We start from the raw sequence: 243,793 nt of genomic DNA, 5'->3' as shown, positions 1-243,793 counted from the left end.
CCTTTGGAAAGGGCAAGGTTGAAGAGGTCTTTTCTTTTAAACCACCCCAGGAAGAAAGCACCAAATGCCTCTTGATGTGGATGAACAAACTTCAGCTCATGCCAACCCTAGTCAGGACTACTTAAGATAAAGGAATACACATAAAATTGTAAAGCAATGGCAACAGCCTCTTCTTGCTGTTCTCTGTACTGGTGCTGCCCTGTGTGACCTTCTCAAGCAGAAACAGCATCAGCCCTATTTAATTTATAAAACAAACCCTGTCAGGGTTTGGGCTTTTGTTATGAAGGTACACTTTGTGCAGGGGAGGGTTCCCTCAACTCTACCCCATACAGCAATCTGAGGTTGGTTCTATAAGTTAAGGAGATAAAAACCAAAGCCCGGAAACCTGCCATGTTCCCACAAATCCATTAAGGTATTTGAGCACTAATGCTGTTTTTGCAAGAACACTTGTGAAGAGCAACTTTATTCTAGGGAACTCCATCACACAGTCACACAGAGGACAATACTAAATAGCATGGGTTATCTGCTGTTTACTTTCTAGAGACCTGTGATGCTATTTTGTCTAATCCTAGCATTGCATTCTGAGCTCTCTGTGGAGCCAAAAGTCACTGGCTGCAAAAATAATTTCTCCTGCTTCACTTGCCATTTTTCTGTTCAGTTCTCAAAATTTCTTGCCCTCTGCAGTCCCCAGCTTGCTGTCAAGCATCTGGCCAATAGATCCCTCTCTGCTTTCAGCTCCAGAATTGAGCGGCAATGGTGTCAAGCCAGCAGCTGCCACAATTAAGTGCACACAGGAGAGGCTACACCTAACAGTGCAAGGTACACAGGACTCTAGAGTACCTTTCCAGACACTGACAGTGCATCAAGAAAAGAGAGAAACTGTTATTCTATGGAAACATCTTTTTACTTTGAACCAATTGTCAAGTGCTTTTACACTAGATAAAGGTGTTAGCAGAACAGTAAGGCAATATCCACATCAATTTAATGGCTATATAATTATCTTTAGTTCACTTCTTTAATTTCTTTGATATATAATAGACCCAATATTGCAAATTTTCAGGAAAATTTATTATCAACTGGACCACTTAGCAATACATATTCTTTTTAGGCAAAACAAGGCTCAACATAATGCTTTTTTTTCTTTTCATTTAAATAGATCCATTACATCCATTACAGAACCATCTTTTTACTGCACACAAAGTGCTCAAATGTCATGAGCAATAGTGAATTTGGAGTATGCTAGTCAGAAGGAACAATGAACACATCTTCTGCCTTCTTCACTGGGTGTTCATACTGCAGGGAAGAACAAAAAAAAAAACGGTAAGAGAAAACATTGCAAAAAATATACAAACATTGAAACAGTACAGGATAAGATATTGCAAAGATTCTGAAAGCACATTTAGATTTAGCTCTTAATTCTCAAGCACCTACCCTGGAACAAGTGCTGCAGGATGAGCAGCTCCCGCAACACAAGTGCTCCTTTCTCAGCCCTGCTCCCCTTTAATTATCCTTATTCAGGAGCACCTGTGTCCCTCAGCAACTCAATGCTCATAGTGGAAACTCTTCCCTTTGGAAAGGCTCAGGATTCCAATTTAAGTGCTAAAATATACAAGCATCTTTTCTAAAATCTCAGGCCCGGTCCACTGTGGTGACCACAGGCATGGTTGTTCCTTCAACACAGAGCTTTCTCAGCTCTGTGAAGTGAGGCACGTGGCATCCTTCACATGGCAGTAAATCCATCAGTCTTATTGCAGAAATGCTAAACTCTCAAAGCCATCAGAGGTGCACATAGACCTGGAACAGCAGCAGTAGCAAAAATACACCTCTGTGTGATGGGGTGAGCCAGACGGAAACTAAACACTGTATCAAAATTAGCAAAGTATTCATCTTAATCTACAAATTAAAACATGGGTATAAAATAGTGATTAGACTCTAGAGAGCTTAAGAGCTTTGACAGAATATTTAACCAGGATGTAAATTAAATAAAAAAAGTTTTTTAAAAAAATCAAACTTGAATACGTCAAGGCTAGAAGTTCCCAGACCTAAAGAGCAGATGAGAGAAAGCATGCAAGGTGTTAGATTGCAGAGCCCTTAGCCACAGGGTGTCACAGACACACAGCTCCAAGAGCAAATGAATTCAGGGTCACCAGCTGCCCCAGACTGCAAACCCAGAAGAAACATCACTACCTGATGGCCCTTGTATTTATCTTCTCCCCTAGGCAAGTACTGTTTGACCTCTAACCCCTTGTCAAACATTTCTTTCTCAATGCTTTCCATGCATCAGGAGCAGAGGTCCCACAAAGAACCAGCCCCACAAAACAGCCAACCAAAGGCTTCCCCTCCCAGGACTTCAGGTTTCATTTTTTCACTTCCACCACCAATCAAGTCAGGCCAGAGCTCAGCCCCCCACCCACAGGGAGCTGCTTTTGTATCACACATACCACTGTATTCTGGACAGCATCGGCAAAACTCTTGGCTGTTTCACCCAGGGCAGAGTCAACAGATTCAATTCTGAAAGAAAAGTGATCTTAGCTGGATTTTTATGGAGCACTTACCAGTGAAGCTTGAACAGAGATATTTACCACCAAATAAACCCAAGAATGGCAGGGTTTTGCTCAGCATTTATGCCAACAGTGCCTCTTATGCAGGAAATGATCACCTCCTTCCACCTCCTCTGACCCCTAGACACGGTGATGTCAAGAGAGTGCATTGCATGTTGTTCCAGACCCTGGTACAGCTGTCCTGAGCAAGGTTCCTCTCCTGCACAACTTCTCATTGAGGCTTCCCTTGTTACATTCTAATTCCAATAAAAAACCCTCACAAGGCTGTGAAGGCTCAATCAGTGGACACCAAATGAATATGCCATACTAGGTTTAGAATACTTTCCCATCTATCAGTGAGGGTACCACCAGCCTAACCAGTGCACCATCAGAGCACTTGTGAGTATGCAGAACAGCTGGCAGGGACATACCTTTGCTTTTGCTGGTTGCAGAAAGTATTCAGTTTGAGCAGCTGTTCATTCCAGAAATCCTAAAAAGACCCCCCCCAAAGAAAGCCCCTGTTACCTGGGAAGGAGCAGCTTTTTGGGCTGTGACACAAGAAGCTGTACGCACCAGTGCATCCTTCTCCATGGCTGCCAGAATTTGAGTTTCTTTCTCAAGGTTAGCAAGCTCTTCAACAACAATCTTCTGGAAGGTTTCAAATTTACTCAGCCTAGTGATGGAGAGCAGAAGCAATTTTGCCACTTCAAATTTGCAGTCACACAAGCTGGGCAACAACCCCTTCAGCACCAAACCTACTTTGAGGCAGAAGAAAATTTCACTGCTGAACTACATGGGGCAAATTTGTTCTCAGATGTGTCACAGAGCAAGTGAATAGCTGCACTAAAGTCACACTGCAGATGAATATTGCCCAATAGCCTGTCCCAAATAGCAGCCAGTAACAGAGGACTGGGACAGAGCATACAAATGAAGTCCCAGTGCATGCTCTCCCAGCCTCCAAGGAGCTCAGCAGAGATTTCCCATGCTGAAGACCACCTTAAGGTCCCTTCCAACCCAAACCATTCTATGATTCTATCTTGACACAAACAGCCTCTGTGGATTTTCCTGCCATGGATTTGATATGTACAAACAGTTGCCACAAGATGCCAGCAATTTCTAAACCTTAAGAAAGGTTGTGATTGCAACATCCTTATTGACTTGGGTTTGCCACCATTCTGAGCTACAATGAAGTAGGAAAAATTTGGCACAGCCCTGCATTCACTATCCTGTGGCCCTGGTTAGAGCCAAGTTACTTGGCAACCAAACATTGAAGCATCTCACTGCCATCTACCTCTTATCTTCTACCAAAAACATCCCATTTTTTTCTTTTGGAGCTCAAACTTCTCCACGTACCTTAATGACAGCAAATTATACTCATAGAGGTCCCATTAATACCAGGGATTTTTCACTTTAAAGACTATTATTTCATACTACATTTGATCTAAATTCTAGAAAGCAAATGCATGATTTCAGATACAGAGATACAGATACAGAGGCCTAATAGACTTACAACTACAATATAAGATACAAGTGTCTCACACCAAATCCATAAATATTATAACTTATTTTTTATCTAGCTCCTAGCTAAGAAATTCAGGATCTGAAATCCCTTTTCTTCTCCTCCACTTCATTAAGAAAGTCACACCCTGGCTTCTTTCTTAGAAGATTTAGAAAGAGAAGCTACTAAGTTGGTGACAACCAGAAGACAGTCCAAGGACTGCTCCATCAACTGTTTGTAACTCAAGTTTGCTTTGCATGAATTAACACATCCTCTCCTCCTCCAGGAAAATTAGGATCAATCTAAGGACTAAACTAGGGACTTATACTTCTGAAGCATTTCTTGCATAAAAGAAAAAAAAACCACACACACAAAAGGTGTTTTGCTGTGCAAACCATAAGCACAATAACCAGCTGTCAGACTGGCTTTCCCTATCAACCAAAATTGACACAGAATTGAAGCTGTTTTCAGCCAGCAGCAGACCACTTACCTGCACTTATGTATCTGGTTCAGCAGGGCAGACAAGTTCTTCTCTGAGGATCTCAAGGCATCCTGTGTGTTGATCTCAATCCTTTTGTACCGGGACTAGCCATGGGATGCACAGTTAGGGATAGGCAATGGCACAAGGCAAAACCTAGAAGTCTAGCTTGCAAAAACCTTTCCCTAGAAAACAAGTTCCTCTGCAGGATGCCATTCATCTTGGCAGAAACCATCTTAAATCAAATTTAATCTGCAGTAAGATGAGACACATCAGTGCTGCAGATATGGTCTGATTTAATTCAGTCACAGTAGTTACACCAACAAGCCTCATGCAACTTCAGGGAAGTGTTGCATTAGGAAAAACCTAATTAAAATTTCCTTTATGCCTTGCCTGTAACACTTCTCAGAATAGACAAGTTCTGTAGAATGCTTCTAAGAGCTCCAGACTAACAGATACTGCTGCCAAAGCCCTACTCCTCAACACAAACTAAAGATGGGATATTTGCACCAACTCTCCCTGAGATAAAAAGGTAATTTCACATTGATCAATTGCAACATGTGCTGAAAGAGCTCACATTACCCAGAAAAGTTTCTTCAGGTGGCCAATAAAGCTTTCAAAGGCAAAAACCACTCCTGAATCACTCAATTCTTCGTGAAGCAGCTTTGGAAAAAACACATCATCTATGCTATCATCCATTTCCTGACCTAGGAGGAAGCACATGCCCAAGTTAACATCATGCTGGAAGATTTCCTGGAATATAAACCTTCCTGGTACTGAAGGGATTGTCATTCATGTGAGCAAAAATGTCTGGAATTTGGGCCTTGTTCTTGTAGAGCTCACAAGCAAGAGGGAAACTGGCTGAAAAATCCCCAGGGAAACACTTTGAGAACCGTAGGGAAGGATAGGCACAATAGATCAACACAAAGAGCTACTTACAGATACTGAGGCAAATACACATAATAAAGGTGGAAAATAGTCAGGCCACCACTGTTTTCTACTTATGCATTGCAGGGAAAGCCTGATCCTCTTGTGCTCAGAGTTCACAGTATTTTGCAGTTACTTTATCCATTACCTGAATGCTTTCTATTCAGCTCCTGTGTTTGATGGTTTTCTAACAGCTCTGGAAAAATCACTATTCAGATAGAATAGAAAGTGTGGGGATGTCATGGAGCAGCTGACCAAGTGGAACCCAAGTTTCCTTATTCACACACCTACATGCACATTATCCACTGTCATTGGCAGTGCTGCAATATACCTCCTGCTAATTTTGACTTTTAGATTTTGGAAAAGTTGGCCTCCCTACAAATACTTCTCTTCAGGCTTCCATTTGACTATGATTTCTACCACAAGAAAAAAAAAGCTGAAAGCATTTAAGCACTTGACCTTAGTTACCAACCAGATTTTACCTTTCTGGATCTCCCCATCCTCTTCTACTGAATCAGGAATTTTCTTTGGTGTATGGTTAATCTCAGAGGGCAAGTGATTTTTCTCCAAACTAGAAAATTTAGGCTTTTTTATGATAGTGCCACTCAATATATCTAGAAAGAGAATAGAAGACGTTTCAAAAGAAATCTGTTCTTTTGCACGAGGTACATGACAGTGCCTGCTCAAGGAGAAACCACCACTGGAATTACCAGTGCTTCAGAAAAGGAGGCAGCCTCATTTTATGGTCTGGCATCACACAGGACAGGATAAGACTTCACATGCGAGCATCTTCCCTCCCAAAAGCAGGGAACTGGCCTGCCCAGTGTTTTACAGGTATTTGGAAAGCTTCCATGTCTCCACCTTAAAGATGATTTCCTTTCTTGGCCTGCTATTTGAACCATCAAAACCCTCTGGTGTCCAGCTTCTTCCCATTCCCTTCTCCAAGTTCCAACCCAAGTTCTCAAACTGCTTATAAAAGACATTTTTAAGAAAATTGAATCAACCCAAATCAAAGCTGAAGCCTCTGCTTTGGGGAAGATTTGCTAAAAACCAAAGAAACGAATGAGAACCCCATCCTTTTGTCTCACTGTGCACTTTTTCTGAACTCAGCAAGTTGTCTGTTTGACAAATCATCTCCCTGGAGTCTCCATAGGGCAGAATGGAAGGTAGTGGGGCCCAGAACAAGGGGGACAGTCACGCCAAGAGAAGCACCCTGGAGTAGATTTAGGGTTCACAGAGAGTTCAAATGCAGTCAGAGATCACACCTGAAATTTCTGACTATAACCCTGCTTGTGCCTTTGCATGGCAACAACTCTCAAGTGTAATGCTGTACAGCAAACAGTGATAAAAATGAAGTCCCCAGTGCCTGTGTTCCCAGAATTAAACAGATGTGTCATTGCAGTGAAGGTGTATTCAGAAAATGCTGGACAGGTAAAAGATATACTGAGAACACAAAGCCAGCTCATGAGAAAAGGGATGCTTTTGTCCAAGATCAAAACTTCAGTCACTCACTTCGTAGTAACAACAGTAACTCAGACTCCTACAACTACATCAGCACTGAGAATTGTTAGGATGAAAACAATCCAATTGCTGCTTGACTTGCTTGAAGTTCAACCACAAAAATACTGTGCTGCACTTCTGAGCTAGATTATGAAGTTGAGCTTCATTTAAAAAAAGATCCTGAAGCTCCACTTACCTATTAAAAAAGCTACAGCAGTAATAAGCATTACCCAAGTCCCCATTTAACAAATACTTATAGCAATGGTTTACATCTATGTTCTTAGGTATAAAGAAAATCAACAACTTGAAGGGATGCAACTGAAGTTGCAGTCCACTTTTGAAACATTAAAAATGAACTTTTTTGTGTCTCTCGGGTCATTAGCTTGTAAATTCCTACTGACAAGTCCTCCTTTAATCAAGGGCAGCTTTAAGAGTTAGCATTAATTCAGGAATATATATAAAAGCATCTCACCAGAGTCTGCCATGATACACAAAACAGAGAAATAGAATTTAGAAAAAAAAACCATAATCTCAAAACAGTCAGTGTTTATTTGTCTTGGAAAGAAAGTAACAGCTTTGGCACCACCTCTTTCTGCTTTTAACCAACTCTGCCATGATATCAAGAATGACAAACCTGAGTCCTTCCGCTTGGTACTTTCTTCCTCTCTTGATATTTTGCCTGGTGTACCATGAAACTTCTAAGTAGAGAAAGAAAACAAAATAAGACAGTACCCACACTGCAGACAAGCTGCCAGGGACTTGTCTTGTTACAGGAAGCAAAGGGACATGACACAGTGGTTTCAGGTCGAGGCAGCCTGACAGCAGGCTGGAAGGAGAATAAGCGCTGCCTCTGCACCTGTGTGGCCTTCTCCACGTCACTGGGAGAGCTCCTGGTAGACACACTCAGTAGCAGCGGACTCCCTGCAATCTCCTCTGAGAGTGATTCATCTGTGTGAGAAATTGATAAATGGCACAGGCAACAGGGTTTGAATACTGTATGGACTGGAAATACCAACTTAATGATGCGGAAAAAAACCCCCAAGCCCTCTACCCTCTCCTTATCTCTTCACACAGGGATGAGGTGCTGGCTCAGACTCGGTCCAAAGGCTGTTTTCTTGGTGGTTGCTGGTTAAATTCATTCCTTTACCTCTCAATAGCACCAGATTATCTTCTCCTTGTGTGACACTACCTACACAGACAGCATCTATCCCTCATAGCCATTACAAAGAAATGTCACAAGGCAAATACTTATGGAAAAAAAATGTGAAGGAAAAGCCACAAAAATCAAAAAGAAAAACCCACAACTAAAAAAACTCATCCAAAAGGTACAGGCCCACACATATCAAAACTCTTCTAATGCACTGAAGACAATTTAAATAAAAATACCAGCAAGATCCACCGTGGGTAAATCATCTCCCTTGAAGCTAAATGTGCTTTTTTCCCGTGGCATCTCCTTTTGAGCTCTTTGCTTTGATACTCCCTCCTAAAACAAAATAAAGTCTAACCATTATTTAAACATTACTATAGAAGTAGGGGTTGAGGTGTTGTTTTAGAGGGAGAGTTTTGGATGATTGGTTTGTTGTTTAAATACACTAAGAGTAGATATGTACTTAAAATGTGCCTAACATACTGATGGCTCTATCCTGCACTGAAGGAGACCAGTGTCCTGAAGTTCAATGCATGCAAGAATTTAGGCACTGGAGATGCACATTTGTTGATGTTTTCATAAGCAGAATAGAAGCATTGTAGTCAAGAAAGAAAAGTTTTCCAGGGGAAAATAAAAGATTTTAGTGTGACTACTAGTTCTGGAGATTTTTTTCCCCAGACTTTCTGTATTTAAAATATACATAAATACATATATACACACACATATATATATTTGATATGCAGCATTTAACAATTGTTTTCTATGAAGTCTACCATGTTTTCCTACATCTCCTCTATTAGACCAACAGAGTCTCAATAGCACTTGGCAGACAAATCTCTCCATCAGAACATTTGAGAATTAATATCAGTTTATTTAATTCTGACTCATTGGTACACATTTTGCATCCATAATATTTTTAAATCTGAGGCACTAAAGCATAACACCTTACCTTCTTTGACTCATAGTCGCTGCCACTACTTGCAGAAGGTACTGGAAGCACTGCAAGAAGAAAATCTTCCCTGGTTACTGGCAATGTAAATTGTGTACTTTACCCAGTTAACCAAGTTAGCCACAATACAAATCTTTTCAGTTTTGGTTTTCTAAACATTTACAAGATAAAACTTCACAACACTTCCATTAGATTTAAAAAAATAAAAGCCTCTCTAACAAAGACAGATGCAACCATTCTAATACATCGTGATACACAACTCACTGCATCCAGAGCAGCCAAAGAAATAAAAAAAAAATAAAAGACAGGCTCAGCATCTTATCTGACAGTCCCCAGGTCTCAGGCAAGACATGTGGGCTGACACTGGAGTGAGAACAACTGCCCTGAAAACCCAGTATAAAGAATCATTTGAAGCTCAACTTTATTTTGCTTTTTAGTCTGTGCAGAATCCAACAGCTACCTGAGCAAGCATCATTTCTCCATTCGTAGGAGAGAAACATTCCAGCAGATTCAGGACAATTTGGTTTCCTTTTGGTGGTCACAGCAGCAGACAGCCCTGGAGCACTGCTGCAGGGGAGGTCTGCTGCTGGTCAGGCCCAAGCAGAGAATACTATCAGAGACAGCCACATCTGACATTCAGAGGACAGTTGGCTTATTACTGCATAAACAAGGAAGCAGAATGCCCTGGTCTGAAAACTCTGAGGCTTTTCAAGGTTTACTTGGCAAGTCAGTGATGTTTCTGGGGAGATGAGGAGGGGAAAGTTGCAGGGAGAAGGTGTGATTTCTTCAGAGAGATCTTCCTCCCACTACAGTCAAAAGCACCAGCACAGCCATCAGCCCAGGACCCCTGGACTCTTCAGCATCATCACACAGAGGGCTGCACCCAACACTGTTTAGGTGCCAAATTTCCACCTGGACATGTGAACCTTAATTTGGGAAGGAGACATGAGCCTAGTTCAGGCACAAGGGTGTGCAATCTCCTCCATGGGGTACTCCTTGCTGCTGGCCTCAAACCTGCTCTCTGCCTCTCAGGAGAGCCAGGATTTGGCCAAATTCTCCTTTTTCAAACCATCATCAGCACTTACTTTTCTGCAGTGCACTACATCATGCATAGCTAAGTCAGTAGGGGACTGAGCTTACCTTTTAATTTACTTCTCACCCTGGGTCTTTTTCGGGTATAGTCAACAGATTTTGGTGCCGACTGTATCTGAGAGTCAAGGATCCAGCTTTTTTCACTCTGACCAGGGCTTGTATTCTCATTGTTACTTTCAGAGAAAAGATGTTTCCTGTAACTGGACTAAAGACAAGCCCTGTTCACTCAGGAGCCCCTCAGCCATTCAATTTCAGCTGTTACCAAGTTATCCCATTTCTTCCTCCCCACAGCACAGCATGTAAATCTGTGAAATCTGCCAAAACAGCCACAGCCAGCTGTTGAAACATCTGTATAAAATCACCAAGAAGCAGATGCTTGCCTTTTGCCAGAATGGGATTTTTAGAGTACCCTCCTTCCTTGTCCCTCCCTCTCTCCTGTGCCTAAAATAAGAGCACTCTTGCAAGAAAGAAAACCTCAGCATGTCTGAGCTGCATCCAGCAGCACATCGAGGGGAACAGGTAACACAGACAATTCACTACCTGGTCTGGCAGTGATGGTGCATCCTGAGCAAAATGACAGACAGTATTTAGAGGCTACCAGAATCACATTCCTCCATCTCTGCACTGGGTAGGCCTTAAAACTTCAGCTTCTTTATGGGCACAATGGATTTGTACAGGTAAAAAGACACAGCATTCAAACAGGCAACAGTCAAAGGCTCCAGGGATGCAAGAGCACAGACAACCTACCTGCCTTCTCTCAAGACTCTGTGATTCCTTGCTCTTGCTTCTTGTTTCATAAGTCCTGCCAAGTAACACAAAGACCCAAGTCAGAGTAGCAAACACAGTAATAACACACCACGGCACTGCTGAATGGGCACAGACAAATAGAAGTGCCAGGAGGCCCCTTAAGGGTTCAGCAGAACAACCAAACTGTTAAAGACCATACAGTAGCCAAATTCTTCTTTGCCTGGATTTTGAAAGTAGCACTTCAGGGATTTAGAAATAAGCACTATGTGAAATAAAAATTAATCTGCATACATAGAGGTGGCAAGTCCCTGGAAGGCTGTTATGACTGGAAGGCAGCCAAAGCAAGGCAGGGAGTTTAAGCATTTTTCAAAAATTAAATCGGTAATTTTAGCATATGGTCAGAAAAGGATGATGCTTGAGAGTTAAAATCTTTTATTGTCAGAGTTGACAGGACTCACTATTCTCTCCAGTAACTTTTATGTTCTCAGGTAGTAATTTAAATATTGGTACCAATAACACCCACAGACAGTGTGGTAGCTAAGCAAGGAACAACTGTATTAGAAAAATCACACAGCCTTTTGGATCCTAACTTAAAAGCTTAACCAAAGCTATGAACTCTTATTCACATAGAAAAAGGTTCAAAAACACTGAATGTATAATCTTGTACCTCTGACTTTGTGAAGAAATTTTCTGGGCAAGAATCTTTCCTTTGGCTTTAGAAACCTGAAAGCAGAGAGTTGTCTTAGAGTCCATTTGCCCTATAAAATACTCAACATATTGCAAATATATCAAAATTCATAAGGAAAATGGATTACAAGTCCTGCTTGGAAATTCCACTTTTGAATGGAATGGGATTTGTTGCTTGAAACAGTTCCATAAATTGTAACAGACAAACATTTGAGCCTTAAACAGAGTTCCTTTATCTTCTCCTTGGTTTATGAATAATGCTCATTTTAAGCAGCAACATCCAGCACTGCAAGCATGGCGCAGGGCCCCTGGACAGCCCTGGGACTGGTGCCATGGAGCAGGGATTTATGCTGACACCCAGCGGCAATAGCAAGGATAAAGCCATGTCCAGTTTATAACACAGAGAAATTTGGAGTATTCTATTCAGCACCCACTGTCTCACAATTAGCAGGCACCAGTGATAGGCCTCACATCAGGGAAGAGGCTGAAAGCCAAAAGGTTTGTCCAGCACAGTCATCTTGATGGAAGCCATAGGAGCAAGTTGACAGCCTCCCAGGAAAGCCCACACCGGGCAAAGTTTCAAAGCAGTCAAAGTGAGTAATTTTTATTCCTTTTTCTTTTTTTTTTGAGAGGCTGCAAATACAAGTCAAGCAGAATTTCCAACAAAAGTTTCTTGGGGTGGATTTCAATCTTTTCTATTTAGCCTAGGAGGACAAAGTGGATGCTCAGCAGTCTGATTTTGATATTCAGTAAAACACAGAGGCTGGCCTTCAGTCACACAGACATCACATGGCCTCACTGAAGCAGCAGCTCAAATGTGTGTTGGTGTTATCCACGCGTTACCAACCACAAAATTCATGCAGTGATGAACATTCTTACCACTCCAAAAAAAATTTTCTATTTCCACATACAGAGAAAACAGAACCAAAAAATCTTAGATTCCCTGTCATCTGTCTTGCTATAACAGTGTGTCCATCCTTACAGCATTTCTGCAGCAAATTATGTCCCCTGCTCCAAGTTACTATTCCATTAGGTGCTGAGCTTCTGTCTCAACTTTACCTTTTCATGACTTGAGGAGTCTGAGTTCTCAAAGTCATAGACTTCCTTCCTGCAAGACAACATAAATACGGCATGCAATAGTGAAGAAACACCCTACAGAATTTCATTAAGAATAGGGGAGTGATAATGTGTTTTTTTTCTGAGCCCCCTCTGCTCAGATAACTTATATGCCTAAAAATACTGTTTTCTAAGCTTCTAAAAAAACACTCCTTTTCATCTTTGTCTCATTACTGTCTTGATTCTCATTCTTTTATAGTAATAACTAAGAAATAGTCAAAATTAACAGAGGAATTAACCTACCCCTGCTTCTGTGGAGGACATTTTGTTCTCACGTCCCCCATAATAGTACATGGTAGGAAGAAGTAATGACTGGAAATATACTATCAGAAGCATTTTAAAAATCCCATTTAATTCCCTTTTGAAAATTCTAGTATTTAATATTTGTTCTCTAATCCCTTCTCTGTGTACATCTAGATTTTGTTTCCATATCTTCCAATACTTAACCGCACATTTATGGCTTTCTCCAAATCTATTTCCAAAAAATCCTACAACAATTGTTCGACATACAGTACATCACCTTTTTGCTAGTAAAAGAATGGGAAGACTGAGAAGAACTGAGATCTTGGCCAAAGCTTCCCGCAAGAAGGAAAAGCTCATTTCCAGAGGAAACACTAGAGGGAGCAGAACGACCAAGCTAGGAAGTTTCCACCCTTAACTCCTACACTGCTGTTCGGTATGTTTTAAAGCAATTTGATGCAGCAAATACAAAAAAAAAAAAAACTTCATGAAGCCCTACATCAAGTTTTCCTATTCTTACCTACAGTCAGTCAAAAAAATGGTCTAAGCACTTGGGGGTTGGGGAGGTTTTTTTGAGCTAAGAGACAGTAGGCTGAAGCAGGACCCCCACAGAAGCCCCAGAGCAGCAGCAGAGATCCTCACACAGTTCATTTGCCCTCCTGCCCAGCAGCAGGCATTGACTCCAACACAACGCTTGGCAGAGCTCAACAAGGCAGACTTTCAGTGCCACAGGCTGCATGCAGCCCCCAAACCCTCAAGTGCTTCTTCCTGCAGTGCCCCCAGCTTTAAACGCAGACAGACAGATGTGTGGGTGGGAGGGAAGGGGACAAGCTGAGAAAGAAGCCATCCTGAAACCCTAGGACACATGATGCCAAGGAACTGGGACAATATTGGAGAAAAGCTAAATATTTGTGAATTGCTGGTGCTCAGAACTCAACTGACTGGAGGATTATGGTTGAGCAAGGAAAAAGCCAACAACATGCCATAACATGGTATCTCAGGTGTAGAGGGCATTTTTGGCAGACTAGGGTTACCTTCTGAGATCATCATCATTTTGGGGACCCAAAGGGTCTTCCAGAGACAAGTTATGACCTTTCATAGCCTCATAATTGTTTTACTGCCTGTTCTAGGTACAATCAGGCCACCCCCCATGTGGGCATCCCTTCCTGCCTGAGTGCCAAAAGAGGTCTAAAATGACTTGGTACACCAGTTCCTGACGGGCACTGGGCTTGCATGTCATACCTGCCTTCAGCCCTCTTCTTGGCCAAACTGGTTTTCCTGTTCCTCCGTTTGCTGGTGTCATCCTTTGGAAAAGAAGAGAATTGCAGGAACTAAAACAACAATACTCAAAGTAATGTTCTCATTCTAAAGCCTGCTAAAAGCAGAGGAAAGGTGTGCCAGGAAACTTCCTTCCTCCCTCTACAACAGTTTTTCAGGTGCAACTGTTGCCTGCAATACTTTCCTACCACAAAGTATGGGACTCAGAGCTGAACTTGGGGAGTGTCAAGAGAAGTATTTTATGAAATAAAACTCTTGGGGGGAGAGAAGTAGTTCAAAAGCTTTGAATTCACTGTACAGTGAGCAAGTGCTACAAAACAACTGAACAGACAGCAGAAAAGATTTAAAAAAAAAAATCAAACCTGAAAATGTAAACCCAAGAACTAAGTCTAAGATATGATTTCTTATATAAGTACCTAATCTCAAAAATATTACTTTAGGAACTTAATTTTGCTCATATAGTGCATTGGTTTATTTTTTTAAGTACATGGACACACCAATAGAACTTTCCAAGTGCAACTACAGAGGACTCTCAGTTACTTGGTAATTTACCCAGTTTGCAAGTTCCTACATGGGACAGTCATTAGAACCCAGATACTAAACTGAATAAACACATCTGCAGCCTTCCAAGGCTTACGTCCATTCAGGAACCAAACATTCCCTCTTGAGGAGAGTGCCCAAGTCAAGTGATGTGCAAGTATGTCCCACACACCTAGACACATTGCTTTGGGACTGAATAGCTGCTGAATAAACTTTAATGAGCTTGAATCACTTGTTTGGGCCTCTCTAGAATGAGGTTGTTGCCTCTGCAGCTCACTCTTGGTGCTAAGTGGCACAGCACATCAGGTGTGACACTGTGGGCTCAGGACACCTCTCAATGGCATGAGTAGGTCAACCCATCCCAGCTTTCTTCTGCAACTCCACCAGAATGTCTCTTCCCTATCCCTCTCCACTCAAGGGGGACCCCCAAGGCACACATACCTTTAGTATCAACTCATCCATAGGTTCTTCTGCTAGGGGCTTCTCACTGGGGATAAGAGGACATGTGAGGGAGCTGTTCATCTAAAGACCAAAACTTTTGTGAAGTATTAAGGTGGGGGGGAGAAACCCCAAAAGTTGCATCAATTAGCACCAAAGCAGTAGTTTAATGTGTAAGGAAAAAAGGTAGTCAATAGCTCTACAGAAGTCCAGCTCCTTAACTACAAGAAATTCTGTCTTGCGAAGGTCTGGGAAAAGAAGGTGCATTCAAGCCAAGGTGAATTCAAATTCACATCTTTCACAAAGTCAAGGTCTCCATTAAGAATAATCTCACGTTTGGCAAGCTCAGGTTTCACAGCTGAAGTTTAACTCTCTGTAAATCAGCTGTGGGCTCACCTTGCATTTGGACTAAATCCATGATGAGAAAAAAAATCAAAGCAGCTGCCAACCTAGTAACCAAATATCACTGTTCAGCACCTCCAAAGGGATGTAACTTCAGGCAAACAGCCTTCATGTCCAGATGGCAAAACAGAATTTTCAATATAATAATTGATGGAATAACCTCAAAATCACATGCATTAAAACCTCAAGGGGAAAAAAACAAAACCCTAACAGACACCCCAAAAAACCCATACAAAACGCACTTTGCAACTTTCTGTCAGTGAGACACTCACCTAGGCTTAGCTTTCTTCCCTGGAGATGGAGTTTTGGAGTTTTTTTCTGAAGAAGGCAAGGAAAATATAGTTTTACCCTCTGGAGCTACTATGAAACTATCTACTTTTGCTGTAAGACCCACAAAGGCAGAGCCTTCAGCATGTCACCTGGGTAACATTTAACTGGGTCAGACTTAAGGTACTGAAGGGAGCCATGCCTGACCTTGGTTAGCATCCTCCAGGTCAGTCTGCTGGCCCACTGTAACCATGGCTACACCAGAGTTGACCATTTTCTGTTTGGAGACATGAGACCATGAACAAAACATGCATGTGATCAATAAAAAGTGGGTTTTTTTTAGAAACAGATTTTTTTAAGAGGTAGCCTGTGGAAAGAGCTGCATGGCAGGTTCACCATTGTCCGCACGTAAAAACCTTTTAAGCTGTGTATAAGTAATTCTCTGGGTTTATTGCTAAGAACATCCCACTGTCCTCTTATAAGAGAAAGTAATTTTTTTAGTATTATTATTTTTTAAAGCAATTTCACCAAAATTGCAGCTCTGGAGACAAGAATTGGAATGAATAATGAATAGATACAAAGCAGTTTTCTTTGAAAGAAGGTTTTAGTCACACATGTGAAAAAAGCAGACTGGAGGAAGGGAAAAGTGGCACAAGGACAGTTCCATCATACACCAAATACTTACTGCTACATTGCTTGTAAACTGCTGTCTGTGCTGAGAGGTTAAGTTGCCTTTTTGAGTCTCTGCGTTCTCAGAGTTAGAAGGATTGTTCTTCCTCTGTGCATTAGAGGGCACAGGTATTTCTGCACAACAACAGCTGGGGTGAGAATGTTATCACAGTAATGGAACACACTCACTACCCCTTCTTTCCATTCCCACACATGCATAAATTGCAGCAGTACAACCTTCTAGGCATATCTCAAGCTCACATTTAACAGAGGAAACACAGGTATCTTCAAAGTACCCAGTGACAATGCTAAATGAACAACGTATAAGCTCATCAATATTGGATGAATATATGCAAGTTTATCATCTTACTACTTATTTTCCTGCACTGACTCTTAAGCTCTGGAAGACAGAGAAAGCCTTTGTGTCTGACTAAAGCAGGGGGATCTTCCACCATCTATGTTTTCCTCTACTGAATCTCTATCAGGCACTGCAAAATTTGTTTGACTGCTTAAAATTAACTACCTTCTACCCTTCATAGCGCTTGACTGCTTCAAGTAGCAGTGCCCACCTTGCACCTCTGTGTACTCCATGGTGGGCACTGACAAAGGAACTCCTAGCTCATCTCTAGCTCAGCTCTGCATCTCCAGAAGCTGAAGGACTTCCATTCTAGCTTATTTCATGCTCCAACTGGAGGAAAATGGGAAGGACTACTGAAGAAGTTACTGCCCCAGACATTTAAAGCTGGGCGGGGCTCTTTCAAGTATTCACCTGGAGAAATTTAAAATGCACAGGAACTTAGAGGAAAGTAAAATTTCTTTTTAATATTGTCACAGAAAGAATGCTAGCTATCTTAAGAGCTCTTCAAACTTGATTTGTTTTCAAGACAGTGGGTGGTAGCAGTAGGAAGAGCTGTGATTTCACAGCCTTAGAAGATGTGGAAATATCTGTCAAGCAATTTACACCAAGAAAAGATCCACACAAAAAGTAATCACTCTAAAACCTGAAATACAGCCAGATTTGGAGCAAGGAGAAATCCCAGCCTTCCAGGTTAAAAGACAGCAAAAAAACCCCCAAAAAACAACAAGACCTTCCAAAGAATTTGATACACCAAATTTGAGCTGAGGAAGCATTTCCTGTTTAAGAACAATTTTGATCACAGTCACCTCCTGCTTTTTTGCTGTTAGCAGCTTTTTCTTAAGACTGTGACCTACAGTTTGTGGGGACTTACAGAAGAATTTCAGAGCATGAGAAGGAAAGAAAGGAGTTACTTTTTCTTCGCAAGTGCTGGGCTTGGACCACCTTGCTTTGGATCAGACACAGAAATTACACATCTTTACTTCAGGCTCCAAGTTACCTCAACAACTTCTGAATTTAGAAAATAATGAAACTCTGTCAAATGATCCTGGAAGATGATGTCTTGCAGGAGATGTTCACTGGCAGCACAGGAAGCACCACCATTTGATGATACAAAACTTAATGTGCCCAGTTCAAAGAAACACAAAACATTGGCTGTAGGGTGGTGAGAATAAAGAAGTAAAGGCTATTCCAGGTGCAACTAAGAGCTGTCCTGCCTTAAGGCACACAGCTATTTTTGTAGCTGGGGCACACACAGATAAAGCCCTGCAGCACAAGGTATTTACAGCAGCAGCTCACCTCCTGCAGAGGAACTGGGATGCTGCCCACCTTTACCCACTAATAGGGATTGCAGGTGAGCACTTCTGCTCCCCCAGTTGTTCTTCCACAGCAGCTCCAGGTAACCTCCAAGGCACTGCACTTGGGGACCGGGGACTGGAGCACATCATTTTCTAGCACATCACCTTATTCAGAAGAAACAGAAGCCACCTCCCTGCAGGAAGCTTTAGTAGAGGTTACCCCACCATATGCACCTCACTGCACAGAGGAGAGAGCTTGTAGAATGCCAGGGTGTAAAGCAGAGGCCCACCAGAGGACCTGTGCTTTCAGGAGGCCAGAGTCACCATCCCCTTCTGCAGGCACCCACCCACATGGCATGGCCAAACCAGAAACCAGGCATCAAGCAACCCAGAGGGGAAGACAGGTGGGTGCATCCCACCACACCTGCCAATGGAGAAATGGTTCTGCACACCCTGCACATCAGAGGTCAGCCTCAGCTGAAATGTGCCTTGCTGGGCCACCTGCCAGCACATAGATCCTGTCTCCATGAGCACTCCCCTGCCTGTGCAACACCAGCAGCACATGGCCATGGTGCCCAGACCTCACTCCCTGGGCTAGAGGGACTTCTCATCTGCCACAAGCAGAGTTACCAAGCTCACAAAGCAGGAACAGTAGAAGACTGAGCTCAGGCATTGCTTGTTTAAGTGAAGTTAACTGTCAGCTGTGGACTACAACTGAAAAGGATAATTTGAAAACAAATTTAAATGCATTGAAATGATACAATTAAAAAAATAAAAAATCACCTGCTTCATTCTGCATGGCTTTCTTCCCAGCATAGACAGTCTCATCTTCAGACTCAACTATCTGTTGGTATGAATTAATCTTATGTGAAAGAGATCTTAAATAGTCTTTATCTAGTAAAGCCAGCTACTTAACAAAACTAACAGTTATTAATTGCCAGCAACAAATCAGTGGATACTAATTGAGTTGATAATTTGGAAAGGTCTTGGCTCCTTTAAGGGCAAATGACAGCCATTATGTTATGCCTATTTACTGCCACATAAGCTTTTCTACAAATACCATAGACTATAGATGAATTAAAAACAAAAAATTAACTATATTAACATTTTGGGGAAAAAATAAAAAAAACACACATCATTTAGGTTTTTTGCATTAGCTAATAAAAGATCTGGAAGCTTCAGAAATACTCTATTCTTTAAGTCCTATCTACAACATCAGTCTAAGACTTTCATTTTTCAGCACCCCTCTCCAGGTTTTTGTGTAACAATTTTCTCATCCTATGTGATGTAACACTTAGAGCCATATGTACATACTTATGAGCATGTTCATACTTAAATTTATGCAATTAAATGTTATAGGTTTTATTTTCTACTTCAGAAACTCAGGAGAAGTTATAACACAAGGAATTAATTAACAAATCATTTTAACCTTCCAGCTTTAAAACTATAAATTTGAGTATCTTGAAACTTCTTTCCTAAAACACCTAATTTCTCTTTCAGGCCAAAGTTTAGAACATCTATATAGAGTGTGATAAATCCACAGTGGAAAGACAGATATAGTAAAGAGGCACAGAGAAAATAGAGAAACCACAAAACACAAATCCTACAAACCTGAATGGTTTTGTCCAGTATAAAATTATAGTTAAGAAAACAATCTATATATTGGAGCTCACCATCAGTTTCTCCTCTCCCAGGACTTTTCTAAGTACACTTAATATTTCAAACTCAGCACTGAAAACCAGTTTGACTTTTGTTGCTTCTGTTTTGTTAAGAGAAGTGGGTATCTTCATAAAAATTTTGACAATCTTTTCTCTATCCTTCCCTGCATAAAAACAAAGAAAATAAACAATAGATTACATTTGTTTTAGATCAAGACATTCTTCTGTTAACCCAAAAATATCTGAGTAAGCATTTGGGATTTTTATAACAGGTCTTTTACATCTTGCCCTTGCATTTCCAGTTACTCTCAGTGTTACGCTCAGTTCTTTCCTGTCGAGTCTTGGTTGTGCTGTTCCCCAGGACACCTGAAAACTGACACCTCAGGCTGTCCTGTTTGGGTATGGGAGAGGGGATTACTGTACAGAAAGGGCCTACACACAGTCCAACAACCAGAGCTAATGCAAGAAGACCAAAGGACAAAGTAAAGAGGGAGAAGAATAGACAGGAACACCTTGGTGATGGTGAGATTTTACGTTTACTCCATGTGTCTCAAGGACCCCCCAGCCAAACGGGATAATGTTGGAAAAAAATCTTACCCTTCACACTGTAACTGTTGACATTTTCTTTTGACAGCCTCACAGAGTCCCAAAGAGCTCCCTTTGAAAACCAAAGCCATTGTGTCAGAAGGGCTGAGGGACTGCCCACTGGCTTAGGCTAACCCAAAGGCCACTTGGGCTTTGCTGTTACCTCATCACAATCCACATAGAAAGTCACACTCTGGCTGCCAGTGTTGAAGTCAATCCAAAACTCCTCCAGTTTCTCATCTGATGGCTTCTTCACCTGGGGAAGAAGAGTGGCACTCCTGTTCCCCAAAAAGCGCTACAACTGCAGTATCAGTGACAAATTTCTTTCATGAAACTAAACTGGAAAGTGTTACCCTACATAAACATCTGTACACCCTGCAGAAGCAAGAGTTCAGACCACCCTGTGGGGTGCCAACCCACTGCTCACCCAACCACAACCATGTCAGACCTGGCTCTAGGCAAGGCACAAATGCTGTGGAAGCTGTTTCTGAGCACTTGAAATCAGCAGGAACAGTGGAACCAGTTTCCATCTACATGGGCTTGATTCAATATGACCTTCAGGAATGGTGCCACAGTTCATTCAATTGAAGACCAGTGAAGCAAACTACAGAATCTGCAACTTTTCTCCAGGGACACTAGGCTAATCTTGTTTTCTGACAGCCTGGAAACAGCTCAGTGTTGTCCTATCCTCCTGTTTCTTTTTAGCACTCTTTTCTGTCATCACCATGAAGAGAAGTGTTGCTGCTATCACTTGGCTGATACAACAGCAAAGTCAGCAGCAGTAAGTCGGGAGCCAAGGGACAAACAAGCAAGCTTTCCAGCTAGAACAGAAGGTACACTCTATGCTCTCAGAAATCAAGCTCTTCAATAAAAAAAGAGGCAGGGGAGAAAAACCCCAAACATTTACCACAGAAAGCAACATTTAAACAGCCATGATACTGTAGGAAAGGTGTCAGAGCTTTAAGGAATATTACCTCATTCATGTCAGCAAAAGCAGATATGCAAGGAAATGAGTAGACTCTGGAAGAGAAGCAGACTTCACATGATATATTCAACATTAAAGTCTGACTTCAATTATTTTACTTTAATAAGATTAGTAACAAATTTTATTGTTCAAAGAATAATTTAAAATTTTCTAGAAGTAAATTAAGCTTGGATAAGCTAAAAACTACAATATTTTAGTATTGAGACATCACCTTAATTGATTTTACTTTCAAAAAAATCACCATAAAAATGCATAAAATTTCCTTTTTAAAAACAATTTCATCTTCACAGGCAATGTAAAGTTTTTTTTAATATAAGCCAACTCATTTTACAATTCTATTTATTCTCCTCTGCAGTAATCATGGTACCAATTTATTCTCTGTTGGTTCCCTGCTTACCTTCTTTTATCTCCAAGCCTTTCATTTAGTAGGTTAAGAAATTTTCTGCAGTCCTTCAAGACAAATGACACATTATTTTAAAATGCAGGCTACTTTTCCTTTGCAAATTTTTATTCTATTTTTTCAAATAACTGTTTGCTGTGTAACCTCTACTGTCCAGATAAAAGCTTTAAACTGGTCAGTGAGACAACAAAGACCACTGGGAAGAAACACTCAATTTACTACAAAAGGTTGGACCCAACTTAAGACCAGTAAGAATTCAAATATAAACTCCACAAATTAACTTATTTATGCATTACTTATATTTTTTTATTTTGCTTTTTTATAGGTAAAATAATTTAGAAGCTTAGGAGCTCTTTTACCAATGTGTGGTAATGATCAATAAATATTAATAATATAACTAATATAATAATATTAATGTGTTCATATTATTATAATATTGTAATTATAATATTATATGTGATGTGTAATAATATAAAAATAATTAAATATTATTTTAATATTAGTCATTTTGGGGGGGGGAAAATATGCCATCCACAAATAACTTTTTATTTATAAAATCAGTTTTGTAGGAACTTCTTGCAAGGACACCCTGGCTTAACTCAACCAAAACTAGCCCCTATACAGCCTTGTCAAGTATGTTGTTTTCAAAATAAGGACCCTCACCGTCTCAAATTCTCGATCCTTGATCTCTTTGAAAGCTTCAGCGAGATAGTTATCTTCAAACCAGTGGTGAACAAGGTCATCCCTCCATTTTTTTATCATTAACCTACAAAGTGCTTCTGAAAGGGCAACCTGAAGGTCATAATCTGCCAGGTAAACACAAGCACAGGATAAATATCATCCCTGCAGCATAACAGAGGATTATAGCATTGCTACTCCTGCAATTTTATACACACGGTCACATCCTTCCTCTAGCCTCAGTTTCCCCTAGGAGAACAGGGGAGGGCAAGAGCCAAGTGTTGGCTCAGGCATCCTCAGCTCCCCCAGCTCAGCGAGATCGAGGTACAGAGCACTGCAAACCACAACACACATGAGCACATTGGGAGATGTGCTTGAGGTTCAGGAGGGGGATGAGAGCAGAGACTCATCACTAACCCACTGGGATCAGGCCATGTTCCATATACCATGGCAATACACTAAAAAGTTATTATTGGGAGAGGACAAAAGGTATTTCACTCAAGAGGCCATTAACCTTGTTAACTGAATTTCAGCCACATCATAGCAGAGCAATTCAAATTAAATTTTTTTTAAGAACAACAACCAGCATATTCTGTAAACACATAAGGCTGATCTAATTACTTTTCTACATAAATCAGTTTAGCTTGTCTGATTAGTCAATATGCATCACCAGTACCAGCCAGAAAGCGCTAATGCATTGCTGCTGTTAACTTTTTTATTTTTTGTTAAAGCACACCTGACTTTCCTCCCTAAAATCAACTCTTAGCAAGGAAATGTAATTTAAATTATAATTGATCTATAATAAATAAGCAGATGAGGTAAAGCTGGAGAAATTCTTACCACCAACCTCCAGTATAGTTTTTGCAAGATCTTTCCTGAAACAACAAAATGCCACAAGTTAAAATGGAAATAAGTGTCTCCTAATGCAGAGAAGCAGGTATGTAGGTACAGAAACTGGAGGGAAAACCACTTACGTGAGTGAGCACATGTCCTCAGAGAGCGGGAACTTCTTTCTCTCTTCCCGTGGGACACTGTCAAGTATAGAGTTGAGGGTCCTCAAGGCCTTCCCCCCAACAAGAGAAGGGGTAGAAAATTAAGGGAAACAACATTGTTTCACATCTTTTATCTAATTACACAAAATTTCACACAAACATATCCAATTTTCTCCTCCTAGTAAGAATCTTACCTCCAGATGCAGAGCGCAGCAAATACTTGCTTCTGCCACTAGGCGCCCTAGTTCAGGCAAAAATAAATTCACTAGCTCTTTCTTCCCTAGAAAAAATAATTTGAAAGGTACAGCTAGAAATGTGCTGGTGTCCATATAAAAATAGTTGAAGCAACTACAGTTGTGTTGAAGGAATAAAAACATCCCAGCTGTAAGTTCATTTTAAGACAAAGCTTCCAGCCATCTTATCCTAGACAGAAAGGGGAACCAGTAACTTCTAGCTGAAAAAAACACCAGTGTCCCAGCTACACTCACTTCTGACCTGGGTAACTATTTAAAGAGGCACAGGAAGGGGAAGATAATTACCAGCCACAAGAGAAAACCTAAATATATATGCTTTGTCCAAGTCACCAGGGCAAACCAATAAAGTATTAACCAGAAGATGCTTGTGCCACTCTGCTCCCACTAGAATAAGGTGCAAGGACAAATAAGCACACATTACCTGCCCCACAGTGCAATGAAGCATTTTTACATGGACTGTAAGCCTGGATGTCTGGTCACACAGATGTTTTCTGAAAGCACCTGCTCCCCCCCTGCCCTAATGTAAAGCCAGCTGCAGGCACAGAACAAAATTTTTCTGCTGAAATGAATGAGAGACAGACATCTCTCTGTGGAGTTCAGAAGGCTGAAGGGGTTACCATGTTATTCTGTGGAGATGGTTGCCTTCAGCAAGGGACTGACATCTGATGCCAGAACAGACTGTCTAGCCTGAACCTCTGTCAGAAGACACTCACTCTGATCAAGTGAAATGCTTGATGCTGACCATTTAAACAAGACACCAGAGATAGACTTTTTCTTTCCAGCATGTATAAAGCAAGAAAACAAAGAGAAACAGAAAAAGGTTTTGTGCTCCAATATAAATGTTAATGAAAATTAACTGACAAAAAATCAACTGGAGAATTAAAAAAAAAAAAATTGCAGAGAGGAAGCAGGAAGCTGAAGAAAAAAAAAAAAAAGAAAGGGTACAAAGTTCAAGCAGAATTAAGAAATATGCTCCTAAGATTAAGACTCAGAATACTGAGGAATTGGAGGCAAAAATATAAAAAAACCACTGACCTTCATTACTGCATTTGCAAATCACCTGATGGAAAGAGCAAAAGAAGCCTTCATTAACACACCACCAGCCAACAACAGCAGTACACAAAGTGCCAAGCTGTTTATGCACACCTTCCTTACCCTCTAACTCTGAGATGCTAAATAACATAGAACAGTAGCATACCCACATCAGAAAAAGCCACCTGACCCAGGTATGTCACATATGGTCACCCTGATCATACAGGCTGGCAATATGCAGGGAGGGTAAAGGTGGCCAAGCACCCACTTCCCCCAGGGATTTCAGCAGCACCTGAGAGCGCAGTGCCTACAGGTTCCCTGGAAAACCCACATCGTGACATCGTTCTCTTATTTTTGTTGTACATGTGGGCCTGTGTAAAAGCACATTTTATCTTTATACACTATAGTGCTAAATATCACAATGTGTATCTGAAGGCTGTTAAAGTCTCCTGAGGAAAATTAAAGATAAAAACTTTAAAAATTAAAAACAGTTTCACAACACAAAACACTTCTTCCTCCACAGTGAAAGCCTGTGGAAGAAACGTAGTAGAAAGACAAATAAATTAAGTTTTTGGGAAAATAAATATTTTCATCAATATTTATATATATTATAATTAAATATAATATGTAATATAAAATACACATATTATATCTATATTATATATATAATTTAATATATTTTATAATTTCAAAATGGTGAGTAGAGAAAGAAGAAAGTTTACTTTTTCTCAAATATCTTTTAGCAGAACTCCTGAAGAGAGCTGTAAGTATTGATATGAATTCTGATGCAAAAAGTGACACAGTTCCAGTAAGCTACAGGCAAGAAAATTGGGAGCAACAGCTTGGAGGAAAAAAGCTAAAAGGCCTTCTTCCTATTACAAATGTTACATCACTAGGCCTCTAAACACCATTAAAATCCTTAAACGTTTCAAGTTGAAACCTAAATCAAAGTTGCAATCAAGTTAGATCATTCTTTAGAATTGGATCATCTGTTTCAAACAGATGAGGAACAAATCACCAGGACCATCTTAGCAAACACTTTTGCACATCAAGTGCAACTTGGTGTCCATAAGTTGCTGGTTCTAAAGAGAGCATCAGCTCACAAACTTTTATTTACAAAATGCATCAGAATTTCTTGCAATTTTTTCTACTAAAATAAATACTCCTGGACACCACCCAGCCCCACCACCTAGTCTGCATCCCAGACTCAGCCCTAGGGCACCATATCCATGCAATTATTTATTTTCTAACAGGAAACTGTTGGTGAACAATAGCTATCGTATCCAATCAAACCAACCCTTCTGTCCCCTTAAATGCATAAACATACCAGTGCACAATCAAAGAAGTCTTCAAGCAGTAACATCAAAAATTTATTCTCATTTGGGTCGATGACTGTCACAAATGTTCTTGTTCTTTCAAACCAAGATACCAGGTAAAAGTTAAAAGAATGAGTTAAAAACTGGGAAGAGGATCCCTGAAAAGCATAACTTCAGGACAGGAATACAACACTTTTAGCTGTTCCCTGGAAGCTGTGTTGGATCCAGGTGCTACTCATCTTCAGTGCAATTGCATTTCTGCTACTACAGCTATTACCAGATGAAATCAATATAGTGCCAGAAGATAAAACACAATTGCAGATTAAATGCATCTGGTTTGCTACATATCTAGAGAGGACCCTTCAAAAATAATATCTCAGTTTTTAAAAATATAAAAGCACAAATTACTCATCAACTCTATTACTAAAACTACATTTTGCTGGAACATTTAAAATGCATTTAGAAAGTCTATACCATTTCACTAATGGAACTCATAGCAACCCATCCTCTCCTTACACTATCAGCTTTAAAAAAATCCCAAAACCCAGCCCTTTAAATCAGGTAATAAGTGGAGCCATAGAATTGGCTGCTACACCAAAAATCAACAAAAGAGAGCAAGCATTTTTCCCCCACTCAGTTCATGCAATACACTAGAAAAAATATTTTGTTTCTGTGTGACCAACAAGCCATCCTCTAGTTTTCACTTCCTTGGAACTCTTTTTCTTAAAGAACCTTTAATCACATTAGTAACTTGTGTGCAGTATTATACTCATCTTTGCTACCAGTCCTTGCTCAATGAATAAGCTCTTCCCTTCTTGAAAATCACTTTTAAGGTAGAGCTGAATACATTTCAGCAGCAGAGAAACATTCTCAAATTCATTCTTGTCCAGCTCCTACAAAAACACAGAGTGCTGTGCATCAGTAGTCTGCTACCCTCTGAGTTAGGTGTTAGGATAGTTGAGATTATTTATGGCACTTGCCTTTCTCAGTGCTTTGTCCAGCTGGTTAAAGAGAGATTCACTGTATTTCTGGGGAGGCTCTACTTCCTTCTCTTGAATCAGTTCATGTATTTTTTGAAACCCCTTCCCTTTAAAGGCATCAGTGAGCAGGGATTCAACCTATAGATGCAGGAGAAGAAAATAATTAGCAAATAAAATAAGCAGGCGTTGAACTTGTAGCAGCAGTAATTATGATAAAATACTTACAACACTATTTTTAAAGTTGCAAGTTTCTGTTTATTTGTTTTACACTGTTCGTTTCTCTACTTTCATTCTACTGCTACGTTTGAAGTAAAATATCAGTCTTAATGTCCAAAAGAGACAGAACCCTTGAAACTGAGCAACCTTAAAAGATACCAGGTAAGGAAAACAGGCAATTTAGTATACCTGGTTTGCAAGTCCCACAACTATTACAAAAAATCTTTTTCCCCACTTACTAAAGAAAAAAAAATTAAGAGGACTGCTGCACTTCCCACATTAAGTAAAATTATTGAAAGTTTTGGGTCATGTCATATCCAGTTTAGAAATGCACCTTAAATAAATAAATAAATTATAACAATTTGTAAGATGACAATAAAATTACTAAGATTTTTTAAATTACTAAAATTTTTTTTTTTTACTAAATTTACTAAAATTACTAAAAGTTTGGGGTCATGCCATATCCGGAATAAGATGACAATAAAATTACTTAAAGTTTGGGGTCATGCCATATCCGGTTAAGAAATGCATCCTTAAAATATATATATATATATAAAAATAACAATTTGTAAGATGAAGATAAGGATGCATTTAAAAGATCCTTACATAGTCTTCTGCTCTATTGCCTCTCACATCTCTACTTCGTTCTTCACTTTTTTGTTCCTTTAAAAATATAAGGAAGAGAAAAACACAGAAAAAAAAAAAATCTTCTCTCTTCATCCCCTCCAAAAAAAGAAAATCCCACCAACCAAAACAAACCCAAACACTTTTTCTGCCCCAAAGCTGAAGAGCACTTACTCCTCCCCTCTGTCCCAAAACGCTGCTTTTCCTTCGTTATTACCCAAGCCGCAGAGCACCCCGCCGCCCGCCAAGGCGAGGTTTGTGGCAGCCCGGGAGTGCCGCGGGTGTTCCCGAGGGAGCAGCGAGTGTTCCCCTCCGGGGGGCGGCTGCCGGCCGCGGGGAGCGCCGCTCACCTGGGCCATGCTGCGGGGGCTGCTTCGCGCCCTCCCCGCTGCTGCTGCTGCTGCTGCTGCTGCAGAGCACACCCGCGTTCAGGGAGGAGGGGGACCCTGGCCGGCCTTTCTCCGAGCACCCTCCTCAGCAAGTCCTCGCTCTGTACATCAGGAGCGGTGGGGGAAAAAGGGGGAAAAGGCGCCCGGTTCGCCCCCACGCTAAAAGGCCCTAAAAAGGAGCTGTGTGGCTCCTGGGACCGGCGCCAGCACCCGGGCACCGGCAACACAGCACTGGCAGCCCCCCGGCCGAGCCCAGGCGGGCAAAAGAGGAGCCCAGAGCCTCCCTGAGCGCTGCTCTCGGCCAAGGAATGCCACAGCAGGCGTGTGCTGCTGCCGGCTGGGCTTTATTGTGCTCAGCTGAGAGTAAGGTTCAGTAAATTTTGGAGCAGAGAGGATGGAAAGGAATGAGAAAATCATTCCGAACAGGTGGGATCGTTTAAAGGGTAATAGCAGCGCTCGGCGTTCCATGGCTCGGTCTCTGCTGCCGCGGATAATTTTTTTCTTTCTGTTTTCCGCACCAAAACTCAATCTCCCTCCTTCCTTCCCACAACACCACCTGTCCCCTCCAAAAAAAACCCCAAACAATAATCCCGAAAAACAAAACAACCAACCGAAAAAACTTCAGACCCCCATGGCTGTTTCTTTCGAAAAGAAAAGAGTAACAAAAAACTGTGACTGTTCAATAAGTTAAAATGTGCCTATCAATACAGCACCAAAATCAACTTTGCATTTTAAACCAGGTGCTACAGAGCACAGCGCGAAGGGGAAACCTGCCAAATAACTCCGATTTCGTTTACGTCCAGGTTATTCAGCATCTTTGCCTCCCTCCGGAGGCTCTACAAGCTGCGGGCAGCTCCGAGCCACGCTCAGAATCCAAGATCAGGAGCATCCCGGTGGGGCAGAGACGGGTCCCAAGGTTCCCATCTCCCCCCGAGGGAGGGAGGGAGCGAGCGGCGGAGCCCCGCGGCTGCCGGGTTAGACTTCCAAACCCCGCTCAAATTTGCCGAAGTCACGGCCCCCAGTGCTGGGGGATGGATTCGTGCACAACCCCTCTGTCTATCCCCCACCACACAACTTCAGGTGAAGGTGGCGGAAGCCGCCTGTGGAGGGGGAGCTCAGCTCCTGCCCAGCCGGGGGCCGCGGTGGGGTTCGGTGGCTGTGCCGCTGTTCCGCCTGCGGGGCTGGCTCAGGGCTCCCCCGCACACACCTCGGCGACGCCCCGACCGCATAAAAAACCGGGATCGGCACCCACGGGCACTCTGTGCCATGAAGCTCACCTGGGACATCAACGACCCCAAGCTGCCGCAGGTAACTCACGGGTGGGAGGTACTGGGGAGAGTCTCGGTCCAGCTCTAACGCAGAGCTGGGCAACAGCGGAACTAACTTGACTCTAAGCAAAGCTTTGTTTTACTTCTGCTTTATTTCTCTTGTGCCTTTTCACTTTTTGTTTTGTTTTGTTTTGTGGTCTTTATAAAGCAACTTGTAATAAATTTGATACACAGCTTTGCCTAGCTGGATATGAGCTCCTAAAACTACCTGTGACTCCATTTAGACCTTCATTTAGTTACCTTCTTCCCCCTCTCCCTCTTCCTTGTTCAAGAAATGCTGACCAGAAGCTTGAATTGACTACCATGATCCAAGTTATCTAATTATTTCTTTGTTTTATTGATGCAACACATCACACAATTTAATGCCAATGAGCACTCTGCTTTTGTCTAGTTGTGAGTTTCAAAGGTGTTTTTTAATTTGAAACTTTTTTGATCTTAGAGTTTATTTTTACAGAGCCCACGCTATTATAGAATCTCTTAATGCTGTAAATGCTGGTAGTTTACTTCTGTTTACTGGGGTTGCTCTCACATGTGGTACATACATATGTCACATATGCTTTGCATTGTAAATAGTTGCAGTTTAAAATCTTAGTTCTTCTTTCATGGTTCTGATAATTACATTTTAGTAAGGAACTCCAGAAAGCCAGTGAAACCCCAAACTGAAGCGCTCTTTCTTTGCACCACCATACATATATTGGAAGTACATTTGCAAAGACAAATCTTTTTACCTCTATTTTTTGGGAAAAGCCTTATTCAAATCATATTAGATGCACTTTAAGAAAACATTCCATAGCTAAAACTTCTTGTTTCCTGCCTGCAGGTGCATGGTCCCACAACAAGGAGAACTTAATAGAACTCATGATCAGGGTGGCTTGTGTCTTGTCTGGGCACACTGATAGTAGACCAGTCAGTAAATTCTGGGAGTTGGGCTGATGTCTTATAGCTGGTAACTTCGCTGTAAAAGGCATATGTATCGACAGACTGTGTTACATGCAAAAGAGGAAAGGATCCTGACTCTCTTTTCATGTATGGAATCTCTGACTTCCCTGGCCCCTTTAGAGAGCAGATCTGAGCAAGCTATTCTTTCAATACTTCTTTTTCTGCTGCTTGTCTGGTGATAGAAAAAACACTTTTCCCTGCTATGTGCTTTATAACAAGGAAAATATATCATTTTTTAATATACTAATAAGGTTCTCTTGCTCTTCTCCTTGCTGCCTCGCCCTCCCACCCCACCCACCCTGCTGCAGGAGCCCAAGCACTTCGATGCCTTCCAGGAGTGGCCCGATGGCTACGTGCGGCTCATCTACTCGAGCGAGGAGAAGAACGCGCAGCGGCACCTCAGCGGCTGGGCCATGCGCAACACCAACAACCACAACTGCCAGATCCTCAAGAAGTCCTGCCTGGGAGTGGTGGTGTGTGCCCGGAGCTGTGCTCTGCCCGGCGGGGCCAGGCTGCAGCTCCGACCCGCCATATGCGACAAGGCTCGCCAGAAGCAACAAAGTGAGAGGCATCCGGAGAGAGCTGCCATGCTCTTTTATCTGGGCTCGGTTTCCAGACTAAGGCATAATTGCAACGACTGATTAATTCCAAATTTCATCAATGTCTGCTTGCAAATATTTAAGGGGATATGGATTGAAATCCTTTAAATTATTACTTTATAACTAGTGGGCAGTTCTAGCTCGTATCGTGTACCTATGCTTGGTAGTCTATGTTGTATTTCCTTGGACAATACATTTTAATCTGAATTTTGGAGAGGTCTGACGGTGCTGCTCTTGAGCTGTGTTTACTCTCGGGCAGCATCCTTGTCCTTAATCAATCTCTTCAGCGCTTTCTGTCTGTTCACAGAGAAAGCCTGCCCCAACTGTAACTCTGCCCTCGAGTTGATTCCTTGCCGGGGACACAGCGGCTATCCGGTCACAAACTTCTGGAGACTTGATGGCAAAGCAATATTTTTCCAGGTAGAAAGCAGCTGTATGTATTTGTGCACACTATATAATTACACCAGTATACAAAATAATACCTGTAAAGAGAGAGATTTCTTCCTCCTCCCCCCCCTTTTTAGGTAACACAGACCATTATGAACATGATGAAGTCCATGACTGAATTTCTCTTTAGTATGAATATAATAAGAACAAATAAAACAATAACGCTTGGATGTCTCTTTAAAAGCAGTACTTACGTGTTGGCAATATTCAGTTTTAACTACAATAATGTGGTTAGTCACTGATGGCTAAAATTCTCCTGTTTACAGAATACAAATACGAACAAAAGTTGTCTTGTACCCTGGTGCATATGACAACTGGATCTCTCCAATATTTATTTCCAATTATTTATTTCCTACTAAAATAAATATGAAAAAAAAGCATGACTTAAATCATGAAATTCTACTTCATGTGAAACTAGCCTTTGAATTTTGAAGGATTTAAAATCTTGACAGGAAAAAGAAGAATCTTAGCTGAAATTTGAAATTTCATCTTGATTTTTTTTTTTAACAACATTGGAACAAAAAGTAAACAAAAAGTTCCTATTCTGTGAGATCACATTTTCTCTTGGATATATTTTTTCCCATGACTCACAAATAGTGAATTCTGTTCTCCACTCAGTAAATGGAAAAAAACCTGGCCATATTCTCAGAGTCGCTCCTATATTATTCAAATGTTCTCTTACAGACATGCAAAGCTGGAAGATTTTACTATCAAAAAAATTTGATAAATCCTTGCTTAGAAGTTAATTTCTGCTTGAGACAGAAAAGCAATTTTTAGGCTTCCTACTGTGTATTAGGGACTGTATATAGATCTGTTCAGGCAAATGAGTAAGGAAATGGTAGTGTCCATGACTTCATCACATACCAGTGTAACTTTGGTTAGGTAGATCTGCATACCCACAAATGTTTCAATAGCAGAGCATCTTCAGATGATTTTCCAGGATATAATTTTCAGTCCTGTTCAAGAAGGTGTATTGCTTGAAGAGAACATTTATCATCTTGTAGCACGAAACCTCTTTAAAGCCTATTTATTCTATTTATATACAGGCTTATAAAGCAGAACTGAGATACTGGACTGCAGAAAACTGGCCAAACAAAATTTATTTTTTTTCCTCCTTGGTTCTAATTCTGAATGTCACAAACATAGATAGCACTTTTGCTCCTTCATCAGCTCAGTACTCCTTACTGACTTCTCACTTTTTCCTTCTATCTACATCCAAATCTTGATTTATTCTATTTATTTTCACAATGAATTTGTCCTTGTTTAGTTTCTCCTTTCTTTTTTCTTGTGCTAAACCACAGACCATGCTCTGACTACCTCTCATACTACTCAGAGCCTTTTCTCTTATCTTAGCCCTTTTAAGGTTCACATCTAATTCTCAGTTAATCCTAATTTAGGCTAAAGGAGTCCATGACCACCCCCGGCCGGAGAGTAAACTGGAGGCAGAGGCAAGAAGAAGTGCAGTTAAGAAGCAAATGTCCTCTTACCACCACTCCCAGAAAAAGAGATCTCTAAACTCAGAGGTAAGTCAGCGTCATCAGTGAAATAAAAAAGGTGACAGAAATTACTTATGCAAATTAAAAAGGTGTGATAAGCATGTACTGGAGATCCCAGGGCAAAACAAACCTTTATACCATGCTACATCTGTTGATTTGGGGCTGAAAGTAGCAACAGCACAAGTACTGAGACATATGTGTCCAGGCACTATTGATTCCTGTACCTTAAAAATCTACTTCTCCTTGTCAGGCAGGAAGGTACCATGACAGCAGTGGTTACACCAATAACCTACAGAATTTTCACTGCATGGATGGCCCAGAACGAGTCGGTATCTTCACAGACACCAATTTTTCAATTCCAGCCCAGTCCTACCCTTCTCTGCAGAGCACAGACCTCTACAAGGCACCTTATGACTCAGCCAGCTTCCAAGAGGACCAGCTTTCACCATACCCTAAATGCCCAAATCCTAGGATCTACATGCCCAGGCCGTGCAACTATGAGTTTGGAGTTCCTACCTTTATAAGCTCAAGTCCTTACCCACCATTTTACAAAGATCTGACCAGTCCAGCCATTGATGCAGACCCCCTCAGTCTGAACGGGCCTCACTACAACGCCGTGACCACCCACGATAAGAGCTCTGATAACCCTGGCAGACATTACGGACTGAAACCAGCGTGGGGGAAAACCGGCAGCGGAGACCGGGGTGAGTACGGGCAGATGCCAGCAAGTGCTCCCCACCCTTACTACAGTGGGGACTATCCCTGCAGGTACAGTCCCAGCCCCGCTCCCATGGCCCCGCCGCTGCAGACGGTCATCACCACCACCACCAAGGTGTCCTACCAGGCCTACAAGCCACCCACGCTGAAATACAGCGACAACCTCTGCGATATGAAAAACCTCCAGAGCTACACCCAAGTGGCTGAAAATGTCTCGGGTGCCATCTATTCAGGGATGAAGATTCAGGAAGACTTTGGGATGATAAAGTCAGCGTTGCTCTACCAGCACGACTCCATCCCTACGAAATCCAAACCGGCTGAGAGCATGGAGAGCTATCGGTATGGGCTCCCTCTGGGGAACAGCTTTGCTGAGCATGAAGGCCAGGCCCTGAGGTTTGAGAGTGCTGAATACTGACAAAACGGTGCCTAAATGGCAAATACCTTCAGATGGGATAACAGATTATTGTGCTAAACCAGGTGGTTTGGGATCTGAGGAGATGTAAGGAAGCAGAACATCAAGACAGCTTTTTTCCCTAACGCATTTTTCTGGAGCGGTGTGCTGAGTGAATTATATTTTGCTATCTAATTTCAAAGAAGCCCCACACAATCTCTAAAATGGCACAAGGAACCGAGCCTAAAACACACCTGGAGAAAGTAATATGGAGGCACAGCTCCTCTGGAAGTCAGCAGCCTCCTCTGACAGCAAGTGCAATCCACATGCAGCTACAACTCCTGCCAGATGCCTTAAGCTTTTAGAGGAAATACTCCATCTGTAAGAAAGAAAAGACTAACCAGGTAATGGAAAAAAAAGTAGGAAGGTAACTATAGATTATAGTCAACTGAAGGAAATGGCAGGGAAAGAAAGAAATAAAAGAAATGTGGAAGGGAAACAATTTGCAGAAATAATTCCCCTGAATGGTCCGTCCACCTGCCATGATCCTTGTGATGAATGGAAAGATCAGCCAAGTTTCTCTGAAATGAGAAATGAAAAACCTGAGACATAAGAAATGAAACATGCTAAATTCATGTTGCTTTTTGATCCCCTGTATCAAGGGTAGAGATTACCCAGTCTTTCTATGTAAGAAGGAGAGCCCAGTGCAGCTGCACCAGGAACTGATGCCCTCTAACACTCAGCCTGGAGGCAGGAAGGCACAGGTAGCCCTCACCAAGCCTGCTCAGCATCACATGGCTGCCAGAGTTAACTTATGTGGTCCTGAAAACCATTTACAGTGAAACTGGTTTTTGCTTAGAGGGGCCTCTGCAAGCTGGTCAGACCAATTGGTTATTGGTGCAGAATTGTCTTTAACCATGAATACAACTCATCCTGCCTAAGGGTGCAACATCCCAGCTGCTTTGTACAGGTCAGTGTCAAATGAACATTTCCTGGCTGCCTCTCTGCACTCCATCTCCATCAGGTCCTTCTCTTGAGGGACTTCTAGTCATTTTTCTCTCTGTAATCATAGCTTCCCATGACAGTACTGCTTTGGAAATTAAACAACCAGCCAACAGAGAGGTTAGAAAGTAAGATCTCTAAACAGAGACGAGCAAAGAAAACATAAGGAAATTCATTCCAAAATTCATCCCTAAACCGACTAATTCTTAGTTAATGTGGAAAGAAGAGAAAACAGAGCAGTACTGCTTTAAAACCAAAGATATTTTGAAAGCTGCCTAGTATAGGGGAATAGAACCCTTCACCCAAAATATGTGTGCCGAGTAAGGGAGCTAAGTAGACACGGGAGATTGATCAGGGTCAAAAAATTAAGTTAGCAAGTATCTTAAACTTCTTGAACAATTTTTTTTTTCCTCTCATGTATATTTTTGCCGTGTTTTGAGAAGCAGCATACTACCATAGTACTTCAATAAATGTGAAATCACAGTAAAAAACAAGGCATCATGTAAAGTAATGTGAGCAGCTGGCTAGTTAGAATTATAAGATTCTGTGCACTGAAGCCATCATTAACCTGGTAAATAAACTGTATTTTCAAAGCATACCATACAAATATCTGAGGTTAAAAAATAGTTATTTCTGATGTAGTATATTTTCTTTCTTTTTATATTTTTATGAAAAACATGTTCAGTCTGAGATGTAAAAATCAGTCCCACAGAAATTTAGTTAATAGTATCCTGTTTCAGCTGTAAATTATTCAGCATTTTAAAAATTCAAGCCAGACAAAGATGGAATTGACAAAAAGACTAAATTAATTCACCTGCAGCAAGCTTATCTTGTCTTTTAGCTCTAGTGTACTTGCTGTATATCTCTCTTGGCTTTTGTTAAACTCTTATGGCAATTCTTCTATTAAGTGTTTTAAATTACTGATAAGAAGGGATTCAAGTGAACAACATCAATTTGATAATTAGCCAACATACTGACCTTTAAAAGAGAGGAAAAAAAAAGGTGATTTGTGAGTTATTAGCCAGAAAGTCTGATGCAGAATTTTAGAGTTTAGGAATGTATAACACTAAGCCTGTTTACAGAACTGGGATTTCTCAGCTGTATGCCAAGTCATATTGAGGCATTTGACATGTAGAATAAAAATCAAGGCTCATAGCCTTATAAGTTTAAAGGAGAGAAAAAGAGTATAAGAGGGGAGTAAGCCCAAACAAAATGACTAAAAAAGCTGGAAAGATTCACTGCAGATGGAAAAATCAAGATAAATATTAAAGCTGTAAATTTCTCTATTTTATAGGGATTTTAGTGGAGTTAGCCAACCACAATCCAAGCACAAGCTACTAAAATAGTGCACACTATTAAAACAGACAATCTGTGGGGGTTGCATGCGGTTTACATTACTGGTATAACACCTGTCATTGTAGTTGTATGCTTAAATCATTATGCTATCCAATTAAACCGAGCCTTTAAAGCAGACATTTATACACCAGTAAAGAAAATGCAGCCAAATGTGTTAAGATGCTACTTTTAGGGTGTGGATTTATTTATAATAAATATGACAGCGGTTTAAGCACAGTGGAAAGCTACAGTGGTGATTACCTTGCTGCATTATCTGAGCAGTACAACAAATAAAACCACTCTAAAGGTTATTGCAGTCTTTCTTTACCTTGATTCCTCTCATGTACTATTGCCTGGGATGAGATTAGCTGTATGTTACCTCTTACAGATAAAAAATCAGATGGAAAAAGCCTAGAGCTGTAAACAGTTTTTCTCTTCAAAATACATAAATGTAAAGGCAATGGGAGCTTCTGTAACATCAACAAAAAAAAAAAAACTAAAAACTGAAATTGAAAGCCTCATTGTAGGTTTATACAGCTGCAGCATTGACTTTAAAAGCATGTTCCTGAGGCAAAGCAGCATCCTGAAGCAAGATGGTCCCTGAGTAAGCACCTTCTCTTCCATTAATCGTCCCTTTCAAGTATGGTTTCTGGTCCTGCATTGAGCACCTGAGAGGAGCCCTTAACCAGCCTGTACCGTATATTCTGACAGACATCTCCATCTAACAAATTCCAGCTGTTATGGCAAAATCACAGAAGGAGCAGAGGAGAAGGTGCTTTCAAATGTCAGTTTCCTGGGGCTCTGGCTTCAAATGGGTTACAAGGGCCCTACTGAGGTAAAGCACCATCTGTCCTCTTGCTGAGGATGCCCTTTGTACCAAAACAGCAGCCTTGCAATGGCAAAGGTTAAAAGCCCAAACGCTGAACAGATGCCTCCCAGAGACAAGAGGCCCAGGACAATGTATTTCAATTGTGTACCCCTGAAATGCAGCCATGTGCCACATGCCTGACAGATGCAAATACCTGTGGTATCACTTCATGGTCACATCTCCTCGTGGGGGGTGGACAGAGCCTAGCACACTGTCCTGCTCCATGACCACATGTATCCACCCAGTCCTGCTAAAGACCTCCAGTGAGAGTCTGAGCCATTTACTTAGCCCTTGATCCTTTTCCAAAAGCAGGTTATCTGAGGGCATTTCAAATGTGCTAAATGCTACAAACAAAGTATGCAGGAACTTGGCTGTTTGGGGCTTATTGAGTCCAAAGTAGTCATCTCTTCATTTGGGGGTACAAACTATCACCTTAAAGACACAGACAAACTTTTCTCTCAGTTCCATGAGTAGAAACCACCAGCACAACAGAATTGAATATGATCTGAGACTTTTTTCTTCATGTGGATTTTCTGAGATTTCTTCTGGTTTCTTGGGGTTTTTCTTAGTGTCTTTTTGGGGCAAAGCTATAGCTGAGACAGCTTTCACCAAAGTAGATTATGTTTCCTGAGAGACACCATTTAATAGGATGCACAACACAGCTCTAGGGGTGCATTTAGGAAAGCTCATGTCATTCCCACCCTTATCAGTAGAAGTCACATGCAGACAAAAAGGAGAGAACTGAGGCATTTAGTGTTGGAGTGGTTCCTCCCAATATATAGAGCAAAAAGTTAGTCTAGGCCTGTTAAAATCCCTCTGCCTGAAAAATGAGTAGTTCACAGTGGTTATCCATACCTGGATTTCTGCCCTTGGTGTTCTAGATGCCTAAAGTTAAATATCTGTCTGTCACTCATAAGCAAAGGGAAGGTGAACCAGATAGTGTTTACCTGAGATTGTGCAAAATGGAGAGTGCATTTCAACACAGCATCTCTCCAGGCTTGAAAGAGTCCACATGAGACCCAAAGATCAGTGGGATGACACAGGTGCAAGTAAGTATCACAGGGAAACATTGCTTGTTTGGCTCAATCTTATTCAAACAAACAGAAAAATGAAGTTTACACAATCCCTATAAGCTACAGCATGCATGCTGGCACTTGTGATGGTGTTTGGGAGAAGGCAGCTTCAGGTATTTTGGCTGGCACTTGAGCATAGCATCAACACCTTTAAGGATCACAACCAAAGGAGTTTCTTTCAACAGAAAATTACCAGTGGGTCTGCATGTATTGTTTTGTAAAAAGAAGTAGGAAAGCAGGTGCATAAGGATGTTCTCTGAGGTGCTTTAGCAGGGCTCACAAACATCCTGGGTCTCTTTGTTCCATCCTGTTGCCTTTCCTTTAGTTTCCTGGTTCACAGCAAAAGCACAGGACAGCACCTCTCTCCTGTCTTTATGACAAAATGAAGTGTTAAGTGACTGGCTTGCAGTGCTTGTACTTCAACTCCACACCGTGTTGCAGCCTGGCTCAAACACTGGCAAGTCCTGTCTATGGCCTTTCTGTCATCAAGTGTGTTAAATGCTGGGGACCATTGCAAAAAGTACTAATAATTGATAGACGCAAGGTCCTGGTAACAGAACATAGACTTGAACATTTCTCTTGTGCAAAACTAATACAGAAATTATTTAAACATCAACCCCTTGCTTACGCCAGATCTCTTATAAGTGACTGCAATTAGACTGGAAATGTACCACAGGCAACAAGAGCATTTGTTCAGCAACATGGACAATGGGGTTGAATGCACTCTCAGCATGGTTGATGATGAAACCAAGCTGTGTGGTGCAGTCAGCACGCTGGAGGGAAGGGATGGCATCCAGAAGGAGCCGGGCAGGCTAGAGAGGTGGGATTGTGCAAACCTGATGGAGTTCAACAAGGCCAAGTGCAAGGTCTTGCATGTGGAACAGGGCAATCCCAAGCACAAATGCAGGCTGGGGGAGAACAGATTGAGAGCAGCTTTAAGGAGAAGGACTTGGGGATGTTTGTTGTGTGCCAGCAGCCCAGAAGCCAAACATGTCCTGGGCTGCATCCAAAGCAGCGTGGCAACAGGCTGGGAGAGGTGATTCTGCCCCTCTGCCCTGCTCTGGTCAGACCCCACCTGCAGTGCTGCATCCAGCTCTGGGTCCCCCAGCATAAGAAGGATGTGGACCTGATGGAGCAAGGTCCAGAGGAGACCACGGAGATACTCAGAGGGCTGGAGCACCCCTCCTATGAAGACAGGCTGAGAGAGCTGGGGTTATTCACTCTGGAGAAAAAAGGGTTCTGGGCTGACCTTGTATCATCCTTCCAGTACCTAATAGGAGCCTGCAAGAGAGCAGGAGAAGGACTTTTTATATGGGCATGTAGGGATGGACATGTAGAACAAGGGGGAATGGCTGTACACTGAGACAGGGTGGATTTAGATTAGATATTAGGCAGAAATTCTTTACTGTGAGGGCAGCGAGGCTATAGAACAGGCTGTCTAGAAAAGCTGTGGGTGCCCTGGAAGTGTTTAAGGCCAGGCTGGATCAGGCTCTGAGACATCTGGTCTAGTGGAAGGTGTTCCTGGCCATGGCAGGGAGGTTGGAATCAGATAGTTTTTAAGGTTCCTTCCAGCCCAAACCACTCTTATGAAATTGAGTGGCAGCACCAGAGGAGGGAGCTTATCACTGGGAAAGGAAATTTAGTCATGGCACATGGCTATACTGTAGAGAGGGGAAATGACACAAGGGCAGAGAGGGGACATCACAGGGTAACTGCTGCATCATTTCCACTGACAGTGGAGAGGTGTTTTCTCATATGTAAGGTAGGGATGTACCCATGTAATAGTGATCAAACATATTCTTAGAGGTTAATGCATAGTTAAATTATTTGCTACATACAGTCAGCTCCTGCTTAATCTTTGCCTGAATTCTGCTGCGTGGGTTACGGTACTTTCTTCCTTCTCATGTCCAAGTCTCACCTTTGAACTTTATTTTACCTGGCAGTCACCTCTGATGTTTTATTTCAGTAAAGGAAACAGGCATATTTTGTTTCAGAAAATATAATGTTGTTTTCTTGTACTTTCATTTCAGCAAGCTATGTGCAAGTGGTCAAATCCTTTGAATTCCAGAAAACCAATTCCCATAGCCCCACGTTCCACCCAGTTGACTTGAGGCAGAATCAATTAATCTGTCAGCAGTTCTTAAACAATCACAAAGTTACCACACCAATTAATAAGGAACAGGGAGGGGAGAGAAAAAAGGTAAAATGAAGACAGCTTCCCATTTTTGCTCAGCAAGCCTGAGCTGCTGGCTTGGCAAAGCAGATAAGAATCTGAATTTCTAAAGCAATTTTCTGCCTTTCCCTCCATGGTGCTTCTAGTAGTAATGGTGTTGAAATGTTCGCTTCCTTTTCTTGTCCCCCACTCTCAAAAACATTAAATTTATTTTTTTTTAATTTTTTTTAAAAATTTGCTCAAGCTAATGTTGAGAATTGAAGTTTAAAAATGAGACTCCCCTGCCAAAAGCACCTCTGGATCAGACACTAAATATGCCCTTTTTATTAACTGTGCCTTCTGTACACCCTGGAGAAATGCAAGATTACAAAGGATTAAGGAGAAAGTTCATTATTATTTTTGTAACAGAAATACATGTAATGTAGAAATTTAGAATAGACCAGATTCCAACCTCCCTGCCATGGCCAGGAACACCTTCCACTAGACCAGATGTCTCAGAGCCTGATTCAAGTTTCTCCCCTGCATCAGTATTAGCAACATGCATTTTTAGTAAATTGCTTACAATAAATATTTTTTTAAAATGCTAAGGGAAAAAAAATCCCTCGTGTTTCACTGCAGCTGTGAATATTACAGGTGGGAATTTCTGTACAAATCCTAAGTACACTGTGGCTTAGCTGGTAGCTTTATTTCATATGATCATAGCATGGTTTGGATTGGAAGGGGACCTTGAAGATCATCTAGTCTTGAAGATGGTCTAGTTCCAACCCCCTTGCCATGACCAGGGACACCTTCCATTAGACCAGGATGTGCAGAATCCCATTCAACCTGGCACTGAACACCTCCAGGGATGGGGCATCCACAGCTTCCCTGGGTAACCTGTGCCTGTGCTTCACCGCCACCACAGTAAAGATTTTTTCCCTAATATCTAGTCTCGTTCAGTTTGAAGCCGTTATCCCTTTGTCCATGCTCTTGTAAATAGACTCTATCCATCTGTCCTGAAAGCTCCCTTTAGGTACTGGAAGGCTACTCTAAGGTCAGCCTGGAGCCTTCTCTTCTCCAGGCTGAGCAGCTCCAACTCTCTCACAGCCTGTCTTCATGGGAGAGGTGCTCCAGCCCTCTGAGCATCACAGAGCACACAGCTCTGGACTGGCTCCAACACGTCCATGTCCTTCCTGTCCTGGGGACCCCAGAGCTGGATGCAGCACTGCAGATGGGGCTTCACCAGAGCACCAAATATATACTCAATATATAATTACTATGGCAGCAATTATAATAAGGACTGTCGCGTATCATGGGGCCACCTTCAGGGAACCCGTGACGTGGCTGTGGTCGCCAGGCTCGGCTCCGGTTGCGCACCGCTCCCTTTCCAGCAGGGTGGTGGCTCCGCTCCCCACAGCGCTGTTTATCCACCGCCTCCCAGCTCCGCCGCTCCAGCCGGCATTCCCGGGCAGCCGTGCCCGGGCCGGGGGGGCGGTGCCGCCGCCTCAGCCCGCCTCAGCCCGCCTCAGCCCGCCTCAGCCCGCCGGGGCCCGCCTCAGCCGGGGCCCGCCCCGCGCCCGTCGCCCCGGTGACGGGGCAGAGCGGCCCGGCCGAGGGAGGCGGCGGGCGGGCCGGGGGCTCGGCGGCACCGAGCTGGCTCCGCCCGCAGCGCCGCGGTGAGTGGGGGGCGGCGGGACGGCGGCGAGTGCCCCTCGGGCGGGGCTGGAGAGCGCCCGTACCCCGGGGGCTGGGCCTCTCGGGGTCCTCCCAGCACGGAGGAGGTGCTGGTTTGGGCTGCCGCGGGAGCGCTCGGAGCCCCGTTCCTAGAGCTGCTGCCGGCCCCGGCGTGGTTCGGGGGTCGCTAGCGGGGTGGACTCGCGTGTGTGGGGGGAGCTGCCCCGCTGCAGTGCTGGGCTTCGGGAGCGGCAGCGCCGCGTGGGTGCGGAGCCTGCGGGGACACGCACCCTGCCTGCTTTGGCTTCGGGAGCGTAGAGCAGGGCCTTGGCGGCCCGAGAGGTCCGCGGTTAATGAGAGGAGGTGAAGTTTTGTCTAGGAGAACCGGGGTGAAACTCGCAGGCCGGGCGGTGCCGAGTTTCACAGCCTGAGTGAGCGGCAGGAGCGCCGTGCTCCCCTTGGCGCTGTGAGTGTTAAGGAAGTCCCTGCGCACACTTGGGAGGCGGCTGAATGTCACCAGCTGGAACTGAAATGGAAACAAGCATTTGTTTCCAGTCTCTAGGCTGAGAGGGGATCTCATTAGTGCGTGTAGTTATCTCAAAGGCAGGTGCCAGGAGGATGGTGCCAGACTCTTTACAGTGGTACCCAGCGACAGGATGAGGAGCAATGGCCATAAACTGAAACATGAGAAGTTTCGCTTCAACATGAGGAAGAATTTCTTTACACTGAGGACGGCAGAGCACAGGAACAGGCTGCCATGGAAGATCTCCCTCTCTGGAGATATTCCAAACCCACCTGGGTATGTTCCTGTGTCACCTGCTCTAGGTGACCCTGCCTTGACAGGAGGTTTGGATTAGATGATCTCCAGAGGTCCCTTCCAACCATAACGATTCTGTGTTGTATTGAAACTTACAGTGGTGCAGATGCTGAAAGATGAGGGGTTCACTTTCCTTCTGGATGCTGCCCAAAACTGGAGACCTGAAGTTCCAGTAGCACTGAAACCATTGTTATCCTGAAACTTGCTGTACCGCAGTGTGGGAAGGGGTTTCCTGGGGGTAGAAAGAGGTAGCCTTGCTGGCATGGTGATAATCTGCTGAAAAAATTGGTGTGAATAATTTTGGTTTGAAACCAAAGCTGGTTTGGAACAAAACAGGGAAAAATACTTAGAGCAAATTGGAGCTCTTGATTTGATAATGCCCTGTTTTGAATGCTTGATACACACAAGTGGAACAATATATGAGATTTTAAAGGGCCTTAAAAAAATAATTTAGGGCAGTCTATTTCAAAGCATCAGTATTTGTTGTCAATGTTATTGACTTCTTTCTTGCAGCTGAGTGTCATGCTTTTAAATGACTGCTGGTCTTTGATTAGAGTAATGGATTTGAGGTTAATCTCAAGAACTGGATCCACCTGTCATGGGACATGATTACTGGCAGCTTTAGTAATATACAGTCACTACCAAGAAGGTTCTTTATAGTAAAATCTGTTGTTTTGTGGTTGGATTTGGTGTTGGATTTGGTTTTGGTTTTTTAAAAATTTTAAAATCTCTATCAGCATGCATTCTGTGCTGTGCAATACTGCCAGTTCTGATCGTTGAGAACAATACTGTGCCACGCAAACAGTTCTGGTAATTTCATCAATTATTGTAAACAGGTTGGTAAAACTGGGTTGTGAGTGTTTTGCTTTTTTGCTTGGGAGGTCTTGTTGGGTCATGTATCCTGGTTTATAGTTATTTGAGAGTAGTTTGTTTAGGATGCAAATGCAGAACTCTTGGTAAAGCCTATTATATGTATATAAGAAATGTAGGTGACTTGCTGCTATTCATTACATTTTGAAATGTAATTCAGACATCTAAAATAATATAAAATTGCTGCTAGTGCTTAAAACACCAGTAATACAGTAAAAGCAATGTTTTGTCTCAATTCTCTAGTACTTGTTCAGATTCACTAAATTTACACAAATTATAGTTTCTGTCAAGCTATTGTGTTTTGTCCTCTATTTGTCCCTGGCTTTAATCTTTCCTTAATACTGTGTAAAGAGATTATGCGCAGTATGTCATTAAGAGTATCGGGCAAGCTGTTGTTTAGACCAGCATTTCTCTCATCTGTTTGGTAGCTGTTATGACAATTTTACATTTTAGAGCTTTGCATCACTGAGGAAATAATATCATATAAGCATTATTATAGAAAAGGCCACTTCAAAGGCATATTTTAATATGCCTTTAATATTCACCAGAAAAGTGAGGTTGGGCCCTTGCTTTTCCTCAGGTTGGTACAAAGGACAAAACTGAACTGCAGATTTGAAAAAGAAAATACAGTTAGACCACTGAAGAAAAAATTGCACACCTGAGCTGGGTATGGGTGGTGTAAAGAACAAAGTATGCAGAAGGCTTTTGTAGTGAAATGTGAGTTTCTGGAGCATTTATATTCTAATTATCGTGCTCTGTAATTCCAATACATGTCAGTGTGGGGTAGGTGTGAAGGTACACAGATATTGTTATTGGGGTAATGGTTTTCACACCTTGTTCTGTGCATTTCCATGGAGTGGATTTGACACTTCCAGTTGATCATTGAAGGACTGCGTTGACTTTTCTGTACTTTACATGATCAGGTGGTTTTGTACCCTAAAAATTAAAGTATACAGCAGAAAAGGAGTAAGGCAATAAAATATATTACAGAACACACAAAATGCATAATTGGGTCTGTGATGTCCTGTATTACACAGAATTTCTGGAGGGAAATTTTATGTGAGGTTGTTTTGATTGCATGTACCAAAATATTAGAATTGGACAAAAGGAATAATTGTAAAAGCATATGATTAATATATACTCCAATGAGAATGGCTTGGAAAGCTGATAGGATTTAGGGACCAAAATTAGAGGATTTAAAGGTCAAAACTTAAGGTTTGTACCTAGATCTTTTTCTGTTTATTGCAAATACAAGTTTTCCTCGTGTCGCTTTTGGCCCACTTCATTAGAGAGCAAAAGGCTGAGAATGAAATATATGCAAATTCTCCAACTTTTTAATGTAACTCTAGGAGTTCAAGCTAGGGCCATCTGTGGCAGATATTGCTGAATCCCCTCAAAAAAAAAAAAAAAAAAAAAAAGCCTTAAACAATGCAGGATGATATTTGTTGAAACAGAGAAACACGAGTACCCAAAACTTGTTACATTTCACTTCACATGGTATGCCTTTGTAAATCTGTACACAAAATACATACACATGCTGATGCTTTAGATGTGATGCTGTGTTTTAAAATGGGTGTAAAAATTCCCTCAAGGTTTTTGTGTTGGTTTCTTTTTTTTAATATATATGTTGAGCTAACCATTGACAACTTGCAAGATGTGTATGCAGAATGTATCTTAACTTGGAATAAACACACTTGATCATCTGCTTATTACCAGAGTCAGCAAATAGCCTTGTAAAAAGGTATTATTGATGGTATTAAAGACTAGAGTGCATGCAGACATTTTGGGGAATATGATAAAGCTGAACTCTGAGAAAAACAATTTGCTTAAATATATGAAAATCTAATCTAAAATCTAGTCATAACTTGAGGTGGCTATGTTACTGTTTGTTAAATCTGTTTTTTAGCTTTGTTCCAGAATATACTATGAACTACAATTCTTATTTCACTATAGCTGTGGTTTTAGGGGAGGGGAAGTGTAGATGGATGTGGAAAAAAGCTTTTTTATAACTTTCCCTGTCAGAGTGAAGGTTGCCTGGTGCAAAGATTATAAATTGAGGTGTCCACTAGGCCACTTGCTACTGGCATCTTGACAGGTGATGTGAGATTCTTTCCTGGAAACAGAAGCAACAGGGAGTAGTAACACTCTGTGTTATGACTTCTTTCAGGAAGCAGCATTTCAACTAAGAACAGCTTAGCATTAATTGGTCTAATGTCCAGGCAGCTGTTTCCTTTACATAGCAGGCTAGTTTCCTTGAGAATGTGTATTTCACACTCCTTGAAAAGCCAATTTTGTTGTTATTTTGCCAGGTCTGTAAATCTCAAGCCTGAGTCTTGTTATCAGCTAAATCAGAGTTTCTTAATCTGTTTGAACAGACCGGTCTGTGGCTAATTCTGGCATAAGGATAAGGACTAGAGAGTTGCATGCTGTCTTCTTCATCTCCTATAAAGGTAGACTGATGGTGTGTTCCCATTGATTTGAGTTTTATTTTGTATTTTCAGACAGCAGAGGCAAAAGATAGAGAATGCTATTATTCAGTTAATGTTCAGTGTTTGTGTATTAGCATTTGGGATATAGTAAATGTAAAAATGAGTATATATATATATATATATATATATATATATATATATATATATAAAGTTGAAGTATATATATAGTAAAAGTAAAAACAAGTAAATGGTACGAAGAGTGGTTGTTAGCTTTTCCTAGTCCTGCATAAATAAGTGAGTGACTTTTGTGAATTTGTATAAGTACTTGCCATCAGGCAATCACCAAAAGCCTCGGTGATTGATAGTATTGTGTGTAATGGAAGCTGGGGTTCAGATTTAAACTTGGGTTGGGATTCAAATTAATATTTGCATGGAGTAAAATTTGGCAATTCAACATTATTCAATATGCATTCTTTTCCAAATGACAATTCAGATTTAATCTTCCATACCAGTGCATGTAAGCTCTATGCTTCTCTCTATAAGCCTTGTAAAATGAAATAATAAACTTAATTCTTCAGCCATTACCATGCCTAAGAATTATGTGAACTTCAGAGCAAGATGTCCATGTACATTAATAACAAACAATTCATGTGGGTAAGAATGCACTGATTATCTTGTTCCTCCACCTCCCTTCCTTAATAACTATTTAGCATAGAAAGCCTGCTTGTATTACCAATCCAAAACACAATGTTCAGAACCTAAGTTTGCCCCAGCACTCTGCAAAATTTTCATCCTTATGTTTTCCAAAACTTCAGCTGTGCCTCTGTTATAGTTTAGGAAGCTGCTGCTGTCTGCAAATTCAGAGTAAGGGCTTCCCTCATAATACACCAGCTTTAAAACCACTTTGCTGATTCTAAGTTATTATGACAGTAGCCTTGACTCTCCAGTCTCTCTTTTCTCTAACCCTAATTGTACAGTAAGCACCTTCTGTGGTTTGAAAAATTTAAGGGTACTAACTACATCTAAGTCTATTTAATGAGCACATATGGCTCTGGAGGGTGTTATTGTTTGATACAAATAGTAGTGTCTCTTTCCTAAAGTACTGTAAAACTGCTTAGTCTTTTTCTTGTTTGTTTGTTTTAAGGATCTGTATGAGAATGACCATGTTCTTCTGTCTCCCTTTCTTCGTAACTGGATCTCAAAGTAGCTATAGTTTGGAAGAGAGCAGTGAATATCCTGCTCAGTTATGAGAAACATTCACCAACATAAAACAGTCTGGAAGGAGATTTCTCTTAAGACAATCAAAGAACACAGAACCCTTTAATAAAACAGAAGACATTTAGCATTTTATAAGCTTTTGGCTGTCTGAGTTGAAAAAAAAATGAATCGTTACACAATTATGAAACAACTGGGTGATGGCACCTATGGCAGCGTGTTGATGGGGAAGAGCAATGAGTCGGGAGAACTTGTGGCTATCAAAAGGTATGTAGCATCTCAGTTCAGTAAAGGTGCTTGCAAAATCTTAGATTTTTCACTTTTGACTTTATTGTTGTCTTCCATTTGTGTAGAATAGAAAAAAGTCCATGTTTAAAAGGAAATTAGCATAACAAAATTATTTGCTTTAATTAAGATGTTTAACGAAGTGATTGTGAGTCAGATTTCTGGTAACTGATCAATAGAGAGACACATAAGTTTAATTTACTGATTTAGATTGGCTTGTAAAATTGCATGCTGCTTTTGTTCATTTTGAACATTCTTCCTTCTAAAAATGTCATTATGCCAGCTCCAAAGGAGAAGCAAAAGTGAATGCAATTAATTAGGGAGGTTATTTGTATAAATTGCAGGAATAGCAATCTTAACAGGTAGATTTGAAATTCCATCCCAGCTCCCCAAATCTTTGTAAGTATTGCATTAAGTTTCACGTGTTGCTACAGTGATAAATAACAGTAACAATCTAAGCAGGTAAATAAAGGTTGTCTCTTTGGCTCTAATAAACTTGTGTTCTGTGTAATCAAGAGCATTGTCATACTTTCCTTAAAAGATGATTATGAAACAAGAAAAATTCTGCTCAAGGTGTGGGGAAGTTCCCCTTGTATTCCTAGAGAGTTGCAAGCAGGATATAAAGTGTAAGTTGAAATACCAGAAATTGTATCTTGCTCAGACTTTGTTCTCTCATTTATAGATTTACTGCAGTAAGATAATTGTAATATAATTTATTGACTTTTTCTTTAAGAATTTCTGAGTATTTCAGGTTCCACCATATCTTGCTGGTACTGTTACTGAAGTTAATAATAATCTAAGCTAAAGAAAAAATCTCCAGTTGATTATTTTAATTATTTTTAGCAAAAGGAACAACATTTTGTACAAAGTGGTTCATTCTTGTGATTTCAGGATTTGGAATTCTGCTGTATGATTTTTAGGTTTGGGACTTGAGAGGGCACAGTTTTGCTTGTAGATACTCTTATTCTAAATTAAAATCTTGGGTTTAAATCTCTTCACTTTAAGTGCTAAAACTTTACCGAAACACAGCAATGACATTCACATTTTTATCCCAAGATCTGAGCAACACCAAACGTCCACATTTGGATGTATGCAGGACTTACAAATAAATGTATTACACTGTTAGGTATAACAGTTAGTTTAGAAACTATGATGTTGCTTGAAAAAAAATGTAACCTTTCTTTTTGAAATTAATATCTTGGAACAGATTTTTAAAATGACTGATCAAGTCAGATGCTTAATTATAACAGATATTTTGCAGATTTCAAAAAGTTAATTTTTTTTTGTTTTCCTAGAATAGGTTTCCAACCTATTCATAAAGACGTGATTTTCCATGTTATATGTGCAGTGTCATTGTTGCATACTTTATTGCTAAAAGCACAATTCAAATGATACAAAGCAGGTTTATGTCCCTTTTACTTTGGAGTAACATGGTCTGTAGCTGTACTCTTTTAAAAATATGTTTCAGTGTTTGATGATTAATGACTGTAAATTTTTAGCAATTCTAAGTGTTGACTTTGATTTTTATTATGTTGTTGATGGCTATGCTAGAATGTTTTAAATTGAGTTCAAAGTATAGATGAAGTTAGAAAACCTAAATTACATTTTCTAACTTTAAAGGCATTCTGTACTGTTCACTGAAAATACTTTATCTCGGGCTTTATTTCAGAATGAAAAGAAAGTTTTATTCATGGGATGAATGTATGAATTTGAGAGAAGTCAAGGTAAAGTGGTCAACATACTGCATTTAAAAATAAGTGTCTGGTTAGGCTTGCATGAAGAAAAAGGGCTACTACCATGTCCAAGCATAAGGCCAAACTCTGTGAACATGTAAATGCTGACAGATGTCACAAAACCATGGGCTGCTGGCACTCTTAAAGGTCCTGCTGATTTGTGGAATATCCCATTATTCTCGAGCAGTGGCCATGTCTCGTGGCCAAGCCTCTTGCCATTGAGAAAAGAAAATAAATTCATTTTGTATGTGTGTATTTCTGTGGTTTACCATCCTTCAGTTTAATTTTACTTTCAGATTTTCTCTGTAACCATTCCATATATCTTGTGTTTGGGGCATCTGTAGAAAGCACTGGGAGTTTTGGCTAGCCAAGCAATAGAATAACACTTGAAAACCTGGGCTTAAATTCCAAATAATTCCATGTTTTGGGCATCTGATTTTCTGTGTATACAAAGCTCCCAATTAAAAGGCCTTAGATTTAACTTATTGGAGATTTCACTCAAATCAGTATGTCCAAAACAAACATCTGTAAGAGAATCCTTCTTCGTGAGAGTTTCATGCAAAGAGAAAGGAAAGAAAAAAACAAAAATCCAATGTGTTTTCTTATTCAGTTCAGCAAGCAAGAGCTCTTACAGCTTCAGATTTGTCTTTTGTTGTAGGGAATTAGGTTTTTGTGCTAATCTTTACTCCAGCTCTGAGGTAATCCCTAGAAATAGGTTTTAACTACTATTTATATAGCTGCTTTTAATCTGAAATTTATTCAGACTTCTGGGTTGTTCTTTAAAATAGATTACAAGATAAATAATGGGGTATCATATGAATATGTTGTGTGAATTCTATGCTAGAAACTTACAAGCTAAAATTTAGTTCTGGTAAGGAATCAGGGTCACTGTAGGGTTATCTGAAGCCATATTTTGCTCTGTTGCAGTCTCTGAAGAAACTAAACCATGCCAATGTAATAAAATTGAAGGAAGTCATACGAGAAAATGACCACCTGTACTTTGTATTTGAATACATGAAGGAAAATCTCTATCAGCTAATGAAGGATAGGTATGTCTTTTTTCACAGAAAACTAGTGTGCTATCATGCTTTATTTAATGATTCTCATACTACCTTGAAGAACACTTTGGGATTTCTGATTTTGGCTCTTCTTGCTGCCTTATTAATGTGAACAGGAGTGTACCTTCTTATCTGAGGGTGGAATTTGGCATTGCTCTGCATATTGTAATGCCTCTGAAAATAAGTTTGATTGCTTGTGAACAGGAGGGTTTGCATGCCTTTGTGTAGAGCCATGAGAGAAATCCCAAATTGTTGTGTTTTGGTGGGTTTTTTTCTTCAACAGCCTTCATTTTAATGTAAGAAGAATTGGGTGAATATTTGTGCTACTTTTGCTCATGGGTTTGACTTAAGGTGGGGATGGTACATGCATACATCCTTGCAAGAATGGCCTGTATATAGGCTAACTCTGATGTTGCAGTCTTGGATAAACAGTACATAGCAAGGCTTGCAAAGTGGACTTCAGAATGGGACCTGCCTTTTCAATAACGTTTTCCTTTGATGAATTGTTTGGCCTTCAGTGTGGGTTTCCTTCAGACTTTGTCAGTCACTTGTATCTCCTAATGTGCCAAGCTCTTGGGTTGACATCCTGAGGTAGCTGCTGGTGACATCAGCACAGTGTTACTCTGCAGCTGAGCAGAATTGCTCTTACCAGGGTTCCCTGAAGGGCACTGCTGAGTAATGCACCTACCAGTGCTGCACTGTGCCATCTCTGCCTTGCTACAACACTGCATTCCACGTTCACCTGGTCAAGCTGACCAGCCAGCTCCTACAGAGAGATAGAACAGTGAACCTCTCAGCTCAGAAGTTCTGCTGCTGCACTTAAAGTGCACTTAAAGATTAAGGCCCAGTAGAGTTTTGAAATGAGAGTTGCATCTCTCTAACTTGATGGGTCTGTTCTCACGTGTTCATGATGTGTTAGGCAATATAAAGAAACGTGTGTTGAGAAAATACATTATTTTTCTCAATTATTTAAGTTTTTTTATCTTATTCCTTCACAGAAACAAGTTTTTCCCTGAATCAGTCATCAGAAACATGATGTATCAGATATTGCAAGGGCTGGCTTTCATCCACAAACATGGTAGGTCTCCTGGAGTTTGTGTAGCACAATTTTAGAAAATAAGATAATGCACAGAAATAACATGAATAACTTAATAACTTAATAACATGAATAACTAAATAACTTAGCAAGGGCTGTTAATCATCTCTGATAAAATCATGGTTACCTATTTCAAGTGTGCTGCAGTTTAAACTTTGCCTGCAGTTACTCTTTGTTTTCCTATAACTGGATTTTTCTCTTTCTCTTGGAAAGCACTGGATGTTGTTCATACACTGTGCAGTAGTTTTTTCTACTTTAGTTAGCAGATGAATAAGCAAACTAAAGAAACTTGTATACTGTGCTGTACTAAACAGTTCTGCTTCTTCAAAAAGAACTAATTGAGAAGCATTGATACATCAGTACTCTTGTGTTGAGATACTATAACTAATATGATACTCTAGGTATAAAAAATACGAAAATAACTTGTTCACTCAGAAGTTCGAGCAGTATCCTTATCAAATACAACCTGGATTCAAATATTTTTGCAAGTGAGATGTTTCTAGGAATTACAGGCACAGTCTAAATAAGAGGTGAGGTGTGCTCACAACAGTAAAAGTTTCACACTGTATCAAACTTGTTTTTACCTTCATGCTCAACTTTTTTATTTTGTAGTTCTTTACATCCCATTGAGATCCTTAAAACTTTCCAAAGACAGTAAAATATTAATTGAAAATAAAATAAAATAAGAAGCAGTGTTCCTAGCAAGGTTTTATTTGCTTTCAATGTATTCTGAAGAGGCCTGTTGGTGAATTAAATTAATAATTAGTTCTGTTCAGTGTTATCAAATACCCAGAAATTGACATTTTCTTGTCCTTCTGATTAGGATAATATACTGTTCTCTGATTGTTAGCATCCTCCTTTCCTACCTCATTTCTCTGTGAATTAAATGAGAAAATTAGATTTTAAGAAAAACTTCCTTTAAGAAAAATATTAATATCTTGATTTGACCGTAAGTGTATTAGGGAATATGAGGTATGATAAATTTGAACATTTACATTTCACTACAACAATTTCAGCCAATTTCTTAGAGTCATTTTCAATTGATGTGTGCAGAAATTCAGTGCTTTATTCCAGCAAGTGCATTTCAATTGAACTAATGTATAACATAACAAATTGTGTGTTCCAATTAAACAGCAGAATTAATTTACTTAGTGACTAACCACTGCCCAGGTCTAGAGGTCCTCAAGACAACAGCAAGCATAGAAGAAACTTTATGTGCCTGCATTACTAATATTAGCATTTCTGAGCAGGATTTGGATATCCTTTATATGTCTGTATCTCCAAATTATTGTCACAATGATAAATAACTAGCTAGAAATAATTCAAGCAATTTTATGACTCAAGTGTGTCAGATGCTCAATTTTCCATTACCAAAACTGACAAAGCAGTTGTAGTTTTTGCAAAAGATTTCATTCTGAAATTGGTTTTTCACTTGGAGTTGCTGCCAGGCAATTCATTTTCCTTAGTGTGATAATGACATTACATTTGTTAATTTAAGAGCACTTGGTGTAATAATCACTGGAGGGAAGATAAGTGCATGTGTTGGGGGAGGGTTCCAATTATTTTATGTTGAATTAAAAATAAATAAATAAATTTAAAAGACTGAAAGCTACTATATTATTCTAAACCATCCCAAAGTAAATATTGGATTACTCCTATTAGAGGTTGCTGCTTAAGAAGTGATTCTGTGATAATTTGCAAATCTTTTCTGTTTGGTCTTCCACAGGATTTTTTCATAGGGATATGAAGCCTGAAAACCTTCTCTGTAGTGGACCAGAACTTGTGAAAATTGCAGATTTTGGGTTGGCTAGAGAATTAAGATCTCAGCCACCTTACACAGATTATGTTTCTACCAGGTGGTAAGTATATCAAGAATTTAATACATCAGCTTAACTACTTACCTTCCTATGACCATTTTAACTTATTTATTATTTCCTTCCATCCTCACAGGTACCGTGCTCCTGAAGTTTTGCTGAGATCTTCTGTCTATAGCTCACCTATTGACATATGGGCAGTTGGCAGCATAATGGCTGAGTTATACACACTCAGACCCCTTTTCCCAGGCACAAGTGAAGTAGATGAAATCTTCAAAATTTGCCAAGTCCTAGGGACTCCAAAGAAGGTAAGGCTTAAAAAGCCTCACACAATTGTATTTAAAAAAAAAAAAATACAAAATATTCAGTGTTACCTTTCAGAACATACCTGTTGGATTATTGTTTCAATAAGTTGCCTGCAGACTTACTGTTTGCTCAACTCTATTTCTTTTCAGCTTCCATTAAGGCATATAATGCTAGTCTTTTGTTATATATTAACATCTGTTGTGTATCATACCATTATGTGAAGCCTTGTTCTCCTCTAATGAAAGCCAGACAAAATTATTTCATTTAGTTATTTAAAGTTATTCATAATGGAAAGCAAATCAGAAGTCTCCTACGATTTAATTTACCAGAGCCAATTTGCTTTCCCTTCTTGAAAGTGTAATTCTTCTGTACTGGCACACAGAATTTAGAGCTTGTAAAAGTTACCATAAATAAGACAAATTATACTTTTCTTATTTTTAAAGCATAAAGGAAACATTTAATCTCAAACACAGATGTCTCATAAATATTATTAGCAATAAGAAGTAATGGAGGAAAAACAAGCAGTATTTTAGAGGGGAAGCAATTTTTTCCACTTTTTTTCTGAATGAGCTAAATGCTATTCAAAATTACAAGGAAGATTTGGGTAGTGCATATAAAAATGGATGCAATTGTATTCAGTTTAAAAGTTGTTTTTGTAAATGGGTGGAAGAACATGCAAGAAAAGAATAAGGTTACCTTCAAAATTTTGAATGAACTGAAAAAAAAGACCATATGCTATTAAGTATTTTTGTAGACTAAAGTAAGAAATGGCAGATGTGTATCAGTATTTTATGGGTGCAAATAGAACGTGGTGGGATAACTGACCAAACACATTTGAGAATGATCTGAAAAACCTAAGGGTGGAGAGAGTTTCATTAGTTTCATTAGTGTTCTACTTTTATAAAATAGTACAGTTCTTGTCCAATAAAGGAACTGTTATCAATAGAGAAGTAAGGAACAGAAAACTTAGAACAGAAATAGATTAAGCTTAGTTAGGAACACACAGAGCTTGAAGTGGTGGGAAAACATCCAAGAGAACAAACTGAGAAACAGGTGCAAGCTCATGACAGAGCAAAGAGGAAAAGGTCAGGTGTAGAATTATAGATGATATATTGTGGAAGTGAAAATTGAGTCAGGAGGACTCAGTGAAAATTGGTGTGATGTGTAAAACAGTGTTTGCTGTGACACAGTTGTGCCTCAGGAATAATGTGAAAAAAGGAGCAGTATTTTAAGACTTGAGTTTTCAAATGCAGATGTGAACTTTCTAAGCAGCTCACAAATCTAGTATAGTAAGAGGAACATTTTGGTACATATGAAGACTGTCTGAAAGACAGCACAATGCTGGCTTCTAGAATATTTTTAATGTACAGCATAAACAAGCTCTGAAGTGCAGGGTGATCAGGGAGAGGTTTTCACTATGTGCAGTCTCAGAGCAGCACTAAGCTGACTGCTGTGTTTTTTTCTCTGACCTTAGAAGGAGCTAACAGAAGCAAATTGTGACTGTTTAGTCTATCATTCCCTGACTAGAAAGCTTTCTGCTTGGGAAAGCAGGGAGCATTACCAGCTCAGTATTCCAGAGAAAACCATAGCCTTCACTAAAGACCTTAAGAGTTAAGGACATTGTAAGTAAGCCCTGTGAGATCAGGAGACTAATTAATTACTTTGTGTCCCTGTCATCTGCTGGGCAGACTTGGGAATTTTCTCTCCTTATGACAATGCTAAGACATTCTTCAGAGACATTGCTGTGTAAAAGGAGTACTTAAATATTATGATAGGAATTACCACAACAAATAATGCATTTATTACAAGTACTTACATTCTGAAAAATGTAAGCAGTTATTTTAATACAAATATTATTTTTCAGACATGCATTTTCATTTATTCCATTATCCTGCAATAATGAATTACAGGAATTATGCCTTGAAGCCATCTTCATTCCAGTTTATCTTCCTGTGTTTAAGTCCATAACACCATACCAATGACTTCCGTGAATCTGGGTGTTTTAAATAGTGGCAGGCAACTATTTTGTTTTATGTTATAAATTAAGTTGCTTTATTTATTTTTTAAATAAATTAAATTGCACCATTCAAGTATTAGCAATGGTGGTGCACTTGTAATGCATGTATTTGTTCAAAAAATTGATGACAATCTCAGTAGGAGAGATTGTTTAATGAATTTTCATTAAAGGCTGACAATGGCATTTTAAGTAACTGTGAATTTTTAAATTTTTTTTATATAAATGTACTTTTCATTTTTGCTCTTGTACTGTTTTCACCTTATCCCTATGCTTCACCAGCTCAACATGCAGCCCTTGGTACTTTGTTGTAACTGTTGCTTTATCACTATTTCTAGACAGAATGCCACCAAACTTAATAAAGAAGGGCAGTACAGTGAAGGGGGGAATTCTTTCTCCATTGATTTAAATTAACGAACAGCTCTCTGTGGTGGATTAGGAAGTCCCTTGAAATCTTGAAACTTTTTTTAACCAGATGTTAATAATATAAATATAATTTACAATTATATTTGAGGCTTTTTGTTACCATGGGCTATGCTAACAGATCTAAAACTGTTGTGCATAAAAAGATGAGTAATAGCTATCATGGTACCTTAAGACCAAATTGTATCAAATCAGTCCAGTTTGCCCTGTAGCAGTGTAATAAGCTTGGTGGATAGAGGAAGAGCACAAATGTCATAGCTTGTCTTCAGTAAGGTTTCTGATGCTGTTCCTCATAACATTCTCAGCAGCATAATTATATACAAATTGCATGATAAAGAGCATACCTGTTTGGAAAGACTTACACAGAGACTAAGCTTCACTGGCTCTTATTCAAAAGATGAATTTAATAGAACTTGAGTGGTTCTGCATTTGATGAATTTTTTTTAATTGTATTGAAGGCTGTCTGGTGGAGTAGATTTTGCTACTTAAGCTAGTAGATGGCAGGCTGAGAAGAATTATGTTAGAAAACAAGATTAGAATTTAGAAGTGGGTTGTTTTTTTTTATGCATAGAATTAGAGATGTAGCTTTAAAGACATTTTTTCAGTAGTGCACAGAATGCTGTCCTTAGGCACGAATGATGAGCTACATAAATAGCTGTGGATAACCATCCAGCTAACAAATCTGTAGGAGAAGCTGTAGGAACTATTTAGTGTATTTTATGTCTAAAGACAAATACCATACCAATGTGTAATGAAAGGAGTATTGCTCATTAACATGTGAACTAATGTTTCTGTTTCCCTTGATATATTGTATCCAGTTTAGAGTTTTCCTTTTCAAGAGAGAAAAATCAGAGTCTAGAGAGGAAATAAAACTTAAAAAGCATGGACCCTAAGAATTGTTCGAGTTTCTTTAGCCTGTACAAAGAAAGACTGGAAGAAAGGGAAAGAAATACACCTTCCACTGTGTAAAAAGGCCACTCTAGAGGGAAGAATCAGATAGTCCTTCTTGATATCTATAGATGATTGGACACTTAGCAATGGTCATTTATTTTTGTACAAGAAACCTCATTTTCCTAATCTTGAGGAGATTACTCTCTGGAGTAATCTGTATAGACTGGCTGTGAATTGCCAGAAATTGGAAGTTTTTTGAGACTTAACACCTGTGAGGAGGGGACAAGGGCGTGCAGTAAATGATCTCTTGAGGTCTTTGATAATCATATAGTTCTGTATTCCAAGAAGGCAGTTTTCAAGCAACAAAGGACCTCAAGGTTTACTTTTGGAAAATTAAACACTTTAAAATAAAAGTTCTTATCTGGTGGTCATGGTGTTTTGATGTTGCAGTACTGTCTAGTTGTAACTTAATCATTGACTGTCATAATGGAGGGATCAGTGCTATATTGTATAGGCTTGCATCATGGTTATACAACTGTGGCATGGTGAATGGAAGGGCCTCACCTCTGCTATTTCCATAAGGAGGGCATGTTGAAGTCAGCTGCTGGGCTCATTTCTGTGGCAGATGTCCGGTAACATTCCTGGTACTGCTGCACTCTCCTTTGGATACAATGTGTCCAAGTGTGTTATTCATGGTGATGGTTCCACCTTCAGCTACAGGAGACCTCAGGAGGGCTGCCATTGGAGAGCGATGCTGCATTTACTAGGGTAATAATTGTCATGGAAAACAGGAATGCTTCTTTTCAACTGCATAGGAGGGAGCCATGCAGACTAAGCATGACTCAAGCTGCCTTAAATTTTATCTAAATACATCTTTGTTCTTTTTTGGTGCTGATTTTTCTTTCCTTTGAAACAGAGTGACTGGACAGAAGGATACCACCTTGCTTCTGCCATGAATTTCCGTTTCCCACAATGTGTTCCTATAAGCCTAAAAACTCTCATCCCAAATGCAAGCAATGAAGCAATACAGCTTATGAGTGATATGCTGAACTGGAATCCAAAGAAGAGACCTACAGCAAGTCAGGTCTGAGCACATGATTAAGTATAAGACTGAATTTTCTTGCACAGTTAAATACTTGCAGATACAAAGACCAGTTGATTGTCATAATAGTGATGGCCACAAATATCTCCTCATTTTGAACACTTTGGTGGGAATGAGACTAATGGGTGAGAAGAGCAAGTTCTATACCTGGCTCAGGAGACATCAGAAATTCTTCAGTTATTTCTGCAATGTTGTCTTCTGTATTGGCATATCTTAAAATTCTCTCTGTACAGGACAGAGAAATAGCTGAGGTGCAAGTGTTTCAATTGTGTCTATCAGTCACTTTCTGCAACTTTTGTTTTCCTCCCCATCTGCACAAAGGGAGGTACTGAAAACTTTGCTTTCTGTGAAGCCGCAGATGGAATGCAGTATGGAAGAGCTAAGGATTATTTTTACTTGAACTGTAAATTGTATTAAGTGATAAAGAAAGAACTTCAGAAAAACATGCCAATAGGTCACAAAGATCACAATTTTTCACCAATTGTTTTCAAAAAACATATTTCAAGGACCAAAGATGGTTACATTCTGTGGATTTTTTTTTTTTTTTCTATTATCCATACCTAATGTAATCCTATTTAGAATGTATAAAAGAGGAATACAATTGGGAAAGAAAGGATGCACTGCAAGTTACCCTAGGTAGATGTAGTGTAAGTGGTTCAGAAGCAGTTAAGCAGATGGTACCAAATAGAGTAGCCATTCCTCTCCACATTATAAAGCATGTCTATTGTACAGTTTGTCTATTGTACAGTGATTGAGATCTATCTGCAGTCCAGTACTACGTACCTCTACACAAAATACTGTATGGTGCTTTATAAAAGCAAATAATCAGCTTTTACCCAGGTGAGTTACCAAGGAAGCAGCTGCAGCAGTTGTGTAATCCACAGTCAAAAGGAAGAGTTTAATGCATATACATGGCAGTATGTGCAAAGGCAGTGATTCTTGAGTGCAGCTGAAGCAAAACATGTATTTGAGAACTAACAAAGAGTAGAATCCAACCCAGAAGGATTAACAGAGTGGGTTGTTTTGATATAGGAGGAGGTGTGTTGCTAAGGTGTGTGCATGCTCTGCATCTGGCAGAGGACATAGAAAAGCCAGAGGAAAGGATCAAATGAACATCTGCTTTAAGACAGATTTTATCTATCGATGTATTTTAATAAACACCATGAAGGCACAGCAAGTACAGTGAATGTATCTTAAAGAAAAATAAAAGCTAGTGATAAGAAAAATGGTGGAGAAACCTTGCTCATTAAAATCCTCTAATTGTAGAACCCATACATGGCAATCATCTCACTTCTGGAGTTTTTGTTGTTGTTTGTTTTATTTTGTTTTTAATTAAAGACCTCAGGCTATCCACTGAGTTACCAAAACAGAGTCATCAGTGGAGACATGTAATAAGCATGTGGTAAAGGTAGTGGGGACTACCTCTTTTAAAACAGAAATTGGTTACTGCATAGATATAGAATGGTGTTAAATGCATAATGCACCTCAAAACACAGACTCCACCTAGCAATAAAGAAGGGAACAAAAGGATATGATTGCTGTCATATGTACAAGTGGATCAGTCTTACTAGGTTATGTGATGGGAAGAGTTTGAAATACAAACTGCTGGTTCTCAGTACACACTTTACATATGATCTCATTATGCATCCATCTTGCATCTGTTCTGTAAAGCTTGCTTAAATGTTTCAGAAACCTGCTTAGATCCTTGATAAGATTATCAAAGTCAGCTTTTTGAAGTAAAATTAGTGTGTTACATCTTCTTCTGCAGGCTTTGAAGTACCCTTACTTTCAAGTTGGCCAAATTTTAGGACCTCCTCCACAGTATCTGGAGAAGCAGACTCCTGTTAAACCAGTTCAGCCAACAGAGCCAAAGCCATCTTTACCTAAACTGGAAGCTAAGCCAGAACCTCCGTCTTCACCTGATTTACCTGACAAAACACAGCCACAGCCCTTGCCAAAGATTAACCACCAGCCTCTCCAGCAAATTCAGTTGCCTCAGAATACAGCTAACCAGCAAGTACCAAAGCAGCAGCAGCCACAGGCACAACCACTTTTTCCAATTATTAATAAAACCTCATCACCTGTAAGTTGTCTTCAATAACTACAGAGATGGTTTTATTAGAAGTTCTTAGTATGTTCAGCCAACTGATCCCTTGAAAATTGTCATATGTTTTATTAGAGGAGATACTGATAGATAACTAGGGACTAATTGAGGATATAACTGTTATTAAAATGTTAAAGCAAGTCAGAAGAATCGATTGCTTGTAACAACAATGTTCATTGTAATAGCCCTCAGTGATGTGCTTGTGCAGTAATGGAGTTGAAACACCTGTCACTTTATTGACCTTTGAGAAACAATTCACAACGATACTGTCAGTACACAACAGAGAAGTGGAAAGGGAGACCTTCACTTGCCTCATGCAAGAAAATACCCAAAAAGGTTCATCCAGTTCCTAACATTGTAAGGATTTAGCAAATATGATTTTTAGGAAGATGAATAGTAAACTCTGGTTTGTAACTTCCGTTTTGCTTTCAACTTGTACTCATTGAACTGCAATACAAAGTATGTTAAAAATAATAGGAATTCAGAGAATACTGGAAAGCAAATGATACTCAGAAGGACAGTTTTAAAACTTAGTAATTTCATTGGAACAGAATGTTAAAGAAAAGGCCTGACCAGTTTCTTTTATTTGCTGCATTTACTTCTGGGGGCACAGCAGTGTTCTGCACCACTGTGCATCTACCACTGTTCAGAACATGAGTGTTCAGCAAGATGCCAGAAATAGTGGCTGAGCACTGAACTGGGGTTGCAAGCAGAATGTTAACCTCACTACTACAGGTACACTTGAGCAGTGGAAGGATGACAGTCCAAAAGAACTATACTCCAAATGCCTGCTGGCATTATTGTTATGTTTTGTGCTTAAAGTCATAATGAGATTATGGCCAAAACAGATACAACACAGTGGGAAAAATTCCTTCCAAGTCTGTAAGTGGTAGTCAGGGTTATACTAGATAGAAAAAACCCACAATTTTAGAATTGAAGTGCTTTATATTATTATTATTATTGTTGATGTTGTTTTTATTGTTACTTTTATTATTAATTTATTTTTATTGTTGTTGTTATTATTATTATTATTATTATTATTTTAATTTTTTTTTTTTTTAATTTAAAATAGAAACAAGCCACTAGTGGCCCTCTGAATGGTGTACCAGGTCCTAAAAACTGCAGAAGACGATGGGGTCAGACTTTGGTAAAGGCTGTGGATAGCTGGGATGACTTGGATGACCCTGAATTTGGAACATCGTGTTCGAAGAAGCCTAGCATTGCACTGTTAAAAGAAAAGAAAAACAAGGAAATTCCTTTTAAGTAGGTGCTACAATTATAAAATCACAATTTCTTTTAGTAAACAGTGTCTAGAAGTAGATTTATAGATTAAGACAAGTCTGTTAAAATTCAAGTCACCAAAATTCTGCAAGAATGCCAAGAATTGCATGAGCAGATCAGCTTAGGGTATTATGTTGTTACAGTGCCAGTAGTATCCAAACAGAATCAAATTTGTTTTCAGGCACAAAATATGGTTCAGATGTTTGTTGTGTATTTAAGAAACCATTTTACTGAAATCTGACATACTAACATCACTTCCTTTGTCAGTTAAATGGTACTATGTTCTGCCATTTGGCCATATTTGCTTTTATTCCATAGTGTTGGATACATTTCTTTCTTCAAATCCCAGGTCAGGGTCTCATGAGGTGTTAGGTTGGGCTGTTACTTTGTGGAAACAGACTCTACTGAGAAAAGTAGGATAAGTGAAGGGCACTGTATTCTTCAGGCAAAGGTCAGCTTGTGGTATTCGGAACTGGAGTTGTTAGTCACATGGTGTGAAAATTTTAATTTTTCAGTGTGCCAGAACCAAAAGCTTCATGGTGTATCCAGCCAGGAGGGGAAAACAAGATTCTGATGAGGAATGATTCTGAAAGATCAAATACATCAGCAAAAGATTACTATATAAACCAATCAAGATATCTGCCTGGTAAGGTTAAAAGTCAATACATGTGGAAAATACAAGCTGTGCACAATCTACATAAAGTACATTGAAGCTTTAGATTTCTCACTAGATAGTTTTATTTTTCATAACCAGTTAAATTTTCCATTTTTGGACTAAATACCTTTCCCAGAACATATCACAATTGATGCAGCAGTTCCTGGCTATATAAACATGGCAGGACCTCAGTACTGCTTGTACACCATAAAAGTTCACAGGCCCTCTTATGACCAGTAACATAAAAAATCCTCAGTAATGTAAATTCAATGTCTCTTGGATTGCTTGGAATATATCCTGATTAATCTATAAGCAGGTATATGTGAGGACTAAAAAGACTACATATATTTTTTCCATCAGGACTGTAGTGGTAGGACTAGGAGTAATGGATTCAAATGGAAAGAGGGGAAATTTAGAAAAGACATACAGAAGAAATTCTTTACTGTGAGGGTGGTGAGGCACTGGACAGGTTCTCCAGAGGATCTGTGGATGCCCCATCCCTGGCAGTGCTCAAGGCCAGGTTGGATGGATGGTTGAGCAGCCTGATCTAGTGGAAGGTGTCCCTGCCCATGGCAGGGTGATTGGAACCAGATGATCTTTAAGATCTCTTCCAACCCAAACCATCCTATGATACTGTGGTTTTATATAGTGCATATTTACCAATTCTGCAGTGCCAGGATGTTTGGGGTTTTCTGAACTTAAGTTCTGATAAACACAGTCCCCTTCCTTGTACAAAGTGTTTAGAAATATCCATCTACTAGCACTGGTAGGAATTCACACTCACTTCCTTTCCCAAGGCAGTGATATTTCTTTAGAAATAGATATCTTAGTCTAAATCTGAGTGATTTTGTCAGGAAAATAATATATTATTTAATTACTGAGAATGAGAATGGAACGGAGAAAGCAAAGAGAATGCTTCTTTTAGTTAGTATTCTGAATATATTCTATAATAAAATTTTTTTTTTGGTGTCTCACCTAGTATCTTTTGTTACCATGGTGGTTTGTACAATTACAGTAATCATATCATGACTTCTGTAATCCACATTTGAGAATTTAGGTGGCTCTCAGAGGAATTCCCCAATGTCAGGCAGTGTTTTGTTACAACATATGATTAATTTGTCAGGAACTCATTAGGGCAGTGATGACTTCTGAATATGAAATCAGTTCTTGAATGTTAAATAGGATACTCAGAGACTCAATAGTTTAAGTCCAAAAGAAAAGAAAAATATAAAGAGCAAGGAAATTCCCTATCTACAGGTAACACAAATGGAAGAGTTATCTGTATTTCTTTTCTTTTATTAAGCACAATTGCAATGTCTCTATGTTTTTCAATGAAAAAGGCATAGAAGTAAAATATAATTAATGTCAACATTTAAGGGAATATTAGGTCCAAGGAACTTAGTTGTTATTTACCCATACTACTTTAGTCCTGCAACCACTAGATCTGGGAGCTACTTTCATGTGTTATACTCCCATTAACTCTCGTAATGCTTGTAACATGCTGAATTAACAAGAACCTTTGTCCTACTTTTTAACTTAACCCTTGAAGAAATAGTACATTTTCAGCCTTGGGAACCCCAGTTTTTGATAGGTATTTTTGATTTGTGTGTTCCTTTTTTGACAGACAAAAATACCAATTATGAGATTATGGTTTTATAGAAACCAAGTACCTATACTAAAAAGTCTTTTCAAAGTTTTCTTGAAAGCATGAAGATAATTATTCTTAAAGTAGTGTCAATGGTTTTCATGGTTTGGCTTAAAAATCTAATCAGTGGACATCATTAATTTACATTAATGGTGTTTTGCATTATAAGACAAATGATTCAGTGCTAGTTTTCTGTTCTATAAATGTCATTTATTGGTTGAATTAAGTTTGAAATTTGGTATTTATAGCATTTTCCCTCATTTGTTCCCTAAGGTGTAAACCCTAAGAGCGTCTCTTTATCAGCAGCCAATAAAGAAGGATCACATGGAACCTGGAACAACCAGTTGTTTGCTAAATCACTGACAAATGTTGGGGGAGGATTGACTTACAGCAGAAATACTGCAGGTAAAAGTGTAATTGAAAATGGTCACATTATATCTCTTCATACTTTAATTAATTTAGTTAAGACTATCTGATTTAACTTCTGTAGTTTAGCTTAGATTCTAGGCTCTTTCTTTTTCCCTCTTGTTTTAGTGAAAGACTCTTAATAAAACAACTTTTTCATATGTGATATAGTGGATTTTACTTTCAGAAAATTTCAGAACCAGCTCCTATTTATAAAATTCTGTCAAGATAAATTTTGTATATAATCCACTGAGACCATTATTTTACTGTATTTAAGGAATTTGGCCTCATTACTGCCTGCTCCCTATGCTATGGAACACTATCAAATAGCAGTCTGACCCATGAAAACAAAAGAATGGGTGGTGGAAGTGCTGCCTAATATTTTAGACATATCTTTTATCAGTTTTCTGGCCTTGACCTAAGTCCTTTGCTGCAAGAAAAGTCCCCTTATTTCCAGGAAGGAACTTCGTGTGAGACTATGTTTTGTGAAGAACACTGTTTCAGCATTCTGTAGTGTGAAGTCCAACACTAGTTAAACACTTTATCTAAGATTTCCCTGAGGAAACATCAGACTCCAGACTGAAATCTGCCTTCTCACCACCAGGTCCTATACCTCAGGCACACTGTCCTTGTTATGGGAGGTTACCTTGTTAACAATTCTGCAGCCATTGTCCAGCTAGCACAAATCACTCTCCAAATACTTTAGTACAAATGAACCATCCAGCTTTACATGCTTGTACAGCAAGAACTTCAGAAGGTTTGTTTACATGCAGATGCTGCATTCCTTTTTCCTAGAACTTTACTAGCCATTCTGCAATGTCAACAAATCTGATTTTCCCCTCTGAAAGTCAGGCAACCTGAAGTTCATCTGAATTAACATGCAAGATTTTAGAATGTGAAAAGACAACAGCACCTACTGGATTTTTTTGTGGAATATAAGAGGTCTTTTTAAGCAATCATCTTGTATATCTCTTTTGTATTCTGAAATAGAGTATCTGTGTGCCTCAGAAGTAAATTATTTATAAAAAATCTTGCAAGGGATTTGGGTACAGAAAAGCAGATAGCTGCTTCCAAAAGCTTTAATCAACAGGCTAGACATCTACCTAACTGAACTGCACTGAAGATAAAATTAGGTTGAATGCTAATGGTAGAAATCCTGTACTTGTCTTACTACCAAGAATTTAAAGAAAAAAAAGCACTAAATCTGATTATTTTTTCTTTGAAAACATTTGGTATTATTTCCATCAGTATCTTAAATTGTGTGTGATGTTTCATATCACAACAACAGGGGAGACAGCAACATTTAAGACACTCGTGAAGCACATGGAACCAGGATAGATGGATCACAGAAATACAATATGTGTAAACTATATCTTTTTTCATATTGACAATCTGGAAGTCCACACTGCTGTGTTTAAATAACTATGTATCGTTTATTTAAGTGGGCTTTTTTTTCATCAGCCACAACATTGCTCCAAGACAAAATAAGATAAGAGCAAATAGTTAAAAATGTTTTATTTATGAAGGATTGTAAGTTTATGATCAGTCAACTTTGAAGATATGACCAAGTCCTTAAAATTGTAAGTGGAACGTAATTGCATTGTTGGTAAATCATATTGTTAGTCCATAGTTAGAATGGACCTTGTAAAGTAACCTCTTGGAGTAACATCTGCTTAAGAAAACAAGGATAAGACATTATAGTTTCTAATGTGTCACATATTCACTCTTGCTTGCTTTTTTCCCTCCTCATTCCTCTTACATCACCTAAATTGGTTCTTCATATCCTTCTTCTAAAGTTCTGTCCTTCCATCTTTTTCTTCCTTTAATTTTCCTTGTCTACAGATGAGAACTTAATTATACCTATTGAAAAGCTATCATGCAAAGAAAGGTTGAATGAAAAATTAGAAGATCCAAAAGGTAATTTATAGCAGTTATAGCCTGGTTCTTTGTATATTTCCTATTTATGTTTCACAGTTTCTTGTAAAAAAATTACACTTATAATGCAGGTTCTTGATGATTGTATACTGCCATTTTAATTTGCAATCTGTTTTGTCAAACCTTGCTTTCTTCATTATGGCTTCTTCTGGATTGTTGGAACTTACTGTGCTTTAAAAGGCAGAGAATATTTTATTACCCTAATCATAACTCACAGCAGGTCACTGGATAATGGTAAGGAAGTGATCCTAAGGCAGCATGTGCATGTCCCCTCAGGGATGGCTTGTTCGTGACAGTACTCAGGACTTGCACCTTTCCCTGAATTTGGGTTTTCTACCCTTTGCACTGATCTTACAGTGCTGTGCTTGCTCAGGCTTTGGTGGAGTTACCTTAGAGTAAAAGGGAGGAAACTCAGGATTGCAGGCTGCCTAGGTTGTGCTTTATAGTTCCACTACTCCTAAGTTATCACAGAGGTCTGGGATTTGTGTGAAGAGGAACATTACCTGACTGCCCAAAGGCCAAAGATTTAGGAGACAGAAAAACTGTCAAAGCAGATACTGTATTTTATTGTAACAACCACTGAAACTGTGATGAATATCGTCACACTTGATAATGGTCAAAATGAACTACTGTGCATAGCCTTCTACTTCACAAATTTAATACTACTGAACACAGGACCTTACTGCCAGAGAAAAGCATTTCTCTCAGGACATTGTGCCAGCACAGTCTTAACACTGTCCCAAGTGATGACAGACATGAAGACGGTAAGGAATTTTCTTGGATCAGGGAGTAAGACTGCTCTTCCACTGGACACTAATTTCAGTACTAATTTTTTACATGCTCACTGCTTCCTAACTTCCAAATGAGGATGGTTATGTCAGCCTTCCCAGGGTAGCACTGCTTTAAAGATCTGGACCAAAACTAGGCACAAACAGAATTATAACCAGGATTAAAGAGAGAGGGTAATTGGGTCTTTTATGGCAGGCCTTCAACTGTGGGAACTGTGAAAGTCTACTTCAAGTGGTGCACCACTTTCCACTGGAGACGTTGGAGTCCATTCTTTTCCATAGATTTAGGCCAAACATGTTGAGCACAAGAGTAGTACTGAGCACTAGTTAAACCAGCTTCTGCTAAAGCAAAAGGAAAGATCCTGCATTTCTCTGCAACTCAGTGTAAACCTTTCTATGTGGTCTTAAGTTTAGTGGAAGTAATGAAATGTTCATCCTGCTCTTTGTCTTTATTCCTGCTGAAATTCTGTCTGCTAAGTGCTGAGAAGGGTCCAACTAATATACAAAGCAAAAAATTAATTCAATGAAAGAATGTTTGTTTTTCAAGAGATGAGTACTAGGGAGTTTTTAAAGAACACTCATACTTGGTACTCTTGTGATACTGCACATAAAATTTGAAGTGATTATAAAAAGTAGGCAGAGTTTTCTGAATGCAGCTGAAAATCCTAAAATTCTGTAATGTCAGCAGGAAATCCTGGCTTTGTAAGTAGTGGTGCTTACAACCCATCGGGACTATACACCTCTTCCTTCCATAAAAAAGAAGTTGGATCAGCTGGACAACGGATCCAGCTAGCACCTCTTGGTGCACCTGTATCAGGTAAGAAATATAATTTTAATACTCATATCCAGGACAAAGAGAAATGTTCATTTTCCATGCTTTCCTAAGAGATGTATTAGCCCTTGGTAAGGTTTTCCTCAAGTTTTGTAAATAAAATTGTAATGCATAAATTCTTCTTAATACAAAAGAACTGCATGTAGGTGCCTAGAGGCTGTCCTGATAGAGAAACTACTGCTACTAATATTTGTTAGTTAAAAGGGAAAATAATTGCAAAAGGTGCAAAGAAAATTTGGACCATTTGTTAAAGTACTGTTCAATAGTGGTGATGGGCTAAGCAGAATTGTAAAAACATATAACTCCACACCTCTATAGTAAATGGTCATGTAGTTGGGACTCAATTCATTTGTTAAAAACAACGTGAAATCTGTTCTAAATGTGTAACCTTGGATCCTCTGCAGTGTTGGAGACATTCTGAGCACCTTCTTCATTGTCATGTTTCTGATTCAGAAAAGATGAACAGCAATGTTCAGGATGCAGGAGAAACTGCTTTGTGAGTGAAGATTTAGAGATGTTGTCTATACCCAGCAACCCATTTCTCTAGTTACTTCAGAGGAAATAGCAAGGCCCTAAACCAATGGTGAATTGTTTAACCAAAGGGTCCAGGGCAGACCAAAATGATATGATCCTGCTTAATAATGTTGTCTTTTTGCTGATGTGCTCCTTTGAGTTACCTGTTCTCCTTAAGAACTTGCAAGTGGCTTTAGAGAACTGGAGCAGGAGGGAAGGAAGGAGATGGAACACACACACACACACACACACACACACACACACACACACATATATATATTATGCTTAGATGTCTGCACTTATGTGTGTGACATGATCAGAAGCCCACCAAGGAAGGCTGAAGCTGCACTTCATTATCTTACTGATTTCACTGCTGAAACACAACTGCGAGAGTTGATTTGTCACAATGCATGGATCAGGAAGTTCACAGGAGGACAAAATCTGCAATTTTCTCTTGACCGCTGTAAATAGTGGGGGAAAAACCAAAGGAATTGCATGTGGTGTTCCAAAGAAACAAAATTTACTGTTAATCTGTAATTAGAAATGGAATATGTGTAGTAGAAGTCAGGGTGACAGATGGAGGTCAACTAGGATACTCTTCCATGTCCTGGAGAAGAACAAGAATCCTATTGCTTTAACTGCTTTATATTTAGCTTAAAGTCTTCATACTTATATGGGAAGAGAGATAAGACAAAGCAAATGGCAGGTTTTATCTCCTAGATGTCACTATTTGAACATTAACATTTTTGGTGACCCTTTGCTTTATATTATCCAAAATGTAGTAAGTTATGCTCTCAATTGATTTTGCTCTTTTATTTTTTTCTGTTAATTTTTTTTCATAATTTTAATAATTTAATGTAGTACACAAGATCCATTTTTCTGAGAAAAATACCAGGAAAAGTGACCTTTATTGCCAAGATAGTGTTGGCTGGAATCATAGTTGCTGATGAAAGATAGGGAATGCCAGCCTATAAAGGAGGTGGAGACCTGATCCCCAGTTTCAGCTCCTTGATGTTCCCCCCTTTTAAATGTCTTGATCTGCACAAGTTCAATCTACCGCTGAAAAACGCTAGCAAAACCAGGTGATTTTCTGCAAGAAACAGAATGATACCTAGGCACCAAAAAACCCATTCAATTTAAATGTTTAATTTTGTTTAAGGAAAGTAGCAACTACCTGAAATGTCAGAAGGGGAAATCTGAATAGGAAGGCCAGGAATACAATAGTGCACTACTGCTAGTGCCTGAGATCAGGTGGGTGCCAATATTAAGAGAGAAAAAAAGCCTTCAAACTTGGAATAAATCCTATGAAATCAATGGAAAAATGGGAAATGGAGCAAAGACTTGCCACCAATTACAGCAGGAGTTCTGAGCTAAGCAAGAGAGGAATAAAAGGCATAAAAATATCAAAAGGAACAAGAGGGCGTCTTCAGAAGCTGTCTTTCAGTCTAAGCTGTCTGAATCTTAGTTTATCAATGTTATAATGTCATGTTTTTTTCAATATTTGAGATAGAAGAAAGAACACTTTCATACTGTAGCAGTTTTGTGATAGGAGATACAGAGTTGTAGGCATTTGCACCAGTTTTTCCACTGAATCTAATTCTCGGTGTTTTCTTGAGGGATTGCTGCAAAACTATTCAGTAGGTGAGAATAATACACAAACTATTGGAAAAAACCAATATTATCTGAAAACACAGACAGCATGGTCTCAGGTACATGGTGTGATTCTTGGGGCTGTCCTGTGTGGAGCAGGAGTTGGACTCTACAGTCCTTGTGGGTCCCTTCCAACTCAGGGTGTTTTATGACCTATTGGAGACCAAAGCACATCCTGCTACATTAGCGTCCTTGAGTACCATGTCATCTGTAAGCTCTCATATTCTTTTCTCTGTAGAGGAGTAAAGTACCTTGTTAGTGATAATTAATTCTGAGTTCTTGTTCCTTTCAGATTATTCCTGGAAAAACAAAGCTGCTCGTCCTCCATTACCAGGTCCTACTTTCAATGCAGCAGCAAAAAACATGAATATCTTAACTCGCCCCCCAGCAATTCAGCGAGTACATGGGAGAACAGACTGGGTGGCCAAATATGGAGGGAACAGATAGAAAATACCACCCTGTGTGGATATTACATGCTCTGTCTTCAGTTCTCCTGCACTTGGAAACCTGAAAAGCCTATTTGCTCCAGCTTTTCCTAAGACTATGCAATAGTAGAGAAGAAAAATGAGACTGTATTCTATTTCCTGTATAGTTACATATAGTACCATGTAAAATACTGGCTGTAAAGCAGGATGCAATGAAGTATTGTACAACACATATTGCCAAAACTGAGAAGTAGATTTCACCTGATGTTTTCTGTAGATAGATCTCCTGTTCTTGCACTCTTTGGAACAACTAGGGTTAGGGTTGTTCATCCAGTGCAACATCTGCTGCTGGGTTGTGCTTGAAGCACACAAGCAGCACGAAGAAGAAGGGCTGAAGCAGAGCAGCACCAGGCTTCCAGGTGTCAGGCTGCTTCCTTAGCAGGGAGATGAGAGTGAAAGCACAGATCTGGCTTTGTGAAGAACATCAGTCTCCTGCAAGGACTGCAGAACTCACTTGTAACTAAGAGTTACTCAGGGTCTGTAAGGTGCAAATATTCATGTAACAATGAGAACTGAAACCCTTGTGGTCGGATGCAGGCAATCCACTGATCGATACTACACAAGGAAGGCCTAGAAATCTGGCCAATAGAGGGCTGTAGAATGATACAGCAATATTGGAAAATAGCTAAACAAGTACTGAATACTACTTACCAGGCTGTGAAGTAAAGCCTAACAATCAGATTCTGCTGTTTTAATTAACTTGTTGCCATTTTTGGTCAAAGATCTGCAGAAATTTATCTCTTTCCTGTCAAGGGAGTGTCACAGTGACCTTTTAAATAGCCTAAATCACTGCAGTCTGTCATTCATTTTAAGGGTGAGTTAGCCAAAAATGCCTAAATTATTACTAAATTTACTCACACTCTTGTTCCTATGTGTCTTTATTGGGTGATCAGACTAAACTACAGAGTTTGAATAGGCTACATGAGGAAGAATATTGGTCTGTTATTCAAAAATATTGCTTTCTGTTTTAGATATTAAAGGCCAACTTAGTTACCTGAAAACACAGACAAAACTTGAATAATTCACTATGTCACTGTTTATATATTCATTCAGTACTTTCCCCAGCTTTTATGCTAATTTTTATAATAATATTGCTCAAAGGACTTTGCAATGTATGTTTGCAATAAGCGTTTATTAGGATGTTGAGCTGAGCTACTTCTGTTAACAACAGCATTTAGAATAAATGCTTTAGACTTTATAGTAACATTAAACTTGCCATTTTAAAGTACAAACTGAGTATGATCTTTGACAATGTAAAGTTGTTAATGATGACTTCAAGCATTGTAAAAAAAAATAAAAATTATTTGTATGGCTTTTATAAATGGATATTTTAATTTAAACTCCTGTTGTTGACCCAGTGTGTCATAATATATGGGTTAACTTCCTGAAAAGCAATTTAAAACAGTTGTACCAAAAAGTCAAATAATTTGTTAGGAAAATTGCGCCTGAAGAAAACACCACTTTTTTTTAATACTGTAAGAACTATGCAAGGATACAGCTGTCTGGTTAGTAATGCACTAAAGAGTTTAATTCAATTGCCACTGTCCTAGGATTAAATATTTGTCATTCCCTTAGTACTAAGAGATGTCTCTCTGCTACTTAAGTGCATCTTAATTTAACTGTAGAACATATCTGTAACTTGCTATAGTAGTGAAGGACACCCTCAGTTTGTAACAGGCATAAGAGCTATGATTTTATATTTAAAACCAAAATAAATTAATCACTTGTCTCTAGTACAAGATGCCAATGACAGTTAAAATCACAGCCTGGTCAAGAAATTAACTAACAATGTGCCAATAGCTCATGTCTGTGAGTTACCTTAGAGCAGAAAAATAAACAGGTACCTTTTATTTATTATTTATAAACTCTTTATGGCACTAAATATGGTTAGAAGAAACATGCTGTCCTTGTCACATGCTAATGAACCTTGAAAGGGCTTTAACATAACCAGACCAGCCTTTACTTGTCCACAAGCAAAGCATGACAAATGTTGGATAATTCTTGTTGCAAACAGCAAGAAAAGGCTAACAGGCTTTGTAAAGTCATTTAATTCTGATTCATTGGTACACAATAGACTGCTAGTACAGAAATGCTTAAAAAAGTTATTGTATGCTAATAAAATTGAAAAGGGATAAAAAGCATGTAAGGCTAAGATTTTTCTCTTGTCCCTTTGCCTGTATTACTGCTGTTTATCCTGAGCATGAGCATTCTACCACAAGTTCTAAGTGACTTCTACCAGCAGTTCTCAGTTCAACCTGTTGCTTTCCAAAGCTCAGGCAACAGCACCACAGGTTCATATTTTGATCTAAACGTTTAAAAGCTTACCAGTCCAGTTTTCTGCTTTCTGTTGTCTTTAGACTGTTAATGACAACTGCAATTCAAATTCACAAGCTGCCTGATTTGAGGCCAGCATTATACAATTACAAAACTGCTGGCTGTTCTCAGTTTATTGCAGGAGATGCATTTATGTTTGCATTTTACTCCTACAGAAGAAAACTGCTTCTGATATTACAACAGTAATATCAAGAGGCAACCCCCCACCCCCCATAATGCAGTTTAAAGAGAAATGTCTTAAATGCTAATATCAGGCTTACTAACTTCTTCAAATTAGAACAAAGATGTGCAGACACCTGCCCACCAATGTTGGGTCCTGGGCTGGAATTAGGCACTTAGAAGGGTGACATATTAACAAACCATCTGCTGGCCTGCACAGCCCTTATTTCTATACTGGAAGGTAGGAGAGAAATGTAAATACAGGTGAACACCTGAAGCTGAACTCTGCAGGGTGATGAATAAGGACTCTTAAGAAGATGCTCTGAGCACAGTTCTCCATCCAGATCTGTCTGTGCTCAAGCCAGCTCTGACCCAAGCTGTCTGGCCTGTGACCAGGTGCTGAGACTCTTGCTGGAGCTGCACCCGTTCCTGGCCACATCCCTGCAGATCCGGAACCCAATCTGACTGACCTGGCATCCCGGCTTGACCTCAGCCCTGCCTCATCCCTGCGACTTGCCTGGCAAACCACTGCCCTGCTGGCTGTGGCCACTGGGCTGCCTCCTGCTCACGCAGCACAAGGTCACTGCCCTGCCTGTTCTGCTGTGACAAGGGAGCAGGGAAGGAAAACCACAGGCTGTGACCCTCCTGCCAAGGTACACCACCCTGATACTCAGAGAGTTCTGAGCAGCTCCAGAATCTCAGCAATCTAATGGACCAGCCCTCTTGCCTCCATCTCTCTCAGCACCAGGCACCAAAGAAAAAAGGCTGAAGAAGTCAAAGCTCAGGATCTGAACAAAAAGGGACATAAGTTAAATGAGGCCAGAAAAAGGATACCTTACCTTCCATGTCTATCTTCCAGGATATTTCTCTATTAAAGGTTTATATTTAGAATGATTTCAGGCATTAAGGGAATCAGCTGAGGACAAAGACTGCTCAAATAAGCCCTTTGGTCTTTAAATACACTTTCATACAGTATTTTCTAAATCTGAAATAAATTATGCCCTCAGGAAAAAAACAAAACAAAACAACAACCAACCAAAAAAACCCATACAAATAAAAGACCCCAAACTAAAAAACTTCAATATAATACTTGTCTGAATATATGGTCTGTATGCTTTCGTGCTCTCCACCTCCCTCCCAGTTCAGATTTTTATATTTACAAGTTACTAGATTCAGGAATAGAATAGATTATTTACACAATTCATGTTAACAAATAGATCCTGACACCCTGCAGGAAAAGCACCAAACTATATCAATCCAGATGAACAATTTGAGACAAAATAAGCTGTGCAGAACACAAAAGTTTGCAATAATAATTTATTACTTTATTTAAAATAACATTTTAATAAAGCTGTGCCTACAATTCAGCATTACCTAATAAAGCATATTTTTGATTTATGAGTAGTAATCTGTAAAAGTGAAATGAATGACATATAGCTGAGCTTACAGGTGATTGCAAGGCATGGGTATGCATTTATTGCATTACAGCAGAGCCTTGACAGCTGGCTCTGTGATTGTGTTTTGTGGGACCAGGTTCCAACACGCAGTGCTGGGAGAACAAACTCCCTGACTGACAAACACTGTGAATGGATAAACTGCCATGGAAAGGGAGATGGAACATCATAAGCACGTTTATTGCATTAATTACTCAGTTTAATTAATTAATTAGTGACAAATTGGCAACTCCTCTCCCCTGGTTTTAGAGGTATACAGGATTTCAGAAGGACAAGTTAGATGTGCAATTAAGCTTCAATCCTGCAACTATCTGAATGCAAAGGCCAGCAGGTCTTTGCTGACAGTAAGCTGCAGGACCAGAAGCTAAACTAATGCTGTACTCTATTTTCTTGCTTGCTTTCAGTGCAGAAAATGTTAAGACAAATACAAGGGCTCTCTATGTCGGTCCTTTAAAAACACAACCCGTGTGCATTAGGATATGAAAAATACAATGCACAGGTAGCAGTGTCTTTTCCACTTATGTGCAGCACATTTCAGCAGTTGCATTCTTGGGCTTCTCAGTCATGTGTCTTCAAGTCACTTGATGCAGATTTATGACTTAATAGGTTTTTTCCATCATCTGCAATCCAAGCCGTCCAACCATCAGTAAACTGTGGAACAGAATAGTTGTTATAAAAAGAGGGAGGTGGAGGCAAAAATCCCATAAAGAACAAGAAGGAAGAAAACTTTAACATCATTTCATTTAGCTGAACGCCACCACAAGATTTCGTTTTCCACAGAACTTGCCATGTAACATTTTTAAAACAATATAATCCACAAATAAGTTAAGTAATTGTTTATTCAATAACACAGACAAGAACAAAGGACAGGTGGTTACCTGGCACCGGCAATTATCCCGGGCATTGCCTTTTTGGAGTTGTAAAACCTCATTCCCATAACAACAGACAAGGTGCCGGAGGCCGCTGTTGAAAAGAAGCCCAGTCAGAAGAACCATTTGACACAGAAATGCCAGCTCAGCATTGCCACAGCTGGACACTGAGCAGCACCAACCAAACAGATCTACAGGAACAGAAAGGAATGCCTCTCTCTCTGAGTAAACAGCTGGATTTTCTTCAGCATCAAAGGTGTCATTACAAGCTTCTCAGCAGCTTTGGTAAGCACACTCCACTGCTCAGCCAAAGCGAGATCTCACCTGGGTTGAGACCACAGTCTGATCACCCACAAACTCTAACCCTCTGAACAGGTCACTAGCTCTCCCTCCACCCTTATTTGCAAAAAGAATTATTATTCCCTCAAACACAGGCAGGCTCTAAACTGCCAGAAAGCTGGAATGGTGACAGTATTCACTATGTAGGAGGTAAGTATTATTTACACTTCCCATTTCTCCATGATATTCTGAACTGGAAATAAAACAACCCCACTTGAAACTTTGATTAGAAAACAGAAAGCAGTCCAAAGGATCCAACTGAAAGAACAATTAACATCTTAGACATTACTCCAAGTTATTTTATCTCTAAATGTGAAACATGAAATTCACAGGGCATTGTTTCTTTGAAGAAGAGAGGCAAGTGGAAGTGCTGTATACCTTTTTCCAAGGCCTTAAGTTTTTTTGCATCAGACAGGGTAAAAGGTAACCTCTGTCAAGGTTCTATTTCTGCATTTCTACCCCCATGTACTGGGACCAACTTACAGCTCCTCTGCAGGAGCCAAAGCTGCACATCACAGGGAGGGAGGGAGAGAGAGAGGGAGGGAGGGAGGGAGGGAGGGAGGGAGGGAGGGAGGGAGGGAGGGAGGGAGGGAGGGAGGGAGGGAGGGAGGGAGGGAGGGAGGGAGGGCTGTACTAGACTGACACATCACTCCTTTCAAGAGGTCCATTTGAAAGCACTCCATCACATATCACACACTATATCACCACATCAGGATATACAAAAGCTGCTCATCCCTCTTCCATGACACTGCCTAAAAACCCATGCCAGAGCTGCACAGCCATTCCCACAGCATGCCAAAGTGGAAGGACAGTTCGCAAATGGAAATTATGCTTTATATTGAGCTACATTTTACATTTCATTCCTTACTGGTGAGGTTGGTCCTCTATGGTGGCTTCATAGAGCCTTTCAGCACATTAATCCTTTTGGTTTAAAATAGTCTTAAATCACTGTAAAGCTTTAGTATCATAGCACTAGCAACACTATAGAGTAGTTACAGAACTAGCATGATCCTCAAGAAGTCATCTAGGATGCCCTAGTGCCTAAAGGCACAATCAGTTCCTGATAGTGGTTTAACCACGCATTACACTCCTGCAGCAAAGGAGCTCCCTGAGGTTCATCTGAGTGCTTCATAATACTTTCCACAGTGATTTCATCCTTCTCCTTCCCCTGAAGAACTGCAAGCTTAAAACCCACAACTTCTTCTAAGTTCTATTGTAAGCAAGCAGAACAGATCACTGTCTCTTTTCTTTTACATATTGTTTCTTCCAGAGTGTTTGATGCATTGGAACACGTACTGCTCCTCTGAGATGCTTGTGCAAAGCAAGGTTCCATAAGGCCACATACCACCTGTCACAGTGCTGTCACTACTGCAAAAATAGTGCTTATTCCACCACCACGGGCTAAAAACGCTGCTTCACAACCAAAAAATTTCCATGTGTTTCCTGCACCTAATGTGTTGGTGTAACACGTTATCTAATCTGGCATAGGAGACAGGTATTTCTCATCAGCTCTGGATTCAAGCAGGACAATCCAGGTCTTCTATCCAGGTATCGTGCACAAATACAGGAGGTCCTGCCACCACTTACAACATCTGTATAGGTAAAAGGGCACAGGGCAGCTGAAACATGCTAGAAAAGGAAGGTTACTGTTCCCACCGCTTCCACTAACACTCAGTTCTCGGCTGCCGAGCAAACTTACCGAGGGAAAGCCACACATTCTTTGGATCTTTGGACTGCTGGTATGCACCGAGTCCCGCTAAGCCGCCAAACAGAAGACCGGCAGCTAGAGAAGGGACGCTGCCTTGAATAAAAATATAAATCAGTCAGCGGAAGAACGCGCACAGAGACAGCCTGCACATCAAACGAAAGCACTTTGCGAGTTTCCCGTTCTAGTAAATCCACAAAACCAACCCAGCCAAAGCATTAGGGGTTAGGTTGAGGGGTTTTGGGGAGTTTTTTTCAGATACTCCGCACTCCTCCGAGAGGAGGTGGCAACAAGGACTTAGCGGGACCCGCGGGGTCACCGCCGGCCCGGCAGCGGGGAGGAGGAGCGGAGGGGAGCGGAGCGGAGCTGCCTGCGGGCACGACCCGGCCACCCGCACCCACCTGCCTTGGCGTAGCCCACGACACCGCCAGTCGCCACCAGCGCCGCGTAGCCGAAGCCCAGCCAGTCGTACTCCATCTGCGGGCAGCCGCGGAGAGCCGCGGAGAGCCGCGCAGAGCAGCGCCGACCTTGGGCCGCCCTCCCTCCGGCCCTCCCCGCCCGGCCCCCGCTGCCGCCTCCCGGTGCCGCCTCCCGGAGGTCCCGCCCGGCCCCCGGTGCCGCCTCCCGGAGGTTCCGCCCGCCGCCCGTGACGGCGCTCGGGGAGGGCCCACACCGGCGGCAGCGCGGTGGCGGAGCTGGCTGGGCTCCGGGAGGATTTGCTTAATTGGTTTCCCATCAGTAGCACAGTTGGAAAATCAGAAATGAAGCAGGAAGCACCCATCTCCCCTTTTCTTCCCAGGCTCGACATCATCACCCCACACTGCCGGGGCTGGGAAGTGGAGGCTGCGGTCGGTCCATGGCGCCTCTTGGGCGCTGCTGCTGCCCCCTCCTCGCACCCTTGCCGTGCCCGAGCGTGGGGTCCCTCCCACGGGAGACAGTCCTGCACAAAGTGCCACAGCGTAGGCCCTTCCGCGGGGTGCCGTCCTTGCGGCCAGGCTGCTCCGGTGTGGATGTTCTGCGTGGTCACAAGTCCTGCCAGCACACTTGCTCCAGGGTGGGCTCCTCTCTCCGTGGGCTGCAGCTTCCTCTGGGGCACGTCCTCTACTCCAGTGTGGGGCCCTCTGTGGGCCGCAGGTGGGTCTCTGCTCCGTGGGCCGGAGGGGCTTCACCCACCTCACCGTGGGCTGCACGGGGAATCTCCGCTCTTGGCCTGGAACACCTCCTGTCCCTCTTCTTCACTGACCTTGCTGCCTGCAGGGCTGTTCCTCCTTAAAGGCTCTCATTCCTCTCTCCAGCTGCTGATGCTGTTGTGCAGCCCGTACTTTCTGCTTCTTAAATACATTATCGCGGAGGTGCCACCCGTGTTGTCATGGGTTCAGCCATGGCCAGCAGCGGGTCTGTCCTGGAGCTGGCTGACTCTGCCCAATATGAGGATAGGTGCTGGTGTCTCCTCTCAGAAGCCAACCTTGCCCTGGAGGCCCAATCCAGACGTCAAAAGAAGGCATCTGGATTGTGCCAAGGATGCCACACGCATGTGGAGCCATGGTGATGTTGCGCTACTGGGCACAATGCCCAGCACTGGACTGTGCACGTGGAGCAACCTGCCCAGCACTGCACTGTGCACTGCACAGTCCTTTGTCCCAAAGGCAGGTCTGCTAACTGGTGCCCAGTGCAAATTCACTCACTGAGACAGGTGTTGCCATTTTTCATTCTGGTTTGCACAAAGCAGGGAGTTTGGTCCGCTCACTTATCATCAATGCTTTACACTAGGTATATGTTTTGACAAACTTACTGCACTATTTATATATTTTAACAAGGTAAGGCAGAGGCATTCATTGGTTACATAACTTTTCTATAATTAATGCTTGACTCCTGTCTACTTGCTAGTTATATCTCTCACTTCTCATGCTAATTAGTCCACAGGTGCAGTTCCTTTCTCCATCTGAGTCTGGGGTCTGTTTTGAGTAGGTGGTCAATGAGTGGGCTGTGATTGCCCACTGCCAGAATTTACTGCTGCCAGTTACTGCTCAGTTCTGCTGACTTCACTCCTGGTGGCTGTTGTCCAGACAGCCCGTTCATCTTGGGATTGTCGTCTCTTTTCCTTAAAACAAAAGATCAGACAAGGATATGATGCTCACAATACAACTGCTTAATCTCAACCGTTCAGCAACAGCTACTGATTAACAAAGAAAAAAACCAAATCATTACAAAGTTTGACTCAAACCCTTGCTCACAGATTGAGGGGCTTGGTATTTGTCCTAGTCCCTGAAGGCGAGTGCAGCACTCCTGGTCTGGGTCTGCAGAGGTGCCTGGGACTGACTGGCTGGAGAGCAGCTTTGCTGCAGCTTTCCCACTCCTGGGGAGCAGGAAAGGTCTTGGACATTCCAGAATGTCACAAGAAGTTGCCCATGAGTCTGCAACATGGTCTTGCAGCAAAAGTGGGAGACAGCACCCTGGACTGCATTAGACAGGTTTGGGCAGATGATCCTTCCCCCCAGCTCTGTGGTAAGACTGGAATCTTGGGAATTCTGTTTTAGGCTCAGTGGTGCAAGGCAGGCATTGACATACTGAAGCAGGTCCAGCAAAGGGCTCTATCGATGGTTAAGGGCTTGGGGCATCTTTCATGCAAGAAGTGTCTGAGAGAGCTGGAACTCTTCAGTCTGCATGCAAAGCTCAGGGGCTCCTTTTGGATCCATAAAAATATCTGATGGGAAAGGGTAAAGCAGGTAGAGCCAGGGTTTTCTCAGTGGTACCGACTGGCAGCACAAGGGGTAATAGGCACAAATTGAAATATAGGGAATTTTATTCAAACATAAATTAAAACAATTTTCATTTTGAAGGTGGCCAAATAACAGAAAAGGCACTAAGGCATGAAGTCTCCATCCATGGAGATATCCTTCCCCAAACTGGACACAGCCCTGACTATGCTTTGAGAAAGGAGGGTTGGTCTTGGTGGGCTTCAGAGGTCCCTTCCAACCCCTGCTGATTCATGACTCTGTGTGGCACAAAACACAGTGACACTAATGGAAATTTCTCAGCTGATCTCTGCCTCCTCCCTTCTCAGATATGGTTTGAGAACTGAGCACTGAGGTTTGTGACAAAATCTTTTATGTATTTTACAGAAAGGAGTATGTCATTAAGCCCATGACACAAGAAGCAAATTAATTACTTTCTGACCTTGGCAGGGCTTGTGCTTTAATGTGTACCCAAAGATTTATTTAACTTGGCAAGTTTCAAGTCCTGTCTACAGAGCAACACAAATGACTTGTCGACTGTGCTTTCTTTTTTCCCCACCTTCACTACTGAGGGTAGCTGTGCTTGACCCTGGATAGATTTTTAAGGAAAAGAAATTAGAAGATCTGAAGCTGGACCACAGTAAGCTATGGTCAGACCAGTTCCTTCACAAGGCAATGAACTTTCCTCAATGCTAGCTTCCATAAAAGTCTCTGAAGAAGAGGTGTGCAGGCTGGAACTTTGTTCTGTTTTATATGAACAGTTAAGAGTACAAATATATTTCAACTGAAAGAAAGCTAGTATGGTTGTCAGTCTTTCATGAAACAAACAGAAAAACCAAACCCCAAGCCAAAACAAACAGGAAACACCAAAACAAAACCAAAGAGCTCTTTTCCAAGCTCAGTGTCAAGCCAACAGTTTGCCCCAGGTTATCTGGAAAAGCAGACTTAGCTGCTGTGAAATGACACCAAAACAGTATTTTTATCCTCTTTAGCCTATCACTCCTTCACACTCTCAGTTAATTCTCTCATTTGCTGTGTTTTCCCTTTCCCATCTTTGTTCTCCTCCTGCCTCCTCCCCATTTTTGTCCTAAGGCTTTCTCTATTTTTTCAATTGTCCTCCCCTTTGTTTGAATCAGAACCTTTGCTTTTCGTTTAAGTACCTAATCAAATCATATGGAAAGGTTTGGTGTTACCTACTTAATGCCATTGTTTTGCCTTGAGTGCCTATTTCTAGGCAATTTCTAATGCCCTTTTCCAGCCTCTTCGGGTGCCCCTCACAAAAATGACATTTCACACACCAGCCCAGAATTGTTTATTATTCTTGTAAGTGAGCCTTCATGTGTTGGTGAAGTCACCAGCCATGAGACAGCAGGATTTGCTAGGCAAAAACCTTTTCTTGGATGTCCCCCTGTTGCTAAAGGTCTGAATCTTCCCTGGATTCCTGGTGTGGGGAGAGGACAGAGATGGAAAGCAAAGCCATAGCTATAGCGTGGCACTGTGAATCTGGAGCAGTGAAAATTGGTCTTTGTTTAAATCCATTGAGAATGATTTGCAGAGAGTCATCAAAAGTGCCCCTCTACTGTAGAGTAATGCCAGTAAAACTTTTTTTAAGCATTATGTCAAGCTTTTAATTAGGTGTTTGTATGATCATAGGCTGGTTCCTGGTGAAGGCTGAGGGCTCCTAGTCCTGGAATTACCTCTGCTATTTCTTGTTTTGGGGCTGGCTCCAGTACTGCTTGGCCTCTTGGCAGAGGAGTTGACACAGCTCAGACACAGACAGTTCCAGCAGGATTGGAATGAGAGAGCTGTGAGCCTGCTGGTTTAGGCTGGCACTGCTGCCGGACATCAAGCTGCAAGATCAGCCTAAGACTTGTCCTCCCTTCTTTTTAACAAATCCTGCTAGTGGACCTGCTGCCAGGGAATTTGTTTCAGACCCCCAGAGTGTTAGAGCAGCATTTGTGCAGGTGCCTGGTTTGCAGTGGCAGGCCCAAGCCCTGCAGGGAACAGGAGGAGGCACGGTGCGGTGCTGCATCCTGCTTCCCTTGGACCTGCTGTCACAGCTCTGCTCCCGCGGGCTCTGTCACAAGCCCTGCAATCAGGCACGTGACACCAGATATTTTTGGCTGGTGTGTGTACCTCTGATGTCAGAGGCACACACAGAACGTACACCTTCCCAGGGCTGGAGGGTTTTTGGTATCGTTTGGGTGTGTTCAGCTGAAAGGCAAATTACATGAAACCTGCAAGTTATTCTGCTGGCTTGGATCAGGCCCTGCGAGCTGGCTCACGTCTCAGCTCTCCTTGGAACTTCACAGTGCCATGCTGTGGGGTGGAAAACAAGCACCTTACACTTCTTACTGCACCTGGAGAAACAGTGTGTCTGAGGAAGGTGAAAGCTCGTGAAGAAACCCTTAGCTCCCACATCTCACAGACTGGAGCCCCTGTAAGAGAAAGCTCCACTGAATTTGAGGTTAGCAAGCATTGGCCCTGTCAGCTCATTCATCCCATTGCAACTACTGCGCTGCAGAACTGCCCCACAGAGTACTCCACCTCTTGCAGTAATAGACAGTTTAACAAACCCTGATGATGAGTTCAAGATAAAACAAGCCCTTGCAAGCAATGGTGATGTCTCCTCCCCACCACTGACAGGAGGTGCAGTGATAGCTTCTGCAAATGTCTTCTCCCTGCCTCACACACCGAATGGCAGAAGAAGAATACATGTTGCTTCTGTCTTTCATTTTCGATATTTTGACTATCTCAGATGCTAGGAAATTAATAAAAGCATTTCAGTATCTACACCAGGCACAGAGGTTTGCAGAGTCATGGAGCTGCTGGTACAGCATCACACAGTGAGTAAAAACCCTTGATGCTAGGGTTTCCTCAGCACAAAGGCTGAGGAAAGGGAACTGATGATTTTCATTCATAAACATGAATCTTAATCCCAAAATAAAGGCAGCTTGTGCAGATGTACTTGTCATAGCTTCAGACCTTTTTCCAGTGGGGTTCTGAGCCTCTCCAAGGATGGAGACTGCCCAGCTTCCCTGGACAGCTTGTTCCTCTTCTTGGTTTAATGTCCTTGGAATCAAAAGGCTGCAGTTCCACATATACCCTACAGTGAGATTTCATCTTTTTTGGACAAGGTGTTTAAGAGTCTTAGGAGCAAATAAGAAGAAAGGCATCCAGTGTGTTGTCTAAGCAAGTCATATTGACTGCAGTGGAAAGTCTGACTTGCTTGGAAATCCCATTCGAGAGAGCAGCATGTCCTTTGCATGCCCCATCTCAGTCAGGGTTTCAGTGAGTGACTGAAGAGAACAGAAAACTTTTCTTCTTTGTTTATATTGATTCAGAAATATGTTTTCAATTTAAAATTAATTCAGAATTCTGAATTCATTTTTTTTTTTCCTTTGCCATATTTATAGAAGACAAGGAGGTACAGATACAGGAGCCCAAACTCTCTCTGTGGAGGTTCACCACAGCTGCTGAACTGAATCACTGCTGTTATTGTTGTGCAGGGGAGTCTAACCTTCCTTAACATCCTTCCTGTCAGCCACCCCCTCCAGTTTTTCATCTTTCCCTTTCTTTTACTGCTATTTCAAAGTAATACCAGCATGGGAAGGTCTCACTGGTTTCAATGCACTTCTTCAGTTTGGCCACCAGAAATCTTTGTTTTGTCTCTCCTACAGTGTATGCAGTAATACACTGTATATAGAGTATACATGTATACAGTGTATACAGTAATTAGCTGTATTGTTATTTTAAAAAATTAAAAAAAAAAAAAAATAAGGCTACTGATGAGGCAGATGTTGCACCCAAAAAAATCAGTCACACAGTGAAAACAAATTAATTTATTTACAGAAAAGCATAAACAAAAGCATAACTTGGTGCAGCACTCATGAAAACAAAACAAAATTAAAAAAAAAAGCCCAACCCTTAAATAACATATGGACAGAATCTGTGTTGTTTTTCTGGATTCTTACTTGAACAGGTAATATAACCCATAATATATCTGGATACCCATAAAATATCTGTATTTCTTCAGGTTCAGAGTGCAACATGCTGTTATATCCATAAGTTTTAAACTGCCAAGCTCATTGCTTCTGCTACTGAGTGATATTTTGCTGTTCACCTCTGGAATCTGAACAGTGAAATGTGATGTTGTTTGTACTCTGGGATACTTTAAATGCTCACACACAATGGTGAGCACTGCTTTATTTTACTTGGGAAGTTTCTGTTTGGGAGATACTCAGCTTGTTAGACCAAGGAGGGGATGGGCTGGTCCCAGACCTCTCTGAAGTCCTTAAGTCTCTAGACCTTCCTAAAACTCCTTGTTTAAAATAATTACTCACTCTGAAATACTTCTCTCTTCAGCTTCCTCCATGATAGCAAGATAGCAACATCCTCTTCTCCCCTCTTCAAAATACTGAACAGAATTTCTTCTCTGGAGGTAAACTTCTGGTGGCTTTCTGCCGGAATCTGCATCATTAGGTGTTGGCAGCTATAAAAGCAGAATAAGCTGACTGAGGCAGATCCAGTCTGTTCAGAACCTTCCCTGCGGGTTACCAGCCACGCTCCAGGACATCAAATTGTGTTGTGTTCCTGTCACAGAACTGCTGCAGTTTGCAATCCAGTTTGTTAAAAGACCCTGAAATTAGCAGTGTTATCATAAAGTTGGCGGTAAATTGCTATTATTCAAGTAAATTGGTATTATTCAAGAGGTATTCTTTGAGCCACCACTGCTTGCTCAGAAGAAAGGCAGGACAGAAGCACACAGTCTCCCTAGATTCAGGCATCCCGATTTTTATCGCTTTTGTGCAGCTGACTGGGTCACTCAGCAGTGCTGCTAACATGCCATGTGAGTACAACCATGATAGCTACAGGAATAAGCATTTGAAGGTTTGCTTCCTTCCTTTGTTCCTTAGGACATTACAACTGTTTCCCGTGGCTTGTGTCTTCTGTTTGCCACACTAAAATATTCTCAAGCTCCAATTTTTATTTTTTTTTTATTTTTTTTTCTTCTTTTTCCTCTTCAGTATGCTTGGTCTGTAGAGATTCTGTGTAGTTTGCAAAGAGCTTGAAGGGAAAAATCTCAGACGTTGGATGGCCTCCCTCTAGCGGCTGTTACTGTGGAATTAAAGTAGGGCTGTGACCTACCGAGCCCAAGGCTGTGTTTGCATCAACCACTGTATGCCATGAGAGTGAGTGAACTTGGGAAGAGGTCTTATGCCACGTCAAAATACAAAACAGTTATTGCCAGAGCTTAGTTACTGCTTTTTCTGAAAATACTTACCTTCCACGCTTTCCCTCTCTCCCTGTGTCCTCATACAGGATGATCTAAGGACACTGACGAACCAAAACCTGCATATAAATAACTTTTCAGTTTTCAATAAGATAGATATGCAAGCCCCTGTTTATCAGACATAGACTCCTGTGCCTGAAACCCTATCTGATTTTTCTAACCAGGCACACAGATCTAGTAAAAGATCCTGTTGCTATTACAAACCTTGTCCCAACAGATATGTAAAGCACATGATGATCTGGGATGATCTGGGAAATGCAGCATCTTTATTCCATTTCCAGTAGTTTTCTGTGTTTTCTGTGTTTTTTCTGTTATTCTGTGTAGTAAATACCAGTATCTTTGACAAAACCAAATCTGTATGTATAGCCAGCAGTCATATTCCTGTGTTTAAGATCTTGCTGATTGTGATTCATTACACTTGTCTTTTAGACACAAAAAGTGCCAGGAATGTTTAGCTGTGTTTGTATTTTTGTAGAAAAAGATAGCAAAGACAGGGTAGCAAGACAAAAGCTGGAGCTAGAAAACATCCCATTAAAAATGACAAAAATGGAAAGCTGCAAGAGGAGCTTTGCCCTGGTGTCTCCTTTTGGATCTCTCATACTTTGTCCTCCAAGTGTTAAGTGATTTGTAGGCAGTGTGAGACAACACAAACCAAGCCACATTTACAGAATATCCCTAAAAATCCTGTCTCATGAGTTTGTGTTCTGACACAGAAGAAATTACAATTGCTACTGCTATTCTCTTGACTGCTTTTATTGATGTTATTGGCTAGGGTGTTGTCACCTGAAAATACCAGCTGAATTTCTTCCATCAGTGAGGAGAAACCAATACTTTTATTCACACTAGATTTTCCACAAACTAATTCTGGACACCATTTGTGTATTTTCAATATAGTTTTTCAATTTTCAATATAGTTGTGATTTCAATATAGTAGTTCAATATAGTTGTGTTGATGTGAAATTGCTGTTATTGAAGCTGACAGAAGTTCTCAATTCTTTTTCTCATCAATGCACGTAACTATGGTATGGATTAAGGATTCTTGAAATAAAATACTTGTTGCTAGCACAAGAAGAAAAAATGGAGAAAAATGTACACATTACAATGACAACCTCCATGGCTCTCTTCCATATCAATCCATTTCACCACTTCCACCTCCCATGGACCCTGGGACATCTGAAACTAGGTAGCAGAAAATCAAATAGTCCTTTCAAGAGCTTTGTGTTCAGGTTTATGTCCACTCTCTAGGACCTTTCTCCACAGAACTGGGGTAAAATGCTTTGGAACAAATCAGTAGATGCATGGCTGCTAAACTTGTTGTCAAGTTTCTTCACTGGGAGAGCTTTCATGGTCCAAAAGACCTAAAGATTTCATCTGAGAAATAAAATCCCTCTTCTGCAACAGCCTCAGCAGGATACTGCACATGATCATTCATGTAACCTTCCCAACCAGCACTGCCTTCCAAGTGCTATTTGAACACTGGGCCACTAACATATAGTACATTCACATGAATTTAGTGATAAGTAAATAGATTTTTGCCTTGGTTTTTGTTGTTTGTTTGTTTGTTGGTTGGTTGGTTTAAGGAAAGATACCAACAGAACAAATTCAAGCATTATATAATTGGAAGTAGTTACTGAAACTCAATTATGGCCTATGATGTTATATAATAATAGATACAGATTTAGGCAGATCACAGGACCTATACAGCATATAAATGGGTAAGAGGTTATCCTCTGTTTGTCACTAATTATCACTTTCTACTAGATCAGGTTTCTCAAAGTCCCATCCAACCTGGTCTCAAACACTTCAAGAGATGGGGCATCCACAATTCCACTGGACAATCTATCCAGTGCCTTGCCACCCTCATAGTAAAGAATTTCTTCCACATATCCAATCTAAAACCATTCTCTTACAGTGTAAAACCATTCCCCCATGTTCTATCCCTACATGCCCTGTAAAGGATCCCTCTCCAACTCTCTTGCAGGCTCTCTTTAGGCACTGGAAGGCTGCTCTAGAGTCAGCTAAGAGCCTTCCTTCTTCCAGGCCAAACAGCCTGTCTTCATAGGAGGGGTGCTCCAGTCTCTGATCATCTTTGTAATGCTCCTTGGGCCTTGCTCCATCAGGTCCATGTACTTCTCATGTTGGGGGACCCAGAGCTGGATGCAGCACTAGCAGTGGGTTCTCATGAGGGTGGAGTAGAGTGGTGTTCAACCTCTCCCAGCCTGTTGCCACGCTGCTTTGGGTGCAGCCTAGGACACGTTTGGCTTTCTGGGCTGCTGGCACACACCAAACATCCCCAAGTCCTTCTCCTTAGAGCTGCTCTCAATCCATTCTCCCCCAGCCTGCATTTGTGCTTGGGACCTTGCACTTGGCCTTGCTGAACTCCATGAAGTTTGCACAGTCCTACCTCTCCAGCCTGTCCAGGTCCCTCTGGATGCCATCCCTTCCCTCCAGCGTGCTGACTGCACCACACAGCTCAGTGTCACCAGCGAGCTTGCTGATCCCACTGTCCATGTCACTGACAGAGATGTTAAACAGTGCCAGTCCCAGTACCAGCCCCTGAGGAATACTGTTCACACCAAGTGCCACACAACTTACACCAAGTGCCATGCCACAAAAACTGACTCATGAACTTTAAAACAAATGCAGAAAAGACTGTATGATCCAACTGCAGAACTATACCACAGCACTTTGCCATAAACAGTGGTGTGTGTCATCTATAACCAGAACTTCATTACTTTATTCCTCCCCTTGTGTATATTTGGTTTATCAAATAAAGCAACACACTGAAAAGTGTGATTTTTGTCCCAGGGAGAATTCAGAAAAATATTACTTTTTCACAGAAAGCATTAAGGTAAAGATAACGCTTTATGAAAAAGAAAAGGAGACAGTGATGGCAGAGGATAAATGCTTTAAATAGCCTGGGATGTGCATTACCATCCCAAATTAAAAATCTGTTTGTAACAGATGGCAATAAATGTGGTGTGTAAGAAATGCTGGAAAATGCTGATACAATGGCAAAGCAGAAAGATATCTGACAAAACAGGAATGACCCCAGGACATCCACAAAAATACTGGAAGGCACTGCCTTCCAGGAACACAAAGCTACTGACTTTACATTATTCACTACCTCCCAAATTGAGCAAACTAGGCATCTTTGTAAGTTAATTAAAAAGTAGGGTAAAGTGTAGCTCAGTATGGGGAAAAAAATTAATTTGTCATATTTTTCTTTAAATAGTTGCTTGAGCAGCTGATTTCAGATTCAGAAGTTTCCTGGGGAGCTGCTCTTAAGAAGACATTTTGTCTAGAGAAGTAGTACTGCTTGTGAAAGTTAAAATAAATTTTGTCATGAGCTTCTCACTCTACTTTTGTTCACCTCTTTTCTCCCATTCCATGATGGTTGGCAGAGTTTTGTCCTTGAAAACCAGGAACAGGAAAGAGCCACCTCGTGGGCAGCAATACTGAACACTGCTCTGGACGCAAGTTTCTGGCCACCAGGTCTTGAAAACAGCCACCAGCAGCACTGCACTGCTCAGGTGTGGAGACAGCCACAAGAGAGATGGGTCAGCCCCTCTGATGCCTTTAACTTCATGCTTTTTCTTAGTGGGGGAGGTTTGCAGGAAGGAAAAACATTGCTTCAGAGCCTGGACCTCTCTCACAGGACAAAGGCAACATGGCACCAAAGGCAACAGCCCCTCCTAGCCCTTCCCTTCAGTTTTTTTGCCATTGCAATTCCAGTGTGAGCTGCTCTGCATGTGTTGACTCCTAGAAGCAGCCCCTTCCCTTTCCTCCTTGCATCACCACCACAGATTATGAAGACAAACGCAGGCAGCTTACACAACATGAGCCACTACACCCCCATTTCTGTAACATGCACACTTAAACCAACATTAGTCTGGAAATCCTGCAGTATAAAAGGCTTCCTGGCTTGCCTTGACCTTCCAAATGCCATACTTGTGATTCCAGGGTCAAAACTATCTGCCAAGTCTAATTTCCACCAGCCCCCTGAAACAACCTGTGCTTCCCCTTCAGAATTTCTCTCTAGGCAAATTGAAAATTGCTTTACGCTCCAATGCCACCAACTGATCCCAGCTTTTCTCCTGCACTTTACGAGCAGATGCACGAGAGTTTGGTCTTCAGAAATCTGCTTGAACTGTTCCCATCCTTGGGAATATTATTCTGCAAGACACAATTGAAATCAACAGGAACTCTTTCTGGGCACTGGAGCCATATATTTATGTTTGGGAAACACGCAGGGCTTGAGGTGGGTCACGTATGAGCGTGGTGTGGGACACAATCGGCAGGCACGTGTCCCAGTGCTGCCTGCCCCTCAGGAGGGGTGCCTGCCTTGCCAGCAGGGTGCCACAGGCCCCACTCCAGCACCAGGGCCTTCGGAGAGCCCCCACTGCCCACCACTCACCCCTGCTGAGCCTCAGCAGCACAGCAGGGACCAGCTGCACCCACCACCTGTCCCTTCACCCTCCTCCATCACAGTGCCCACGCTACCAGCCTTGGCCCAGCCCTGGACCGGCCAGCACCTCCAGGATGATCCTGTTCCTGAAACCAATGCCACAAGCCATCTCCCGCAACAGGGAAGGGCAGTCTCCCCACCATCCACAATCCAGCCATGAGTGTATAGGAAGAGGGAGAATGTCGAGATGAAAAACGAGGGATGGGACCACCTCGCTTTGAGATGATTTATTGCTCAAGTAGCTAGATAAGATGTCAGTCTCAAAGGCGTGATATTTAGAGAGGAGCAACAGGTCAGCCACAGCTCCAGGTAGTCACAGGTTTCTCCTTCACACAGCAATATATAACTTTTTGGTCCAATAGACAGTTGACACGAAACTTCTTTCTACTTATTAACCTATCACCTTTACTTAATTTTGCTGCACTGAGTCTGTCTCTTAGCCATAAGCTGACAGGTCACATACTCATACACACACTTCTATTATAGTTTCTAATCTCTACCTTACTCAGTAAGTCACATTATTTTTACTTATAACTTATTACATTAACCCAAGCTCTTTCCAAGGCTGCAGACTGAACCCTTCAGCATCTGAATCTGATGGACAGTTGTAGGTAGGATGGGAAAGGTCACCTCTTAACCCTGTACAGCAACAAGAATTTGTCTGACCAGGTGCATAAGATGGCATGAAAAATGATGTGCTCTGAAATTCTGGTTTGTCTGTTTTCTTGATCTCATCTGACCAGGGAAGGGAGGTAGCTGGTGAATGTGTGTGCAGTCCTCAGAAGAAAAGACTTTCTTTCAAGATGAATTTGCAACAATGGAGGAAAAAAAAACCCAACACCCCTCCTTAAATATGTACAAAGGCTCAATTTGATATTTTGCCAAAATTTTTCATTTCAATGGGGCATGTGAAAGCAAAAATGTGTGTGTGTGTGGCAGGGTAAAGGTTTAACTAAAATATTATAAAATATTTTATAAATATTTTATAAAATATCAAGATTGTTGAGCTCCAAAGCAGACCTCAGAACCTGGAAAGAAAGAATTAAAACTCAGAGAAAGGCAAGAAGCTTATTTTAAAAAAAAAAAAAGTGTTCTGATTTAAGGCAATGCATGTCATCCTCTTGAGCTGTTAGGCTACTGACAGTCATAAGAGCGCTAAACTGCACCTCCTGTGTTTAAACATCTGATGGATAATAAGGAAAATATCTAATTTCTAGTAACTTCCTCTGATATGTTTTGGAGGAAGCTTTTCTGAGCTGTTTTTGACCCATGAACTAATTCTAGTGTATATAGGAGAGTTGCAGTCCTGGTTTGAGGAGCTGAATTCTAGAGGGCGGTTCAGGAAACTCCTGCTTCTCCCAGTGGGAGTGAGCTGGACTTGTGGGGACATGCTGGGTGCCAGGGACAGGCAAGGGAGAGCTGCTCTGCAGGAACTGCCAGTGCCCACCCCAGCACCCATGGTTCTGCCAATTTCCATCCTGGCTGTGTGCTGGCATCAGGGATTGTAGCTCAACATGTGCAACACAGCTTTAGGTGTGGTCAGATGAATTTGCTCATAGGTGAAAGGAGGCAACAGGCTCAGGTGGTCTGGCTGGATCTTCCCCCAGGGCTGTTGGCAACTCAGCATCTGGGAATATCAAGAAAATCTCTGTTACTGCTGGACTGAAGTTTCATTAGTTACATGTGAGAGTTATCACAGACATTGCCTGATGCTGGTATTTAGAGAGAAAAACAAATCTTCCTTAAATTACTCTCATCTAATTCTGTTCTTCAAGGAGCTGTGCTCTTTGAAGCTTCTTACACCAGTGTCTTATAGTTGAAGAGGTAAAGGAGAACCAAGTGAGGGAGCACAAGCCCATTTATTAGCTGTGCTTTTCCAACAAGTCTTATTGAAGACATAGCCATCCTTATTCCATCGGCACTATGTGCTGTTTCAGTGAGAAGCAAACAGTTGGTTGTGAAGAAAAGGATTATTCCTTTGCAGTACTTAAATTCCAATGACTGTGAATTGCATATAGACCAAAGCCTGCCATAAGTTATATCTTTTCAAGTGAACTATAATATCTGAATGGGGGCTGGAGGACAAGAGTAATTTTTCAGAAATTCTGCAGTTAAGGTGTTTTTGTGATTGGTCTTGAGTGGTGTTGCAACACTTTCCCTTCAATCGGTTTTTCAAAAGAGGAAGGTTTTGATGGTGGGATTACAACAGCTTTGTGGGCATGAGACTCAAAAACAGACACAGGAAAATCCCTGCTTTTTTAATACTTTATTACCATGAGAAGTTCTTGCTCAATCAGGAAGTCTCACTAAAATAATGGAGAATAGGAACAAAAGAATGAGGATTAGTTATATGAGTAATGATGAAGACATAGGTACAAAATACATTTTTTCTAGAGCATGGCTTATTCAACCAGCATCACTGTCTGGAATCATATTAAAAAAAACCTTTTGTGTCTCTGTCTGTCTGACTTTTGAAGGGTGGGGACTAAGCTAAGAAAAATTAACAATTATACCAGGCAGAACAGAACCACATTAGTGTATATTAATATGACGTATGCGTTGCAGGGAAGGTTGTTCCAAGAGCCTGTCTACAAATGACACTGGGATGGGGAAAAGTAACAGAATTATTTTGACTGATTAAGTTGCTGTGGTGAAAAGTTCAGTGGATGCTAAAGCATCTGAAACAAACCCACAGGTCTGACTGTTCGAGCAACTGGCCACTTAAAAACTTAGAAATAAGGAAATGGCTAATGTGGTTGATTAATATACTAGTGGTGATACTCAGAATTTTTTGGTATTTCTCTTCCATCTCACTCTCACATCCAAGGGGAGTGTTCTCTGACAGCTAACAGCTCTATTTGGGAAATAAGGCTATAGCATCAGATAAACTGCAGTGAAGGACAAGTCCCATCTCCCTTGTGATCCTACTGCCTCTGCTGGAGACATGCTCATGGCCATTTTTCTTATTTTTCTTATTTTTCTGTATACCAACTGAGGACTTGACATCAGGATGATTCAGATAAACTTTCAAAGTCTAGGAGTGGTTTAACACTCCACCCACAAACAAAACTATCCACCATTTTCATTCCTTTGTGATAATAGACAAAATTCATGGCTATGTTAGCAGCCTTCTTCCTGCCTGGAGAGAGCTGAGGTGAGTCTTATTCTTTGAGTTGAGACAGGCACAATAAGCAACTGTGTCAAAACCACTTGGAATTGTGGCTGGCATGTGGCTATGTGAATCCTTGGAAAAGTGAGCACAAGCTATAATGCAACATCATCTTCCTCTGATTCCCAATTTTGGTGTCAAGAGCAGCAGCAACAAAAAATACACTGAAAGATTGCAGGTTTAGGCTGCTCATGTTCTCAGATGCCTCTGTCTGATGGAAAGCAGCCCTGTGGTTAATGTGAGCTACCCTTTCAGATCATGAGTGGCCTGAGCTTGTGGGCTGGCACAGGACACTGTGGGCTACCTCATATTCACACTGTGCAGAAGCTAGTCAGGTTTGCAGCAGGCGGTGACGGCACGCTGTGTACCCCATGTCCCTTTTGAGCTGGCACAAGAGCGGCTGTGACACGGTGCTCCTTTCCCACCCCTTCCCCTGGAACAGATGACCCACATTTTGGGGAAGAGAAAGGAACCACACATTAGTGTCTTTTCTTGCATGGAAGCTCGGAAGGGCTGCTCCAGCCTTGTTCGGCAGCCAGGACAGTCCTGGGCACTCGAACAGGGAGTGAATGGGTGATTGCTGTGGCAACCGGTTTTACAGGCAAACTTTCTCTTGCAGCTCTTAGCCTGGGGGAATTGCTAAGCATTTAGCAGCTCTTATATTTCGATTAGTATTTCTCACTGAATCGCTGCCTCAGCCAAGTGATCCCGAAGTGTGTTCCCTCACCTCCCTGCAATAAGTGCATCTGAGGAGACAGGAGTACTGGAATGAGATTATTGATGCTGGGCTTAGGGTGAGGTGGGAAAATCAACGCCTGGGTGTGAATGCTCTCATGCAGGGCTTTTTTTGTGGTATTCAGGAACAAAGATCCTGGATGAGTGCCAGACCCTGCTGTCTCTTGCACTTGTCATCAGGGAAGGGAAGCAACAGGAAAGGAGAACATTGGAAAACTGGTCCCCACAGCAGCAGCAGCTGTTGCACACATCCTATTAAAGCTGGGAAGCGACAATGCCTTCGATTATGTTTCCCAGGCTGCAGTAACACCTCTGGTGTCTTTCTAGCAGCACAGAGAGGACAGAGGCCAACTTGCTGAGAAGCTGTCAAGAGAGATTCCAGGAAGGGTTATTTTGGCAACAAAGAGCTTCTGATGCTCAGACATGTTGTGCACACTCACCCTTAGCAAAGACAGCAGAGGTGACAGCACAACCACATTCTGTCATTCCAGAAGTCAGCCAGTGCTGAAAAGCAGTTTAGTCCAGTGCATTAGGCTGGAGTCTGGTGTCAGTGTACTACAGTGCTGGCTTTGCCTGTGGTCTCCTTTAAGATACTGGGAATATCATTTCACCCTTTTCTGCCTGCTTCTGCGAATTGAAAATAAAAACACTGATCTCCCTTGTAAAAGCATGTTGGTGTCTCTGAATGAGAAGTGCTGCTATTACTTCTTGTGATCTTTATTTTCCTACTTGAATAAGGCATAAATTGCTGGTGACCAGCAGAGGTGTTTGCTGGTGGACGCACCCCTGAATACCCTGAGCAATTGTTTTCACCCGAGACTGCTTCTGTCCCAAACCATTCACGTGCTGTGACTATACTGCATGAAAGTGAGGGCAGGAACCTGGCTTGGAAGAAGCAAGGGGGCTCAGTAGCACGGCCTGGGGATGCACACCTCCCCCATGGCCATCAGAACCTACTTTCTGCTTTATATGAGCAGAGAGAGGAAAGGTGTCCCAGTGGTAACACTGCTGGGATGTGGCCACTGACCTGCACCATGATGGTGTGTGCTTCTCCAGAGTCCTGGGGAAAGTCATTGAGGGCCAGCCAGACACTTCAGCCCTACATACCTTAGAAATGCTTTCCCTTAATTCCCACCTTGCTTCTCTTTCTTATCTGAAAGGTGACTTTCAAGAATTTTCTGTCATGCAGGAGTCATGTGCAAGATAAGCGGCCTGAGATAAATACCAAAGATAAGTTAGGGCTGTTATTTGAAAACCAGCTGAGTAAGATTGAAAGTCTTTAGCCTTTAAGGGGGTAAGAAAAAGTCTTAGTCTTCATAACATGACTCTAGCCAATAAACATGCTATTTTAAGATTTGTGGACAAGTATTTTTTTATCTTTTATCTGAACTGAGATTATCATGGCTGATACTGATACTACAAATAACTGGTTTAGTTCTTTTGTGGTGTGCTATCCATCCAAACTGGTCCTTCAATGACTCCTCTGCTTGCCTGGAGGGCCTGCAACTTTTTGTTCTAACAGCTAGACCACATCCTGACATCATTATCTCCTTTTGATGGTCCTGGAAACTTAAAGGAAATAGTTTGGTCAAACTTGGACGGGAGTTTTTTGTTAGAGCCTGAAACTGAGTCCCAGGCTGACATCCCACACACTAAGAGGGATGACTTCTCACCCCAGAGCTGCCCAGCACTCTTGGATCTGACTTGGATACGTTCAGGTGAGTGTCGAAGTGTTATCCTTATAAGTTTGGGTTCAAAATCCTGAGCATATCTGTCAGAGCCACATGGCCACTTTTGGACAGGCAATCTAATGTGATGGCAAGGAAAAAAAAAGAAGGAAAAAAACCCCCAAACATATGTGCTGTGGAAATGTTGCATCTTTCAGGTGCAAAAAGAACAACAACAATAAAATGTTATGCCCATACTGGAAAACATACAGTGGTTATCATGGAAATAACAATGAAATATGCAGGCTATGTGAGGTACACAGTGCAGTACAAAAAATGTCAACCACCTAAAGCTTTCTGACTGTGGAGAACATATCTGGTCCCAAGTTTATGGCTTCTGAGGCAATGGACTGTAATAAGATCAGAGAAACCAGCTTCCTGGAAAAGTGATCTAGCTACAAATAATATATGCTCATAATTATACTATAAATATCTCAATCAATAATCAATTGCACTTCTTGTGCAGGCCAGTTGTAAAATACAGTTATCAGAAGAGGAAACACTATGCTTATGAAGTTATGTGCTAATTTGAAAGTTAAAATGAAGATGCTCTGACTCTGTTAATGATTATTTCCCACAAGTTACAGAAGGGAGAAGGTGGAAAGAAAGAAAAAGATGAGGAAAAAAAAATTTACCTGTGTTTCCATTCCTCATATCCCTGCTTTGGGCTGGTATCCCTGCTCTGGAAGGTCTAGGCAGTTGGGAGCACTGGAGTCCTACCAGGTGCTTCTAAAAACAACGTGCATGAGGGTGAAATCCTGTTCATCTTCCGACCCTGCCCCACTCATGTGAAAAAGGTGAAAGTAATAGTTAATACACACAGTAAAGATGAAAATACTGGTTCTTATTCTGCTTCTCTGCATAAATTCTTGACCTTGAACAATGGAGTTTAGGCAGTAGTTATGAGTTATGTGGGCTCTTTACAATTGCTATGGGAGAGCTGCTGTGTGGGGTCCCATAGAAAAGCATGTGAAGACTGGAAGTCAACTCCAGACTGAATTCAGATATTCTGGGAGGAATTAACTTGAATTTGTTGAAAAATAAAGTTTCCCACGCCAAAATAATCATCTTGTACAAAATTTCTCCACTACAATGCTTGCATAGATTGCATATTTTAATCTTTATTACTTTTATCTTCCTCATCTCAGATTTTACAGGTGAATCAGCTGAAATGTCCAAGGATTTCTGTTTGAACTTAGATGCTCGACATCTTTATGCTTAGATATGGAACAGTAATGCACATTCTGGACAGCACAGGCACCTCTCCCTCAATGCTCAAAAAGGGCCAGTAAGATTATTTGATAGGTCAGGCTTATATAACAATTAAATTTTTCATCTAGGTTTTGCCAAAATCAACTTCAGATAATGCTTCTGCATGTGTATGTGTATGTATATGTACACCTATGAAATAGAATCATAAAAACGTTTGGGTTGGAAAAGGATCTTAAAGATTTTGTAGTTTCAAACCCCTTTCCGTGGCAGGGAGACTTTCCACTAGACCAGGATCCTCAAAGCCCTATCCAACCTGTCCTTGAACACTTCCAGGGATGGGCCATTTACCACTTCCCTGCGGAGCTTGTTCCTTTTCCACAGCACCATCTAGCAGAGAATTTCTTCCTTATAAGGCCATTCCCCCTGTCCTCTCACTGCATAATCTTGCAGTGATAGAAGTCCCTCTCCAGCTTTGTCCACGTGTGAAGCAAGCACAAGTGAATCTACAGAAAAAACAAGTGAAAGCATTCTCACCTGGGATCCTTCAAGGCTCAGGGGTGCCCCTCAGAGCTGTTGGTGTCCCTGGGCCACACCAGCAGATGAAGAACATACTGGTCCTGCAGCATGAACCCCACAAAGAGCCAGGTGATGGCTATGTACCAGAATAGATGGCCAGGTTTTCTGGCCGGCGGTGTCTTGCACACAAATGTCCACAGCATGAAATAGAAGGAAGAGTAAAATTGCTCCCTGTGCACCTGCAGGTGGTGCAGGCGGGGAGGTGGCAGCACCCTGGGTGTGATGTTCTTGCCCCAAGGCCCTTCAGCAGCTGGATGATCTCCCTGTTCAAGGAGAGGTCCTGACCACAGGTGTTGAGTAGGTAGCACCAAGGCATGGCCAAGGCCAAGCAGGTCTCTCGTGCAGTGGAGGCCAGTCCACAGGCGGGAGGTGCTGCCCTGGAGCATCCCCTTTGCCCAGGAAACAAGGGAGGCACTGAGAAGGCAGCGCTGCCTGCTGGAAGGGAATTGGCTCCTTGAATGACCTCCCCATGAACACGGTAGACACTCTGGAGCATGAAGAGCTCCCTGAAGGAGAGCTCAAAGGTCTCAAACTCTTTGTGCAACATCATGACGTGAGGGTGTGGGCGGCCTCCTTGGCTGCGAGGGTGCCGGTGATGTGGGGGTTCTGTGTGAGGTACTCTGTGCAGTTAGGTTCTCTGAATGGTATTTTCCTTCAGAAGGACACCTTATCTTCAAGAAATGCTTTACAGGCTTCTGCTAAAATCAAGCTCACTGAGAACTTCAGCCTCCTAGGAAGTTTTTGTGCTTGCAAGTTAACAGCATAGAAAACAAATGGAAATGAAACATTGACTCAGAACAGCAAAAAGGCAATATCTGAGTGTTGCACAGAGAAGCAATTCATTGCTCCTCAGAAAAAAGTCTCTCTTGAAATACAATATCAGCTACCACCAACAGCTTGTTTTGATGGCTGTGCTTGCTTCCAGCTGGAGGATGCATGGATCCGTCTGATGCAGAGTGTGCAGCTGCTGCCCTTGCTTTCAGTATTAATAGTTGCACAGTCAGCACTGATGTGGAAGCAGCGAAAGTAAAGAACAACTTGCAGATGGAAGCTGCTCCACAGCACCCTGAAGATTACACAGACATACTGCATAATTACTGTCTTGGCCATGAGCAGCTGGCATATATTTCAGAGTGTCCCCAAATTCAATTTATGGGTATGTTCTTAACTGCTCCTTCCCCACCCTCCCTTCATATATCATATATCTGTTAAAATTTCTGTGCATGTACCCTATGAGAGAGGAAAATCTCATATTTATCTCATACAATTCTTTTTTTTTTACTGACAGGATTTTTTTTTAACCACCCCAAAGTTTCAGTCATGACTGCTTCTGAATTGTGAAAGACTTGTAACATGAAATAAATACTACTTCAGTTTGTCTCAGTGACAATTACACTACTAGATCAAGCATATATATATAAACTATTGTGGCCCCTTTCTGCTCTTTGATATTCTGGATAAATATAATTTCTAGAAGGCAATTACCAGCAACCCATTTCAATACATACCATTTTCCAGCCAAAGAACACAGGATGAAGAAGAATCACTCACCTATCTTCCACTTCTATATTTCTGTCTTAATTATTCTTCATTTCTCATGTAAGGGCATCAACACTCACACATAAAAAGCAAGAGAATTTTTTTACCTCTGTGTAGAGTTACATCACAGCCATCAGGTTTTTTTCAACAATATTTTCATTTGCAAACTTGAAATCTGACAAACAGTTTCTGCTAAGAGTCATGGATGACTTGAACTCCAGGCTTACATCCATCACATGTTACTGGGTTAGCAAAACCTGCTATTTAAATAAATGCTAGGCTTTCTGATGAGACATTTGTATTTCTAAGAACTGTGTATGCAGCTGGTATAATATTCTTCTGCAATGAGGGCTTGACTAAAGTGAAATCCTTGCTAAGTCTCTTTGTTCCAGCTGTGAGTCTGTTCATGTGGATCTCCTGCCATGACACAGCATGTAAACTTTTCTCAACATCACATTCTTTTGCTCCAATGTGAAGCAATGCTGAGGCAAAATCAGTTGCGCAGAGATTTTGCCAGTAAATGTTCACAGTGGGCAGTGCATTGTGTTACAGTGGGAGAAATACAATCACCTACCTTCCAGCTCTTGCAGACAAGTCACCTCAGGCCTTGGCAGGTCCCTCCCAGAAGCTGGACTTCCCTCCCTCCCATCCTGGGCCCAAACAGTCTCCATTATTCTCTGTTCTAGCAGACTGCAGAGGCTTCAGCCCATCAAATACAGTCACAAGATGTAATGAGGAGAGGAGCACTGGGGAAGATGTGTAAGGATTTATGGCCAGAACATCCCCCAAGAGGGGCAGGGGTGCAGGACAGACCTGGCAGTCAAGCTTACCTGGAGATAGCAAGCAGCTGAGCCACTCCTCACTGGGCAGCCAGCAGCCACAGCCAGGGACAGCTGTCTCACACTGGAGGTGCAGGGCAATATTCATTGTGGACACCAGTGCTTTCAGGAGGAGAACAACTCCAGCGGAACTGAGGAGCTGGAATGGAGGTGGGCAAAGTCCCAGGAAGTAAGAGAGTGACAGCCCTGATGCTGCTGCAGGCCAACAGTACAATTTGTTAAAAGATGCACAGATCCTGAGCTGAGACCACTATCCAAGTCTGGCAAAGAAATGCACAGCAAACACCACCATGAGGGGAAAACACGCCCCAGCTCAGTCACTTGGTGAATGCTGTCCTAGGGAGCAGAGACCTGCTCAGAGTGCTTCAAACTCATTCCTAATTTGGCTGTTACGCTGAATTATATCCAGGAACAAACACCACTCCCCCATCTGACACCTCAGAAAAAAAAAAATTGCCATGACAGCTGATGACTATAAGACCAGCAGCCTCTTGCATTTCTGTGTGCATTTCACAGACTGTGGAGCTCATAGCCTTCCCACCTCCTCACTGGGTCAGCTGGCTGCAACACCACTTCTGCCCTTCTGCCACAGTCTTAACATGAGGCTTCCATCCAGCCAGAGTTAGGAGGGTATGGAAGGAGAGGAGCAGGGGGAAAAGATGTCAGCATTCCTGCAGGAGTCAGGGTTTCGTTGAGAAGAGTCTCAGTTGGGGGCAGATAGCTGCAGAAGTAAAAAAGCTGAGATCTTTCAAGGCATTTAGATGTCTTGGAAATTTTCAGATCTTTTAAAACTGTAGTAGGAACAGTGCAATCTGTTACACAGCTAGGAAAGCCTCTAGGATTTCAAAATATATACATTATATATGTATATATATATATATGTGAAGAGATTCTTAGTAGTTGAAGCCTGCATTACTAGCAGGTTCCATATGAAACAAGTAAAGCTACATGCAGAAAGTGAGATGAGTCTGCTCTTCACAGGAGTGCAGTGCAAGATCTGATTTTTCCTTGGTGTGTTTTGTTGTTGGCTTGGTTTTTTTCCTTGCACAGACATTGCTGCAACACCAGATTTGCAGAAATCCAGACTCACTGTGTTCCTTTGGTACCAATAGCCTTGGGGGAAACAAGACTGCATGCTTAGTGCTACTTCTTAATCCCAGTGCCTTGATTCTCTGGCACAGTTAATATTTAGATACCTGAAAGCATACGTGTAAATGATTCCTGTGGGAAATCAAGGTGTCAAAACCTTTGGGGTTTTGAGGGACTTTTTTGGGTTTGTTTTTTAGCACTAGTTCTGCCTTGTGCTGCTCTGTGTGAAATAGACTCATGCTTGAATTATAGGCAAAAATCAACATACCAAACTAACCCTCCCCACCCCAGGAATAAAAACAAACCAACACACAAACCAAAACACCAAACCAAAGCCAGTCAAACAACAACAACAAATAGTGTATAGGTCACACGAGCCACTTCAATGGAAAAAGTCTTCTTCAGGTACTGGTGTTGTTGATTTACAGACTCATCTAAAGTTCAGATGCAAGGAGCAGCCAAATCTAATGTACATCTGAACCATGTTATGGCACCCATCACCAGCAAGGTGTGAGGAAACATCATGAGGGTCCTGGCTTCTTCCGTTGTATATTGTATTTGACCTCTGCATATTGTGGGTGCAAGAACAGAGTTCTGGGACAAAAAAAAATAATAGATGATCAAATTTACCATGCAATTTAACAAATAGGCTGTGTAAAAGTGTTCTGTGATGGCAGAACTAAAACTGCTGCTGCCTGAGATTTTTAGTGCCTCTCCTTTCTGTTGTTCCCTGGACCTGCATTGAAGCACTTTTCGTTTTAGCATGAGAGGAGTTTTTGATGTGGCTCCTGTAGTGGAAATATACTCCCCAGTAGGATTGGGGATTGAAATATCTTCCATGGGAACAGACCTTTCCAGACAATGAGGATGTTATCTCAGGGATAGAGTTAGTACTCATTAAACTGCTCCTGGCCTTAGTAAATACAGGCAATTGGTTTCAGCTAATTTGATAGCTAATTAAAAAGCAAGGTTTTGCACATTGGTTTTGAGTTCCTGTTTGGCATCAGTCAGTAGTGATGATTGTGAAGCATTTCACTTTTATTTGGAGTCACTTGGCATCTTTCATTCTGTTGTTAAGACAAAACCATCTGTATCACGATATCCCTTATCCTGGCCCTCTCATGCAAAGCTGTCAGCTTGAAGCTCTCACCACTGTTAAATTCACAGTGAACCTGTAGGGAACAAGCAGTTCTTCCTCAGAGTGGTTTTTCTGGTTAGGAAGTGCAGGTAGCCACAGACTGCTGTTTTGTGCCCAAGTAAAGCATCTCTTCATCCCTCAAGCCTTCTGAACTGAATGAGATGAAACTTCTTTGGTCTTGTGTTGGTTTGGGATGCCCTACAATGTGCATGGTCTCTCTAAAACTTTCCCCTTGGAGCAGCCCTGCCTGGCTGGGGTCTTCTCTAACACATGCCTTGCTCACATGTCCTATCTGAGCTGGAAGGCAAATATATGCACTGTGTAACACAGGGGAAGTGAAAGCAAACTCTGAGCACAAAAGCAGCCAAAATGTGCTCCTATCTCTCCTCTGCCCTCCCTTTTTTCCTTGTTCATAGCAGTCCCTGCCATTCCTGCACTTCCCAGCCAGCCATAATCTGACTATTGAAAGAGAAGGAAATCCAAACCTACCTGAAGCAGGAGTTCCCAGGCAGCCGCGCTGACACCGGACAGTCACAACGCAGCAGCACAGGCAGCAGAGGGGAGGAGAGATGAAATGACACATTGAGGCAAGTGCTAGCTCAGCTCACATGGTCCAGCAAAACCATCGAGTAATCTAATTGCACAGAGTCAGTGAGCACATCTGTCTGCACAAACAGCAGGGGCCAGACAATGCACCATCTCATCCGCCCCTGTCTCGCTGTGCTCTCCAGCTCCAGACACGGAGCCTCCTACCCTGCAGGAGCTTCACTGCTTGTCTGCATTTGCAGTAGACTTTTAGTACGAAGGTTTTGGGAATAGGTAAGCTGCCTGGCCTCTTAGCAGAGCACATTTTGCAAGTCAGACTTACTACTGCACCAAAGCAGAGCACTCGACAGCTCCCTTCTCCAATTAATTTCCAGCAGGGACATGTACTCACCTCTGTGCAAACTCCTCCTCATCAGCTGCTCAGGAGCAGCAGCACGGCATTCTCTTCCCTGCTCACTTATCCTCCCGTGCAGTGACAGCAAGACATAATTAAACACGTCCTAATAGAGGACAGGCAGGCTGTGGTGGTGAAGCTGGCTTTCTTCTGTAAATATGACTAGGTCTTATAGCTGACACTGGTGTAGTGGTGGCATGGAGAGGGATCTGTTTTCTCACTGCTGATTAATATACATGTTAATGTACTGTAAAGTACAAATGTACGCATGCAGCTACTATTTGCCCTGGAGGAGTGTCCAAAGTCAGCTTACAATGGGTTTTGCAAACATTTGGGGCACTTGATGGCTTTATGAACACAAACCCAAGGTGTTCCCCTGGGTGTGTGAAGTGAGGCAGCTGCTGTTTGACCCTCAGAGAGGCGTCAGGTCAGGGCAGTGTCCCTGCAGCCTGGTGTCTGCATGGCCAAGGGTCTGCTCTCCCAGCTGCAGGTGTGTTAGCAGCTAGAGGAGTAAAGCAACTCCATTTGCAGGTTGGGAGTCACCTGCTTTGCCAAGCAAGTCTGACCACAGCCCTGGCTGCTGGTACAGGTGACTGGCTGTGTCAGAGAGAACAGAATGATGGATCAGATCACTGTTATTATTTTTAATGCCTCCACTAAACATGTGGCATTATCATGCTCTTTATTCTGACAATATAACTTGTTGCCAGGTACAACATGAGCAGAGAACTCATGTTCTCTAGAAACATTTCTATAGGGCTCTAGAAAACACCTACTGTCAAGAAGGACTGAAAAATATATATGTTTATTATGGCATTAAAGAAAAAAAATGGGGGGGGCGGGGCAGGAAGTCTTCAAATATGTAAAAAAGGTAAACCAGAAGCAAATTCTAGTTCAAACAAGATGGGAGTAGCTGATTCTTTCTGTTCTCTGTGCATAGGACAAAAACTAATCATCTTAGATAGCATCAGAAGAGGTGAAGATCAGACATAATGGAACCTTTGTAGTGATAAACAGTTAAATGTGGATTAGATTTTCTGGAGAGGCTGGAATTTTCCTGATGATGGTTTTCATTGGCAGGTTAGGCGTAGCTTTTTCAGCAGTTTTACAGGTCGTACTGGTTCAGAGCTGGTAATTTTCAAGGTATTTTCCAGCTTTCTTTCCTATGACTATTCTTTCACATATTACAGTGACACAACTTGGTTGTAGCTGGGCTGGGGATCCTGTTACACTCGGCAATCGTAACAAGAGGAGCTTGTCATCATTTAGAAATATGCTCATGATCTCTGCTAATTGCTATTTACATTGCAGTCTGGTTAAAATCAGGCTAGTCCTGGACCATTCAGGAAGAAAAAACATTTGTGATGTTTTGTGATTCATCCTAATCATAAAGAAAAATCATTTAAAATAATGCTAAGTCTGTAACAGTATACCTATTGAAAAGTAGTTCACATGTCATGACTTTTCTCATCATAACACGAATTAGCATGATGACTCTTTCATTTCTTTTCCCTTAAATGAATTATCAGGATTATTTTTTCAGAATGCTGTAGTAGGTATCTGCTGTCCTTAACATCTTCCTACCTAGGAGAGATTTTTCAGTAGGTTTAGGTAGAACCAAGCCAGGATTTTCTCTGGAAAAGCATTTTTCTCCTCACCACCTGGGTTTTGGGGCTCTGGAATCTTCCAGAGGCCTTTAGGATTGAAAGCATCCCCATCACACTGCACTGCAAGTCTGCTCTGGGGATAATGTTAGACTGTTAGAGCTTGCCAGGTTCTTTGTGAGTAGTGAGAAACCACTGGCAGAAGTCCAAGCACTGGCTGTTGGGAAAGGAAGTTGACCAGTGCTGCACAGGTGCAGTTTTCTTCCCCAGTGGAAATGTCACCATTTGTAGCCCAAAGGTTTTTTTAAGGTTTAGCCCAAGATTTTCAACTTCTGCTGCTTTAACTTCTGCTGCTTTGCTTTCCCTTTGGAGGCTTTATTGTGGAAAAGCCTGTGTCACCCTTTTTAGAAGGAGGCCTGCTTCAATCTCTATGAAGTTTTCACATCATCTCCACATCTTTTTCGTGGTTATCTTCTGCAGCTGCTGATGTGCGCATACCCAAATCTGCTCATCAAAAGCCTCGAACTCCACTCCTGAGGGTTTCAAATTGCCAAGCACCTTTCTGTTTGCTTTTGCTCAGGGTGGAGGCTCATGTTTATGTTTTGGTTCCTCTTTCGACTGTCTTACGGGAAGGGGAGTGGCTGCAATCACCATTCCCCATGGGGTGGAAGACAGACCCTGATGGCATTACTGAAGCTGGGACAATCTTGTCTCCCCATATTGGGTCACTGGAAAGTTGCCAAGAGAGTTATAAAGGGGCAAAGAGGCCAGAAAACTGCTGGAAATATTTTGCCTTGCACGACATGGCATTCCTCAGCTTCTGCAGACAGCCTTGTCTTGTCTGGTCCTTTCCTGCTAAACAACTTCTCCCAGGCCAAGGTTTTCTTACTGGATTGCTCAGTTACTGTGCACACCTGGCAGCTGGTATCCTAACATCTGTTTTCTGTCTTGAGACAGGTTATTGCACCGTGCTTTCTGGAGGCGTTCTTTTGCTGCTTATCTGGATTCTGCTTTGAATTACAATTGTATTTGTCAAAATTCTGCCAGTGCTTTTCCTTTCCTTTCCTTTCCTTTCCTTTCCTTTCCTTTCCTTTCCTTTCCTTTCCTTTCCTTTCCTTTCCTTTCCTTTCCTTTCCTTTCCTTTCCTTTCCTTTCCTTTCCTTTCCTTTCCTTTCCTTTCCTTTCCTTTCCTTTCCTTTCCTTTCCTTTCCTTTCCTTTCCTTTCCTTTCCTTTCCTTTCCTTTCCTTTCCTTTCCTTTCCTTTCCAGTTTAGCTCAATTTCTGTTTGGGAACTACTTACAGCTTCTTGGCTGTTGCTCACGCTGGGAATGCTCCTTGGCCTGAACCCCAAGCCTTTTTTTAGGTTTAAGTTTTGCTATACTACATTTTATTTGCAAAGAATATACACATTCCCCTGTACCTACAGTAATCAGAAGACAACAGGCAGCTTTATCCCTAAGCCCCTGCTTATTCCATCTCTGTGAGTTCTGTTATATAAGTGGGCGAGTTCATGACAGAAAACTTTTTTTGGGTACACAGCAGTTATGTCCTTCTCAGAAGATCCTGGTCTACAAATTGTTATAAGCTGGAAGAGTACCAGGAAAAGTGGCACATTTCCTTGCACATCTCCTTTGCTCTTCCAAAGGCCTCAGCACCTCCTGAGGACTCAATAACCGGTCTGGGATGTCATGACCCTCCTGAGCTCCTGCTCCATCTCAGGGATGTACAGACAATCACTTTTCTCACTCTCAGACCCTTTTCACACACACTCACAGCTCAGCTGCAAACACTGCCCTGCTCCAGGACAATGGTTATCAGTAGATTCTGAGATTTTTCCAAGTCAGGTCTTGCTCAGGACATTACATGAGGTCAGAGTCTTGAATGGTGGCTTCTGTTGTGACTGGACAGTACAGGAGTCAGTCTGCTCCTGGTGGTCAGCCTGAACACACCACAGAGAGATAGACTGCACCCCTCAGCAGGCTCTGAGGTTTCTTACACACCCAGCCTGCTGTGTCCAGCATGAGGCCACCGTGCCCTCTAATCAGTGCAGCAGTTCTGGAGTAACTTGCCTTCTCTGACAGAAAACAGTGGTGGATTTATGCACCTGTATTCATGCAGTACCATATTAAAAATTTCAGCTGGGCCATCTCAAAGCGGAAGTAAGACTTTTTCCAGGGGCATTAGCTATGGGATCTCCAGAGTTATAGCCACATTAATCATGAATTCCCCAAGAAACTGCCCTACCCCATTAAATACACTGGCATATTTTTTAATAAGGTCACCTGCCTTGTGTCAGCTGAGATGGAACAATTCCCACTTTCATTACCAGTATGATCAATTTAATATCCAGCCTGCTCAGGGACTAAGCTCTAGTGATGCTGCCGTGTGTACAGAATGAAATTTGTGGTGTTTTACATCCTATTTGTTTGAGTCTTAAAGCACATCATGTCTGTTGATGCCCCCCTGCTTTACCTTTCTCTTGCAAAGCTGGGTTCTCACTCTTTTATCCTCCAGTCAGCCCTACTGTTGCACAACACCAGGGAAAAATACATAGCCAGCTGGGGAGCTACCTGGAACTTCTGCTTGTTCTCAATTTCTTCTGGGACTTAACTGCTTTCATGACAACACCAGGAGTGTGGTCCTCTTCCTGATGGCTGCCTGCTCCTGAGTATCACATATTCCACCCTGGTTTCGGTTGCCTAGACACCCAGGGTTGTTGAGCAGCTCTTTGTGGCAGATCTCTTGCAAGGCACCATATCATCCCCAAGCAGTCTGTCCCTGGTGTTCACCAACCAGCACCTTCTGATCTGCAGCGATATGCTGCTGTGGCAGCAGGACCTGCCTCGTGATATGGGGCTTGCAGAGTAACCTCTCTGCTCTCCCTTTTACCCAGCTTCTGCAAAAAATAAACAGTCCTTTTGACTCCTATACAACTACTTACCATAAAATTATATATTCAAAGAATAGGTTGGAAAAGACCTCCAAGATCATTGAGTCCAACCTTTGACCAAACACCACCACGCCAACTAAACCATAGCACTAAGTGCCACATCCAGTCAGTTCTTGAACACTTTGGTGGTGATTCCACCACTTCCCTTGGCATCTCATTCCAATGCTTTACCACCTCTTCAGGGGAAAAATTCTTCCTGGTGTTCGACCTGAACCTACCCTGTCTCAGTTAAGGTCATTTCCTCTTCACCTGTCACTTGTTAACTGGGAGAACAGGTCAACCCCCACCTGAGTACAGCCTCCTTTTAGGTAATTGTAAAGAGTGATAGGGTCACCCCTGGGCCTCCTTTTATCCAGGCTAAACATACTCAGATTCTTCAGCTGCTCCTCGTGTAACCTCTCTAATCTCCATTGCCCTTCTCTGGACACGCTCCAGCCCCTCAGTGTCTTCCTTGTGGTGAGGGGTCCAGAACTGAACACAAGATTCCAGGTGAGGCCTCACCAGAGCTGAGTCCTGCAGGACAATCACTGCCCTGCTCTTGCTGGCCACACTGTTCCTGATCCATGATAGGATGCTACTGGCCTTCCTGGCCACCTGGGCACAGCTGGCTCCTGTTCAGCCACTGCTGACCAGCACCACCAGGTCCTTTTCCAGTGGGCAGCTTTCCAGCCATCTGTTCCTTATCCTGCATGGGGTTGCTGTGGCCAAAGTACAAGACCTGGCACCTGGTTCTGCTGAACTGTATTTCATTTGCCTTGACCTTTCAATCCAGCTTATCCATATCTTCTGCAAAGCCTTTGGGCAGATCAACATTCCTGTTGAACTTAATGCCATCCATGGATTTACTGGGGGTACACTCAATCCCCTCATCCAGGGCATGGATAGAGGTATTAAACAGGACTATCCCCAGTACTGAGCTGTGGCAAACTCCACTGGTGACCAGCCTTCAGGGGGATGTGGCACCACTCACCACCACAGTGGGTGACCATCCAGACAGATTTTAACCCAGCAAAGACTGCCCCTCAGCAAGCTGTGAGCTGCCAGCTTGTCCAGCGCTGTGCCATAGAAGTCCAGGTAGATAACATCCACAAACTTTCCCTCATCCACCAGACAGATCACCTGGTCAAAAAGGAGATCGGGTTTGTTGAGCAGGACCTGCCTTTCACAAAGCCATGCTAGCTAGGCCTGATTCCCTGATGGTTCTGCCTGTGCCATGTGCTTGCACCTGAGGTGATCTGTTCCATAACCTTTCCCAGCACCAAGGACAGGCTGACAGACTTGTATTTCCTCAGATCCTCCTTCCAGCCCTCCTTGGGGATGGGCTTTTCATTGACTCCAGTCATCTTGGACCGCCCCAGTTCACCAGGACTGGTGATAAATGTTATAATTCAAACACAAGCAGATGGTTTCCAGTTTTCTTTCATCCAAATAGTAGTGAAAAATGTCTGTCAATGGTTCTTTTGGGCTGGGCTTTGGTCCTTTGCAACCCTGCTGATTCAGAGGATTTCACTCTGGGCAGCAAGAAATGCCACACGGCTATGCCCTGAAGAGTGTGTGGGTGATAGATGTGTTCCAAAGACTAGATCAATGTCAATATTGCAACTCTGCTTGGGAAAAGAATGATCCCATATTTTCACAGATAATTTTTACCCGTAGTCTTCTGTGCTTGTTACGTAATGCTTGAGGTTTTGGGGAGCAACCTGGTTAGCAACATCTCAGAGACAAAAAAAAAAAAAATAATATGGTTAGGTGAGTTCATTAGAGTGACCATTTATAATGTACTCAGTTATGCAATCCATAGAGGAATACTAGAGCAGATTTCTGACTGGTAAAACGCTGTGAATTTATACGGGGGAAAAACAAAAAACAAACAGAGCCCAACAGAAAACTTCAAATAAAAGCAGGATATCCACTGGCAGGCATTCTCTGAAAGGCTCCGGGTACCTTTCCTTTTAAAATACGGGCACTAAAAACTGCGCTAAAACTGCGCAGGGTGCCCGCTGCCACCCGCAAGCTGCGCTGTCGTTTGTCGCCTGTGCCACTGGATGGCAATGCTGGATAAAGTATCGCAGCCCGCAGCGGGAGAGGAGGAGGAGGAGGAGGAGGAGGAGGAGGAGGAGGAGGAGGAGGAGGAGGAGGAGGAGGAGGAGGAGGAGGAGGAGGAGGAGGAGGAGGAGGAGGAGGAGGAGGAGGAGGAGGAGGAGGAGGAGGAGGAGGAGGAGGAGGAGGAGGAGGAGGAGGAGGAGGAGGAGGAGGAGGAGGAGGAGGAGGAAGAGGAGAGAGGAGGAGGAGGAGGAGGAGGAGGAAGAGGAGGAAGAGGAGGAAGAGGAGGAAGAGGAGGAAGAGGAGGAAGAGGAGGAAGAGGAGGAAGAGGAGGAAGAGGAGGAAGAGGAGGAAGAGGAGGAAGAGGAGGAAGAGGGAGGAGGAGGAGGAGGAGGAGGAGGAGGAGGAGGAGGAGGAGGAGGAGGGAGGAGGAGGAGGAGGAGGAGGAGGAGGAGGAAGAGGAGGAAGAGGAGGAAGAGGAGGAAGAGGAGGAAGAGGAGGAAGAGGAGGAAGAGGAGGAAGAGGAGGAAGAGGAGGAAGAGGAGGAAGAGGAGGAAGAGGAGGAAGAGGAGGAAGAGGAGGAAGAGGAGGAAGAGGAGGAAGAGGAGGAAGAGGAGGAAGAGGAGGAAGAGGAGGAAGAGGAGGAAGAGGAGGAAGAGGAGGAAGAGGAGGAAGAGGAGGAAGAGGAGGAAGAGGAGGAAGAGGAGGAAGAGGAGGAAGAGGAGGAAGAGGAGGAAAGAGGAGGAAGAGGAGAGGAGGAAGAGGAGGAAAGAGGACGGCTCGCAGCAGACGGACGGAGCACGGACAGCACAAGGCAGGAGCGGGCACTGCTGAGCAGTGGGAAAAGCGTCCCGCAGGGCCATCGCACTCGTTTTCAACCTGAAAGGAGATGCCCGGAGCACGGGGCGTGATTTCTCAGGAGCCCCGCGCCTGGAGGGCTCGAATCGCGGAAAACTGATTTCAGCTTCGGCAGGGGCTGTGGGCAGGAGTGACCGGAGTCATGAGCTGGCGCGGCTCGCTAGAAATTGCCCAGGTTTTATACTTAAAAACTGTACTTACACTTTGTAAAAAAAAAAAATGACTCTGTAAGCACGGCATGGCTGGTCTCAATGACTATTCAGTGAACTCATTTGAATGTGCATAGACAGGGCTTGCTTGAACTGCTGCATCAAAGAGAAATGCTGAAATGAGTCATTTGTGAATCACGGCTTATTTTCTGTTGTTAGCTCCTCTGGAATCCCATGGCGATCAAACAGCCTTTTACATTGTGTTAATACATGGCTACTCCATGTGTTTAGCAACAGCTCTGTTCCAATAAATTGTAGGTAGTCACCCATTACAAAGAGGAGTTTTTTTTTTTTCTGCCGCGCGTAAACCGGCTGGGACAAACTCGGAGATGAAAACATCAGCAAAATTTCGCGCTGTTCCAAACACTGTTGTCCACGCTGCTTCCATTCCAATATCATACGTGCCTTCTGTCTCCTTGCTTGCAGGGCACAGTCCAGCCAGGAGAGATTGCCTGCAAGAACTAGCGCTCCCGTCCTCCGAGAGGCTGCGAGCAGCACAGGCAAAACACTTTCAGGGCACAGGAATGAAAGGGAGGCAGGAAAAAATCATCCTCGGCAGCAGTTTAAGGTAAGGCCCTGATTTCCAAATTGGTGACTGCTCCTGTCCTACACCCTCAGCTGACTGGAGAGCTTGGACCAGACTATATGCAGCTTCAGGCTTAAATGTCTGCTTAAAATTGGAGGGAGCAGTAATACTTCCCTCATTTTTTAATGGTTTTTTTTCCCCCCTGTAACAGACTGAATCAGTCCGGCAGGTCTGCAAAAAGTTGACAAGAGTCTGAGGACGAGGGTGTGAATCCCTTAAGGCTGCTATTGTCATTGAACTCTCCATGGTGTGAAACCACAGCCTGAGGTGCTGAGCTTCTACCAAGAGCAACTGAGTCTGAGGAACCAATTCCCTTCTGCCAACTCTTTTATTGGAGTGAGTGGCTGGAGATGGAAACATCTTCAACCAGTACAGCAAGCTTCACCACAACCCGTCTGTCAGAGCCCTAAGCCCTGTCTGCTTGTGAGTTACTTAGCCATAAAGGCCCAAATACTCTCTGCCATCATATTTAGGTTTTTTTTCCTGTCACACATAATTGTAGCTCAAAGGTCCTGAATAATTGCATTCCTATTGGGGCTGATCCAGCCCCCAACAATAATCTTAATAACGTTGCTCTTAACCAGCCACATGAATCCCTTCCAATCCCCAATGCAGGCTCAGTCATGCTGTAATACAGTAGAGGGGCCCATTCACTGTGGGGTTAATTTAGTTTAAAATGCAGCCAGCCTATTTATGGGACAAATTTTTGTTCATGCTCTAAATTCTTATGTACAATCAACAGCCTGTAAACCTGGTCAAACCAACACATTAGTTGTTGGCCATTAGTGCAGGCATTTGGGGTTTACAGCCCTTAGGAGCAGTGTTTGTGCTGATCTCCCTCACAAGCGGGATATATATCCCCTATTCAGTCAATGGGCCCTGTCACAGGGGAAAAGTACAGAAACTTTTTCCTGCACTGGAAATCAATTTCCTAGGACCCCAGGAGGAGTTTGACCTCACACTCCCCCAGTAGCTTTTGTGACCAGTGCTAGCTTTGCAAAATAAAGAAGCACCACTTTTTTCTTTGTGAGGGGGGAGCAGAAAATTGAGACAAGCAAAAGAATATCACACCACTAGTTGTATTGCCAGGAGGAGGATTCCCAGGAACGCAAGGAAAGGCTTTTACTCTTGGGAAGGCTCTACATAAGGACTGGACTGTTAGCAAAGCTCAGGCTCCTTAATGGGTCTAAAAGAAGATTAAGTAGCAGCCTGTTCTTAGGTTTTGAAATGCAGCCCACAAGCATGCAAGGCCATATCGGGCTTAAGGCATGCCAATATCCAGCAGGGGAATAGGCATCAAGGTAGATGACCTAAGTCCTAACATAGCACAAGTCCCCTGAATTAAGCAATGCCTTAATTTTTTCTTCAGAGCTATTTTTAGGCTGACTACCTAAATTCAGCAGTGTGCCTTACAAAAAACTTTGGTGGGGCAACTTGATACTGCACGAAGGAAGGGTGGAAATGAAAAAATAAACGAGATGGGGAAGCAGGTGGGAGAAGTCTTTTGGGATAGCTTCCCCTAGCGTGGTTGCCTTAGGGAGCAGATTTACCTCTGACAAGGGTGGCTACAGTGGAAGAGTAATAAGCGTGAAAGGAGTAATAAGCGCTCCAGGTGGGAAAGGAAGGCAGGGTAACCACCCGCCCATAAAAATAGGCAGGGTAGGCCTACATCTACATTGCCTACAGCTGGGGCCATCTGTCTAAAGGCAGGCACGGCTGTCAGGAAAGGAGGGCCTTTTCCAGGTTAGAGAGGTTGAGTGTGAAGCAGGTGATGCTGACTCTGGGGCAAGTGATAGCCTGCCCGCGTTTGCATGCCTTATTTTTTCCAGTGACACTTTGCAGAGTGTGTGTTTGTATGCTTTCTAAATAGCCCCAAATAAACACCACACCCCTCAGACATGCACATCTCTTACTTGTTTTGAAATAAGGACCCACAGCTGGAAGGCAGGAAAGGGGACAAAGACTTATGAGACTCATTTCTGCAGAGCCCATTTGTACCAGGACCTCCAACAGAGTAAATCTTGCCAGAACTCGGGCTGGCTGGATTTCCTTCCTCTATGTCCAGCTGCTTGCCACATCCCTGTACCCTTAGGCAACCCACTTCATTCCTCTGTGTCACAGTTATTTTGAAGATATGGAATAAATAATGCCAAGTACCTCACAGAAAAAAAAAAAAAAAAAAAAAAATTTACAGTTCATCTTAGGGTTTTGCTAAATTTTTGTGTCAAATTTCCTCTACCTCTGCTTTCACCTTTGAAGAAAAATTGGCTGTAGTGCAACCCTGATGCAAAGATATAGACTAGTATTTTACATGTATTACCTGTCTAGTTTGTAAATCTGACACTTTTATAGTTTAAGATGCATCAAATGCTTTTTGATTTTTGTTTTGTTTTTTTAACCTGTTGCCTTTAAGGCTCTTTCCAAACTGGACCTCAGACATACTGGGAGATAAAGGGATGTAGAAGAGCTAAAGATAAATGTCCTGACTCCAGGAAGTGGCGCTCTTCGGATAAAGTTGCCAAAGAAGGCAATTCCAGCAATCCTCCAGCATCTAAAGGAGGAAGGGTAAGGAGTGAAAGTGGCACAACTCAAATTAGAGTCAGGCCACTGGGTAGCATTATCCAGGTTGTCCCCACAGAGCTCTCCCAACTTGGAGTGCAGTGTTTCTGCTGCTAGGTTAAAGGGAGAAAAGCCTGGGGTCGTTCTTCAGCTGAATTTCCCAAAAAGAAGACACACAGGGGCGCCAAAGTCTTAGGAAAAGAAACCCAGGCTTAAGCCTTTTTCCTTTATCGCTTTTCCTTGCAGGCTCCTCAGCCGGTGCAGTCGGAGGGCTTCGCTCCGCTGCGGAGAGAGCAGCGTTAAGGGAGCAGCTCATCGGCTCAAGGCTGATTTCACTTGCAAAAGCAGCGGGGCTTCGCAATCGCTGACACTTGTGCGGTGTAAACAGGCTGGGTGGCTGCTGCTAGCTGCGTGCCTCTCCCCAGGGGAGTCCTGAGGAGGGCTGGGATGTGCCCAGCTGTGTGGAGGGGGGTCTGGTTCCCCTGCGAGCCTGGTGCATCACCTTCTCCTTCCTGCACGGCACCTGCAAGCATGGCCTCAAACTTGGTCTGGACAGACTTCCCAAGATGAATTTGGAAAAGTGCCATTGTGTCAGTATGGTAACACCACACTTCGGAGAATAAAAAGTTTGGTTGTCCGGTGTCTGACTGTTTGCGTTCCTGGGTGTGAAGATGACGGTCTAAACCTCTGTCTGGTCAGTTTGTCCCTGTGAGCTGAAGCTGGCGTGGTGGTGCCTGCAGCTGCTGGAATGGATACCAAGGTGAGAATCCCTAGGACAGCTGTCCTGTGGGTGCTCGTCAGCCATAGCCTCCAACCGCGCCCTCGTTTCCCTTTGACAGAGGGAGGAGGCTGGCGCAAGAGCTATTTCATCAGCCCCTGACTGCAATTACATTGTACATATAGCGGCTTGCTATTCCTTCAGTGGCTCTGTGGAACGATTACACCAGATCACTGGGTGCACAGCCTGCTCTTTCACTCACCTCCACAAGTTTTACTCCATAGCTGTCGGGCAGGCAGGACATTTTGGTATAAAACACCACATAAACCCAGCTGAGCCAAGCAAACTATACCCATAGCATAAGCTGCCATGAGAAAAATTAAAAAAAAAAAAAAAAAAGCCATGTTGTTCACTGTTTTGTTTTGTCTTGCTCTCTGCTGAGCGATATATCTTAGTGACAAGTTGCTGTAGCCACACAGCAATTCTTTTAATACCATAAAGTGTCGTGGGGTGTAGACATGTCCTAGGACAATGGCTAGAGTTAATGTTAAAGGCTAAATGTATTGCAGCTGCATACAAGCTGGGCTAGATTAAAGACTGGAGCTTTGGAAGTTTCTTGTTAGAAAAAAACAAAACAACAACCAACAAAAAACACTAAAGAGATTTTTTTTTTTTTTGTGCAGATTAATTTTGGTTTGGACGTCAGAGCCTCCAACAGTAATTTTCCAGTAATATGTCTTATTGTAATTATTTGACACTCTAAAATATATGCCTTGCAGACAGCAGTTCCAATGTTAGCATAGAAGTATCAAAGTAGATTTTATTAAAACTCTGCTGTGAGTAATACCAGGCTTTGTTTCCTAACATGTCTTATTAGGGTGTTTTATTCAATGCGCTGAAAATGAAATTCCACTTCCATTATATCATGTCAAGCCAGGCTGGACGCAGCACCAAAGTATCATTGGAGAAGCTGTGAGTTTCAAACATGAGTGCCCAAGTTTAGCCACCAAAGAGCAGAGTGAGGTATCAGATGGAAATGGCCTGTTTTCTGGAGTTCCCAATTGCCTGCTCCTCCTCTTCACATTGCTTTCCTGCCTATGGAACATGTTCTGATGGTTAGTTCCGTCTCTGTTCTTGGTTTCCTTTCCTTCCCTTGATCTCAAGCAAACCAGCTGCAAGACCTTGGGGAAATTCCTTATCTTCCCCTTGCATCAGTTTACTTATCTGTAAAGCAGATAAACTAATAACACTGCACTTCTCGAGGGTTTGTTGAAGCTTATTATACAGCAGTGAGTGCTGTAAGAGGGAAGTCATTACAAAAATGACAGTGTTAATATGACATGAAGGTAACATGAAGGAGCCCCATTCTGCTCCATGCAAGTCAGAGGAGCTCTGTTATTTGCTTTAGCAGAAGCAGGGATTTGGCCTATGCTTAAATGACTTGCATTTGTTTTTCTTCTTGAATGCTAATATAGAGTTAAGAGATAGCATTACAAGGAAAGCTCATTTCTGCCTATGTGTAAATATTTAGCAGCTGGATAGGCATTATTTAGCAGGGCACAGTTTCTGCTTCTCCACAGTTTTCAAGGATGTCATTCTAAGCTGCTACAGATCAGAAGATACACTGAAATTACCAGATCAAAATCCTTCCCATATAAGAGTACACATACAGAATTTATTTTACTGGGCAATTAAATGTGTAAGATAAATATCCCTGGGGGAGGAGGGTTGTTTGAGGTTTTATGGCATATCTTATTATGGGCTCAGTTTTGAAATCTTAATCCAAGCAAAACTCCCCATGTGGAGACTTAATGCTGGAGCGTAACTGTGTTTTGTACTCAGGATAGGTGCAGTTGCATCAGTGGATTTTAGGGCAAGGGGGTAGCAAAGGCAGTGAAGCTTTGCCTAGAGAAAAGCAGCCCTTCTTAGAACATTTATAATTAGCAATAACCCTTTGATAAAACAGGATGTGTTGAAGGACCTTAGGCGCCATATCCTTTTTCCTGAATTTCATCTGACAATGTTATTGATGAAAACTTGAAAATAAATGGAAAATAGAACTTATTTGTAATTATTTTGGGGTGGCATGATCAGTAAAACTGCAATCTACTGCAGCTATGAGGTTGTTGGCAAAATAGTTGGCTGTGTTTTGAATGCAAAAGCTTTTGAAGGACACGTGAGCAGTCAGAATTGCCCAGAAAATACTCCAATTTTATATCCAAGCTGCAAATGCAATTTTTTTCTTAAAACTGGGTGGGTTTTATCTGTTTAGAAAATGGAATGTACAGAAAAATGTGCAGAAAAAAGCATCCAGGTTGGAGTGAAGAAGTAATCAGATCTTGACATGCATATAGCAGATAGATTTATTTTTCTAGAGACCAAAGTGCTCGGTATCTCTAGAATTAATTTATTGTGCTTTGCAAGGGGAAAAAAAAAAATAAAAAATCTCACCATATTTGTACTTGAGACCATCCTCCCTGGGGAATCCAAAAAAAGATGATGCCCAGAGTTTTACCCTACCAATGCTTTACTCAGAGGGATAATCTTTTTTAGGAGCTTGTTTTCTGGACATGGCAATGACAGTAGCTAGCCCGTAAGGGCCTAGGCTGAGGAAGGGATGTGGTGAAGCAGAATGTACAGGTTACCTTTCCCTACGAGGTCTGGAGCATGGGAATTTGCACCATGTGGTCGCTCATGCAAACACCGGCCAGTCGTCGGCAGCTGGATTGCACTGGCACCGCAGAGTGCGCTCAGTATTTACTCCTGATTACTTGCCGGTTTTGCTTGTTTGGTTGGTTTAGTGTAGTTAGTTTAGCAAATAAATATTAAAGGAGCAGGTGAGACCCACGTGCTCCTTGGAAAAAAACTTCACTTTTTCTCCCCCCCCCCCCCAAAAAAAAGTTTACATCTCGCCTTCCAAAAATTGCACTCAAACACCTCTCCCACGCCGTCATTTGGCAGCGAAAAGAGTTACTATTTGTACGCATTTATAAGTATTTATTCGCTGATTTGCAAAATGACCAGCCTCCTGACAGCACGCTGAGGATTCACAGAGCGGGCCGGGAGCCAAGGGGGTCTCGTTAGGGGTGTGGGGTGTGAGAGGGAATGGCAGAGACGCGAGGAAAGGTACCACAGTGCCGCAACTCAGGGACACAGCATCCTCATCCTTCTCCTCCTGCTCCTCTGCAGGGGCTGCGCGGGGGCGACGGCTCCGCGCCTTGTCCAAGCGGGACATCCCGCATCCCCCTTCCAAGAGTGTCCCAGAGCAAAGTCGCGACGCGGGGAGCCGCGGGAGGAAGGACAGGAAAGGGACACTCGGTTTCGTGAGGTCCCGGGAGAAGCTGAAGCGACCTGTTGCGCTCGGCGAGCTTCCCTCCTGTGGGAAACGGGCTTGAAAAAAAACCCGAACTCTGCTAGAGTGAATAGCTGGGAGACAGCACAGTGGACAAGGCGCTCACAGGTGGGCGCATACGGATTTCTCCTCTTACCCTTTCTTTTCTCTCCTTTGCAACTTCCCAAGTCGCCTATCGGAAGGGCTCTCCCGGATCCACTGGCCGCAGGGTTGAGACTGCTCTGCTCGGGGACCCCACAGCAGGGCATAAAAACAAGACACAAACCCCAAAATCAACAGAGGAAAAACCTCTCCTCTAACATCCGAGAGACAGCACCTCCCCTTCTCCTGCACGGGCCTCCCAAAAGTAATTGAATCGTGTTGGACCGCAAAGTGCGAGCGAAAAAGGGCGGAGAGTATTTGTATTCTTCTTCTTTTCTTTTTCTTTTTTTTTTTTTTTTTTCTTTGTTTAGTAGGGTTTGCGGTGTTTGGAGTGTTTGTATGTCCTGCCGCTTTTTGCCTCCTTCTTTCTGCTCTCGTCTTCGCTATAAGGAGAACCCGGGAAGACACCCCGGGCCCCCAGTGAAGGCAGCGCTCATCCCCGGGACAGCTTCTCCGCAGCCTCGTAAAGCCGAGGCGGACCCACACCAACCTGAACCTCTCTTTTTTCCCTGGGAAAATTCCGACGCCCGCAGTTCAGGCGGGGCAGAGGACGGGGCGGGGGTGCTCCCTCCGGAGCCCACCCCGCTGCCGGCCGCAGCCACGCGTCCCCCGCCGAGCATCTGTCCATCTGTCCGGCCCTGGGGCCGCCTGAGCTGCGAGCGGCCCCAAGGGCGCAGACCGGCCGCTGCCAAAAATTACTTTAGAGAAAAAAAAAAGAAAAGAAAAAAAAAAAAAAAAAGAAAAAAGGAGAAAAACTATTTATGTGTCAGTGAGCCGGCGGAAATCAGCCGCGTTGAGTTTCTCCCCAGCCGGGCGGCACTGAGGCAGGGAGAACTGAAAAGCCACAGTGAGAAGAATAACCAAGCCTAAACTCCCCGCAGAGAATCAGGAGCCGGGTTTATCTAAACGGTCTTGCGGTTCGCCCTGGGGGCCGGCAGAACAGGCAGGAGGGAGGAGGAAAGACCCGTCCGGCACCTGAGAGCCGGGCTGTGGGGACACTCAGGGGTGGGGTCGGTAACAGACCGGCTGGGGAACCTCGACGCCGGGAAGGCGAATGACCCCCAAGACCGTCTCTTCCCCACTTTCTCGTTGGGAAGAGATCCGTGGCCGGGTTTTCAGCCATAAGAAAGCTGCCGGTGTAGGGAAAGGGATGCGGGTAGGGCTTTGCCCGTGTGCTCCCCGCGTTGTGACACACGGGGAGGGACCCGGCGCGCCCATCGGAAATAATTCAGGGGGCACAGAGCTCCGCGATGACTCCCTCAGAGCCACCTGCCAAAATCCCTACCGAGCTGTGACCCAGACGGTGTGACACAGAGGAGAGAGGACACGTCTTTGCACCAGAAGACAGTTTTGTCTGAGGAGAGAAGGTGCCTCAGCTTCCCTTTGCACAAGGAGGAGGCAGGGCGAGACGGAGCTGGCACTTCAGGGATGACAGCAGCTCAGGGCGCGGCGATTTCAGTCCCCTACACGGGCCGGGTGTGCCCTTAAGGCTGCGAGGGAAAGGCGCCCTCTAAACGCCCGGGCCAGGGAAGCCGAATTCACCCCCAAAGCGCGGTCACCAAATGCCCCAGGGAGGGGAAAAGGAGCGCCCCACAACCCCGGGCTCTGCTGCGCGCCCAGCCCATGCCCTCTGGCCCTAGGCTAAAAAAAAGAGCACGGATGAGCCCGATGCGAGCCAGGGCTGCCCATAGCCCCGAAAGCTCGGCTCACACCCCACGGGCCAGCCCCGTTTCGGCCGCCTCGCTGCCAAGCGCCGCGGGGCAAAGCCGGGCTGTGGGAGCCTGAGAGCGGGGATTTAACCCTTTGTGGGGAGCGCTGGAGCTAGGCACAAGGGAAACATCCTGCCGGGAGAGGTGCGGCACCCAAGTTTACTGGGAACGTTTCGCGGAAGACCAACTTGAAATCAAACTAATTCCCCACCCCTCTCCGCAAAATAGTAATAAAAGCTGGCATTTTACGTTACGGGGCCAAAATTGCCTCCTCCCTTCCCCCCCAGAGAGGGCTCGAGGGGGTAGGACGAGCAGCAAGCGGGGAAAGGAGAGGCGGCAGGCTTCCAGAGCCCGAAATCTCTGTACATCTTCCCCATCCCTTTCCCGTTTTGCACGGAGCCGTCTTCTCTCCGCGTCGCCCCGAGCAGGAGGCTCCCCAGGACTGAGGGGGGTGGGAAAGGGGCAGGGCTGTGTAATTAAATTCCGGTGCCCGGTTAATTGCTGTAATTTGACGCTAACTGTACACCGCGGGCCGGCGCTGGGAGCGGCGGTGCGGAGCGCACCTCGCACGGCCCATTGAGCGCGCCCCGCCCCGCTCTCCGCAAAGGGTGCCCGGTGTCCGCCAAGGGTGCCCGGTGTCCGCCGAGCCCGGCTCGCTGGGATGGTGGATGAGAAGAGAAGCCCCGCAGGAGCCGGCGATTGGAATGCCCGCGGCCCTGCCTTTCCCCCGGGATCTCATGGCTGCGGGTGCCAGTTCTTGCTTCCCTCTTCCCGCCTGCCTAGAGACAGGGCAGGAACTCCCTTCTATAAGGTCCTTTTATCCAAGCCCTTGTGGTGGGGCGAGGGGGTGCGATCCTCTTCCTTCTACTGGAGCCTGCGGTCAGCCCAGGACCCAACCCAACCCAGCCTCACTGGTGGGTGACAATGCCCCCCACATCCGGGAAGCTTCAAACTGTCCCGTGCCTGGGACACGATGCCCCGTTCACCCGTCTCTGAGATGTGAAAGGGCTTGCTGTGCAACTGCGAAGTGGAAATTATTTGCACCCCTCCCCACAATCCTGTAGTTCGAGTACTGCTTCTCCCCACGCCCCCAGTGCCCTGCCCCTAGAAATGAGGCAGGGTCCGCTCTTCCTCACTTTTTTGGGGTGTGAAATCGGGGCTGTGCGACACACTGGCGAACTTCCAGGGCACTTGAATCCCCGAGGGGAAAAAAAAGCCAACAAAACGTGGGCGGGGACAAGGGGTACGGACATGGAGAGGCCCAAGGGCCACAGGCTGTCGCAGGCCAGCTTCCCCCGGGGGAACGCAGCATCCCTCATCCCAGGCCGCTCCAGCCCGGCGGGACAGATCCCCGGCCGCTGCCGCCCGCCCCGTCTTGGCCCCCATAGCAGGGGCTGGAAAGACTCTGTGCACTGGGGGGGGATGTCTTTGTTTCTCCCTGGACACCCCTGGCAATTTGCAGTAGTTCCGTCACCCATCTGGGCAAGTTCAGCCCTCCTGGTGCTTTGCCTTTCTGGGCTACTGGTATTATTATTATTATTATTATTATTATTATTATTATTATTATTATTATTATTATTATTATTATTATTATGATGTCCATGTAGTCCCTGACAGCTTGCCCCTAGGCAACCTTCCACCGGCACCCTGGGGGAAGGTGAAGCCTGGGGGGCTCGCCCGCCCCCAGCCCGGCCGCGGGCGGGCAGAGCTGCCCTCTGCTCGCGGCCGGGAGCACCGGGACGCTCACCCGGCCGGGGAGCGCCGGGACGCGACAGCACGGCGGAGCGGGCAGGGCTCCGAGCGGCTGCAGGGCGGCCGGGCCACGCTGGGGAGCCCCCCGGGGGTGCCGGCCGGCGGTCCCCCGGGCGCGGTGGCGGGGGCAGCGCGCAGGCAGCGCGGAGGCAGCGCGCAGGCGCGGGCAGGGAGCAGCCAGCTCTTTATGGCCAGGTGAGAGAGTCCCGGCTCAGGTAAGGGGAGGATTTACCCACAGGCGTCCCAGGCGAGTGGCTTGCCCTCGCAGTCCATGACCAGCAGGGACCTGGGGACTCGGAGCCCGCAGCCAGGATGTCTATCCTTGCCAAGATGGGGGACTGGCAGGTAAGGTGACCCTCCGCCCTGGGGGGCTTTATTGTTATTTTGGGACGGGAGGCAGGGCCGGAGCGAGAAAGGTGACGGGCCCGGAGGGAACTGGGGGCAAGCCTGACGCTGGGGTTGGGTGTTTTGCGGCTCTCGGTGTTGGGGCTGCCCGCGGCCACTCGCGAGGCCCGACTGCAACAGGTAGAGAGCGGCGGACTGGAGTAGAGAGGGGCTCGGGCTGTGCTCCGCCGCCGCCGCGGGTGGCGCGACCCCGGCAGTGAGGGCCGGCCGAGGGCGGCGTGTGCCCGCCCGCTGTCCCTGTGCCCGGGGCTGGCGGCCGCCGGCCGGGGAGCCCTGGGGCTGCCCACGGGACCCCACGCGGGGCAGGGCCCGCAGGCTCCGGCGTGACCCACCGCGCACCGGGGACTGAAACCTCCTTACGAGTTCCCACCCTGCCTGTCCCACGGCAAAGTGACGCTGCCGGCTCCCACCGGCAGTAGACGCGCCGGGGGCGCCCGTGGAAAGCACTCCCGCGGGATGAGCCGAAGGGAAAAGCAGAACCCACCAGCGAAAGAGGCCAGGCGGGGAACACGCGGCCCGCCAGGCTCTCGGCCGGCCCCACGGGAGAGACTGCACGCGTGGAGTTACGGAGGCTCAGCAACCCGCAGCCACTTGGAAAAGCCCGGAGCGCCCTGATGCCCATCGGCTCGGGCCGGATGACCGCAGTTTGCCGGCTGATGAAAGGGAAGATGCACCGTCCTGTTCAAGCACACGGGGTTTTCTTAGAGAAAATGGCTTTTTAAAAATTTATTTCTTCCCCAGGACAGTCCAGTTACAGATGGGAGCCTAGTTTCTTTTTCTGCTCACAACTTTTCGAATCTCTCGACCAAGTCTTTCCTTAGACTACCTTTTTTTTATTATTATTTCTTTAGGGTAGAAGCAAGTCGTCTAAAAAAAAAAAAGTGGGGGAACAAAATAAGTAAACAAAAATAATTTCAAGTATTTTTACATCTGCTAACATCTTTTTATCAGACCGCTGCGAAAAAGCCATCAAAAGAAGGTTTTCTTTTCTTTCACTGAAATCAATTCTTGCGCAATCGTGTTTACGGGTTATCTGCCTTGAAATCTATTCCCGATTTTCCTTACACCCCGGCCTCCCTTGCCGCTTCTCCCCGGAGCTGCGGGGCCCCCCTGGCCGGAGCGGACCCGCCTCCCGCTGCCCCGTGTGGATCTCTCGGGGAAAACCTCCCCCTCCCCTCGCACCCCTGCGCTCCTCCGGCCCGGGCCTGGCGAGAGAAGGCAAAAGGGATCCAGGCCCTTGGCCCACGGCGGTCCCGAGCAGCCGCAGGTGGGAGGCTGTCCCGGGTGGGCTTTCCCGGCCGCCCCGGTTCAGACAGGACGGCGCTAAGGGGCGATGGGCCCCTTCGTCAACCCCCTTCCCTCCTCTTTTTCTCATCTCCAGCAACCCCCTCCCCCGGGGCATTAACTAGGCTTAATCTGCCAGATCCATTTGAACCTCAATGGGAGTAAAAACAACAATTTACTCTCCTGCCAGTGGCAGACAAAAGCTCTGGTGAAAAAGAGCATCGGGGGTGGGAGTATGGTGGAGGAGGGGTGAAGGGGAAAGAAAAAAAAAAAAAAAAAAAAAATCTGTTTAGGGGACATGGATGTTTGTGTGTGACGGAGCAGTCCCGGGAGCCCGGAGGCTTTGCCACCCTTCCCGGCGTGGCGACACGTGGGCCGGGCTCCCGAGGGCCCACTGCGGTCCCCGTCCCAGTGCAGGGGCCATTCGCTCCTAGAGGCAATAAATTTTCCTCCGACGTCGAGGGCGGGGGGGGAAGGGTGGCCCCGGGAGGGTCTTCCAGGCCGACAAGGCAGGTTTTGCCGTCGGCAAAAGGAAGTTTGGGTGAGCAGCAGGGCAGCCAGGTGCACAGGCAGCCGTGGGGATGCCCGGCTCCTGGTGACGCCTGGGGACACGGCTAGCGTGGCGAGCTGCGCCAGGCCAGACACGCCAGCCCCACGGAGAGGGGAATGCCTCGCACCCCGGTGAAACGAGGGATCACCCAGAGAGGGGAAAAAAAACCCAACAAAATAAACCCCCCCAAAAACCAAAACCAACAAAAAGATACAAGAAAAAAAAAACACCAAAAAAAAAAATCAAAAACCCAAACCCACAAACACCGGAAAAACGAAGCCTTTCGGTGGATAGATGGATCAAGGATGGGCACCCGGAGAAATAAAAGAGAAGAAGGGTGGAGAAGCAGCCCCCCAGGAGGGCAGCCTGAGCGCTCTCTTAGCGGCACATTGTTAAGCAAACGAAGCGCTCCACCTAAGAAAGTACCCAAGTTTTATTGTGGTCATTGTTTTGTCCTTTTGCTCAAGTGCTTGCAAAAGACTTTTTGGCTCCTGCTACAGTTAATTTACCGCTCGCCCACTTCTGTTTGGGAGATAATGTTGGATTTGGGGTGGTGTTTTTTTGAAGCCAAATAGCCAACAGAGCCGAGAAGAAAAAATAATAGCTTGCGAAGGAAAGAAGCTTTTGAAATAGCCACAAAAAGACCAAAAGCAGAGGGCAAGAGAAGCCTCCGCAGACAATAACCTTGTTCGAGCAGGACTCGAGTCTCGTTTCTCCTCGCTTTGCTTCCTTTAACCTCCGTGGAAAAAAAAAAAAAAAAAAAAAAAAATCCCATGGGGTGGCTTCATGGCTAGCCCCAAACTTTCTGCAGATCGGACGGTAGCCTCTTTGATTTCGCTGGCCACTTTCCTCCCCGCTGGCAGGCAGAGGCACAGAGGCTAGCAGCGGCCCGCAGGCAGGCAGGCAGGGCAGGGCCCACTGCCCCCCCGCGCCGGGGCTCGGCAGGTCCAGGAAAGCTTTTTTTTTTTTGGCATTAATTTATTATTTTTATTTTTTTTTTCCCTTGCTCGTGGGTCCCTTCTACCTGTGTCCATGGCTGCAGGTTGTTGTGCTGGCGAGCAATTGGGCTGTTGTTGATATGCTAATGAGGCGATTAGACTGTGGGTAAAGAGCTGGAAAAGGGAAAAGTTTCCACCATTAGAGGGAGATCTCCGAGCGCGGACGGGAGCGCTGCCGAGCCTCCGCCAGCCGCGCTCCCCACGCCGCCCGGCACCGCCACCGTAGGGAGAGGCAAGGCAGGGAGAACCAAATCCTCTCTCTCTCGCCAATCCATGAAAATGCTTTGGAAACTGACGGATAATATCAAGTATGAGGAATGTGAGGTAAGCGCTTCCCCCGGGCCCGGGCAGAGCCCCGGCCCCGCAGATGCAAGCGGGAGCCTTCAGCATCCCTCCGTCTCTCAATTTCGTTTAGGAAAACTTCTGCTCCGTCGTCAGGCTTCCTTGCGGTCCTGCAGCCGGAGAGGGGCTGGGGTCCATCCCCAGGAACTTCGGGGCTTGTGGAAACACGGCTTTGTCGGAAGTGTATGAGGAAAGGCAAACGGGATCCAGAAGCAGCCTGGTCTATAGGTAGATCCTCCGTAGATAAGGCTCTTGTAGGATGCTACACTCATCCATATGGATGGATGGATGGATAGGCGGCTGGCTGAATGAATGGACAGATGAATGAATGAGAGGGCCAAGAGACAAAGGGAAGAGAATTATTCTTGCACTCTAGGTACCCGAGGCATCCAAATAAATCGGCTCAGGACCGGCGCTTAAATTCAGCTTTTTCGATATGTCTGCGGGTTCATTTTCCCGAGCTGCACAAATTTACAGGGGTCAGCTGCCTAACTGAAATCACGGGTTTTGGAGCAGTGTTCCCCCAGCCTCCTAATTTTCAGGGCCGCATTCCCACGGGTTTGAGACATAGTAATTTAACCGCTTGGGGAAAAAAAAAAAAATCCACCTCATTCGGTTTTGGAGCCGTTCAGCACAGATTGTGTGCGCGCATCTCTCTCTGTGTCTGTATGTGCATCCATATTTTTAGAAAGAGGCGATTGTCTTTTAATCTGACAAAAAGGAGAAGAAGAGGAAAAAGAAGAGCGATGCCCAGGACCCATGCCTAGTCTCAAACCAACGAATACTATTGTCACCCGTTTCGTAAAAGTTGCCTGTGCAGTGCGTTCAAACCGCGCAATAAAAGACTCTACTTTGCAAGTGAACGCTGTTATTTGGTCGTGACCCACGCGGGAAGAATCCCCTCAGCCTCGGCGGATCCTTGCCGACATGCATCTCTGGGTCGAAGGGGGCACTCTCCCATCCGACCCTGACGCTGTTTTGGGCGATGCTGTAGTTTAGGAAAAGGACCGAGGGCTAGGCAGGCTCAGCGCCGACAAAGTGGTTTGGTGACCTAGTCCCGGATCGAGGAGTTTGGGATGAAGCTGTCTCCCGATGCGGGAGCTGAGCTTTAGATCTACTCGTTGGCGGGTGTTTGATTTCTATGAATGAGGTGTCAGAGGTGCTGGGGTTTGTGGGCTGTGTAAGGCTTTTTTTATTATTTTTGTTTGGCTGGGTTGTTTGTTTTTTTTATGTTTTGGATATTTTTTAAAAAAAAAAAAAAAATTCAGTCCGGAAAAAAAGACACATATTCCTCAGCTGCATTTCGGGTGGAAAGCGTTCTTCTTCCCCCTCCCTCCCTTCAGGACCGGTCTTCCAGTTAGCACACGTGCGAGCGTGTGGATTTCATCGCAAATGGCTTTTGTTGCCTTGCGTTAATGGGACTTCGCACCGAGGTGTTCCCAAGCACGGAGGGAGCAGCGGCCGCTCCGCGAACCGGCCGGATTTTGTGCGTACGTGTGGGGTTGGCTCTCCGTGTTTACCTCGGGAGCGTGGTGCGAGAACACTTTTTAAGAGAGGATGGAAAAGAGGGTGGCTGCATCCTGCCGGGGGTAAAACCTGCCTTAAAAAAAAAAAAAAAAAAAAAAAAAAAAAAAAGATAAAAAAAAGAAAAGCAAAGCAGAAATAACCCCAGAAAAAGGCCATGAAAGCCTGGTCAGCCGCGCTGCTGAGCGCCCGGGGCGGCCGGAGCGCCGGGGGGTCGGGGCGGGCGGGCGGAGCGTGGGGCCGGGCGCCGGCGGCTGCGGCTGCGGCGGGGCAGCGGCGGCGGCGAGCGGAGCCGTGCCTGTTTTAAGGGAGTTGTTCGGGAGTTGCACAGCCAGTCCGACGGGTTGCGCCGGAGCCCCGGCTTGTCTGGGCCGGGAGAAGCGCTCGCCTTGCCTCTTTTCCCGGCTCCCTCTCCCCCGCGCGTCCCTCCCGCCCTCCTTCCCTCCCCGCCTTGCTGCCTCCTGCCTTTTTCCCCCGTCTCTTCCCGGATCCTCCGAGAGGGGGGCTGCGGGGAGCCCGGCGGATGCTCTTTGGGCTCCCCAGCCCCCCCGCCCCGGGCGCCCACTGGTCTCGGCGTTGGGCTCGAACCGGAGGAGGAGAAGGAGGAGGAGGAGGAGGAGGAGGGCTGACACCCAAAGGGGGAGACACCCAAAAAAACTTTCCCAGCCGGTTTCCGGGACGTGGGGCACGGAGGCGAGCCGGCTCGGCTGCCGCGGGGGCAGCGGCCAGGGGAGCCCCTCGGCGGGGCGCCGTCGAGGCATGGACGGGGCGGCGGCGGCGGGCGGTCCCGCGGAGCCCACCCCGCGCAAAGGCGGCGGCGGTGCGGCCGAGGGAGGCAAGAACCAAGCGGGAAGCGAGCAGCCGCTCTTCTCCCTGGGCTTTGAGGCCGGCTACGCGCAGCAGCCGCAGCCCGAGGTGCGCCCGCGAAGGACTGCGGGGCTGGGGACATGGGGAGGCGGCAGCCGGGGGGAAGGGAAGCGAAGCGAAGGTGAGGAAGGAAGAAGGGGGGGGGGATCCCGCACCCCCTCCCCTCTCTCCTTCTGCCCGTCTCTCCCACTCCCTCCCCGCCCCCCCTCTTTCTGCATCCCCCCCCCCCCCGGCTCCCACCCTCTCCCTCTCTCCGGATCTCTTTCTCTTTCACTTTTGCATGCCCTGCAACCTTTTAAAATGTTGCCCCTTTCCTGTGATTCGTCAGACGCAGCAGCATGTGCCCCCTCTCTCTCTCCCGCTCCCTCTCTCTCCCTTTTTGTCTCTCTCTCCCTCTCCCTCTCCCCCATCTCTGATTAGATACACTGATTCTTCATTCAATGGACGTCATTTAGAACAGGCTCTGCCTTGAGTTGCCTTCTCGCTTCACGCTCGATTTCCAGCCATTCTTCCCTTATTAAGTGTTCGTGTAATATTAATAGTCATGAATATCTGCTATTAGGAGTCTCCAGGAAGGCAGCAGATCTGTTATTAGGAGCTCAAGTGAAGCAGCAGCTAAGTCAAAGGAGAAAAAGAAAGAAAGAGTCAGAGGAAAAAAAGGATTAAGAAACAAACATACACACGCTAAAAAAAAAAAAAAAAAAAAAAAGGAAAAAAAGCGCAAAACAAACAAACAAAAAAACAAAACAAAACAAAAAAAAAAAAGAGAAAAAAAAAAAAGCAACCAACTTTGGCTCCTCACACCGCGCCAGGATAGAGAGCTCGCCTTGGGAACAGCCGATGAAGGGCAGCAGAGATCGGTGCAAGTTCTGATGGATTATCGTGGCGCGCCCGCGGTGCAGGAGCAGCCCCGGCGCCCCGCTCCTGCCGCCCGCGCCTAGCGCCGGGGGCTGCGCGCTCCGCCGGTCCCTTTCCTCTGCCTTTTTGTTATTTTTTCTACCTTGACTTGTAACCCCCGACTCTTCGCAGATGTTAGTGCACAGTTTTTCGGCTATGGTGAGTTGCTTCACGTTTCTCTCGGAGGGGGTTCGGTGCGCGCTGGGTGTTGCTATTGTTGTCGGCGGTGGCAGTGGGGGTTTCGCACCCAGCTTTCCGGAGAGGGCTTTTTTTTCCTTTCCTTCATTTTTATAAATTCGGTGGTTTACATTTTTCCCCTTCTCTCTTTATTTTTCTTTTCTTCCCTCCCCCTCCCCCCCCTCTTTTCTTTTTTTTTTTTTTTTTTTTGGTCTGCTTTGAGCGAACGGATAAAGGCTTTGCTTGGACCCTACTGCTTCGATTCCTTCACCTTGCCACCTGCAAACGTAGTATTTTCTCTTTCTCGTTTCCCTTTTTCGGGACCGCGTCTCTTTCCTTCGAATCCTCCTCCGCGGAGGCCATTCCTTTTGCCCCAGACGTTCATGTGGTCTCATCTGCCCGGCCTCGAGAGCCTTGCAGAGCCGTGCCGAAACGCCCGGGCTGATTTGGGTGCCGCTCGTCCGTCGGGGCGGCGGCGCTTCCCCGGCTCCCTGCCGCATTCCTCCGCTTCCCCGGCCGCCGCTGCCCGCTCCGCTCCCAGACCGCCCGGGCTTCGGCTCTTCCCGCAGCTGGGGGACCAGGGCAGTGCTTTTCCCCCGAAACATTCCTAAAACTCTTGGGGGGGAAACTACCGGCTTGTTTGGAGGCTATTTCGGCGTTTTCTGGTAACAAAATGGCAGTAGGCTTGAATTTTCCAGGGTTTCCTTGGGACGCGCGCGATCGGTAATGTCAGCGACAGTATCTCGGTGCTGTTAAGGGCCAGAGGAAGAATTTTGGCTTGCGGCAGAATTATTATTTCAGTAATGCTCGCTTGTGAATTATTCTTTTTATTTGCGGGAAATACCTGCTCCTGAAACGCCGGGGCGCGATCTGTTGTGAATCCACGCTGTATCGCCGCAATGTTTTATTATTATAAGCTGCCCCGTTGTAATTATTGCTAGTATTGCTGTTATCATTATTGCCGTTATTATTGTTTTTTAAAAAGCGAGACTGCCTCTTAATTATTTGGGAAGGGAAATCAGAGGCAGAGAGATCTCCAGATCTGCTTTTCTCCGCCTCGCAGATGATGTTTTGCCCCTTATTGCCCTATAGATGAAATTTTCAAGGCGGTTTTGAGGAAAATCAGTTTGATATTATCTTTGTTTTTCTTTTCTTCTTTCCCCTCCCCCTCCTCCCCCTCCTCTACCCCCTCCACTCCCCAACCTCCCCCCCCCCACCCCCCCGGCTCCCTCTCCCCACCTCAGGAGCGCCACGACAGTACCAGCAACGGGACAGCCCGGCTACCCCAGTTGGGGACCGTGGGTCAGTCTCCCTACACCAGCGCCCCACCGCTCTCCCACACCCCCAACGCCGACTTCCAGCCCCCTTACTTCCCCCCCCCTTACCAGCCCATCTACCCCCAGTCTCAGGACCCCTACTCCCACGTGAACGACCCGTACAGCCTCAACCCCCTCCATGCCCAGCCACAGCCCCAGCACCCAGGATGGCCGGGACAGAGGCAGAGCCAGGAGACGGGGCTGCTCCACACGCACCGGGCTTTGCCCCACCAGCTCTCGGGGCTCGACCCACGCAGGGACTACCGGCGGCACGACGACCTGCTGCACGCCCCGCACGGGCTGGGCTCGGGGCTGGCCGACCTGCCCCTCCACTCCATCCCCCACGCCATCGAGGACGTGCCGGTAAGCCAAGGGGCCGCCCCGGGGCCCGCTCGTCCCCCTTACCGCGGGAGCCCAACGTCGGGGGGAGAGGGAGGGAGGAAGGGGAACACCACCCACCACCCCCCCAAAAAAAATAAAAATAGGAGGAAGGGAGGAAGAGAACTCCCTCCTGCCCCCTCAAGGGAAAAGTGAAGCCCCCCACCTAGAACAAAAGGTTCTCGCAGCTCGTCCCTGCGCGACGCCTCCCCGCTAACTTGTCCACTAAAATATAAATAAATCAAATTATCGTCATCGTTAACAATATCTTTCCTTCTCAATGACAATAAGCTGTTAGGATTGGAAGAATATATAATATCACCAGAGGGCCGTGCATTTGGGGATTTCTTACTGCCTTGGGAAAGACACGAGTCTGAAATGCCTGTGAGGACATTTAACGAGATCTCACAAATGCAAAGGGGGGGGTGGGGGGAAAGTGGGTGAAAGTGGCCTAAGAAGGAAAAATTGGTTTCCCATGATTACAGGATTGGCGTATGGGATAACCACGTCCAAAGTTACGAGAGGGTATGGGCAGATCCTCTTCTCTGAAGGAATTAATTGACAAATCAGGAAAGAGGTATACTAAAATGCTGCTGCCTTCTCTTAGTAGCGGTGCAAAGGGATGACCTCATAAATCATTACCTATAGGTTATCGAATTTGAGTCAGATCTGCTACACCCTATATTAAATTAAATGTTGGGATCCTATTGGAGGATGCATTATTTGGGGGACCTAATTCTGTTATCGATGAGTACAGACTTTAAAAATGATTTCTAATTAAGCCATGACATTAGTGCACAGGATACTTACAAAGCAAGCCAGGGCTATTGTTCAGTTAGGAAAGTGGCCTTATACAACGTGATAGGTTATGATCAAAGTTCATCTTTCTGGGTTTCTCCCCGAAAATGGAATTAGAACATGGCAATAAATTTATTAAAGCCCACAGAGCTCATGCTGAGGGACTGAAGCTGCTCGACTTGCAGGAGGAAAGAGGAGGAGGGAACTGTGGTATCTGGATGTGATTTTTGCCGAAATGCCATCCCAAATTACAGGATCAAATATTACAACAATATATTCGCTGACAGTTTAATGAGTACAGTTTCGTGTTGCAAGGATAATGTTCAGATGAACTTACCTATTTTTGGGGGTCATTTTGAAATCTTTTGTAAATTATACTCGGAGAAAATAGTGAATTTATTACAGCCCTCATCTGGCTAAATTAGCCACAGAAAATTGCTGGTTGTGTTTAGCAGTTTTGCAATAAACGCATACGTTTTCCAAAGTGGAGGATTTAGTAAGCAATTTGGATCTGTTAAAAGCAGGTCGACTCTTTAAACTTGATATAAAATAACATGGAGGCAATCGCAAGAATAAACTAATATGTTGACTGCAAGCCCCTGGTTGCTGTAGGAAGAACATGACCTAAAATGTTCTCTTGAATTCTCCCTCTCCTCAGTGTTGTGCTCCATGGCAGTGGGCTGATTCGGGAAGCCTCCTCTGCAGATCTATGAATTAATAGCATTGCTATACTTTGTGAAAACCAAATGCCATCTGGTTTAAATCCTTGAACCAGCCTAGCCATTTTTTTTTTTTTTTCTCCTCTGTAAGACTGAATCAGCAGGCTTCATGAAGGAGAGTATAAAATAAGAGGGTGCATCTTTGAGGTGTATTTTATCTAGTAAAAAAAAAAAAAATCCTTTCCAGAAATGTGAGTTAGAAGGGTAATTTTTGAATTTTTCCGTTGTTGCAACAGTTAACCTTTAATAAAAATGACGGCTAAATATTTAAGAAAGTCAAGTAGACGGTGAAAATTATTTAATCATAAATATCTCTGTGGGATTTTAAACTTAACAGTCCTCCCTGTACGGAATACGTGTAGAAATAACACAAATAAAAGTATTATGCCACACTACATTTACTTTATGGGTTTAGGGTGCATGCATAAAGGGATCATATTTCCCCATATAGTTAAAACACAAGAACTGCAGCAGTAGTCATTTCTGAACATTTCTCAATTTAATTATACTTAAATCCAGAAGCACTTTAGGCAAGTTACAAATGAGAGCATTGAGTATAATAAAACCTGTAATAAAGCAACTTAGTACCATCCACCCGGAATCATTGAGATCAGGCACAATTAACAGGAGCATAAATCCAAGACAGAATGGAAAATGTTAGAATCAGTATTATTGTTGGACAAAGACTAGAGAAGGAAGTAATAGTTTTTTAAATGGTAATGCCTGGGTTTTGTAACGATTGCGAAATCTTCTATCTCAGCAGCACTGGTGTTAATTTGTAAACACAGCCAGACATTATATTGCCTGTCAGTTTTTGGAATTAGAAAACATGATTTCATTTGACTTTCTAATCACGTCGTGACTCCGCCGCGCGAACCCCAGCTGTAGCCGCGACCGCGGGACCTGCGAGGGGACAATAGTGGGGGAGCGGGGTGCGTGTCCCCTCGGGGTGCGTGTCCCCTCGGGGTGCGTGTCCCCTCGGGGTGCGTGTCCCCCCGGGGTGCGTGTCCCCTCGGGGTGCGTGTCCCCTCGGGGTGCGTGTCCCCCCGGGGTGCGTGTCCCCCCGGGGTGCGTGTCCCCCCCAGGGTGCGTGTCCCCCCGGGGTGCGTGTCCCCCCGGGGTGCGTGTCCCCCCGGCCCCGCTCCGCGCTCCTTTGTGCTTTCCCTCCCGCGGGCGCGGGAGCAGCGGCGGGGAAGGGCCGGGCCGGGCCGGGGCTGCTTCCCGGGGAGGAGGGAAGGGACGCGAGGAGGGAGCCCTCAAGAAGCTTAAGGCCGCTCGGGCCCCGGGGGTGTGTGAGTGATTTATTATATTTTTCTTGGGGATCGGGGGAAGAGCTGGGAGGGATGCGGGATTCCTCTCGATAAAGGAAATCCCCCACCCCTCCAAATCTCCTTCCTTCCTTCTCCCCCCCCTCCCCTCCCCCCCTTTCCAGGCAGGATCTGTTGTTTCCCTCCTCACATCGTGCCCAGGAATTGGGGGGGTGGGCACACACCACAAAACTTCTCCTGCACCCCATCCCACCTCGGCCCTCCCTGCCTTTTGTTGTGGTTCTACCCTGACATCCCTGCCTGTTCCTTTTGTTGCAGCACGTAGAAGACCCCGGTATTAACATCCCAGATCAAACTGTAATTAAGAAAGGTAAGCTGTTTCCTTGCGCATACCAAACATGTCGTCACAGGCTGGGGACTGCTCGAAGGGAGGACTTACCCGGCCTCCCCCCTCTCCCCTCCGGTCCCCCGGCCCCGGGCTCCTTCCTCTGCCATGTACTCTTGGCCGAAAGGTTGGAAGCAAAGAAAAGCGGGCGATGTGGGTTGAAATCCGCCCTCTTAAATGGCCACGTTTGCCGGGTACTTTTAATTATTACTGTCGTTAACTAGGAAAACGTTAGCAGATGATCTAGAAAATCCGAGGCGGTCTTTTAGTGCATTAGCGAACAATTGGGTTTCATGGTTTGCCCAATGCGTCTGGCTGAGCCGAGGGCTTGAATCGTTGTCGGTAAACTGGGCTGTGAAAATGAAATCGTTGTTTCCTCTCCTTCGGGTTTTCTTGTTTAAACCACGCCGGTGATGAGGCGGACTGGTGGAGAACAAGGGGCGAGTTTCTGGAAAGTGATGTCTGTCGGTGTTTAGGGTGATTCGGTTTGCGTTGGCTTTGTGCGCTGGCTTCATTTGGAATTGAATTGCTTGGGAACTGGTACCCAAACCTCGCAGAATATTTATTGCAAATTTTCACTCCGTTTTCATTTCCCGTCGTTCTTCGGACAACCGAAGGATTGGGAAAGGAGGCGCAGGGCATTTTGCAAAGCAGGTTCTCGGTGGGAAGTGATGGGTTTTGTGTTTGGATGCTGAGTAGTGAGACGCTGTGGGAAGTAAAGCAGGCAGCTAGCTCCTGCCTGCTCTGAGGGGTGCTATGGCTGCGTGGCCGCCCGGAATTTGGGTACCCAGGCCACCACAGGAGAGAGGTGCTGAGTTGAGGCACTCTCCTCTCTAACCCTAATCGCTGTACAGCCAGCGAACCTGAAGTTTCATACCCCCCACCCCCCGCCTGCAAAGCCTTTGTCACGTCAAATTAGATGTGCAAGGGATAAATCTTAAGAGATGCTCTTTCCAAGTCGACATGATAATTGGCTCTTTTATTAGTAATCTCAAGAGTTCGTTTAACTCCTGTTGTATCTATTAGCCTTCCCAGAGCTATTAATGTCACAAGTGATCTATCCAAAACGGAGAGAGCCCCCCGCTTGGTTGGGCTGCGCCCGCCAAGCGGAGCAGGCTGAGGCAGAGAGAAAGGGAAGGCGGCCGGGAGCGGAGGCACCGCACGGCGGCTCGGCCCGGCACCTCCCCGCCGGCCGCCGCAGGGCAGGGACCGACCTATATTTTGGGGTGCCGGTTCTCTGCCGCGTTACGGGTTTTCCGTGTGTAAATTTGCGCGCTGGCGGGGCCCCGGGGTTGCCACACGTCCCGCCGGCTGCGCCGCTGCCCGGGCACTGCCCGCCCGACGCGGCGCTAGCGACGTGCGGCGCCCGACGGGGGCTGCAGGGTCCGTGCGATTTCCCCGCTGCTGGTCCAGGGATGTCCGGCTCTCCCCCTGCGCCTCCCGACGGGAGAGGGGCGGGGTGCCCCCGCCGCGTCCCCGCTGCCCCGCAGGCGGTGCGGGGCCCGGGCTGGCCGCAGAGCGCGGCTCGGGTGCTTCCCCCTCCGTCCCCGGCTCCCCGCCCGCTCCTCACCCTCACCTCCCTGCTCCTCCCTCCCTGCAGGCCCCGTGTCCCTCTCCAAGTCTAACAACAACGCCGTCTCCTCCATCCCCATCAACAAGGACGCGCTCTTCGGCGGGGTGGTGAACCCCAACGAGGTCTTCTGCTCGGTGCCGGGCCGCCTCTCGCTGCTCAGCTCCACCTCCAAGTACAAGGTCACGGTGGCGGAAGTGCAGAGACGCCTGTCGCCGCCCGAGTGCCTCAACGCCTCCCTGCTGGGCGGAGTGCTCCGGAGGTGAGGGGCGGGGGGAGGCGGGATGCCGGGCTGTGCCGTGCGGGAGGGAGGGAGGGAGGGAGGGATGGAGGCAGGGAAGGAGGAGGACGAGCGCCCACGCGGGGCGCTGGCGCGGGGGGAGTGCGGCGGCCGCCGCTAGGGGGCGGGGCGCGCGCGGCCGGCGGGGCAGCGCGGGCGGGCGGGAGGGGGCACCGGCCGCTGTCGCCATGGCAACGCGCGGCCCTGCGCGGCCCCCGGAGCCCCGCCATGGGGTCCCGGCGTGTCCCTGCCCCGCTCCGCCGGGGACACCCCCCACGGGCGCACACACACACACACACCACGCCACGCAGGACCGGCCTAGTGTGGCAGGCGCTCTGCCCTGGGCTCCCACACCGTGGCCTCACCCAGGCAATTAGGCAGTGCCTGGGCAGGGAATAAGATCCTGGATTAATTAAGGCAGCTCCCATCTCTGCAGCCCCGTTTAGCCCAGCTGTCCTGATAAGCCACAGATGGGCCACCTAGAGTTTGGTGTGAGGGCGGTGATGCTCTGGGGCTGCGGGCCCTGCAAATCGGCCTCCTCCCGTCATGCCTGGGGAGAAGCTGTCCCCGTGTCCGTGACACCTTGGGAGCTCAGGGAGGCACCTCAGAGCTCCGCGTCAGCTTTGGGGCTGACCTAGACCTTAGTGAGGGCCAATGTTCTCTAGATGTGGGAACATCCAAAGCACCGTCCCTGTATCTGGGATTCAGCTTTCAGCAACAGTTGGTCTTGAGCCTCTCACAGCCACGTATCCCATCCCTTGTGCCTAAAGCCTTTATTCCCTTCCCTGGGAAGGGATGTGTTGGGGGCATGTGTGGGTGGGAGCCAAAGCAGGAGGAGGTGTTCCCCCAAGCCCTGTTTCTTAATACCTTTCTGTGTGGAGCAGGGCAAAGTCTAAAAACGGAGGGAGATCTCTGAGGGAGAAACTGGACAAAATAGGATTAAACCTGCCAGCCGGGAGGCGTAAAGCTGCTAACGTTACCTTGCTCACATCACTCGTGGAGGGTAAGTGACTCAAAGAGCTGGGAGGGCTTGTTTGGAAAATGTGCCTGTTGCTTTTGCCAAATGGGAGAAGACTTGCTGTTTGGTTGTTCGGGTTTTCTGTCTCCTTTCCCGGAGTCAGTGCTGCTCACTGGCATTTGAAAAGGGCGTTATTTTCTATGCCTTAAAAAAAAGATCAGGTTAATTGTGTTCCTTTGCTTTTTGTTACAACTTGAAACGGGTTTGTGCGAGTCCTGCAGACTCAGCAAAGCGTTCTATTATTTATTTGCTTTTAAGTTTCTGAGCTAGATGTTTTCAGGGCCCCATCTTGCTCGCTCGTTCAAATGAGTAATCCCTCTGTGGAGTAAGCAGATCTCTTTGGGAGCAGCATGGGAAGGATCCCTGTGAAGGGGGACGGTGGGCTTAGCCCCATAAGAGACCCATGAGTATTGAGTTGGAAGTTACGGGCAGCAGAGCCTCTAATACTTCACTGCTGTTCTTCTGCCACAGGTGGACAACCAAGCAATTTTAAATGTCAGAAACTGCAGCTACTTTAAGTTTGTTCTCCCTCCCAGCCTGCAGCCACACAACAGTAAATCATTTAACTTTTCTGACATCTGCATTTGAGAAATGCGTGACCATTACTTCCTGAATTAATTTGGGAATCCTTGACCTCAGCCATGAATTAATGGTGTCCTGAAAGCCTCAAAGTTGCACTACTGCCAGCCCCCACTCCCTTTTGGTTCTCATTTTCAGAACACATGTTCCCTTGGCTTTATCATTCTCCTCTGCTTTGCTTTGGCTGGAAAAGGTGCAACTTGATTTTAGAGCCTTGGGATGTCCTATTCTTATTGTGTCTGTGCAGGGAGGTGGGAAGCTCAAGAGTTTGCAGTCATTTAGTTTTGAAGCGGTGGCTGTGTCACACTGGCTGACATCAAGTATGCGCGAGGCTTGCCTTTTCCTATGAGTTTGGCTGCATTTTAGACTGGTTCAGTTTATAAAGTGCTTTTAAACTCAGCCCGAGCTGTCCAGGTCCAGTTTAAGTTTGGTTGTGTGGGTGGGAATTTGTTTTGTTGTCGCTTTGCATTCTGCGAGAAATGTTTCATGTTCAAAGAGACGGGGAAGAAAGCGCTGTGCGATGATGCCAGGCGTCATTTTTTTAAACATCAGGATTAGTGAACAAACTATTTTTATACTGCGTGAAAATTACCGCGTCTTCATGTTTCTGAAAAGGCTTTGCAATTGCATTGACACGCTGTGGTGGTAAAAAAATCACGAGGGGAAAACTTGTAAAAAGTCTAGATTTGGTAGATGCTTAACATTATTTGTGATGTTAATGAATATGGAGAAGGTTTTATGGTAATCCATTGTTCTGTTTGGCTTTCACGTACAATGGCTTTGAAAAGAATGATTTTTTTTGAAGAAAAACAAAACCAGAGGCCTGATCTTCAGATAACTTAGTGATGGTGGCTGATTTTGGGGAGATGATAGTATAAACATTGCTGGGGCTTTGAGTCCCGTAGCGATGAGGCAGTTTCTGGAGTACTGTTATTGTTTATGATCCGCTCCATTTTATGGAAACAAGCTCACTGGACTGAGGCTTTGAAGCCCTAATTGGCGCATGCGTTCTTCCGGAGCTAGAGCTAATGGCAGGAAGCCCTGCAGTAAAAACCAACTGGTTCAGGAAATTAAAACCAAAGATTCGAAAATCAACAAAACAGACAGACTCGGTGGAATGACCCTAAAATTCTCATGGTTAATCGTTTGGGGGTGAACATATAATTATATGCGATCAAGTTAAATTTTAAACACTTAGCTGTTTAATGCATTTTATTTAGAAGAGCTCTAGGAGTAATTATGATCAATATTAATCATTGATGCATTGCAAAAGAATATAGAGATGCGGCTGAGGCAAACACATTTTCAGAGTAAATAGCTGTGAATAAAATGTACATAAATGACTCTCTATAGGTATGGAGATGTGAATCGAAGCGCACATTCTGGGTGGAGGGAGCCTGTCTGTCTAAAAGTATCTCTTAGTTAATGTGAACTTTTGAAAATTCTTATGTGAGATTTCACTCGTAATGATTGTTATGAAAATATGCATTTGCATTACCTTCAGCTGAAGCAAAGAAAACTGCAAGATGAGATGCAATTAGCATTTCTGGCCCTAACTTTTTCAAAGAGAAAATGTCCAGGCTTTTGAGAAGAAAAGCCCAAGTAGAATGTAGTGGGTTTTTGGAGGTTTTTTTTCAAATGGATTTTTGCCTCTGTGCGATGTATACTGATGAGCTGTGTTTCTTTCCATCCCCACCCGTGCCTCCCTATTCAGGAGAAGCAGTACATCTAGCTAGAGATTTTGGGTACGTTTGTGAGACAGAATTTCCTGCCAAAGCAGTAGCTGAATTTCTCAACCGACAACATTCCGATCCAAACGAGCAAGTCACAAGAAAAAACATGCTTCTAGCAACAAAGTAAGACATTTAACTTTCTGGCATGTTGCTTAGAAATAAGGGATGGGGGACAAACTTGAGTTCGGGACTTTTAGTTGTGAAGACATTTGTTTGCTGCATAACCAGTGGCTGATGGCTTTGTAAGTTGTGGGGGTGTGTGTTGATCCTCCTGATATAGGAGAACTCTACAGACCAGCTTGTTTTCCTTCGAATCAGTTTGCGCAGATTATCTTGAATGCGAATTGTGCGAATTGAGGGTGGATGTTTAGTTACAGAAAAAGCAGTAATTCTTCAAAGCAGAATGTTTTCTGGGCCTATTCACTTAGCTCATCAATTTAAGTAGAAGGGGAGGGCTTCCCATTGTCAGTAAAATAAACCTGGCGCATTAAACTGATTTCAGTTCATTAAAATCTGCAATGGTTCTTCCTGCCTAAGCATCTCTGTTACTTAGCAAATACAGGGATATTAAAAATATATTTTAAATGACAATCTGTGTGCAGTTAAAATGCTAGCGGAGTTTATCGTTGGTGGGGCTGCCTAGACTTCCAGGTGGCGCGTGAAAAGAAAATGATTGTTTTGGTATGTTTGCTGGAAATTAAAAGGGTTGTTTAGTAGCCCTTAATTACCAGTGGAGGTGTCACCAAAGGGCACAATGCCAGAGGACACAAGCAGGAGATGGGAGTTGCTTTATGGCTGGAAGACATTAATGTGGGTTTTAGAACACAAACTGTTTCAACACGCTTCTGAGCTCTCTTGCTGTAAGGTGTGTTATTTCTCCAACCATTTGTGCAGTGAGCGGGTGATATAACCTATCTTCTGCACCATGCCCTCGTATCCTCCCTTCTTACCTCCCCGGAAGGAAATTTCCAGGCCCTGGTTAGCGTCAGCCTCCCCCTCTGTGGAAAGGTCCCTTTGGATTTGGAGATGGAGATTTACATATATAAATGTTTCAGAATACCCTAATTTAAATCCTCAATTGCCCGCTCTGCCCTCACTCATTCTTCCTAACACACAGGTGTGTGTTTTAGCTTTGTGAAGGAAGAGGCCCATATCTCTCTCTCATTCCCACCCAGACATGGAATCTTCTGAGATATGGACAAACCTCTTAGCCTACCTTTGGATATCACAGCCTGTCTATTAAGCCTGCTCTGGAACTTTAAACTGTGCTGGTGCTCCAAACCCCAGCCAGGCAGGGATGTGTTTTTCTGGAGAGTGTTGGGGGCTGAGAGAGCGGTGGGGCAAGAGGCATGTGTCTCTGTGTTCCTGTTGTCTGCCTGTGTGTTGGATGGGGCTGGGGTGTGATGTGAGGCGTGCTGGTGTGTGTGCATGCAAGGTGAAAGGAGGAGGTTTGTGAGTGCCAGGGAGGTGTGAGAATTAGGGGGAAGGATGCATAGAGAGGAGAAGGACAAGGGAGAGAGTGTGTGCACTCAGGAGCAGAAACCCCCTTGATCCAGGGGCTTGTGAAATCTAGCAGGGAGAATGCACGGGCTTTGCTGCCGCCAGTGATGGTTCATTTCTCTCCCTCTCTTTTCCCTTCCCTCCCTCCCTCCCTCTGTCTCTCTGCTCCATTTGTGCTACAGACAGATCTGTAAAGAGTTCACCGACCTGCTGGCTCAGGACCGATCTCCCCTGGGGAACTCGCGGCCCAACCCCATTTTGGAGCCGGGCATCCAGAGCTGCCTGACCCACTTCAACCTCATCTCACACGGCTTTGGGAGCCCGGCGGTGTGTGCTGCCGTCACCGCCCTGCAGAACTATCTCACCGAGGCGCTCAAGGCCATGGACAAAATGTACCTCAGCAACAACCCCAACAGCCACACAGACAACAGCACCAAAAGCGGCGACAAAGAGGAGAAGCACCGAAAGTGAGGATGCCCCCCCCTACCCCACTCCTCTCCCTTCCCCCTCATAGCCCATCGATCCATTCATCTCCCTCCTCCCTCTCCCCGGGACCCAGCACCCCAGGCTACAGCAACAGAATGAGCGTCCTTCTGCCAGTCCTGTTTTCTGACTTTGCAGGACTGCTCTACCCTCTCCCCACACCCCTTCCCAGCATCCACATTTCCATTTGCTCCCACTTAAATTCCCCCTTCTTCCCACTGCCATCATCGTTTTACCCCAGTTTGGAGCCTAAGAGAACAGAACAGGGGGACGGAGCCAGCAAAGAAAAAAAGTTCTGTCTTGAGTTTGTGAACTTTTTTTTAAATAAAACAAAAGGAGAAAAAAAAACAACAAAAAAAATAAAGCAAAAAAGAAAAGGACTTTTTTTTCTAAAAATATATTAAAAAAATAAAAAAAAAACCAAACAAAAAGAATTAAATAATACTTAAAAATTCTATGAGCTTCACCGGACTGAATCACCACCTTCCCTTACATAAACTTCAGTTAAGATTGTAGCCATACTAAAAATGAATTAAAAAAGTGAAAAAGTACAACAGCAGCAGCAGCAGACATAGAAAAGGCAAAAAGGACTGATGACATTTTATCAGTATTGTGAATAAACTTGAACACAAAACACAAGCGGTTCCATGTCATATCTTCAGTTGTAGAACTTTTTCCTGTCCAAGGTAAAGCGACCAACTTGAACTTTCTATTGCAACACGATTCACGGTTATTATATAAGGGAATCAGTGTTCATGTATGTATATATTTATTTATGTGTAATTTAATGGGAATTGTAAATATGGTGAGTCTGTTTTAAGCCTTTTTTTATTTATCTGGTGATCTCGTTTACCTCTTGTTTAGTGGGTTTTAAATCTTCCCCTCTTAGTTCATCATGTGGTTCATGGTACTTATTTAGATATCAGAGGTTTTTTGGGGGTTTTTCTCTGGGATTCATCATTTTTAGCCCTGTTGTAGCATGTTAAAAGCGACAATGAAGCAGCTGAACAAATAAAAAACCATTAATTTTTATATATAATTAGTATGACATTTAGTTTCTCATTGAAGATAAAATAAAGTGATGTTGGACCCTGGCAAGGTTTTTAAACATGTTAGTGGTTTTACAACCCTTATGTGTTGTGGAAAATAAAAAAAAGTTATTTTCATCCACTGTCCTTCTCCCAAAAGCACCAACAGAGCAATAAATTAATATTGTCTTTTAAAACAATATTTAGCTTTACTTTCCTTTTTTTTTCCCCTCTTTTTTTTTTTTCTTTTTCCCTTTCTTTTGTTTTTATTTTTCTCTCTCTTTTTTTTTTTTATTTTTTTTTTTTCCCAAAGAACTTCAAACATTCGGGACCACCTGGTATCCTGTATTTCCACTGGCCATATTGGAAGCAGTTATAGTTGTATTGTATTGAGTTGTGCCGGCAGTAGTTTCCATGCCTATCAATGTATCATAGTCCTTTGTTGCCCAGATAAATAAATATTTGATACGCTTTATGTCGATTTTTTTATTCAGTAGCTGTCTTTACCCAGGCGTATTTTTGTTCTTGGCAGTATTTTTTATTCAGTATGGTTACAGTAATTGAGTTTAACTCTCCCTTGACAATTGCTCCTTGCAATAAGCAGCTGAACCCATTGTTTCCCTCAAGTATAATAAAAACTTACTTTCAACTTGGAGTTCAGAGCAGGGTATCATTTAGATATTCCACTGAGTCTGTATTCAGACAAATGACACAATAAAGCACAATGTATTCTTTTGGATAAAAAATTGTCTGTACTACTAACAAAAATGACACACTATCTTTTCTTTAACCAAAACATAATTTTATTTAAAAAATAAAAGTTTTATTTTATTTATGTTGACCTCTAGGTTTTTATTTATGTTTATATATACAGCACACAGAATTATAAGCCTATAAAATGTTGTACATGTAGCTGTCCTAACCGAGAGCAGAGATTAAAAGACACATTTCAAGAAGGACATTTAAAAAAAGAATCATTACCGAGAAAACACTGAAAATTAATGCTATGAAAAAAATTTATACTGATAAATCAGAGCTGGGTGCTCCCTCCCCCTCAAGAAAAAAGAAAAGCTCCATAGTTGATGCCAACAAAATCATCTCACGGTTGTGAACTTTACTGAAATCTTGCAGGAGACAGATTATTTCTGATTGATGGTTCGTGTTTTAGTGGAATGCACAGACTGACATTTTGAGATGGCTGTGTCAGTTTATAAGGGACTGAAATTTTTATCTTGAGTTTCTTCTTGTGGAAACCAGTTGTGAAACAGGGAAGTTCGCTTTAAAAAAATTGAGTGTATGTCTTGAAGATGGGCTATAAAAACATGTGAGAATTCAGATTTTGAATCTATTTTCTTTGGCCCCGGGGGTAGGTGAAGTCAGGATCAGGTTGGATTATGTTATATATCATAGGAAGGGAGACTTAATGCAGTTTAGAATGTAAAGGCATTTTAAAGAGAGGGTCTCCTTTAAGTGCTGATGGTATTTTGGTAGTGGAGGCTGATTTTTCTCTCTTCCCTCACTGACTCTTTCTCTCTCTCCCTTTTTTCCCCTTTTTGCTCAGGCAGAAATTGAGGAGGTTAGGAGGGAGGTGTTTACAATGAAGCTGCACAGAGAATTAACATTTACTCATATATTTTGACGTTTGGTAGAGCTGGTGAAGCAAAGCATTAGATAAAGCCCAAGATGTTTCATTTTGCTTTGGTAATCTACTTATGGAAGGCAGTGTAAAATCAATCTTGCCAAGCAGAAGGAGAGTTGGTGGAGTCTAAATTCTATTTTCGAGAGCCAGCTAGTTTATAAAAATGGTGAATATTTTTTTTCTGCAAATTGAAAGTGGATCTTTTGAATGCAAAGCTGCAATTGTTTTAAAAACAGTTATTTATTATTTCCAAGAGAGACTGGTTAACCGTAAAGTAGATGTAACAAAATAATGAGGTGAATGAACCCTAACTGTACATATTCTTGACATAAATGAAATGCACAGTATTGTAGCAGGTGAAGTGAAGCATTGTCTATCAGGGCTGTTTTTCTTGGCTGCATCTCAGATTGTGTGTGGGATCCTAACCTCAGGCACAATAGCATTCATAAACAGCAATACATTGCTGCTCTTTCTACAGCGACACATAAATACTCATTTTTAAACGAAAACAATCTTATTAAATACCATTCATTCATATCTGGATTTACAGATGCTTGTTACTTTTTGAAACCTGTACCCAATATAATCGTTTTATACTGGTCAATGTATAATGCAGTCTTATGCTAGAACATTATAAGGTCATAATAAATAATGTTTTAAAGATATAATTAGCTACTTCATGGTAGGAGAGCACATTTTAGGTATCCTGCTGCTGGATTAGCAAGCCACCAAAAAAGAGAAATGAAATGACCTTGCATAGATTTCTTTATTACTATTATTTCTAAGGAAGGGTTTTACAGGCGATAATGGAAATCAGACTGGGTTCGGTTCAGCCTCTTCTGCTGTGACCAACGTGCAGTTACTAAAACGTGCTAATTACTCCAGCCTTCTTTGGAAGCATTTTTTGCCTTGTGATCGAGGTGCAGTAGTGAAATTCTAGGTCAGGCTTTTATACACCAAACAAAAATCTGTTGTTATTTTTTTCCCCTTCCCCAGATCGGTTGAAGCGAGGGTGAGTGGTGGCTGAACGTTAGAGCGTTGCTGCCACGCTGAGCTGATTCCTGCATGTGAACCAAAATACAGCTTGGTGCTCTTTCACCGTGAACAAGGACAGCCCTCCTCTTTGTACCGTATTTTACCCCACCCTCCAAAAATCAAATATTAATATAATTTGAGATTTAACTGGTGGAGCAGCCATCAGGACAGCAATGCCCCGCAGCTGAAATAATATTTAAAATAGAAGAGATTTGACATTTGAGAAGTCAGTGGCTTGAAATACCCAGTTGTACTTAGCTAATTCAGTCCTTAACCTCTGGTTTCAAATAAATCAATTACAGTCGATTCCACTTCAGTTCAGAAGTGCACAAGGTTTTTAGTTAATTGAATACATTTTATTCACTTGCTAGGAGTATTCATTTATCCAAACCCTTACATTTAAAGGCAATTTCTTTATTGTCCATGATAAATTCGACTGCATAATCAGATCAGCTCCTTGTTTGTTTACTCGACTTCTACCTCCCATTTAAATTCCAGAATGTGCACTTCCCTTTCCCTCCTTGGTACGTGCATGTCTCAGCCCAGCCCAGATTCCCAGAGCCTCAGCCCTCATGTTAGGAACCTGTAGCTAAAATAACGAGCGCCCTTCTGACGGGGAGCAGCGGGAAGTCCATCCCAGCTAGTGAGGGCACAGTGATTTAAACTGGCTCCATAATCAAATGTGAAAGGTTGGGACTACAAAAAAATAAATGGTGCCTTCGATTTTGTCCTGTGCACCTTTTCTGCATGAAAGAGCTATGTTCTGCTCCCTGCCCTAAAAGCAGTGTGAGCTGTTAACTCCTAGAGAGGATTTGGAGCCAGCTTGGTGTCAGCAGGGTAAGGTTTTTGTCCAGCACCAGGCAATGAAGTTGTGTCCCTGATCCACTTTGAACAGATACTGGTGTACACTTTGTGTGTGTTGTTTGCAGAATCCTGCTGGCATTGGTTTACTGTTTTGGAAAGGAAAGGGGTTAATTAGCATCATTATCAATCACTAATGCTTGTCTAACGTGTCCAAAGAATAATCAAGTTAGGGAACTGCATGAAGCTAACATCTGCTTCATTCCAGTTAAAGATTTTTCCTTATATCGTTCAATTATTGGAAGTCCACACCGGTTTCAGGCTTTGTCAGGGCCATAAAGCAGGGTCAGATCGTTAGAAATCTAGAATGGAGGGGAAAGTGCAATATAAATAACAAATGGCTTCATTATTTGAGTTACAGGTGCAAGAATGGCTGTGAAAATGAGTAGGGATTACTAGAATGTGTTCCTTCTTTTTATCTCCAATACGAAGGAAAAAATAAATCAGCCGAACCCAGTTCTTAAGTCATTTATTCTGCATAGGCTGCAGCCTCTCCATTTGCAGTATTTAGTTTAGTAACCCCAAACTCCCAAAAATAAGTAGTTTAAAGCAAGCGTTTGGAAACAGAGGAAAAGTAAAAGTCTTTTATCACCCATTACTAGCAGAGTCTTACTGGCTTCAGAATAGCAAAATAGCCTTGTTTTTCTTCTTCTAGTTAAAGTTCCTAGGCTTTTGTGGGTGGATGAAACTGCTGATATTTCAGGCAGGGTAAACAGATATATAGCTCACGATGGCGTTAAATATTTGTATCCTTAAACTGTTACTCCTTCCTGGTGCTGTAGATATGAAGGTGACAAATCTGTGGTCTTTTATTCCCTCTTACAACAACTACAGTCATGTCTCTCTGATGCTGAGTTTAACTTTGGTGGCCTAAAATTTTTATCATACCAACAGGGCGGTTAGGGCATCTTCACCCAGTGAATGTAGTGTGGAAATCAGGGTAAGACTATTGAGAGCTTTCTGGTAGTGTAGGAGGGACCTGCTGGCTCCCTGTGGCACTTTTCTTTCAGGCTCTGATTTTGCAAGGCACATGCTGGCACCCAGAGCCTGTGGTTTCCCTATGAGTCCCTCCCTCTCAAAACCAGGGCCCTGAGGTTACTCCAAGCTCCATGGTTATTGTCCTGTTTGTAGTCACAGAGCTCATTTGCACAGCGGATCTTCAAACCAGGGCAAGGAGTGTAAACTGGGAAAGCACAGCTTAGGTGAGCAAAAATTGTTTTTTGTTCAGCAGGAAGGTGGACTGTTGGGTGTGAAGTGCAAGCCATTTCACCATGTTGTCCCTTGAGCGCCTTGTGTGCACATACACACATATCCTATTTTTTATAGGGGGTCTGCAGCATCTACATGAAGACCTTTTCTGTCCAGAGATGCTCTCAAGCTGCTGTTGTTGCCTGTGGTATAGTTAAGTCTCTTTGTAATACTTGATTAAAAGCAGATGCAGGGGTTCTGAATAGAGAGTTGTTCTTCTAGTGGGAGTGTGAGCTGTGCAGTTAGACTCGCAGGTTGAGGGATGTATATTGCTTCTATACAGTGTTTTTGGTTATGTTCTACCTGCTCTTTCACCCCACAGAACTTCCTGCCTCAGCACTGCTTTGGGCAGAGCTGGCCCCCTCCACTCTGCGTATGATCCATCCTGATCTCCACAGCTAAGGATAAAGAAGCAGAGATGTGAAATATTTGGGGCACATTTCTGGTTGCAGAGCAGAGCATTTTTTGGGGCTCCCAGGAGAAGGGAAGAGCTGCATTCCCTCTTCTTCGCTCTTTCTCTCTCCCTCCCTCGCATTAAAGTCTGCTGGCAGGCGCCTTTCCCTCCAGCTTGTCCTCCTTACCCTCTGCCTTGCTGCTGGATGCTGCTCCCTGTGCTTGTCCTGTCTCCTCCTCTCCTGTGGTGGAGTTGATCCCTCTGCCCCACAAAGCTTGGGGGAGATCCATCCCCTGCTGCGGCACCTGCTGGTGCGCCCAGGCCGGGAGAGGCCAGCAGGGCAGTGCTGGGGGGAAAGCAGGGGCTGTCCCTGGCCTCAGTGCTCTTTTTCCTCATTAGGCCTAATGAGCTACACTATACTAGTGCTAAAAATGTGCTCCTGCCATGCCTGCCAAGTTTTGGTGCGTATACACCTGTGTATGGGTGTAGATGATCCGGGACAGCAGTTGAGGGGTGTTCCATTGCCACGGAGCCTTGATGAGGGCTGTTCTGGCACGCTGATGTTTGGGATGGGGGCTGACAGTCTGGCTGCTGGGGCTTCTTCCCAACCTCATGCCCTTGGGAGAGCTTGCAGCTATCCTGCTGGAAAGGATGGGGTTTTGCAGGGAGCTAGGGAAAAGGAAAGAAAACAGGAGGTGGCCGTGGCTTAGAAAAAAATCAGATGGAAAAGGGGCAATTGAGATTTTGCTTTGTGTTTCCATGAGGTCCTGGACATGGCCCTGATAGGGGGTAAGGAGATCACCCATTCCTTGCTGCTTTTGGAAAGTTTCCTGGGAAAGCTCTGGGGAAACTGGAGCCTCCAGCAGAACTGGCTGCTGCTGTGACCTTCTTGGAGGCCGACTGTTTATTTGTTCGCATTGTCATACTCGGGGAGGTTTTTCACCTAGGGCGCCTCTTGCTCCTGCCTATCTGTGCGGAGCCGGTGTGCCAGCACCGTGTGCACGTGCAGCTGTACCTAGAGGTGTGTGCTCATCCATATTTTTGGGTGTTTGAGTGTTTGTTCGTATCTATCTATTTATCTTTATGGGCGTGTATATTTATGCCTCCATCCCTGAGACTTTTGGAGAGGCTGGGATGAGAGGGGGTGGGGTGGGCTGTCTCCCGATAGTTGATATTCCAGGTTCAGCCTCTTTCTCCGCTCTCATTCTCTAAACCCAGCCAGGGGGAGTGTCGCCCCAGGCCGAACATATGCTTCTTTCCATTGCACTAATCCACCTTCAGCGTGGAGGAATAATTGCTCGAGTGTCCATGGCTCCTCGGCGCTTTGTCCCTCGCTGGCTCCCATCAGCTTGGCACACGCCATTTCAATCAAATCCTTTCAGAGCCCTGTCTCCTTTTATCACGTCCCCGCTCCGGCGAGAGGAGGGAGGGGAGGACCGGGCTCCCCGCAGCCCCGGCGGGCCGAGCCGAGCCAGAGCGGCTCTCCCCACCGGGAACAAAAGGGCGGCCGAGCAGCACCGGCCTGAGCTTGCTCTGTCTGCAAAGGCGTTAGAGGATGGTGTTGTTGTTGTTGTTGTTGTTGTGGGGAAAAAAAAGGGAAATAAAAAAGAAAGAAAGCCATCCCGCGGGGTGGTTGCGCTCCGTTCCCTGTCACGGTGAAAAGCTGCGGTAGTCCAAGCGGGCATTAGGTTATGAAGAGGTGTGTGGAACCCCCACCTCTCGGTGGCTGTGCTGCTGGTGACTGGGGAAGGGCTGGGAATTAGCAGCTGGAAAACTCCCGCGACTCTCTGTGGTCAGCAGAATGGGAGATTTTTGCAGAAATCTGTCTCCATCCCCGTCTTCCCCTTTCACCCGGCGGAGCCAGCCCAGCCCAGCGGGACGGAGCGGCTGGGCACGGCAGAGGAGCAGGGATGCTCCTGCCTTCCCCGGCCGGCTCGGGAGCCCGGAGGGGCACGGTGGGGCAGGCTCTGCCCTGCTGCACGGAAAGGCTCCGTCTTTTACTCATTTGTTTTCACTCTCTTCTCCTTCAGACGAGGGAGTCCTGTTCTGTTTCTGATGTTGCGAAGGGGGTTAAAATTCTGCCTAGGACCCCCTAGAAGAGGGAAAAAAAGAAGAACAAGGCAGGATGGTTAAGCGAGGGAGATTTAAGATTAAAGAGGAAAGAAAAAGCGGGGTGGGGGGAAAGAGAGAGAAAAATGTGCGCAATCTTTACATCCTTGCGGGACTCTTCAGGTCTTTCTTACTTCTTGTTTTTACGCAGCTGCCTGGGATGGCTGATGGGGGGCAGCCCCCCCATCACCCCGGGCCCACCTTTCCCGGGAAGGCCGCTGTGCTCCCTAAGGCTGCCTGTTGTCCTGTCCGTCTTGCTGCTGCTGGGAGGCGGGGACAGGGGGGCTCCGGGTGGGGGGATCCTGCCTCCCCCCATCAGCGCTCTTGGGTTCACCGCAGGTGAGGACCGAGACCTTCACAAGAGAACGGGGTGTCGGGCCACATTTCACACCCTCCATCCTCCCCACCCTGCGCTCCGAGGGAGCCCCGCAGAGCCGGGACCCGGGCGAAATTGCCCCGGGAGCTGCGGGCGGCTTTGCCGCGACCCACGGGCCGGGCCGGGGGGCGAGAGCAGCGGGGAGCTGCGGCGGGGACAGAGCCGCCCGGCAAACACACGGCCACTCGGGAGTGTGCCGGCTTCTGCTCCTTTCGATGCACGCCCGTGAATCCCTGAATAGTTTTTTTACTAAAGAGTGGGTCTTTCCTGCTGCTAAGAAAAGTCGCCTTTATCTATCTATCTATCTATCTATCTATCTATCTATCTATCTATCTATCTATCTATCTATCTATCTATCTATCCATCTATCCATCTATCCATCTATCCATCTATCCATCCATCCATCTATCCATCCATCCATCTATCCATCCATCTCTATCTAAAAAAATCCCATAAAAATCCCTTTTCCACTATTCCTCTACGCTTGTGTTTAACTACAACATCCACAGAAACTGCCTTATGAAAACCAGACTCTTCTATGAAAAGACTCTTCTGGCAGCAATTAGTCTGGCTTTCTTTAACAAAATTCTTTGTAATGTCATTCAGCGGAAAACAATAATCCCAGGATAATTCTGATTACAGAGGGTTTTTTTAAAAAAAATATAAAATATTAAAATTAGCGTATTCGGGTTTGCCCTAGGGAAAAAAAAAATTAAAAAAAAGGTTTACATTTCCTATTGATCGGAAAAAACTCGCTGAGATTGTGCGAGGGTGGGCTTTCACGGGAAACAGACTCGTTCAGTTCCTGTGTGACGGGCGTAGAGGGCATTAGCGCACACACTCGTTGACCGAGTTATTCTGGGGGCTCTGCCTCAGCCTCGCAGCGCAGCCCCACCTGGGCCGGGCAGGGGTGGGAGCCTCGCGTCCATCCCCAGGCAGCTGCGCCCGCCCCCGGCAGGCAGCGCTCGGCTGAAAATCGCGCGGCTGCTCGGAGCGCAGGGAGCAGCGCTCCCCTTTCCTCCGCACCCCTCCCCGGGAGCTGGCTGTCCCCTCCTGGCTCCTGACCCCCCCAAGCAGAGCTTCTCACCCCCGGCTCCTGGGAGGCAGCCAGCTCGCCCACCGGAGGAGGATGGAGAAGTGGGGGAGCGAGGGGAGAAGAAATGTGGCCCCGGGAGGCGGGGGAGGGTGGGGGTAGCTGCCTACCTGGAAGCGTGTCGCGGATGCTCGGGCAAAGCCAATCCCTCCGCCTCAATCGCAGGTTTTTGCTACTTTCCCCCTCTCTCTCTCTCTCTCGGTGCTCTGGTGAAAGGTTCCATGTTCCAGCCCAGAGAGTCAAACGTTAAATTGTTAAATCAGAGTAGGAAATGAGGGGGGAGAGGAAGAAAAAAAAAAAAAAGGAAAAAAAAAAGAAAAAAGGCGTGTTTATATTTCAGGTATTTTAAAAGGTCGGCTTTAATTAGGTTAAATACAAGTATTATTGGCCCAGAAGCACATGCTGCAAGAAGCTCGTTACAAGCCTAATTGCAAAGCAAAAAAAAAAAAAAAAAAAAAAAAAAAGAGGAAAAAAGGAAGAAGGAAAGTGCCGTAGTCTTTCGGCACGACCCACCTCCTAAAGTAAGTGCGTGGGGATGCGCGGTGACAGCGGCGTGGGGAGCCGCGCATCCCCACGCGGGACGGCCAGGACAGGCTGTGCGGTGAGCATCCCTCCCCACCCCAGCTTCCATCCTGTGGGAATGAGTTGGTATTTGCCCGGAGTGGGGGGCTGCTTTTGCGGTTGAGCGAGGTGTGGGGTGTCTGTGCATGGATCTACTCTGAACTTGCCGTAAAGCTCAGTCCCTCTCGACCCTTCAAAACAGCCCTTCTCCCCAGCTGGTCCTTCTCTCTCAGCCCCTTGGCAACCCAACTTGTGGGGGGAAGGGGGAACCATTTGCCCTGAATCACAAATTTTCATGGCTTGGAAAGAAAAAGGTAACCCTCATGTCTAGCTCAATTAATAAACATGGTGATTTCACACCCAAAAGGAGGACATTATTTCACGGGAGCGCTATCAGCTCCATCACAAAGGGTCACAGCGCAGCTGTGGCGAGCCCGGGGTTATTATGCAGCCTGATGATAGGATCCCGCTTGCCATCCCGGCTCCTTCCTCGGGGCGACCAATAGCCCCCGGCAGGGCTTGTGCCACCTCATGATAAAGGACTTACCCGATGTGTGAGGAAATGGAGCAGCTTTCAGATGAGAGGTAATAAGCTTGCAGGCGCAGCCCCAGCCCTTCGTCCCCCCCCCCCCGTCTCCTGCCTTTCCATTTAACTTTTTTTTTTTTTTTCTCTCCTCCCCCCAGACAACAACAGCAAGAAGTTATTATTCATTTGAACGCAAACCTGACGCTCCCTCTCACCTTCTCCGGCCCCCTGTGGGGAGCAGAGGCGGGAGAGCCCCGGTCCCCCCTCCCGGCTGCCGGTGGCAGGAGGAGCTGCCTCCCCGCAAGGAGGGACAGTTGTGGCTGATGGATTTCTGGTGTCAGGAATTGGGTCCAGAAGCTGTGAGGCAACATATTAACTGCGATCCCATAATCTCTTAATCACATTACATTTTAAGTGAGCATGTGTAATTTCACCCATCAATGATTTATTTAAGCAAGGGAGCACAATTACTTGTCTCGCACACAAACGCTGGCTGGGGGAGCATTGTTTGCCAGAAACAAAATCTGCGGTTTCAGGGACTATCTGTTTCTCCGTGCTGAGAAACCCCAGAGCCCCGCTCCTGAGGACAGGAGTTAGGCGGCTGATCCTCTACCCAGGCAAGGCGAGGCCGAGGTTTCCCACCCTTCCCATCCATCCATCCATCCATCCATCCATCCATCCATCCATCCATCCATCCATCCATCCATCCATCCATCCATCCTCTTTCCAGAATCAGCCCGGCAGCAGTGTCTGGCGCTGGTGCGGTGAGAAGTGTTCAGAAGCTGCCCGCTCCCTCCCCGCTGCTGCCCGCAAGCTCTTGCTCGGGGGGACGTGCCGGGGAAGACAGGGGGAGGTTTGCTGGCGTGTGAGGAGTTCTGACCCTTCTGCACTCTTTTCAATAAAGCAGGTATAATTTATCGGGGGAGCCCATATTACACTGTGTCACTCTTCCCGAAACCTACATTAGAGAGGAAGGAAAGTCGAGTAACCTTTCCTGGCGCGTTGCTGAGCGCTGGTCTGGGCATTTGACTCCTCCGGCTCTGGCCTGGACACATCGGGCACGGTGAGAGCTGAAGCGCACCCCGCATTTTGGGGCACCAGCCCGCTCCTCCCCGGCTGCCCTCCCTGCCCCGCTCCGGGCTGAGACTTTAAAAGTTGCCCCAAGAAGAGCAACGCGTTTCAGCGGGAGGTCAGCATCCTGCATCCCCTCTTCTTTTCGGCCCCAGGGCCAAACTTGCCCCCGAGCGGCCGGTGCCGGGTTCCGCTCTGCAGGCTGCGGGGCAGCATCCCCGGCAGCTCCCGCCGGGGGATGGAGACCGCCGGCGGCCACAGCTCCGAGCCTCACCCTCTGCCTGCCGAGAGGGTAGGGGGGCACACAGGGGACTCCTCCGGCTCCCCCAGAGCCCCCCCCGGGCTCCGGGCCTCCTGGTCCCGTTGTGCAGCTTGGCCCCAGCAGCAGGCAGGAACCTCCTCCACAGCTTTATGTTATTATCGTTATTATTGGTATCATTGTTATTATCCCCCCGGCAGATCGCTCCGTGCAGAGCGGCCGCATCCCGCGGCCAGAAGGGAAAACCACCCGAGGAACGCGTGGGACTGCCCCGGAGCCGGCATCTTCCTCAAACCGGGCTGGGGTTCTACACGTGCCTCTATCTTTACGAAAGAGTCGATGGAAAAAGGTGCCCGAGAGGCAAAATGTTCGGCTACTGAGAGAGAAGAAGAGCCCCCCCCCCCCTCCTCTTTCAATAGCTTTAATATTTTTTCTTTTTTATTTTCTGGAGCTGCCTTAGTCAGGCATTTGGCAGATTTAAAGTCGCAAAGGAAACAAAGGAAAAAAAAGTAATTACATTTTTGGAAAACAAACAATAATTACACGATACAATCGGTATAACAGTAAGCGAAACACAGCAGCGGGAGTTAAAAACAATATTCTAGCCATGGAGATGGGCTCCGCCGCTGACTCAGCGGTTTTGAGTACTCCAAATTATCCTTACATCGGATTTCGGTAGCGCAGTTCAGCTGCAGTCTACTGGCTTTTAAATTAAAACATATCTTGCTGATTAGGCACGTATTAGGGTCTAAAAAAAAAAAAAAAAACCAAAAAAAAAAAAAAAAAAAACAACCCAAAACAAGGAAGGTTTCTCAAGGCAAAAAAATTATTCTGGTGGATCAGGAATATTTCATGAGCCCCCTTTTTTCCCATCCGTATGTCAAGCGGAGGAGCTGCGTTTGGAGGGGCAGCCCCTGCTCCCCGGTTCCCGATGCCCGGGGCGGGGGCGGGACAGGAGCAGCAGCGGCTGCCTCGCATCTGAAGGGCTGCAGCACCTGTCACCTGGAGAAGCTGTGACTTCACATGCCCCGCGGCTCTGAGTTCACGTTGGAGCACATTATTCCATCCCTGAGCCGTGTTGACATAAACACTTCCTCCCCCCCACCCCGACCTTCTACTCCCTCTCCCCCTGTTTGCCCGACTTTCACACGAATATTTGGGATGATGTCTAAGACAGCAGAAAAGTTGTGTGTGTGTATTTTCTTTCTTTCCTTTCGGTAACTAACCATTTTTCTTTTTTTTTTTTTTTCAATTGATTCAGTTTTATTTTAATCAAGAGCCCTTAGGAGTAGTTGTAATGATATGAATGGTTAAAGTGGGAAGAGCTGAAGGCTCAAGAATGCTCTCTCCTTGGAAGAAAATATGAGACATCCCACAGAAACAGCCATGCAGAGTGTAGTCTTATGTAAATGGATAGAAATCATAGGGCTGCCTGTGTAATGTGAAGTGTACGTGAAATCTAGCATTTGTTCAATCAAACCTTTGTTCTGCTTCCCATTAACTGCCAAACCAAAAAGAAGAGGGGAAAAAAAAAGGAAGAGTGATGAGGACAAAAAAACCAAAAACAACCCAGCTTTGACTGCTGCAAAATTCTGATTCCCACCACTTTAAACGTTTATCCCAGAGAAAAGTTTTGAGTTGTGCCGTTGTTCAGTCTCGGTACTGCCCGCAGGATTCCCAAATTCCCAGTGAACAGGCACACAAGCGACGATGACAACAGCAGCAGCAGCAAATACGAGGCTCGTCGCCGCCTGCTCTATTTGGAAGCAAACCCGCTCTATTTTTCGTCAGGCAACCCCAGACAGAAGTGGCAACTAAAGCTTTAAACCCTTTGGAAATTCCTTTCTGGTTTAAGAGAGCCAGGGGGCTTTCGTCCTCTCGCTGCCGTTGGTTGTGAGGAAAGGCAACAAAAGAGGTAAAATGCCTTCTCCATCTAACTGGCTCAGCGTTTCACATGCATCAAAGGGAAGGCAAGAGCTAATCCGAAAATGACCACTTTAATGTACACCAACCCATGGCTACAGCAGCAGAACCGAGGGGGATTTTGAACTCTCCACCACAACAAAACCCTACACTTAATGTCATAATAACAGATATTAAACAAAGGGGAATGAAAGGATCTCACGCTGGGTTTTCTGCATTCTTGAGTCTAATTAAAAATATACAGAAAAAAAGACATAGTTTGGGTCAAAATGGCATGAGAGACGCCTTGTGCCAGTGAAGAGGCTGCAATTATCAGCTTAGAGACAATGTCCTGGAGGTCTTATTCACTCTTCAGCTCCAGGGGAGCTGAAAGCCAGTACAGGGTTGACTGGGACATACACACCCCACCCGACCAGAGCTGAAAGGGCTTGGAGAAAAGGACTAAGGGACATTTATCCTCTCCTTTCCCCTTCCCCTAGACAGCAAAAGGGGGACTAAAACAAATACAGCAGAGCCCCGCAAGGGGTTTTTGTGGATTTTTTTTTTTTTTTTTTTTGGGAGGCCACTTGGACTGCCCTTCCATTCAAATGGAGCCGGGGTGTTTACTTAGTGTCAGATTGTAAGATTGTATGACTCTGGCTTCTGCCTCTGGGGCTGGTGCCAACTGGGAGGGGAATCCTGTGGTGAGCAACAAGTGCCCTGCATGACAATACCTACCTGGGGAGAAAATACCTTGCAGAGAAGGGATCTCCTCCAAAACAGCAGGCCAGAAACCCGAGCCAGACAAATTCAAATGCAAGATAAGGCACAGGCAAGCGATTTACCACTTGAATGAGTTACTGAGAGCTGAACCCGGTCCTATTCCTCCCTATATTTTGGCAGAAGTGTGGATGTCCATACAGGTGATGTGACTGAGTCTAATCCAAGTGATTTGGCTCAATATAGTGCATAGCCTGCTGTATGACAGAGGTCTGATGAAGCCCTCAAAGCTATGACTAATAAATGACTTAAAGACTTTGTGATCTGACCCCTTAGAAATATCCAGAGCGCTGTTTTTGGGTATTGGTGTTTGGCTGACATTACTTAAACGTATCAGTAGGGCAGACTGTCTTTTCCTTGGCTTGTATGAAAGCTAACCTCTTTCAATGCTCGTTTATTTTGCTTCCAGAAGAGCCAGGCTTGGCTAGGTGTCAGGAAGATGGGTCTTCAGTGAAGAGGCAACAAACAGTGTTGCCACTCTTCCTTTGTCCGAGACTTTCTTGGTGCCTGCAGACATCTTGGGCTGCACCCAAGGTACTCCCATCCACCAGCAAGGCAAGTGATAGGCAGGGGCTCCTTCAGCTGAAACAATTGAGACCTATGGAAGGTACTCCCACTCCAGAGAAGGGACATAATTGCAGTGGAAATCAAAACAGAGAGAGAGGGGAGCAGTGCTGCTCTCATCCCATGGCAGCCACAGGGAGCAAAACACACCTAACTCAAATGTTCTATTTATCCCTCCTCAGCTGGTCAAACGGATCAATTCAGAGTTACTCACAGCATTGGATTTGATGTATAAAGACATAGCAAAGAGCAGCCCTGACTCTTGCTGCAAGCAAGATGTGGGTGACCTGATGGATCCCTCTTTCTTAGGTCCTGTCTATGTCTTGTCCTCAGAGGCTTCATCTGCCCAGGCCACCCTGCCTTAAAGTCTGCCTTGCACAGAGAAGGGTCTTTCCAGCTTGCCTGGCAAAACCTTCCTAACCTAAGGGCCTTTGCAAATGGCCCAGGAAACCTTCCCCCATAATTGCAGGGTACTTGCTCAGCACTGTGTGTGTGGTGCAGTCATCATTTACCAGCATGGTGACTCCTACAAACCCTGCAGCACAGCTGCCTTACTGGAGCTAAAGATTAATTATTGCCTGTAAATCCAAGAGGTCTTCTCCAGGCAACATCACTAACACTTCTGAGGCTGGTTGTATGCTGAGTTTTTGAGAAAAAGCTGTAAAATGAAGTTTTCAGCTAACATTGCTCCTCAGCCTGTAAAATCCTAGGGAGACGAGAAGAATATTTGTTATTTACGGGCTTGAGCTCAGGCTTTCTGCCTTCTGTTTTCTTTATGGCTTTGGAGTGACACCTATGAAGTGGTGTTTGAAACATTTATGTGCTGTTTTCAGTGAACACCTGGAGAGCAATCCCACTGCCCTTGCAGGGAACACTGACAGGACAGGACAGGGAGGGATACCGTAGCTCATTTTCACACCTGTAGGTGTAAGTTTATGCTACTTAATCCCATAGTGGTCTTTGGCTATTGCACCCATGGGAACTGAATTAGATTTGGCATTGCAGGGGTGCTCCCCTCACACTTCCTGGAATGGACACTGCTCTGCATCCCTCTGGGACATGAGGCTCCTGCACAGAGCTGACTGAAAATATGCTATTGGGTCTGACAAGGGAAGAAGTCCTACTTCAGATAGGGCTGCCAGCATCCATGTGCTGAAGGCAGCCCTAACACTGTGGTAGCTTTATGATATGGTGCCCAAGAGATTTAGGAGCTGAGTAGGAAGCTGTGGGCATGTCCACAGTGCTCTGCCAGCCTCCTGAAGACTGGGCTTAAGTGAAGCTCACAGCCTTAACCACTGGCTTTGGGAGGAGATGAGGGGTTTCCTTAGTCCCCTTTGCCTGAGGCTCAGTGTGGTGGTGGGAGTGAAGTACTCATCAGGACAAATACATTAAAAATAGCAACAGACAGAAGGAATTGAAAATAAAAGCAAGTCAGTGCAACAGGGGCAGCAGAGAGAGCAGCAATTCCTTGAGAGCTGGACTTAAGTAACCACCCTGTTGTAAAGTAAGTTGGATTCTTGAGATGAAAACAACAGGAGAAATGTTATTCTAACAATAAAATTATCATCATCAGCAGCAGCAGCAGCATCACCTGAAAGGAAATGGTAAATGAAAGCTGGGAGAAGTTTGACTAGCTTTTCCAAGCTAATAAAATAATCTGGTTGGTATTGCTCATATCTGATTAACATTGTGTCTAATTGTCATGCTGGTTGCAGTTCCATTGCCAGTATAATTTTGAAGCATTTTGTTGTTTTTTTTTTAAAAGTTTGCCCTCATGTGAGTCTTGGTTTATGCATTACTCGCTGGGAAGTATAATTTTTTTAAACCAGTGTTATACAGAGTAATTAACTAAGCAATGAGAATAAACACTGACAACATATAGGGCCCAAACCTGTCAACATTTAACTTTTATCAGTGTGAACACTCATGGCATGTTCTGCATGGGCACGTTTTTAGTGGGGCTGCTCATTCATCTTCTTGGTGGTGTGCTGGGATGGGGATGTAGGCAAAGGTGATGGGGAGACTGGGAACCAGACTGGCACCTGGGGGAATTAATCTTTTCTATTACTTCTGTCATAGGGAATAAGTAGGAGGAGGTGGGATTGTAACACAGTCCACAAGTACTGTGCTTTTGTTGTCTGTTTGAGGAATATAATTGATTATAACTGATTAGCACAGGCTCCTGTACTAAGTTTATCCCCAGTGTATGTGTCTGTCTGCTGTGGATTAAGCTGCAAAATGTGACTTGCAAGATGCTGTTAACTTGGGAGTAATGAAAGGTGCTGTGTCCCTTCTATAATCTACTGTTTGTTCTTGACATTTTTTCCAGTATAGAGGTACTGGGATTACATTCAATGGGCTGTGCCCAGTTCTTCTGCACTGAGAGCAATGGGAAACAGCTAGGTGTCTCTCTGCACTTTCAGGTAGTTCAGTGCTTTAAAAATCTGATCCCTGTGTGCTTTGTGTCTATGCCCTTATCTTAAGATCAGCCTAACTGACTTGGAAGCAGGTGAAAATTTTACTAAAAATACCTGCTGGCCTGTTTCTAAGAATAAGTTAGAAAATAAAGACAAAAAGGGTTCTCTAGGTCTGTGCCTTGCAAGTTTACATTTGTCAGGGGAGCATCTAATACAACCATATGGAAAACTGGATCTTGCACGGGACATCTACATGGGACAGTCTGCACCCATACAGTTCAGAGTCTTTTCACTTTAGGAAAGCTGCTCCCAAGCCTTGGTATTTGGAGATCTGGACAAAGGGGTTGAGATGCTACAATGTCATGCCATCCCTCATACACTTACTGAGAAGGATAGATCCTTCTCTTTGGGTTTTACTGTTAAAATTAGTGAGAAGGAAAAATTCTCAAGGAAAGGAAGCAAACTCCACAACCCTGCTTATAAATAACACCAAGGTTTGGACCCAAAGTGATGGGAAAGTCACATTTTAAGCTGTGCCAGTGTCCTGGATTCACCCTGTTGAACGAGAAAGTAGTACTGTCACTTCCGATTCCCTCCTCGCTGTTGCTCTGGCAGTGTCCAGGGTGGGAACAGTTGCATGCATCCACTGCTGCATTTCTTCCGCCGCTGTGTCACATTTCTCTGGCTGCTCCTCAAAGGGGTTGCTTGTCCCTAAAGTCGATGGCCTGCCCCAGACCCAGTCTCTGGTATTCGACATGAACCTTGCTGGCAGAACGCATCCTGGCGGCCTTTTCTGTAGGGTCCTCTGAATGACAGACAGACCTGTGGCTCCCCAACCACTGCCCTTCGTCCTGTCCCTAAGCGCCTCCTGTGAACTTCCACAAAAGGACTCTGAACATAGCTGAGCAGCGTGATGTGTCTTGGCATCCCTGCCTAGGCCTCTTCAAAATGTGCTTCCCCTTGTTCATAGCAATCAGGCCATTTCTGATGATGGTTCAGCAATGCCTCCCAGGCAAGTGAGGGCACGATCAGTCCTTCTTCTCCAAATTTTGTTCAGAGTGAGTCAGATAAGTCATCTAGGCAAGGAGAGGCTCTGCAAGTCAGGGAACAGCAATGGCTTGCAGTGTTCACATGCCCTTCATGGCTGTGCTTGGAGAGGGAAAATTGTTTCTGGAGCCATGCACCCCAGGAACCTCTGTGCTGTTGGGGTGCAGGAAGGCATTGCCACCACCCCAGCATCTGAGATCATAACTTGTGGAGCATAAGGTGGTCAGTCATAAGGTGGTTCTGTAATTGCTCCTTTCCAGTGTGTCCCCCAGGAAATTAGCTAGATGGCCACACTGGTGGTAGAGGGGTTTTGCTACTACCAGGAGACTTTGCTACTTTTTGGGTTTACCTAAAACTAATTGAAGAATGAGTTATACAAATATTTGTTCTCTTTTAGATGTGGCTGTCTAGATCATTCTGTGTTGGTCCAGGGTTATAGGCCAGTACTCCTGGCCCTAGGACTTTTGACATCTTGGGTCTAGGAGATAGGCAAGTTCTGAATGTAGTGATTTTTATGGGTCCCTTGACTGTAAAAATAGAACTGTCATTGTATCTAGCTGTACTTTCTAAAACATATCTGATATCTGGAGAAACAGCAGTGTGCTAGCAACAGGATGACAAAATCCAGAAGTAATTCCTCAACCAGCTACTATGAAGTGGCTATTCTACAAAAAGGAATTTTTCTTTCAATTGTTTTTTGGTCAATCAATTAATACTTCAACAGGAATCCTGTTAAGACTGGGTTTTATTTTATCATCTGTTAAGCACAGGTCAGGATATTTTATGACAAGAAGTCAGGGAAAAAAGGATGACTTTTCCATGAATATTTGCATTTGATGAAGCAGAAGACACACTTACCCTATTCTCTCCTAAAACGAACAACAAAAAAAGATCCTCCAGCTAGGCATTTTGCATAGTGATTGGGCAAAAGTTTTAAGTGGTTAAGTGTCCACCATGATACTCGATTAACCCCAGCCATGGCTCAGCATGCCACTCATCCTTGTGCTATTCAAATAATACATTTTAGACAGGAGAAATGATAAACTTCACCTGTGCTGGGGCTTACAAAGTGAGGAGCAGTCTTCCTGGGAAATGCATGGCCCACAGCCCCCACTCAGATGACACACCCTAAACTAGGCTCTATTTGGGCAGTTCTTGTTAGCAGGCTTGTCTTGGGCTCAGCCTGGGCTGTGGGGCAAAGAGCAGAGTCGAATGGAGGAAGCAGGCACTTTTGCTGTTTCGCTGGTCAGTAGAGCAGTTTCAGTAGGATCAAAAGCCGTGTGAGCGCTCTGCATTTACAGTACACAACACCTCCGTTGTGGACTTGAAGGGCAGTGCAATGTTAGTTCTTTAGTCAGAGGGGAATTGTAGCACCTGGTGGCAAAACATCCCACCCCACACAGTGCTGGAGAGAAATGCAAGCCTCTTGCCCCTCAAACTCTTGTGTAAATAATTTTTCGCTACTCCCCCCTATACAGTGATGTAGGGTTTCCAGTGTACTGGAGGAAATAAGCATAATATAGACATACAGAATAAAAGGAAGACATGAAACAGTTTGCACTAGGGTGTGACTTTTCAGGAAACAAACTACAAGTGCCTTGTAAATGTTTTTTTTTTAGATTATTGGGTGCAAAGGACTTTTCCTGTATCCATGGATGGAAACATGAATAAAATTTGATTTATTGAAATCCCACTAACATGTCAGTCTGTATGCTTGTATTGCTGGCATCAGGAGGTAGACTGTAGTCATAAACTCACTGTTCAAAACATGCAGAACTTAAATATAAGGATGTTGCAAATGCAGAAGGTGAGAATAGATGTTTCCCATTCAGATTCTAATTCCTGTTTGATGTGTGAATTTGAAGTGCCTAAATGGTGGTGGTGGTGGGTTTTTCTTTAGTCCTGTTTGCCTTTTAAACATCCATTTCAAATGAGATTGTAGAATCTCCTGTGTTTTATCCCAAAATTCATGGACTAGCAAAAGAAACTAAGGAATATGCATGGAAAGAGGTACCACTTGTGAGACTTATGTTAACTGAAGTGTTGAAGCACTGGTGGTTGGTACTGCTGAAGGCCAGTCTTGTGGTCAGTGTCAGAGCTGCCCTGGCAAGAGCTGCAGGTGAGGAGCCTCCTGCACGCTGACTGACGTGTAGCTCCCTTTGGGAAAGGCTGGCATGGCATTTTTTTATCTCTAAGAGACTTTGCAGAGCATGTGATACAGCCTAGGCTGACTCTTCCTGCCTGCAGCAGCCACTACTGCCACTCCCCAGGCCCATTTGCTTCCTGAGCTACAGCAGATACTTTATTAGCGATAGGATAAATTAAAAAGGCTGTATACAGGAGAAAGCCTGTATACAGCACTTCCTCTCTTGCAGCAGGCAGCTCTGTCTTGCCTCTGCTCTGCCCTGCTGATGGGGCAATATCCCCTTGGCCCCAGCACAAGAGCGTCAAACCCAGCTGCAGCTACAATCCCATCACCACAACTGAGCACAGAGGGAATCCAGGGGAAAAAAACCCCGAGAGTTAACTCCACAGCATTATCATAAAAAGTATATGTGCACAAGGGGCTATTCTCTTTGCTGTGTTTATGTGGCTCCCCTTTTCGTGCTAATAGCAGCGATGTTTCTATGTCCTGTGGTGGGAACAACCCTCTTAGTGAATAATATAGTGTTAAGTCCTGGGTAACACATTAAAATACCAGTAAAATCAGTGCAATAAGATTAACTGTGGCAGCTCCAGCTTGTGACCAAGCTACTTTTAATAATATAAAATCTTAAAATCTGTTGTTCCTCTCACATGTATAGGCATACTGTATTTTGTTCTTTCAAGTCAGAACATGCTTTTGTGAATTTCTTATTCTTTTTTTTTTTTTTTTTTTTTTTTTTGTGATAACTCAATCCTCTCCCCTGTCCTCTCAGAAGGATAGTAAAAATGAGTGTTCAAAGTTCCAGGGAAATCAAGATACTTGCATTCCAATTTGCAGTAGAGACCCTCAAACTATACTTTGAAGGCAGGCTGGGTGTTTGATGTAAACCAAGAGAAACTATGTCCAGGTGTGCATGTACACATGGTACCTACAAATACCACATGCTTATTAATCTGGGGTCTCAGCAATATCTAGATAAACAGAGAGTTTGGGAACCTAAGAAAAGGCCATGGTATCAGAAGAAGGCCCTTTTAATTCTCTTTTCTGCTTTTCCATCCTTCTCCCTCATCCCCTGCTTCTGTAGCAACAAACCTAGATGTCTGTGGAACTCATTTACATGCTTTGCTTCCACTGCCTACTCCCCTAATTTATTCCATATGTTTATTGCCCTTTGTGTGCAATACTCCTGCCTGTGTTCCCTGTTTGCCTATAATTTCCTAATTTTTCAGGTTCTACCTCTTGTGGGTTGGTTTGTTCTTGTTCTTGGTTTTTGTTTTTGTTTTAACCTGCTCACACATGTGTGATCTTTGTGAAATTTCTGCTTGAAGCCAAGGCAGCAGCATTCATCAGTGCTACTCAGAGCCCTGGCAAAGCAGAGCTCTTAAAGCAGTGCCTTGTTCAGAGGTGCTACACTGAGACTGCAGAGAGGATGGGACCTACCAGGAGATTCAATTAGTACAACTGCATCAGCAAGTCTGCACTCCCCTTCTCCTCTGCTGAAGAACAGGCCCATAAGGAGAGGAAATATCAAGACATCTCTCAGTATGTGGCTTGGTTTAACAAAATGCACAGCAGTTCCAACTCAACACAAGAATGCCCGGAGTCTGAGAGTGCAATTTTGAGCCAAAGATTCACTTTCAAAAGCATTAACTGTGCTGTTTGCAAGAAAAACACAATACTTCCCATTGCTGCAGTTCTTTCATGCCTTGATACACTTCAATGAATTTTTGTTTATGGGTAGGGACTGATTGGGTATTATCTATGCCACATCTTGTGGATACCCCTCAAACCAGACCCATTGGTGGAAAACCTGAAAGCAAGATCTTCACAAGACCTTCAAGTGCTTGGGCATCTAGATGCCCTAGGTGAGTGATGCCTGAGCAGAAACTTTTGGACTTTCAATGAAACTCGCAGCTTTGTGCCCCTACACAAAATCTGGTGGTATCAGAAGTCATACTCAGAAAGAAGCATGGAAATGCAGTAGGTGATCATGGGCACAGTGCAACAGACATGGCTTTGGGTGTTCTGCCCGCCTATGGCACAATGAGCTGCCCATGAGAGGGTGGATGGACTGCAGGGTGGTGCGTCTGTGGCTCTCACACCTGGCTTGAGTTGCTGAGCTCCATCCCAAATCTGTGACACATGTCAGCAGCCACAAAAGGCAAAAACATGCTGCCAAGTTTACTTAGCAGGTTAACTCATGGCTGGCAAAAGAACATCAATTAAATTTTTAAACCATGGTAAAACAAGCAGTATGTTTAGTGTGTATGCACTCAAGTATGGGAGCATATTAGCTAATTAATAGTTAGTTTCTTAGATATAATCCCTCTTTTTCTTCCCAAGGATGCAAGACTACTTTTGTGGGTTTTTTTATGTGATCTTCAGTGACTCTTCTTTCAAAACGGATGTAGGTGATTGCTTCAGTGATGGTCTATTTCTTTATTCAGAAACACTTACTATTGTCCTTAGCTCTAAACTTAGGAGTTATGTGTTTGACTGTGGGGTCAGGCCCATGGGTTCTGCATGTGCTTGCATACCATCACTGGTCACTGTGTTGGGTAACCTCTTCATAGAAGTCTCTTATGTCTGTGTTTGTATCTACATCTCTCTCAAGATGTATGACTATTGTTGTCATTCCCAAGGATGCTGTATTATGCAGATGTAGGTAAATTCATAGGTACAGACACACACACACATACACACATAAAACCAAAGCATACAAGTACACTTTGTGGGAGAATTCTGGCTGCAAAGTCTTACGGAAACCTGAATCCGCTTAAATGTGTCTCCCAAGGCATATTCTGTGGATTGCTATGCACTTCACTGTTTCTGACTGCCCTGCAGTGTGGGTGCCTTTAGTGGTGAAGCAAAATTACACCATGCTCAATTCCCTCTGAGCAGGACTTTTCCTTCCTTAGTGTAGTAGTGATGAGAGATGAGGGCCAGTGACGAATGCACCACATGCTGGTACTGGCGTTCACTGGTGGTTGCACAACCTACTTCATCTCTTTCTGTCTCATACTCCTCACAGATGTTGGTTACTATATTTTGCAAATACAGATTCTCCTGGAATTATTAACAAAAGTCATTATCGGCAAGTTTGTACCCAAAACAAGATACTGATTTCTGACATTGCACCTATCTCACCTTCTTGATTCTCCAGAGAAACTGTGGAACTAAGTAACCTGATCCTTTTTGGAAAAAGGAGTTGCAGAGGTGGGTAGAGAGCATTGTTATACCCCTTTGCTCCCTCTTGATTCCTGAAACTTCAACAGCCAGCAGCTTGGTAACAATATCTCAGGTTGCCTGGCCAGGTGAATAACATAGGGGAGGATGGAGGGCATCCACAGGGGAAGTGAGACTTGGATCTGGGAGCAGGGAAGGGAGAGACAGCAGGGAAGAGGTGCATGAGGTGCACATGAATATGTGAGCACCACCATATTGCTGGACTTCTGCCAGTCCTGCAGAAGTCCAGGAAAGTTTTCTCTTTTCCTTGTTTGGAGCCAGAGTCCACTCCTTGCTCTCAATACATTATATTTAGGTATTTTCTTACCTAGCATGGAAATGTATCCTCCTCAGCCATTGCTTCTGTTGAAAACAGTCTCCAGGGCATTACTGTGGCATTTGATTCTGGGATGGCATCTCTGTAATATCCCTGTTGCCTCTGACCTGAGCTTAAATCCCTGTGAGGAGACAGGAGGTGTTTTGTGCTCACCTTGATGCCATCCTTGTCCTTTCACTGCACGATGCAGCTCCTATCAGGGGTGTCCTGTGTGCCTGAGTACTCATCCTTTGGGGGTGTTTTCTGTTAAAAGGGGCCCAGGCAGCACATGCATGGGAAAGAAAATACCATGGTTGTGTAAGACATGGGGAGAAATGTGCTTTCCTGGGTACTGGAAAGGTGTGAGGTGCTTTTGTGAAGCCAGCAGGGATTGGCCTGGCTCCATTCCACACAACACTACAAATTCTGACTGGGCCCCTGTCACCCACTACTCCTCACAGCTCGTGTTACACATCTGCATGTTGTATCTCAACACCCACTCTTCCATTTTTGGGAGCACAAGGCCAGAAAAGTGGCGCTCTCCCTCATGCCATCCTGCCCCTTTCCTGGGCCAGGGCATGCTGCCTGCTCTGGCCACTGTTCCTGGCTCAGCTCCCCAAATTTTTCACTCAGTTCCACATGCAAGGGTCGTCTACATCTTATGGGAGGCAGCCAGACCAGCCCTCTCTTCTCAGCCCCCATGGGGGAACACTGAAACCCACCATTACATTTTTTTTGTAACCCTGTAGAATTTTGCTGATTTGAGCAGGTGAAAATCTGACCTGCTGTTTAGATATTTATCTGCAAACCCACCTTGATAGTTTTTCCTATGTTTCATTAAACATGTCAAATTGAGGCTAAGGTTTTCACCCCTCTGATTTTTAAACAGTTACTGATTTTACCATGTTTGGTTTGGCAGCTTGAAAAAAAAAAATCAACAGAAGGATTACATTTCAGTGGCACAACACCCTAATCCTCAGGCAAATGATTTGTCCAAGCTTAATATGAAGTACTTAGGATGTATTGTTTGATGTAAACACTAGTTCTAATAAAATGGTGCCTGAGGTACAGTTCTTCAACTTGTAATACCCTATTTGCTTTGGCCTGTACACATTGGATTTGAAACCATTATGATAAAATATATCCTCTTTAGCCTGATAAAAAAAAAAAAATCAAAAAAAAATCAACAGAAATCCACAGCAGAGGGCCTACTCTCCAAGGAAGGACACTGAATTCAGCAAGGAGCCTCCCGCGTGCACTGCAAGGGGTGTCAACCAGAATTACGCCCCATCACTCATGGGGTGCATCTAGGGCAGAAATCAGCTCTTCATGGGCAACCCATCAGTCTTGGTCTGTTCTTGAGCATCCTGAGGAAAGAGGCTTTCCTGCCCCAGAGCACTGAAGTGATATTCTGGAGTCCATCTGAAGCCCTTCCCAGCTTTTTCCTGAGTCACTACACCTATTTGAAATTATCTGTGTTTGGCAATACACATATGCTCCAGGTGTGACCAAGGATCTGACTAAAATGCTGGATTTTAAAGAGTCAGTTAGAGGAGCTGGACAACTATCTAGGGAGGGGTTGAGGGCACAGGGGCAGGAACACAGCACAGCAGGAATCCCTGCACAAGTCAAGCCCCATCAGGGAGCAGCCAGCTTAGCACCAGCAGGCAAAAACATTCGGCGTGTCAAGACGTTACATTCATCTTACTACTCCATTAATACGCCAGTGACAGAAAGTCACTTCCAGCGACCTCCCCTGCTGCTTGTACTACCTGGGCTCCTGTGAAAGATTTTCACAGAAATATGAGGAAACCCTCGGTTCTGGCAGCGTTATGGCAGAGTGGAGATCCACTGCTGCACGAGTGCTTTTCAAAGGCGATAAATACCAACAGCAAGGGCAGGTTTCCTTGTTCTCACCCAGCCCTGACTTGCTCAAAATAATGCTGTCCTTGTGTCATTCTTTGAAGTAGTTTTACTAAACAGGCTAACAAGTGTAATGATAAACAGGGCAAAGATATCCCTCTCATGGAGACTCTCTGTAGCAGAAATGAAGATTGAGAGAAAAATTATTTAAAGAAAAGAGGAGGTGAGGAAATGCCTGGGAACATATGCACGTATAAGAAGGAGGAAAAAACCTTGCAGGCACAGATGTTAGAGACCAAGTGTGCTTATTATCAGCTTGCACAATATTTTGAGTTGCTCCCTATTTAACAGCACAAGTGGTGACTGCTTTAGTCAAGAAAATACAGAAGTGGACTTCACATGACTCTGTGGTAGAAATTCCCAAATTACACAAAGATCCTTCTGCAAGCTCTGGACCTTCCTCCCCCTCGGTTGGAGGACAGCTCTGCTCAGCTGTGGGGGTCTCTGCTGTTGCTGTTTGTGTTCCACTTCTGCTCCCACACCCAGTGGGCTGTTCCTCAAAGAGCTAGCCTGCATGTTGAGAGTTGCTTATATGACTTTCTTGGACAAACTTTTTCCTTCATTTTTTATGTGTAGGGTTGACCTTGGCTGGCTGCAGGTGCCCATCAAGCTGCTCTATTACTCCTCTCCTCATCTGTGCAGGGGAAAGAAAATACAGTGAAAGACTTCTGGGTTGAGATAAGGGCAAGGAGAGATCACTCAGCAATTACTGTCATGGGTAAACCAGACTTGACTTGGGAAAATTAATTTATTTTAATTTTTTACCAATTAAATCAGAGTAGCATGAGAGCCTTTCTTTCCAGGCTTATCTTCACTCCTGATTTTCTCTACCTCCTCCCCACAGCAGTACAAGAGGATGGAAAATGAGGGTTGTGGTCACACTGTGGTCTCTGCCATTCCTTTCTCCTTAAGGCAGAACTTCTCAGACTCTTCCCCTGCTCCAAGGTGGGGACCCTCCCCCAAACCTTGCCATGCAAGCCCAATATGGGCAATCTCAAAGCACCCAGCAAGCAGGGCCTTTTGACACTGCCAGAATAGCTCCTCCATGCCTGGACATGCCCTGGCCAAGCAAGAAGGGAGCCAGAGCATCCCAGAGAAGGGTGCTGAGCCAAGTCATGGAGGCTGGGAGAGGACAGGTTAAAGTTGCACCTGCTCCAATGCCACTGGGTGCAATTACACTGGTTCCCAAGTAAGCTTTCCATCTGCAAAGGATAGAGATGTTGCTTTCACTTTAAAGATAACCCTGCACCACAGGGCCAACAGACTGCTCTGCCTTTCTGGGTTCCCCTTTCCCCCTCAACCTTTCTCATGTTTCTTGTACTGCATAGTGAGTGACATGGGACCCACATTTTCACTCATTAGGGAGTGGGTTGTGCCTTTCAGCCTCTTTAAAAGCAAACTTGAGTTATTCCAATCCGCCTTGCAGTCTGTGTGGGGACAGGGGACTTTGCTTGCACAGAGGTCTCAAGTTGGATGGAGGAGGAGCGGTACCTCAGAGATTTGTGACATTTCTGTTTTCCCCCAGAAGAAGCATTAATTGTGCATGGAGAAAATGTCCAGCTTTCTTGCTCAGTGTCTTGAGCTGCTCATGGGACAATCTCATGAAAGTGGAGCATAATGAGATATTCCAGAGTCCTGGGCTCCTGATCTGCTGTCACCTCCAGCAGGCCATGAGAGTCTGGGTAAATTAGCTGAGGCTTTGTACAGAGGACAATAAGAAAAGCCACCCGATGCTTCTGGTTGCCCCTGATGCACCTGATGCCACATTAAAAGAGACCTGACTTGTCCTACTTGTCCTGACTGAAGTGTGTGGATTGACAGAACTGAAAAAAAGAAAAGGCAAGAGCTATTGTCTTCCCTTGCTTTAAGCCTACCCTTGAGGAAGCTGCACAGGTCGGGGAGGGGCTGGGGAAATGAAAAAAAGCAAATAGCATTCATTTTTCCTCTCATCTCTGGAACTTGGCTTCACAATCAGTCTTCCAGTGAAAATAGAAGTGTGTCAAAATTCAACAAGCAACAACAACAGATAACGGGTTTCTACCCTTTCCCCAGAAGACATCACTCAAGTCACTACTTGTACCTCATGCTGCTCTTGGCTTCAAATTTTGCCTGTTGCAAAAGCAAGTCTTTATGGAGGCTCCTTTTCCGATAGCGTGGTGTGACCAGGTGTTTGTTAATTTTGGGAGAAATCTGGCAGAGTGTTTTGGGAAGGTGACCAGGCATCAGCATTTTCTAAACTGTTGGGAGACACTGTGTTCCTGCTCCCAGCATGGTGCCAGGAGCTGTCATTGCTGCTGCTCGAGGCCACCATACCCACAGAACCTGGGCACCCTCACAGCGAACCTGGGCAGCACGCCCAGGCTCAGCTCCACAGCCCTGCCTAGGTGGCACAGGGAACCACACACACTGATGGCCATGCAGCTGCTGCCACCATTTCTTGCTCCGGCCCCACGTGCCCACGGCTGGTGGTTGCACTCCTGAGCCTCTTGCCAAGCTCGCTGTGACCCGGGGCGCCTTGCAGCCTCTGCATATCCGCTTAGTCATTTTAAAAACCAGCACAGCAATGCTTAGCCCCAAACCTAGCAGGGAATTACACGCGCAGGCTGATCAGATAACAACTGTGCCTTCCACTCTGGGAGCAGGGGCTGAAATTATACCATGTAATTATAATGTAGTTAACCTGTGACTGTGCTTTATATAATTTTTTTTCCCTCCAAGCCAATTATTACTAAAACTGTAAACTCAGTATGACTGAGTTGTTTATCACTGCCCTGAGAGGAAATCATCATTTGGCTTCACACTCCTCAGAAGCCAGGTACACTACTTACCTTATATTTACACTGTCATTTAGATAACATTATTATTAATTCTGCTATTTTTCCGGTGTTAGCACAATATTGTTGGTATTAATAACACTTAATTCACATCCTCAGTTACTTAGGAGGAATCACAGCCCTTGGTTATTACTAAGCTTGCAACTGAGTAATAAGCAGTTTGTCCCAACAAAATTATGGTCTTTACGGCAAGGTGGCAACTGCTTGACAAAGCCAGTTGAAAAATACTCCCCTGGGCTCAATGAGCTTTGAATCTGGCTCCCTGTGAGTGAAAAGAGCCAGAAGGGAGCACAGCATCTACAGCCTTGCGATGACCAAGGTTTCAGCAGCCGCAGACAGGGGTTGCTGGGTGTCACCTGTGATTGTGGCCAACACACCTCAGCACAGGGGAGGCCCAGTGAGGGGCTGACAGCAAGGACAGGGGACTTTGCTATTGCTAATTTATGCAATGGAGGGTAAGAAAAGGGGAAGCAAACCATGCTGTCAGAGCTGGTGGTGGCTCCTGAAAGGCCATCCCTGGCACCAGAGCAGTAAATCTGAGTCAGTATGATGGGCCGATGCGTGTGCTCCTGTCACATGCAGGGCCTTGTGTATGTTCACGTGAAGCAGCAAATACTGAGGTGGAAAACTAGGGCTGGGCACTGGAATGAAAGCCTGGCTTGATCCTTCAAAGTATTTCCCATGGATTATCCTCTGAATCTGCTCTTTGACGTGTTATCTTATCTACAGATGTATAAACTTTACTCTGGTCCTGCAGGAGTTTCTGTGGAGTATTTTTTTCTCATGGATGACTTAAAAAGTGACAGCACGTTACTGGGGATGCCCTAAGTTCCCAAGCAAGGATATCAGCATGTCTTTAAGTGGAACACACTAGGAGGTGTGGCTGTACAGTGTACCATTCAGAAATGGTACACTGCAACTTATCCCCCACATGACCTGAAAAAAGAAGCCTTCACCCCATTCCCCTTTTTTTTGACTCCTTTGTCTGCAGAGATGGGGGTCTACTGCCAGTTAAATAATCCACAACAGAAGTTTCTGAAAACATTATTTTTTTGCTAATTCATATTTTTTCAGCCTTTCTAAACTTAATGTTTTTTTTTTCCCAAAACAACTCTGCCTGAAATCTCATGCAATAAATCAGAGATACCCTTTTTCTCTATGCCATCAGATATGAAAGTATTTTTCTCTTCTATGCTGTTAAAAAAACTATTCATTTTGCTCTCAGCAACGATTTGTTTGCCTGTGGTTTTTTGTACAGAAACCAGCTTTGGCTTCAGTACGATTTTCACTCCAAAATACCCAGTGCAGGGTTCTGTGCAAGGTTTATTAATAAAATGCCCCTCTCCCACCGCTGTGCTGACTCCTTGCAAACCCAGCAGTGGGCAGAATGTGATCAAGGAAGATGCATTGACAGATGCATCTTACCAGAAAGCTTCCACATAATTAAAACCATTTGCAGCCTTAAGTTAGAATGCACTTTAGAGGCAGCGTGTGTCTATTGCTTTCCGCTCTTCACGTGAATTCAACTGATTCCAATTGGGCTGACAGTGTTACAATAATGCAAATAATAATTACAATAATATAAAAGAGTGGTGCCTTTTTTTTTAAGGATTGTGTGGGGGTGTGTTTGGGCCTTTTTGTTTGTTTTTTTTTTAATGCGTGTTAAAAAAAGGGTGTCATGCTGCTGTCAGCCAAATTGCCCCATTTCTTTGTTCATGGTGCAGCATCTGTGAGCTTGCACCTCTGGCAGCACCAGAAATAGAGGTCAAATCATTGTCCTCTGACTCAGGTTGGCAAGCCGTGCCTTTTACAAGTCTTGCAGCCAAAAAAATTTTACTTCTGAGAGCAGCTCCTCTTCATGGCGTGGGCAGAGGAGGCACAAACAACCTGGCCTACCGCAAATGTCACCAAAAATCCCCGTTGCTTGGAGATGGAGAGATCCAGCAGCTGCCTCCGCCTCTGCTGGGCTACACTGGCTACGCTGAGCTCATTAAGGAAATATTGATCAGGCAGAAGTTTGAGCAGCGTTTGATGCAGCTCGCTCCCTTTGAAGCCGCGCAGACCCCGCACAGGCCGCCGGAGCAGGAGCACGGAGCATGCGCACGCACGTACGGCACGGCGAGGGAGGGAAATCAAACGCGCTGAATTGAGAAACCCTGCCAAAAAAAAAAAAAAAAAAAAAAAAAAAAAAAAAAAAAAATTAAAAAAAAATTTCTCTCTGTGTCGAGTTTGGGCTGAGAATGCGAGCATCAGATAAAAATAACAAGTCACACGGCAGAGGACAGAGCCCGGGGCTCCGCTCCCGCCCGGGGCCGCGCATGCCCCCTGAGCCGCGCCGGGGCGAGGGGAGCCCGGCAGCTCCTCCGGCAGAAGGCTGCAGTGAAGGAGGGCTGCGTTTGATGTATGAGCTTTGGCTTGCCATTGTGAGTCACCCCAGAAGTAGCTGTAGGCAAAACAAAAATCTTTTGTGATTAATTAGAAAAACTGGACAATTATGAATTGACTGCACACAGCCAGCGCGCGGTAATATAAATAGTAATGAAGCCGGCTGGATGTGATGAACGCGCTGTGTTTATGGGAGATCGCAGAAGAAAGGATCCGATTTAGGTGGTGTCAGTTTAAATAACGTAATTTCTGCTCTCTGACTCTTTGTTCGGTCTTTACCCAGGATTAGATCTGAAACTTTAAAACTGAGTTTTAGTTGTCTTATCTAAATGTCTGGTTGTTCTTTTGATGTCTGCCCGAAACATATGCTTCTCTTCAATGACCATCTAAAATTATTATGTTACAATGAATGAATAAGTCTAGCAGTGCTGTAAGTGGTGTGCAGTTATTGGTGCTCCTTTGTGTTTGTCAGTAGCCCTGGCACAGGGTCTGACAGGCTCCATCCATGCACAGGGAGGGCAGATTACTTGAATTCCCCAGGTTTTTGATAGTTTTCAGGGAGGAACGGGGGGGGGGTGGGGGCGAGAAAAAATCTATAGGCGTCTCTCTGAAGCACAATGGATAATTACATCCACAATGTTCTACATCACTCTTCATTTAGCTGCCGCCTAATTAAAAAAATATATCGGCGATGAGATGACGTCAGCGGCAGAATTTGTCGCCGATGTCGGGGGCGCGGCGCTGCTGGCAGCAGGGACGGGGGTGCCTCTGCTCTGGGGCGCCCTGACCGCGGCTCCCCTTCGGCCTGCGAGGGCAAATTCCGCCCTGCCTGTAGGTCGACGGCCGGGGTGCCGTCCCGTCACACGTCGTGACAATCGCGACATCGGGGCAGCAGGTTAAATCGCAACCCGCCCCTCCCTGCACCCCCCTCCGCTGAGGGAGGAGCCCGTCACTCTCCCGAGCCCGGGCAGGGTTTGTTCCCCGAGGGGCGATCGCTCGGTGCTCCCGGGGCCGGTGCCCGCGCCCGTCGCCCTCCCCGGCCGGGCCCGCTTTGTTCTCCGGGGTCGCCGCCCTCCAGGGGAGCCGGTCCCTGTCGCGACACGTCCCGACTCCGCCGGGGGAGCACGGCCCTGGGCACAGCACTGGGCACGGCCCTGGGCCCGGCCCAGCCGTCGGCACCGGAGCCCCCGGCAGGCAGCGACTGCCGGAGCGGTGCGGAGCCCTCTCTGAGGGGAGGGAACGGAGCAGCCACACGGGCCGGTTCTAGCGCGGTCCAGAGAACCACACTCGGCCTCGTTTGTCACCTTCGCACCTGAAATTCCGCGGCTGTTTCGTTTCACAGGGAGTATTTCATGCTGCCAAGCGTGCCTGGTGCGGAAGGACCTGTGAATGTACTTGTGGAGAGGGCTTCTGGAGGAAAAGTGCTCCGCTCTTCCCGCTCAAGGAGCAATGGTAGTGATGTACACGTGGAGTTTAATTAGCACTGTAATCCTGCAACAAAAATGTACATCACTGTAAGGTGAAGGCATGTCTCTGCTTTAGTCTGCTGCACTTTTATAGCCTCTGAGACAAAAGAGCAACGATTCGGTGGGGCAGGTGTGAGGGGCAAGGTGATAATAAACATTACTTTACGATTGCTATCGATCTTCCAGCAGATACTGTTGACAGAAGGTGGAGATAACATCATACCAAACAGCGAACGGCTCATGATGGTATTAAGTATTCTCAGATGGTATCGTGGATTTTTCTACACTTTGGACACTGCCTGCTTTAGTGGAGCACTGATTAAAAGCTTTGAGTACAGCTGCAAACTGCTGCAAATAATAGTACAAGCACTGTGGGCCTTACCCAGTGCTGTGTCCCACACACGTGCAGAGATATGCAGGGTGATGTTGGGCTATATTTTTTGTTGATATATTAGCTCTAATGTCAAATTTAATGAAACTGTGCAGTGTCCCACACCATCAGCGAAAAGCTCTAGCCTCTCAAGGTCTTAATCACACAAATGTTTAAATGTTTACAGAAGCACAGACTGAAACTTTGGCTGAAGAATCACCTTGCCATCAAGACTCTGTTTGAATTCCATCTGCAAGCGTAGGGTAACAAGGACAGCCCTCTTAACCACATTACCTTTTCTCACATCTCTACCAAGTCATCTAGCCTAAAAGAAAAGCTGTGTCTTTATCCTGAAAATCCTCCATGCACAAAATTTTCATTGCAGTCAATGATATCTGACTTAGCAATTGATTTTCTCATTATTGTTCCCATGTCAATTATTTCCCCAGTCTGAGTCTGAGTATATCTGCATTGCAATGAGGAATCTGACCTCAGTGCAAGTACTGTGTGTTAGTTTTTAATCTAGTGAGCTGGAGTGTTCCTGACTGCTAAGGCATGTGCCAGTGAGGGCATCAACCTCCCAATTACATGTCCTGCATGTACTGGGGTTCTTATTTCTCTTTGCGTGTTGTGTTCTGATCACAAGCATGGACACCCCTATGCAGTTCAAGTGTCAGGTTTTGGGAGCGCTCCCCTGTCTGGATCCCTCTAAAAGCTTCCCCCCACTCCCCTGCAGCGCTCTGTGGCTGCACTTCCTGCAGGGCTCTGGGCTGGCTGTGTCCCTGTCTGCTCATCCTTCCCGGAACAACTCAGTTCCTCAGAAATCTCCAGGCAGATAAGTCAAAGTGATTTACAAGGCAGTTGGTGCTTCTGTGGGTGCGGCTGTGCGGACTCACTTCAATCTGTGTGTCTCATGCCTGTGACATGGCTGATACGAGGACACTGTCCGCTGTCACTGCTGGGGCCGTGCTTGCCCAGCAGCGAGCCAGATCCAATTGCATCACGTGGTGTTTCCTTCTTAGAGTGCTTTTATTAAAGAAACCCATATATTTTGCTTTTCATTACATCATATGCCATATTAGGAGGAAGTCCTTTACAAAAGTAGTCATTTGAAGCTGAATTCTCTGGTTGCTGATGACTGTTGCTGTCCCTTTTTCAGGCTTTGAAACATTGCACTGCTGCTTCTGCCAGCTGAACCGAAGTTTTTCACCAGGCTTTGGAGGATGCCACTCTTTACAACTTTGATAGGGGGGAACTTTGCTAAGCTTGTGCCCTGAGCTCCTGCTTGTGGGCCAGGGAGGGGAGGACTATGTCCTTTCCATAGGGCAGAGGTCGTTGTCTTTATTTCAGTGACTGGTATTAAACCCTAGTGCTAAAAGAGGAAAAAATAAATTGAAAGCAAACATGACAAAATAGCAGCAATCTACCTCCTACTGCCCCCAAACACATACTCAAATGAATACACATATTGTGCATGTGGGGATGGGGAGGAGGAGAAGACCAGAAGCCCCTTGATGCCAAGAGGCTATTGAGCTGCACGGGGCTTGGATTAACAACCATGTCCTGAGCACCTCTTGGGACTTCCCCATCGTGTTCTATGTTCCTCATCTCCACATTTGTTCAGCAGCACCTGGCATCTGTGTCAGTTTCACATTTTATTTTTTTGTTGCTGGTAGCGGGGTGAGCATGTGCTTCTTTCTGCCAGTGTAAGAACCATGCCAACAGCTTTTGGATGTCCTCAAGGTACAGCCGGCAACTCCAGGTCCTCCTGCAGGCCTTTCTGTAATGCAGGCTCCTCATGTTTGACTTTGGACTAGACACATTCATAAGTATGTCAGGTTTCCAAATACTTACTTGCTGAAATCTCTTTTATTTAGGTAGCAGCTATTTGGCAGCTTTGGATGTTGCTCTTGTCCTGGCATAACCTTCTTCTGAAACTGTACCTCAGAATTAATTGTATTTGCTCAAGAAGCTGGCAGGATTATGATTTGCCTCACCTGAACTGGTGAGCCTAATAAAATGGTGTGAGGTGTGTTATGATATTGTAATGATGACAAATATCAATCTTTTTCCTTAACCAAGACTTTTTGTTATCAAGTCCTTTATCATTTGCCATCTGCTAGATTGTTTGACATTGCATAGTGTAGGCTGGGCATGGTGTTCCTGATTGAATCTCAAAGATTATTTGGTCAGATGAACTGCTTGTAAGCTATGGTAGTTGTTTCTAACTTAAATGAAAATGTATGTAAAGAAAACTAGGATTTATAATTGGTTAATCCAATAGCATGTGCTGTGCAACACCTTTGAAAACACTCAAAACTGAGTCAGAAGAAGATAGCAAATAAGAGGCAGCTTGCTCAGTCACCTTTCTGGTTTAAATCACATAGGTATCTGTCAGGTAGCAGAAACTTTCAGAAATATCTTGTTGTTTCTCTGATTCTATTGGATGTTGCTCCTGCTATTTATTACAGTAATTTATTATTGATTACCTTATCTCATCTCCAGTGGGCACTCTTCTATCTACAAAGGAACTGTTTCCAGCTCTGTTCTTGTGCTTCAGCTGAACACTGAAGGCTATGACTAAGATTTCTGACTGTTTTAGGATGATGTGCTATTCAGTGTCTTTATCTTCTGTCATCAAAAGAAGATAAAGGAGCTTATCTGGAGGTACTTAGACCCTGTGTGTTGGCTGTTGGATCTGGGGCCATGCTTTCAAAATCCAGTCAGGCTGGGCCAGGTTCTGAGTTTGCCTCTACACAGCTGCAAGTCGATTTTGGTTCAAATAGGACATGAGGAAACGCGGGACTCACATTTACTTTGTATTAGTCTTTTGAAATTCCTTGCTTCCTTTATGTTGAACATGAACTCATTTTGCAGTTTTCTGGACAGATTTGTGCAGTTTGGCCAGAATATGATAAATGGCATCCTTAATATGATTTCTGATATGTAGTGCTATGTGGACTCACTCATTTTCACAGTGATTTATTTTTATCCATATTCATGAATGCAAGAGTTTCATCAGCAAGCTTATTTTATTTATATTTTATTTTATTTTATTTTATTTTATTTTATTTTATTTTATTTTATTTTATTTTATTTTATTTTATTTTATTTTATTTTATTTTATTTTATTTTATTTTATTTTATTTTATTTTATTTTATTTTACTTTATTTATTTTACTTTATTTTATTTTATTTTTTCCATTTTCAGTTGGTGTCCCATTGTGTATTGTTGACAAACAACCTTCAAAAACCAGGTGTGGTTGCATTACATTTTGTTACTCTCCAGTTGTTTCATTAGGGGTGTTTCTGAGGCTCTTTTGCTTAATTCCCAGAAGCTTTTCACTTGCCAGGCATCCTAGTGGCACTCTGAATTATCCCAAAGACACTCTGAATGGAGCACTTACTTGAAGCCAATTACAGGATGAATTTGCTTAGGTATGTTAACCTGCCTGAGAATGTATAGGAGACTGTCTTGTTTTGGTATCTTTCCATTATATAATCTAAAATCCTGCCAACCAAATTCCTTTTCCACTTAATGCCTCTTTTATAAGTTAATGGCTTAATTTATCTTTTCCTCTCCTTATGTTTTCAATTCCACATTCATGCTTGTTCATTTTTTTACACTTTGTGACTATTTTTGACCTCAGTTCAAAATCATCCAGAATTGTGTCAGCTCATCTGGAACTCCCAACACCTGAAACTTCATGTTTCTATACTTAGTCTGAAAATCCTTTACCTTGGCTGAATAGATAGTTTGCTATATAATGTAGAGCAGTAGGGATGTAGTCTCTAAGTATTATTCCCGTGCAAATAATCATAATTACCGCTTTGCCCATCTCCAAAAGGAAGCCATTTGCCCTTCTACTATACCTACCATAAAGAGTAGAAGCAGTAGTGTGTTTTTCCTGTGGCACATCAGATTGGCTTAAAGCATTTCCTGGCCTCCAGAAGTGGAAGCATTCCTCTTTAGTGCAGCCCGGGTGTGGGTTCCTCTGCTGCACTTTACCAGTTCTAGATAGATGGATGCAAATGGTTTAATTTGGACCACTTTTCCCCAAAATTAGCTTGTTCTAGGTACAAGACCAGAATGGTGTCCTTCTGTAGAGAGGCCAGGAGCTAAGCATGCCTCTGATCTCCTGGTATGGGGCAGGATCAGAGATTATGTTCTATTCTGTGCCGTGGGTGAAGAACCCACAGCAGCAGGGACCAAAGTTCTAGAGGGAGACAATTATTTCATATGTATGACCGTTCTTTCTGGCAGACATCGGTAATTAGATCATCCAAACTTCTTGCCACTGCCTCCAGCCAAAAAGAGGGAAGTGGAGCCTTGAACTTTGCAACAGAAGTGCTGGTTTTGCCTGGCATAGAGTTAACTTTCTTCACATTAGACTGTGTTTTGGACTTGTGCTGAACACAGGGCTGGTAACACAGGAATGTTTTCATGACTGCTGAGCGGGGCTTGCACTGTGTCAAGGACTTTCCTGCTCCTCACACCACCCCAGTGTGGAGACTGGGGGTGCACCAGGAGTAGTCATGGGGTCAAGAGCATCTATTCCAGTCTAGGTTAGTATTACCATGTTTTGGGAGCATTTCCTGGTCCCTTGTCTGACTGAACTCCCATGCCCTACTATGCCCTTGGGTCAGTGCACTGGTAGGAATAGCTCTATAAAACTGATTTTCTGAATTTGGTGGTAGTTTCTATAGGGCTAGAAGGTGACATCAGGAGTGTGTTTTGCTAGCACAAAAGGCAATTAAGTGCAATCAGTTGGGAACCTTCTGGAGGGAGGTGGTCACTCCAGTGGAAGTGAAGCTGATGCAATTCTTGCATTTTCTAAGCACGGCAAAAGATAAGAAGGAAATGTATTTTGTTTTCTGCCTTCCATGTGGTTATGAAGAGGCAACCACAATGTGCACTATATGAAGCTGAAGAACAAAACAAAACAAGTCCAAAGCAGTCCTCTACAATGACTGAATTGTGAAAAGGATACCCCTCCTCCAGTCCAATGTCCTTCCTTCCCACATCACCTTTGCTATAACCTCCTGGAGTAAGGAGTGTCATAGTTGAGACATTGCAAAGACTTCTCCCACTTAGAAGACAAATTTATGAATTTGGGCATTTATTCTAGGCCTTGAAGAAACTGATTCTGTTTTCACTCTGCTCTGCCCCAGGATCTTGTGCCTCAGACTCAGTGACTTGGACATTTTTGGTGAGAAGGACATGCCTGACTCCCATTAGCTGTAAAATGTGTACTCTCAAATACCTCATTGAGCTGCCTGGAGACAACTGGAATCTGAAAGCACCCAAGGACTTGTTTGAGTACAGCTGCTGCAGGCTGGACACCTCAGTGCATGCAAGGTAGTGCTGCAGAACAGGGCTCAGAGCAGTCCCTGGACTAAGCCAATGCAATAAGCAGTGCAATAGGAAGAACAAAAACAAGAAAAAAAAACAACCCAGACCCAAAACCAAGCAACAACAGCAACAAAAAAGGCACAATTTGTTGCCTTATTTCAATTGTGGGTCTTTTGTCGAAAACAGTCCAGTTGCCCTCTCTCTTTGCAAAATAAGATCAAGGTAGGACCTACACTGTCACAAGTATCAATCAAAAAGTTGCAGAATACAAATACTAGATGCCTTGGAGAGATTGCCCACATAGTATGTACACCCTTTTATGTCATGCTTTATTTTTCCTGGAAAAAAAGGGAGGACTCAAGCCATTGTTTACAAATTGGCAGTCAGATCACTCATTTCTGTGGTGCTGTTAAATCCAAAAGTTCCCCCACAAGTGGGCCTGGCCCAATGTTCTTGAACAAATTTATTAATGATGCCTGACAGGCTGTCTATGTCTAGGGATGTTCAGTTATTAGTCAGAAAATTAAACTTACAGCTGTATCACCCCTGTGAAAAGAATACAGAAAAGTAAATCTAAAAGGAGCCATAAAGAACGCAAAAATCAATATTGCAGGGGTAATGGCATGTTTGCTAATAATACTTTGTTGCTGAGAAAATTTGGATTTTTTTTTTAAAAAAAACCTAATTTCTTGTTGTTTGTTTAAGAGTTTAACTAAGCCCACTTGAGTTGCCTTTGGTTTGGGATGATAGGACTGAAACCCATCAAGAAAAGTATATGGGAGTTTTTATGTTATAACTCAATTTGTTGCCCCCCTTATTCCATAGAAATGTTGTAACTCCATGAGTCCCACCTTCCTCCCAGTGAAGACAAGAGTAATTTTGCCCTGGAATAGCCCCCAGCCTAGTGAAGACTCCAGACAGAGCTGCATCGGTTCCTTCCACTCCCAGTGCTCAAGTGCCACTGGCTGTGATGGGGGAATTTCAGTGACCCTAAGGAGCCATGCCCCGATTTCTAACAGGCTGAAAAACTGACAATATAGTTGATACAGAGGAGGTTATTGTTGGCATGTTTGCCATCTGAGGGTAGATGCTGACAGTACCTTATCCCTCTGAAATATCTTGGAGGTACAGTGGGTTTCTAAAGCTGGGCAAAGCAGGGTTGGTTCTGGTTAAACAGAAGAGGCCAATGTGTAGGGCTTTTACTGCCTCAATTTCCCAAGGAATTTCTAATGAGTCAGAGTTAACTCTAGTGTTTAAAAGTAAAATATGGTTATGGCTCTCAAATGCAAGCTACATTTAACAACCATATATTGATTTTTTTTTTTCCTGTGTAATTTTATTTCTGTGAACATTTCTGTTTTCTTAATTAGTAGCCTTTTAAAGAGAGATTTAACATCTTCATTATCAGAGGGTAACTTGTGAAACAGCTGTATGGAGAGAAAGGGAGGCACAGAGAGGGTGGGGAAAAAAAGCATTGGTGAAAGACTTTCTATCTGTTTCTATCTGCACTTCAAGGGGGTGTGTGTGTGCGCACATGCACGTGCCTGTGCAAGCACACAGACAAGCTGACCCTGACGTTACAATTAAGACAAAATAGCAGTGGCAAAGCTGGTGACAAAACTCAGCAATTTCCAATTGCACAGTCACCCTGTAACGGGAAGAACTGTTTACCCCATGTTCCTTATTAAACTGAAGTATTTTATTTAATGAGCATGACTCATGCAAGGTGTTCCCATAAATCATCAGCTGGTTTACAAACTCAATAACTAGGCTTCCTGCTATAACTAGGCTGTGCACACCTTAAATTATTAACACGCCAGGGCCTTAAGGCAGATCTTTGATGATGATGATATAAACACTGTGAGGACAAGGTGCTCTCTCAGCAAAAGATTATTGACTCTAATTACCATTTACCACAGGAAAAAGAAAAGAAAAGACAATAAAATATGAGGGAGAATTTAAATCTCAGATTTAATTTTATGAGGAGTTTTAAACTCCCAAACTTTTTGTTGTTGTTTTTGCTGCTGCTGCTGCTGTCGGCTGCTGCTGTTGCATGATACTCTATAGTTGGCTGATCTTGAAAGCATGACAGTTGTTAAGCAGAAAAGAAACAAAAAAATAAAACATGAGAGAATGTTCAGTTGATGCTATTGTACATTCTTTGAAATGGATGGAAAAAGGCCAGAGGGAACAGAAAATGATAATACATTGGAAAGAATCCCAGCCTTAATTGTTTTCATGTATGTAATGTAATAAAAAGGTTAAAGCACTAATATGCCTGACTACAGTCATTTGGTTTGAAAACCAGAACTGCAGGTCAGCCTTTAAAAAAAGGAACTGCATACTATTATTATAGGCTTCAATTTTACCCAACCCTCATTATAAGAATTCTGGAAGTAATGGTGCAGGGGTTGAAACGCACTTATTTCTGTCCAGGTGAAAGAGCAGAGACAGTCCCATGTACAATGCACATTTAATTTCTGTGAGCATTAGAGAGTGGCACAGCGAGGACACTGAAACCAGGTTCGGCATAGTCACATCCTAAGTAGCAAATGAAAATAAAACATGCCTTTCACTACAAAGAGGAAATTACTTTCATTTTAAAGGCATGTTTACAATGTTGTTGCTTTTTTAACCTAATTTTTGAACCTGTGTTTTTATTAATGCAAACAGCAACTTCTTACATTTTTAATGATCTTTCCATGCTGTCAGATCCCAAAGGTACTTGGCAGATGGTACGACAAGGGCTCGCTTTATACCCATTGCTGAAATAAACCATTTGAGGTTGAAACAAGACTATCATCCTGCCTTATTATGATAATAGGATCATGTCTGTAACTCTTCTGGGAAGAATTTTCTCCTTTCAATCTCCAAGGCATCAAAATACTCCCAATTCTTAATTTTTATTATTTTACCCATCAGTTTCTTGTGGGTGGAAACAATTGTGTCCCAAGTTCATTTCTTATCTGACAGTACTTTGCAGCTACTAATGAAGAGGCTTCTTGTGGTCTGATTCTGTGACTTACACGTGGGAGGGAAATTCAGGCCAAACTGTGCCAGAATGGAGGCAATATATTACTATTTCTCCTCAAAAAGGGTTAGAGCCGTGATTAAATTTTCCTTTTAAAAACTAGCCCCTCCATCAGTACCAGTGGGTTGCAGCTGGAATGCTGGTTCAATATTAAGTCTTAGGGATACAGACCGTGTAGAGGGTCACTGATACCGTATTCTGGCAGATTAAAGCTTTCCTTGGAGGTTCTCTAACCAAGCTCTGATCAGTCCCACTCCTACTTAACATGTGATGTATGGCACAATCTGAACCAAAGGTTGTAGGCTACAGGCAGACAACCTGTGTTACCCTGTGGAAAGCTTTAAAGTACTGGTGCTGCTCCAATTGTCCGAGCAAGAGATGTTGCTGTGTGGAAATACATATGTGTTCTGTTGAGAACATTCTCCCTCAGTTTTGCACACGACAAGAGAGACGCATGACGCATGATATCCAGCAACAGTGGATCCTTAGGTTTATGTGTGCCATTTCATCCGGATGTTAGCATCCTACATTCATATCAGGACTGAGAAAAATTATTTTAATGCAGTGCTTTCACACTTTTTGAGGTTTATTGTCCCAACAACGAATAGGAGATTTACATCAGTAACTCTGCTTAATATTTCTAGGAGTTAGGAAAGCTATAGAGTGCACATTGTGTATAAAACACATTTATAAACATATATAAAAGTTAAAAGCTGGGCATTGACATGTACGTGTCAGAGAGATGAAGTGAAAAGAGAAAGATAACTAAAAGTGTTCATATATAATAAAGAAAAAAAAAATCAACATTTCTTTGTCTTCACAACTCCATTAACAAGGGATATGCTTAATTTTAATTATACAAGTCAGGAAATTCTGTGTTTCCATAGAAACCCCATCTTTGTTCCTCTTTGTGCATGTATATCTGCCTTATCTTCACTTGTTCCCAGAACATAAAAGAATTGTATGGCACAAGTGCTCTCTAGTAATAGAAATGAGTGCTTTTCCTTTGCACTGTCTCATGACCACACTGTGGGCTGAATGTGCAACTCTGGTCTTATGTGTGACAGATACATTTCAACAGAGCTGCTACAGAGTGAAACTGCAAGGACAGAGCTGTGAATCTGGCCCTGCCCTTGTGTTTATGGTATTGTTGTGTGATTTACCTCACATTGTGTCGCCTTGCCCACTAATGGCATCCTGAGAAAGTCGCAAAGTGACGAGAACAAGTTCTGTGTTGTGCTGGAGTAGGAGCTATGTCAATCAGAGACAAGAAATAACCAACTAATTATTGCCTGGCACGTACAGAAAACAGAGCTGGCCACTGTCATCTGCCACAGTTGCTGTAAGCACAGAGGCAGCCTGCTGAAAGCACAGAGAGGGAGTGAAGGGTAGAAAGTTGTGTGAGGGCAGTTGAAGAAAAGTTGATTTCCAGGTGTGTTCTGGACCACTCGTGTCAGCAATTTGTTTACACAAAAAGGCTGAAGCAAGACTTGCTTGCAGCACAGGTTCCCTACCCAGGCCTGCACAGACAGACACTAAGTTAATTTCTAAACTTCATCTGTGCTTTAGCACTGTCTCCTTCCTGCTGCAGGAAGTTGGCTTGGTTTTGTGTCCGTGGCTGATTCCATGACCGCTCTGGATGGAGGGGGAAGAAGGTACTGTTTGCTCATGTTCAGCATATTGTCTCCTTCCCAAGCCTCTCCATATAGACATACACCTGCCAACTCTTCCCCCAAACCTGAGACTATTACCTCTGAAAGATGTAGCAACACCTTCAGAAGGAAAGCTTATTCATGTTTTCAAACCAATGGACAAGGATAGCTGTGCAGTTTCATTCTGTCTCCTTTCTCCCCACCCAAAACCCATGCTGGAACCTTAATCCCTCCTGTTTTAGGGAAAGCCATTTGCAGGCAGCCAGCAGAATTGAGCCCAGGGGTGAGGGAGGAACCCCTCAGAGGTCTGATGGCCAGGCTGCACCACGTGCAGGGAGTGAGCCACGTTCTGAGGGGTTTGCTCTGGTTGAGATGAGAGTTTGAGGCATAAAGTGAGGACTTCAGTTCAGATCTAGAGTCCTATCTTTCATGGCAAGGCCGACCAGCCTCCACCACCTTTCGTGTCCCTAAGTTGTGTGTATTGGCTTGATTGCAGTAAATGGATGCCCACATTTAATGTGCAACTGCTTCTGTGGGACTCTAACCATAACTTTGACTTCTGCTTTTGGGAAACCTCAGAAATGGTCACAAACATACCAAAGAGGAAAAGCAACATAAAGACAGGTGGTGCTACAAGCAGAAGAAATGTCATTACTGTGAAAAGCAGATTAAGCAAGGCAGTGGTAGAGATAAATCTCTCATTTCTATTTTTGCATACAGATGTGCTCCAGCACTGGCTGTCTTTCTGTCACTAGTTTACAATCTATAACACAGATTTATTCTTGGGTTCTATGTTTTTTCTTTATGTGGAGCATTGCTACTCCATAGCAGACTGACTTCAAGAGCATGGCTGTTGTTTGAAGGAGTTGGAATTTCGCTGAACTGGAAGGCCTGGTAGATACCAACCAGCAGAGCACATGGGGCTGTCATTTAACCACAGGACTGGTGGTAACTCCCAGTTTACCTTGAGAGGTCCACACCACTGTCCTAAGAGAGAGAAGAAGGGATCTGGAAGCAAGCACAGGTACATCTGCAGATAGAGCAATAAATGCTGGATGCTCTATTAAGTCTGCCTATCATCTTTAATGATTCCAGGAAGAATGCCTCTCTTCTGGTGGAGTGAAAAAGGATGCACCGTTTCACATGGAGATCAATAGGCTCAGCATGAGCAGTGAGACACTCCAAATATGTGTGCATTTGTAACACTGAGCCACTGAGTCTTAAGATGCTGATTTCACCTCCCAGTCCAAACCTGCTTTCAGATTAGCATTCTAGTTCTTTCATTAAACATGTGTAATAAACACTGACACAACTTGCCATGCAAGAATGTACTGGAAAGTAACAATTTTAACTACTACTCTCACTTCCCCATGTATTTAAATATAATAGTGTTTTTTTAAGCTAAATGAAAAAAGGGAAAGGGACGAATAAGGCATCCTGGGCAACTTGTACAACACCACTCTGTGTGTGGGAATGATATGGAAATTTTAATCTCTTCTACTAGTTTGTTGCTGCTCTGGGAGGAAGCAACAACAACAAAAAACCTGCCTATAAGTATTTGTTGAAATAATGGCCACATCAAACCAGATGTTGGCCAGATGAGCAGTCTTTTTGTATGTGTTCATGTTCCCCTTGCTAATATTTGATTTCTGTGCAAAAATTAAACCTCACTTAGTGCCTGCCTACAAGCTGGCAAGCCTCCAGATTATTAGGACATTTTAACACTCTTATATTTTAAACAAAAAGATCAAAAGCATTTGCTGTGCCTTTTTTTTTTTTTCTTTTTAGTTTACAGCTACTTAAGCAAACAACAGCAACAAAAAATTCAGGGGCTGGTCTTGATTGAGTCAGCTCATATGGGATGTTTTGCTGAGCAAAAAGTGTATGTTATACTTAGATGTGTCATGTAAAGTTACAGATGTGGGATCCTGCTCTGCACAAGAGATGCCCCCTTGAATCAGGTGTTAAGGGACCACAGAACACTGTTGTCTCGCTACCAATCTCATCCATTAAGTGGCTTTCAGCAAAGCATGCCAAGTAATAAACTAATCATGGTAAACCTAACTTTTTAGCTCTTGTCAGAGAAACCTGATTCCCACACAGTAGCACAGAAAACACTTTTATGATGAAGATTTCACAAGTCAGGATACCACTGGTTTTCATGACTCTCGATATCCCAAGGGTAAAAAAATTGAATGAGTCATTAAGTTCCTGAAAAGCAATAAATTCATGTGGCTTTACGTAGTTCACAAAACAAGCCTTTCCCCTTGTCACAACTCCTTCCCATTATGAGAAGTTCAGAGTCCTTCTCTGACAGGAAAGCTGCCACTTTTGGGGGATGAACTTAGGAAACATGATGAAGCATCTCCTACTGCCCTTCAAGGCTTTATACTGAATGTGTCTCAGGATGTGTCTCAGAACAACAGGGAAAATTTGTCCAAGGTAATATGTCCCTACAAGTATTTTCTGGGTGGCATAATTATGTGTTGGTGGAAACTGGGGCTCTGAGTCATTGCAGATGACTGGGTCAAAGTCAGTGGAGTCACTGGTTTAACACTGGTGCATTGGCCTTTGGGGGATAACCTGGAGACTCTGGGGTCTGAATTTTTCCAAATAGTAAAGAACCTTCTGTTCTAATTATGGTGAATGGAAACTCTGATGCGTTTGTCTTACTGGAAATTAGTCCCCTTGGTGTCTCAAACAAAACACTGAAACAAAAATTTCCTAAAATGCTACAGCACTAAAGCAACTTTTGTTCTTCTCAACATTTTGACATCAAAATAATGGTTGGGTCCAAACCAAAGGCTACACTAGGAAATTCCTAAATGCTGTGAGAGGTTTCATTTTAAGTCCTATTCAAACAAAGAATTTATCTAGTTTCTTAAATTACAATCATGTTGCAGTATTCACCAGTGACGTTCTACCACCCAATTTCAGCAGACCTATCAAGTGTTTGCATCCCAGAGTAAACTGCCCTTTTATTTTTCATGGCTCAGGATGATGTGGTGATCCCATCAAATCTTGAGGCTGACTCAACTGTGTGTTTATCTGAAAGCTCACAAATTCTGGCTGTGGCCATTTTCCCTTCCACAAGTCCCTTTAGTACCAAGTGAAGTGTTCAAGTGATATTTGGAATGCTTGATGCAACTAGTAGACTCATACCTGTATGTTGCCATGATGCTTTTCCAAATGAATGACAAAATTTCTGGATTTATCCACTCACTCTGTGTGAAAAACAGTCCTTCTCCGTGGCCTCACTATATGCTAAATCATTGCTCCTTAAGGGTTTTGTTTGTAAAGTGGCACAGATTTAATATAGCATGTGTTTTATTTTGAGCAGACTCTACATTATAATGCAGCAATGTAATAGAACTCTTCTGGTTGACAAACACTCTGGTGTAAATGATTTAATTTACTAGCTGAAGCATGAGTCTACATATTATTGTACTGATCAGTCATTGCATACTAAAATCACTCATCCTTAATGTAATGATTTGGTATCCCTACAGAGAATTTGAGTCATCAGAAAGTCATTAGATACAGTAAAAAATGAAAATTACTATTACACAGCAGTAAACACTATTAACTGTTAGTTAAAACAGCATTTAATTTAGCAATGCAACAGTTTACAAATTTCTCTAGTTTACTTAGTTCTCATATAATTGTGACTACTGGAAGCTAATGCTTCCAGTGCCAATAGCATGACACAGTTATGGGGTGGGAGAATATGATCAAGTATTTCAGCTCAAAGGAAAGCAACTACACATCATTACAGAGCATCATGTTAATTTTTATCTTGGTGGTTCAGTGATAGGATGAAAGAATCCATGACTGATTGTAGAGAAGGCAAGATAGAACTGTACAGTTCTGTAAGGCACCCAGGCACAGAACTGTCACTCAACAGTGAGGATGGTGTGATTTTTATTCTCCTGTGGCAAATAGGAAGTTTGCAAAGAAGTGGAGACAAAAGTAGAACACAGCAGAGTTCAGAGCTGTGTTACAGTGCTCAGGCTTAAGGAGTGTAGTGGGTGAGCACTTTGGGTAAATGGTGCAGATTGCTTCTAAGGAGCAAAGTAACATGCAGTGCTGGAAACTTGATGGATGCTTGCCTGGCAATAAAACCGTCTTCTCAAGTTATCATAGGTTTTTTTTATGCTTGGGTAATTGAAGTGCAGTTTCTACAGGAAAAAAAACCCCACATTTGTGCTTCTTTAGGTTCTGTCATTTTGTGCCTGACAAAGCTGGTGAGATGTCATGCCTCCACCAAGAAGCAATGGAGCTGCTGCAAGGGGACTTGTGGCTCAGTGGTGACTCTTACTTCATTCCCTAGTTTTGCAGCTGAAGGTCCTATCCAGAGGGTTCCTGCCATACCCATTCAACCAACAAATAGCTGGCTTACTCAATCAAATGGGAATTCCCAAGATTTCTAAAGCTAGAGCTATCCCAACTCTTAAAATATTTTTTTAAAACCATTATTATTATTATTAGTATTTAGTGAAAGCACTTTCCCCTGGTACAGCTAGGCCCATTTCACAGTTGGATTTATGTGGAAATTAAAGGGCATTTGTAGTCTGTGCAAAATCACACTTTTTATTGGTAAGGTATCTTTTTCCAGGCAAGGCTCACAATAAAGGTCTCGCTCTCCTTTTTCTTTCCTTTTTCTTTCTTTTTCTTTTTCTTTTTCTTTTTCTTTTTCTTTTTCTTTTTCTTTTTCTTTTTCTTTTTCTTTTTCTTTTTCTTTTTCTTTTTCTTTTTCTTTTTCTTTTTCTTGTTCTTGTCCTTTTCCTTTTCCTTTTCCTTTTCCTTTTCCTTTTCCTTTTCCTTTTCCTTTTTCCTTTACATATGTGAAACTTGTGGCAAACCTCTCAGTAGAAACTGTATCTCCCAAGTCCGGGATTAGCTCCTTAGCCATAAGGTTGTGGTTCCTTTCATGTTGTTTTCCTTTCATCACACAGTGTTGTATAAATGTTGGAGGCCAGTTTTATTTCTTCCAACCATTATCCTCACAAGTTGCAGAATGGACTGTCTTCTGCTGTCTTGTAATCCAGCTGAAGTGGCTGGGCTAACCTCGGTGGTGAATCGGGTCCTTCCATTTGTGTATGGATCTATATTCCTTGTGGGTTCTATGTATCTAAAAGTCTGGCAAGTATTGATTTTGCAGAGTAACAAATGTATGTGCCTAGACTTCACTGATAAGATAGAATTGTGGGATTTCTCTCATTTTCATATGTTTGAATGAAGAATTGGCTGGAGGGGCATTTTTTGCTGGTATCATATGAATGTCTGCTGATACTTTCCAGTTAGCAATAATTACATTACATCTGCTATGTACAGAACAGGAAACAAATTCTTCTTATGAAGCTACAGTACATGGATACAGAATTTGAGTTTTGTACTGTTACATTTACTAACCACATAATTGCATATTTAGTTCTATTACACCAGAACCTGAAATGTTATGGTGCAGGGTATAATTACATCATTTACTCTGGAAGAAACCCTCAAGATACAATATAAATAATAGGATTGCAGATTCATAGAAATTAGAGATGGAAAAGAGCCTATTAGGTCATCTGCAGCCTAGTGAGAAAAATTATAAACAGTTTGCTGGAGTGCATGTTATCATAGGCATTGATTGCCCTTTCTATTTCCTCCTGTTAGAATTCCCCCAGAACCCTGCAGAAGAGCTGCTTGATGGTGTGGGAGAGGGACTGTGAACTCGTGACTCTGCACTAGCTGACAGCTTTTTAGAACTGGCAGAAGCACACCCTTTTCTGCCAGCAGTACAAAGTCTGCCCAGAAATCCATGTAAAGCTTTCTTCTTTTCACGAGAGGTGTTAGATGTAGGGGCTGCACTGGTCACATATGGCAGACATAGGGATGAGGGCTGCTGTGTGTCCTGGGCTACCTTCTGAGCAGGATTTGAGCTAAAGTTTCTGCTACCCACATCATTCATCTAGCCCTTCATTCAGACCCTGGTCTTTTCCTCTACGTAGTTATTTAATTGGAATGTAAGTAGCAATTAAAAAGTTGCCACAAATATTAAGAATAGCTCTTATCTCTAATATCTATCTATCTATCTATCTATCTATCTATCTATCTATCTATCTATCTATCTATCCTTTTTTTCCTCCTTAATGGACATCAGCCTTCTAAGAGGTACATGGACTGAAGAGATGGCCATGAACTGATCCAGAAGTTGTCCAGGTTGCTTCTTAGTTTGGTACGCCTTATCATCACTCTCTGCTCTCCCCTTGTAGGCACAGCTTTCTCCATCCTGTTTTCTCACTGGTTTTCTTCTTTCTTCTCCCTCTCCTCTCTCTTACTTGTCACTGTTTGAGTGGTTTTTTCTCCTTTTTCTTCCTTCTCCTCACTTACATGTATGTGAGAGCCCAGTGTCAAAGAGAAATTGTGTTGGTAAAACTACCTTCTGAACATACTCACCCCTGGCACATTTCGGTGCGAGTAGAACGAAGGTAACAGTCATTTGGAGCTTTATGGCTTCAGCCCATTCTCCTTTGTCAGCTCTTCCCACAGGTACATGAGGGAGCAGGTGCTGCCACCGTGCCTCCACAGCATCCATACGTGTCTCTGCACAGGCCTCCAGTGACTTGTTTTCCAGTCCCATGCTGTTTCCATTAGCTCTCACATGCTGGTAGTGGGTTCCTCGCTTAATCTCTCCCCTTCTGCGTGTGAGCCCTGGAGGGCTCTGAGGCACCTGACCCGGTGGAAAGCCATGACAGAGCATGCAAAGGTCATGCCTTGGGGAAACAAATCCTTTCCCTGGGACAAAACCAGCAGTACACTGGGGGCTCTCATGGCATCTGCATGCCCACCTCTGCATACTGGCTTGTTGGTGGGCCCATGATGATGCCACTCCCTCTTTATCATCTCAGGGGGTCAGGCCTGACCTCCTGCACAGCTTCATGATTTCATTCACTTTGGGCAATCTATGTTGGGGATCTGGCCCTTTCTTACTCAGCCCTGAACCAGCAGCACAGCATTCCTGAAGGGTGACTGCAGTGATGAGGCAATTAATTACAAAGCTGACTTAACCTGTGCTCAGGTTTAAACAAGTTTGCATCACTAGCATTCTTTTAAAGGAGCTGTGAAGCAAAAACCATCTGGGCACATGTGGATGTGAAAAAGGCAAGGGTGGCAGGAGCAAGAAATGAAAAGAGCAAGGACTTGCTTCCCTGTGAACAGGGCAGTGCAGGGGAGACTTCATGTTTTTTTGTTTAATGTTTGTAGTTGCACTGTGAGCTGGTGAGCTGATTCTGTGGAGGACCAGGGTCCTGTATGGCAAGGCACAACAATCCTTCTCGGAATCCCATCAGACCTGGTATCATATCAATAACTGAGAATGATTGCAAGATGCTTTGGGAAGACTGCTGCTTCCTGATGCCTTTCAGCACAAAGCCAGATGAGCGTGACTCGCAAGAGCTCCATGGATTCGAGAATCACCAGCAGTAATCAGGGATAACTATGTGCAAATGTGGAGACATACAGGTGCCCTTCACCTGGTGCAGGTTTAATGTTACTCACCTGTTTGCTGCCAGAAATAGTTTAGACTGAAGTGTGTGTGTGATACAGTCGGTTAATGATGATCTTTTACAAAAAAAGAAGCAGGAGAAAAATGTACTAGCAAGTCAAAAGGCATTTGGAGGCACAGGAAGCATAGGAAATTGCTGGTGCTATCCTTTGGACTTTCTAACTTGTGCTGAAAGTTTGTCTTTGATTAGTGTTCCTATGGAGCCTTTTCAGCAGTGACTAAATCCTCTTTAGCCTGCAAAACTTGATCACTTCACTGTGGCGTTTGTATCTGAACAAAGTTGGGCCCCTGTACGAAAGAGAAAAAAAACAAAATTAATTTGTGCCTACATGTGCCCTAGTGGTTTTCAGAGGTGGACTGAAGAGAATTGTTTCAGATACCCAAACCTAACAAAGAGCAAGTTTGTTCCATGCCACCCATTAAGATTAGAATGCACAGCAACTCTGATTTCAGGCTGTGTTTTTGTTTAAACCCTATCTGTAGATGTATCTAATACACACTACTGGAAACTAATTTACATTCTAAAATCTATTAATTTAATAATAGTCATTATAAAAGTCAACGAATAAATAGCTAGTAAAGCAAGCAGAGTGAAACAACAAAATGAGATAACCAATCTAGCTTAATTAATGACAAGTGCTGCTATCTAGAACAAAAAAAATCACACAAGTTAACACTTTAACAGCCTTTGCATCCCAGTCTATTAGATCTTTCATACTTGGTGTGATGAAAGTGTGGGATGAGCAAAAACAAGTCCTTACGGGCGAAATTCAACCACTCATGGAAAGCCTGGATAAAATCTTCCCCATCCTTTCAGCCCTATGTAAGGAGGAACTAGAAGAGCCAATGGGTAGAAAATGTGTGTTTCTCCAACCATGGGGCCTGGGAATGAGTCCAGACACAGTGTGCCAAGACCTTGATACAGAGAATTCTCTGTTGTTGTTGCAGTGCATGAGACTGAAGGAGCAGAGTTCCAAACCTTTGCAGCCCGCCCATGGGGAGGAACATCTCTGCAGTGCTTTCAAACTCAGGTGTAAGCTGGGAGATTGGACCCCAGAGAAAGGAAAACCTGGTCCTTGGGGCAGAGAATGAGACACTAGCAAACCTGGATTTTGTTTCTTTCACTCCTTGACTCTCTGATGAGGATTGCCAGAAGGCTAAAGCTTTTTCCAGAGCTGCAGAGGTAGTGGTTTTGGTGCTACCGCTCCAAAGATGACTGCTATGACACAACAAAGATAGCAGCACAGATAGTGAGGGTCAGACAGGACTGGGGAATCTGACCTCATTTGAAGAAACTCTGATGGTGGAGTGTCTTGAGTGAAAGAATGACAAGATTTTATAGTTAGCACTTATGTATATTTAAATATCATACCTTCCAAGCACACCGGATTTCTGTTGTCTGCTGCTTGCTCCAGCCCTGCTTCCCAAAGAAATGGTGACCCCATTGGCCTCTGTAGGCAACTCCACATCCTTCAGGAGCAGAGTCAGCTCCATGTGTCACTGACAAGGTACAGTCCATAGTGCCTGCAATGATGGTTGAGGAACAGACTGCTCCCACGGGTTATACAGCCCTTGGACTTCTTTCCAGAGCTGTGTCTATAGTTTAAAGAATTTCTCCTTATTATTTCCCTCTGAATCTCTCACATCAATTTCCTCTGTTTCCCAAAATCAAACAAGTCATGAGTGTTATGACTCCTCCCCGAGGGAGGAGATCTATTGTTTTGGTGAGAACCACTCCCTGGCCAAGCACTTTCATAGGTCAGTTCCTGAGTGGTAAAGCCTATAAATAAATGAACTTAGAGATTTGGTGATGCCCCTGGGAAATTTTACATCAACACATTTGTGTAAAGGCAGCTCCAGGCCCAGGCTTCTCCCATTCCTTTTATTTTTAGAGACTTATTCCCAAGAAGACTTCTTTCTTGGGGCCATATTTTTTTAAAGTGGTCCTATCTCTGCATCCATGTGTGAGGCTATAATAATAATAATAACAACAGCAATAACAACAACAACAACAGCTAATGATGATGATAAGTGTAGTACCTTTCACTTATGTGTTTCTCATTGCTATGATTTGCATTACATCAGAAGTGTACAATAGGGGCTCCCTGCCAAGCAGATAACCAGTGTTGACCTGAAGAAGCTATGCTCCAAGACATAAGCAAGCTCCAAATAAAAATACACATGCAAAATTATATACACTCACATATATGGCCTCAATCTGATTCATCCAAAGAGATGAAAGCAGTTGGCAAATAGCAATTAACTCATTTTCATGCAACAGATAAGCATCATCTTTCTATCTGATGGATGAGCAAGACAAGTTAAATGACTTGCCCAAGGTTACACAATGCATCAGGGCAGAGCTTGGAAGCAGTATAAAGAAGTCTTCTCCCCTGATCTAACTTTCCTCTTCTTGACTTTCATCTGAATTTTCAGTGTACAGAGGAACAGACTTTCAGAAATGTGCACACATGTACACGTAGACTTGTGGACCTGGAAGATAAAAAGACATTAAGGCTGGGCTCTAACTGCATCTGGTTAGCAAACTCCCCTTGAAGACCTGTATGTTCTCCACAGCCTCTTAGCTTGTGTAGTTGAAAGGGCTGCAGCCAATTAGCATTTGATTTTGAGTAACAAATTTTCTTTTCCAACATAAATTAGATCTGTGCCTCTCTTGATGTTATAATTTTCAGTTTTAATGTCACTGAATTTTTGCTTTGGTTAAAGAAGAAGCAAGAGTTGCTGGACAACTGAAAAGGAATGCTTTTCTTAATTCAGAGAGACTGTAACCATTTAAGCTTACTTTTTTTCTTCTTTCTTGTTTTGTTTTTTTTATTTTTTTTTTGGTGTCTACCTGAGAGAAAAGCACTTACTCTTAATCTCATAGCGGTAAATTACAGACAATTTGCTCATTTCCGTAATGTTTTCTACACAAAGTTCTTTAGAAATATTACGCACTAATCCAGCATGACAGTACGGTTATAAAGATATATGGGGCTTCTCCACATTTTAGAGAGGAAGAAATCATTGAAAGAAATTTGAAGGTCTGGTTGTTAGCACCAGTGCTGTGTGGATGGCATGGGCAGGTGTAAAGAGCCAGGCATACAAATGCAATAGTTCACTTCCAGAGACAAATTTTAATATGTATATCAGGAAACATTCTGTACCCAATAACTATGAAATTTAATATCACATAAGTAAGTGACTTACCCAAGATCTCAAAGGAAATCTGTGGCAGAATCAGGAAAGTGTCCTGCTCTTGTTCTTAAGCCACAAACCCACTTTTCCCTTTGAACCTCCAATCAGCCTTTTCTTTGATTTAAGGTTGACTGAGATGAGCTGATTAAGTTTCCATGTATCATCTGGAAGCTTCAGAACAGGCTTGTTTTGCTAGACATTCCCATCAGCCCCCATAGTTTCAGGGCTTTTGATTATAAAATGCTTTTTACGTTAGTCTTCACGGAAACTCCCTTTTTCTTTTGTTTTAATCATTTACAAGCTGGAGCTTTGCCAATTTATGTAACATGGTCTCATCCTACTCATTATTTCATCATACTCCTGCCAGATCTTTATTAAATATATTTCTCCCCCTGCTTTAGTAAAAAAGGGATGGGTGCCTGGGAACCTGGATATGCAAAATGAGTGGGAATTCAGTTGTTTTTTTTTTTCTTCCTCTGTGTTTTTCACTCTCTTTTATTCCAAACTCAGAAATATCAGTGAGAAAGCTTATCTTCCCCAGTTGTGGGAGAGAAGTGCCTGTCAAGTTTAGGTGGGTTATTACTGAGGGGTGGGATTCTTACTCTCTCCAAACTCCCACTAAGAGGGAGACAAGCCACAGACTTTGAAGTCTTATTTATGGTCACAACACACACAAAAAATTCCCAGTAAAATTTTCTTTTTGGGTCAATGAATCAGGTTTCTAGCCTTCCTAAATACCTCCCAAACCTTTTGTATGTGCAGTTCAGGTACACTTGGGTTTCCTATCACTTTTCACTGCTTTGGTACTTCCCTCCTCATGTCATCTATTATTTTATGTCATCTGTTATTTTTAAGGCGTGTGCCTTGCTAATGGAAAAAGCTGTATGACTGCCTGTGAGTTTTCACCACCCACATTCACCTCTCTGAAAGCCATGAGCACATCTATAATGTGACACCAAGAACTATGACCCAGTCATCTTTGAGGGACACAGTGGTGCTCTTGACTTGGCTGGACAGTTCAGGGAACAAGGGCACTGGAAACAGTTGAGTCCTGCAGGTGAAGCTTGGCCATGGTGCTTATCCATTTGTAAAGGGTTGTTTGAGGACTTTTTCTGCCTTATACAGACCGATCTTATGAGCAAGTACTCACAAGGGGTTGGTCCAGGGCTGTAGGCTGTGCTGTTCTTACTTGATAAAGCTGCACTTCTCTCTCTTTTTTGGATTTTTTTTTTGTAATTATTGTTTTTATTTTTTATTTTTTTTTCACTTTTAGACTCAAAGCCATTGAGTTATTCCATACTCCATGTATCAATGCCTGGGACAGGCAATTCCTGATAACCATGTCCTTGAGCAGATCATAGGTTCCAGTCTGTCACTGCTGTGACTCTTGTGGCCCTTGTCCATGAGAGGATTTCCCCCTCTGTGTTTGCCTCCCATGGGCAAAGGCTGTTTTGCTTGTTCCCAGGATGAGGAATTTCTGATGTATTTTGCATATATGTTGAACCACAAACTTTTGTACAGTTACACAAACTTGTGGTTTCCTACAAGTGCAAGGTTCTCCTCACCCCCAGTGGTTTTCCTAACTTTTTTTTGGTGATAACTATCAGCTTTTCGTGGTTTGAAGAGAACAGGGGCTCCCATTATTTAAACTTTCTGCTGTGTTGCAAACACTTTAACAAGCAGCTTGCACAAACACTTTTCTTCCCTCAACTTGATGGACCCCATTTTAGTGTCCAGAAGCGGACCTGACACCGCAGAATCAAGCCAAGCCTAGTGTAGGTGTGGACTGCACACTGTACGAGACTTTCTTCTTGCAAAACCTGATTTGTGTACATACAATTACACATGATGTTGTGTTTGTGTCACTGGAAATGTGTTGTCATCTGAGAGGAGGGCCCTGGGTTGGTGTCCCAGGGGGAATTCTCCTCAGGACCCCTTCCCTCCCAACCCTCACACGTGGCTTATTTCAGTGCATTTCAAGTACAAACACGACTGCTCTTCCGAAGTACTTTTGTGAGCCTTGGGGGTAAGTCATCTCAGGCAGGGATGATTTAGCAGTATGCCTTTGAGAAGCTGAACTCCAGCAGAGGCAGGAAAATCACCCCAAACCTCTCACTGAGGTGGTGGCAGATCTTTAAACCCAGCACCCAAGGACTTCTCACTCTTCTCCAGCACAGCCTCAGGCAGGACTAGGGGGTGCACTTCAGGACTCCACAGCCCACACCAAACAAAACCCTTATAAATGTAGTATAAAACATGTGTGCTAGAAGTAAGTGCCTGTCACTGCTGATGGAAACTATCACAACCAGAATGTTTGAGCTGTATTGAGGAGAATTGGGCAGGTTCATGTTTAGTCTGAACAACAGGAAGGCAATGTGGGGACTGTGCCAAAGAAACACAAATATGTGCTCACTTCCTAACAGAGATGGGTATGGAACCATCTCCAAGCCTATGGCTCCAATGGAGTGTTCATTGGAGGCAGAAAATGGTGCCAGGAGGCCAGTGGAAACTGGGAACAAAACCTCAAATAGAATAAAAATGGAAAACCCATAGGTCTGTAATGAAACATGGGTAAATTGGCAGGAGAGAGGGGAATTAATGTAGGGCCCCACTGTTGTCAGTGATTGTGCTGAAATTACAGTAAAACTGCTGTCATGTCAGACTTGGCCACAGTCTCAGTTCAGAAGCAGCTTGAGAAAAGGCAAAATAATTAGGATAGCAAAGGTACCATGGCTCTTTCTCAGCTTTGTTTTCACTTGCCTTCTACTTGTCTCTTTGGTAATTGCTGAATTTGTGCTCCAGTTTTGCCTTAATTCATGGAATTAATGGTGTGTAAAATGTGAATTTCTGAGGATATACAGCAAGGAAGTAACTTTTTAAGAAGCTGCTGTTATTGCAGGTTTACTTGGCCCAGGCCTGATAGTAATGTTGTTTGTGGCTTTTAACCTGGCAAACAGGAACCCCAATACTGAACTATGTGACGAAAATACCTTTCAACAATCTCACTGTCTGGGAAGGAAGGAACTTCAAGCCTGCCTTGCGGTTTATGTTTCCAAAGATGACTTTTACCTTTTGGTGCTCAGCTTTTGAATGCAAATTTCCCAGACCAGCTCTTTGTTAGTTACTGAGCAACCACGAGAGTCGCTGAGTTTCTGCCAGGATACAAGTGTGCTGTCCCAGTACAAACACAGTCCATTTCATTAAAGTTGAACAGCCTCTAAATAAGAATATTTCATGGGATATATTTAAGTTTGTATAACTTCTTTAAGCTAATGTTGAGAGACAGCTTTCCTTCCTCATGTGGTCTCACAAGCAGCTGGCAACAAGCCCTAGGAGTGGGACAGTGAGTGGGACAGTTGAGCTCGGTGTTTTTAGGGATGAAAAGGAACAGGAGATCATGGACAATGATGGGCATCCCAGTGTGTGGATCGAAGAGTGGTAGTGGACATGGACACAACTGGCAGCAGGGGGTTTTCCCAGGCCAAGCCTGCATCTGCCAGTTTATCAAAGCAAACTGCATCACATTGCTTCCAGCACAGCCTTTGGGAGGAACTGGCTATTTGAATGGGGGCACATGTCAAAGAGAGACCTCAGTACCATGGAGCTTGGCGTGTTTTAGCCGCAGACCCATCCCGAAGCCACAGCTCCAGTTTGTCCTGCTCCCTTTGCTGTCGCATTCCAGAACCTACAATCTCAGTTCAGGCCTGGTGCTTCCCTTTTGGCAAGCGTTAGTCTGCAAAAAATAAACTTGTAATTTTCATACTTACATCTTTGTTTCAGCGCGGGGCCCTAGAGGCTTGCAGCCATCTTTCGGGAGGCTCCAGTTGAAGCTGGAGTTGTTAGTTACGCTCTGCAGAGGAGCAGCACTCACACAAAACCAACATGGCAGCTGGTGCTGGGGTTTCATGGACACAAAACAGCCCAAATGCCAAAAAGACGAAGGGGGGGGGGGGGGGGGCGGGAAAAAAAAATCTATTTAAGCAATTTTTTCCTCTCTATAGGAACTTAGCCTGTCAGCAGCATAAACACTTGCAATCATGCACTTCCTAGGATGCATGTGCTATCGAAAAGGGAGGTGTTAATTGCTGTGCTAATTACAACATGATTGCTTTGCACTTGTTTTGCACTTGCAGGTGATTAAATTTTTAACGAAGCATATTACTTGGCACTGTTAGCATAGTTAACACATTTCTCTCCCTCTCTCTTCCTCTCCCCCTCCTTTTTTTTTATGCCTTGGGAGAAGTCCTGTGCTGCAGCCCCTTTGCTGGCTGCCATGTGCTGTTGTGCTTGGAACGAGCCCCTGTTTAGGCTGTCGGTGGCGGTACCCCGGGTTCCTGCTCGGAAAGAGCAGCAGCCTGTTATCATCAGGCTCAGCGTGACGGCGCCGGCCAGATGCGAATGCAGAACCCACCAAGGTATTAGCTAAAAATTAGGCGAGGCTGCCGATGCCAATCTCACAGATTTCGTTTAAAAGCTATGCCAGCTCTAGCCAGTCAGGCGGCAGCGGCGGAGGGTGTGCGGGAAGGTGGAGAAATGACAGCAAGTTCCCCGTGATTTATTTCTGCTTTGCCGAGCGGGCTCCCAGCTGAATGAGAGCAGGGGATACTTGCATCTGTTCGACGGGCAGGCTCATATCTCTCCAATAAGGCGGCAATTACACGGCCCAGTGAGGCTGCGTGACCAAGGGGAAGCTGGGTGAGCCAGCCCGTTGGATTTATTGATGGGCATAGATGGCTTTACCTTTCTGGCTGCTGCCTTTGCAAGTTCCCTGCAAACTTGTTGATTCTGGTGGGTTTGAGCTAATCGATCCCAAATGAAAGACAAACTCTTCTTTCGGTGGATGTTGTCCAGCCTGGTGTATTGCTTTTGAATTGCTCAGCTCTGTGGGCTTTTGCCTGTGGAGACCGTCTGGTCTATTTTTTGTGGCAGTGTAAACTTTCTGAGGCTCTTGGGGTCAGGCTGTGTGAGTGGACTGGATAGTTGTTAATATTCTACATAAAAATGGGGTGTGATGTAGTCCTGAGAAGCGCTCCTCCTGAAAAGAGGCCAAAAGGCACCTCTTGCTTCTGCTCAGGGATAATATAGGTAAAAGGAGAGAAACTGGGTGGACAGGGAGAAATATTGGAAAGGCTGGAAAAGACAATTGTCGTTCCGATTGGGAACGGCTTTAAAGAACGACAATGGACTCTCAAGGGAGTCACAACAGGAGAATTCCTTAGTTTATTGCTTCAGCTCTGTCTTATAGACAGATACGTGGAAAGTACAGAAAGGAAACTCTTATTGGTTAACAAAGTACTACATTACCATCATTGGTCAGGGGCACACTGCCCCCCTGACTGTCTCCTGCAAGGAGAAACAACAGGTTGCAAAACAACACCTGCAAGGCTGTTTAGTATCTCTGAGAATTGTTTTAATTCCTTCTCATTAATTTCTCAGGCTAGCCTTCAGTCAGGCTTGAGAGCTATGTGGCCTGTAATAACTACAGGCACTCTGGTTCAGATTTAGCATCTATAGACAATCTCAGCCAACTTTTTAAATTTCATGACTGACAGCCACTCAATGAGGAAGCAGAAGAGGAAAAAAAATATTTGAAACTGATAAGGAAATATTTTTGGCTAACACTTAATTAACCCTGGGAACTTACAAAACACCACTGAGTCAAAAAGATTAACAGGATTTCAAACAAACTAGGTAGGCATTTTATGGATAAGAAGAATTGCGTGAGACAAGATTAAAAAATCTATAAGGGATGCAAACTCTCATCCTTAATGCCATTGAAAAACAGCTAACTGGTGAGGAGTAGGAAAATACTTCTCCCGTGGGCAGATCATCCCATGATGGTTCAGAGGGAGTTTCTTGCACTGTGCTGTGAGGCAGCTGGTCTGGTTTGCTGGCAGGGATGGGCATCGAGAGTGGCAAACAATGGCCTGATCCAGCACCCAGCCATTCCTTTGTTCCCATGCACCATTGCTCTGCATCTGGGCTAGGCTACAGATACCTTTAAAAACAGAAAGGGGGAAACCAAAGAGCTACTTGGGAGTCTACTTGAATACTGACATAAATCCTTGCTTCTTGTGCATGACACCCCCAGTCAATTAATAGGAACAAAGAAAAAAAGTTGCTGCTGGGATTGTTTACATAATATGAATTAAAAAGTGCCTGGGAACATCTTCAGCATGAATTAGCTGAATTTATTTTGACTAAATATTTGTGAATCATTTTTAGCTGCATGTGCTGAATTTTACTGTGTCCAGGCACACACAAGCATACCTTGCTTTTTTCTCAAGCTGCTTCTACTTGATGAGGAGTGAAATCCTGAAGGATTTGGGACAGCAGGTCTGGTCCCTGGGGAGCTGGGAAGTAGACTGAGGTTTGATACCCACATAAGGCAGATGTCTCTGTGCCCTGTAGATGATTTGTTTTTAGCATTAATTGTTAAAATAAAGTCTGGACTTGTAGAAATTGCTGTGAGGTGATACCCTCTGCACACTGTCATGACGTGGCAAGTTCAGTCTAGAAGTTTATGGACACTGACACTCATATACTAAAATACAGACAATATAAATAGATTTTCCCATTGGCATCACCGGGCCAAACTTAAGTACCTAAGCTTCACACTTTTTGCACCATGTAATTGTTCACATAATTGGAGGACTAAGAGGCCAAGGGGGAGTGAAAATGACAACGGGAATATGTTTTTCTGCAGACCCGGAGAGCTTGCATTAACAATTTAGAATGCTGGCAAGGCTCTTTAATGTTTCATGCATTCTTTTGTCCCACAAATCACAGGTCTTCACCTTTCCCATCATGTTGGCCATGTGGCCCTGTGGCAGGTCTGTCATGCAGGAGTGAAGGCGAAGGATGGGAGAGGATCCTGGGGGCCTGTCCCTGCAGAGACAAAATGTGTGTGAATGTGTGTGTGTCCCCTCCATGGTGGGGACTGAAGAGGTAAGGAGCAAGTGGATGGTGTCTGAAGTCCTGGGGACACCAGCAGAACGTCTTCAATTGCAGGATTGGTTTTTGCTTGGCTTTTCGGTGCCAGCCTTAAAAGATGTGAATTGATACCACTTTTAACTGGCAGGTTTCATTATCTGCAATTTTGCTAAGAGTGATACCTGTGGAAGGACCACTGACTGGTTTTTTTTAAATTTTTTGCTTAATGGGTTCAATTCTATCTCTAGCAAACCTTGCCATTTCACCCCCACTCCAAACTTCATATTCTAGTCTATTACTCACTGTCTGTCTGGCCCCTATCGTACTTTGACTGCAGATGTCATAACAGAAAAGAGATGAACAGGCAGCTCTTACTTCCCGATAAATTAATGTGCTGCAGTCTAATCCATATCCCAAATGATGTTAACAACAGTTTGGAAGCCTGTCACATAATCTGAAAAATTCAGATGGATATTTTTCCCCCTCGTGTGGGAGGAAAAGCCTGTTTCGGGGATGAACAGTCACTAATACATTTAAGCTCCAGTAGAATGTCATGGAAATGGCACAATTAATTCATCCGCCACCTCAGTCCAGTGGTGAAGCACTTTTATTGGGAACAACCTGTTTGGCAGGCTGCTGGCCGTGGCGTGCTTCCCAAGGCTGCTGCAGCCTGTCCTCCCTCCTTCGTCTGCCTGCTCCAGCTGGGCTTGGGCCTCGCTCAGCTGCCAGTCTTTGGGGGCGAGTTTCTGCCACAGTCTTTGGGGTCAGTCACCTGCGGCTCTCCCACAGCCCCCAGCATGTGGTTACTGGGACGTGGAAACGGGAACTCGGCAAAGCCTCGCTCTAAATCTGCTGTGCCGCTCCAGAAGCCATGGCAGCAGGCGTCCTTTTGCAGGAGGCACGCTGATGTGCGGGCCCCAGCGATGGATATCCGTAGATCCGCCGCTGTGACGTGGGTGGGGAGGGATGCTCTTCCCAGCCCCTGCTTCCTGCGTGGTTTCACTGGGGAAAACGGTGTGCAGAGCCTCTCTGCTCACGCAGAGCAGCTCAGGTACGTGGGGTGGGCATCCAAGGGATGGATCCTGAGTCGAGGAAAACTGGATTAGCTCCTTAAAAATTCATGGAGTTGAGCCAGTTTACACCAGCTGACGGTGAGGCCCTTCTGGCATAAGTGCCTGTGGGAACTAACTGTGCAAAAAGGGTTTATTTGGGCATGCTCTCCAGAAATGGGAAATTTCCCTGCTTTCCTGGTCTAGAATTCCTGTAAGAAGAATGTTTCCTGTAAGGCTTTCCCAGTGCCTTTCTGTAACTGTAACAAATGTAACAGATAAAGGCTTTTACCTTAGTATTTTTCAGTGATTTTAATGGCAATCCAGATTGGCAGAGGAATGAGGGAAAAGAAAAATGCAATAATGAAAACTTGAAAAGCTTTCGTTGCTGCAAAGTCATCAGCCAAGTTATAAGGCATGAAAAGGGTGTGAGGGATGGAGAAATATTCATATCAAAGCTCAGTTGCATATCCTTGATTTCAGTACTTCGTTTTGCTTTTCTTGCCAGTTCTACAGGTTGTTTTTCTTTTCTTTTTCTGATGGTAGGCACAGCTGACATGATGCTTAGATCTAAAGTTTGCATTGCTGATGTTACACAGCAGCTCCCTTTTACTTCAGCCTGCAACCCCACTTCAAATTCTGTGCTAAGCACACTTTCAAAGTGCAAATCTGCAGTTACTGTGCTGGATTGAAAAAATAACAGAAGAAAATGAGATGTCAGCTTATTGCAGGATTCAGTTGGGAAGCTGGAGGAATACTACAGTGGGCAATAGCTTTTTCAGAGTGCACAGCCTGCTGCAGTCCTCACAGCTGGGCAGTGTGGGCCAAAACAGCCTCCTCCCAACCCGCTTGGGGTTGTTCCTTCGCTTCAGGGTCACCTTTGAGTAAGGCAAAGCCATGTTCAGGCTCTACCTCTCTCTCCCATTTTGTCAGATCTGCCATCAGTGCTACCCTCATGCTTCCTCAGCAGAGGTTGAGCAAGTATAGATGCAGAAAATATCTACCACTATGGCACACACACGTATATCTCATGCAAGGGAAACCACAGGTGCTGACTTCAAGAACATTTCCCTCTTTAGGAGACACTGACAGAGGAAACCCATTGTTCAGGAGTTTAATGGTCGCTGGACAAGGATCCTGTAAGCAGCCCCTTTTCCTCTTGGATGCTTCTGATGCCAAATAGGGGAAGGCAAAGCTTATTCCCAAGGCTGACCTATTTCTGTGGAGCAGCTGCAAGCCAGGGTAATAATCCACTTATCTGGTGAGAAACCCACAACAGCACCTCACAGACAGGCACTGTCTTGCAGAGCTCTGGATCTGCAGCCTGTGGGTGGGTGCTGACAGCCTCTCCCAGAGTCCCCCTCAGCTGCCCACAGTGCACCAGAAGAAGGTTGGTCCAAAAAATGGAGTGCTGTGAATTACTGAAACCTTTGCTAGAAATTATACTTGGTGATGACCTTTACAGAAAGCCTTGCAAAATACCCAGAACTGCTAAATGAGTGAAAATTAGAATATACCAGAATTCTGTGAGGACAGTCTGTTACTAAACCATCTTCAGTGAATGGTGATGCCTTCAGCAAGGAGTCATCTGAGACAGCATTTTCCCATGCCTTGTGGTTTGAAGCTGGTAATGGCCGAGGAGTGGGCAGTGCCCCTGCAGATACATCTTCCAGCCTTGGTGGTGTGGAGAGTGGTGGAGCACAGACAAGCCCTGGTGTCCAAATGCTGCTGATCAGCTTCAGCAATGTTGCCAGGGGTGGTTTCATGCCAAAAGCGAGGTGCTGGAAGGTGAGGTCTCTGCAGGTCCCTAAAGGGTCATGTAAATCTCTGGTCAGCTGCCACCATGCTGTGTTGCAGCCTTGGTTTCCTCACAAGTCTCACATGAGGGATGCTCCTGAGGCCAGAGCAGGCAACAGTTCTGCCAGCTCAGGGCCTGGGTGGGAGGGTGGGGAGGTGAAACCCATGGTTTATGTGCTGTGGGAGGCTGCAGTGAGTGAGCCAGTCCCTACTGACCAGGGCGTGTGTGCCAGCGAGGGACCTGCTCTAGTCTGCCAAGGTCTTATTGCTAACACCACATAGCTCATGTCGGTTCCCACTTATTAGAAAATCTTTCCCAGATCAGGAATGAGGTAACTCTCACTCACCCAGTTAGCTGTGTCTCCCAAGAGCCTTCCAGGCAAAGAGCGAGGTTCTCCCCTGAGCAGGTCTGTGCTATTTGAATACTTTTGCTGAGCTTTCTCTGGCTAAAAATTGCCTTACCCCAGGGGACTCCTGTGCCTGAGGGACTGCATAGTGTTCCACTGGGCATGCCAGGTGAGTGCTGGCAGAGGGTTAAAACTAACTCCTCTTGTGGGTTCGGTGATCTACACAGAGAAATGTGGGTGTATCTGAAAAGAGTGTGGAGCTCATTATATGGTATAATTCAGGATTCATATTGTGATTTATTCAGGACATATGTCTACCTCTTGCTCATCTTTTGTAAAATAAACTCAAAATTGATACAGAGTAAGAACCCACTGGTTCTGGCCATAAACTTTTTACTAAGTACTTTGGGTGAGGACATTTCCAAGCTGCCTGTGAATAATCTCCCATAGACCAGCTGATCTAACCCCTTGCTCAGAAACTTCTTCCCAGTATTGCGGGACACCAGGACCTCTTAGCCAGGTAAAAGCATTCTGCTGCCTTTTTCTTTTCTGTATTAGAACATTTTTCCCTTAGGGAGAGAAGTGCAGTAGGGAACTACAAGGGCAACCTGGGCCATTAGGGCGTTAGTGTTCTGTGGTATGTTCATTTCCCGTTTTTATGCATAATATGGGTTTCATGGTGTTGGATTTTCTCTGTGAAGATAATGCTAATAATGATGATGATGGTAATAATATTATTATTAGTAATAAAAAATATGTTTAAAAATACCCTGTTTCTCCTGCATCCCTGCTTGTGTCTGGTAAATCTCAGTATTTAGAACAGATCCAGTTCTTAGCACTGAAGACACAAAAAACAAATCAGAGCTGACTGCTTCAGACCACTGATGGATTAGCAACAGCCAAAGTTAAAAAGCTACAAGTCTCCAGAGTGATGGGAAGATATTACACATAGGATCCAAAATTGTTGAATGTGAGTGCATTAAATAATACAATCATCCATTGTGAAGATTTCATAAAGATGTTGCAAAAGAAGGGTTTCTTTGGTGTTCATCTTTTCCACAGAAATCCTTTATGAATAAAAAACTATTAAACAAATAGTTCCATGAGCATTGGAAGTAATGAAGCCTGGTTTCACAGAATGGGTGAAGTTGGAAGGGACTGCAGTGGATCATCTGGTCCAACCTCCCTGCAGGGCGATCCTGGAGCACGTCGCACAGGATTGCATCCAGACGGTTCTTGAATATTTCCAGTGAGGGAGACTCCAGAGTCTCTCTGTGGAAAATTCAGCTGCACAGTAAAGTTTTCCTCAAATAGCTTCCCACAGCTCTTTTCTGAGTGAATCCTCTGCTGGCTGAGACAGAGATCATTAGCTTTTCCTTTCATTGGCACAAGTAAGTTCTTGCACCTTTCTGTCCACTTCTCTTCATAAAACTTATAGGGACACTTACTTTACCTCTTGGCTTGGCTGACCCAATGCAAAAGGGTTCAAAAGTGACTGTGCAATACGAGGGGACAGATATGCCAGCCCACAGGGTGACCTTACATGTCCCCAGGAAATCAGAGCCATGGACAAACCACTGTTGGGTGTGTCCTCACCAGACTTTTATTGCTGCTGCACTGTGCTGTGGCATCGCAGAGCAGGTGTCCAGTGGTGAGGAAAGCTCACGACATGCCCCTGTCCTGTTGCATGTAAAGCAATCTTGTCTTTGTGCATTGATGACGTTCATACTGACAGCATTTCTGAGACAGAAAAGTCCTTGGAGTGGAGGCTAGCCTGGAGATAGGTACCCCTTTTCAGGAGCATCAGGTGATATTTCCACCCCTTCATCTCCCACTGACTGAGAGCCATGGTGCAGATATAACCCAGGGAGGTTTGGCCTGGCTGCCCTTTTGTCTGCAGATGCCTATGCAGAAGAACCTTCTTGTAACAAATTCACCTCATGCCTCAGCAGAGGAGAAAGTAGTTTTCCTGTCTTTCTTGAACCCTATCTAAGTGGCATGCCTTGCATTGGCTTCAGAGGAAAAATCAGAGAAATGTTATCACCACGTTCCGGTGGCTACAAAGATCAAGACTCCCTTTTTACAAGGAGTCACATGGAAATATGATGGGTCATGGGTATAAATTATTCCTGGGGAGTTCCAGTTAGATACAAGAGGAAAATTTTTTACGATGAGGACAATCAACCTTTGGAATAATCTACAGGAGAAGCGGTGGATTCCCCATTAGTCACTTCTAAGATTCAGCTGAACAGAGTGCTCAACCATCTTGTGTAGGCTGCTTTTGCTGAGAAAGATTAGACCAGATGATCCTTGAGGTCCCTTTTAACTGGGTATTCTGTGATTCCATGAAATTAATTTGTGAGTTGTCCACAGGTGCTCTTCCAAATATAGAAGGCTGCTGACCTAAAGAGGTCCTTCATTTTCAGCAGCCTTGGAGAGCCCTCAGAGATTCCCTGGGGACTCTGAATATTTCCTAGATACCCTAGGATGAGAACTCAGGAGCATAAGCCAGACTTCTAATCTTATTTTTCTTAATTAAGGAGATTGATAGCATAAGCTATTCTGACCACCAGTGATGAGCTGTGGGACAGTAAAAGACTGAACAAATCTGAGTCCCTTATAGCTCGGACATCTCTTTCTGGTCTCTGAAATGGTGCACACATTTTTATTTCTCACTTTCTTCAGGCACACAAAAACATTTTACTCTGGAACACAGCAAGAACAACGTGGTGCAACCACACTGTTTCATCAGATGGAAACCTGTTTAATCTCAAGTGGTCCCCACTGAAGTTTAAACAGACACAGAAGACCACATTTTCATTAACTCATGAATATACACAGATTTTACAATAGTAGCTTGAATTTGGAAGCGGGTGCCCATCTGCAATGCCCAAAAAAAAATGGGACATCTTGTTAGCAGATGTTATTTGTCTGAGAGAGGTTGAACTTTTTCTAATGAGACTACTTTCTTTTTCTCTTTTTTTAACATTTGTGGTACCCTGAAGAAACACAAAGGCACAACTACTACTTTACAAGCAGCAAATTGTTTTCTAGTTGAAAATACTGTATAAAGACAAATTGTTATTTTTACTTTGCAGACAGACTTGATCACAAAAGTGTGTGTGGGCAAGGTGAGCCTGTTTATGTAAGTAGCTGTTTCCTATCATTCTAGGGAATTCATGAATGCAAAGCATGTAGATAAAATCCCACTCTGTGTGAGTGCATTTGTTGAGCAAAGTTATTAGATGTCTGTTAAAAGGAAATAACTCATGTAAAGCAGGTTTTCACAGATGTAGTCTGTGAAAATTATTATTAAATTATATCCAGGATATTTCCAGCAGAATGAACAGTGTGTGATTTTTGAAATTAAAATTTTGTGGCCAAAACACAAAGAAAGTCAGAATTTGAATTCAGAGGTATATATGGGTTTCCTTATGTGACACTTCTAGATTGTTCACTGCGAAGAAAAATATTTCAAGATGCTTGTCTTGATTGTTAAATGTATTAATCTAGGGAAGTAAATAACAAAAATCCCAGTGATGTAGTACCACTGGGGATTGTCCTCATGGAAATAGGTTATCTGTTCCCACTTTGTCATGTCAGGCTAAACCCACCCCTTCTCCCTTTTGGCTCAGGCTGACAAAACATTTCTTTCTTGTGTCAGATATTTTTTTGCTGGGGGAAGGAGACTGCCTACAGATTGCACCAGAGGCAAGAGTGTTTCAGGAGAACTCTGTGCGTACTGCCCATCTTTTGTTTTCCAAAGAAATGGGAGATGAACGGGACATGGGGCCGAAACTCCTCCTCTGATGAAGAGCAGCAGTTGGCAATTTTCCTGATTTAAAGCTACACAAATGGGCTCTTTACACTGCTGAAATCTTCCTTCAAACAGGTAATGAATGGAGTATTGGCAGCATACATGTGTGGACCTCTTGGGCTACAGTAAGTTTTGTAGGACCTTCTGGGCATATAGCAGGAGATGTTATCAAAGCTAGTGTTGCCACCATTCATATATGAACTGCTTGCTGTAGGCAAAGTTTTAATTATCTCTCCCATTCATGAAGCTGGGTTATTGGTTTAAACTTCAGATTTTGGGTTGGTTTTTTATTTTTTATTGAATGGTGGAAAGTTTCTATTTGATTGGATGGTGGACATGTTGGTTTATATTCCTTCCAGTGGTGCAGGAAGAGCTCTGAAGTTAACCCAAATACATCCTGAAGATGAAAAGAACAAAGACTACAAAGACCATTGCTTCAAAAAGAACATTGTTTTTTCTTTCTTTCTTTCCTCTTTTTAATTTTTTGGAAGCCAGAGCTGTCATTTTGCCCTGATGGATGTTTTTGACTATTGGAGGCTGGCAAATGGGGACCAATCTGAATAAATATAAAAAATAAATTAATACAGCATCCCTGATTAATAACCAAAGCACTTTTATTCCCAAACATACTCAGAAACCAGCTCCACCCCAATTAATCAGGTCTGACTGTAGTATGTAATTCTTACCATTTTTAAATTAAAATTGAGAGCTCATACTGTCCAGAGAACTACATGTGCGTTCTCTGAAAAATTACAGCACAAGCAGAGGCCATTTTTTTTTTTCCTGTTCCTGCTACGAATTTCCTACTGAACTTTAAAGGCAATTCCAGGTGCAGTCAAACACTATCCATTATCTTTGCCTGTGCTCCTAATCAGAGCAGCACAATCTGCCTTCAGAAACATTTGTTCTGAATGGCTGCTGTTTCTGAAAGCAGATGCTCTTGAAAATGCAGCTGTCAATAGCTCCACTAACCAGTGTTTTCTTACAAAGAAGTATTCCAGTCAAGGTTTGCTTGGATTTAACTACATGCTTATGATCATGCTGGTGATGTATAATATTTTTGCCTGTGTGCACAGAACAAATCAATAAGCTGCTTCTTCCTGACCCTGGTTTTGCTTTTGCTCCTGCCCATATAAATCAGGGAGATCTCTGCTCAGATGAGTAGTTACACCTGGATAAAACTGTGGGAGATAAGTCTCAATTCCTTTGTTTGAAGCAGAAACAGGTTTTCGTACATGGAGGGAATAACCAAGTACTTAATGGTTCCTTTCTATCTGTTCATTGTTTTTTCCCTTTTTTATTATTTCAACAAATAAGATTTCACTCATATATTACACCAAACCAATGACTCCATCTAGCTTCCCACAGCGCACTTTTTATAGCAGAGAATACTCCTTTCTTGTCTTGCTGAAGCACATATTTTCACATAATTTGCACTGATAATATAACTCTGCTGAGTAGCTTGATAGAATATATCATTCTTCACAGTCTAGCAGTCCCCCTCCTTAAATAATGGAAGTGGGTAGTCTTGATTTTAAACATTTTAAATATATATAATGGTTTGCATACTGTGCAGTGATTTGTAAAATGTGAATGCCTACAAAACCATGGTTACCAAGCATAACATTATCTTATTTTTACTTACACAACCAGTAAAACAGCTGGAGGTCTAAAATCATGGCCTGGCATTAAATGCATTACTACATTTTAACCATGCAGGATGAGGCTGTCCTTTCAGCTGAGAGATAGGAAGAGAAGTGTAGCGATTACTGGAAAATTAACACCTCCCATTTTAATAGACTGACTCTACCAAAGGCACTTAAATACAAACCCTTCAATTGAAATGGAGTTTTATCTATATAAAAAGTGAGTAAGGCACAAGTGGCTTTGAGCTACACAAATAGCAGTATCAATCAAGAGTGGAAGTGGAATATTTTACTAATAGAAATAATGTGTTTTGTTTTGAGACCCACCTATGTGGTACCATTTAAATTTCTTTTTTTTTTTTTTTTTGTTTGTTCCTGTCCCCAAAAGAAGGTCCATAACCTCAGTGCTTCCTCAGTTTCCTTTTTTAACATCCATAATTGCAATCAACTGGCAATGAATAAAGCTGTGAGCCATAAGCCCTGGTCATTTCAGCAGGGCCACAAGGTTTGGGACTAGGTGTCCTCACACAATTAGTGTTACCAAGCCCTATCAGTAAACCTCCTCAGCAGCAGTGTCAAAGGGCATCAGTTTTGCACGTGGTGTCTCACAAATAACAGCTTAATTGTCCTTGCAGAAATATGCCTCCATGAGCCTTGTTGAAATGCTCAGACTCTCCCAGGATGTCGTTTCTACAGGGCTTTTGCCTGGCAGGAGGCTGATGGAAGATGACATGCTGAGTCCCAGTGGGGCAAGAGAGTAACTCGAGTTTCGAAGAAAACCACCAAGGAGCAGGATACCTGGAATACTGTAGGAGCAGGCAAAATGGTCCAGCTCAAATCAGAAGTTTCTCATGTCCTTAAATGCATTTGTTCATGAAAAATGTCTGGAAGCAAACATTCCTTCTTTTTTCACCTGTTCTCAAACACCATGGTACCTCTTGGCAGTGTCCCCTCTTGGATCCAGAAGAATCTTCCACCCAAATCACTGCAGAAAGTTCCCAAATTTCTCAGGTTTCAGGAGACTGAGGACTATCAGCAATGTGAAGGGATCACTCTGCACCTGATCAACATAATTCCAATATCCGCTCGGTGAAGCAGGTGCAGACTGAAAACTGTCAGCACTTCCCAAATCAGCCCCATGAAGCTGCATGCTCTTCTCTTAGGTAGATCTCTTCTGCTACAACTATGAGCCCATTCATGGCACGTGGTAGCTGCAGTGGGAGTAAATAGCATTCTGGTGGTTCCTCCAATCCCAGCAAAAGCATAGGGAAGGGTATCCAGGAGCTGATACGCTGCTTTCTTGCGCTGCCCACACTGGGGAACAGTGGGAGGTTTGGCTAAACGCTTGTGACATTAGGAGACTGGGATCTGATTCATCTGCCTGATAAAGCTTTGAACAAGGTACTGGGGGAATAAAAAGCATTTGACTTTTGTCTCACAACACGAGTTTTACATCAGAGGTATTACTGGCTGTGTTTACACAGGCAGCCATGCCAGCTCTCAGACTCCACAAAGTCCATTAGAACCAGCTTGAGCACCCCCCTGCAGAGCCTCCTACTTGGCTTGCCTGACTCACGCTCAAAGGACCGTACTCAATGCACACTCCTCACCCCCCATGTGCCAGCAGCCCCCAGGTGCAAGCTCCCAGCACTCAGCTCCCAGGCCCGGTGTCGGTGGTGGAGGGGAGAGCCCCTCTTCTCTGCCAGGCTCCAAAATATAGGCGAGGAGGGACAGAGAGCTGTGGTATTGTCCCAGCTCCTCCAGCGTTGCCCTGGATGACAGTCCATCCTCTGTTGGGGACATGGTCATCCTAGGCACTGAATGTCCCACTGTGTGCTTAAGGAGTCAGGGAAGGAGCTTAGCCAGGGTAAACAGCAGCACCATGAATCTCCAAGTGCAACACTGAACTCCCCCCGCCAAAAAGGGAGACCCAACATGGCACAGTTACTGCAAAGGCAAGGTTGTGGTGGTGTTGGCACAGCATCTTGGACTCAAAAATGACTTGTTTACTTTGGAGGAGATCAGAGAAGGACACGGATTATACAACCAGAGGAAAGAATGAGGCTGGTTAATAGCACTGGCAAATAACGGAGGGAAAAAATCTGCACTTTTATTCAAAGAAGAAAATGAGCATTGTAGTAAACATGCAGACTATCCACACCAAACACAAATCTGGTTTCTGTGTGTAAATGTGTGGTCTAGCTGCAATCTTTATGAAAGCTGCTCCAGCTTCAAATGAATGTAGTATTTCTGAAATAGTTGAAATGAATGCTGTCTCTGGAAAGAAACAATGGATGTAGTAAACAAGCAAATATCTTGTCAACAGCTAAACAACAAGAGTGCTGAAAATTCCATCAGAGGAGAACTAAGCAAGGGATTTCTGATGACACACCTGTCCAGAGCTTGTTCAGTGGGTACAGGGACAGAGCAGCTCACAGAGGACGTGTCAGCTCTGCACACCCCAAAGTCTGGAGATGGGCACCTGCTTTTAGCAATTTCCAGCCATACTGATGGGAATGTGTTCAAAAGCAGGGATCAGCCTTAAAAATGAAAATCAGCCTTTGCATTCAAGGTGGCTCAGATGCAGTTTCACACTTCTAGCACCTGGTCCTTTTCCTCAGGACACCCTGCCTCAAAAGGGCATTCTGCATCACAGAAGAGCCTGGTAGTGTGGCCTGGCTTTCCTGCCCAGGCTGTCCCCTTTCAGGTTTTGGATATACAGATGGCACACCACTGGGAGAAAAGCTGCTCTTGCATGGGTCAGGCTGAACCCAGTGCTACCAGTGGTGGTATCCAAGTTTTTGTGCCATTACCTCTACTCCAGCTCCCTCAAGCATGGGCTCAGACCTGCAGTTGTGGCAAAGTTTGAACTACTTTTTCCAGCTGAACATTTTTTAGCATTTAGAGTTTTTGCTCTGCAGTGATGTACTTTGTGAGGAAGGGGCAGGCGGGAGGGTGGGACTGTGCCTTGTCCAGCCTGCTCCTCCTGTACTGGTTTTCATGAGGAGGTGTGTGCTTGTTCCAGGAGCGAGGGTGGCCATCCAGGTGTAACTGCTGCTCACCCACTCTCTATGTCCTTCCAGAGGAGTCCCCTGCTGCACAAAGTGCACTGCCAGTAGCAGGAAATCTTGTGGAATAGCATCTTTGCCAGAGCTGCAAGGGAGATGAAGCCAGTGCAGTAAGCAAAGCACAGTATTTTCCATTTGAAACAGCGCCCCCCATCCAAACACACACCATGGACTTGCTAATTATGGACTCCCAAGCATGTGATTCTTTTGTAGCCTTCACTTTTCACTGATGTTAATTTTGCAGGTTTTTTTTTCTTTTCCTTTTTTAGGGTGACAAAGACGAACCTCATCTTACTGTGTGCTGTCAATTAGCTGCTTAGCCCTTCGCCCACAGCCAAAAGCTTTGTGTGATTCAGAAAGTCCCACAGATTTCACCAGAGCAACCTCAATAGCTTCTCTCTGCACACCTAGTGGGGATTTACAAACACACTTTAGGGAGTTTAGTCTGAGCCTGAGCAGTTGGCTGTAGCTAAAAGCTCTACTCACTGCTTTGTAAATCCAAAAGATTTCATAGGTTCCTTCTCTTCAGGTTTCCACAGAAGAGCCCGTAAGTGCCTTGGACCAAATAGCTGTGCAGTTAATGAACTGTGCATACACAGGCACTATGTCCAGCTATGAATTCACACTTAATAGTTCAACAAAAATGTCTGGTTTCATATGTTTTTCATTCTTTTATAAATAGTGATAGGCTTGTCAATTTAATCCATCTTTAAAATAGATTTTACCAAATATATGCACTGCCCAGTGAGATTCATTTAATGTTATCTTTTCCACATGCATTTCCAAGAGAATTAAAAAACCAAATATTCTATTGTAATCCATGATTTTTTTTTTCTTCAACTTTCTTAATACCAAACATCTGATAGGATACTGTAAAACACTCTGGAGAATTTTTTTTTTTTTTTATGGAGAGACCAGAGTGAAAATTTTCAATCTGAAATGCACATAAGGCTAGATTTTCAAAAACATAGGCTGCTGCCTCCCTGTGTGTGTTTCAACCCAAGATACCCAAAGTATGATTTTTCAGGGATGCTGAGCAAACACAACTCCCATGGATTCCAGCCAGAATTTTTCCTGTTCACCACAGCTGCAAATCAAGCTCTGCATTACTAAGGGGACCAGAAAGCATTTCTTGAGCAGTTTTTACTTCCAATATTTTCTTACTGTGGAAATAGGCTTAAGTGATACTTGATGGCATTCAGTCACAGATGACACAGCTCATAAAGCCAAAAAAAAAAAAAAAAAAAAAAAGCAAAACTCAGGTGGTGAAAATTTACCTCAGTGTGTGAGAAAGAGGAGGGGGAGAGTTTTTGAGTGAAAGCTTCACTCTTTTGAAAAGGAGACAGATGGTTTGCATCTACTAGCATGAATATTACAAGCTTCAGGTGTCCCAAAATGCTGTGAAATGCAACATTATAAATTGGTGGCAAATAATAAGTCTTCAGTTATCAAGGAAAACAATAGCTTTTGCCTCTGCTACAGGTAATTTAGGGAAACCTTCCCACAGTTCCTTTTTATTAAGAAAGAACTTTTTGCTGAGTGTGAATAGCATGAAGAGAAGCTGGTTCCATTAGAAAATACTATGCATCTGAAAATATTTTTACTCTTTATTTTCAGCATTGCTGGATCATAGCCCCATTAGTATCTCCTCAAACCTAACCCCCTCCGTTCCCTTCCGTAATTTTAGTCAGATCCTTCATTTCCTCCAAGCCCACAGTTCTTAATTACAATTTACAGACACAGCACTGGAGCACAAGCTGGTCAAAACAGCTGTGGGAAAGTTTCTACTTTGAAGGAAATATTACTGGCGAGGATAATTTTGCAGCCAAATAGATTTTTCCTTCATTTGTATTAACACAGCATCTTCTGCCTCCCCCCAGCCAGTTTCCGTAGTCACATACTGGTTTTTGCTGAGGATTTCTGCATTTTTGATTTTGTGAGCCAATGTTTAAACATGCTTGTTCCTTGCTAAGATTTGGATGATCACAGTGAAACATTTGATACCCAAGCATCACTGAAAGGTCTCTGTGAATTTGCTTAAATTTACTGTTATTTACTATATTATTCTCTGAGATACAGGGCCAAACATTCACAAAAGTAGAAGTTCAAAACCCTTAATTTAGACTTTTAAAAAACTTATGATAGGGTGTGACTCTCACTTGGGACAAAAAAAGAAAATATTGACCATCCTACACACTTGAAAGACAACTTATGGCTCTATTCACCGTGGTCTTGGTCAGGGTTCCCTGCTTTTTTAAAGTATTGCTACAAGCTGACTTGTGGCTAAGCAGGGTCTTATTGACAGCACGTTTTAGCCAGTCCTGGAAATCTGTTTGACCTGAGCTCAGCCACCAAGCTAGAGGTGTCTTTGGCTTGTATTTTCTGCCTGGTGAATCTGCCCTGGAAAGACACACAAAGTATGTTTGTTTTAATTGTTTGTTATAATTGTTTTCCCAGCAAAAAATGCAAGGTGTGATTATCCTCTCACGCCAACTTTACTGTGGTGCAAGTTCATTTTACTTGCATAGGACTATTTGTCATTTACATGGCTACAAGAAAATATACTGCAAGACCCTAAGGGTCTTGGATTCATGAGATTCATAAGGCTTCTCATGAGAGAATGCAGAATAAACTGTATTGAATTACAGGAGTGTGATTTGCAAAGCATCCTTTCTTAGCTAAAATGATTTTTTTTCTGTATGAAATAATTTCCTATAGCACAACCATAATATGTAAAGAAATGTAGTTCCTAATTTGTGTTTATTAAAATGTTCTTTTCACGTTTCTTTTCTATTTCTGCTATTAGATATTTTATTGGATGTTAATGGATGTTACTCAGTTCTAGAGGGATCTTTCACATTTTTCCTCAAGTAACTTATTGAAATCTCTGAATTCTGCAGATTCTGGTTTGTTCTGATGATGCTTGCTTCTTATTGTTCCTTTTCACTTTTTATCATGTAGGATTGTAAGTACATTAAATTAGTAATGAAAAATGAAACCACAGGGGTCCCCTGTATTCTAGATAATGACTGATACATCTTCTCACTTGTCTGTGTTACATTATAGTGTCATAACTTTCCTTTATATCCAATAATACTTTTCATTATTGCACCATCCACAGCACAGAACTGTAGGGGTTTGTTCAGATTCTAACAATATTTTCCTTAAGTAAATCCATATCTAATAACAGCATTTATTTTCTCTTTCTTTTTCTTGCTGTGTAGTGGAAGGCAACATGCTGATTTCTCTTAGAAAGTGCTGCTCAGGGGCTCCAAGAGCTTTAGCTCCCTGCCCTGGTGTTAAGGGGATTAAATATGAATTTGACAGTAAGGAATGGAGGTGTTTGAGCTGAGATCCTGCCCAGGTGACAGGCACAGTTGCCTCCCATTCATTGCAATCAGCTGCTGCAGTTATGGCAGAACCTGTGGCTACTTAGTGGATTTTCTTTCCCTTCCCTTTTATTTCCACTTCCTTTTCCCTTTGCAGTGGTCCTGCTTGCATGGGTTGCCTTTTTTTTTTGTGGCTTGGTGTGGCATTGAGCTAAACTCTAGAGCAGACCTCTGTGGTGGCTTTAGGGTGCAATAACGTCCTGAATGAATCATTTTTGGAAGCAAGCATGGTCCATATTATTGGCTGTCTGGAGAGACTCTTGTAGTAACTGAGAGGACAGGAGACCATAAGCTGTTCAGAGCCTTTAAAGTCAGTGCTGTTCCACAGCCGTGCACTGGAATATTTTGTGGTGGAGTACAGGGATGTTCTTCCGAGGAGGGCTTGCTGGAAATTTGAAGCCACGTGGTAAGTAACTTTAATTTCTTATGCTGGGTGTTCCTGCACAGAGGGTGTGTGAAGGCTGCATGCCTCCTGAGGGGAGGAACTGGGAAAAATAGAAAGTGTATATACAGGAAGCTTCCTGACTTCCACAAAATGGAGCTGTGGAAAGGATGGATTTCCTTGAGACCTGAAAATGCATTTAGTGGCTACAGTAACTAAAATAAATCACTAGCTTAATGTATTCAATGCTGAATATTTTAATTTTGGGTAATCTCCATTCCTACTTAATTGAATTTTATATTGTGAGGTGGAAAACTCTCAAATGGCCTTCCAAGGTGTTTCCATGGCCCAAAAATACAGGTTGCCCCTTCAGGGATTCCTTGTTCTCTGGGGCTTGTCTCTTGCATTTTTGGGGATAACAAGGACACTGCCATGGAAGTAGGAACTGAGGGCCTTAATTTCTTCAAATGTGGAAGGCACAGAAACCACCTTCCCCTCTTAGGTAGTCACGAGGCTACTAAATAGAAACTTTAAAACAACCAACCTTCTCTGCCCCACTTTCCACCAGCCTGAGACTGAATGGGTTTCATCACAACCCTACAGCAGCTTCCAGAAGCAGAGTGGCAAGGATGCTGTGTGTGTGCTGGGTTGGTCCCTGCTCAGTGAGCAGCCAGTCAGCACAAGAAGCAAACCAGGGGCAGGTCCCTGATGGAGTTTCTTGCCTTTGATCACTATACATTGATACATCTTCTTTTTTTTTACTTTTTCCCCCCCTTTCCCCTGTCTCTCTGCCAGTGGCACGTTTTGCAAAGGGAGACCTGGAAGCAGAGGGCAGTTGTTTGTTGATGGCTTTAAACCTCTCTGCTTGTTGTGCACAGGGGCAAAGACCCGGCTGTAGTTTGTGTAAGTACCTACCATTGCTTATGGTTATGTAAAATAGGGATGAATATCTAAACCTGGGATCAGAAGTCTCCTACACATGAATGAGTCTGTTAAGTGGGGAAAGAAAACAAGGCAGAGCCGTGCCAGATAAGGCACGGATGGCTTCACATTTTCGTTTGTGGAAGAGCTAAAAGTAAAGGCAAACAGTGAAAACATGGTGTTTCTCAGCCACCAGATCCATGGGGAAAGTAATCATGGAAAAAAGATTCCCTCTCCATGCATACAGACACCACAGAAAAATCAACTTAACTGCAGGGAGATGCTGGGCAGGATTTTGAGGATGGTTTTAATGAAAGAGAAGGAGGAACAATTGTTTAATGGGCAGTGACTCAAAAGGACTGAGCGCACCACATGTGCTGCAGGCAGCAGCCGGAAGGATGAGTGGTGGGTTATGCCTCTCTTACAGCAGGCTCAGCCCCAGTCCTGCTGGATGAATGAAAAAGGTGGGTTGATTATTTGAATAGGGAAAAAACATCCTCTTCTGAAAGCATTTCCACTTTTGGACTGAAGTCTGCTGACTTCAGATGGCTCGGGCATCAAAACTACCTTGCTCAGAAAAAAGTCCTCGGCATACTTGTTGCAGCAGGTGTGGGTTACGTGTTTCATCCTGGAGAAGTGTCATGGGGGAGCGTGGACATGAGGGGCATCTGCTCCTGGCACCGATCAGATCGAGCTGCAGGATGTGTTTAGACTGCACACAGCTTTTTTCTCCCTCTCCTGCAAAGAGGGGTTACAGGCATAGTCGGTCATTGTGGCCCAAAGCCTTCGCAGCAAAATGCTGTCCTTGCTCCATGTGGTGTGTCTGTGCCTGACTGTGCTCTGCAGCCTGGCTCCCTGTGTGCCTAGGGGTGACTCTTGTGCGTTTGCAGATGGAGAAAATACCGCTGTTGGTGTGCTTGCTTGGAGAGAATGAACTCTCTGGCACACAGTGGAGGAGCTGTGATCTCAAATAATTTGTTAATGGAAATTAATGTGTGGTGAAATTAATGATGTGCTGGTGACTTCTTCCATTGCAATAACTAGTAGCAATGGAGTAGAGTTGGGCTTCCCTGGTGCTGGCAATAGATAGGACTACATAACAAGAATTACCACTACATCTTCTCTCACAGCTCCTCTCCCTGACCATCTGCTTCTGCTCCCCACCCCCACTTACACCTTCATCTCCTCCTTGAGTTACCATCTTATGCAAAACTCCACCCAAAACATTTTTCTTTCTGTACCTTTTCTGAGGAGCTTCACCTCCCAGTGCTATGAGAATGACAAGGTTTCTCATTTTGCTGTGAGGGCCAGAAACCATCCAGATTATTAAACTTCCAATACTGCTTTCTCCTAGCATTTATACACAATGGAATTCCTTATTACAGATGAGGATTTTAATTCTGAGCTTAGCTTGATAGAATGTAATTTAAAGCCATTAAGGATGGCTTAGCCTTCAAAGCAAACTCAAGATTGTTTAATTAGTCATGCAAGCCACTGAACACTACCCATAACACAAAATAGCTAAAGTATTTATTAGTTTTAGAGCTAAGCTAAGCCTTGCTTGTTCTACATTTTCAATAAAGTGCAGCAAGTGTTAAGCACATCTTGCTTTTTCCTAATCTTCCAATGCTCAGTAAATTTTATTTCTGAATAAAAGCATAACCCAAGTGTTGCAAGATGTAGAATGAAAACCAAATTGAATTAGTTATTGTAAGCTTCAGAGGAAATAGAGGCAGTAATGGTGCTTGGGATGTTCTGAAAAATTTTTGTGTGTTTGTGTGTTTTTTGGGTTTTTTTTTATAACTGTCTTCAAAACAAATGCAAGCTAGTAAGCTAGTTCAGACTTCATCTTTTTTTTCCATTTCCTAAACTTTCTGAAACAAGGTGTGCTAAGAAACAAAGTCCCAGTAACCAGCTCTGTGGAAATTGCAAAATGCAGCAAGGAAGCTGTGAGTAAAGTTTTGTGGCTCAGAAAGAAAATTATCTCTCTTCATGGTTTCCTTTTAGAAGGCACAGGGTTGCTTTGTTAACCCCAGTTGATAGGAGCTACATCCCAGCCCTCTCACTTGTAGGGCTGGGACACCAGCTGATTTGTGCATTAGGAAGGGTTTGTGTTGGGATTGCTCTGGGGTTTCAGGGGTTTCTGTAGTGAGCCGCTATCTGGAGAGTTGTCTGAGCAAAGTTGGATTTAGTGATTGTATATCAGTTTGAGCTGTAAAATGCTTGTCTGGCTGCCATGGTTTGCTTCTGCACTTGTTTTTGTTGACAGAAATCTCCCCTTCCAATTCAAGGGAAATCTCAGCAGTACTGGGGACAAAGTCTCATGGACACGACATCTATTCTGGGCTGCCTCAAATTAACTGGTGGGATCAAAGTGTTGCCATAATGCTTTTCTAATATTCTGCAATTTGTGGGGGAAAAAAAAGGGGTTTTCTTGTCTTACTAAGTACTTTTGATTCTCTTCAATGCCTTTGACATTTTCTTGGTCCCAGCAGTCAGGTTTTTACAGGTGAATTATTTTCTTGATTCTGTTGATGTTTATACTAAATTGTGTTTCCACCACCAGTAACACTAACAGGGAAGGGCATTATTTTCCTTCATGAAAATCAAGCCCAAAATAACAAATACACCATGAAAAATTAGCTGCATCATTGAGAGTGGGTTTATGTGACTAGTTTTTGGAAGCAGGATTTTTGATTTTATTACTTTTTTCAGGATAGTGACAATATGGGACCATTAGACAACTGTTGTGGTATTTGTTCACTGCTTTCCTAAATGTCCTAGTCAAATTCCTCTTCCTTCTATAAGTAATAGAATTTCTTATTGGTCCACTGAAAAAGGGAGTATGAAAGTGTTTTTGTAGAATAAACTAATATTATATAAAAAATGGTTCTCCTATGGGAAGAAACAAGTGCAGCCTTAAGCAGAAAACTTTTTCAGAAACAGTGTGCTTGTGACACTTGTGCAAAATATACAGACAAGGTAATTGGCTCACTGGGCTGCTTGTACTGCCTAATTCTGGTCATGATTTGGGCACTTTTGCCAAAAGCTCAGTGTTGTTCCTGGCTTTAGGGGCATGCAAGGTGTTACTGCATTGCTTTGGGGACTTTTAGAGCCTTTGGGTTGTAAAATAATCCCTGGTTAAAGTAAGGCTTGGCAGATAAAGTTCCCTGGGTCTCTGGCAGCCCAAAACACCTGCCCATGGAGCATCCTGCCCCAGAAAAGAGGCCTCTGCTAAGGCCAAGGCTGTGACTGGGCAGGGTTTGCTCAAACTTCTTATGGGAATAGGCAGATCTGATGAGGTGGCATTTTCCAACACAGGTGTTCAGAAAATCTACCATTGGCTCTGCCTTGGAAAGGTATAAAAAAAAAAATAAAATATTAGGAGGCAGTTTGTGTCTTTTGATAAGACACTTCTACTTAAGAAGAAAACTTTATAGCTTGTTGACTTTATTGCTTGTTGATTTCCTGTCATGTGAAAAGTTAGTTTCTGTGGTGAATGGGAGAAACTCTTACCCATTATCAGTCTTTAAGTTACTCTGCCCTAAGGCTTTGGTAATTTAACTTCATCCCCTTTCAAAGTTGTTTTTTTTTCCTTTTTTTTTTTTTTTTTTAAACTTGAAACTTAAGGGGGGAAAAAAACCCCAAACCTTTCAAAATCTGCCCCCACTCCCTCAGGTGATGCTCTTCTGAAATGTAAATGCTCAATTATGCAAAGATAAGAACATGAGAAACTTTGGAAAGCAAAAAAAGGTTACCTTGATTAATGACTAAAGCTGTGTTAATACTGGATTTTTAGTCTCGTAGCCAAACCAAAGAAGCACTGGGGGAAGGGAAACAATCCAATCTAACTGGAAGTAGCACTTGCATAAAGCCAGAAGTTACATCAGGGACAGAAGAGAAATGCAGGTGGCTGGGAAGCTTCCTCGTATTTAGTCTCTCTCTTCTGGTTTCTTCCCATCTTTCTTGTGGCAAGGGGGATTCAGTCAGAACAGATGCATGCAAGGACGTGGTGAAACTGCTTTCTGGGTAGGGAAATCCTGCCAGGAAACGTAGAGGCTTCTCTTCCTCTAGGAGCTGCAGCCAGTTTCTCTACCATATACCCTAAATGTTAGGCTGAGCTGTGCCTGTGTTGTTCCAGACAAGGCATGCTGCAACCTGCATTTTGCCTGGTGAAGGTGCTAAAAGGGAAATATTTTGGAAGGTGCTATTTAGGACACAAAAGAAGTGAGGAAGAGCTAACGTGGTCTTGCTAATTTTGCCTCTTCTGTGCAATCCACCACACTTTAAAAGGATACCTGTGTAGGCATGCCCCAGGTTAGCCTCTTGTATGTGTAAAAAAATTAAATGTGACCAGATTGACCACTTCTGGCTGCCTCTAAAGCCGTAGAGTTACTCTAACTACTTATTTCTAAGCATTTTTCCCTAATCAGTCCTTTTGTATTTTTTTTTCTTTAAGTAGCATGATCTAAATTCTTTTATTGACTAGACACTGGAATGAAACATATTTTTCAGTATAATATTACCCAGAAGTTGCTAGATAAGCCTGGTAGGTATGATGGCTGCAGCCATGAAAATCAGTAATTATTTTCTTTGGCAGAGGCTGGTTATAGAATTTGTGTAGATTAACACAAACGATGCTCAGCATGCTGGTCTGACATACTTGTGGAGTCTGGTATTTGAGCTGATACCACCTATCATGGGTCAGCTTCAGGTCTGAGCAGATCAGGTTGTAGTACAGTGCTGGGACATTAAGGCTGAAGAAGTTTCCTTCCAGGACTACCAAAGAATTTCTATGTTACAGGTGCTAAGTGTCTCCTCCCTCCCTGACTCTGCTTTATGTATGATTTTACTGTCTGCTGCATTTCTCATTCTTCTATCATTCAATGTTACTTTTCATATTATCTTTTTTTCATTTGTCTGTGCTGCAGGGTGTATTAGCATCTCCTTTTATTTGTCTCTGTCTTATGAGTCTTCTCCTGATGATTTTGTGTTTTGGTTTAGTTTGTCCCACCTAAGTTAGGCTTTGTTTGCTAGATGTCACTGGTGAAGGAGATTAAATTGCAGAAATACCATGATATTCCTTTTTGAACCACAAGTATCTTCAAGTGCCTGGCTTTTTATGGCAAACTGTTTATTAACTAATTATTAGCACAGTTTTTGAATTAAAAGATTCATTTTAATTAAAGTGGACATAAGATTTTCTAAGCTTCAGAAAACTGCATCCACTATCCTTATGTAAAGTCATCTGTACTGAGGGGACCTGTGTTGATACCTTGCTTGTGTCCACTTCAGCCACTGAAGCCTAACAACTTTCAATTTAGCACATGAACAGTTCAAAATGCCATGTGCATCCCTTGATGTGTGCCTGTTGCAAACCCCACCACCCTACAGTCTGCTCTTTGTTCTGTGGGATACCTATCACTGGCTTTTGCAGGTTTGAAATCCCTTGAGAGAAAATTGCCCCATGTCAGAGTTTTAATTGATTTTTAAATCAGTCTCTTGATGTGCGCAAGCTAACCACTCGATTCTCCAGGCAAAGCACCTGATGGTTATCACTTGCTCAATTATCTGTCAGTGAGACTACACTGGGTTAAGTGAAGTTGATTTTGATTCTTAGGCCTAGAGAAACAAAGATAATTGTACCTTGTAGCAGCCTGTTGATCATAATGCTCAGAGACTTGTCTAGTTTCAAAAATCTGTTCTGGACTGTAATTTCCTCTAGATTCTGCAGTGACAGAGACCAAGGGACTGAGTCTGTCTGAAAGTGCTGAAGAGCACAGAGCTCTACAAATAATACTGATGTGTCTTCATCCCCAGGTAATTCACAAGAGAGCTGAAGTGCTATTTAAATACCTGATATTTTGGGAGGCTTAATAACTAATCTTACTGTTCTGCAGTTTTTGAGGTGTTTTGGGAGCTTTGAAAATTGTTTCTCAACTTGTGTTGGAAGGGTCCTGGCTGAGCCTGCAATCATCTGTTCTCAGTATTTCCCCACCTCTTCCAAAAACTGACACTTCCTCACCTGCCTTTGAATCCCTCATGGAGGAACCCAGTGGACTCCCTGAAATGTGGTTTAGTTTTATTTGTGCTTGAGCAGTTTGCGTGCTCAGGTGCCTGGGACAGCTGTGTGCGGAGCTGCCTTCCAGCAGGAAGGGCTTGGAGCCAGCTATTTTGTCCTAGCGTGAATAATAATAATAACAAAAATAAACTTAAATAATATATAGGTGTCAACATTTTTTTACAAGGCAAGGTACAGTTGTCTGATATGATTTCATATAAAGAGCACTCACAAAACATTCAGCAGGGGAGACTAATGGACTTTTATTGCTCTGCAAGGAGGGAACATAAAGTCACAGAAGAGAAGTTTTGAAATGCTTAAAAATAATTGAACTAAAGTGAAGTTCAGCATTTATTGAGCCCCAGGCAGGAAAAAGCAAAAGCCCCCCAACCCTGCAATGTCTTCTGAGTTTTCTGTGAATTCAAAATAGTGCAGTAACTCTGGAAGTATCATTCAGTGGCAACAGAAAATGAAGTTAAAATGTTATATGGAGGGAAGTTGTCTCATCAGAGCAATGGGAATGAAGTTTAGAATCAAATAATGCTTTCATCTCTTCAAGTAATTTGAATTATGTATAGCCCCCTGAATTAATAGGCAAGAAGTCAATCAAATTATTCTGTTAGCTTTATAAACCTCAGAAAGCCATGGCTTGGGTGGATAAAGAATGTCAGCAGAGCTTGAGTGGCATTTAGCACTAGACAATTAATTTGGAAATGGGTGTATAAAAGGCAGTAAATTTACTGCATGCAACACAGTTCACTCTCCTAAAGCAGGTTTGTCTCTTAGGAAGGGTTGTAAACTGAAGTAGTGAGTAGTAGTAGTACTGCTTGGTCTGTCCCTGTGATGCCATTTGGGATCTGCCAGTATTTTTATGGTAATGTCTGCTGGTTAAGATATTCTTTGCTTTGTTCACTTGCGGAGGTGCAGCAGCAGTTGAATAGAGATGTAGGGATTACATGTCATTTCACAAGCATTGAGGCTCCTGGAGATACATGGTGCTGTCTGGATTCCCAAAGTGGTTGGTTATTAACTGTAATTATTTAGTGAATGAAGTGGTAGTCACCTGAAAGTCCTGAAATGGAGGTTGATCAACAATACGGTAACCGTGGATGAGAAAGTGAACACAGCTTAAGATCAGTGAGCTGAAGATCTCATAGATAGCAGGCCACTGAAATTCACCTCGTTTGCTTATCTCCTGCAATAAGTTTTTAATTTTCTGATGCTCTTTTGTCATGTCTGATGATTTCTTGAAAGAAGGACTCAGATGTGGCCTGACTGGTAAAGCAGTGCTATTGATTTCTTCTTTAAAACACTAGGGTATGTTTCTGGCAACCTGAGGCATTTCAGTGTCAGAATAACTTTTGGTTCTCTGGTAACTTTTTTATATATCATGAACTTATATTCATAAAACCTCTAAAGAAAATGATTTTTTTTTTCAGGAGTAATTTTAGGTAGCAATGAATGTTAATTTCATAAATGTTAGCCCACAAAACTATTTATAGGTTAACTGCTTGGTCACAGAGTCCTTGTCTAAGTATTGTCTTCTGGATTCCAATAGTAGCAACAAGAGATGTTCAGGCTCTTTGTAACCAAGTTGCATGTAGTGATTTGTCAAGCAAGCCAGAAAATAAATTTCTTTTGAAGGTGTGTTCAAGTTGGACCTTAGTCTGAAATGCCAGGGAAGACCTCAGTGAACTGGATGTCCTTGAAGAAACATCTGGGCACTATTAATACAACAGAATAGCTCTCTCAGTGTCAGCTAGGTGGGAGGAAAATCCATTTTGCTGTATTCACCATAATGGTGGTGGCCAAGCTGATAAAGGTCTGTGTGGTAGCATGCAGTTGCTTCTCCACATTGAAAGGAAACAGAATGCATGCATGGGATACCTAGTTGCATGACATTGCATCATGCTCTGAGATGTGCTGTTCCACTTAATAGGTCTCATTTTTCCCTGCATATGGCATGTAGAAACCATTACACTGGAATTTACCAACAGAGTTATCGAAGTTTAATTTGGTCTGGTGTTAATTTTTTAACTTTTAACTTTTTAAAATTAGACTGGTTTTTAAAATAGAATTGTTGCATTTGGAGAGACTGTCTGGAGCAAAACAGGATTGAATCGACTTCATGTAATGGACTGGCTTGAAAAACAAATTAATTGGATTCTTTAGGAGAACACTGTTACGCTTTGGCTGGGGTTGCATCGACACACGTTGTAAACTCAGCAGCACTCGTGAACAAAACAAAGAAGTAAATGTTTTCTTAGCTCTAACAATCATTGAGTCCATCTTTGGTTGTCACATTCCCTCTTCATATATTATTTTTATGCTCCCAGCATACCGAAACAGCAGCTAGGGGAAGTTTTTATTTTGCATTTGACAAGTTGGATTTTGCTATTTTTCAACTTGCCTTTTTCCCTCTTGCTGTGAGAAATTATGTCTGGGGCTTAGAAACTATAACATTGTTTAGATACGTTTAGAATTTCAACTTTATCTCTGCAACTTCTGTATTGCTGTCATTTTATTGTTTAGGTATTGGTTCCACTTCAGTTTAAATCCCTTACTAGGGGGCTTTACAGCTTGTGTAGTTTCTAACCAAATTTTAGATGAGAATACATTTTTTTAAATTGTGATTACAAAGTGGTTTACTAACGCCAGGAGAAGCAATTTAAGGGAAAAAAAAAAAAGGCTTAAAGTTATTAAAAACAAAAATTAACTAAACTTGGCAGTTACTTAGTTCTTCCTTCCAAAGTACCTGAAATTAATGCTTAAAAATTAATGTTGAAAATTAATCACTTGATACACACCATATGCTTTGCTGTCTTTCCAGTCGGTTGTATTGGATCAGCTTTCCTCTACCTCAGAACTGGGCTGTGATTCAAACTGCATTACAACACGGGGAAAATGCGGGGGATACAGCTGTTTCATCTAGTTTTGGTTATTTATTACACTGGAATTTGTTCAGACCTTATCTAAGGCACCATGATTAGACTTTAGCAGCAGAACTTTTGAATTGCTGCATTCATGGCAGCACAGAGATTATTACGGAAAGAGGGGGAAAGAGCAGCATTCTGGAGATACTCCCTGCTGTTACAGGTGGGACTAATGTGGAGAAGACAGTAAAAAAATGTAAAATAAAGAGCAGTATTCAAGGGTGTATTGATATGCTATACATATTTAATACAAGGATTAACACATGCTTCAGAGGGTATAAACACACAGGCTAATAGTGCTACCTATGGCTCACTCTGCAGCACTTACTACAAATGTACTCGCTGCTTGATATTTTTTTTTTTATTTTTTCCCTCGGCGGCTCCATGCAAGGCTTAACGCGGTGTGAAAATCCAGCCAAGCTTTGTGTAAAGGCTGGGAAGGTGCTCTCCAGGCCACAGGTGGGCCCGATATGTTGCAGCAGGCAGAGGGAGGAGGAAAGGCTTGGCCAGCTCCTGTGATGCGTAGGTGCTCCTCGAGCGTGTACTTACGTAACCTCCCCAAAAAATCAGGCCCCGACAGCTCCGGAGAAACCTGGCTCGTCGGACTGCACGTATGCCACCTGAATTGAGAGGAGCCATTATCTGCAATCTGGCACCTCTTGCAGGGCAATTATGCGAGCGATGCTAAAAGGCAGGCAGAGGAGAGGGCGGTGCCTCTGCCTGCATCCCGGTGCCCTGGGGTGAGGCTGCACATGGTGCAAGGGGCCCCTGGTCCCCTCCAGCCTTGTAGGAGCCTTTAATTCCTGTGAAGAATAAACCTCAGTCTCTCTTGGGGTCTCCTACAGTTTGTTGTTTGGTCTGTAGTCTCTATTTATCACACCTGTCAGACCATTTTTTCCCCAAATGCTCTTAGCTGAAGGTAGACACATAAGAGAGTGTCCTCTGTTTCCCGTGTGCAGCACACAGAGCCAGATCTGCAGGGTGATGTAGGTCTTCCTGGCTGGAGTAGGTGCCTGAGAACATTGCTAAACTGCCTTGGGGCCAGGCACCTTGCTCTGTTGACTTCAGTGAGGATTACATGCCTTACCTGCTTAGGTGCTTTGAAAGAGACATCTGACATTTCTGAATGTCTAATCAGCTTGGAAAATCCTGATCTCCCTCTTTTAATCTTTTGCTTCTCACTATTCCAACGGTCTGGAAATTCTAATTGTCCTGAATATACTCCAGGCTTGCTAAACACATAGTGACTCTTCTTGTGCTGGTTATACAAATGTCCTTACAGAGTGATGGCACAAGCCTTTATCATAAACCACAAACACAAATAATTTCTGTAAGAGCCCTGCATATCTTCTGCAGTTCCCATCTCTTCCACAAACTGTAGAAAATGCATCAATGTAAACGAATGATATCACCTCAATCCCATCAGCTTTAAGATGGCCCCTGGGGCTGCAATCTCCATTTTGCAATTGCTTTTGGTTTTGTTTGCTCTTAGAGAGCTTCTAACTCCTGAACTAGCCATCCTTCTGCTTTTCTCCTCTTACTTGTTCACCTTTGGCCTACTGCTTTCAATACCATCTTCCAAGAATTTACTTACTTAAATAATTTTCAGTGGTCCATTTGATCACAATTGACACTCAAGTTGCCTCTTCTTGATTTCAACTCGTGTGAGCCATGAATAGAATTTTCCTGAAGTAGGGTGGATTTTGCTTGATGCTTGTACTGAACTTCTTTTCATTCGAATGTCGCTCATAATTTGCTTTTTTTTCAGAGGTATAACTTCAGTATATTATAGAACTGAAAATTGTTAAATAGATTTAGAAGGAAAACAAAATTTTCAGTCTTTACATAAAAAAACGTGTTTAATCCTACATAATAAACCACAAATCAAAAAAACCTTCCAAAGAGCAACTTTTTTTGAGTAAAATCTTGGGCTGAATTTTTTTAAATGGAGAAGTTTCACCCAACATAGACATTTTTGCTTCTTATTTAAAGACACCCTCCCCCCCCCCCCACCCCCCAAGTAATTACTGGAAATCTCTGTGGAAATTTTACACAAAATGGGCTTTTAATTGTCAGAGTCCTGCCATTGCTTGCTGTAGGTTTCCTCTTCACCTCTGGTGAAGTTTGGTCAGTTACTCAAATCAGTTTGCTCAACTGGAGAGAACTGCTGCTTTGGGTGCCTTCTTGCTCCCTGCTCTTCTACCATTCTGATATTTATTAGCTGTATATCCTTATACATTTCCTTATCCTTTACACTGTGGCTACATCTGTGTAAATCCCTCAGCAGTCTGGTCTTACTAATGTTTCACACCAGGAGATTATAGAGTCTGACATGCTGTGTGTTGCAGGGGAGGGGTTGGCAAATCCATGTATATGTTGTTATTTGGGATGTTTTTCACCCTGTTGTAGTTATAGCTTTCCATTTTCATTTAAAAATCTCAAAGCACCCACTACCCTTGCAGGAGGCTACTGTTTCCACTCCTGTTTATTTTGAGTTTAGAAGATTTATAAAAACAAATTCTCTATGAAGTGTAAAAATTATTTGATTTTTTTTCCCCCTGTTGACATTGATAACTGGAGAGAAAACAAAATCTCATGGAAACATGGCTATCAAAAGTTAGGGAGGAGGCTTTCCCCTGATGTTTAAATGAGGCACTGTAGCAGCCAAAGGATTGTAAAAGCGTGAGGGTTGGATGTAAGCAAAGTTAAATGAAGATGCACCAGAAGGTAGATTTTTGTGCTGGCAAAATGCCTGGAACTTTTGAGGGATATTAAGAAATAGCCTAAGGCCCCAAACCTTGTGGCTTTCAAGGTTTGCTTCTCTCTGCCTTATACCATTTGTTTGTCTTTAGTTTTTTAAGAAAGTCTTTCAAGTAAAGTTCCGAATTGAGACCAGTACTTCTGGAAAGGTTAACTCAGCCACGAGGTTTGTTTGTTCAGCTTAGGGTGGCTTGCCAGCATGGGTGCTTGGTTTTATTTTTATTTTCTTTTTCCTCTTGGTGAAGCAATGGTGTATCTTTGTCTAGTCATCCTTACCATTATATATGAATGCATTTTCCCTTTCTTCTGTGCTTCCCAGCCCAAAGCAGGCTTTTAGCCTCACGTGCTTGCAGAAGACCTGGGTGGTGCTCCACTGTGGAGAGAGGTGGAATATGGAAGAGCAGAGGGCTTTTTACCTCTGGTAGAGCAGAGGTTTTTTTTTCTTTTTTTTTTTCCCCCCCTGTCCTGTCTGGACTTGGAATGTGAGGTGGGAAGAGAGGTAACTGACCTGGCTGCTGGGCTGCACAGGGGCTTTACTGCCGTGTGCCCTGGTTCAGCGATGCCAATAGAGATACTGCAGCCAGCACGCTTGGTCTAAGTCTGGGGCTTGTGTAACCCCGGTTGCTGTGGTTTGTGGAGGCCTAAAAGGAGTTTCAGGAGATTGGGTAGCCTTGGTATAGGGCAGAATGTGTTGGAATGGTGTTTTCAGCAATTTAAGACCTGGGTTATTGTTTGGGTTGTTATTTTTTTTTTACCCCCCCTTAATTGGACTCTCAAAGGTGATTAAGATCCAGATTTGGGGAGGACGTGGGAGAGCAGTGCAGTGTGCATTAACATGCCTTATCTGCATGTGTGAAAATACCCTTTTGTACAAAGGGTTGCTGCTTATTTCCCACATTTGTGGGGAAAAAAGGTGTGAAATTTGGAGCATGTTCAGGAAAAAACAGTTGGCTCTTTTTACCTCAGGGCAATGCAAGGCTGGACCCTTGCCATGCTTTGGACCCTTTGCTTGTTTGCAGAGTGAGGCCAAGGCTCCAAGAGCGGGAGGGTGAGAGGGCTGGAGGAAGAAGCAGCACAAAAGGCAAGGCAGGCAGCTGCCCAACAAGGAGGCCACTGAGTTGGGAAAAGGACCATGACCTGGCAGGGGCTGCTCGCCAGGCTGGGCCACAGAGCAGCCAGGAGTGCTCCTCGAAGCTCCTGCCCTGCTGGGCGTGCAGGCGTTTTGAAAGAGGCAGGTTTGGGCGTGCATGGAAGCCTCTTCCACCTTTTATGATCAGTGCAGCTTGCAAGGAGAAGCTGTCATTTTTTCCCAGGGCGTGTAGAACCAGTTTTGCTGGTCCAGCGTGTGCCGTAGCGGAGGAGCCAAGGCCTGTCGTGAAAGGGGCTGTGATGGACCTGCCTGTTGGTGCTCCTGATCTGTGAGAAAGGTACAAGCACAGAGCTGGGAGCCTGTCCTGACTGCCTTGGCCATCTGCAGAAACACCTGCTTTTCTCAGAGAGCCATCACCATGCAGCATTGCAGGGTTATCAGCCATTCACCAAGTGTTGTTTCAGTCGGTGATTGTGGAGCTGTTAGCCAAATGTGTCTTCCTTTAGGAAGACTTTTAATTTCACTTTTATTTTTCTTCCATTTATGTTGACAAATTTGGTACTTCTGATGTCCCTGCTTCTCCAGCAAATTTCTGAGGGTGGTATTGCCAACTTTCTGGATTTTTATTGTGTCCTGGGGCATTTAATGCGTTGTTTGATTTATTTTTCTTTCCCTTGACTTGCAAGGTGCTGGCATCTTCTGAATTTGGGAATTCTGAATTGCACAAAATACAGTTCTAAGTCTGGTGGTGAATCACTCAAATTTACCAGTGCAAAAAAAAAAAAAAAAAAATTATAGATAAATTTCATTTTCTACTGTTGTTTCTCTTAAATCTTTTCCTTGAATGAGTGACTTGTAAGTTACTTAAAATAATTGGCATTGGAAATGCTGCAGTAGTCAGTGCAAAAGCCAATTTCAAAATGATTACACCAGAAACTAGTCAAAAAAAGTTGTGTAATCTCCTCCTCGCTGTGACATTATGTGGGCAGTCCTGGTGGATTCTCTGGGATCTGCTTCTGGAGGCATTTCCTTTGTGATGGTTCTGTGCATGGCAGTGCACAAAGGAAACCTGCACAGGATCCTGTCCTGCAAATTACGTCGCACTCAGAAATGAGCATGGAACTACTTGGGGCCTTGCTCTTGACAAACCTTCACTTGCAAATGATTTTCACTCAGCCAGTCTTCCTCAAAATAACCCCCCAAAAACCCCAAAAAGTTTTTGAAAGCTCTACTTGAATCAAGTACTTTGTCAAGGACTTAGTCAAGTAAAGTCCATATCACAGGTTTGGTTTTGGTAAGTGTACTGGCCACACAACTTCTGGGAAAGAGTTTCTTCACCCCTCTACTATCCACATCCTCTTTTCACTCCCTTCTGGTATTGCAAGCATGCCAGGTTTGCCAAGAGGAGTTAATAGATATAGTCTCAACCCCGAAACTAAAGGGGGTGGCGGAAACCACCTTAGCTTGATTCATAAGTGTTTTCAGTGTTGCACTCCTTTATCAGCACTTGACCTTGTTTTTTTTTTTTAAAAAATTTATTCATGTTTTTTAGGATTGTTAAAAATGTCTGAAGACTTTGTGATAGGTTTGTTTGGTTTTGTGAGTTTTATTTTTTTAATTTTTTTTTAGTTATTTTTGTTGTCTTTTCATAAGAAATGGAGGTGTGGCTGGAAGCAGTCCAGATTCAGGACAAAAGCTAGAATGTTGTATTCCACATAAATTCACCATCTTTTGAAAAGAAAATCTGCGCATGTCAAAATCCTTAATTCTAAAGTTCTCATGAAATGGACTAAAACTTTGTGGAAGACAGAAAAATGTATTTCCCAACCCTGCAAAAGAAATATAGAGAAAATAGCTGTTTCATTGACATTTGCTAAAAAAATAAAATTGTCTGACGGGGTGTTCTGTGAATGTTTGTGTGTGAAAAGTGTAGAGCATCCCTGCTCATGCACATAAAATTGCACAAATGTGTGCCTGCAGGTTTGTATCCTTTATCACAGAACTAAATAACTAATAGTTTAGCCTGCGTGTTTCACAACTTTTGTGTGGCTCTGCAGATCCAACTGAAAGGTACAGCAGGAACAGCTTGAGAGGCATATGTGGGTTTATTCACTCCCGCTACCTCTGTTCTCATCAGGCATATTTCTACCAGTCAATTGGACTTTGCATGGTAAGGATGTCATTAAAATAGAGTAAAATCAATGAAAGAGCCAAGCTTTTTTTTTTTTTTTTTTTTTCTTTTACCATACAAATATTGCACTGAAAAATCTGTTTGTTTCTGCCGTAAAGCAACGAAACAAATACTGCCCTATGCTGATGGGTTCTTTAAAACTGTCAGAAGGCATGAAACACAATTATTTTTCTATCACAATTCATTTTCTCCAGATAAGCACATTTCACAACAGTGTGCAGTCCACCCCTGGAGCCCCCAGGCTGGTTTCAGTCACAAGTGCACGCACGGGCTGTGGGAGGGGATAACAGCCTGGTCCGAGTGGTGTGTTTGAAAATACCTCGCCATCAGCACCCCTATCAGCCTTGCTGCAGGTTTTACCTTATGGATGCTTGTTTGAGGAGAGGCTGGGGCTTCCAGGGTTGTCCCCCAGGGCGGTGTGGCTCTGCTGGGCTGTGGCAGCCTCAGAGCTGGTCCTGTGTGGCACCAACTGCACTCGTATGGCCGTGTGGTCCTGTCCCTGTGCCGCTGCCCGTGCTCCTGCCACAGTCGCTTCTGCAGCACAATTCCTCCAGGAGCACTATCCTGGCATTGTGGGTCAACCTCCCTGTCATATCCCTGGGCTGGGACCTTTGCAGCAACATCTGCTTCTGCCCCTTCTCTCACTGACATGGTTTGGACTCCGGCATAACCAGGGCCTTAAGCATGGTGAAAAATCCACGTTAACAGCCAGACCCATAGCTTGGTGTGGGGCTCCTGGAGAGCCACCTCTGTCTGGAAGGCAGGAGCAGTGTCCTTTGGTTGAGCATTGTGCCAGTCTTGGGGCTCTCCAGAGGAGACCAACACTGCTGGGATATGTTTGAGATGACAGCATGCCCCCAGGTGAACAGGGATGCTGAAATCACATGGTTGTCCTTCTCGTCCTGTAAAGCCTGTGCAACAGGGCTGAAAATGCATTTTTCACATGTATTTTCTGCTTAAGAATGGGAGGCAGCATAAATAAACTTGCAATTCCGTCTCGCCTCTGTGCAAAACTGAAAAATATCAGCCAGTTAGGTGTTTTAAAGCACATTAATATTTAATTCCTATTCTAAGGATAGGCCAGTAGGGGAAGCTGGAAAAAGTTTACCATATTCTTATTATTTTTGCCTGTGGGCAAAAGTCCAACGAATCTTTCACGAGAGAGATAATTACGTGAGGACGGTGCGGAGACGTGTGTTGTAGCACACGTGAATGCTGACCTGGCTGCTCCCAGCAGCCGGCAGGGCTGCTGTGATGCTCAGAATTACATTTCCTTCTGGGAGACTGCAGGAGAAAGGGCTGAGGGATTGGGGTGGAAGCAGGAGGGGCTTGCTCGACTACAAACCCTCAATTTTTGCCTTGCTGAGCATTCAGGGAAACAAGTGAAGCTGATGAGGGATTGGAGACCAGTTTGGAGTCTCTGAGCATCTTCCTTCCCTCCATGCCAGAGCTTGCTATTGCAAAGCGCCTGATGAGAGGTGATGATACAATTTGCAGTCAGATAAGGGCGTGCATATTTATGCAGGCTGTAAGAGGTGGGAGAAGGAGTCCTTGTGCAGGAAATGTAATGTTATTTGAAGAAACATGCCTCTTGACCGCTCTAGCTGGCCTTTTCATTGCAGTCCTGCCTTAAACATTCACTAAGGGATTCCATTTGGTGGAGTTTTTTCCCTGGATTTTTTATTCCCCCCCCCTTTTTTTCTCTTTCTTTTGTTCTTGGAGGGGGCACGATGGTGAGAGAATGAGGCCTTGGCAATATTTGTCGAAGTTTTGTGATCAAAGCTGAAAAATGGGCCGTGATGTCAGGGAGCTTCTAGCTAAGCTGCTGGCTAATACAATCTGGCTATGTGAAGAGATGTGAGGGGAAAAAAGGCAGATGCAAAAAACAATAGGGTGCAAAAAACATCTTTGCTTCGTCTTTAATGAGTACTTTTTATTTTTTTTTTAGAAGTAATTGATTGTGGGTAAGCAATAGGCGTGCCTACCTGTAACTCTAAAAACACATTTTGGATTGCTCAAATTGCAACAAAGGGCTATGTTTTATATGTAAAACTTGTGCATGTGTATTTTTTTGTGTGTGTGCGAGTGCCTTTTATTTCATTCAAAAGAAAGGCCTGTGAGGACTAGAAAAAGAGGAGGATACTGTCTCTTTATGAATACTAATAAGGAAATCAAGGGGGACAATGGCACTTCAAGTTTCATCTTTCCATTTCCTAGAGGCGCAAACTCTGCAAGTTGTCACCTTGGTGTATTCAGTGCCTCTTGAAGCAGTAGACTCCTCCAGAGAGAATGTCAGCCCCAGCCCTGGGCAGTTTTGACAAACAGAGTATATATTGATACATGATAAAGTATGCTAGAAATCACCCCAGCGCTAAAGGCTACTATAGTTTTAATATCATCATTTGAATTAACAAGCATTCTGTGGAGAAATAATGAGCTTTCATTATTCAGAACATCATCCTTACCCCGGGAACTCAGAAACCATTAGCTCTTGAGAACTTAATGAAAAGATGATAAAGAATGTTTTAGATAAAAGTTTGAACGGGTGCACTTGGTAACTAAGGTAAAATATTAATGTTTCTCGCAGTGATGAATTGCTGTTGCTAAACTCGTGCTTGCTGAGGAGATGGAGGGGCATGTAGGTGTTCCTGTGGGCAGTGGCTGGGATGGAGGGCTGTCATGCACTGCCAGCATGCCCCATGCTACTGCCTGCATCCTTTGTCAAAAGGCATGGGAGAAGAGAGAAAGTTGGATATTCAAATCTCCCAGTCCTCCCCAGAAGCTATTTTGCCACCGTGGGACTGAAGCTAAAATCCTCTGCTGTTTCTTTCTTGTTGGGATTTCCCCCCCATTTATTTTTTTTTTTTCCTGTTTATTTATTTATTTGACATGGTAGGCAATGCAATATAGCCAAGAGGCAGTGGGGAGGGATGTAAGGAACAAAATGACCCAGTGCAAAAAATTCTGTCCTGAAGCTGCTGACCTGAGGCTTGGTTTGGGCAGATCTGAGGCGCTCGGGCTGAGCGTGGTTGCCACTTGCTGAAATTCCATATGGGTGGCTTGCTACATGTCTGCAATAAAAACCCCCGGTGCAATAAACGAAGAAAAAAAAAATATATAAAAGTTTAAATTTTATTGGGTGTAAAGCTCTTAAAGAAGTGCTGTTCACAAAGAGTATAAAGATTGCTGAGTCTCGGTGTACGTACCCCTACTAAAACGTGTTAGTCCTGCTGTTTTCTTTCTTTAACTGTAGCAATTTGCTTTCTTGCAGTTCTATAATCCTTGCACTTAGCAGCACGGAGGGCTCACAGCCTGCTTGCACCTGTGGGCAGCTGGGAGAGGCTGTCTGTCCTTCTGAGGCAGGTGGAGAAGTGCTTGCAGACCCCCGAGGTTGGTATTGCTGTGGAAGGATTCGCTCTCGCTGAACAACGCGAGTGGGGGGAGGAGAGGGAAAACAAATGGGAATAAACTATCACATAAACAGTCTTAAGTCACAGTGTTTGCTGCTAACAGATGCATTTAGGTAAATGCTGTTACCTCAAGAGGTGTTATCTTCTGGGGATCCTTATCATAATTTTGTTTTAAATCTGAACAGCTGTTGTTTAACTACCACAGACCACAATTTATCTACAGCTTGAGGCCATAAAGGTACCTTTATTACACTCTTTCTTTTTTTTTTCTTCCATTTGATTTAATTTCAGTGTGTCTGACACCAAAATGCTATATACAATTTGCATATTACAATATGCACTATTGCAGATTCCATACACTGCTAAATGGGAAAATTGGAGCAGAATGGTAAATGGGGAAAGCTTGCAATGACAAATAAAAGAGGAAGATGAGCTCCCATGTTTCATTTACATGTAAAATATTCTGACAATAGTTGTTTCCCCAAGAACAAAGAGCTGGTTTTTCTAGGGTGACTGGTTTATGATGGCTGCAAGAAAAAAAAAAAAAAGGATGTTTTTTTTGGCACCGGAACAGAAGCATGCTTATCTGAATTGAGCCCTGGGGCTTGCCATACATTTGGAATAAAACTTAAGTCTTACTTAAGAAACCAACAAATATGGAAGCACAAACCACAGTGTACTAAGACTGATAATCACCTCTCTCTGGACAGAGTACTGGAAAGGACTTTAGGGAAAAATAATTTTTTTTCTGAGTCACCTGGTATTTTGTAGCTGATCTCTGAAGTTTATTATGGGGCATGAGGAGGGAGAAGTGTTGCACAGTGTGTGGTGTACATGGGAAATTTTGGTGTTATAGGGGATTCTTCTAACCTGTACATCTCAGATGACCCAGGTGGTATCTTCCAACCCTAGTTACTGCTTCCAGTCATGCCCAGTAATCTGTGCATCTAGACCTGAATTTCTCACTGCCCTGCTGCAGAAAGGGTGCACAGCTCTTTCTGCATTTCCCTTTTCCTTGAGGAGGCAGGAGGCCTTTGCATCCAGAGTTGTCAGTCCAGCAGCTTTCACCAGCACAAAAACTGGGCTAAGAAATCTCCCCAAATGTAAAGTTTTATGTTAGAATTTGATTTTGAATAACCCTTAACACTTCACCCAAGCCTCTAGAGCTCTGCTTTGTTAGTTTTCCTTTGGATCAAATAGTAGTAATAACACCTGAATTATATGTAGAGTGACTTGATGACAGAAAGGACATCTCACCACCTTTGCTCCTGTTTCCTCCATCCTAGCCAAGAATGTGAAAGTTGTATGTGTCTCTGAGTGCAGGCTGATTGCTGTTGAACTATTTTCCTAAGTGCAGAATACATTAATCTGTTGGCACTTATCAAAAAAAATATACCATAACTCAGCTTCTAATTGACCTTTCATATACCAACATCCATCATGTAACATGAGATTGTTTAGCTTGGCTTTTTCAAGGACAGTGTGGAGAAAAAACACCTTGTAGGGGGGAGTTGGGCTGGGGTGCATGTGGCTTCTTAATAACTGTCCCTTGATGGCATTCGTGGATGCTGTTGGTGATCAAACTATGCTGTGATCCCAAAAATTTGTTTTTATTTCTGAGATCTATCCTGACCAATTTCATCTGTCAGTTGAAGTTTCCCCATCTTGTGTCCTTTAGGTATTGTGCAGAGCTCAGTGTCTTGCACATGAACAGTAGTGGGTTTTATTGAAGTACGTGCAGGTATGAACCGGCGGCTAATGTCTCTTGTATAATATTACTCCTGAAAGAACAACTCCACAAAGAATACTGTCTAGAATTACAGGGCAAGAGCAAGTCAACAGTTAATTGGCTGTGCTGTAATTACTTCTAGATGCATAATGTGCAATACTTATAGGACTTGTAGAAGTGGCATACAAATTTCACAGTGGTCTCTTGGTACTTTATCATGTGTGGAGGATTTTGGTGGTCTCTGTAGATCCTGGGATTAATGGTACAGTTATAATTTATTCCTGCTCTGCTGTTTTAAATAGTGTGGGTTTTTTTTTATTTTCCTCTTAAAAAAAAATAAAGTAAATTAAGTCTGCCTTTAATTGTCTCAAAGGCTAGACTGAAAAATAGGACAGATGCTGTTCAAAGGCTCTGTCATTCTTTTCTAGGATGGAAGTAATTCCACTTGCTTTTTGTTTGCTTGGAGTGGCTCACACTTCTGGTGGTGTGTGGCAACCTCATGTCATGTGCTGTAGTACCACAGCCCAGTGGGTTGCAGACCTAACAAAGGTCCAGATGAATATGGACAGCGAGACAGATGTAGTTTTTGAATATCTGGAACCTGATTTTCCCCATCTTTAACCTCAGGGCTCATAAGATGTCATTTCACTGAGCGTATGGAATGACTATTTTAGTCATATTGGGCAAGGATCTGAAACAGCCAAGAGCTTTGTGTGTGGGAATATGGATGAGATATTTGGAAACAAGGCCAGGCAACAGCAAATTCTTGACCTGGCTATGTCTCATGGTTTCAACAGTCCCCAGAGCTGTGGCTCTTTGGATGTTATCCAAGCCTCTGAAGTCAACCATAATCTTTCCCACTGCAGCTGTGAAGAGGCTCTGCAATTTGGTGGCACAACAAGCACATTTCAGGGCTGCTGAAATCACACTTGAGAAGCCAGCTTGGAGGGACTTGTGTGCACGTGAGGTTTGGATGTGCTTGGTTCGCTCATCTCAAGTGACGTGGATACAGAAGTCAAAATGGAGCTTTTTAATACGGACTTTGGAATCCCCAAAATGTCATTTGTATTATACCTTATTAAATATGGAAATTGTGTCAAAGGTAAATGTCAAGGGGCTATAAAATTACCCTTCTTATCTCCTGTACGTTTATCAGTTGATAAATGGAAAGAAGCTGCTGCCAAAATAACTGTGAATGAATAATTTATAAATGACTGATGCATCGTGTATGTTGTTTCAGGCAGAAAACAGTAGGACATCAATAATCAAAAGAAGTTGGATTAATTTAGCAGTATTTTGCTGTTAATATTTTTATCTAAATGCTGCAGTCTGGACCTTTGTTATGAGGTCCTTCTCTTTGTCGCTGAGGACCGATCTACAGATCACTGAAATCAGTAGAGTCAGCTGTTTACTTCAGCAGGCTGTGAATCAAATTTATAATATGCATATATAGCTTTTTTCCCCCTGCTTTTATAGGGCTCTGAATTTGAATTTCTTCAACACTGTATATCTTAGAGTGGAATTTGGTTCTCATGTTTCTTCCCTACACACTTTCCTGTGGGCTGAATGTCCCAGACAAGAAATTTGAAGACCTTGATGGAACAAGGATGGTGGAAAGGTGACTGCCAAAAAAAAAAAAATTGCATATATTCTCTTATTTTCAGTTCTTTTATTTTTATTCACAGAGAGAAAACTGGTTTCTTGAAATGTAGTTTTTTATGCAAGGTAGACTTTTTCCCAGCATGTATTTTTCTCATGCCTTCCTCCAAATAGAGAACATTTAGGAGATTTTTAGCAATGGCCGTTGTGAATAAGATTAAACAGTGAAGAGGTGAACTAGATTCTTTCATTCTGTTCTTTTCCATGTGATTTAAATACGGCCCATTTTGCCCATCACATGACAGAGCTGCCAGAGATTGCCTCAAGCTAGTTTATGGCTTTAACTAAAGGTCATCTTAGGGGGGGAAAAAAAATCCCATGGAGCAGGGGGAGGAGAAAAATATATTTAAAATAAAAAACATTAAAATGGATTTTAAGCATTTGTTCCGAAGAACACACATGGAAAAGAGAAGCTGTCGTTATGTCGCAGTGAGTCAGGAGAAAAAAATAAAGCCACCACCACCACCAATAATAATAAAAACCTTTCTTCCTGTGCATAGCACAGCGCCTCACGACAGAAGGGTGCGCAAAGCAACTGCCTGGATTTCGGTCTACGGCTTTCTCTACCTGACCTAGATATCTGGCTAGCAGTTCACCACTGCAGAAAATGCCCTAGTGCAAAACTCCTACCCCAGCGGCTGCTAACAAGAGCATTTCTCCCATCCGCGGCTCTGCATCCATCCTCACCATGTAATTGGTCTGGCTCTCCCAGCTAGCTGCCTCTCCTCCTGTAGGCCCACACTGGGAAGAGAAATCCCAGACCTCCTGAAGGCTGAGGGGCTCCAAAACTGTGCTGTGTTATCAGCAGCTACATGGTTAGCTAACTGCTGTGACTAAATGGAGATTGGGAAGCACTGCAGGCAAGGGATGAAAAGTGATGCCCTCCCATAGCACAATGCTGATATGCAGAATTGGCCAAAACAACAAAACTTCACAGACAGTGCAGCAGAAGGCATTGGCTCTCTTGTTTGGGCATTTTATTACCTGGAGCTAAATGTGCAGAGAAGGGAGATAATGAAGTACTTGACTAATTCAGTGTGATCCAGCTGGCTAAGCCAGAGGGGCTGTAGAGCAGGAAAAGCTACAGAACTCACTGCTAGCCATTTTCCCTTGATACCTGCGAAGCCAAAACAAAGAAGTGCAGAGATCAAAAAGCAGAGCAATATCAATATCAGGAAAGGGGAGGGGGACTACAAAAGGGGAGGAGAAGTCTCTAAGATTGCCCCCCCCCACCATCCTTTCTCCCTTCTGTGCTTTATGTAGTACTGGGCAGGGGGAGGGGAAGGTTATTTTCATTTGCCTCATGCTAACTTCTAATCTATTTGAGAAATTCACCAGCTACCCAAACGTTTAGTACCCTGTGTGTCACAGTACTCAATGCCAGCCTAATTTTTTTAATTTTATCTACCGTTTGTGCTTGGGGGGAAAAAAAAGACAGGTTTTGTAATGCAGGCACGTGCAATGGTAGTGTGTTCAAAAACCCATATTCCTCCCTTTTCCCACAGCCTAAAAGGCTAGATAAACTATATGATTCTTATCCAGAGGGAAATTAGAAAATGTAAAGTGTGTAAATCTCTCTCTCTCCCCGGCTCCTAGGCATTGGTTGGTTTTTGCTGCTGCATGTGGGTTTTTTTCCTCCGACAACCCAGCTATTTAAGTACATAAGACACATTGCTCCCTCTGTCTCTTCCCCTTCCCTGGCTTTCCCCCACTATCTGCCTATGGAGCACAAGGCAATTCAATGCAATTCCAGCTGCCCTGACAAACTGTTGCCCAAACTAGAGTGTAGCACTTGTAAAAAGCTGGTAGCCAGTGAAAGGCAGTTACCATACTTAATTAAATATAGAAAGCCAAACTTCATACCTGGTGTAACGTAGGTGCAATGCCATGAAATGGCAGGAAATGGAGAAACGCTCACCCCCACCAGGGCTGAATTTAGCATGTGGTGCTCTCATCATGGCTGCCAGGGAGTGAATCACTGCTGACCAGTCTACCTGCCAGATGCTGTTCTCACCTTCTTTTTTTTTAAATTTTATTTTTTATTTGAAGACAGGCAGACACTATGGCTCATTCGGAGATGAGCATCACAAACAAGCTTTGCAGGGAAGGCGACCACAGCAGACTGCCAGTGCTGTTCCAGTGCCAGTTACAGTGATGGTTTAATCGTAAAAGCAGATTCACTAAAACAGGATCAGAGCCAAAGCATTTGTGATTTGGAAGCTTGTGCTAACTTTTGATAGTTATCATCGGGGGCAGCTGATGTGACATCACCCCACAACTCTGACTCATATTTTTAATGGACCACATGCCTTTGCATGATAATTTTGCTGCTAGAGTTAGCTTGGCATTAACTCAAGAGACAAAAACACCAGCAACCAAATCTGAAGATATGTTGAGAGTTTGCAGTTGTCATGGAAATCAGGGGTAGTGGCTGGTGCTTACCTCCCCTCCAAAATGGAAGTCCTCATTTGCTCCCTTCAGCCTGGAAGCTACCAAAAAGGACTAGAGGTGGCTACTCTGACAATGTGGATTTGAAGATACAGGAAGCTCCTTTCAGGGCTATGTATAATTTTTTCAGAAATATTTTTTGCTAAGAAAATACTTCCAGCATTGGAAAAACCCACCTTTCTTGCACTGGCCCAGATGTTTTGTGTTTTTTTTTTTTTTTTCTCTCATATGGTGGTGTTGTGACCATAATATGTCCAAAGAACACCTTGCAAAGGGCACTCTTGCGTGTTAGGAGTGAAGGGGCAAATGTGAAGTGCTGGCTTGTGCTAAGCCTCTGCTGTTGTGGTACATCTGGGATGTCCCTTTTGAATGGGAGCAGCCTGTGCTCTCCATGAGAGAACGTGGGGGTTACAAGACCATGGTGTGTGTTGTAACTCAGCGATTCCACGTGATACAGATTAGCAGGTGCTCATAAATAACTCATGAGTTCAGAGAGTCATTACAACCTGACCTGGCCACCTCCAGTATCAATACATCTATCAATAACAGTGATGAAAATTATTAAGACAAAGCCTCTTAAGGCATACTGGATTTATCAGTGTGGGGAGAACAGGGATGTACTTGTCCCTGGAGAAAAAATAACCTAGAGCTATGTTGTGTTTAAGAAAATAAAAAAAAGGAATAAAACTTTGTAATTCTGCTGAGGACCTGGGTATGATGCTTGCTGAAGTATGCATATGTGTGCAGACACATGCCTCTCAGTTTCTCTCTGCTGCTGTTGTGTGCTGTGGTGCTGCAGCTGACAAGCTATAATCGCTTGAAGATGACATATTTCAGAGTACTGCCCTACTGGTACAGACTGCCAACAAACTATCTTCATATCTTTCCTGCTCTTAGAATGCTTGGCTTTTCAGCCTTCACATTATTACGTGTAGAAACATGGGTGGAAGTTACTGCCATATTCTAAACCATATCTTTGATAAAGTAAGTCTTTGGTGAAGTGTTTAAATAGGATGTGGATAGGCAGCATAATGCAACCTGCCGTCAAGGTATAAGGTAGTGCCAGGTACAGGTAAGACCCTGTGTAGCTGCTAAACTTGTTGGAATGTTTAAGAGAAAAAGTGTGTGCTGTAAAGCTCAGTGTGCTACATTAGAGAACTTAAACCCCAAATTAAATCATGGCTTTAATACTTTTTTGCAAATAGCGAAGGCATATAGATTTTCTTGAGCACATTAAGCATCCCATCTCTGCCTATTGGGTTGACTTTATACTAAGGTAAGGGTAA

At 43.7% G+C, this 243,793-nt stretch overlaps 8 protein-coding genes and 4 long non-coding RNA genes across 52 annotated transcripts in view; 8 read left to right on the top strand and 4 right to left on the bottom strand.

The window, feature by feature from the left end:
* Nucleotides 1-1,046: 1,046 nt before the first annotated feature.
* Nucleotides 1,047-28,623, bottom strand: SYCP2L (synaptonemal complex protein 2 like). Of its 18 annotated transcripts, none has more exons than XM_086901560.1 (36): nt 28,239-28,596; nt 27,871-27,927; nt 27,049-27,186; nt 26,842-26,961; nt 26,080-26,184; nt 24,756-24,780; nt 23,661-23,746; nt 23,449-23,537; nt 23,315-23,349; nt 22,460-22,602; nt 21,794-21,846; nt 21,386-21,431; nt 20,575-20,667; nt 20,424-20,484; nt 19,842-19,990; nt 18,952-19,012; nt 16,532-16,650; nt 16,054-16,123; nt 15,852-15,897; nt 15,181-15,226; nt 14,164-14,225; nt 12,625-12,673; nt 11,546-11,601; nt 10,879-10,933; nt 10,180-10,336; nt 9,040-9,089; nt 8,330-8,426; nt 7,800-7,891; nt 7,578-7,641; nt 5,926-6,057; nt 5,099-5,223; nt 4,529-4,623; nt 3,114-3,213; nt 2,972-3,030; nt 2,442-2,511; nt 1,047-1,293 (listed from the first exon to the last, which is right to left on the bottom strand). In XM_086901560.1, exons 1-36 carry the CDS (start codon nt 28,245-28,247, stop codon nt 1,240-1,242), a joined length of 2,868 nt encoding a protein of 955 aa, XP_086757686.1. In that variant the 5' UTR covers nt 28,248-28,596; the 3' UTR covers nt 1,047-1,239. The 18 variants fall into 18 exon arrangements, 9 of the variants coding, with proteins under 9 accessions (XP_086757686.1, XP_086757695.1, XP_086757720.1 ...); XM_086901569.1 differs by having other exon boundaries at nt 23,661-23,707; XM_086901594.1 differs by having other exon boundaries at nt 26,080-26,164; nt 26,838-26,961; nt 28,239-28,595.
* Nucleotides 28,624-28,743: 120 nt separating this feature from the next.
* Nucleotides 28,744-36,842, top strand: GCM2 (GCM transcription factor 2). Its single transcript, XM_086901841.1, has 6 exons — nt 28,744-28,935; nt 29,081-29,585; nt 30,853-31,105; nt 31,451-31,563; nt 32,988-33,113; nt 33,337-36,842. Exons 2-6 carry the CDS (start codon nt 29,544-29,546, stop codon nt 34,216-34,218), a joined length of 1,416 nt encoding a protein of 471 aa, XP_086757967.1. The 5' UTR covers nt 28,744-28,935; nt 29,081-29,543; the 3' UTR covers nt 34,219-36,842.
* A 5,331-nt stretch (nt 36,843-42,173) lies between these two features.
* MAK (male germ cell associated kinase) lies at nt 42,174-72,785 on the top strand. 24 transcript variants are annotated; one of them, XR_015290416.1, is made up of 16 exons: nt 42,174-42,300; nt 47,559-47,896; nt 49,584-49,638; nt 50,575-50,696; nt 51,704-51,783; nt 53,528-53,660; nt 53,752-53,923; nt 58,166-58,333; nt 60,120-60,434; nt 61,528-61,718; nt 62,252-62,382; nt 64,310-64,441; nt 66,284-66,358; nt 67,853-67,981; nt 68,401-68,492; nt 70,452-70,541. XR_015290416.1 is itself a non-coding variant. In XM_086901723.1 (16 exons), exons 3-16 carry the CDS (start codon nt 47,796-47,798, stop codon nt 70,604-70,606), a joined length of 1,959 nt encoding a protein of 652 aa, XP_086757849.1. In that variant the 5' UTR covers nt 42,207-42,300; nt 46,361-46,435; nt 47,559-47,795; the 3' UTR covers nt 70,607-72,785. The 24 variants fall into 24 exon arrangements, 18 of the variants coding, with proteins under 18 accessions (XP_086757844.1, XP_086757801.1, XP_086757883.1 ...); XR_015290415.1 differs by having other exon boundaries at nt 67,850-67,981; XM_086901723.1 differs by lacking the exon at nt 68,401-68,492 and adding an exon at nt 46,361-46,435 and having other exon boundaries at nt 42,207-42,300; nt 70,452-72,785.
* Nucleotides 72,786-74,440: 1,655 nt separating this feature from the next.
* Nucleotides 74,441-78,111, bottom strand: LOC111923807 (transmembrane protein 14C-like). Its single transcript, XM_086901902.1, has 4 exons — nt 77,906-78,111; nt 77,499-77,600; nt 75,470-75,554; nt 74,441-75,242 (listed from the first exon to the last, which is right to left on the bottom strand). The coding sequence occupies exons 1-4, from the start codon at nt 77,979-77,981 to the stop codon at nt 75,191-75,193; spliced, it is 315 nt and encodes a 104-aa protein (XP_086758028.1). The 5' UTR covers nt 77,982-78,111; the 3' UTR covers nt 74,441-75,190.
* Nucleotides 78,112-78,152: 41 nt separating this feature from the next.
* On the top strand, nt 78,153-113,057 carry LOC147655716 (uncharacterized). The gene is made up of 3 exons (XM_086901882.1): nt 78,153-78,638; nt 111,055-111,196; nt 111,366-113,057. The coding sequence occupies exons 1-3, from the start codon at nt 78,361-78,363 to the stop codon at nt 111,408-111,410; spliced, it is 465 nt and encodes a 154-aa protein (XP_086758008.1). The 5' UTR covers nt 78,153-78,360; the 3' UTR covers nt 111,411-113,057.
* GCNT2 (glucosaminyl (N-acetyl) transferase 2 (I blood group)) lies at nt 97,384-108,861 on the bottom strand. Its single transcript, XM_086870692.1, is given in 7 exon segments — nt 97,384-97,654; nt 97,657-97,747; nt 97,749-97,879; nt 97,882-97,986; nt 97,989-98,212; nt 98,214-98,302; nt 108,766-108,861. Coding segments are annotated over 7 exon segments (996 nt in total). The 3' UTR covers nt 97,384-97,394.
* A 151-nt stretch (nt 113,058-113,208) lies between the features above and the next one.
* Nucleotides 113,209-114,780, top strand: LOC111923808 (uncharacterized). The gene is made up of 2 exons (XR_002861310.2): nt 113,209-113,779; nt 114,020-114,780. It is a non-coding gene; the product is annotated as an uncharacterized LOC111923808 (long non-coding RNA).
* A 12,291-nt stretch (nt 114,781-127,071) lies between these two features.
* On the top strand, nt 127,072-142,019 carry TFAP2A (transcription factor AP-2 alpha). The gene is given in 8 exon segments (XM_086901544.1): nt 127,072-127,255; nt 127,258-127,463; nt 129,734-130,168; nt 133,287-133,338; nt 134,954-135,185; nt 136,088-136,206; nt 138,515-138,656; nt 140,216-142,019. Coding segments are annotated over 8 exon segments (1,659 nt in total). The 3' UTR covers nt 140,505-142,019.
* Nucleotides 142,020-145,320: 3,301 nt separating this feature from the next.
* LOC147655715 (uncharacterized) lies at nt 145,321-150,675 on the bottom strand. The gene is made up of 2 exons (XR_015290354.1): nt 150,410-150,675; nt 145,321-148,813 (listed from the first exon to the last, which is right to left on the bottom strand). It is a non-coding gene; the product is annotated as an uncharacterized LOC147655715 (long non-coding RNA).
* LOC147655714 (uncharacterized) lies at nt 150,205-152,318 on the top strand. Its single transcript, XR_015290350.1, has 2 exons — nt 150,205-151,445; nt 151,545-152,318. It is a non-coding gene; the product is annotated as an uncharacterized LOC147655714 (long non-coding RNA).
* A 53,496-nt stretch (nt 152,319-205,814) lies between these two features.
* Nucleotides 205,815-211,902, top strand: LOC147655713 (uncharacterized). Its single transcript, XR_015290348.1, has 4 exons — nt 205,815-205,973; nt 208,102-208,134; nt 208,668-208,895; nt 209,180-211,902. It is a non-coding gene; the product is annotated as an uncharacterized LOC147655713 (long non-coding RNA).
* A 5,151-nt stretch (nt 211,903-217,053) lies between these two features.
* LOC111923933 (uncharacterized) overlaps nt 217,054-243,793 on the top strand; it is a 262,384-nt gene continuing 235,644 nt past the window's right edge. The window contains exon 1 of the mRNA XM_086901524.1: nt 217,054-217,329. The gene's annotated coding sequence lies outside the window, so the exon portion shown is untranslated. The remainder of the gene's footprint in view (nt 217,330-243,793) is intronic.

The sequence above is a fragment of the Cyanistes caeruleus genome, chromosome 1 (assembly GCF_971803275.1).
Source record: "Cyanistes caeruleus chromosome 1, bCyaCae1.hap1.1, whole genome shotgun sequence".
In the NCBI taxonomy this organism is placed as follows: domain Eukaryota; kingdom Metazoa; phylum Chordata; class Aves; order Passeriformes; family Paridae; genus Cyanistes; species Cyanistes caeruleus.
Note: the sequence above shows the minus strand (reverse complement) of the source record. Positions and strands in the feature narration are given on the sequence as shown.

Bases quoted from the DNA above. Each gene is read 5' to 3' on its own strand.
- SYCP2L (XM_086901560.1), bottom strand. The intron at 22,603-23,314 runs GTAAGAATTTCT...TTTACCTGGCAG, and splicing joins AACTATACTGGAGGTTGGTG to ATTATGACCTTCAGGTTGCC. The intron at 4,624-5,098 runs GTAATGTGAGCT...TCCCATGGCTAG, and splicing joins ACCTGAAGAAACTTTTCTGG to TCCCGGTACAAAAGGATTGA.
- GCM2 (XM_086901841.1), top strand. From the start codon at position 29,544: ATGAAGCTCACCTGGGACATCAACGACCCCAAGCTGCCGCAG. The intron at 29,586-30,852 runs GTAACTCACGGG...ACCCTGCTGCAG, and splicing joins ACGACCCCAAGCTGCCGCAG to GAGCCCAAGCACTTCGATGC. The intron at 33,114-33,336 runs GTAAGTCAGCGT...TCTCCTTGTCAG, and splicing joins AGAGATCTCTAAACTCAGAG to GCAGGAAGGTACCATGACAG.
- MAK (XM_086901675.1), top strand. From the start codon at position 47,796: ATGAATCGTTACACAATTATGAAACAACTGGGTGATGGCACCTATGGC. The intron at 53,924-58,165 runs GTAAGGCTTAAA...CCTTTGAAACAG, and splicing joins TCCTAGGGACTCCAAAGAAG to AGTGACTGGACAGAAGGATA. The intron at 60,435-61,527 runs GTAAGTTGTCTT...AATTTAAAATAG, and splicing joins TTAATAAAACCTCATCACCT to AAACAAGCCACTAGTGGCCC.
- LOC111923807 (XM_086901902.1), bottom strand. From the start codon at position 77,981: ATGGAGTACGACTGGCTGGGCTTCGGCTACGCGGCGCTGGTGGCGACT. The intron at 77,601-77,905 runs GTGGGTGCGGGT...TTTTTATTCAAG, and splicing joins CGTGGGCTACGCCAAGGCAG to GCAGCGTCCCTTCTCTAGCT. The intron at 75,243-75,469 runs GTAACCACCTGT...TCTGTTCCACAG, and splicing joins GGGATAATTGCCGGTGCCAG to TTTACTGATGGTTGGACGGC.
- LOC147655716 (XM_086901882.1), top strand. From the start codon at position 78,361: ATGGCGCCTCTTGGGCGCTGCTGCTGCCCCCTCCTCGCACCCTTGCCG. The intron at 78,639-111,054 runs GTGGGTCTCTGC...CCTTGCTTGCAG, and splicing joins GGGCCCTCTGTGGGCCGCAG to GGCACAGTCCAGCCAGGAGA. The intron at 111,197-111,365 runs GTAAGGCCCTGA...CCCCTGTAACAG, and splicing joins ATCCTCGGCAGCAGTTTAAG to ACTGAATCAGTCCGGCAGGT.